At 44.7% G+C, this 288,358-nt stretch overlaps 2 protein-coding genes across 27 annotated transcripts; one reads left to right on the top strand and one right to left on the bottom strand.

Moving 5' to 3' along the window:
* Positions 1 to 22,928: 22,928 nt before the first annotated feature.
* On the top strand, positions 22,929 to 27,834 carry LOC147621567 (AMP-dependent synthetase and ligase family protein). 4 transcript variants are annotated; one of them, XM_086824360.1, is made up of 2 exons: positions 22,929 to 24,792; positions 25,513 to 27,834. In XM_086824360.1, the coding sequence occupies exons 1-2, from the start codon at positions 23,038 to 23,040 to the stop codon at positions 26,926 to 26,928; spliced, it is 3,171 nt and encodes a 1,056-aa protein (XP_086680486.1). In that variant the 5' UTR covers positions 22,929 to 23,037; the 3' UTR covers positions 26,929 to 27,834. The 4 variants fall into 4 exon arrangements, with proteins under 4 accessions (XP_086680486.1, XP_086680484.1, XP_086680485.1 ...); XM_086824358.1 differs by having other exon boundaries at positions 22,929 to 25,059; XM_086824359.1 differs by having other exon boundaries at positions 22,929 to 26,358; positions 26,493 to 27,834.
* Positions 27,835 to 63,289: 35,455 nt separating this feature from the next.
* Positions 63,290 to 273,347, bottom strand: LOC147621566 (protein GAMETE EXPRESSED 2-like). Of its 23 annotated transcripts, XM_086824343.1 has the most exons (19): positions 273,192 to 273,347; positions 272,460 to 272,879; positions 244,299 to 244,634; positions 243,816 to 244,142; positions 243,361 to 243,693; positions 242,380 to 242,715; positions 241,934 to 242,272; positions 236,010 to 236,342; positions 232,854 to 233,174; positions 223,511 to 223,552; positions 223,235 to 223,429; positions 223,013 to 223,137; positions 213,806 to 214,050; positions 160,526 to 160,773; positions 150,867 to 151,099; positions 91,221 to 91,377; positions 73,885 to 74,063; positions 73,637 to 73,746; positions 65,792 to 66,225 (listed from the first exon to the last, which is right to left on the bottom strand). In XM_086824343.1, exons 1-19 carry the CDS (start codon positions 273,259 to 273,261, stop codon positions 66,117 to 66,119), a joined length of 4,458 nt encoding a protein of 1,485 aa, XP_086680469.1. In that variant the 5' UTR covers positions 273,262 to 273,347; the 3' UTR covers positions 65,792 to 66,116. The 23 variants fall into 23 exon arrangements, 20 of the variants coding, with proteins under 20 accessions (XP_086680468.1, XP_086680476.1, XP_086680474.1 ...); XM_086824342.1 differs by lacking the exon at positions 65,792 to 66,225 and adding an exon at positions 63,290 to 63,589 and having other exon boundaries at positions 223,235 to 223,552; XM_086824339.1 differs by having other exon boundaries at positions 65,787 to 66,225; positions 223,235 to 223,552; positions 272,460 to 272,876; positions 273,192 to 273,345.
* Between the last annotated feature and the right edge of the window lie 15,011 nt (positions 273,348 to 288,358).

Below are 288,358 nucleotides of genomic sequence, written 5' to 3'. Positions count from 1 at the left end.
TAATAAACAAAGAGATCCTTCTAGGGCATGTATGGATGGGACACAATCGGTGTCAAATTGATTGGGATGCAAGGATGAAAACCCTACAAAACTGGCCTTGACCAAGTTACAGTTTTAATGACAAATGAAGAACCCTTGTCCTCCAATCACCCACCCCAAGCGATCATTCCCTTCCACTAACTACCATCACTCTGCTCTCCGACTAGCACAAAACCATGCCACCTAAAAAGAGGCCCCTCCCAGGGTGAGTATCCAATTACCTCACCAAACTTCATCAACACCAAGCTCTGCAGCTTCCCAAGCCCACATCAAAGAAGTTACTATCACTGCTAACCCCACTAACAAGACTAACCCACCCCAAATACAACTTCGGCCCTGGGACACACAATGCAAGAACCGTCACACCTGGGTGTCCAAGAAGCTCCTAGCAGCCCAAGGCTATTATGTGGGTGCTACAACTCTGTGGATTCCTCAAAGATCCACTTCCCAAAACTCAAGCCCTGTAAGATTCCTCCCTCCAACTTTTGAGGTGTAAAGATGTAAGAACCTCCCCTTCTGTTCTTGTAATTATTCCCCTCTCTAAAATAAAAGAAAAATCTTGTTTTACCCTGTTTAGTAGAGCTCCATCACCTCCCCCACTCATTGTACTTATTGCACACCCAGATTCAGCTTTTTAGTTCAGTACTTTTTCATTTTGTTGGGATGACAGAGGATACCCCACACAGGTACACTGATTTGTCTCATAGGCCGAGTTCGGTCTTTTAGAAGACATTAATAAAATCTTTCTTTCTTTCTTTCTCTCTCTCTCTCTCAATATCTCTCTCTCTCTCTCTCTCTCTCTCTCTCTCTCTCTCTCTCTCTCTCTCTCTCTCTCTCTCTCTCACACACACACACACACGTATAGGCCTACCTTGAAGGGTCTTCCTTGTTTAGGAAACCATGGCTTCTCCTCTTACCTAAGAGTCATGCAATATGAGTAGGAATAAGTAGGATATACAACATGGTGTTTGCCCTTGTAAACTATGACCTAACTATCCCCTCAGGGCCATTTTTAAGGGAATTTAAAGGCCTAAAGCGATCTTGAAGAAATCATAACATTCAAAGCACCCATGCATATTTTGGCATAAAAATTAAGCATATTAAAGATTTATACCAAGTAAACAAGGTAAAGATGTGGCAAAGTGGTGGACCATATCATAGTGGTATATGAAAAGACACCTTGATGTAAGTGTTGTGTTGGCACAACACTTATATGTGCTTTCTTTTGTCCAATTAAATTGATTAAAAAAAGAGTAATTATGGTAGAAATTGCATATATGAAACATAGCATATTATGTCATTTTAGTCAAGCAAAGTGTGAACCTTATTTATGGTCTTAACAAAATATGAGCAAAAGTAGATCTTATTAAAATAAATTAATCTATATAGTGTAGTCTTTCACCGGTGAAGCTAAAGCCAACTAATCTAATTATACTAGCACCAATAGATTCTTTGAATCTATAGGTTAGTGGCCTTCACTAAGACTTCACCTCATGGCTTTAATGCATGCAAACAAGTAAGTTAAATTCACACTTCTTTCTTTGGAATGTTTTCTAATTTTCTTGAAAGCTCCAATATAATGTTTTTCATTTTCTTGGATACATAGAATGGTTACATTTGAAGGATATGTATCCTCAAGTTTGGTGTCGTGTCATTTCCTCTACAAAGGAAGAAGAGGTAGAGTTATTAAATAATGAACTTTGAAAACCTCAACAGGTATATAAAAGACAAGGGGTTCAATGTCTTATCTGAGGCTATTAATTTTTTTTTTTCATCAAGGTGACTCGTGTGCATGTTCCACACACACTGGACCATGATATATTTCTTATGCAACGTTTTGGTCTAGCAAATCCAAATACTCTGCTACAAAAGCTAATAGAGGATGAAAGGAAGTGGGTGATCATAATAATTGCTTACAATAATAAAAAAGTGGACAAACCAAGTTGGTAGAGTGTCCCAATGGCATTGTTGTTCCAGTTTATTTTTTAGGTAAAATTTGTGTGTATCTCTAATATTTGTATCAAAGACATTACTTCTTTCGCTCCAATTTTTGTTCAATTTTCCATCTTGATTTCTAATTACTACAGGATGACTTCAAGAAGATGATTCAAACAAAAACAAGAGGTTTGCCTAAGGAAGGGGAACACACATAAGATGAAGAGGAAGTGTACCCGAATTACTTGAAGGAAACAGAGTTGATTTTCGCGAAAAGGGGTACACATTTGTATCCCATCGCAAATCTTGCAAATGAAAAGGATTTATTTGTTGTGCATGAGAAGTAGCAACAATTCACAATAGAGAAGCTACAACTCATTGCCCACTCCAGCTTGCCTCCAAACGAGGAAGTTTCATCTGTGTTAAAAAGTGTAAGTTGATTCAAGTAAAGTCTGAAAGTGTAAACGGTATGGCTGCTCTGTTTTTGTAGAAAGGGAAAGTTGATTCAAACCATTGCTAAAGGAGAGAATGCCTTGAAGTCTACATGCATTCTGCACGTTCTTCAACAAGCACGTGTATTGGCATCACTTAATAACCACATCACCTGACATGAAGTGCAAAATGGAAGAAGAGAAACCAATCTTGTGGGAGGTTCATGCGGAAGGAGAATTAAAGAGAATAATGTCCTAGTTAAGAGATTGTAAAGCAAAACACTTTGACATCGCATTTGTATCTTGGCAAAAATCAATGTGGTTTTTGGTCACAGCATCGGCTTAGCCACACCTCACGTGTGTATACAGCAAGACGCACCATATATAGGTATTCTTAGAATAGAATATTTAATTCCACAAGCTCGTGCACCAAGTATAGGTATATTGATAAGACTACTTCTAAATTGTCCGATTTATTTTACCATGTGGTGGGTTTTGATGAAGGACATAGTTTCGTCATCCTACAGATGAGTGGGTGTTGAGTGAGGTTGAGCATAATGGAATATATCCAAAAATTTGGATAGAAGAACTTGTCGAAAAAGAGGTTTAGAGGTTGTGCCCATCATGGTGGTTAAATTATGCCAATGGGACATATCCCCCTGACAAGGAGGCCTTGTTGGAAAGGTATTATCCATGCCTTTCTCCATGTGATATATTGTATACCTTTCTCCATGTGATATATTGTATACCTTTCTCCATGTTAACCATTTGTTTGACATAATTTTGTGAAGTAGATCTACATCAACCTAAGTGGTATGGAGCTGAGGGATCCAAGAAACCTACAGGCCATGGCAAGAAAGGTGTAACCAGGTTAAGCAGTATGGGGAAGCATTGCCTACAAATGTCGCAAAAGATGCAAGTGGGTGAGGCAAAGGTGCAACTAATCTTGTCACCAAAAAAATGTGTGGCAAGTCAAATGTGGAGAGAATTGGTCCCCCCAAAAGGAAGAAAGTCACAAAGAAAAGAAAGGTTGTAAGCAAAGATGAGGAGGATGATGATGATTTACAAGAGGACAATCACACGGAAGATGAGGAGGTGGAGGAGGATAAAGACAATGACACAAATAGTTTAGACACTCCTCCAAGTAGTAATGGTCACTGACCTTCTTTTATAGTTGTTCTAATTGTTTCCTTTAAAGCATGTGTTTAATTGTGTAACCATATTTTGTTTTTTTGTATACAAGTGTTTTAAAATATATCACCAAAGCACATGGCTATTTTGGGAGCCATGACTGATATAGCCGACAGTATAATTTGGAGAAACATCTCACAGTAAGTGCATAAGAACCCCAACTTGTTATTTCTAGTTCCAGTGGGATTCTAATATTAACTTGGCTCCCATGCATTACAATAGGCTGGAAAAGTTTGTTGGGGGCTTGAATAAATCCAGAAATATAGGAAGCCATCCCTCATCTTTGGGAGGATGTTCAATGGTGTGGGTAGATTTTCCAAAAGGGTTGCCTACAGATAAGGACTCTCCACTAGTCCCTCACTGGAACATTTGGAAGAAAGAGCTTGTTGAGGCTACATGTGTTCTTGCCAATGAGTTCTTAAGAGAGGATGGAACCTTTGTAACCACTTGCATTGGTGATCATTTTGCTGACGTAGTGGAGACAACCAAAGCGCATGATCTTTCTCTACAACACACTTTATATCTTGAGTTGCAAGAGAGCTACCATCGCTCTGATGAGATAGATTTTGAAGAGGTATGAACCACCACTTTCTTTTCTTCTAGTATTGGGAAATTAAAAGAAAACTCTAAATAATTATTCAAACAAACGAGGTGTATGTCATGAGTGTGTAGGTAATAATGTTGATTATTGGGGTGTTTGTTTGACACCCACCAAGCATGTGGCCTTCAACAGATATGAGAGTGAACGGTAAGGATGCATGTGCTAACAACCTCTGGTTTTACACACTACACTAACCTTCTGAGTGAGTCACTCTGCCTAAAAGGAAGGCATGCCACTCATATTAGGGGGACATATAATCAACCACTACGGAGTGTAGTTGAGTGACCTATTGAGACTGGAAGGTATAGAATAAACACTACATGCTTTTTATTGGTAATGAATCAATACAATGTAAGACATTGATCTTACATTTTTCTTCATTTTGGCAGGCGGCTCCTTGGTACTTTCACAATGGAGGGGAAACTAGTACTTGATTGCTTTGTAGGGACTGGTGTCATGGCTAAGGCATGCAAGGAGCTTCGCCGGCATTGTATAAGCATAGAAAATGATTGGCTATGCTATAATCAGGAGTTGGCTCATTTACAAGATGTGCCCATAGACCTGGGTTCCACGTGGTTTCAAGGTAAAGAATCCAAGAAAATTATTCAAGCAAGAATGCAACCTCAAATTTCATTGGAGGAACCTTGGCATGGACAACCCCAATGGTTGCCGGGGCATGCTTCATATGTACCACATGGTGCTACTTCTACAGCTCGGTAACTTTCTTACTATCCACCACCACCTAGAGCTACCAATACATCCCGATAACTTGCTTGTTATCCACCAGGAGTAGAAATGACACCACCACCAGGAGTAGAAATGACACCAGCACAGCAATGATGCCATACCCTTATGGTATACCATAGCCTAACATGACCAACCCATATCAGTATTCGAATTGGGGGGGACCTCCATGACCCAACACAAACTAGCAAGATCATGTAACTTCAAGCAGTGCTGGTGCCTCACATGGAATATGAGTCAAGGAGATGACCATGTCATTGGTTGTCAAAAACATTTATTGTTGTTTTCCATGGATTTTGTATTCATTGTCTCATGTATGGACGCGACTTTTATCAATATCTTGCAAAAGTGTGAAATGTGTTGGCGTGTACGTGTCAATATCCCAAGAGAGAGAGAGAGAGAGAGAGAGAGAGAGAGAGAGAGAGAATTGTCCTATGTGTTACATGTGAATTATCTTGCAAAAGTGGGAAATGTGTTGGTGTGTACATGTGTCAATATCCCGAGAGAGAGAGAGAGAGAGAGTGAGTGAAAGAGAGAGAGAGAGAGAGTGAGTGAAAGAGAGAGAGAAATGTCCTATGTGTTACAATTTCAACCAAGCACACTTATTGGTGTTTTCCATGGATTTTGTATTCAATGTCTCATGTATGGAAGCAACTTTTATCGATATCTTCCAAAGAGAGTCTACATGTGAATTGTGTGTGTGTGTGAGAGAGAGAGTGAGAGAGAGGGAGAGTAGGGAACAAGAGGTACCTATGTGTTACGATTACAACCGCTCGCAAGTTTTGCAAAACTTCTTGCCCGTAATTTCTCACCAAAAAAAGCACCCTCATGTAGACATGTGTAGGCTACTTTTGGTATGATATCCCTCTCCATGTTCTGTAGATTGCTAAATATTGTGGTTGTTCTTTCTTGGGCTTAGAGTATTAAACTAATCATTATGTCCCAATCATGCAGTCCCAGTCGTGCACCACCTTAGCTATTCTAGCTAGTGTCTTCCTAGTAACATAGGGTATGTTGTTCCAACATCCATTATGATGATATTGCTTGAAATTCTAGTCCTTCCATGCTAATGTACACTTGCTCAATCATATTCTTAAGGGATGTTGTTCTTTAATTTGTCATTCTTACTTAAAAAGGAGCTTCCTTCAACTTATTTAACTTCATCTTCCTTTGAGTTTGTTCATTCATGATGTTGACATCCAAAATCCATCAATGATCACTCCTATTTTGATCCCTTTGCATTTTACAACTACTATTAAAACTATGTTGTCTCTTGGATTGGTGGGAAATGGTCTTGAAACGGTTGGGATCTTTGGTAGTTCCCTCTTGTTCCCCTTTGCCTTACCCTTCTCTTCTTGTAGCTCTTCTTGTAGCTTGCCAACTTTTCCAATTATTGGAGCCCCTTGCGCTTTTGCAAGTAATGAAGACAACATGGCACCATTTGTATTGATTGTTCAATGATTATTGGTAACTTGAGATCTTTGAACTGTGCCACCTAGGATTCCCTTGTTTTATCTGCCTTTTTAGCTCAGCCTTACTTTCACCTTTTTTTGGGAAAATTTTGTATGTGTTTCCTCCTTTAGATAACCTATCACTAAATGTTATGTTTATCTTGATTGTTTTGAGCCTTAGGTGCCATTATTTTGCTTGTACCCTTGGAGTCCTTAGGTCTTTTAGAGTTGACCTTTATGTTGGCTTCCCACTTGATTTCAGAGCTTCCTATTTTTTTAAACTTTCCCTTCTCGGGCTTCCATTGTTATGCCCTTCCTGTGGCTAAGGTGGTTTGCTCTACCTTTTGTTGCCCTTTTTGATCGTTCTTCCTTTTAAATCTTGTTTTTCAATGTTTTCTTCTACTTTTTGTTTTCCAAGTTTGATTAATCTCCTTCTTTCTTTATTTTCTTCATCTTTGTGAATGTCCTGACTTTTTTCTTATTCCTTTTCTTTGCTTGATTCCTCTTGACACCATGTTTCAGTTATTGCTTTTGGTGTCCACACTTCTATTCTTCTCTTTATTGCCTCACCCTTGCTTGTCTTAATACTCTTACCCTTTCTTTATTGGTCTATTATGCTTTTTTTCCCCTTCTTTTTGTTCTTCCTTATAAATTGATTTTCCCTAGGGTTTTCAAAATTTGATTGCATTTTTTAAGAATTTACCCACTTTTGAGGATTTAACTACAAGTGATCCATCATTACCACCCCATCTTCATAGCATTTCTTGGCATTTTTAATGTCTCTTTTACCTTTTGTAATTATTTTGTGATTTTTTCTAGCTCTTTCTTTTCCTTAGACCATGTTGACAAACCTTTTTCCTTGACTACTCTTCGCTATTATTTTCCACCTTTGAAGCTTCTTTGAGAACTAGGTGGACTTTGGGTTCTTTTGCACTACTTGCAGGCTTCTTAGGGTAATCTACTACAAAGTATCCTTCCTCAGCACATGTGAAGCAGGACATCATTCTTCATGCAAGTCCCCTTCCTCTATAGCTTGGAATGCCTCGCCCTATTAGTGTAGTAGGAGATGTCTCTCAGGAGACTACCATTCTCACATATCAGACATTCTCATTTCTTCCCACATGGATTATGATATTCTTCCTAGATGTGTTTTATTTTCCCACCAAGTGCATCTTCAAGAGTCTCAATACCTAGCTAGGAATTCTCTTGGGTGGGTATTAATAATACCACTTCTTTTCCTCTACAAGGTCTGTGGAAAAAGTAGTCATCATAGGTATCTCTGGGGATGACCTCCTTAAGTATTGCCCACCTTTTCAAAGGCTACACATGAATACTTAGATCCTTCTTATCTCCTTTGAAGACTGGCAATTCTATTTTTACCTTATTCCTTATTCTTGATAATGCTTCCACTCTTTCCTTTTGCGATGATAGAATGACTCTCCTGCAAGTGTTAGAGTGTTGTCCTCTAGTGGCTATTGGAGAGCTAGATCCTTATGGTTCTTCCAGGGGTGTGATGACATATTGTAATACCACACTTTGCCACCTTAAGTAGAATGTTGCACTGAGTGGGGGCAATGGATGTTTTGTAACTTACATCCAAACAGCTTGTAGTAGCCTATAAATCAAGGCACCAAGGGGGGGGGGTGTTCTCCTGTAGCTTGTGTGGGCTTATGGTGGTTGTTGAATTGGAGGTTGGTGAGAGGTACGAGGGGTTGACTTTGTCAAGGCTTGAAAGATCCCTGCCCCCTCTGCGCAACGAATTCGGGGGTGCTAGCAGCAGAAGTAGCACTTCTTTCGCAGAGCAAAGCCTCTCACTCGGGGCCTCGCCCACGGATATCTAGACAAGAGACTAATCCCTTGGTTCTTCCAAAACCGAACTTGAAAAAACTTCCCTCGCTCAGAAAGCACGGGCGATTCCTCCAGGATATTTTTATTCTAACGTAGTCAAGAGCCTTAACTAACCAAATTGATCCGACCAAACCCGTAAGTCATATGGTTAGATCAAGGAAGAAACTTGCACTTGGATCATAGAGACCAACGCTTTTTTCCTCATTGAGAGGCACAACCGTTGATTCTTTTTCATAGAACAAGACTTCATCTATCGTACCATAACAGAATTGAGTCTCATTTTAGGGATCCATCAGTCCAACCCAGTCCCATGGGTTAGCGAACCACCCAACCACTGTAGTGATAGGATCCATTTAGGAATTTGGTTATGTTTGGTCCCGGGTACCAGGGAAAAGAGTTCCTAGGTCCCCTAGCCAGCGCTTCATGCAAACTTCAAGATAGTCACACCACTTACACACCCAATATGAAATTGCTTGTTTCACAGATTCGGCTATCTTTAAAACAATCTTTTAATGAAACCATAGTATCATTGATCCCAAAATATCCGATTGAATTCTAATTTCCAATCATTCTTTCATCGGTGTAACTATGGCATCATTGGCAACCAGAATGCTCACCATCTGTCCACTCAGGGGCCTTCTCAATAGTTCCTAGCTCATAGTACCCGGAAATATATTCACTTATAAAAATCCATATGAACTCTCCATTGAAGATCAGCAAGATCAACCAACAAATCCATATAAAAGAGCCATGGACTCATCCGTTGAGAACCAGCAAGGTCAGTCAACCAGATCCATGCCCGAGTTTAGAAAACAACTCTAACATCTTGTTCCATTTTCTTCCTTGACACACACGTGGGTATCTTTGGCGACCCAGAGCCCGAGCACTGTATGGTGAGCACCCTCTAGGATCCTTCACAGGTCACCTAGCGCTTCACTCATAGGCCGCTTCCTTGGTCCCTCATCCACTGTATCGGAAGCTCACCATTTAAATCGAACCAAGGCTAGTCAAGACCTCGGCCGACCTTGCTACGCGAGACGTCTTCCATTGACTCTCCATGAGCTGTTGCAACTTTATCACTTAGGTCTCCACGACCTCATTCACAAGATGGTCAAAATGTTCTCCCAGCATAAAACAATCATTTAAAAATAGGTCATAAATACACTTTCTAATGAACTCTCATCTTTTCACATCGTTCCACATCATTTCTCGTTATTCAACATTCTTCTAAATCAATTCATTTTGCTTAATCCACATCCAATCATATGTATTCCCATCGTCCTTCATCCATTCTGATCCAATCACATTATATTACATCATCCACATCACATCACATCACATCCATTCACATCATCTACCCATATCCACATCACATCACATCACATCCATTCACAACTATCCCATTCACATCACATCTCATCCATTCACAACTATCCCAATCCACATCACATCACATCACATCCATTCACATCACATCTCATCCATTCACATCTATCCCAATTCACATCACATCCATTCACATCACATCTCATCCATTCACAACTATCCCGATCCACATCACATCACATCTCATCCATTCTCATCTACCCATATCCACATCACATCACATCGCATCCATTCACATCATCTACCCATATCCACATCACATCACATCACATCACATCCATTCACATCATCTACCCATATCCACATCACATCACATCACATCCATTCACATCACATCATCTCATCCATTCACAACTATCCCAATCCACATCACATCACATCACATCCATTCACATCACATCTCATCCATTCACATCTATCCCGATTCACATCACATCTCATCTATTCACAACTATCCCAATCCACATCACATCCATTTACATCACATTTCATCCATTCACATCCATCAAAATCACATCACATCACATCTCATTCATTCACATCTATCCCGATTCACATCACATCACATTTCATTCATTCACATCTATCCCGATTCACATTACATTACATCACATCACATCCACATCACATCCATTTCACATCACATCACATCACATCTCCTTCACTGGGGGTATAGAATGGTATACATCAATGAAGGGGGTGTCCACAGCTCCTTGAAGAACATGCTTGGGTCTGCTCTGAAGTGAGCCAGTCGCTCCGCACCCTCTCTGTGAAAGTGAGCTCTGATCTCTGTCATCTCTCTCTGGTATAGGCGTGGTGTCCGAAAGCCAAGTGTCCTCTATCTCCTGCGGGCTCTGAGTGTCTCTGCTCTCTGGAGAGTAATTCCCTGCTGTGTAGGGGCTGGGAGCGGGCTGGACCTCTGAAAAAATGTAGTAATCTATGTCTGTCGTCCCCCCTCTGGACTAACATCTTAAGTGTACAAAATGGGCAATTGTGCACGGTGCCCTTGAATATGCTTACACATTTACAAGCCAAGGCACGAGAAATAGTAAAAAAGAATGCAAAAGACAATACCTCAACATGGGTAGAAGAACATGCTTTAAAGTAGAACCCAAAGGAAAAAGCAAAACCTTCTAAACCTAAGAAAAACAAGGGACTACAAACTATCGAAACCAAGGTCGAATTAAAAGACAAGGAAAAGGAGCTTGTAGATGACATAAACCCAAAAGGGGACATAAACTCAAAAGAGCCAAAAGCTATACATGATGCAGAAGCATCCACCTCAAAAACCACCACACAAACCATAAAACCCATATGTGCGACATAGGATACAAAAGCCCAAAAAAGAAAATACCATCTCGTCGCATGGGTAAACTTAATGAAAAGCTGACAAACCAAAGAAAGTCAGAAAATGAAACAAGTTCTAGAATGCCACTAAGTGAGGATGAAACAAGTTCTGACTCTTCACTCAATGCACCACATAGACCAATCAAGAAACTAGAACCCCCCCAGCCACCCCAAATTGATAATAATGATCATATGACATATGCGGATTGTAAAAAGCAAGCTTAGGAGAGCATGTTTAGCTTGGTTGAATGTCTTAATACAGGATCACTGGTTGTGATTGAGCCTCATAATGCCAATCCTAAAAAAGCAACCCAAAAAAAATCCCATAGGAGTACCGCTTCCCCTTTCAAGAGGAAGACATACTCTCTATAGAAGAGTCATTTGAAACAAATTATATGAACTATACACTTGAGAAAGCATGTGAGGAATTTGATAGTTCCCTTACAAGATTAAAACAGTCTCTCAAAACCTTATTTGGAGAAATGCTCTTCTCTTATGGGTGAAGCTAGCATAACATCCGCACTTGCACCATTAAGAGATCAACCTAAGTTATCTTCAAATTACAAACCTCTCTAAACGATGCCACCATCTTCACAAATCAATGATCTTCAATCCTTAGTGAAGATATCTATATTAGTCTCACAAGTTGACATAATTCTTTCAATCCTTACCAACAAGTGGCTAATTCGACACCACACAGAGCAGTTCAATAAGAGTCTATATGACTCAATTCTTGTACTTCATCTATATCTGCTTCATAAGAGCACTTAAATATACATAAAAACATAAAAAGCACATGGAGGACAGAAGAAGACAAGAACAAGTCCTACTCAACAACATTTGACAAGAATCCTACCACATAAAGGGACATCATCGAAGGCCAATTTTCTCAAATGATGAATGTCACTTCAATGAATCAAATAAGGAGCTGAGAATCACCATCTTGTTCTGATCATTAAGTCTATGTTCCTCTGGATCCTTGCCTCTCTTCTCTCCCATTATTAACATCTCTTAGTATCCCCACTAACACAAATTCCATGTAACATTGCTTATGATTGCCAAAAACAAAGTGAGCAAACAACCAAAAAAAAACATATTCACACAAATATAAAAATGCAATCATTTGTAAAAAACCCCACCCCTCACCCCGTTAGGAATTCCTAATAAACCACTAACCTCTTCATTCACTAACTAGCTTTTCTTGTTCCTTCCAGAGGAACAAAGACCATTGAATGTCACTCAACATCAAAGCCATCAACAAAGCTTAATTCATTCTCCCCACATAAAGGTCTTCAACGCGATCATGAGGATGCGATCGCCATCAGGAAGGGGGGGATGTTAACCCAATTCTAGGGTTCACAAGAGCTGCTGCCATTGTCTTACATCAAGGAGTCAGTGTAGATACACCAAAGGGTCATACATTCAAGATATAAAGCAATGGTGTCCAAAGCTACAACTTGGACGGGCGCCCGTAATGGTGTGACAGTATTTATGGCGATTCCCACTTCAAAAGCATGTGGTAGCAAGTTAGAATGAAGTCCTAGGTGATATACTTCATGGATATATTATGAGAGTAGTCATTGTAATAGCATTAGGCCTCTTATGAGCCCAAAGTGCCCAGCCGGCCATAGTTTAAGTGAGTGTGAACACTTATGGCCATGTATATAAGTGAATATCTCTCATACTACAATAGAATCTCCCATTGTGCAATTGAGTCTTGCTCTTGCTAATCTCTCTCCCTAATGCATGCTAGTGAGTGTGTGTGAGTGAAGAGAGGTGAGAGGAGGGATGAGTACCCATAATGCAATGCGAGAGTGTGACAACTCGCGGGAGGCGCGGTGGAATTGCTTCTCAAGGAGTTGTAGAGCTTGGAGACCTCAAGGGTTACGAGCTCGGCCCCATTGAACAGATCCTCATGACAGTTGCGGTTCACCACGTAATCTCTTTTTAGATGTATTTCAATGAGGATTAGGGTCAGCCTTAACAATTGCACTAGCTCAAGGGCGACTTATTCGATAATGGTGGCGTAGTGGAAATGTAAAAGATTCAGATATACCTGCCATGGACCTTTGGCTGAGCTGGTGGGAAGTGTGACTTATTCGATAATGGTGGCGTAGTGGAAATGTAAAAGATTCAGATATACCTGCCATGGACCTTTGGCTGAGCTGGTGGGAAGTGTGCATTGCACATTGGGGGAATGTAATGATTTTGGTATGTATAAGAACCATTGTCTTAAAAAAAAGTGTCTTTAATGATGTTTCTAATATGTCTCTAACTATTGCATAGGTGGAGAAGAGTGGTGATTAGTCATGTACACCACGAAAAAACTTGTCAAAGTCTTAACATGGAAGCTAGTTAGCCAGGGAGGGTTTCAAACAAAAAATAACACTCTACAATGCATGCGTATTAGACATGGCTAATGCTGTATTACAGAGTGCAAAGCAAATATTCATACATGATAGGCAAGCATATTGGAGCAGGTCCAAGTCTTGAAAAGCTAATTAAGAGGGCAAATGCGCATACTCCAAGCCCAGCACAAGTTGTGAGGATAGTAAAGAGTACCACTTCAGGTACACCCATGTACAAGGCCCCAACTCCTTTGGCAGGTGATCAGGAATCAACCCAACATAGGAGATGACAATGTAATGTAATTGATGTGGATGATGATGCTAGTCATAGGATTGAGTACAACGTGCACATGAGAGATAGGAAGTCTATTGGACATCGCTGGAAAATACAATTCATGGATGAAGATGTGGACACAAGAAATAAATCGAGTGACAAAATCATAATGGAAGCACCCATACACAAGAAATTTTAGGCAATTAGGAGAACTTCAAAGGGAAGCAGAGTAAAGTGTTAGGGTTATATAGGTAGTAGTAAGTGTGGTCGCATGATTGTAGGGTGTGCAAAGGAGTACCTGCACCATCATTTTTTTCAACAAAGGTCCCATGCTGCTGTCGAGAAGACTAGACAAATGATGGTTTTGCAATAATGACATCATGCATACATGGGCTATGGAGAACATTGACCATCCCCCACATAATGTGCCTACTATGTGGCCAGTGGACTGAAGGCACAAATCTAACAGTTGAGGAGGTAAACGCATTGGTTCTTACAAGCTACAACTGACATAGTAAGCCATTGGAAAGGGAGCAACAAACTCCATTGAGCTCAAGTCAACCAGAAGTTCCTAGAGGAGAAACAAACACATTCAAAAATGATATGTCCCGAGTTGGTCATCACATAAGATACAGAATAGGCATTTTAGAAGAAGCTGCAAAAAGAATGAAGAAAGCACTAGATATAAATGCACAAGTTACACAAATGCAAGTGTTTCAATCCTACAAACATGAGGCTTTCCCCGTTGAGACGTTTGGAGAAGGTTCTCATGTGGGAAGTTATGATGTGCATATCAAAATGCATTCATCATGCTCATGTCCATATTTTTTGGGAAGGGTCAACCATCAAAAACCCTACTTAGCATGCAAGCACTTGTACTTTGTGTACATGAGAGTCATGGGATTAAGCTAAATGAAAATATCCTTATTCACCAACCAATTTTGATAGAAAGGGAGGTAATTGAATGTCTACGTAGAGAACGAACCTACCTTAAATTGGTTTAGTGGATAACTCATGTTCCTAATTTAACTTCAGAGATGTATGGGATGTAATTTTATTTTTTAATTGAGAGAGATAGATAAGAGAGACGAAAAGAGAGAGAGAGAGAGAGAGAGAGAGAGAGAGAGAGAGAGAGAGAGAGAGAGAGAGATAAAGAGAGAGAGACAGAGTGATAAGACTGAGAGCCCCCCATTTCCATGGAGTAATTTTATTTGAGCTTGTATCATTTTATTGGGATGTATCATTTTATTGGAGTAATTTTATTTTTCTATTAAGAGAGATAGATAAGAGAGACAAAAATAGAGAGAGAGAGAGAGAGAGAGAGAGAGATAAACCGAGAGCCCCCCATTATTAAAAACCTACTCGCCATATTTGGGTTTATGTTTTCCGATTTTCTCACCAAAAAGAACCCCTCTCTACATGACACCCGAGGGAAATTGAAGAAAGATTGGGTATTATACCAGTCAAAAAGATTGACTTTTACACATAGTGCACATTAGCAACAATGACCAAAACCAGCAAGAGGAGCAAAAGAGTATATATCGAGAACACTTTTAGGAATCAAATAAAGGAGAGAGAGAAGTGAAAATACTAAGAAAGACGCAAGCTTGGGAAGAAACACAAGCAGTCCTTGAGGATCAAAGAAACCCAAGAATTCAATTTAGGTATAGAAGACGAAAAACCTTGAATGGTGATCCTAAACAAGAATTTACTAAGCAGTTTGAAGAAAAAGTGGAAGAGTTGTTCAGAGAGTTGAAGGATGTGTTCACGTGGGAGCACACTAATATGAAAGGAGTAGATACTCAAGTATGCCAACACCAAATTTCACTCAAAATTAATGCTTGAATGGTAGCAATGTAAAGAAACATAATGAATCCAAACTATGCTCAGAAGATCAAGGAAGAGATTAAGTTGGGTAGCATGATGTTAAATTTTTATGGAGATCGAGTGAGGAAGAGGCATTCCAAATCTTGAAAAAGCTGGCCATTATGCTCCTATCTAAGGAAATCAAGATGGGATGTGGTCTTTCATCCATTTATAGATGCTTCAAGTCTAGCTATTGGAATTATATACTAGCACAACCCAAGATAAGCTTAGATTTTCCAGTTTCCTTTACAAGTTGAAAGTTCTTGGATAGTAAGAAAGCATACACCACCATAGAGCGAGAAGCTCTCGACAATGTGTATAGTGTACAAAAGTTTAAGCATTACTTTCTAGGGAACTTTTTCATGTTCTATGTCGACCACCAAACCTTATTACACATCATAAATAACGTAGTCATTCATGGCAGATTGATGAGGTGCTAATGAGGTAGATGTTGCACAAACTTTGAAAGACATGTAAGGAAGAATCTAGAAAGTTCTTAATCAATTTCTTGATGGAGAGCAGTTTTCAATTGGAATGATGGATCTAGAGTGGAAAGATATCATGGAATATCTAACCACCAGAAATGCTTCTAGAGAAATTCTCTAGAAATCAAAGGAAAGCATTGATCTTGAAGGACGATCACAATTGATACTTTTTGGGTATAAAGGTGATTAGATCACATGATGGGATTTGGCTTTTATAGAGGCAATATGCTTTGGATATGCTTTCCAAGTATGGGATGATGTGTCATAAGCCAATCTTAGTGCCATTGGAGGAGAACACAAAATCGGCTGGTGCAGATATAAGTAATCTTCTACTGATCTACATGACTATCATTACGCTAGATTATTTGAGCTATGTTGTTAGATCGGTGAGTTAGTTTATGTTAGCCCTAAGAAAGCCACACTTGGTTGTGGCTAGAAGGATACTCATGTATATAAAGTCCACAGTAGAATATGGACTTTTCTATGAGGTATATAAAGTCAGGTATTAAAGTCCACAATAGAATGTGAACTTTTCTATGAGGTATATAAAGTCAGGTATTAAAGTCCACAATAGAATATGAACTTTTCTATGAGGCTGGAGTATAAGTACATGTACATGGATATATAGATACAGATTGGGCTGGTAGAGTCTTAAATAGGACATCTACTAGTGGCTTTATGCTTTCTTTTGGGAGGACTTCTGTTAGCTGGAAGCAAGAAGCAACCAACTTCTTTGCCAAGTATAGAGGCTGAGTATAGGGGCACTACTATGGCAACTTCTTTTGGGAGGACATCTACTAGTGGCTTTAATTTCTTTTGGGAGGACTTCTGTTAGCTGGAAGCAAGAAGCAACCAACTTCTTTGCCAAGTATAGAGGCTGAGTACAGGGGCACTACTATGGCAACTTCTTTTGGGAGGACTTCTCTTAGCTGGAAACAAGAAGCAACCAACAACTTCTTTGCCAAAGTACAGAGGCTGAGTATAGGGGCAGTGCTATGGCAACATGTGAGGTAGCTTGGTTATAGAAGCGACTTATAGATATGGATGGGCCCATGGATAGGACTGTTGCCTTTTATTGTGACAATATGAGCAGCATAGTAACCCACTGTATCATACTAGGAACGAAGTACATTGAGGTGCATTATCATACTAGGAACAAAGTACATTGAGGTGCATTATCATTTTGCGAGGGAGAAGGTTCTAGCAAGTGATGTGGATTTGGTACATGTGACTACATAGGATCAGGTAGTTGATATCTTTATAAAGGCATCAGGTAGTTGATATCTTTATAAAGGCATCAAGTATAGAGAAGCTTTGCAGATTTAGGAGCTTATTTGGAGTGTAGCGTATGGAGTTGAGTCCGAGGGGGAGTGTTAAGATACCAAGCTCAAATATTATGGACATGGATGACATGCTAAGATGACAGGATCACACTTATGCCACTAGCATGGGTGGTGAGATTATGGTGATATGCCATGGTTTATAGACTCTGTGACAACCACTTTGGTTCACTAGAGTTATGGCATAGTTATAGAGTTATGGCATAGTTATAGTGCCATTTCATATAGTCAAGTTCACACTATGGATCGGACCTTGTATGTTTTAGTAGAAGGGAACTTTCCCTTATAGTACGTACTCTTGTTTATGTTATGGCTATAGAGAAGAGAAAAGAATAAAAGAAAATTTAGTCATCCATCCCTATCGCACGCGCTTGCCTACTCCTGCACGTGTTTTGCTTGCAAGGAGCTCAAGCTCACCCTCTCCCGTGCATTCTTCTCATTGTCCCTAATTGGTACAACAAAAGAAACATTTTGTGATTGCCGTTAAACTCCTACAATTGTTGGGCTACTGATGTGGTTATTGGCCGCCGTGGTAAACTTAGGATAAAACTAGCTCAGGATCGATACTAAATGTTTGGAACATTATAGTCGACATGGTTCAACTAGTTCCTGAGGAAGCAAACCTTAGTCCTAGTCCCATTCCTTCACTGGAGCTTCCCCTAAAAAACCTAGCTCTTGAGCTTGGGATAAACCCAGCTCAGGATCGACACTAAATGTTTGAAACGTTATGCCATTCGACATGATTTGACCAGTTCCTGAGGAAGCGAACCTTGAGGTTCCTAGTCCTGCTCTCTCGTTCCTTCACTAGAGCTTTACCCAAAAATAGGGCGATTAAAGGCCCTTTTCATGAAATTTATGGTGCTATTTACTATGCTGGTTGGTAAATATGGAGCTCAAAAGACCATGGCGGCTCTTATTTCTAGGGGCTCCACTATTCCTTTGCTTATATCTATGTTTAATTGGTTCTTTTCTTCCCAAAGCTCCTCACTTGTTGAGGTGGATCCAAAGGATTTTTGCCTTCTTAGCAAGGCATTTTGTTGAGTGCTAGCTATTTGTTAGGACCAAAGGCTTGGTGGGTTTGAGGAAGTGTGATTTGATGTGCTATAGTCAGCTGTTGTCGTTTCTAATAATTATTCCAAATCGGATTTGCATCAAAAGTCTCTAGTGCTCGTCGTGAAGCAGGTCTGAAACTGAAACCACTAGGATCATGGGGAGACACACCGTCCAACCAAATATTAACTGGTTCATCACTTCAATCAAATTACCATAACCGAAAAATTAATAAATAATCTTAAAAGCATAACATAGCATAAAAACACGAGAGAATCATTGGGTACAATCTATCCCCCTTCAAGAAGTGTCAGCTTCCTTCCACTTCTTGAGTATTTATGCTTTATTAATCAAAATAGCCCATTAAAGTATTCCTATTTAAACACTAAAGGATAATTACAAAAATGAACCCCAAGGGCTAATTCACGTGTAAATAAATAAGTCTACGTCCAATATAACAAAAGTGGGCGGCTCAATAGGTCCACGCCCAAATACATCAAAATGGGGTGGCCAATAACAATACAAAATCTCGTAGAGTAGACACTATGGTAAAAATATCAAAATGAGAACCATCCCGGTAATAGCTCGCACCATATTGCCGCCATCACGTCCCAGCCAATCTGGCTTACAAGCACAAGGCCCGTCAATCTCACCAACCTACAAGGTTGTCCATTCAAACACACTACGAGTTAGCAACACATGCTACAAGTCCACGACATCACATAAGTAATAAATCCAACACTTAGTTCCAGCTATCCCTAATTTCATATGCCCTACACATGGAATATTTGGAATCACCCAAGTGCCATGCTTCAAACATAGTGGTAATTAGGTGTCCCTAATCAACCCCCACAGAGAAGGATGGACAGACAAACCGTGACATCCCTCCTGCCTGAGATAGCAACTATCCTCAGTTGCATCATATCAACTGGCATGTTTGAAAGTAAGATTGGATGATGTCGGGATAGGCGCGGAAAAACCGCTCAGGCATCCATTTAGCATTTTCGTGAGGATGATTTTTAAAGGTCAAAAGATATCTAGTATATACAGTACCTGTGCGAGTAATAGTGGTCTCATGGTCAATAATAGCCTCAGGTTGAAGTTCTTCTACTTGGTCAACAAGACTAGGTGCTTCCTCATATACAGGATGTGTAGAAATTGGTCCCCTCCTATAAGGTCTCAAAAGACTAATATGAAAAGAATTATGAATTCTCCAATGAGAAGGAAGTGAAAGCCTATATGCTAGGTCATTAATCTTATGAGTAATTTTAAAAGGACCATAAAAACAAGGAGCTTACTTAACAACAGGGTTAGTCTCAACCCTTTTAAGACGTCTCTTTTCAACACGAAGCAAAACATATTGACTTTCTTGAAAAACCAGGTGCTTTCTTTTCTTATTATCTTGTTTAGTGTATTTCTCTTGTGCATTAGAAATAGATATATGAACATGATCATGAATGAAAGTGAAATCAATGGTGAATTAATCTGCAGCTTCAATAGTGTATGGTGACAACCGAGTGATAGGAGTAGGTAAAACTTTTCCATGTGACCAGTTTGAGTTCTGAAAGCAATTTTATAAATATCTTGCTCGGCCATTCTTACTTGATGATATCCAAATTTTAGGTCAATTTTGCTAAAGACGTTGGCTCCCCTTAATTTATCAAGTAGATCATCAACTCTAGGAATTGAAAATCTATTCTTGATAGTGTTCTTGTTGAGAGCCCTATAGTCTACACACATATGATAAGTACCATTTTTCTTTTTTACAAGAAGAATTGGTGCTCCATATGGTGAGCTACTTGGTCTGATAAGTCCCCGAGAAAGCAATTCCTCAATTTGAGTTTGAATTTCTCTTTGCTCAAGAGGGTTAACTCTATAAGGTGCTCTACAAGGCGGTGCACTACCAAGAATAATGTCTATGTGATGATCTTCAGGACGTGATCTAGGAAGTCCAGGAGGTAACTCATTGAGAAAACAGTCATAGAATTTGGAAACTGAAAGAGTCATGGGATGTATCCCTAGGAGGTGGTTCTTGAGCACTAAGCTGGTTAACCAAAATTAAAAAAGTTTTCTCTCTCTTTCTCCAAAGTCCTTTTTGCCTGAGTATGGCTCAAAAGTGGTTGATCCTTATCCTCAGAAATTTCTTATAAACAAACATTCTTACCATGATGTATAAAAGACATTGTGTGCTTTGCATAATCAATATGTGGTGTATACTCATGTCGAAAAGGTATTCCCAAAATCATGTCAATACCATGCAAAGGTGCTACTAAGACAGTTCGTTCATTTGAAAATTGTGCAATAGAAAAAGCAAGATTCTTTACTTTCTTAGTGCAATTATACTTTTGGTTTTGAAAATTAGCCTTTACTTTAAAACGAGTAGGAATCATGTCAAGATGAAGAGCATGTGCAAGACGTTCAGAAATAAAATCGTGTGTACTACCATCATCATGCAACATTGTGATTTCCTTATCTTGATTTTTTCCCTTCATTTTAAGTAAAGTATGTGGTGAAAAAGAATGAGGATCAAGGTTAGAAGTACTTTCTTGATCAGATTTACCATTGAGCTCGTTATCATCAGACTCTGGCTCTCGTAGTCGTCGTCGTAATATTTGCTTATTGTTGTTGAATTGCTGGCTTCTTTGATCTTGACCCTTGTTAAAAGGTCGTTTGAATGAAGAACGCCTGTCAAAACCACTAGAAGATGTCAAATCTTTGGAGAATTTAGAAGTACGATTCTCTTGTTGGAACCCGGGCACACCATTTTTCTTTTCATGGTTTAGAGCAAGAGATTTAGCAAAGGCAAGAGTGTGAAGACGAAACATATTAACCTTCGCTCTAATCTTTGGATCCAACCCTGATATGAACTTCCTTTTAAGATGCTTTTTATGCACTTTTTCTATAGATTGCATTTGAATGAGAGCATTCCAAAATTTTTTAATATAGGTTTGGACATCCTCTCCTTTCAATTGTCTAAGAGTGTCCCAATGCTGTCGAGCTTTAGCCTTGTATTGTGAGGAGGTAGAAAATGTCTCTTAATTTTGTGTTGAAAATCCTCCCAAGTACAAGGTTTATGCTGCCCATTCTTGGTAGCATTCCACCATAAAGCAGCATTCTGAATCAGATGATTCGCAGCACACTTGACCTTGTCTTTCTCGAAAAATTTCTCTCCCGAAAACTAGTCATCGAATTGGCTAAGTCAAGCCAAAAGAGTGTGTGCGTCTTTCTTTTCATCAAAATTCTGAAAATAAAAAGGCTTGTGACTAATGCGAGATTCTTTCCAAGCCGTTTGAGCATCTAAAGTTGCTTTCACGGTTCGAAGAATAGAATCTTCATCACTATCGTCTTCAATGTCATGCTTATGCCTTTTACGTGATTTCAATTGGTCTTCTAATGCAAGTCTATGAGTTCGTTCATTGACCAATTGTGCTTGTAAAGCTGTGAGTTGCTCTTGAATAGATGAAAGTGCAAGTAGATCAGCCACCCATGAATGTTAATTAATTAAGCTGTGAGTTGCTCTTGAATAGATGGAAGTGCAAGTAGATCAGCCACCCATGGAAGTGCAAGTAGATCAGCCACCCATGAATGTTAATTAAATAAAATAAAAGATAGGAAAAAGTTAGAAATACTTATATGATTTTTCGTTCATGGTAATGATTTTGAAGATCTTGAATCCCGTGGCAATTAGAAGAGCGATGTGGCCATCTAACGCAATCACCAACGTGCTTGAAGTAGTCTCGATGCGTTGGAAGGTCGTCTGGTGGAAAAAAATATTGAGAATCGAGAGTGAATTTAAGCTTCGGGAAGGCGTAAAATAACCAAATTTGAAAATCCTGCAACTTTGAATTGCTGTAATTTTTTGAGCCGAACCAGAATAAGAAATTGAAAATATTTTCAGCTCGAGCCAAATTCGGACGAATTTGGGCTAATTTTGATGAAGTTTTGGCTTGAAGAAGCTTTGCGTATGAATCTCCTCTTATCTTTTTAGACCTTTTTGAGTAAAGTAAATATGTAATTTTTCTCCACCCTAGATTTCTGCAGAGCTTCCTTCACTATTGCAAATTTAAATCCTTGGATCTTCCACAAACCTCTCAAACAGGGTATAAGATTTGTGCAAGAGAACACGCCGGATGAATTTGACGGAACAGATCTTTGAACCGGTTGCAAAATTGTGAGCCAATCTCCCAAGTATGAGGCGCCAATTCACGATTTTCATGTCATCTTGAACAGGGGGAATCGCGCAGCCCTGTTTAGAGAGCTTTGGGTTAAGCTTAAGCTTTACGTAAGCTTTACGTAAGCTTTGCTTAAGCTTTGTCTTATGCTTTAATCAAGACTTTGGATAAAGCCTTTACCCTTGGTTATTTCCTTGATGTGACTTGAAAAAGAAGCCTTCAACCAAGCCTTCAATCTCCTTGAGATTTTTTGAATTTTTCTTCTTTCACATAAACCAGAAAGTTGCAAGTACCTTCTCTATTTCTTTTGCAAACCTAGTGGTTAAGTAATTTGATTGAAGTAATGTACCAGTTGGTATTTGGTTGGACGGTGTGTCTCTCCATGATCCTAGTGGTTTTAGTGGTATCAGAGCAAAGGGGAGAGAGAAGGTGAAGGTGAAAAATATTGAGAAAAATAAAAAGGAAGAATAGGCGTTTTTAGCATGCAAGAGGAAAGGGAGGAATAGACCTTCCTGGCATAAAAGAGGAGATGGAGGAGAAGCTAGCCCCGAGCCAAGGACGTTGTCTCTACTGCTCCTTTGCCCACGTCGCCTGCCTCCACCCCCAACGCCTAGCGCTTCTCCAAGCCTCCTCGTGGGACCATTCGAAGCAACATCATTTGCAAGAAGCACATGGCGCTGCAAATAGACAGGAAGTGGATGGTGATGATGATGCAACGCAACAGCTCCTGCGGAAGGAAGGCATCCCGTTTGCAAGCCCTAACTCATCTTTGCAAGCAAGCGAGAACGCTGAAGACAGGAAGCAAGAAGGTAACCCGTGTGCATACCGCTTCGCATCAAGCCCTCAATCATTGAAGGTACCTGGAAACCCTATCCCATTCAATGGCATCCCTGCAATCCCTGAATCATCACAGTTGCCTGTGTATCCCGGTGATAAAGGCTTCACCTACTCAGAACTCCTTGCCCTTGTGAATGCTTTGGCTCGGCGTCTTCTGGATGCCACTTCACATCCTCTTGATCATGCTTCTCCATGTTTCGCTGATGAAGCTGCCATGGACAAGGAAGTGTTTGAACCAGTAAAAAAGGTGGGGATTTTTATCAGTCCATCAGTAGAGTATGTGGTGGCAGTCCTAGCTGTGCTTAAATGCGGATTTGCATTCGTGCCGCTGGAGCCTTTTTGGCCGGCCCGAAGGGTTGCAGAGGTTCTGGCTGACTCAAAGCCCTGCCTTCTGTTGACATGTGAACAACCTGCGGAGGTAGCTTTAGCTGCTATATCATGTTCTGTTAAAGTCCCCATTCTGTGTCTTGATCCAGCATTCACCAAGGTGTTTGAGCAAAGCATAACCAGAGATGATGCGAAATGTTCGTGCTTTTGCCATAACAAGCAAGAGCGACCCTATTGCTACCTCATGTACACTTCGGGATCCACAGCAAAACCAAAGGGTGTCTGTGGAACGGAGATGGGTATTTTGCATCGTTTGCAATGGATGCAAAGTGAGTACCCATTTGTAGCAAGTGATGTAGCAGTGTTCAAAACCTCCATTGCATTCATTGACCATCTGACAGAGCTGTTTGGGCCTCTCCTTGGAAACTCTCCAATCATTGTGCCACCTCCTGGGGACTTGTTCAGAAACCCTTTGGCACTTCTTCCTTTCCTGCAAGCCTACAATGTAACTAGACTGACAGCTGTTCCCTCTTTAATGCGTGCCTTTCTCCCAGTTTTACAAACCCCTGCAGGACGTCATGTGCTGAAGTCATTGCGTGTTCTTGTGCTCAGCGGAGAAATTCTATCGCATCAGCTTCTTGAATTTGTATGCGAATTTTTGCCACAGGCATTTATTCTCAATCTATACGGAAGCACTGAGCTTTCAGGTGACTGTTTGTTTTTTGATTGTGGGGCATTAGGGAAAGAGTGGGGTCACCCCTCTGTACCAATTGGGAAGCCACTTCCTGGTTGCTCTATTCAGATATTATCTGATAATTCTCGAGCAGCTGATGAGGGAGAATTGTGGGTAGGTGGAGTGCTCCTTGCTTTAGGATACTATAATGACACCCTAAGCACAAGTCAGAAATTCATGCACATTTCGAGTCCTGATGCAGGAAATCATAATATCATTTTCTTCAGAACAGGCGACTATGTAAAGAAGCTGGAGAATGGGAATTTGCTGTATTTGGGGAGGAAGGACAGGACAGTCAAAGTGAATGGCCATAAGGTGGTCCTTGAAGAAATTGAAAGCAACTTGGAGATGCATCCTCTTGTTGCCCGAGCAGCTGTGAGTCTGCAGGTAAGAGTTAATTCTGATCACTGCATCATTGCTCACATTGTTTTGAAGTTACAGAAAGAGACTAGCTCTTCAAATGATGTTGAAGAGATTTCTGAAACTTCTGCTATGGCCAGCAGTAACGGAACACCTGAGGTAGAAGCATCGCTCAGAAGTTGGCTAATTGAGAGATTGCCATTAGCAATGATACCTAATCATTTTAGTATTTTAACTGCCCTACCATTGGTGAGCTCTGGCAAAGTGGACTACCAAGCTCTTTCTATTTCAACTGTAAGTGGATCGAATACAGCTTGTGGTGATTCACTAGAAACCGTAGTGAGCTCTTTGACAATTCGTATTAAAGAAACTTTTCAGCGTGTCTTGAAGATTGATAGTATTTCAGTTTATGATGATTTCTTCTCTCTAGGCGGTACATCAGTGTCTGCAGCTCACATAGCTCATATTTTAGGCATAGACATGCAAACTTTGTACACGCATAGTTCTGCAATAACTTTAGAACCTATACTAAAAGCTCAGCAGGAAGAAGCCATTTTGTCTTCTGCTGCCAAATTGGATGAAGGTTTACTGCACTTGAGGAAGCCTAAACGGGTGAAAGGAGATGAGTCCGTCAGCATGTCCAGTCTCGTTACATGTTCCTTATTGAATGATCAGGATGACTTTAATAATGGCCCGAACTCTTGGCATACAGATCTGGGTCTCAATTGTGACTGGCCATATGTGCAGATTGCAGAACCAATGGCATTACTACGATGCAATATACATGCTCCATCGAATTTTCCTTCACACAAAATAGGGAATAGGATGGCTCACAATCTCATTCTTTATTCGGCTTCCGTCAATGGCTTACGTGATATGACAATTTTGTGGAGAACCCAGTTGAAAGCCTGCATTGATGCGTCACCTGTTCTGGTACAATCAAGGAGTAGATGGCACTTGTTCATTGGCTCTCATGCACACAATTTTGTGTGTATAGATGCCTACAGTGGCAATTTGATATGGGAAAGGGTGTTGGGGGGTCGAGTGGAGTCCACTGCAGCCATTACATCTGATTTCAGCCAGGTGGTTGTGGGCTGCTATGACGGTTTTCTGTACTTTTTAGAGTTTGAAACTGGCATCCTCAGGTGGAAATTCCAAACTAAAGCTGAGGTGAAGTGCCAGCCAACTGTTGACGTTCAGGAAGGGCTTATTTGGTGTGGATCCCATGATCAAAATCTGTACGTTCTGAATGCAGTAGATCAGAAATGCGTGTGGGAGCATGATTGTAAAGCAAGTGTTTTTGCAGCTCCAGCTCATGATTCAACTCGAAAATTGACATATGTCGCTACGACTGGTGGAACTCTCACTGCAATCACAACTGATGGCTCTCATCCTCAGGTTACTTGGACACATACATGTGGTGCTCCTATCTTTGGGTCACCTACTATTGATTATGCTTCGGGCTATGTGATCTGCACTCTGGTTAATGGGTGTGTATTGGCTTTCACAACAAGTGGTTCACTTGCTTGGAAATACACCACACTAGGACCTGTATTTGCTGGAGCATCCCTTACATCAGCACTTCCATCTCAGGTTTTAGTTTGCTCTAGGGATGGTTGGGTTTATTCTCTGAATTTATCTGATGGCATGTGCTTGTGGAAGCATTGTTTAGGTGAACCTATCACATCTGCAGCATTTGTTGATGAAGGTCTTCGTTTGGTTTTCAGAGAATATAGAGACTGCTCTGTATACCTCCACAGTTTCAGGTTAGTTTGTGCTTGTGGTTCGTCTGGACAGGTGCATGTTTTGAAAGTCTATGCGGGCTCAACCATGTCTAGTGTCACTACTGCTTCCAGCACTAGTGCTGCTGTTGAAGACTGGCATGGACGTGAAGAGTCTCATGAAGAGGAGATGTTTATTTGGCAAGATGTGACTGACAAAGAGAATAAGGAAGAGGTGGGAGGAGAGAATTCCTACCACCAAGGAGCGGTTTCTGCTCGAGAACATGGCTACTGTGCTGCTTATAAAGTTTGTGAACTGATAGCTGTATTAAGGCTGCCAGGAGATGTTTTCTCTTCACCGGTGATGCTGGGAGGCAGGATATTTGTTGGGTGCAGAGATAATAATCTCTATTGCCTCGAGATAACTGGACTGGATGTTTGACAAGATCTTTGAAACAAGTCTGGTGGAAAATTTTACAATGCAAGGTATCTGGTTTCATCGGAGTTGTCCTTATCATTCTCTTTAGCCATAGCTCAAGCTTGTGTCTCATGTGTCAGTTGGAGCGTGTGATTTTAATGTGACACAGGTACCATACTATGTCCACATGGCAAAAGATGAACACTAAGGTCGCAAGGTAAGCATACATGAAGCAAGAGCCCAGATTCTACCAGCTGCTTCGCACGACGAGTGCCAGGAAAAATTTATGCGACTTTCTGTGCTAGAAATAGGCAGGAAAGGAGCTGGAAACACTGCTGTTTGGGCTGTAAAAGTGAGCCTGAGGGCTTTGTTTTATGAGTGCAAAATTGGGTCAAACGGGGCTGGCAGACATGTCAAAGAGTTGGACCCTACGTGTAGGAGCAGTCTCAAATCCCTTCACTTCAGACAAGCACTGGTGCACCTCAGTCAACCCCTTCGCAAGTTTAGCTTGTACATGGAAGGTTTCTAGTGCAGCTTTTACTGCTTGTATTCTAATTTGAGGCACTGTTACATGTTGCATATCCTTTATTGATGGGATTCCCTTAGGGGCGGCTGTGTAATTGTGAGTCGAGAGAGCTTAACCAGCATTTGAGGCAGCCAATGTGAAGAGGAAAAGGCTTTGAGAACGCCCAATCGAATGATTAAGATGAAAGACCCAATAAGGGATTCAGTGCTAGAAAGGCAATGCAATGCGATTGTAACTTATCTATGAAGGACTCTTTCGAGGAGTTTGAAAGTTTTTCACCTGGATAGCACAAACGTGCTGCATGCTGGAGTCTGCTTTTAGACCCCATGATCTTATGAAGTTGCATGGCAAGATCAAGGGTCAGTGTTATTGGTTTAATACTTGGGAAAAGACCAAATTTTAACTTAGTAGCTCTCCTTGATCTTTGCCTGTTTTGCTAGTGAAGGAGGATGAACATCTATGTGTGTGCATATAATATTGAGCTTTAAATAAGATCATGATAAGGAATAAATACCCTATTCCTTGAATTAATGAGCTCTTTGATCAAATTCAAGGAGAGTTTTGAAGATAGATCTTTGATCTAAATATTATCAAGTCTACATTAGGTCTGAGGATAAACCTAAAATGGTGCTTAGAACTCTAAGACATTTGGAGTTCAAAGTTATGTGGTTTGGTGCAATGTTTGAGTTTAAGGTTATGTTGTACGGTTTGACTAATGCTCCAGCCATATTATGATACAATTGAATAGTGTCTTGAGACGAATTAGGAAAAATTGTGGTGGTGTTTTTAGATGATATCTTGATCTTTTTGTAGATCTAAAGGGGAGCATAATGAAACATCTTCAAATGATGTTCCAGTTTCTTAGGCAACACTTCCTATTCACTAAAGAGTTAAGGTGTGACTTCTTTTCGAAAGGAATGAGGTATAAGGATACATTGTATGCTATGAGGGAATCCACATGGTAATGAGAAGATTGAGGTTATTCTAAATCAATACTCAAAGAGAAAGTTCAAGAAGTAACATTCTATCGTAGATTCAATAAAGATGATGCAAAGTTAGATGTTCTCCCGATGTGGGCTAGCTCAAAAGGGAAGGAAAAGCTTTCACTTGGGAAGAAGTTCAAGACCAAAGCTTTGAAAAACTTAACCTACTTATGATTATAGCTCATGTGTTAAAAGAATGAATATTTTGTGGTTGAAATTGATGCAAGTAATAATGTTGTAGGAGTGGTCCTTTTGTAATAGGTAGCAGCAAAAGCTCTTGTTGAGCAGATGATGTAGCTAGTAACCTAGGGGTGATGACGGAGGTGATTGTGTTATTGTCTGTCTTGACGAAGTTGGATGTCCATCAAAAAGGCATTGTCTTTTATTCTTTTCTTCTCCTTGTTGGAAGAGACTCGTCAATTGCTACAACAGGAAAAGGTCCCAAAGCTCTCCTCTCTGTCAAGGTTGAAGAGATTTTCTCTTCAGCTCTCTCTAATCAAATACCTAAACCTAAAGTTGATTAACTAGTGAGAATAGAGGCGAGCTCTAAGCAAGTTTCTAATCACTTGTTAATGACCAATCCTAAAGCTAAACCCTAAGCTTTGATACCATATTAAAACATGAGTATCTCAATTAAGATGGCTATGGTGGTGGAGAGAATGGTAAGTTGGGTGAAGCCTAAGGTTACTCTTGATGATGAGTGTGTTACGCTAAAAAGGCTTTGGACTCAAGTTTAATTAGGTTACAAGATTGAGACTTGTACTCATAGAAAGACTTCAGATCTCTTACTTTATTTGATTGCTTGAAAATGACCCTTTTATAGGAGGTGGGTACAAATTGGCTTTGCTTGCTCATGTTGGATTATGCTAGGTGCTTGACTCTCACTTCCTACCAAGAATTGTGCTCCATGGCACCCTATTTCTTAACAGGAACATGGTAGATGCATTCTTCAATATGAATTTCATGACACTATCCATTTCGTAATGAAGTCTTGTGGGAGCATTTGGACTTGGTTGTAGCTAAAACCATCCAAAAAATGAGTACATTTCATGGCATCCAACCTCATCCATTAATAAATTTGTGAAGAGCACAAGAAAAGGATCCAAAATCATTGCTACATTAAGCTTTCTTTAATCCACACTCTTCTCTGTGGAATAGATGAACCCAACTCTTAGGAGTTTGTCAATCGCCTCCTTCACTTGCTCTACATAGTTGGAGCTTATTCTGTATCTCTTCTACATCCTCCGTTAGGTTGATTCGATGCTAGCTGGGTCAATACCCTCCATGTCTGTGTAGCTCCAAAAACGAAGACATCCTTGTATTCTATTAGCAACATGATCAGATCTTCTCTGATTTTTTTCTCTAGTTGAGGAGTGACTTAGAAATTCCATGGATCTTCTTGAAGAACTAAGTTGCTTTCCACTAGCCCATCCTTTTTCTCTAAGTTGATTTCCATAGATGTTGCAGAACTAAGTTGATTTCCACTAGCCTATTCTTTTTCACTGTGATAGGATTATGGTTCATTTTCTCCTTCATTTTCTCATTTCCATCCACTTTTTTTCCTCTTCTATGGAAGGCTTATCTACTTCTTCGGATTCTTGTAGCTCCTTATTGTGCGCCTAGCTCTCCTCCTTATTAATTGTCCTTGTAGTTTGTTTGTTCTGCATTTGCGGTGTGTGTGGTACTTGTTGTGTTTCTATCTTCGCTACATCCACCATAGACAATTTCAAAATATTTGGATTCTCCTTGGGTAATCTGTTCTTCTTCTTCGTCATCATCTACTCCACCCAGTGAATTTAATCCTTTTGCTTGTAGGGCCAAACACTCTACTTGGATCAGTGTGTCTCTTTGGATTGACAACCTACTTCTTCTTTCCTTGTTTGATGGAGATTATATTCTTCTCCCAATTCTTCTTGACTTTTCCATGCTGAAATCATGTCCTTCTCAATAGCATCAAATAGGAGAATAGTATGGACTTCATCCTTAGCACCACAAATGTCACGAGGAATCTGCATCTCGCTATTATCATCTACTCATTCCTTACAATTCCAAGAGGCTTCACTATTTTTTGATCCACCTTTTGCATGCTGAATACCTCAAGGATGGTTTCTATGTTGTCCACCTCACTAGGGACATATTGTCCATCTCACGGATGATTTTTCACTTTTTCCTTTCGACATTTGACTATCAGCTTGTGCAATCTCTTCTTCTTTCAACTGACCCATCAGCTTGGTCGAGAGCTACAATGGTTGGGGGGGACCAAGCCTAATAGTTGGCTTAAGGTAATTTTAAGCTTGTTGCATCACCATGCAACACCATCTTAACTTTTTGGGAAATCCTCTATGTTTCCCAGGTATGCTAAGAACTATGGGGTGTCATACACATCCTCTAGATTCATCCAAATTTCAACACCCTAGTTGGGCGATTGATACACATTCTTTAGCTACTTTAGCTTTTCCCTTATCCTTGTTAGTGACCTGACTATGGGTTTGCTTAACACCTCTACTTCTTACTCTTGTTGAAAAAAATACACCAAAATATTACATGTGACATTGGGGATAAGGGCATATGGCTCATAGGTCTTATAGCCATCATACATTTGTTAGATGATGGTTAATGTAGTATCCAAGGAGGCATATTTTAGGCACCTAGCTCAATGGGTGCTCACTTCAAGGCAATAGGTGCTCTCTTCAATACTTTATTAGGGTTTTGCTTAAGGGTTAACCATACCCTAATCTCATGTACTCCAGCCTATATAAGAGGCTCATATCTAATGGAAGAGTACAACACTCACTTTCACTTTATCATCATTATATTGCCATTAACTCTAATCTCATGTGATTAGTCTTAACCTTTCTTGTTTAGCTTAATGTTGCCTTCATCACTAGATTCATCATCTTCTTTGATCCACCATGAAAACCAACATGGTATCAACTTATCATTCACACTAATTATGATTGGTGCTTAATCTTTTTTCTACCATTTTTCACATTTACTTCATCTCCCTCAACACCCACACCCATTGCAACCTTGATCTCTCCTCCTAATCACAACCATTGACCAAGCCAAGTATTAGAGCTTCTTCTTAGCTCCTAGGCGACCATCTTCACCATGTTAATGGTCGCCTAAATCTTGCGCAGTAGGCGGCAACAAACGATTTACAAAAAACGTAGGTTTTTGGGAAAAACACAATGGTAGCGTGATCGTTACAAGTCGGCGCCTAGCCGCCCTACCTCGGGGGTTTTTGAGGGCTGAAAATCCATCTACAATGTCAGATCTTCAAAATAGAATGCACAGAAGCCGATTCAAGCCTGGATACTCAAAGAGAAGTGTTTTTGGTAAAGAAATTGCTTAAGTGTTATTAATCACATGCACATGAGTTTAAAACTCATCATTCGAAGCTATTACTGGGTTTGTACTTAATTTTCAAAAGCCCTATCCTTTGGTGCTTCAATTGAAAGCTCCAAGTAGCCCCTTCTTTTGCACTACAAATAGTTCTAGTCACTGATTAATCGGCTCTAATCCTTGTGTTCTTGGACCATTTAGGGTTCAATCATACCATTGGGGACTTTCTATTACTTGCCAAAGCTTCATCTCGAGAAACCCCCTTGATTTTTCCCTCTGACGATGCTCTACAAATCAGAGTATTTTCTATATAGTTTAACAAAAAATTACTCTCAGTAATATCTTGATTAGTGCTAATGATATAAGATTTTTTGGGCATTTCATGCTTGAATCTACTTACTTGGATGTTTCTAAACCTCTGTAAAGAATCAAATCAGATTTTCCCCTGATTTGAGTGGTCAATTTGTTAATCTAATACAGTGTATAAATCTACATTAGCATTGTTTGGAACAATGCGATTCATGAGCTCATATGCATCATGTAAATCATTGATCATGCTCATTAATCAATTATACAAGGGCAAGACACTAGTCATGGATAAGACTAAGACCCCCTTATGCATATTCATTGCATTATCTTTTGAAAGGGATGGACATCATCATATAAGGCTTTATGAACACATTGAGAAAATGTTTTATCTTTGCCTACATGAATTTCAAACACAATGAAATCAAGGATGAATAGCAAGAGCTACATCCTACATAGACATGAAGAAAAGCTACATCGACAAGATCAAGAGCTACTTCAACAAGAGCATGCTTCTAGTTTGGTCATCATTATCTGTGAGATTCTACAAAGAACTGAAGCATGGAGGAATCAACATCATCCACAATAAGTGCAATACCTTTTAGACCAATCTTTCTTTCGATGTTGGTTCCTTCAAGGAGGGGACAAGGGATATGCACTAATAGGAGCTTCAATCAATGATGCTGAGACCACCACATAGACTATATCCTATGCTTCCTTCATGCAACTATCGGATCTTTTAGCATTAATGCCTATCTCAAGCCATATGTGTTCGGCATCGACATTCATATCTTCATTGAACACATCTACATCTAAGTGCTCTGCCTTGGCACATGAGTCTAAAAGGATAAGCTAAGCCTATATTGTTGGAAACATCACTGCAAAAGGATCTACACCGACAGCAAAGGGGGATTCTTCCTCCACTTTTAGTTCAGTTTATGTTTTGAGTCAAGGGTTCTCTGCCCGGTTAGTCTCCCAAAATCTGAATATTTTGGATGTCACTTTGCTGAGACCAGTAGGGCTTGCCTACCTGCAGTCACTTCTCTATCCTAAGAGAAATGTAAACATAACTAGAATCCTAGCATTTGTCTACATCAACTTTTGGCATTGTAAACCACTATGAGTAAGACCTACAGGCACTTGGATGGTCATCATAACTAGAGTTGTAAACAATAACTAGAGCTAGCATTGTCATCTTAGTAGCCATGGATATTTTTTTGAGGGAGGGTGTTGAAAACAATACACCAAAATAGCACATGTGACATTGGGGATAAGAGAATATGGTTCATAGGTCTTATAGCCATCATACATTTGTTAGACTATGGTTAATGTAGTATCCAAGGAGGCATATTCTAGGCACCTAGCTCAAGTGGAGGAGGATCTTGATTTCCCTAAAAACTATGCAATGGGTGCTCACTTCAAGGAAATGGGTGATCTCTTCAAGACTTTCTTAGGGTTTTTCTTAAGGGTTATTCATGCCCTAATCTCTTGTACTCCAGCCTATATAAGAGGCTCATATCTAATGGAAGAGTACAACACTCATGTTCACTTTATTATCATTATGTTGTCATTATGATGTTATTAACTCTAATCTTATGTGATTAGTCTTAATCTTTCTTGTTTAACTTAATGTCGCCTTCATCATGAGCTTCATCATCTTCTTTGATCCACCATGAAAACCAACAGCTCTTCCCATCATGCCTTGGTTTTCTTGCACCATCCTGGTGGTTGGCGTCATCCTGACCTTTAGCATGGTCTTCCCATAAGATTTCCCTTTCTTATCTATTAGCTTCCTTTGAAACAATGAGCTCTACCTTTTGTGACTTTATTTCATTGTCATCACTTGTGGGGCTTTTCCTATTTCAGCTGTACTAGCTAGTTGCACCATATTCTTTTCACTCCTATAGCTGGCTGGTCCCTTTGGACTCACCCAACTGTCCTTACGTCTCCTACTGATACTTGAAGAAGTTCGGAAAAGTATTTTTCCAATGACTCGGACATCTACAATACTAGCATACATCTTTGTCCGCCGATGGGCCATATTCAATTTTTCTGCCTCACTGTCGAAAGACTCTTCGACCACACCACGACCACATTGCCTTCTTCTTCTTGGCCTTGTTGGCTTTGTACAAGTTCTTCTTGGCCCTCTTGGCCACTTCTTTTGCCAATTTATCAAATCCAAGTTCTTTCACATCGGAAGTTGACTACTCTTTAGCTTTGGATTCAATCCCTTGTTGAACCATTCTGCCATCAGCTCTTCGGAGGGCCTATTAGCTTTTCCTTGAGGGACTTGAGCTTTGCTGCATAGACTTCAACATCCATGCCATTTTGTCTACCTCGACTTTCTTGGAATGCATCCTCGTAGGTCTAGAAGTGGTCATTGCATTGAGTGAAGCACTTGTTAACTCTTCTTCATATACCTAAAATCCCTACCTCAAGCCTCAATTGTATCAAGTGTCTATCGCACTCGAGGATTAGCACAAGATTGCATTGATCACAACAATTGTGGGAGGCATGTTTGCCTATTGGGTTATGCCCTTTGGTCTAACAAATTCCCTTGCTATATTGCAAGGTCGTTGCATTGAGTGAAGCCCTTGTTAAATCTTTTTTATACACCTAAAATCCCTACCTTCAACCTCAATTGTATCAAGTGTCTGTTGCACCTGAGGATTAACACAAGATCGCGAAAATGGTGGGAGGCATGTTTGCCTATCAAGTTATGCCCTTTGGACTAATACCATTCTAGTGGGGGCAGTGCCACTGCTGGCTAATATGTATATATTTTAAAGACTATTTACAAAAGTGGTTAGAAGTCTTCGTTGATAACTTGTATGTGCACTCTAAGCGGAAGGACCACCTAGCTTGCTTGAGAAACGTATTTCAAAGGTGTCGCTTGTATTGAATATGTTTGAACCCATTGAAATACCAATTTTGGGTCAAGCATAGTATTGTATTAGGACTCATTATGTCTAAAAATGGAATCTCCAAAGGTGTCACTTGTATCGAATATTTTTGAACCCATTAAAATACCAATTTTGGGTCAAGCATAGTATTATATTAGGTCTCATTGTGTCTAAAAATGGTATCTCCACAGGTGAAAGAAAAGTGAAGTTGATTTTGGAACTTCCATCACTCACAAGTTTTAAGGAAGTATGAAGGGCTATGGGACATGTTGGGTATTATTGAAGGTTCATAGTATTCTATGCCAAGATTTCACAGCTATTAAATCAACGATTTGTAATCTTTTAATGGATACAGGATTGCCAATAAGAACTTAAGAAGGCCCTAGAAGGTGCACTAATCTTAAGACCCCCTAATAGGGACATAATCTTCCATGTCAATATTAATGCATCAAACTTTGCCATTGGGTGTGTGCTAGCACAACTAGGGGAGCACAAGTTAGACTACCCTACCACGAAAGAGAAGGGTTGGCCAATGAGGCGAAAATAAATTACACTACCACGAAAAGACAAGGGTTGGCCATGGTTTATGCCGTGAAAAAGTACATATACTATCTTTTAGCAATAAATTTATATTCTTTATGGATCACTAGGCCTTATTAAATAAGCCATGCGCTATAAGAAGGATTATAAGATATTTGCTCCTACTCTTGGAGTTTCACTTTATAAGAAATAAAACACAACATCTACTAGGTGATCATTTGTCATGGATTCCTAATAGAAAACCTAACACAAGAATCGATGATGATCTCTTAGATGCATGCTTATTTAAGATTGATATGGTGCCTGAGTGGAGTGATGAAATATTACAATACCTTGATATGGTTTTCTAAGATCATCTAATTGAATAAAAGTAATATGTGGTGGCTTATCAAGCTATAGCTGCACCATAACAACTGATAGCTAGATAGCTATACAATTTGGGTAAACATGATGTCCTAAGAACTGGAAGATCTCTAGCATCGATATCCATCCACAAGAAGATAAGGAAATGCTACCATAGATTGGAGGGGGATAAACTTAAAGATTAGAGCAATTATATAAAAAAGAAGGAAAATTGATTCAGTCAACCTGTGCTATCAATAAGGTGGTATAAGCTAGAGTAGGTTCATATGCTAAAGGTCAAAGTAATTAAATTATGAAGCCATGGGTATGAAATCCTAAGACAAAGATGACATGTAAAACCAATATAAACTCCATGAGTAACTTGGGTTTTTCATGCCCAAAAATAAGAATCAAATAAGGAAGATCAATAGGTCAATAGGGTTACATGATATATGAAATCACATCAAAGGAGAAAAAGCACATTCATTATGAGGTTCTTGAGGATCTAAGAACTTATGGTGTATACTAAAGGCACGGTGTTATTTAATGCCTTAGTAGAAATTTGTATTTTATTGACATCTTTCATAGTTACAAGTGGCAACTATGGTTTAATGTTCCAAATGAAACACATGTGTTGCATGTTTCGTTGGTTGTAGTACTTTAGAGGAAAATATATGTTGTGTCTTTCTTTCCTTATCACAGTACTTAAGGAAGTTATAGGCGTAGATGACCGTATGGCCTACACATAGACACTTGTTTACAACTTTTTAAACCATTTTTTGCAGATAAAAACTCTTCTTGAAGGGAAAAGTAAAAAATCAACATTTGACCAACTAATAAGATATGAAAACATTCTGAGTTTGAATAGAAAGGCTCTTTATCAAGTGTCTCTATAAACTATATGGCCTATTTGTAGATATAGAGGGTAGAGATAAAAGTTTGATAGTCATTTTTGAAGGAAAAGCTTCAAAGGTTAAATATCACTCGAAGTAAGAGTGAGGTTAACCATTTGTAGATTGATGATGGTCAAACTGAAAACCCAATGAGGTTCTAGAGAATATGCTTATGCATAGATGAATAATCTAGTGGAGAGGAGTATCTCTCACCTTTGGAATCTGTTTTTATTGTCCATGACTAGATTTGCTCCATTGACATTGTTTTATGGACTCTAGTCTAGATCTCCTAGCTGTAGAGCTATGCAAGCAGAAGAGTCAACAAGTTGGTAGCGTAGCCTGGTAGCATAGTCTACAAATATTTAGTAGTGTAGTCTATAAATGGTTGATAGTCTAGTCTATAAACTTGAGTTCTGAAGAGATCTCAAGTACATCTAACTTTTGTACTAGTGGCATGCAAAAACTAGGACATACAATTTTCCTTGAAGTTCTGGTTGAGAGATTGAAAACGAGGTTTACTACATATCGATAGACACTTACGTGAAAGGATAAACTAGAAAAGGTCTCAAGTGAAAACAGCTATATATGCTTTACCAGTTTGTTTTTGTAGACGTTTGGAAGGGGGGTAATGTCATGTAGTCTGTAACGGTATGTGTGAGTTGCCCGTTTAGCGGTGGTGGTAGAGATTGACTGAACACAAAGTGCACATGCTAGAGCACGTGTGGCCAGGGTTCAAGGTTGAGGCACCTGGGTCGGAGGACCGTGGGTGGCTGGACTAGTGTGGGCAGGTAGGCCACTATATAAGCCCAACACTGTGGACACTTATCCACATTCCTCTATGGTTGGGTGGTGACCACACGAGCTCGGAGCCTTCCTTGGCTATGGTGGCATATGCAACAATGCAACAATACACTAGACATTGGATCGCAACACACAGATCCAACTCCTCTTGCACCTCCACCTTGAAGCTTAGCACACACGACCACAAGTCTTTCCTCGACTGTCTTTGGCTTTCGGATTTTCTTCTTTCGGTTCTTGTGCTTGGATTATGAACTTGACTCTGCATCCGAGTCATCATCCAAAGTTTCTTCCTCTTGCTCATCCTCTGAAGAATCCTCTTGAGGCTTCATTTTCCTCTTCTTCAAAGTGGAACTCTTCCTTAGACTGCGCTTTGATCTTCGAGCAGCTTCCACCAACCCATCAAACCTACTGACTGTAGGATCCATAGATACCAGCGCAGGTTTCAACTTCTTCTGAAAGCCCCAGAAAAACCATTCTCCTATGAGGGCCTTAGTTGGCTGATCGACATGACTCCGCAGAGTACGCAATTTGGCTGCATAATCCTCCATTGTCAAGCTCTTCTATTTCAAATAGCACAATTTATCGATGTAAAAACTTATCTTTATGTTATGTTGGTTGAGTAGAGAAGAAGAAGATGGAAGAAAATTCAGCTATCCATCTCTCTCTTGTGTGTGTGTGTATTTGTTTGCTAGGGTTTGAAGCTCTCCTTCTCCCCCACATTCTCTTTAAAGATGGCCATGGCCAAGCAAGGAGCCCACTGTCATTTTGTGGCAATCAAGACATGTCTCTTTTATACTACTAACAATGATATGCAATCCACACAACAGCCATTATAAGTATACAAGGTGAAAGTGGGAGTATCACCTCTTATAGAAGCTCATTTTGAAAGCTTCTTCACCACGAAACCAAGTTCTAGTTCCTCTTCATTTGGAGGAGGAACGTGGAATCAAAGGAAAGGTAAGAGCCAATGAGAGAGAAAACTTCAAACCTAGGTGTTTCACATGAAAATTCATATAATGTGTCCTCAACCACACGATTGCAAGCTTGTAGCCTCAAAGTTAGGTAGGTGTAAGACCACTGCTACTGGAAATTGCACAGTCTAACCTTATGCGGCATGAAACACTAAACCCATAGAGACATAGAATGTTGATGAGAAACTATTCCCCTATTTTTCAATGCCATGTGAATATACATAAGACATGCTAAGGATGACCTTTGAAATGGGAAGGGGAGTTGCCACACGTGTAGCATCTAGAAGCTCAGAATTGGGTAAAACAAAGCCAATCTACAGCTGAAGGAAGATGACCAAATTTGATGGGATTGGAGATTCCATTCAATCCCTAGAGAAGTTCGATAAAGTTTGCAAAGCTATGGGTAGGATTGATGATTCCACCAAGATCACTCATTTTACTTGAGGACATGCCACTAGTGTAGGACACTAAACCCACTTGAAAAGGCTAACTATGATGTCTTGAGACACACCTTTATCATGGGATTCTCACCTAATGGAGCTAGATGCACAAACCTATACAAGCAAGATCAAGGCAAGACCATATGGGACTACATTGTTAGAACTAAGTAAATCTATTGCACAAATCTAAGTACATATGGGACTACATTGTTAGAACTAAGTAAATTTATTACACAAATCTACGACACTAATGGATTCTCACCTAATGGAGCTAGATGCACAAACCTACAAACTCAAGCAAGATCAAGGAAAGACCATATGAATTGAAAAGGCTAATTATGATGTCTTGAGACACACCATTATTATGGGATTCTCACCTCGTGGAGCTAGATGCACAAACCTACAAACTCAAACAAGAGCAAGGGGAGACCATATGGGACTACATTGTTATTAGAACTAAGTAAATCTACTGCACAAATCTACAACCTCAAGTAAGAAGAAGGTGAGACCATGTGGGACTACATTGCTAGAACTAAGTAAATCTACTGCACAAATCTACAACCTCAAGTAAGAAGAAGGTGAGACCATGTGGGACTACATTGCTAGAACTAAGTAAATCTATTACACAAGTCTACAGCCTCAAGCAAGAGGAAGGTGAGTCCATATAGGACTACATTGCTTTAACCAAGTATCTCCATATGAGGTGAAGTCCTTGAGAAAGTCTAAATGATTTATCGCGCTCATTGGTTGATTCATGACCTAAGAGAAAGAGGCTTCACTACCCATCTCTACAGGACTAGACACTAGACTCTATGATGAGTGTTTCCACAAGGAAATAGGCCTATTAGATAATCTCTAAGATATAGATGTAGAAGTTGTCTAACCAAACCAAGAGATAGGGGATGCATCATCCAAAGCCCCTATGGTTAAGGGAGCCCAACCACCACTAGAAAGAGTCCTAGTGAAGGACATGATCATGGATGAGTTAGCAAACAGATATGCTTAATCGATTAGGCTAGTTGCCTTACCCACCTTCAGTACTACCACCTCAATCCATCCCTCCAACAATCACACTAGTGTAAGAGTACTCAGTGACTCTACCTATAGAATAAAAACCTAGGAATGGAAGAGCTATAAGATCTAATAGTCTTCAAGATCCATACGAGCACTAAAATCCCTATATGGATATCAAGAAAAAGTCTAACTATAGACTATGCTTCCTTGTTTGAATCTATGGCGTAACAAAAAGCAAGAGACTTCAACAATGTTGCACATAGGTCATCGATGCAATTCTTTCGATGTAAATTTTTGCAAAATTTCCTCACAAGGGTCCCATAGAAAAAAATCCCCCAAGAAGTTCTCTAACCATCCTAAATCCTATGCCCCAAGTGCTCTAAACATCCTAAATGCCATGTCTAACCCCAACATCATTCCATATGGTGCACATGCAACATGTGTGGATTCAATCATTCTTATAAGGATTGTCCCAATAGAGTAACTATCCCCCTAGTGGCAACCACTTTGACGAGCCTTAACTTGTTGAGTGTATAAGGAATACTTATTCGAGAATACTTATGCATCCCAAGGATCTAAGCCAAAATGAGGGCAATAGCCAAGGGAAAATCACAAGGATACTAACAAGAATAAAGCTCAAGCTTCAACCTCAAAGGCAAGTAACTAAAGAGCTAAAGGTAGTGCAAACCCCAAAGGTTACATGTTAAAGATGCTCCTTGACCATGTACATGAGAGTGAAGAATGCAAAGGCACTATAAAAGTTGTAACATTTATGAGGATCTAGCCACCCAAAAGTTAAGAGTTTTGGGCATCAAAGTATAAATAAGGACATGTCATATAACATTACACACCATCTCATAATGAATGGACACAATACCCTTTGTGCTAAGTGTGTTCTCTAATTTTCTACTTGCTTTTTACTTCTTGATGTGTGCATGTGAGAGAGAGAGAGAGAGTTGAGATAAGAGATTAGAATATTATGTGAGGTAGTAGTGAGAGGTGTGAGAGTTTTTATAGCAAGTCCTTATAGCAAGGTGAAGCAACTTCCTTTGTGATAGAGAGGAAGAGAGGGCTTGAAAAGAAGCTAGCAAGCATTGGAATCACTTGGATGGCTTCAAGAGACCTAATCCTGGAAGGAAGGTTAGTACTCGACGACCGTTGTCACGTGTTTTTTCTCTTGTATGTAAATTGGGCGAGTTCTAGAGAGGGCTAAAATAGGCCATAATGTAAATTGGGCGAGTTCTAGAGAGGGCTAAAATAGGCCATAATGTTTTGGTACCGCTCCTAAGGAGGTGTTCTTACTCACTTCATTCTTTTAAGAGCTCTTGCTCCCTTATATAAGTATCTTTTCCCATACCCACTATTCCTAAGTAATTTTGTGTTGGCTGAGAAAAGGATATATGAGTTTTGTGAGAAAAAGAAGAAAAGATTGGTTCAGAAGAGGATAAGATTGTTAGTTTTGTGAAAAAAGAAGAAAAGATTTGTTTTTAAAATTTTTATGTGTGTTGTTTAGGTTTTTAAAATTTTTATGTGTGTTGTTTAGGTTTATGATTACTTGGATAACCAAAGGTGAAGACCTACATTTTTAGTAATTTTTACATGTTTAGATTCCTACTTTTTTATGTTGTGAAGTAGGTTTTGCTTTTTTTTTGGGGGGGGGGGTCTTTTTTCAAAAATCATTAAAATAAAAAAATGAAGTCAGTTGTAAACTTTATGCTTTAAAAACTCATGAACATGAAAAACACACATTAACACCATCAAATTATCAACTACTAGTTTTTCACACCATATAAATTTTCACGTGTGTAAAAATTATTTTCCCCGTCCATGAAAAACTTCCTAAAATTAAGCCATCATTGAAGGGATTACCTTTCTAGATTTTAGTTTGGAAATGGTGAACTCATGTGTAAGAATCACCAAAAGTTAGGATTAATGCACTTATGCTCTATAAGAATTGTTAATGGCATTTCATTTGGGGAGATTGCACACATTAAATAATGTATCATCCAATCCAACATAATACTCAAACCAACATTTATGCCTTGGTGTCAAGAGTCTAACAGTAGTAAGAAGATGTTGAAAAATGAGTCAAGGAAGTCCTGACTTGGGAGGCACGATTAATGATAGTTGATGAAGAAAACCTTGACCAACTTTGCATACTTCTTGGTGAGCTTAAGAAACACTATCATCAATTAGTGCGCCCCCAAGGTTTGGTATGCATCTGTTAGTACCAATGCTACTCCTCTGTCAATACCAATGCTACTCCTCTAGATCCGAGTCAAATATGATTGTAGATAGCATAATACTCCTCGTAAAATGGGATCATCTAAAGTCTTGGAAGCTCGGTAATCCTTTCCCCTTAGTTACTTGGCTTCATCCATGACATTTTTATACCCAACATTTCTATATCACAATTCAAAACTATGGCCCTTAGTGGACCCATAGGCCAAGGGAAAAACTATAGTCCTTCCTTAGATTTGAGTGTGCAAGATCACATGGAATGGTTTAATTCCATGCATGGAAGTGTATTTTTCAACAATGTGAAACTCAAAATCCATAGTTTTAGAAACACACATTGTTATGTCAATGTAGGTGGAGCTCATAGAATCATTGGTCGTACACATGGAATTGTTAATCCATGGTGTATAGCTTTTTACTAATAAAATAGTAGTTCCACGGATGTAAAATGGATGTGACATTATAATCACAGCACCCATAGATTTGATTGGTTAAAGCTTCTTATTAAATTATAGGTAATTCCATGATGTGGAGTTAACATTAGTTGGGCCTTACATGGATTTTCAACATGTTCCATGAAGAGGTTTTAAAGTTCCATGGCATGGAACTATATATCTTCCTTTAGAATTGTTTAGTATGTGGAAAACTAGAATGCTATGTAATTGTTAGGGCTGTGGAATTGCTAGGGATGTAAAAAATAATCCATGGTATGGACCATTCTAAGGTCCCCCCCCATCCTAAATAGGGAAAACCTTAAGATAGTCCACTAAGTCTAATAAGAGAAAAATTTCCTACTCGTCGCGTGTAAAGATACGAAGATACGACTAATAGGTAAGACCTAGTTCTATCTTGCAGGGGGAGTGTGGTTGTCTAAATGACTCTTAAAATCAAATCACCCATAGAGTGATTGACCTTAACTCGGGCAATCTCTATTCTTGATTCCTAGAAACAATGCTTTTTCCCCCATCTATGCGAGGCACAACCGCCGGTCTAATCCTCTAGAGTAGGGTTGCCCAGGGACGTACTTACCTAACGTAGAGCTTTCAATTGATTGTGTTGGAAAGCTACGCGACTATTGGGTCCACCTGTCCATAGAATGGTGGTGCCCTCAGGGCATGATGAGAACATTCCATCCTCCCACTTTTCGCCCAACTCCCACTTTTCGCCCATAGAATGGTGGTGCCCTCAGGGCATGATGAGAACATTCCATCCTCCCACTTTTCGCCCAACTCACACGTCAATTTTCTTTTTTAATTAGTCCTACCACACTATGCGATGATACAACAATGCTAGAAAACAAGGGATTTAATTAAAAAAATAGATACAATGTCCAAAATCTATACATAGCCAGATCGAGGCTCTCTTATTCCTTTGCTTTATTTTGTCTATGATTAAGAATTCAGCCTTCCAGCCTCTATAGACTGGGCAATCCATACAAGACAATACACCTCGTCGTTGGCGAGGACTCAAGCCGGCTTGTCGCCCTCTCAGGCTCCATCGCTTGATCCTTCCGCTCCGAGGGATGTCTACATGCTAGGATGGGCTTATTCACTGCACTAGCTTGGGCCTGCAGAACTAGGTAGCATTCATAATACTCGCCTAAACTGGCGAGTCTCATCTTCCCAATGGTAGGAGAGATACCTTGGGTCGCGACTCCGGGCCTTGCTAACGTTGCCGCCCGGCTTCACAAGCACGGAAATGGGATTAGCATCAAAGCGGGGAGAATATGTACCTATACTTTAACTTAATCAAGATAACAACACAATTGTTTAACTAAACCATAGGATATGAGAAACAACATCATCTTCTCGAAAAAGCAACAATTTCACAAGAATTTTGGTATTTTCAAAGCAAGGGAAAGTAGCACCTTTTTCTTACTTAATTAAAAGTCAATAAAAAAACCTCTGATTATTAAGCTAATATAGCCATTAGTTCCTTGTGGAACTCCCGAGGGGAGAGTTGGGGCCGCATCCGAGGCATTCCCTCTAGGGTCGTTGTTATGCACGCTTCTCAAGGTGATATTTTGGCATCTTCGAGGAGAAGACATTCTATCCACCTTCTTGTAGCCCATACTGCCCCGAACTCAACGCTTTAGTGGGATTGCAAAGCACAGCTTGTAGTGAACCACCTCTAAGAGCCGAAGTGTGCTTACTTAAGTCACCGCAAATGGGGGGAGGGAGGAAAGGTGTCTTTAAACTGGAATTTGGGAGAAAAGCTTATACTTAGAGGGAGAGAAGTTTAGAACACCATCTCCTCAACACATGTGTGGGATGCTGAAAGAAAAATTCTGCAGAGCCTACTTGGAGATGGGCTAGAAAGGGCTTGCTAGAGATGGGCTAGAAAGGGCTTGCTAGAGATGGGCTAGAAAGGGCTTGCTAGAGAGGACTGTCGGGTATAGTTCCCACATAGAGTGTCGGGTACGGACTGTTGATGCAGAGAGTGTCGAGTATGGGTAGCACATGTTGTCGGGGGTATCAACCATGGGAGAGCTGGGGGGTTTATATAGGGGATGATACGGGTATAGGTGCATGGAAAGAGAGAGCAAAGCATGGTGCAAAGGATGGTGTACAGTGAAAGTACATTGGTCTATGGCCGCATGAGTCTAGGGAAAGGGATGGTACTTGTACGCGGATAAAAGGTGAGGTACGCATGTACCTTCTGGGTCAATGGTCACATGGGTGTCCACGTGGCGGCCAGTGGGGATTGTATGCTAAGGCAATCGGCCTTTAGTCCTTATGTGACCATTGTACAGGTGCTCGGGTATGTGTATGGCATCTTTTTGGGACGGGAATCCCTTTTTTAGGATGTAAGTCTCGATATGTGTGCCAATGTGTCGACGACTGTGATTTTTTTTTGTGAAGATGTCCAGGGTATTTTCTTGGTCGTAGGGGTGCAGTTTGTTTGTCAATCGGACACTCGGACATGCAGTCATTAAGGTCGGAAGTTTAGCCATGTTCTCTAAAAGCAGGAATGTGGTACAGGACATTGATATGTGGCATAAGAGGATTGGACATGTCAATATACAAAGGTTAAAGAACATGCAGACAAGAGGCATTGTCAGTGGGTTGCCTAGATTCAAGTATGATGGGCATATGCATGTTTGTGAAGCCTGTCAGTTTGGAAAGCAGGCAAGGTTGAGGTTTCCTAGAGAAGGAAATATGAGTAGCAGGCCACTTGAGATAGTACATAGTGATGTATGGAGTCCTGCACAAAACTCATCTATCAAAGGCAGTTTATACTATGTGACATTCATAGATGATTTCAACAGGATGACATGGATATACTTTCTCAGAGAGAAGAGTGAAGTGTTGGAAAAGTTTATGGATTTCAAAGCTTTTGCAGAAAAGCAATATGGCTGTTGGATTAAATGTTTGAGAACAAATGGAGGTGGTGAATACACCTCAAAGGCTTTTGAGCATTTCTTGAGGAAGCATGGTATAAGAAGACAATTAACTTGCAGGTATACACCTCAGCAAAATGGTGTGGCTGAGAGAAAGAATAGAGTCATATGTGAAGTGGCCAGGGAAATGCTTAATGAAAAGAGCATGCCAGATTATTATTGGGCAGAAGCTTGTGCTACTGCAGTGTATATACTGAACAAAACACCTACAACAGCCATTCATGGAAGTACGCCAGAGATGCGGCTTACAGGTTATAGGCCAGACATTGGACACCTGAAAGTTTTTGGATGCATAGCTTATGTACATGTGCCTGATGAGAGAAGGAGGAATTACAGGTTATGAGTCGTCCAGTTCAGAGAGTTTGGATGAGGAACTTGGCATACCTGTTTTATGCACACCTGGTGCTAGGCAGGATAGATATATGCCACCACATGCTAGAGTGACAGGTGTTCAGAGTGATCCGCATGCATTGCGGAGATCCCAAAGGGTCAGATATCCCGTTGACAGGTTGACATATTGAGATTTTGCTATGCACTATGCATATATGACATCTATGGTGAAGCATGTGGAACCTACATGCTATACAGAAGCTATTAGAAAGCATGTATGGGAGAAAGCAATGGATGTTGAGATGGACGCATTGGTTCATAATGATACATGGGATTTGGTTACATTACCAAAGGACAAAAATGTTATTGGTTGTAAATGGGTTTACAAAGTAAAGTGCAAGTCTGATGGTTCCATTGAAAGACATAAAGCAAGATTGGTAGCTAAGGGTTATGCATAAACCCAAGGTTTGGACTGTGATGAAACATTCAGTCTAGTGGCAAAGATGGGAACAATGAGAGCAGTCATTGCTATGGCTGCAGCTAATGGTTGGGAAATGCATCAAATGGATGTCAAAAACGCATTTCTAAATGGTGATCTTCAAGAGGAAGTGTATATGGTACAGCCACAAGGGTATGTACACCCAAGATATCCCACTCATGTATGCAAATTGAAAAAGGCATTATATGGTTTGAAGCAAGCACCTCGTGCTTGGAGTGATAAGATGAGCAGATATCTTATCTCTCTCGGTTTTCAGATTTCTACAGCAGATTCTTCACTCTATGTGAAGAAGACAGATCATGGGATTGTTTTACTTGTCATATATATGGATGACTTGATTATCACAGGTGATCATGGTGCAGATGTGATGCATGTCAAGAAAGCATTGAGTGGGCAATTTGACATGAAAGATCTTGGTGAGTTGAGATACTTTCTTGGAATTGAAGTGATCAAAGATCATGCAGGTACATGGTTAGTACAACGCCAATATGCATTGGATATGTTGGCAAAATATGGCATGACAGGGTGTAAGCCTATGAGTACACCTTTGGAGCAAAATGTGAAGTTGCCGGCTGATTATGGCAAGGAATTGGATGATCCATCTATGTATAGAAAGATGGTTGGTAGTCTCATTTACATGACTATCACACGCCCGAATTTGAGTTATGTTGTGGGGCTAGTCAGCCAGTTTATGCAGAGCCCCAAAAAACCTCATTTGGATGCAGTGAGACGCATCATGCGATATGTGAAGACCACTGCACATTATGGTCTACTTTATGAGAGTGGTAAAGGCTTGGATATACATGGCTACACAGATGCTGATTAGGTAGGTAGCTCATATGACAGGAGGTCTGCTAGTGGTTATGCTTTTACACTTGGAAGTGCCGTGGTGAGTTGGAGTAGCAAGAAGCAACCTACAGTTGCTTTATCTAGTACAGAGGCTGAATACAGGGGTACAGCCATTGCTACTTGTGAAGCTGTATGGTTAAAGAATCTCTTGGCAGATTTGGGTGAGCCTATTGTTGATGGCAAAGTTGTCATTCATTGTGACAACATAAGCAGTATATACAGTTGGCCAAGAATCCAGTATTTCATACGAGGACCAAACACATAGAGGTCCATTATCACTTTGTCAAAGAGAAGGTGCTGGATGGTACAGTTGATCTACAATATGTGAGGACTGAAGAGCAGGTGGCAGACATCTTTACAAAGCCACTTAGTAGGGAGAAGTTTGAGTACTTCCGTACTATGTTGGGAGTACATGGGATGAGCTTGAGGGGGAGTGTTGAGAGCTTTGATATCCCAAGCTCATCTACATCTTCATCTATGGCAGTACATCATGAGCTTGAGAGGGGCTGTTGAGATTCAAGCTCGATGTCAGTGTGAGCCAGCTATACTATGTGTTGGCATGTTAGGTGTAAGAGGACTCCAAAAAAAAGACATGTGTGCGCTTCTCACCTCCCAGCCAATATAGCCCATGAGCTTCTATAAATGGAAGTCTCCTAGAGTATGTTCTTACCTCCTTATCTAGCAAAAGGTAGAAACGCTCTCTTAGCTCCCATTCCCGCGCTCCTTGGCTAACCCCCGAGCTACGGACCTTGGCCCACTAGGCCCTTGCCCGTGCACACACAAATAATGTCCGGTCTAGGCCTAATTGCCTCGGACTAAATTAATGTAAATGTCTAACATTTTCTCCCCCTTCTAAGATCATCGTCCTCGATGATCAGCTGTGGGAAATGTTTACGAATCAGAGCTTCTGATTCCCAAGTAGCATCGGTTAAAGGAAGACCTTTCCAGGCAACTAGAAACTCTTGGAGAACGCGATTACGTAACCGCTTCTCTCTGCGATCTAGTATCTTGTCTGGACCATGGTCTACGGAGTCCTTTTCCTGCAAAGAAATAAGACCATCAATTAGGTTATCATCCTTAGATATATATCTCTTGAGTTTACTAGCATGAAACACCGGATGGACACGACAGTGTGGTGGAAGTTCCAACCGGTAAGCTACGTCACTAAGCTTCTCCATAATGGTCCAAGGTCCACAAAATCTAGGCGAAAGCTTAGGACACTTTCCAGTAAATAAAGATGTAGAGTTTAATGGTACTTGAAGAAAAACTTTTTCTCCCTTTTCAAAAGATCGAGGAGATCTTTTCTTATCAGCATAAAACTTAGCTCTTTCAGCTGCTTGCTGAAGCTTAGTTTTAGCCAATGCTAGAGTATCTTGCATTCTTGCTAAAAATTCTGCCGCACTAGGACATTTCTGTGGTGTGCCTATAGTACCAAGAGTTAAGGGAGACATACCATAATTCATCTGAAAAGGAGATATACCAGTTACCTTATGAGGTCTATTATTATATGCAAACTCTAGCAAGGGTAAGTATAAATCCCAATCTGTCTGGCTATCAGATACATAAGCACGTAACATGTCCTCGAGTACTTGGTTGACCCTTTCCGTCTGACCATCTGTCTGGGGGTGGTCACCACTACTCATATTGAGAGTAACATTTAACTTTGCAAAAATATGTCTCCAGAAATGTCCACAAAAACGCACATCTCTGTCTGAGACAATAGACAAAGGTAATCCATGTAATCTAAATACATTCTGGATAAACAAATCTGCAACCTTTGGAGCTTCCACGGTGTCGTTGGTTGCTATAAAATGAGCCATCTTGCTCAGGCGGTCAACTACCACCAAAATGGTATTTTTTTGTCTTTGAGTTCGTGGCAATCCCGTGATAAAATCCATGCATACGCTTTGCCAGTTAGATTCCGGAATTTGTAAGGGATGTAGTAACCCTGGGCTTTTTACTCTTTCTGCCTTTATTGCTTGGCATTGAAAGCATTGTTGGACATACTTGTGGACATCTCTAAATAGATGTGGCCACCAAAATGCCCGTCTAACAAGCTGAACTGTTTTATCTTGACCAGGATGCCCAGCACAAGGACTATCATGGTTCTCTTGCAAAACTTTTGTTCTTAGTTCCCGTGCACAAGGAACATATATCTTTCCTTTCCGCTTTAGCCATCCGTTCTCAACTGAGAAATTGGCATACGGACTTGGTGAAGGTCTTAGTGAAGAAGTAGATGAAGCTAAGTCCTCACTAGTATCCATAGTAGACTCGAGTCTGGACCTTACTGTCTGTGCATAAAGGTCCTCCAACTGTGCTTCTTTGATTTCTTGAAGCAATGAGTTTTCTAAAACTGTAAAACTCATATTATACATAATTCTAGATAATGCGTCAGCGACTACATTATCTCGACCTTTACGATACAAAATTTCCATATGAAATTCTTGCAGGGCACCTGTTCTTGCAACAAATCTGTCATAGGAGCTGCTATTAGAGAATAGAGCTCTATAAATCTACGATAAAAACCACTTAATCCCAAAAAGGATCTAAGTGCAGTGATATTTTCTGGCACTGGCCATGCCAATATCACGGAAACTTTCTTGGGATCCATTCTAATCCCATCTGCAGAAACTATATGACCTAGATATTCAATCTCAGTCAAACACAAGAAAGTCTTTTCCTTGTTGGCAAACAAACTTGTTTCACGCAACGCTTGAAAAATAGAAATTAAATGTGATTCATGTTCTATGATGTTCTTGCTATAAACTAGCACATCATCAATGAAATCTACCACAAATTTACCCATGAATGGTCTTAAAATATCATTCATTAACATCATAAAAGTAGCTGGAGCATTAGTCAAACCAAATGGCATTACTAAATACTCATACTGACCAAACCTGGTTCTAAAAGCTGTTTTATATACATCTTCTTCTCTTACTCTTATCTGGTGGTAACCACTTTTCAAATCTATTTTACTAAAAATAGTAGCACCACCAAGAGCATCTAAGAGATCATCGATTCTAGGCATAGGATAACGATGCTTGACAGTAATTTTATTGAGTGCTCTGTAATCTACGCACATCCTAAAAGAACCATCCTTTTTCTTTACAAGTAAAACAGGCGAGGCAAAAGGTGAAAAACTTGAACGAATCAGGCCTTTACTAAGGTATTCATCCACCACCTTCCTAACCTCGTTCTCCTCCTTGAGACTCATGCGATATGGTGGTCTAGCAACTGGATTAGCTCCTGGAACGAGCTCAATCCTATGCTCCACATTCCTGCGAGGAGGTAAACCAACAGGTAACTCAGTTTTAAATACATCTTCGAATTCAGCTTTTATCTTATTAGAAAGATCTAAAGCTGAGGTAATAAAACTGCCACCAACTGTCGAATCCATCCTTGGATTTGATTTAGAAATATTTACAATATAACAAAAGTAAATATACTTACAATCTAACTTGAGCATCTTGGTAGCCTTTAAGAGTTTCGCTTCTGGGAAATCAGGTTCCCCGCGAATCAAAAGGCGTCTCCCGCTATGCTCGAACTGGATGACGTGGGAAGAAAAATCTATCGTTGGCTTCTTCCATGCATGCCATTGCTTGCCGAGAACTAGATCGAATCTCGCAAGCCGTGTAATTTCAAAGTCCAATCTGTCCTCGTAGGACTGGATCTGGAATGGGAGTCCTCTAACTTGACGATCCCACACTTCTGTGCCCTTGCCGTCAGCTAGCTCCACTGTGTAGCTGTACTCTGAAGGCTGCGTTTGGAGCTTTAGCTTCTTGACAAGCCTTGAGCTAATTACATTATGAGTAGAGCCAGTATCAAAGAGGATCTTAACTGGCGTTGCTTGCACAGTCCCCTTCAATACTATAAGCTCTGTGTCTGGAAACTGGTAACCCTGCTGTGCCCCAGGAGACAAGACTGCATCTGGAGCTGTAGGCACCTTCTTGGTTACCGAAATAGCTAAAATTCTTTTAGGACAATCTAGTGGAGTGTCATCCAACAAGTCATCCTCACTGTCCTCCGACACTTGCATTGGATTAACCATCATACTAGCCGTGATCTTTGACTTCTTTGGGCAATCTTTAAATTTATGCTGGCCCATACATCCATAACACAGCCCTTCCTTCATTGCTTTATCCCTTTGCTGCGGAGTAAGCATAGATCTATTAAAAGCCCTTTTCGCCATAGCAGAAACTTTTCTTTTGGTCCCCTTTGCAGTTTTGATCATATGAATCTCTTTAGTCTCTTTACCCCTACCCTCACTGGTGGATGGTAAAGTAGAGGAAGCTGGGGCCAAATATCTAGGGGCGCGAGTCCAAGAGGATTTCTGGCCTCCACCTCCCGAAGGAAATTTCTTGCCATCCTCAAGAACAATTGCTAATTCAATAGCCTCATTCAACGTAGAGCATTTCTCTTTGCGCACTAGAGGCCGAAGAGTTTCTTTAAGACCCAACACAAATTTATGAACTTGCAGGAAATCAGGAATATGCTCTGGCACTTTTAGCAAGACTTCCCGATACCTATCCGCATATTCTTGAACAGAATAGTTCTTCTGCGACATAAAGAACCAAGAATCAAGCGCTCGACTGCGCTCATCAGGTGGCACAAAGTTATTATAAAATATAACTTTAAAGGCATTCCAGGTAACAGGCTCAGCTTTGTCCTTTTCTATCTTCCTCCACCATCGATGAGCCACATCGAGGAGGTTATACGTGGCTTGCTGAATCTTAGCCACATCATCATTTATATGGCACAGCCTAAAACATTGCTCCCACTTGGAAAGCCATTGTTCCACTGCATCTGCTGTGCGAGCTGCTGTATTGCCATTATATTTAGGCGGTTTGAGATCTTTAAGTTGCCACTTGGCTCGCCCCAAAGTAGGCACTCTAGCCGAAGTTCCTGGCTCTCCAAGACCGCCTTGATTGATTTCCTCATCAAGAGGGATGGATATAGACTTTTCTAATTCTTTTCCCCGCATTTCACTCAATTCTTTCATTTGATTAAGAACTAATTACATAGTGTTTTCCATAGAATCAATACGAGCAACCATAGTAGTCACATCAAGTGTTTCATCCTCGTCATGCATGGTCGAATCAGGCACATGTTGCTGTGAGGATTCTCCTTCCATGTTTTCTCTTTTTTTTTTTAAATGGCTTGATGAAAAGAGTATAGGAAAAGCACCAAAATATTTACAGCTAGCAAACTGTCACACAAACACTAATTGCACTTGTAACTTCTGCACTGTATTGTCTTTGAATGCAATTTACCAGCATAACAGCATAAAATGCATGATAACCCCAAAAACTATGCATCAATTGTCCCAATTTTGCTCAAAACATGTGATTTTGATGCAAAACAAGTCCAAATTTGCCTTTTTGATGCAAAAAACCAAAAATTGCAGAGCCACAAATTGATGTGCAATTCACTCTATGCACGCATATCCACGCATAAACACTGCCTGTGCACTTTATACATGTACTAGAACACCCTTTTGAAGCATTAAAGAGTCAGAAACGCATATCTGGCACCAGTTTTGAGCATTCACGACGGACTGCAGCTTTCGCCAGACGTCTGCACCATCCTCAAGTTTCCAGAAGCGCTGAGAGAGCTTGAATTGTTTGAACAAAATCCCACATAGGCAAAGACCAGCAGAAGGCAAAGGTTTTAACATGCAAAGCGTGGCCCCCTTTCTTTCAAAGCAAAAGAGAGAGAGCGCTCGTGGGCTGGGTTGATGTGCGCACACCGCTGGCCGCTGGCGGATTCCCTGTGGTCCCTTCTTCGGCTGTTTGCAGCGTTTGCTATGGCGCAGCGCAGCCCATCCTTAAAAAAAAAAAAATTTAACCTACTGCACCGCTACCTACTGCACCGCTTATTTTTCTAGCGCTCGTAACCAAACGCTCCGATACCAAATGTAAGAGGACTCCAAAAAAAAGACATGTGTGCGCTTCTCACCTCCCAGCCAATATAGCCCATGAGCTTCTATAAATGGAAGTCTCCTAGAGCATGTTCTTACCTCCTTATCTAGCAAAAGGTAGAAACGCTCTCTTAGCTCCCATTCCCGCGCTCCTTGGCTAACCCCCGAGCTACGGACCTTGGCCCACTAGGCCCTTGCCCGTGCACACACGAATAATGTCCGATCTAGGCCTAATTGCCTCGGACTAAATTAATGTAAATGTCTAACATTAGGTAGGAACATGTGTGAGACATAAATGACCGCGTCCAGCTGGTCATAGTGTGTGGACATTAGCTAGGGTTAGATGTGTGTGGACACAACTTATAGTGTGTTGTGTGTATTATGGATTATGGCTTTATGCATTGTGTGAGAAGGGAGATGTCTTCCCTCTATGGTTAGGGTTTGCAATATACATTAGGGTTTGCTCCTGTGTGTGTGTCTCCTCTACCTCTACCGTTCTTTCAACATTACACACCCAATATGAATATACCTTTTTCACACATTCGGCTGTCTTTAAAACAATCTTTTAATGCAACCATAGTATCACTGATTATAATTCTCCAAAATATTTAGCTTGAATTCCAATTTCCTATCATTCCTTGATCGGTGTACCTATGGCATCATTGGCAACCAGAACATTCACCACCTGCTTACTCAGGGGTCTTTTCAATAGTTCCTAGCTCATAGTACCCGAAAATATAATCACATAAGAAAATCCAAATGGACTCTCCGTTTTGAAGATCAGTAAGATTAACCAACAAGATCTATATAAAGAGCCATGGACTCATCCATTGAAGACCAACAAGGCCAGTCAACCAGATCCATGCCTGTGTTCAGAAAACAACTCCAACAACTTATTGTTCTATTTTCTTTCTCGACGCACGTGTGGGTATCTTCGACGACCCAGAGCCCGAGCACCGTATGGTTAGCACCCTCTAGGCTCTTTCGTTCTCGCAGGTCACCTAGCGCTTCACTCATAGGCCGCTTCCTTAGTCCCTCATCCACCGTACTGGAAGCTCACCATTTTAATCGAATCGAGGCTGGTCTCGACCGACCTTGCTACGTGGGACGTCCTCCATTGACTCTCCGTCAGCTGTTGCAACTTTCACTTAGGTCGTCATCCACGACCATAATCGACAAGATAGTCAAAATGCTTCCCAGTATTCTTGACATAAAATAATCTTTTAAAAATAGGTTTCATAAATACAGTTTCTAACGAAATCTCATCTTTCCATATTGTTCCACATCATTTCTCATTATTCCACATTCTTCTACATCAATTCACATTTCTTATTTCACATCCTTTCATATCTATTCTTATCGTCCTTCATCCATTCTCATCCATTCACATCATATTCCATCTCATTACATCTATCCACATCCATTCATCCTTCATCCATTCATCTATTCTCATCCATTTACATCTGAATATTCCATCATATCACATCTATCCACATCACATCACATTCATCCACATCACATCTCATTACATCCATTTATATCTATTCAGATCCTTCACATTCTCATCGTCCTTCATCCATTCTCATCTATTCACATCATATTCCATCTCATCACATCTATTCACATCTATTCATCCTTCATCCATTCATTCATTCTCATCCATTCACATCATATTCCATCTCATCACATCTATCCACATCACATCACATTCATCCATATCACATCTCATCACATCTATTTATATCTATTCAGATTCACATTACATCTCATCACATCCATCCACATCACATCTCATCCATTCACATCTATCTAGGTCCACATCACATCTATCCACATCACCTCTCATCCATTCATATCTATCCAGATCCGCATCACATCCATTCTCATCACATCACATCCATTCACATCTATTCGGATCGACATCGCATCACATCCATTCACATCTATCCACATTTCATTACATCCATTCATATCTCATCACATTACATTTGCATCTATTTACATCCATCCACATCTCATCACATCCATTCACATATCATTACATCACATTCGCATCCATTTACATCCATCACATCCATTCACATCTCATCACATCCATTGACATATCATCACATCACATTCGCATCCATTTACATCCATCACATCCATTCACATATTATCACATCACTTCGTATCTATTTACATCCATCACATCCATTTACATATCATCACATCACATTCGCATTCATTTATATCCATCACATCCATCCACATCTCATCACATCACATTCACATCTATTTACATTCATCCACATCTCATCACATCACATTCACATCTCATCACATCCATTTATATCTCATCACATCCATTCACATATCATCACGTCATATTCGCATTCATTTACATCTATCCACATCCATTCACATATCATCACATCACATTCACATCTCATCACATCCATTCATATCATCTCATCACATCCATTCACATATCATCACAACACATTCACATCTCATCACATCCATTCATATCTCATCACATCCATTCACATATCATCACATCATATTCGTATTCATTTACATCTATCTACATCTCATCACATCCATTCACATATCATCACATCACATTCACATCTCATCACATCCATCCACATATCATCACATCCATTCATATCTCATCATCACATCCATTTACATCTCATCACATCACATTCACATCTCATCACATCCATTTACATATCATCACATCACATTCGCATCCATTTATATTCATGTTTTCTCAATGGATATTTTCACATTCTTTCTCAAATTTCTCAAAATAAGAAATAATCAATATTCTTCTTTTTTAATAAAAGATTCATGGGATTTACAAAATCAATTCTACCCATATTTTTTAATAAAAACGATAATACTCAGAATTTCACTTTTGATAAATACTCATATTTTGAATTATGCCAAAAATTTCTTTTTTCTCTTAATTAAATATTTATGCATAATACTAGAAAGTATTTTTTCATGAATATGATAAAAAACATTCTTTTTGCATAAAATATCTTAACTTATAATATAGTAGGAACTCCTCTTTTAGCATTATGCATAAAAATAAGATATGTAATTTTTTTTTAAAAATTTACCATAGCTTCACTGCAATTACTGAAATTGTTCAACTCTCTAAATTGAATTAAAAACTTGTAATGTAAATATGATAGAAACTTCTCTTTTTAACTTGAAATTAGATTTATGCATTCATAGCATAATTATCACCATAATTAATATATAAGTATGATTAATTATCTAAATTAATCCAAAATAATCATTCCTCATTTCTAAAAATTTCAGCGTAGCCTTCTTTCCATTTTAGGATGAATTTATATGATTTTTCATACCATAAACAAGATTAAGAGAATTAATCCTTCTTTTTTCTAGATTAAAAATCATGAAAAATAACTAATCTCTTTCTCTAGCTTGTCAAGCTTAGAGATTAGCTTAAGATAAAGAGATTATGAAATAGAATCATCCTTTTCTCAAGATCTAGCCATAGGAATGACTAATCTTTTCAAGAGAGATTTTCTTAAAGAAAAATATTAAAATTAAGCATAAAATTTAACATTAATCTAAATAGACATTAAGAGACTTTGGGAAAGCTTGATTTAAAGAAAAACCATTGCTTTGAAAGCTTCTCAAGCTTGAGAGGAGTTGAGAAGAAGAAAATCATTGAGAGAATTAAAAATAAACCATTAAAATGGGTTTACCTTTGATTTGGGCTTGTTTCTTTGGCTAGAAGTAAAGCCCCCAAGCAAGTCCTTGGCCACCAAGAGAGGGAGAGTATTCCCCAGAGGTTGGAGGAGAGAGAAGCTCGAAAGCTATCAAGAGAAGAGGCAAATTAGAGAGATAATAGAAATAAGCTAATTTAGAGATAATACTAGAATGGCGTTGCTCCAATATGAAAATACAAAGGAATGAGGGTCTATTTATAGGTGAGGAAGGCCATTAACCAAGTCCACTGGTCCAGGAGAGAGGAGAGATAAAAATATCACATTTTTTTGAATTAAAAAACCCAAGCACACATGTGAAAAAGGCGCCTACCTCAAGATTCTCCCTCTTCTTACCAAGGTGTCAAAAATGCATCATTTCATCAAAATATCTTATTTTTTAAACTAATATACCTTAGTTTTTAACTAATAAACCTTATACTCAATCAACTCTTCATCTTATGTGAGCATTTACTCATTTTTGGGCTATTTTCTTTTATTCATTGTATTTATCTTATCCCAACACTTGGATTAATCCCATTGGTCCATTGGGACCATAATCTAAATTTTTTTGAAAATAATTCTTAATGCACATTGAAAAGTTTATTTTAAACTTCTGTATCAGGAGAATCCATTTTAGACATTAGGAGAATTTTTGTATCCAAAGATATCTCAATTTTGAATTACCTCTCTCTAGATATTTTCTCTTTCTAGGCCAAAACAGGGTAAAACAAGATCTTTTTCCATTTCTGAGGGGGGGATGATTACAAGAGACTGAAGGGGAGATTCTTATACCTGTACATCTCAAAAGCTGGGGGAGGAATCTTACAAGATGTTTTATAAAAGTTCTGTTATGCGGTTGCCTTTCTCCAGAATCTATGATCCTACTAGGTTTTGCAACTCAAGGATTCCTTGAGTTGGGATTACAACTTGCTCATCATCAAGAATATACTGGGTGCGTAAGGCTTTAACAACCTTATATGAAATACATTGTGGACCTTAATATGGGCTAGCAGCTGCAACTTATAGACACTTCTGCCCAGACACTTGATGACTGTATAGGGTCCAAAATATCTTGGGCTGAGCTTCTTATATTTCCCATTTGGCAGAGAGCTACGCTTGGGTCGCACGCGTAGAAGAACTTTGTCTTCTTCTTTGAAGATCCTTTTTCATACCTCCTTATGTCGGCATAATGCTTTTGCTGATCTTGAGCAGCTTTAATATCTTTCTGGATAGCCTTGGTCTGTTCTTCCATCTCCTTGAGCATTTTTCTATAGGCCTCAACTCTTAGGGTTGGATCAGACAAATTTTGAGGAGATAAGAATTTCTACCCATAGAGTGCTTTAAATGGTGACATCCCTATTCTCTGGTGATAAGATGTATTATAAGCAAATTCTACTAGAGAAAGGTATTGAATCCATCTTCTTGGCTTCCATCCGTTCACAATAGCCTCTGAGAATGTCCTCAATTACTTGGTTGACTCTCTCAGTCTGGCCATCGGTCTCTTGATGGTAATCTGTACTGAAGCAAAGTTGAGTACCCAAGGCTTGAAATAAGGACTACTAGAACTTTGAAGTGAAGTCAGAATCCTGATCATTGACTATCCTTTTTGGTAGATCATGAAGCTTGAAAATAATCGGGCAACATCAGAAGCTTTGAAGGTCTTCTTTGTTGGTGTAAGATGAGCTACTTTGGTGAGCAAGTCCACCACCACAAAAATGGAATCGTATCCTCCTTGTACAATGGAGAGACTTGTGACAAAATCCATACTAATGCATTCCCACTTCATTCGGGGGATATCCAAGGGTTGAAGTTTCCCAGGTATCTTGAATCTTTCAGCTTTGATCCTTTGACATGAGAGACATGCTTTAAGTATCGAAGGACATCATTTTTCAAGCCTGTCTAATGATAGCTCCTCTTTATAGCATTCATGGTCTTTACATAGCCTGCATGCTCTGCACTGGGCCTATCATGAGCTTCGTGGAGGATTATCTTCTTTAGGGCAAGATCCTTAGGAATACATAGCCTGTGTTGAAGTAGATGTACCCATCATGGGTGAAGTAACCCTTGATTAGATTTTTCTCTTTCTTTGAAGTTACCCCTTCTTCAACTAATTTCACCATCCTTTGGTAATCATGATCGTGAAATGAGACTCCTTTCACCTTGATCAATAGGGGATCATTTGGCATCGAAATTGCACTCAAGCAAGTTTTGCGGCTAAATGCATCTACTACCACATTATCCTTCCCAGGAGGGCAGGATTTAATATCGAAGTCATATTCTTGAATGATTTCAATCCATCTTCTTTGCCTCATATTAAGGTTAGGCTGGGTGAAGATCCACTTTAGACTCTTATGGTCAGTTTTACAAGCTGAAAATTTTTTCCCAAGAGATAATGTCTCCATAACTTGAGGCAATGAAGAACTGCTAAGAGCTCCAAATCATGGGTGGCATAATTGGCCTTATATTTCTTCAGCTTACGAGAAGTATCAACCACTGGTCTTTCTTCTTGGGCTAAGACACCACCAAGTGCTAGACTACTAGCATCAGTAAACCACCTCAAATTCCCTGGGTGAAATTACGAAGTTTGAAGACTAGTGCTGAGGTAATGATGGCTTGGAGTTGATCAAAGCTGACTTGATGGATTGGCAACCACACTATTTTGCAATCCTTCTTAAGAAGATCCGTCAAGGGTGCAGCTACCAGGGAGTAATCTTTGATGAAAATTCTGTACCATCCTGTGATTCCCAAAAATCCACGAACTTCACGGACTGTAGGGGGTGGCTATTCCAGTATATCCTTGACCTTGGTGGGATCTACTAAGATACCATCTAATTGTAGAACTCTACGCACATGCTCTTTATGCTCTTCCACCGACTTGGAGTAGACTAAGATGTCATCAAAAAAGACAAGCACAAATTTATCTAGGTAGGGACGAAATATATCTTGTATTAGGTGGTTGAAAGTTGCAGGAGCATTGGTTAACTCAAATGACATTACAATAAACTCATAGTAGCCATAAAACGGGTATTGAAAGCTGTCTTGGGTTTATCTGCTTCCTTGACTCTAATCTCATAATAACCAAACCTCAAATCTTTTTTTGAGAAAAACTTGGCTCCATAAAGCCTGTCAAGAATCTTGCCAATATGCAAAGGATAGGATACTTATTTTTAAGAGTGACTTGATTTAGTCCCCAATAATCAATGCAGAGACGAAGAGTGCCATCCTTCTTCTTTTGGAAAAGAACAGGTGCTCCCCAAGAAGAGCTGCTGGGACATACAAATCCTTACTTAATGAGTTGCAAAAACTCCTCCTTGAGCTGTATGGCTTCAGGGAGAGACATCTTATAGGGTGTTTTGAGATAGGTTGAGCACTAGGGATCAGCTTGATTTCATGATCGACTTCTCGAGGAGGTGGTAGCCCTGTAAGCTCGTCAGAAAATTCTTGGAGCCAAGAGGGTTTTGATTCCTTACTAGGTTCAACAGCTTTGTTGAGCTTAACTAGGAAAACTTGATGTCCCTTATGCGCTCCCTTGAGAAGATGTTTTGCTTGACTACCCTAGACTTAGGTTTACATGTCTTCCCTTGAACTAATACTACTTGGCCGTGCTCATTTTTAAAAGTGATACTCCCTGGTTATAGTGAACACTAGCATTGTTTGCTATTAATCAATCCATCCCAATGATCCCATCATAAATACCTAATGGTAAGACCCTAAAATGGCCATGAGTTTGTTCACTACCCAATTCAAAGTCAAGGTTTCCTGCAGAGTGGTGAGATACTACTTTCTTCCCACTAGCTAGTTCTACATCCATTTTCCTAGCTAGTTTTTGACCCAAGTTTAATTTTTGTAAACACCTTGAAGAAAGAAATGAATGGGTACTGCCACAATCAATCAAAACCTGAAATGGCTTACCATGATGAGTGGCTAGAGTTTGAATAACACCAAATTGCTGATTAGGACCTTGATGTTCTACCACCGCATGGACGGTGGCACACTCTTCTTCAGCCATTTCCAAATTTGGTTCTTCATTTATAGCATAGGCCGCATGGGCAACTGCTCCGCAATCTTTGCCACGTCCACCACCTCTTGCACCTTGGTTCCATGACCTTGATTTTCTCGACCACTTTGAGGAAAGAATGTTGCTAGGTTGGGGCAGTCGGCCTTAAAGTGTCCCGGTTTGTTGTAATTGAAACACACAAGGGTCTCTCTAGAAGAAGCAACATATGAGTGGGGAACAAAGGAGTTTGTTTACTGACCTTGGTTGTGGTAGGGAGTATTTTGCTGGGGCTTCTTGTAAGACTGATCCTTAGGGTTCGATTCAGGGTGAGATCTCTTCTAAGGCTTAGCTTTGCCAAACTTCAACTCCTTCACAAGAGGTTTAGCTCGTATGAAATGTACTCGGCCTCATTGCTTTGAGGAGAGAACCCAAAGGTTCATTCAAGCCTTGGTAGGAGCGGACTACTAGCTGGGAGGTATTCATGGATGGGGCATACTTTCAGAGAGTGATAAACTTAGAGTAGTATTCTTCAAGGGTTAAACTAAACTACTTAAGGCTAAAGAACTCATTCATCTTGAAAGATTCATGAGATGGGGGGAGATACTGCTCCTCCTTCACAGCTTGTTTGATGTCATCCCATGTTTGGGAGTGTTAGGTGACTCCCTTGTCATGACACCATTGCTTCCACCAGAGTTTAGTATCCCCAGTGAGGTGAAATCGTGCAAGCATGGATTGATTCACAGCTCCAGAACAACTGACAGTTGAGAAGTATTGCTTTGATTCATACTTCAGTATCGTACTTCAGTTGAGAAGTAATCATCCATTGCTTCGATCCATACTTCAGCATCCTACTCAATTTTTGAACCTTCTCCCTTAAAGGAGAGAGGTTGCATCTGTTTAAGTAGGAGCTTCTTCTCTTGGGTATCTGTGTATAGCGCATTGGGAAAAGGAGGATGATCGTCTTGGCCACATTGTAAGATTGAATTTCAGGATCACGAGATTCATACTTTACACTACGCTCATGATTTTTTTAAAAGAAAAACCTTGAAATCACTTTATTTCTCAATTCAAATATTTACAAGGACAAGTTTGATTACAAGGATTTGAGACAAATGTAGTCTTATTCATCATAAAAGAGAATCCTAGGCTTAACTAAGGTATAAGACTCGAGCGATCGAGAAATATGGGGATTGCGTCGTGGTTTCTAAGATAAGGAAGACTGATGGTAGGGGAGGTAGACTCTATTTTGTGTTGTGTTTCATAACAGCTACTCTATCGGCATGTAAGACTTGTATTACTTGGTCATATACCCAACGATTCTATGGTATACGGTTCCCCTCTATGGTTTAATAGATGTCGGGTCTGGAAGTACCCATGAACCAAAATAAGTGGACCATCTTCAGCTTCTCGATCCAACGAACCCGCTTTAAATTGGTGGTGAGGTTCCCAATTTGGTCTGCTTAGATGATAAAGTACCTCGACCCACGGTTCCAAAAGTGATTCTATCCCACCCTCTTTGGATACAAGAGGGATGAGGGAGACGCACTGGAAGACTAGGAATCTAAAGTGAGTATCTTCCTCTTCCTATAATCATTCAATCACCAATTCAAATTGTTCTAGTAAGGTATTTTATTAATTAGCATTATGTTAGGTAAAACATACATTCCAAAACAACCTTAAATAACAAATCCTAAGAACTAAGATTGGCTTTGGTACCAATTGTAAGGTCCCCCCATCCTAAATAGGAGAAACCTTAAGATAGTCTACTAAGTCTAACAAGAGAAAAATTTCCTACTCGTCGTCGACACCTCGACTATGTAAAGATACGAAGATATGACTAATAGGTAACACCTAGTTCTATCCCGCACAGGGGGAGCGTGGTCTCCTAAATGACTCTTGAAATCAAATCACACATAGAGTGATTGACCTTGACTTGGGCAACCTCTATTCTTCATTCCTAGAAACAACACTTTTTTCCTATCTATGCGAGGTAAAACTGTCGGTCTAATACTCTAGAGTAGGGTTGCCCAAGGACCTACTTATCTAATGTAGAGCTTTCAATAATTTTGTTAGAAAGCTACTCGACTAATCGGGTCCCACCCGTCTATAGGATGGTGTCGTCAGGGCACTCCATCCTCCCACTTTCTACCCAACTCACGCATCAATTTTATTTTCTAATCCTACCACGCTATGCGACATATATAAACAAGTTTCTTAATTAACGATCTTGCGGAGAGTGTTCATTTAAACAACCCTTAACAATGATACAACAATGCTAGCAAACAAAGGATTCAATTAAAAAAATAGATACAATGTCCAAATCTATCTATAGTCAAATCCAAGCTCTCTTATTCCTTTGCTTTATTCTGCCAATGATCTAGAATCCTACCTTCCAGTCTCTATAGACTGGGCAATCCCTATACGAGACCATACACATCATCGTTGGTAGCTTGCGACGACGAGGACTCAAGCCGGGCCTGTCACCCTCTTAGGCTCCATTTCTTGATCCTCTTGCTCCTCAGAGGGATGTCTACACGCTAAGGTGGGCTTCTTCACCACACTAGCTGGGGCCCACAGAACTAGGTAGCATTCATAATACGCACCTAAACTGGTGAGTCTCATCTTTCTAGGGCCTCGCTAATGTCGTCACTCCGCTACACAAGCACAGAAACAGGATTAGTATCAAGGCGGGAAGATGTACCTATACTTTAACTTAATCAAGATAACAACACAATTGCTTAACTATAGGATATGAGAAACAACATCTTCTCGAGAAAGCGACAATTTCACAAGAATTTTAGTATTTTCAAAGCAAGGAAAAGTAGCATTGTCTTTCTTACTTAATTAATGCTAACATTAAAAGTCAATAAAAAAACCTTTGATTATTAAGCTAATCTAGCCACCATTAGTTCCTTGTGGGACTCATAAGGGGAGAGTTGGGGCCACATCTGAGGCATTTCCTCTAGGGTCGTTATGCACGCTTCTCGATATGGTATTTTGGCATCTTTGAGAAGGAGCCATTCTATTCACCTTCTCGTAGCGCACGCCATCACGAACTCAACACTTTACTCGGATCGCAAACCGGAGTTTGTTTGCTCAATTTAGGAGCATAAAACTTTCATGTGGGAACCACATGAGAGTTTGTTTACTCAATTTAGGAGCATAAAACTCTCATGTGGGAACCACTTCTTAGAGCCAAAGTGTGCTTACTTAAGTCACCACGCAAAGGGGGAGAAAGGTGTCCTTAAACTGGAATTTGGGAGAAAAGCGTACACTTAGAGGGAGACAAGGGGAGTTCTCTCTTAAGTCTATTCACGCGCGCGTGCGGGGGAGGGGGGGAGCTGGGGATGGAGGGAACCACTTCTTAGAGCCAAAGTGTTCTTACTTAAGTCACCGCAAAGGGGGGGAAAGGTGTCCTTAAACTGGAATTTGGGAGAAAAGCGTGCATTTAGAGGGAGAGAAGGGGAGTTCTCTCTTAAGTCTATTCACGCGCGTGCGCGGGGGAGGGAGGGAGCTGGGGATGGAAGAGCAGTTTAGGACACCCTCCTCTCCTCAACACAAGGGTGGCATGTTGAAAAGGGGACTGTTGGGTATAACCTTTGCACAGAGTGTCAGGTACGGGTGGCATAAGGTGTTGAGTACACGTGTAGGAAAAGGGAGAGCAAAGCGAGGTGCAAAGGATAGTGTACGATGAAAGTACATTGGTTTGTGGCTGCATGAGTCTGGGGAAAGGGATGGTGTCTGTATGTAGGTAATAGGTGAGGTACGCATGTATCTGCCGGGTCAGTGGTCGCATGGGTGTCCATGTGGCTGGCTAGTGGGAATTGTATGCTAGGGCAGTCAACCTTTGGTCCTTATGCGATCGTTGTACGGGCGCCCGAGTGTGTACGACATCTTTTTCGAGCGGGGATCCTCTTTTTTGGGACACCGACCTCGTGGACTGTGAATTTTTTTTCAGTCAAAATGACCGAAATGTTTCCCTAGTCATAGGGGTGCAGTCTGTTCGTCAAATCGGACACCTAGACATGCATTTATTAAGGCGGAAGTTTACCGTACTGTAACTAAAAACAAAAAATCTACATAGAGGCTTAATTCGATGTCTGTTTTTAAGTGCTGTAAAATCTTATATAAGGATAATATTGCATACAGATTTCAAATTTGGACTCAAAATTTTATGATTCCAAGTGGAAGTAGTTCAATTATTAAAATTGATGATTTTTACACCATAAAAAAGACCATAAATAATCTATTAAATGGACATAAATTATTATTGAAGATGGGCATGCTACAACCTAATAAATCTATGGCCTAGAAGTAGAGACCTTCCATGGACCCTATGGCTATTCAAGTTGTACAATTCTTTATTATTTCAATAAATAACAATCAAGGTAAAGTACCTTAAACTACAATGATCTTATAGGTAGTTTTTCACCAAAATAGAGCACCCAATCACATACACATCAAGAGTGTGTCACACACAAGGGAATCCACCAAACAACTTAGCTCCACAAGCCCTACATCAAATGTATTCAGACAACATGGCTAGGGTAAGCACCTTGAGATATGTCCCCCATATGTAAATGAAGAAGTTAATGAAACATCTTGCTTCTTATTTTCTTCCATTGAATTTGTTGCTACATGAAGCAAAAAAAGCATGCTCGACTATATGCTTATTAAGGTTTCTTGTCAAGTATATTTTTACATGCATAATGAAATATTAAGTTTTATCTTGAATACAACATTTAATGCATAAACTACAATAGAGAGATGGTTGTGGAAAAACATGTTAATATATCTTGCAGCCACATCCATGTCACACATGTAATCATAGCACGGTGATTAAAGTTATAAACTATGAAGAACCATCTTGATTTTGGAGTCTATAGTTAACTTGGTTGTTTGATATAAAAGCTAGCTAGCCTAGTCAGCTTGTTGAAGCCACATAACTAAGGTCTTCAAGAAAAAATAATTTGCAATAACAAAATGCACAAATGCTCTTTAGTGTAGAGCTTATATCTACAATCTATGAGCTCGAATAAAGCTCAATGTTCTATACAACTTTGTAGAAACATTTAGAGTCAAATTTCGCACCACATGAGAGTAGATGCCTCTTTCTCTTATGCAAAAAATGATCTTATTTCATAGAATTTTTTCATCTCTTCACCTTAAAACAATTTTTTTTCATCTCTTCACTTTGAATGACAACTTTTTAAAACTCTTTATAGAAGCCCAATGTTTCTTTATTTGAGATCCAAGTAGTGTCTTCATTTCTTCATGTGCATCAAACAACCTAAACAAAAACAAATTCAATTCCATCCTTGAGATCTTAAAACATTTGTACATTGCTAATATGGCACCAAAATGTTTTTTTGCATTTCCATTAAATATCTTATGTGAGATTTTCAAGAATAAGAGTGTTTTTCTAAGGTTTCATTTTTAGTATGTAATGATTAATGCTTGAAAAAGTCAATGAAACTTCTAAGGTAATAAAATGATGACCCCTCATATAGTTTCTATTTGCATGCATTCACCCATATGCTTTCTATTTGCAATCTAATCTACTTAAGGCAATAAAATGATGACCCCTCATATAGTTTCTATTTGCATGCATTCACCCATATGCTTTCTATTTGCAATCTAATCTATTTAAGGCAATAAAATGATGATCTACCATATCGATCTATTTGCATGCATTCACCCATATCCTTTCTATTTAAGGTCCACAATTCTCTATAAAAAGCCTCAAATGGCTCACTGAGTAGAGGGAGGGGGTGGCAGAAACCCATCTTCTAAGGTTGTATTAATTAAATACCATGGTCAGTGGCATTTAATTAATACATATCAAACTAATTTTTTTGAATATAATATACATATCAAATTATTAATTTGTACATTGCTACTATGAAAGTGTAGGCAGCATTTGTTTTATATTTCTCATTAGTTGGACACAACTAAATTGAGTTATTTTCAAAAGTCAAATATCTTGGATTATCCACTTAAAATTGTGGGCAAACTGTGAGGCAGGTAACCTACTGGTGAACAGATAGGTGAACTGTGGTGAAGAGCGAGTTGCACAGACAGGCTATGAGGAACTCCACCTACCTCAATTCAAGGTTTCCACAGAAATGAAATTTCTCTTACACAAATAAAAGATCAATACAAAATCACAGCCATTGCTCAGAAGAGATTAACCCAAAATGCAAAGTGTATGCAACAAATATGGGATATGGTGAGGCCATGAAAGCCTTGAGGATGCCATGGGATGGGAAAAATTGCAAGTTAGGAAATTGCTCCATATTGCTCCAGATCCTTTCATTGAAAGCTATAAGTTGATGTAGTCCTCGACTCATGAGCTTCACTAATGAGAATGTTAAGAGAGTCCCATTTCTAAAGCTTATCTTAAACAAAGTTTGTTAGCCTCTCTTAATCATGAAGTTTTATTGGCATATATGCTATGAGGAGTGCCACATGTGAACATGGGCTAACCAAGGGCACTTTTCTCCTTTTGGGTTTTCCCCTTGGATATCTGGTGTGAAAGCACACCACCAGTTTTATTGTATTTTGATATTATGGAGTTGACTCCCTAGCTCCACACATTCCAATGCAATCCATTGTGTGAGCATTAATCACCATCCACTGTGTACTTGCTTGCTTGCTGTTTGCTGATTCTCTGTGTGTGCGTCTGTGTGGAATTCTAACCCTAGCAGTGGTATCAAAGCCAGCATGTTCCGTCTCCGACAACTCCAATTGTCCAACGAGTTCCGTCTCTTGCAATTCGGACTGTACAGTGGTTCTGTCTCCGGCCACTGTGTAGCCCGCCGTTCTGTCTGGCGCCTTGGCTCGACCTTCCGGCACCTCTAACCCGCCTCCCCTCTCGGTGTTTCTAGCTGCCCCTCTCGACGGCACTAGTGCCCACGGCACCGCAACCACCCACCCAAACGGCGGCACTCCCTCCATAGTAGAGGCAGCTCAGTGGAACTTGGGGCTTACGTGGCAATGGACAAAATTTTGCATTTTTCTGGGCCCCTTCCGTCCGACAGATACACTATGTGGTGAGACCTCCGTCGCCATCCAGCGCCTTTGCACTTGTCACAACGATTGTGGCTGTTGCTCTTTGCCACCTATTCGTCCGGCACCTTTTGATTTTGGGTTCATTTCATGGGACTTTTGTGAATTACTTGCTTCGTCGCAAAAATCAGGTGTAGGCAGTAGTACACGGTGACATTTCGGTGCAGGGTTCAGTTAAAATTTGGGGATTTAGTGCTTAATTGCACAATTGTAATTATGGGGCTTTCCTAAAATTATCTAGTCTCCACCCCCACTAGGCATACATTTAGAGATATGAGAAAGAGAAAAATCCTTCCATGGCCCAGTGTCACCATTTGGTCCATCTTCATTTCTGGAGTCTCTTCTATGGGATTGTCACTCCATAGAACAGCCAGATTTGTACCATGTTCACATGTGGCCAGGCTAGTGCCCCATGTGAAAGGGTCAATTATCTTGTCACATGGATGGGGACCAGTTTTGTGCCACTTGTGTGTGACCAGTATTGTGCCATATGGATGAGAGCCTGTTTGCTGCCACCCGTGTATGACCAGGATTGCGTCTTATCCATGGGACTGTCACTCCATGGTAGGGACTGATATTTGTGCCGACCTTGTCTATGGGATTGTCACTCCATATAAAGGCCTGTGCCTGCCAGGATGTGTGTTTTGCCTATGGGACTGCCACTCCATAGGAAAACCAAGAATTCACATTTCTGTAGTGCCAGTCTTGTGCCCGACAAGAAATCCTTGTACATGTTTCATGATGAAAGGGAGATTGTCCATGTGCACATGCATTTATGTTTGCATGCATAAATTTGTTTTCGCATGACGTGTTCTTGTGTGTTTGCCTGCTATGACGTGCCAGTATATTGGTCGGGGACGCCCCTAGTGTACCATGGGTGTGTTGTCTGCTGATGAGTTGTTGTGACGTGTGAACAGGTGGTAAGTATTGCCCTTGTTGGCCTTTTCAAACGTAAAATCCATGAAGTATTGTAAACCTTAATGTTTATAAGGTTGGATGTTCACACACATTTAAAATATTGACCTGACACTTTCCTTTGTGTTAAATTGAATAATATTTAAAGCTTGTATTGCATGGGAAACATTTCTTTTCCCCACACGTGGAGATTCAATTGGAGTGTAATTAAAAGAAAGTACCCAACTTGTTATTCCCAACTGAACTCGTATGCTTATATGCTGTTGTACCCGCCTGTTTGTACCCATCTACTTCTATACCAATTGCACCTGCGTGCTGTACTTGCATCCATACCTGCTGTAATGTACTTGCAGATCTGTACCCACCTGCTATACTTGCATCTGTACCTGCTGTACTGTACCTCCAAATCTGTACCCGCCTGCTCTACTTGCATCCGTACCTGTTGTATTATACCTGCAAAGGTGTACCCGCCTGTTGTACCTACATCTGTACCTACTGTAATGTACCTGCAGAGCTGTTCCTGTTGTGCCTGCATCTGTACCAACAGTACCTGCAGTACTTACCATACTTGTTGTACCTGTAACTGTACCAACAATACTTACTGTACATGTTGTACCTGTATCTGCACCAGCAATACTTAATGTACCTACTGTACCTGCAGTACTTACTATACCTACAGTACCTGCATCTGTACCAACAGTTCCTGCAGAACTTACTGTACCTGTTGTACCTACATCTGTACCAACAGTACCTGTTGTACTTACTATACCTGCAGTACTGACTGTACTTGTTGGTACCTACAATACTGGCTGTACTTGTTGGTACCTGCTACTTTACTTAGGAGTGCAACAAAAAGGGAATGATCTTCTCTGTTGAGATTTGGATTAAAACCTTTGCCAGGTATTTGTTTCTATATTTTCTTTTTTAAATTCCAGATAAAATTAAAGTTAAATGTAGTTTTTACAAGTTGTGTGTAGACAAATATTACTCCCAGTTGCCATCATCATGGAAAGCCACTGGGATAGTGACTTTTTTCCAAGATTACCTTGACTGCGTCCCCCTCGTTTAGAGGAGCTAGTGAAGGTCATGTGGGTATAAGGAAAACTGGTAGCAACACTAACTTGGAAGCACTAGGTATTACTCCATCTGCGACGGTGCTTCACTTTGCCAGGTGTTAGTACGAGCGTGCCTGTTGGCGCACGGTCCCCGGAAGACCAATGAGGGCAAGTGTGCACCCAATGAAGATAGGAGATTACCTGTGATTTGATCTACTCCGACAACTGATTCTTCATCGACCAAATTTTATTGTTTTTTCAATTGTATTCACTCATGTTGTGGAGAAATCTGGTCTTAAGGCCCGTGAACACTTGTACACAATATGTATTGAGAGGGCCCCAGTGATGGTGCTTAGTGTTCTTTTGTCATTTTCAATTTTAATGTTACTAATAATGTCCGTTGTTTGTATTAGTTAAGTGATCTAAAAGATGTGTATTTTGTCTTCCGATCTGTTGGCCTCCCATAGGGAGTGGTTACATTGGTATCAGAGCCCGATTGTCTCTCTTTCTGAGACACCGTGTTTTGAGATTGGAAGCATACATAGACACTTGACTCAATGGACAGCCAAGGCAATCCTTTGGAGGTGCCAAATTCAAGAGGTCAATCAAGTGTTTCTTATGATTCCGATGCATTGCTTGGAAGGCACAAATCTCTTGAGAGAGGTTATGACAGTGCACTCATGGGACATCCATCCCGTGGAAAAGAGCCTATGCATAAGGATGAGCCCAATGCATTGAGGACTGAATTGGAGCACATGAAGAAGCTTTTGCAGGCAAAGGAGCAAGAGCATGAAATTTTTGCATGTCATTGAAGCAAGGAAAGCTGATGCTATGGTGGATATGACCTTGAGTCCATGGCTCGTGAAGTGGGCAAGAAGCCAAGAGAGTTGGCACTCTCCTACCTCATCCGAAAGGGTGATCTCAAGGAAGGAGAGGATGGAGAGTTAGTATTCAAGAATCCACCTCGTTTGAAGTAGGAAGACCCAGCATCTCAACGGTTGAGGTCTTTTATACACAAGGAAGAGGTATCAGTCACTTCCCGCCATGCATCCACTCCTCATGGGATAGGAGGCAACAAGTATGTGCATGTTGGAGCTAGTGGGCCACATGATGGCCTTGTGGATTCAAAGAAGGTATATCATGGAGAGAGTGGTCGGCATGCAAGCCGAAAGACTTTGCCCATTGAGTTGTCTTAGTGTGAGACATTGCATCACTTGGGGAGGTCACATGCATCTGGGCCACAGATTCATAATGCACATGCTACTGTGCCTCTTGAAACATCTTTGGTTGGCCATGAAACCCATGCAGAGAGGGCTGCCCTGTTGAATAAGGGGAAGAGAAAGAGAGAAGAACATGTATCACATCCCAAAAAGCTCAAGGAGTTCAAGGTAGAGGACAAGTCCGTGAAATTTTATGCCTTTCATGGAGAGTATGATGCCTCTAAGGTGCTAGCTTTTGTGGCACAGTTTGACATTGCTTTTAGTGATGAGGACTTCACTAAGAAGTCCAAAATTTGTCATGCAAGCATGTTCTTGAAGAAGGAGACAGTTGCCCATTGGTGGATCACTGAAAAGACCACCAAAGATCCCATTTGCACTTGGAAAGAGTTCAAGGACAGATTTTATGCCCAATTTTTGCCTTCTAATGCGAAGCAAACTCTCACCCAAAAGTGGGATAGACTTGAGCAAAAAGACAGTGCAGTGTGCAACAATATGTTAATAAGTGACATTGCTTTTAGTGATGAGGACTTCACTAAGAAGTCCAAAATTTGTCATGCAAGCAAGGAGACAGCTGCCCATTGGTGGATCACTGAAAAGACCACCAAAGATCCCATTTGCACTTGGAAAGAGTTCAAGGACAGATTTTATGCCCAATTTTTGCCTCCTAATGCGGAGCAAACTCTCACCCAAAAGTGGGATAGACTTGAGCAAAAAGACAGTGAAAGTGTGCAACAGTATGTTAATAAGTTTTGGAAAGTGTTGCTTGAGGTAACTCCCTTTATGCAACTCTCCGAAGATGAAAGGAAGAGGCAGTTCCGCTCCAGATTGCAACCAGCTTATCGTTCGGATATTAAATTGCACACGAAACACACTCTTCAGCAACTCATAGCATCTGCTCTTGCTACAGAGCAATTGGTGCTTAAAATTAAGCAGGATCAGGGAGGTTCTAAGGGCAAAGAGAGGGCTGTTCCAAACCAGCATCAAGGTGGACAACCACCTAAAAAGAGCTTTCAGGAAGCCCAAAAGAGTGGTCAAGCTAAACAACTCCATCCAAAGACATTGCACCAAAGAACAAGTTTGGCTTGACCCCCGAGCAAAGAGAGCAATATGCCAAAGAGGGGAAATGCTTTTCTTGTGGTAGTAAAGAGCACATGTTTAGGCAATGCCCTACTTGCAAGAAAAAGCATGAAGACAAGCCACCAAAGGCAAATGTGCATGCCATACCCGATGTGCAGGGTACCACTGAGCATGATGGCAAAGAGAGAGTGGTATGCAAAGCTTGGGGACAGATCAAGGATCAGCCCGCCTTATTCATGTTTGATGATTGTGTAACAGATAATTTCATCTCTACACATATGGCAGCCGCCTTGGGCATAAAGATTGGGGACATGGGACCCCAAATTGAAGCAGAGGCAGCTTTTGTTGGCAAAGAGGTGCAGGTCACGCCTCTTATTGGAAAGTTCCACATTCATATATAGGGTTATTTGGATCATGAGCATTTCTTGATTGCCCCACTCAACATAGTTGTATCCAAACTACGTTTGGATGTAATCCAAACGTTTGAAACGTCCACTAACATTTGGAAACGTAGCGAACTTGCACTTTTCATTTTTTATAGGTTGAAAAACGGACGTAAGTCAACATCTTTTTTTTTTCCACTTTTCCTTACGTGTGTGTGGCAGCCTTTGTGCGGCGGCACTTAAGTCTTCTCCTGATGCGGGCGTCTCTATATGGCCCACTCTCCCTAGTTGCTGCTTCCGGATGCCCCCTTGATGTATTGTGGGGCTAGATACTTACCTTGATGTATTGTGGGGCTAGATACTTACCTTCAGTTCTTTCTTTTCTTTTCCAGACAGTGTATGAGATGTCACATGGTTGTAACTTTGGTCTCATAGGTCACTTTGGCCTTTTGAAGACGTTAGTATAACATTTCATTTCTCTCTCTCTCTCCTGCACACACTCAAGTCTCTCTCTCTCCCGAGGAGAATGAGGCTCGATAGAAAGCAGTTGGCAGCAAAAGTCATATGCAATCTGTCTCACCATAGTAGGATCCAAGTTAAATAGTAGTGACTATCTTGCACCTTGGGCCATGAATCTCAGAGAAGTGTTTACTATATTTGCCACCCATCTGGATCCAGAATGATTCCTGAGCATGGTATCGATACTCTGCCTTCTGCTCCATGTTAATATATAAGAATACATTAAGCCTAGCTATATAACATCTCATAAAATTATTAGGTGTATATCGCATTTGAATCAATCCACCATTCTTAGGTATATCTTTAAGCCTTATCCTAGGGCACCTTTAAGGAGACATTTCAAAAGCATTAAGTATGTTCAACACGCTCACAACTAGAAAGTTATGCCTTATGAAGATCATGTAGCTTATTTAAATCTATGTTGATTTAGAAGATTGAATTCCAAAAGATGTATCTTCACATACCCTTCTTTGAAGGCACATTTTTGCAGTTGGAAATGGCGAGGGTTAGAAGTATTCAAAAACTCAAACTTGCGGCTAGAGGGTGCTGAAGGGATCCACATGGGATTATAAACCTATATGAAATATACATAAGTAAAAACTGTTATCTATGTTCTTGAAATGGATGCAATCAAAGTACTTGTATCTATTGACTGTGTTGTAGGCACACTCACATTAAATTGAATTGATAAATTTTAAAAAAGAGAACTCACTCGTGATGTGTCCATATCACTCTCTTCATGTAAGAAACCTTTAACTTTTTCTAGGGATCTTTTGCGTTTACGTGCTATCAAAAGAGAGAGGCATATGATCATTGCCATGAAGGTAAGTGTCATAACCCCTGCTAAGATTACTACCACTTTTGTACGAACAACCACTTTTTTCCAATAATCTGCAAGCCAAAATAGGTACATGAACTAGAGCTGATGTTCTATGTTTGTGTCATCAAAAAAGTACTTCACAAACTAGAAGATAATAAACTCATGAAATGATATTTTATGTTAGTGATGATGGAATACAAAGTAAGACAGTTCTTACTACTACATGGGTGCATCTCAAGGGAAAAGACACTTTAAGAAGCCACTTATGATAATAGTGAGATGCACCACAAAATTACCATAAGCCTTCAAACTCAAGAATTTCTTAGAAGTATATACACTCATGGTGCTTGTGCAGTTGAAGTTTTGAAAACTATAACTAGATTGAGATTGCAGTTCATCCAACATTCCCAGATTCTCGTCATTCAAGTAAGGCATAAAACAGTACAAAAACCGGCACGTAGCGTAGAGGTGAGGACTTGTGACCCAGGGAGGGGAACTCAAGTCCCCACATGCCTTGCTGGGGTTGTCCCAAATACAAAAGGACTCACTCATGGACATAAAACAGTACATTTTGTCTCTTGAAACAAAAATTTTGGATATTACTTCTAGCAAGGAGTTGTTAAACCCAACCAAACCAGTCCTAAAATGTAAAATGTAGGTAGCTACTTATCATTCTTAATACATGCATGGGTTGAATGTTGTCACCAACAGTTCTTTCTAACCTAAGGTGTATCAAAGTATTTGTTACCTCAAGCGTTAGTAGGATCACTTCGTAATTCTAAAAATTTTTGCTCAGAAAGTGTTAAGTGTGCACAGTAACAGCCGTGAGTGAAGGATAACCATGTCTCGTGAGTTAAATAAATTTCTGTCATAATTAATGAAGGTATAAAATAAAGCACTTAATCTCAATGATTTAGGGATCTTAAGCTTGAATTCAGACATTCATGATATAACATAGCTTGCATAATTATCGTGTAATTAATTAACCCTAAATTCTAATTTTCTTTAATTTCCATTCCATTTCTTATAGACATCACAAAATCAACATTTCCAAAGTTTATTAATTTCTGCCTAATCTTATTAGCGTTCATAAACTTTTCCTAGTTCATCATTCCTCCCAATTCCTTACTGAAATCCAATTAATTATTTTCCTAAACTTCTTAATTTCCTTTCAAAAATTAATTTTCACACTTAATTTTCATGATTTCCATCTCAAAAAACTTTCAGAGTTGAAACAGAGTATAATTGACCTTCCCACAAGATTTCATAATTATCTTAATCATTTGCTAATTACTATCATTAAATTAAGCCCAAAAAATAATGTTGGTGAGAATCTCCTATCTTTGGAAGGTGCCAGATGCACGTAGGTGTAGCGGCATGCATCTACATTCATGGGGTGCGGTGTCTTAAATGCCTTGGAGTGGTGCGCTCCGAAATCTGTCCACTTGGAGTATCTTGGACTGCTCTGCAACACTGTAACACCGCAACACTATAACATTGTGGGAACCCTTGGTGCATACATATACAAAGTGAGTGTAGAGGATATGGGGGTGTGAGTGTGGAGAGGGATCCATAAAGAATGTCCAACAAAGGTGAGGAGGGCCCCTAGATTTGCAAGGCCGAGGAGAAGTTGGGACGAGGTAGTAGCTATAAATGCTCTAAGGCGGGCGAGGATCTCATCAATCTGGGGCTGGTGAGTCTAGAATGCTCGACGGGACTCATTCTCTTGTTGGCCTACAAGCGCAGCACAATCAGCAAGAAGCCCTTGGTGCAATTGTTTGGAAGGCGCAACCGGGAGACAGACACCACATAAGGGCTCTAAAGCCACTAGCTGAAAGCCTCTCTCTCTTTAACAAGGTGCAGTAGTAGCCTCTCTCTATTCGTGATTGCGCAACAACCCAGGCAGACATGCAATACAACAACACAGCTCGTCAGCAAGGCAGGCGCTTATATGCATAGAGACGCAGCTCCATCTCTCTCTCTCTCTCTCTCTCTCTCTCTCTCTCTCTCTCATTTTCACGTGAAGGGGCAAGGAAAGGAGGTGGAGCAGCCAATTTTTCTTCTCTCTCTCTAGCATCGCCGTAGAGTGTAGGAGATTGCCGCTGATGCCGCAGAGCCTCGACCGCCGACGCCACGACATTGATGAGAAAGCGTCTCTAGCAACCGACACACTCTATGGAATCCGGGTAGCTAGTTCCAATTCTCGCTTTGTTATATCTTTATTTATCGCATTTTGTTATTTATCTGTAAAATAAATAAAAAGAACAAGATTTGAAATCTGATTCCAGCATGTCTACTAGGGGTAGTTCGCCGCCGGCAAGTGGTTCAAGGGGTTTTTCTCGTATATTATCCTCCGTGTCTGGCCCGCTGTCTCAAGCCGAGCTTGACCATATACGTCAAGTAGTGACCGCCCGCCGCCAGACTGAGATGGTACGATCTCCCTCGGGCTCGCACGAGGTCGGGGACGTTCCCATTTGTCAGAATACGCAGCGGAGATGATGACCAAATTTGGGAACACGAGCAAGTGCAGAAAATAGACAGCAATGGAGAGAGAGGCGTGTAACTCTACTCTATATACACAAAGAAGATCCCGAATATGATACAACAATGGCAAGGGGCTGTGGGGCCATTTTATATGGCCCCAATGATGCAGTCAGCCTGTAGAGGGGCAACCGACAGGCCCTGAACCTCCACGACCAGCCAAGACAGCCAATCGGCCAGCTGTCAACAGTCGGCCAGTGCATGTGTGAGGTCGTGGACCTGAAGCATCAGTCGGCTAGCTCATGGGCCCTCCTGCCAACACTGGGCATCCATCCAAGCCAAGAAAAATAGGAAAAAATATAGGAAAAATACGAGGAGTGAGAAAAAATGAGAACAACACCTACAAGGGCGGGCACACCCACAACAAAGGCCTTGGTGTCTACATAAAGACAGGAGATGACTTCTAACACCCCCTCTCAGCTCCTCGTTGTGAAACCAACCACAGGGAGCTGGGGTGCCGCGTGAGCAAATCCTGAGATAGCGACTTCGCGAAGAGGTCCACCGTACTATCCTCCGTCGAACAGAACTCTAGCAAGATGTCATCAGCAACGATCAGTTCACGAACAAAGTGCCTCTGGATGACCGTGGGTTCCTCTAGTGGAAGCCCAATCTTGCCATGCAACCTCTGCAACCTCACCACAACACAAGCAGCATCACAAGTAGCCCGGTACTTTGCCTGTGTCGATGACACGGCAAAAGATGACTGCCTCTTACTGCTCCATAAAACTGCTCCTGGGCCTGAAGTAGATCTCCTCCCCAATCTGAGTCACTCCAACCGTGGAGTCGGACTCCATCCATCAATCCCCCTCCTCTGTAAAAGAGTCCATGATCCTTTGCATGCTGCAGAAACCACAAGATACGCAGTCCTGCCTCCCAAAGAGTCATCTGCAAAACCATGAGCTCAACTGCCTCATCAGGAAGCTCCCGTCCAATCTGGTATCCACCAACCAAATCAATGAACCATTCTGCTTCCAAGTCAAAGAGGCATCACACTGCTCACAAGGATTAACACCTGTTACGGTGGGAAGCCAAGTCCTGTAAACTTGTTGAAGACCACGCAAGGCCTTCTGAAACCTGTAAAACACCCCCTCTGAATCCGAAACCACAAAGCCTAGAGAGTGCACAACGTCCACCTCCTTCTGCAAGTAATCGATTGCCACCTGCCTGGCTTTCCGAGAGGTCCTCGTGGAAAGAACATCCTCATCTACAGGAGTTTCTTTGTCCCGAATACTACGAGACATCAGAGCATAAGTTACCTGTTCAGTTTCCTCTGACTGACAAACATAAGAACCACGAACACCCCCAACGGGCACTGCAACATCCCTCCACCGGGCTCATAGGTAAACCTCTGCACAGGGTTCTTCACTCTCCCAAATCTTCGCAGCTTTGCATTCATGGCTTCCATAGCCTTCTTTACACCAGGTGTTCTTATAGCTGGGATTCCAAACTCCTCATCAAGACTCATCTCTGAGCCACTAGACTCTCCATCAACATGAGAATGCCCTGCAAAAATGTCAGGCATACTAAGGGGCTCAACTACTTTCTCTTTTCCTTTACGTGATGTACTAATCACATTTGCAAGACTGGCATTATGACGCAGCCTGCCACTCCATGGTCTATCAACTGAACCACTAGATGAGGACTCTCCTGGTCCACTCAAAGTGCTTGCTGACTTGCATTTTGTGCAACCATATTTCCACTCACATCAGCCCCAACAGCTTCTTTTTCAATGGGCTCCCATCTCCCGGTGAGCTGCCTCCCAAAACACCGGCCGGAGGAGATGACTATGACAAGGTGCCACCACACCCTATATATGGCGCTTCAACTTCCCATGCTTCCACTTATGGGATAATCCAAGTCACCTTCTAGCCATAGATCACAAGCTCGAAATCGCCAACCTTCCAACACCCTCCCTCGATTCGAGCTCCACAAGCCACTGAGGCGCGAGGGGGTCACCCAAGACCACCGCCCGAGCTCTGATACCATGTCAGAATACGCAGCGGAGATGATGACCAAATTTGGGAACACAAGAGTAAGTGTAGAAAATAGACAACAATGGAGAGAGAGGCGTGTAGCTCTACTCTATATACACAAAAATGATGCAGTCAGCTTGTAGAGGGACAGCCGACAGGCCCTGAACCTCCACGACTAGCCAAGACAGCCAGTCGGCCAGCTGTCAACAGTCGGCGAGTGCATGTGTGAGGTCGTGGGCCTGAAGCATCAGTCGGCCAGCTCATGGACCCTCCTGCCAACACTGGGCATCCACCCAAGCCAAGAAAAATAAGAAAAAATATGGGAAAAATACGGGGAGTGAGGAAAAATGAGAACAATGCCTACAAGGACGGGCACACCCACAACAAAGGCCTTGGTGTTCACATAAAGACAGGAGATGACTTCTAACACCATTGACGCAGTTCCTAATATTCCCCTGTCCATAGATGACCCTATAGGTCCGTCCGCAATGATGGACAATATGGAGTTAGTGGACGAGTAGTCTCTGCAGGCTGACGACGCTAGCTATGACTGCTCCACAGATTACCTTCTCGATGGGGAGGAGTACGGAGATGATTCTCTACGCACTCGTATGGATGTAGAGGATGTTGTTAGCTAATGGTCACGATAAAATTGTTTGGGACATAGTGGTCTTGGAGGTACCTCTAGCTATGCAGAAGTATAAGGCCAATTTGGATTTCCAAGTCATGCACTTGGATAGAGAGGATATTTATCAAGGCAAGGAGTGGTTGTATAACCTCGGTCCTACCCTGAGTTATAACTACCAAGACAATAGCCTAGAGTTTGTGCATGAGGAAAGAGTGGTGAGGCTATAGGGTGAGCAGGAGGTTCAGGCTGCACCCATGATTTCGTCCCTAGAGTTGTGCCATGCCATCGACATCGACGATATACAGTAGCTAAAATTTGTACTCTCTTGCATTAATTTATTTCCGTAGATAAAATAAATGTGATTGATAAAGTTTCCGTGGTTGAAACTAATTTAAATTGTGATAACTTAAATGGCCTTGGTCGAGACCACTTTCCAAAACCTGTTTTGTCTTCTTGTAAACAAAATGGAAATACTAAGGCTAAAATCGAGATAATAAAACAGAAGTACACAATTTATTTGAGTGATTTATTGCGAGAGTTTAGAGATGTGTTTTTCGATGATCTCCCAGATGGTGTTCCATCGTCTAGATAGAGCTTGACCATGACATTGATGTGCTACTAGGGTCAAAACCTATAAGTAAACCTGCTTACAGGCTAAGCTCCTCCGAGGTTGTAAAGGAAATGAAACTACAGTTAGTCGAGTATATGAAGAAAGGGTTTATATGTCTGAGTTCTTCACAATGGCCATCACCTATTCTTTCGGTAAAAAAAGAAAGATGGGTCTATGCGGATGTGCATTTAATCAAATTACGATTAAGAATAAATACCCAATGCTATGCATTGAGACGAGTTGTTTGACCAGCTTAATGATGCAAAATACTTTTCTAAGATTGATCTTAGATCGGGGTATCACGAAGTTAAGATAAGGGAACATGATATTTCCAAGACCGCATTTAGAACTCGTTTTGGACATTATAAGTTCCTAGTCATGCTGTTCAGCTTGACGAATGCTCGCTGATGGACGAGGTTTTACGTCTATATTTGGAAAAATTCGTAGTAGTTTTTTTTTTAAAATTTTATAGAAAGAGACTTCTATTAAGTGTATGAGAAAAACATACAACAATCACAGCTATAAGCCGGAAGAGAATATAATCACAGCTATAAGCCGGAAGAGAATAGAATCACCCCAATATGTAAGGTGATTTCAACCACCGAGGAGCATCATGATGCCATGTAAGACCTGTGGTACTAGAGGAAAAGAAGATGCCATGGTCCCATTTCCGCATAAATATCACATGCTTCGCCTGCGCAGAACGAGAGGGCCCCTGAATGCGAGCCCAAGTAGGATGATATCACCCCATATAGTACTAATGCACTGAGACCCAAAAATCTGGACACCCTCAATAGTCTCCGTGCATCTAGCTCTCCAGATCTGCCATGCTGTAATACTGGCAATAATCTCCCAACTGGTGTCAATCCTCTGTCTACTAGGGGGTGTATAATCAGAGTGAGGAACATCTTGCAATAAACCATGCTGGGCAACAATACCTCTACGAATGAAAAAAACAAAATCTGTACCACTGCTCTCATAAAAAAGTTGCGGACCGGACTGGGAGAGCCAAGCAACTGTCCCCCAAGTCACATGCATGGCTCGGCCACTCAATTTGCCCATAAGTTGGGCTACAGGACCCCAAATCTGCTGTGCAATGCTGCATCCCCATAGACAATTTTGTACGTATTCAGAATCTGCCGCACATCTAGGACAAGAAGGTGCTACACCGAAAACTGATCTCCACTCATTGGTGGGGAGACCACCATGTAAGAATAACCAAAAGAAATGAGAGATCTGGCTCCTTCTATACGAGTGCCAAAGTCTATGCCAATATCTGCGCTGTATCACTAGAGAAATATCATAGCTCTCCCAATGAGGCCTGAGAGTAGGGATCCTATGCATCTGTCGAGTGAGGAGAAGCCTGGCATTCCGAACTGTGAAACTGAAAAAAGGAAGGCTTTTCAAAGGATCGAAGGCATCAATCTAGGAGCGAATCAAACATGTCATGTGAGCATACATTTTGCTGTTTTTTGCATGAAAGCATGGGTTGAACTGAGTTTTTGACAGAAACAACATCTCTACTTACCAAAATCCGCTTTGAGGCCGGATGGTAGAGTCTATCCCTTGCTTTCTGAACTGTATCCCACAAATATGCATGTAACTGCCTTATCATCAAGCTTACTGCATTGCCATGAGTCACTATCTGAGGAGAAGGGTCAATGAACCAGTGCTTCCTCGAGCGACCAACAATCCTCACTGGACTAAGCCTAGTATTTGGCATGATCTCCTCCATACTACATCTCCTTAATCCCCCACCAGGCATGATAGAAAAAATGAGGAAATTTGTATCCTCCTAGCCTGGGAGAGCAATGACCTGCAAAGGTATGCCTATCCTTGAAAAAACTCCCAGCCAACTCGGATGATGGTCTCCGTGAAAGGTCCCAGAACGCCACTCATGCGGAATAGCTGCATCAATAATCTGATCAATACGAATGCGAGAGCCCCTAAGATGCTGAGTGGATGCAACTCTTCGATCCTCCAGAAGACTCTTAAAGGTCTTCCAAGCAAGAACTGTGTATGCGCATCTCTTCCATCCTGACCATTGCATATAACGAGATGCACCAAGTGGCCGACCAGCCTCATCCCTAAGAACTCGTTCCACATAATAGGTTGTTGATCAGGCTCATCCAAAGACCTAGGAAGCCTTTGTCGTAAAAATTATCTCATGCTTCTCCATGCTCTGACAATGGCTGCAATAAGAGGGGAAGATGGTGCCCTAATATCAGCCTCTGTGAACAAAAAACATGTGTTGGGCATCCAGTCTCTCCCGACCTTGGGTGTACATCTGGAAATCTGAGACAAGAAAAAATCCTTCCAAGACTCAGTGCCTGGTAGGAACCTCTGACCATGAGTTTGCAAAGCAACGCCCTGCACTGAACATCCGGATCGATAATATTCAAGCCCCCCTCTCTTTTGGGCTGAATAACTGTGTGCCAACCTACCTTGGCACGAGTGTCTGAGGTGCCATCCAAGCCCGACCAGAGAAAATTGCAGATCAATCTCCACAATTGGCCAATGCACGCACGAGAGAAGCACCAACAAGAGGCAATAAACCAAACTGAGGCAAGCAAAACCTGATTAGCCACCAAAGCTCTGGAGGCTAAATCTAATCTCTTGGAGCTCCAATGGAGGAGCTTCTTCTGGATACTCAGTGCCTGGTAGGAAACCTTTGACCATAAGTTTGCAAAGCAACGCCCTGCACTGAACATCCGGATCGATAATATTCAAGCCCCCCTCTCTTTTGGGCTGAATAACTGTGTGCCAACCTACCTTGGTACGAGTGTCTGAGGTGCCATCCAAGCCCGACCAGAGAAAATTGCGGATCAATCTCCGCAATTGGCCAATGCACGCACGAGAGAAGCACCAACAAGAGGCAATAAACCAAACTGAGGCAAGCAAAACCTGATTAGCCACCAAAGCTCTGGAGGCTAAATCTAATCTCTTGGAGCTCCAATGGAGGAGCTTCTTCCGGATACTCATAAGTACCGGAGCAAACTGCTGTGCAGGAGAAATATCAATCGTAACTTGGCATCCCAAATATCTAGCAATGCATCCTCTGCTGATCCAAGTAAAACCAAGCTTTGCACCCCAATCAACTCTCGGTGAATCACTAACCCAAAAACCAACAGATTTGTGCCAATTAATGAGTGCCCCTGCTGCCAGAGTCAACCAACTCCTCATGACTACGAACAGGCAACCTCAATCCTAAAATACCAGCAGTGGAGTGGAGAAAGATGCTCATGGCCTCTGCAACTATCATATATAATAAAGGGGCTAATGGGCAGCCTTGTCGTATTGAGCGAGAAATCTGAAACTGCTCTCCTCTATCATTGCAAGCAAGAACTCTACTATGGGCATCACGATACATGCATGAAACTCCCTTGATTTATCTCTGAGAGAAGCCCATATGACTAAGAGTACCCTCAAGGAAGTCCCAATCCACTCTATCATAGGCCTTCTCAAAATCCAAGAGCAGAATGGCTAAGGACTGATTGCTTGCTTTAGCCCATTCGACGGTCTCCCAAAACAAGAAAATGTTATCAAAGATGCTCCTGCCGTGTAAGAATCCATTCTGGGTGTATCATGAATAACATCCTGCAAAATTGGCTGCAACCTGATGCTCACTGCCTTAGCAAGAATCTTATAGGTAGTCCCAAGTAAGGTGATAGGTCTCCACTGGCCAATCAATGTCTTATCCCCGCTCTTAGGATTAAGATAAATAAGTCCCTTAGTGAGAGAAGAAGGCATAGAATCTGTGTCCCACATCTCCTGCAAAGCCGATGTTATCTCAGCCCCAATCTCATCCCAAAAAGTAGTGATCAAATGTGGCAATGCATTCCAAACCTTCCTCCGTGCCTTGTGTCTTAAATCAGAATGCGGCTCAGCACTAAGAAGCTGGCAATAGAAATCGGTGGCAATCTGTCTAACCATAAGAGGATCTGAGTGAAGAGTGCCATGTGAATCTTGCAACTGCCTGACACTATCTTTGACGACATACTTATATATATTAAGTTGAAAGAAGAACACTTACAACATTTGCGCTCAGTGTTCAAACTCCTTAAGGAAAATAAACTATTTAGAAAGGAATCCAAGTGCGAATTTTTTACTAAGGAGATCCACTATTTAGGCCATATTGTCTCTGCGGATGGTACGTGGATGGATCTTGACAAGGTGGATGCCATTGTTAGATGTCTTGAACCTAGAAATATCGAGGAACTGCAGATGTTTCTAGGTATGTCGGGGTTCTATCGATAGTATGTAAAGGACTATGTGAAGATCGCAATCCCCTTAAAGACAAAGGATAAAACTATTCGTTGGGGGGATCCTAAAAGAAGAAGTTTTGAGAAACTCAAGGTGGCCATAGCGACGGCACTAGTATTGAGCATTGTGGATCCCAATGAGCCGTTTGTTTTGGAGATAGATGCTAGTGGGGAGGCCATTGAGGCGGTTTTATTGCAAAGGAGATACCCTGTTGCATTTAAAAGTAAAAAACTTGACCGTACCTAGCGTTATACTCGGCTTACGAGTGAGAGTTACTTGCAATTGTTCATGCTCTTAGAAAGTGGCGACATTACTTGTATGGCGCTACTTTTGAGATCCGGATGGACCATGAAAGTTTAAATGGCTTTCTAGTCAAGGTGAGTTGAAAGGTAGAAAAGCTAGGTGAGTGGAACTCTTACAAGAGTGTGACCTCAAACTCCGTTACTACAGAGGTAAATTTAACATAGTAGCGGATGCATTGAGTTGCATGCCAATGGTGAATGAGTTAAGTTTCACCACCTTCAAGAATGATTTCTTGGAATCTGTACATGGCTTATGTGAGCATGATTGATCATTTTTTGTGGTATGGCGCGCTGTATGCAGCCGCACTTACAGACAGCAGCAACCACCTCCCTCGTCAGAAAGGAGTACTAGTCCAAAGAGATTGGTCGAGGTTTTTGCAAGAAGAGGAGCGAGTGCTAGTCTGGATCGACTAGACGAGTCTCTTGGGTTATGTACCGAGATGGAGAGGTTGAGGGTAGACCCTTCACAACCATTTTACACTAGTTCACTTGGGGGTGATAAAGTTCATCAGGGGAAAAAGTATAGAACTATTCCTAGACAATGAGTATCTAGTATCTGCTCTACAAGGGTAGAGTTTACGTACCAACTATTGGTGATTTTTGAGCCCAAATCCTTACAGAAAGTCACGATACTCCGAGTGCTAGTAATCTCGGGATACAGAAGACCTATGCACTAGTCAAAAGACAAATTTATTGGCCTAGTTTGTTTAAGGACATCCACGACTTCGTGCTGAAATGCAAGAAATGTCACGTCAATAAACATGAGCATCTCAAGGTTGGAGATTTGCTCCATCCATTCAATATTCCCGAAGGAAAATGGGAAAGTATTTCCATGGATTTCATCATTGGTTTACCTAGAAAAATTGAGGGAATGATTCAGTTTGGATAGTGGTTGACCAATTTAACAAGATGGTCAAGTATATACCTACTAAAAATATGGTGAAAACTCCTAAGTTAGCCAATTTGTCGAGCATCTCTACAAGCTATATGGCCTGCTCGTAGATATAGTTTCTGATAGAGATAGGAAGTTCGATAGTCATTTTTGGAGGGAAGTCTTCAAAAAGTTGGACACTACTTTGAGTATAAGTACGGCTGTTCATCCGCAGTCTCATGGTCAGACAGAAAGAGTCAACCAAGTGTTGGAAGACATACTTCGAGCGTATTTTAGTAAAAAGTAATTCAATTGGGAGTAGTACTTGCCACATTTGGAGTTTGCTTATAATAGTTCAAAACATTCAGCGACGATTGGATTTAGTCCATTCATGTTGATGTATACTTTCTTGCCAAGATCTCCTATAGCCGTAGAGCAAGAAAAGGAGAAGTTGTAGTCTATCAAGGAATTCCTTGAAGACATGCAAGATATATTGCAGGCAGCAAAAGATAGCATACGTAGTGCATAAGATTGTGCAAAGACGTATGCAAACAAGAGTCACAGAAGAAGGTGACTTCGTATATTTAAAAGTCCTTGTCAAAAACTTTCACCTAGATACTGCAGTCCCTTTAAAATCCTTAAGATCGCGAGAAACCATTGATCATAAGGAGAATGTAGTAATGATGAGATTGCAATGCTAATAAAGCTAATCACTTAGATTGAGAAGCATAAACAATCCCACAAATAAGCATACACAATGCTAATAACATAGAGTTAATAGATGCACCAAGCATGCAAGTGATTAGGCAATAAATATCATAAATGGAAATGATAAATGATAAATATCATGATTACCTCAATGCAATTGAGAGAAGCCTTTTTCCCACAAACGAACCACCAAGTATATTGCCAACAAATGGTATGTAGCACAAAGCTATAACATAGTCTCCTCTCTTGTATACAAAGAGTGTATCAACCACACATATATAGATTTCCATGAAGGTAAGTGCGAGGAATCCCTAAGGTACCTCCATCTCCCCTTGATGGTCTCACCTGACTCACCTAAAAGTGACTCCTCAATCAAGGGAAGTACCTACCATGCCTACTTTGGTTAACCATGGTAATTGGAGAGCTTATAACCTTAGAACTTCAATCCCTAAGGTGCATATAGCATTATCCATTAAGGACTAATAGAAAATGATGCTGGATCACTAAAATGTCAACACTTTAGACGTCTTATTATGCAGAAAACAAAGACAATTTTGAGAATAGGCTTATTGTCGCTAGTGATAGCTGCACCTTTTGTGGGGCTTTAATACTCGAGCTCAAGGGCAGCGCTATCAAACTGAAGACACAGAGTTGATCATTGTGTGACGGGGTCCAGAGGAGGTTCACTGCTGCAGAAAAACCAGAGCCTAATGGAGGCCTTAATCAAGGGTTAATGTGTGGTTCATTGTTCTAATTGGTGTAACATGCCTATGGCACAGCTCAAGGCGCAACAGCATCTTCAGTCAATGCTCAATTTGGGACTAAATTGAGGGAGAATTCGATCCTCCACCGCCAGCTTATTTTCTTCCTTCATTATAGGAGGGAAAGAGCATTTAAAATTTCTTTGTGATTTTTTCAAAGTTCATATTTTCACTCTAAGGTTTTAAAGGGCCTTCAGTAATTACCTTGTGCATTATTGTGGGGAGTGTGAAGTGGATATATATGAAAGAAACTTGTGAATTTATGATGTACAAAGATCTAGATTTATAAATAGCACACCTCATTGAAGCTCTTGTAATGCCCTACAATCTATAAAGGGATTGCCCCAGTGTGTATACTCCATGTGCTAGATACAATGCCTAGATTTTTACATGCTAAAACCAAAGCTCAAATTGCATTAGCCAAAGGTTCAAAGACAAGTTTCAAGACCAAAGCACAGCCAAATTACCTGGGGTGGTCAGAGTTCATGTGCACACAACTTCATTTATTTGGTGAAGGAGTACTTGAGTAGTGTGTCTGTGTGAAAGACAAGCTCCTTTGTAAAGTCCTAAAGCTATAAATGACTTTCCTATTTGTGTAATTTCCGAACATTGTGTGTGTATAAGGTTGAGTACCATGGCAAATATGGTGGAAAAAATGTTTGATAAAACACACAAATTTGATGGATCCAAGTATCATATTTGGTGCATCAAAATGCAGATGTGTCTTATAGAGAAAGACCTGTGGGGAGTGGGCAATAGCATTGAGAAGAGGCCAATTAGAGATCCAGATCTTATTACCAAATGGACAAATCTAGACTCCAAAGCTTTATCCCTCATCATTTGTGGACTAGGTGATAGCCAAATTCATCAAGTGCTGCCAAGTTCTTCTTATAGAAGAAACTTTATAGATGAAAAAGGATGATAAAACTAGTGTTGCTTCTCATGTCAATGATATTAGATGTATGATTGATCAACTAAGTGGTGAACAGGAGGCCATCTATGTGTTGCTCTCTAGTATATCTCCTTGTTATGAGCAGTGCGTTTCAGTGATAAAACAAATCAAACAAATCATACTCTTATCTCAGTGACTTTTGCCCTCATTCTAGAGGAAACTTGCATGGAGGGTTCCAAGGCTTCATCTTCTTGAACACAAGTTCCAATGGAGCATGCCTATTCAGCCACAGTTAAGGACAAAGAGAGGAAGACCAAGGCTCCTCGGTCTTGCTACTGTTGCAAAAACAAGGGACATCATCAAGGATTGCTTCAAAAGGAAGAAAGATGAAGAGGAGAAAGAGAAGGGAAAGGCAACGCAACGAGAGGAGGTGGCCTACGTTTCTGACACCTTATTCTAGCAGTTGCTATGTATGACATTTTATAGCCCATGGAGCAATTTTTTATCTTAGTGACGTCTTAGTGGTTTTATCTTCGTGGTAGACTTAATCCAAGCACACCCTGCATGGTATGGATGCTTGATTAAGGGAGGATGTTAGAAAATATGTGATCTAGCATCCATCCTTAGTGCAAACCTTTGTGGGACATTCTTTGTGGTACCTTAGAATAAGTGGTCTAAGGTTAGAAGACCCTCGTTTTACTTGATTATTGTGTGTAGATCAAGTAGGTGACTTTCTAATTATAGTCATCACCTTTTAGGTGAGTTAGGTGAGAGATCTTAGGAGAGAGGGAGTGATTCTAGGCCTCTAGGCACCTCCCCCTCATGAGCCTACATAAATAGGCTATGCTACTCATTCACTAGAGAGCTATGTGGAGAGAGTAGAGTGCATACTTTGTGCACTTGCTTAGTGCTTAATATACTAAGTGGTCCTTTGTGGAAATACTCTCTTCATTAGAACTTCATTAGCATGTGTTTATGGGTTTCTCTAAGTGGTGACTCTTGAGCACATTTCAATCCTCAGTGGCCATACCTCATCTTAATCTAAGTAAATGCATGTGTTGCTTCATTAGTGTGGGTTGTTTATGTACATAGTCATAAGAAACGTTTCGAGGTTTTTCAGGTTTTGTTTCGAAAGGTTTCGTCCCTCGGCTAAGAAATTGCGAGGTTTCGAAAAATCAATAATTTCATAAAGTATAGATATTTAAAGAACTTACTATAGTGGCCATTTTAAAACTTAGTGTAATGATGAAAAAATGGTGTCTTCTCACACATCTCAAGGAACCATCCATTTTTTGGTGAGGCATTATGGCGATTAGATGCTACAAGTGGTTCAATCAAGGACTCTTAAAAAACTGAAGAAGGGAAGGTAGAAATTGGGAAAGATTTAAGACATTGAAGGATGGTGTATGAAGAAAATGGGGAAAGAAGAGAGGAGAAGAAGAGCAAGGGAGAAAAGAGGAGAGAAGAAGAGGAATTACTGCATAAATTTCTGTGCTAGAAATTCCGATTTGGAAATTAGCCGAGAGAGATCAATCGTACGGTGGCCAACTCATCAAGCTTATGACCTGAAGAATGAAAGGATTAGAGGTGAAAGAAGTAGCAAAAGATGGAAAAGGGAAGGAGGGAGGGAGGAGAAGAAGAGGGAAGGAAGGTGATGAGGAGGATATGGAAGAAAAACAAAAATAAAAAAATCCCAAAAAAATCCCAAAGAAATCGGGGGTGGGGGTGGGTGGGTGGCGGGGGGGGACGAAACCTAAGATTTGGGCAAAACTACCATACTGGAGAGGTTTCGAAGTTTTCAAAAACCGTTTCGAGGTTTCAAAAGCTAGAAACAAGTTTTTTTTGTTACTATGCTTATGTGGTAACCATCTTCATTGTTTGATTTACTTAACCATTGCCAAGCTTAAGCTCACAACATGTCTTTTAACATCACCCATGATGGACCCTTGCCCGGGATACACGGTTGATTGACTTTAGCTCGGAGCTACGTTCACTAGTCCATGCTTACATGCTTCTCTACGAGACAAGCAGCAAAGGATAGACTCACTACAGGATATGCAGCTCTAGACTTATTGGAGAGGCAGTGTTTCCGGGCGCATTTTCAGGAGCTGAGGACGAAGGGTTGGCTTTCTGACACCAGTCACCCCGGCACTTATGTATGAAGCTCCCTTCTATGCACTCCATGAGAGCAATGCATAGAGCGTCCTCACATCGTGATGCTATCATGGATAATACACAGCAACCCATCTATTCCGCACCAGATCAGACACGTGATCATCGGGCCTCATGTACACGAGGTGTCACTAGTGAGTGTGCACAATTCCTTCTGAGAGCCAAATGTCCTAGATCTGAGAGGCCTCATCCCTCCACATGCCAACATCTCCAGATCCATGATATCCTTTCACAACGTGGCGAGCTTCCAACACATAGGGAAGATGCTATGGCTGCTTTGCATTCTGTCCTGGAGGAGGATAGTGATATTGGATGACCACACAATGTCATCATGTAGCATCACATGGGATACTTTAGCTTATGTAGCTAGTTTCACACAGTTTTTTTTTTCTTTTTCATGGTTCAGATTCATATGGATGCTACCTTTTTGGTCTCTTCATAGACCCTTTGGGTCTTTTGAAGCGGTTAATATATCTTTCTTTCTTTCTTTCTCTCTTTCTTTCTTTCTTTTGAGGATAGAGTTTGGCAGAGCTAAGTGGATACCCAAAGAGGACAGGAGGTTGCCACTACTATGAGATCAGAGGGAGATTTCTGTCTATTCATTCAAAGAGGGCCTTGGACCATTATCCCGGATCATGGGGAACCCAGATCAAAGGTGCTCAGCTGCAGGGAGAGTCACTACTTAGAGATACTCACCCCCAACAGCCCTCCTCTGAGCTCACCATCACCAGTATTTTCCAGCCTAGAGGGGTGGATAGGGAGGTGGCAAAGCCCACCACAATGGATATGGGAGCCTATACCATAGTGCCCCCTTGCAGCAGGCCCATAGGAATCACATTAGATCGGGCACGCACACTCGAGAGAGCTACACGCCCTCGTCGTCCCGTTGGACCCCGACCACCCTCATCTCATCAGCCCTGGATTCGGGAGATCCTGGCCTGCCATCTAGCAGCCTCATCCTCACAGTAGACTATCAACATCTCTAGCCTTCTTGTTTCACATACGATGGACATTCTGAATGGGCCCTTGCCTGACATACAGGGTTGATTGACTGTTTTTATTTAGATCTCCCATATACCCTATACATGGCATAATAGGATCTAGATTTTTCATCTTATATAATCTCAGAGTCTGAGATCTTAGCTTTCAGTTTTCAATTTTAGTTTAATTTGAGATCTTAGCTATCCATTTTCAGTTTTAGTTTACTATTGCTTTTTCTTATTTCATCCATGACAAGATCTCGTGGACACTATGTACACATCATTTTGGTCTCATAGACCCATTGGGTGTTTTGAAGACGTTAATATAACTTTCTTTCTTTCTTTCTTTCTCATGCCCTCCCTCTGTCTCTAGTTATCTCTCTCTTCCCATTTGAAATGTTCCTAGGTATCTATCACATCAAATCATCTACCTGAGATTCACATATTTATACTATTCTAGGACCTAGTACTCTACAATAAGGCTTGACTTGTGACAAAACAGATTGTTGAAGGCAATTAAAACTCACCATAGAGTGTTGATGACGGCATTGGCTTGGCGAACACAAAGCTTATCTGCTTTTCAATGGATAATGGATATAAATTTTCACTTGAGCAATTGCTATCCATACCTTGATGCCCCAAATCATTAACTATAATTGAGAAGGAAGAACCATCAACAGTTCCCTACAAAAATCCACCACAAGAAGGATCAATAGTCACATACTTTCTAGCTTACATAATGAGTGTGAAACTGCTATGTCCAACACCTTGTCTTGTCAAGGGAGGAGCAGGAGCACATTTAGCAATAGTCCAGATACCGATCCTCTTGTATGCAGATGATTAGATCGGTTCTGGCCGAGGCGGGTATCGTCATTAGCTAATCACAACATATCTCACTCTACACACAATCATTTGTTGATCACATGTACTATCAAATGTTTTCATCTTACTTTTTCTTTCAATTTTCCATGGCTCAATATATCCATGGTACCATTGTATTACTTTTGGTCTCATATGGATCCGGGCCACTATCTCCCATCATCAAACGACCTTTTCGTGCCGGATCAGTTTTACCACCTTGAGCACCATATCACAGTGGCTATGAGAGCTCTCTGCTCATGTACCTAGATCATATTTTATAGTTCTAGATTTTTGTTATCTTTCTTTAATACTATTTTGTACCAGGAAGATGTAACTCATGGATATGATGTAGCTTTTTGGTCTCATAGGTCTCTCGCTCTCTCTCTTCCGAGCTGGGTTCGGACCACCTTCCAGGATCATGGACTTCTTAGATCAGAGATGCCTAGGACTTTTTCTTCTAGAGCTCTGTAGACACAGGGAGTCCTTAGTGAGATGCAGATCAGTTGTACTTGCTCGAGGACTAGCACAGAGAGCTCTCACCGACTTCTTCCATACCAGCACTCCGAGGGCCAATCCACCCAGCATACCCAGACCACAGGCTACTGCAAGAGCTCGCTGTGAGGTGTGACACTCGACAAAGCCACTGAGTTATGTGGAGCTCGACCCCCCAGACCCCATGGCCCTCGCCCATGGCCATGCCACCACAGGAGGATCTGGGCCATCATCTCCCATCACCGTAGGACCTTCTCGCGCCAGCTCAGTTTTACCACCTTGAGCACCATATCACAGTGGCCCATGAGGGATGTATTAGGGTGATATGAGAGCTCTCTGCTCATATATCTAGATCAGATTTTATAGTTCTAGATTTTTCTTATCTTTCTTTATTACTATTTTGTACCCAAGATGATGTACCTCATGGATATGATGTAACCTTTTGGTCTCAGAGGTCATTTTGTCCTTTTGAAGACGTTAATGGGCCGAATTATATTGAACAAAGTGGGTCGGCCATTTGGAAGGTCTTAAAGTGCTTGGGCACTTGCTATGTTTCTTTAGCTTTAGCACTTTCTTCGTCAATTAGCCTTTTGGCTTCTTTTTCTGTGAGTGCTAACTTTTTGTTATGTGCCTTGCATGCAGAATGGCAAAGCTTTTAGGGATTAGTTCTGGTTGAGTGGGTTCAACCGGTTGTGGGATAGTAGTGTGGACCAGAAGAGAGTTGTTTGTAAACTCTTTTTGCAATACTTCATTGCAATGCTCATGGACTTCCACTGCACCCACATATTTCAACCAATGGGTTTTAGAGTTGTCTGAGAAGATGTACCACTCTGACCTAGGGAATCCTTCGGGCTTGAGTTTTATGTGAGCATGTACTCTCCTTGATGGGCTGCATGCATGGAGAAATGTATGGAATTATGCAAGGAAGAGATGCACGAGTATGGTAAAGAGTAAGGGGAGCTAGCCACACAAGAAGCTCTTGCTCTAGAGATTGCCCAGTTGCGAGACGTCAATGCCAAACTTGAGGTGGAACTAGAGAAGGCTAAGAAGGCAATCACAACAAAGATTCAAGAGGTCAAATCAGGATTCCGGGAGGAGCATGGAGGCCTCCGAAAAGACATGGAGGCAACCAAAGAAGAGGTTGGAGAAACCTCCAAATGGGTTGAGGTTGTGAAAAAGCAGAAAACAGTCCGCACCCCAAATGCCACATCCATCATGAGGAAGAGAAGCGTCGCCAATCTAGGGCTCTACATGTGCGAGTAACATGCTTGCAACTGGGCAACTCACCAAAAGAGGATGGTGAGACTTTATGTAGACAGGCTTTTGTAGATGCTTGGCGAGCCGGGAAGGACTTGACAAGGGAGAGGCCTCTCCTCCTCAAGTTCAAAGATACGGAGTCCCGCTTGGCTTTCTTGAAGAAGAGAGCCACCCCACCCTCCGAACCATAAAAATATACCTTGGAGATGACCTAACCCCCCTACAGGTGGAACACAGGAAAGCCGGGATGGTTAAGGTTATGGAAGCCTGCAAGGCAGGAAAATGGGCTGTTTATCGTGATGACCGAGTCATCATCACAGATAAACGCCCCACATGACGGTGCTGTGCCTATGAGACCATAGATGCATTGAGGATGGGAGTATGAAATTGCAATGGAACTCTATGGTTAGTCACAGGAGGCTTCACAGAGCCTTACAGAAATAGGGATATTATCTTCTACATCAAAGTCTTGAGAGAGGGCTACCCAAAGTGGAGGGTTATACATGGGAATTAGCTTTCAAAGGACAAACATGCACCATTGGGGGGTGCGTGGCTCGGGAGGAGTGGCATGCTTGTTTTGCCCTCATTTGAGAGGCACACTCACAATGGTTTGACACGATGAGGAGGCTCGTTTTATGTGGATGCGATTAGCCAGGCCTGGCTTGAGAGTGATGCATATTGCAGTATGCTACTTCCCACCAGAGAAATCAGAATATGCATGCAGGTTGACAGAGAAAGGGGGGACTCGCTATGCGCCATTATTTGCAGACATTGTAGAGTTCTCCCAGCAGGGAGCGGTCCTCCTATTAGGAGACTTTAATGCACGGACAAAAGGGGAACAACTGCAGACATATGACTTCCAGGGAGATGCCATTATGTTGTCAGAAATTGACTTGGCTGAGATGGGCCTCCAGAGGGCCAACCAGGATATGGGGAATGCAACATCATATGGTAGACACTTCTTGGAGATGGGGGCTATGCATGAGCTGGTTATATATAATAGGTTGTCCAGATGCCCGCAGTCGGGGACAGCCTTACATCTTTTCCGCATGGGGGAGGCACTAGTACGGTGGATTACCTCATGGGATCTCCCGCTCTTATACCACATATCTCAGACTTCACCATCCCTCGTCCCCCCATACTGGCTGACCACCCATTACTTTCTTTCACGATCTCATGCCACATCGTACCGCCCACACCCACACCCCTGTCACCACCTTCACCCGGATTCATTTCCATCACGATCTTGACCACATCTATGAGGACCACCTGTCCCGCCACATTTCAGCTCTCGACTTGTCCCTCCCTATCTCCACCATCACAGCCCAACTTTCCTCCATCATCCATGACTCCGCCCACTCCAACTTCCCCTACACCGCATGCTCCATAGCAAGTTTGCGCCGAAAGAAACGGGCATTTCTCGCCAGACGAGAACAAGAATTATACCAGCTCTTTTTGAGCGAGGACAACTCAGAAGCTTGGCGCATTCTAGAAGAAAAAAGAGCACCTACACCTATCACAGATCCTAGCCTTTGGGAAGCTTATGCACGACAGATGTATGATGTGCCAAACCAGCCTATACCACAAATGTCACACATCCCTACGCCTACAAATGTCACAACACATCTCTTTGATTCCCCCAATGTCACTAGGGCTCTTAAAAAGCTGCATAATGGGAGAGAAAAAGATAATGTGGATCTACGTGCGGAACATTTTGCGCACGGGCACCATGTATTGGCTCCTATTCTTGCCACTCTTCTTAACAGAGCACTCTGTGAAGGCTTCCCACCCTCCTGGACTACCAACACCATTGTCCCCATCCACAAAGCAGGAGATCCCATGGACCGAGGTAACTACAGGACTATCATGATTGGTCACACAATGGCCAAAATCTATGGGGCAGTACTAGAGGACATGATGAGCTCTATGGCACAGAGGATGGGAAACATAGCATTAGGCCAGGCAGGCTTTAGGAGAAACTTCTCCACGGTGGACCATATCTTTACTTTATGGGCTATCATAGAGGAGGCGAGGTCCTCAAAGAGACATGTGTATTGCTACTTTGTGGATTTCCGCAAAGTCTTTGACTCTGTCCCTCGATCTCATATCTGATAGTACGCTTGCAGGAGCTCCAGTTCTCGCATGAGATAATATGGGTGTGATGGCACTATATGAGGCAGTACTCGGCCGAGTACGTGCACCTGGTGGGACCTCGGGAGATATATGTAGCACTATTGGGGTTAAACAGGGCTGCCCACTCTCACCTACACTCGCACAGCATGGCCAGTCACTGTACTTACCATTATATGGGGATATTATGGAGTTCTCACAGCTGGGGAAAGTCCTCTTGCTCGGGGATTTCAACGCCAGGACGAGAAGCTAGCAAGTCCCACTACTCGATCTGAATGACCCTATCAGAACACAGGAGCTGGACATCACTACCGCAGGGCTGCAAATATCATCACAGCACTATGAGGAGGTCACGGTGTATGGGAGATATTTCTTAGAGCTGGGAGCTGCACATGGTCTTGTTATCTATAACGGGGTGTCTCAATGGCCCTCCTCCGACGCCCTCACCTCCTTCCTTCACTCAGGAGGTACTAGCACCGTGGACTACCTTTTGGGATCTCTGGCTTTGCACACCTTCTCCCTGACTTCTCCATCCCCCCACCCCCTTTTGAAGCTAACCATGCCTACCTCTCTTTCACTCTTACTTGCACACCACCCATCCTTCTGCCACCACCCCCCATCTCACATTACACTCAGGTGCATCATTGTCCTCTATGAGTCCGTCTCACTCTGGACAAGTGAGAGCCCCACGAGGTACATCACAAGAGATTTCCAGGACTATTGGGGCCTCAGCTGAGATGCGAGGGGAGTGACAGGAGCTTGGCCATAGGTTAGGCAAGGAGTTGCTCGGCAGTGTTGTCTTCAGGATTTGCCACTTTCACACTTTGTCCCTCCAGCACAGAGGTTAGATAGTTCTTGGGAGATTATTGCTATCATCTCAGCCTGGAATATCTGGAAGGCTAGATGCATCGAGGCCATTGAGGGTACTCCCGTTCTTGTTTCTCAGTGTCTTTGCAGGATTTGGAGTGATATTATTCACACCATCATGGCTACCTGGGCCAGAATCCAGGGATCTTCGAGGGCTGCAGAGAGGAAGCGCGGCCAGTTTATGAGAGAGTGGGACATTGGTATCTTTTTCACGTCCTCTCATTCGGGACCCTATTGGCAGCACAGGGCTCCTGATTGGTTGAGATCTCCACCTTTTTTGGTGTGAAATCTCCATTTTGTAAAATTTTTTCATACTTAATAGAAGTCTCCTTTCTGGAAAAAAAAAAGAGGACTGCCCTCTATCACCCACTCTTTTTGGCCTCTACATTGATGAGATCTCGACCTTCATTGACGGATTAGGCAAGGCTGGTCCCACACTTCTAGGCATATTGATCTCCATACTGCTTTATGTAGATGACATTGTCCTCCTCTAAGACTCAGCTGAGGGGCTTTAGAGACAGTTGGATGCCTTACAAGACTTTTGCACTTAGCGGGACCTCTCTATTAACCTTGGTAAAACCAAGGTAATGGTCTTCAATACCTCTCGCCCCTTCACATCCAGATTAAGCTTCACATATAGAGGTTATCCTGTGGAGATTGTCTCATCCTATGTCTACCTTGGTGTCACTTTTAGTGGCCCACGCTTCACCATGCTTCCCGTAGCACATGCCAGAGTGACATGGGGATATACAACCTTGAGCTTACTTGAGCGGCAGTGCTTCCAGGCACATCTCCAAGGGCTCAGGACGAAGGGCTTGTTTTTTGACACCCTCATCACACCAGCCTTGATGTATGGAGCATCCTTTTGGGGGCCAAATTTATCGGATGAGGATTGGTAGCGAGTATGATCCGCAACAAACCATCAGACCGACACCAAATTATCCAAGCAGAGTTTGCTGCAGCCCCGATGGTAGTGGATGCGCTCTTCCAGACAATCACATACCTCCATCACATCAGTCACATAGATCCCCATAGGTATCAGAGGCTTGCCCTGGAGTCCTCAAGACAACTAGCACTTGAGGGCCACTCTGGAGTATGTTATCCACTAGTTTCCACTTGGTTCTCAGTATATGGGCTCTGCATGGATCACCTACCCCCCTTTAGTATAGTTTGAACCCCCCTTTTCTCCGGCTATCTCACGAGGATACCAACCGGGTTATCCGGTTAGATCTTCTTAGCCTCTACACCCATTGCACATGGATGACACCTCCGGAGCTCCCACGAAGATGCACTTCTACAGAGATCACCTCCTCACACTCACTGAGGATGGATTTATCCAGTAGCCGGGCTACTTGAGTGTTCACATGTCCCATGCCATGCGGATTGCGATTGGCCAGATATGGGTTTCATCCCACCGCCTCAGAGTGGAGATAGGTAGACCTAAGCGCATCTTCAGAGCTAGGAAGCTTATACGGAGACCCAGAGAGGAGAGGATCTACCGATTATGCCACACGGAGGTTGAGACGGAGGAGCATTACATATGCCGCTATGAGATCCGCGGAAGGTTTCACTATCTATTTCATGAGGGATTTGGTCCACTCTCTAGGATCATTGACTTCCAGGACCAGCGTTGCCTAGGCCTCTTCTTGCTTGAGCTCCGTAGACACAGGGACACCTTATTGAGAGAGCTTCAGCCCCAGCCACCCCACTGCCTGCCTCGCCAGCCAACCATCACCAGTTTCTTCTGGACCTAGGAGGTGGAGAACACCGATATAGTGGATCTTGTGGACTCTCCACGAACCGCTCTGGACCTACCTCTCTGGAGCGGAGTTACCTCGGACCGAGCCTCCGTACTCCAGTGTGCACAACGCGCCCCCCCCCCCCCCCCCAAACCATCGGCCACGATCACCTCATCAGCTCCACATCCACGACATGCTCCACCGCCATCGAGCTACCTTTCCATGTGACATAACTAAGGGAGACCTCTCGGCCATACTCATTAGCCCCATGCTTGATATTTTGGAGAGTGGTATACCATCTACTCGGAACTGATGTTGATCTCATGTTTCTATGTTTTTAGTATTCCATGATGAGTTTCCATGGACAGATTTGTATCACCCCAGAGAGATAGCTGTGTTTATGTTTTATTTTCCATTCCATGATGAGATATGCCATGGACATTATTGTATCACTTTGGTCTCATAGGCCCATTGGGTCTTTAGTAGATGCTTAGTATCTCTCTCTCTCTCTTGTATCAGATCCACCATGATGTAACTTTTGGTCTCATAGGTCATTATGGCCTTTTGAAGACGTTAATATAACATTTCATTTCATTTCTCTCTCTCTCTCTCTCTCTCTCTAACAGACCAAGCCACTCACAGAGATACACATGGCAGTATGGAACTGTAATGGTTCACTATGGGTGCAGCCTAGACGACTGGAGCATGATATGGTGGGGAGAGACATCATACTTCTAACAGAGACACATCAGAGCCCAGAGAGAGGGCTACCTCGAGTAGAGGGATTCCAGTGGGAGTCAGCATACAGGAGGACCACACGCCAGGGTGCCTCGAGAGGGTTGAGGGGAGTAGCAGTTCTATTGAGACGGGAGCTACAGGGGAGACTGAGAGTGGTAGCACAGGATCCAGAGGCCAGATACATGTGGATCACCTTACAGCTCTCACAAGACAGGGTTATATACATAGCCCTATGTTACTTTCCTCCATCAAGATCCTCCTATGTCAATACAGTATGTCAATACAGTATGTCAATACAGAGGACATGCCAGAGGAGGAGGAGACAGGAGCCTCGCCATACACTTGTCTGTCAGAGGAGATTATGCATTATTCTACACTAGGGGATGTATTTCTTACGGGTGACTTCAATGCCCACACACAGAGCAGACAGTGTGAGGTGTATGACTATGATGACATGGAGATCCTCCACCCTGTGGATCCAGAGAAGATAGGGGCTAGTCGGGCATCAGAGGACACTGGACCAGACAGAGGACATTATGGGGACCACTTACTAGAGTTGGGAGCCAGGCATCGTCTCGTTATTTATAACGGGATGCTATAGTGGCCGGGATCAGGAGGACTGACATGCTTCCCACATGGGGGTCATACACGGACCGGAGGCACGGTGGTAGACTACATTATGGGGTCTTTGGAGGCATCACAGCTTGTCACCTCATTCTCCATCCCACCTCGTCCTATTGGGGCAGATCATACATACTTGGCATTTTCACTAGCCGGATCACCAGTATCACTAGCCCCCCACATACCCACGCCACACACTACCATCTACTTCACACATGACATGGCAGACATATACATTGGCAGAGTAGAGGATGGGCTCCTACTCATGGATCCCATGGCACCTATGGATACCATTACAGCCCAGCCGGTATCACTCCTACACACGGCTGCATTACAGAGCTTCCCACATCGTGTCCACTCAATAGAGCCTGCGAGATCTGGGACTATGCCCTAGAACAGATGGTATGATGACGAGTGCAGAGCCCTATACTCACGGCTCCGCATACAGAGAGCCTCGGGAGCCATCACAGAGCAGGAGTCGAGGAGAGAGATGAGGAGACTTACTCACCTCAAAAGGCGGGCCTTCGCAAAGATACAGGAGCTAGAGATCTTCCATTTCTTCATGAGTAGAGATAGCCCTATCTCATGGCGGCACTTCAGAGAGCCCCGGACACTGACACCCATTGTAGACCCACAGACATGGCACACATATGCAAAGGGCCTATACCACACCCCACAGCAGCCACCTATACCTCAGCCACAAGAGCCTCGACCTACCACACCTAGCTTCTTTACCCACTCGATGGTAAAGGAAGCTATCCGCCGCCTACAGCATGGACGGGTCGCCAACCATATGGGCCTACAAGGTGAGCATCTCATATATGCAGTAGATTCATTGGCTCCTTTTCTTGCACACCTGTTTAACAAGGCACTAGCAGAGGGTTTGCCTATGGAGTGGACGATGCACACCATTGTGCCGATCCACAAAACAGGGGATATGCTCGATCCGAGCAACTACAGGACGATTATGGTTGGCCACGTGTTGGCCAAACTCTATGGTGCAGTGTTGGAGCAAGAGCTTAGCTTATATGCTGAGCGAGCAGGTTTACGCTCATCAAGGCAGGCAGGCTTCAGGAGAGCTTTCTCTACCGCTAACCATGTATGCACTTGGAGATGTATGATTGATCAGGCCAGAGTGACGAAGAGAAAGCTCTATTGCTGCTTTGTGGATTTCTGCAAGGCATTTGACACAGTACCACGAGAGAGGCTCTTTCAGCGCCTGCAGTCTCCTGGCATACCAGCAGATATGACATGGGGCATCTATGCATTATATGAGCAGGTTTTTGGGCGAGTTAGATGCCCACGAGGTATGTCCAAGCTATTGCTAGCACCATTGGTGTGAAGCAAGGATGCCCACTTTCCCCCACGCTATTTGGGTTATACATTGATGAGGTGGCTGACTTCATTACACGGGGAGGTGGAGATGGAGTTGATCTAGCAGGTACCTCAGTACATATTATGCTTTATGCTAATGATATTGTATTAGTGTTTGAGTCTCCAGGAGGTCTACAGCAGCATCTACATGCACTCCATGATTTCTGCACACAAAGGGGTCTTACTGTGAACCTTGGGAAAACCAAGGTTATGGTCTTTCATGCATCGAGACAGGGTAGGAGTCAGCTGACATTCACTCTCACAGGACGCCAAGTGGTGGTGGTGACATCATACGTGTACCTAGGGGTTACCTTCTCTGCAGTAGCCACGCGCTTCACCATGTGTTCAGCAGCCAGAGCTAGATTGACACGGGGATATGCAGCATTGGCTATGCTAGAGAGACAGCACCACCAGGCGCATTTTTAGGAGCCCCGGACGAAGGGGTGGCTATTTGACACATTAGTCACACCGGCACTGATGTATGGAGCAGCGGTATGGGCGCCACACCTTGCTACCCATTGGTGGACACAGATAGAGAGACTACAGGCCCTCATGATGGCACGCATGATACGCAGCAAACCGTCAGTACCTCATGACATTACCTGAGAGATTCAGAGAGATGCCACAGGACAGATTGTCATACAGAGCTTTTGAGGCATCTAGACAGCTGGCTGAGGCAGGAGTCAGAGGATCATGGTATGCACAGGTCACACATTGGTTCTCACAGCATGGCCTAGACATGGATCATCTACCACCATTCCAGTATGACAGGGATGAACCACATATCCATCTCTCTCATAGTGAGAGGAACAGAGTATTGAGACAGGACCTATGGCAGCTCTATACACGAGAGACATGGATATCGCCTACACATCCTCTTCCACCGAAGATGCTATACTACAGAGATCACTTCATGAGTATCACTGATGATGGATTTATAGAGAGGCCTAGATACATGGAGGGCTTTTTACCACACGGCTCCCGAGTGGCTATTGGTCAGCTTAGAGTTTCATCACATCGATTGGAGATTGAGACTGGCAAAGCAGCACGGATCCCTCGAGAGGAGAGGGTATGCATATTGTGCAGAGAGGAGGTGGAGAGTGAGGAGCATTATGTATGCAGATGCAGAGCATATACAGCCATCAGAGAGAGATATCCCATTTTATTCAGAGAGCCACATTCCCTACGCCAGATCTTTGAGGCAGCAGACCAGCGCATACTAGGGAGATTCATTCTAGACATACAGCACAGAGAGACATCATTACAGGCTGCTCTGACAGCTCCAGAGGGGGGACGACAGACACAGATTACTACATTTTTTCAGAGATCCATCCCACTCCCAGCCCCTCACAAGCAGGGAATTACTCTCCAGAGAGCAGACACTTAGAGCCTGTAGGAGACAGAGGACACCTGGCTTTCGGACACCACGTCTATACCAGAGAGAGATGACAGAGATCAGAGCTCAGTTTCACAGAGAGGGTGCGGAGCGACTGGCTCGCTTCAGAGCAGACCCAGGCATGTTCTTCAGGGAGATGTGGACACCCCCTTCATTGATGTATACCATTTTATACCCCAGTATGGTAGAGGATGGAGCTAGCTAGGTTGCATATCATGATTGTATACTCCATGCATTTAGCTTTGCATTCTCCTAGTAGTAGAGCTCCATCCCCTCCCCCACTCATTGTACTTATTACACACCCAGATTCAGCTTTTTAGTTTAGTACTTTTTCATATTGTTGGGATGACAGAGGATACCCCACACAGGTACACTGATTTGTCTCATAGACCGAGTTCAGTCTTCTAGAAGACATTAATAAAATCTTTCTTTCTTTCTTTCTTTCTTCTCTCTCTCTCTCTCTCTCCCGCTGCCTGCCTGCGCCCCCCATCTCTCTCTCTCTCTCTCTCGCCCTGCTCGCCGCCGCCGCCCTGCTCGCTTCCGCTTCCCTGCTCGCTTCCGCTTCCCTGCTGTTCGCCCTGCTCGCTTCCGCCGCCTTCCCTCCCGCATGCTGTCCCCCCTGCTCGCCGCCGCCACCTGCTGTTCGCCCTGCTCATTTCCGCCGCCTGCTTCGCTTCCCCCTCCCGCCTGCTGTTCTGTACGCCGCACAGTTCTGCTGGCAATGGCCAGTCTATCTATCCGTTAGCAGCCTGTTTGCGCCCTTTTCCGCACCCACCCTTGCTCAGGCCCCCAAGGCAGCAGCATAACTCTCTCTCTCTCTCGGTTCTTCCATGGCTTCCCCCTTGCGCAATCCGACGAAGGCGACCTTTATGGTCACAAACAAGAGGATAACAAATGTGGAAAAGGAAATGAAGGAATGGAAGGCAGAGATGGAGGGATGGTGGAAGGAGAAAGCCAACTTTCTCCAAATGGTATTCAATGAGGGTAAGCGGTGGAAAGAGGAGAAGGAGGACCTCGTAGCGGAAGTCAAAGACCTTCACGGGGAAGTCAACACGCTCAAAGGCGTAATTTCAGCTCTTCAGAGGGAGCTTGCAGAGGCCAAGGCAAATGGTGGACTTGAAGAAGGTGAAATTCAGCCATCCATGATAGAAGAGCTCAAGGTTATCAAGGAACAAGTACGGGCAATTAAGGAAGAAGAGAAGCAAAACGAGGCAAAGACTTCCTCATGGGTGGAAGTCATCACCAAGACGCAAAAGAAGATGGATGAAGCGGAGAAGTGGATAGAGGTCGCCAAGAAGGGTAAAGGTAAGGAGATAACAACCCCTACACCTACAATCATCAACATGACTTTGGAAGAGGAACAACGAAGACGTACACGTGCTTTGCATGTGAGGATTACCGGCCTTAAAGACGGGGATAAAGTTGAAGAGGAGGTAAAAGAGCTTATGGTGTTGATGGGGATTGACAGTCCGGCCCACGCAAAGGCCTGGAGAGTGGGCAAAAAAAGCGGAGGCAACGGGGAAACATCAAAGGAAAGAGCTCTCATACTTCGCTTCCCCTCTATTGAGGCAAAGAAGGAGTTCTTGAAGAGACGACCCACTTTAAAGAATACAGGCATTTTTCTTGGTGATGATCTTACTCTTTCACAGCTTGCACATATGAAGGAAGTTATGCCAGAGATTAGAGCGGCAAGAGAAAAGGGAAAGATAGCATTTTATAGAGAAGGAAGGGTGGTCATCGTGGAGCGACGCTCTACATGACGGTGCGAGACCTATGGGACCAAATTAAAGCTGGCAGCCTGGAACTGCAATGGATCCCGCAGACTTGATGTAGGTGCCTTTGAGGACAGCTTTAGAGATAGAGATATAGTCTTCTACTCGGAGACTCACCAGGCCCCTGGTCAGATGATGCCACAGGTGACAGGATACAGATGGGAGACAGCTTGCAGAGTAGGGACGAGATCGGTACACAGTAGTAGAGGATCAGGAGGGGTGGCAGTTCTTTTCAGGGAGGAGCTGCAACCGCTTCTACACATCGTTCGGAGAGATGATCAGGCCAGATATATGTGGGTGAGACTGAGGGCCGACACAGGCCGATTCCTGTATATTGCCATATGCTATTTTGCTCCTAGTACATCGACATATGCAGCACCTAGAGGGCAGTCTCCTTTCTCTGTGCTAGATGATGACATATGGGAGTTCTCTAGGGATGGAGACATCATCCTGTTAGGGGACTTTAATGCCCGGACGGGCAACCGCCAGACAGCCTTTTATGATACCTCGGAGGAGATGCTGAGAGAGCTGGACACTCTGGATATGGGATTAGACAGACGCTCACAGGATGTGGAGTGCACAGAGTATGGGAGATATTTGGTAGATATGGGGACTGCACACGGGTTGGCCATACTTAATGGCTTGCAGAGGTTTCCGTCAGCAGCTAGATTTACTTGCTTTCCACATAGACATGGTGCTAGCACAGTGGATTATGTTATGGCTATGCCCAGCTTTGTTTCATGCATTGAGGACTTCACAATTGGATCTCGGCCCATTGGGGTAGTAGTGGATCATGCATTGTTGACATTGACTATCTCTTTTCACTTTACCACAGCTCAGAGGACACGAGGGGCAGATCACACTCGATATACTTTTACCTCAGAGACTGATGCTGTCTACACAGATGGGATTTATAGACGTCTGTACACAGAGAAGCCAGGGAGACCTTTGGAGGAGTTGACCCATATACTGACAGAGACTTTACATGATGCAGCGAGAGAGGCATATCCACATACTCAGCCTGGACAGAGACAGCGTTCTAGATGTATGCCCCAGAACAGTTGGTATGATGAGGAGTGCAGAGAGACCAGAGCCCGACTGCAGCGGGAGGTTGCTTTGGGAGTCACTACTCACCGACAGTCACGTATTGCCTTCCGACGCCTTGTGCGAAGGAAGAAGCGGGCCTTCCTTGCTCAGCTAGAGCAGGAATTATACCAGCTGTTCTTGAGCCAGGATTCGAGGGAGGCTTGGCGTCTGTTTCATGAGTCCTCCCCTGCTTTGGCCATCACTTCTATAGAGGTCTGGGGTAGTTATGTAGCATCTCTATATACAGTTCCTAGACAGACACCTTTTCCTGACCCGCCAGCACCATGCCCACAGACATGTACTTTCTTTACCGCAGAGATGGTAAGGAAGGCCATTGATAGGATGAAGACTGGGAGAGCATATGATCATGATGGATTGGTCGCTGAGCACTTTATTCATGCGAGAGACATGCTGGCAGAGCTTCTAGCAGTGATGTTCAATCGTGCTATGTGCGAAGGCTTACCCGAGACTTGGAGTAGGTCCACCATCGTGCCTATCTTCAAGTCAGGGGACCCTATGGAGCCAGGTAATTATCGCACTATTATGATTGGTCACACACTAGCACGATTGTATGCATCCATTCTTGAGCAGCAGTTGAGTAGATGGGCAGAGAGAGTTGGCATTCGAGCAGAGGGACAGGCAGGGTTCAGGAGAGGTTTCTCTACTCTTGACCACATCTTGACTCTACGGGCCATTATTGAGGAGGGCAGGTCGCATGGGCGACGGATTTATTGTAGCTTTGTGGACTTCCGCAAAGCATTTGATACAGTGCCCAGAGCCAGATTGATGAGGCGATTACAGGAGATGGGGGTACCCACAGAGCTCATATGGGGGATTATGGCTTTATATAGATCAGTTGCAGGACAGGTACGCACCCCAGAGGGGGTCTCTATTTTGGTTCACTCCACTATAGGAGTGAAGCAAGGTTGCCCGTTATCTCCTTCACTGTTTGGTATGTATGTGGATGAGGCTTCTGACTACATTGAGAGATTGGGGGACAGAGGAGCCCAGCTAGCAGGTACATGGATCCCACTATTGTTATATGCTGATGATATTGTGTTGATCTCTGACTCCCCTGAGGGTATGCAGCGTCATCTGGATGCTTTACATGAGTTTGCACATGATAGTGGATTGTCTGTCAACCTTGGCAAAACCAAGGTTATGGTGTTTAACACCACGCCATAATGGGTTAGGCGATCAGCTTCCACATTTACATATGGGCAAGAGATTGTGGAGTATACAGATGCATATACATATCTTGGGGTAGTATTCAGTGGGCCAGTGTTTTCGATGAGGAGAGCAGCAGAGACTAGATTGACTAGAGCACATGCAGCCCTGGGTGGTTTGGAGAGGATGTGTTCGCAGGTTCAGTTTCAGGAACCTCGAATGAAACTTTGGCTTTTTGACACTCTAGTGACATCAGCTATGCTTTATGGAGTGCAGATATGGGGACCTTCAGTGGGCCATCACAGCGCAGGCGGGTGGAGAGGTATGGAGAGGCCTTTGGTATCTATGATTGCTAGGATTATTAGAGCCAAGGCCGTGGTACCTCATGAGATTATTCGAGCAGAGCTGGCGGCTGTCCCTCTGGTGATTGAGGCTCTTACGAGATCAGTCTCCTACATACATGGCTTGTGGGATCTCCCCCGAGACAGATATGCACGCCTCGCCCTGGAGTCCTCCCGACAGTTAGCTTTACAGGGAGACACGGCTTGTTGGTATGGACAGATGACATCTTGGTTCCAGGCACATGGTTTTAGCATGGACAGATTGCCTCCCTTCCAGTATTCTCTGGAGGCACCCTCTCTCACTCTCACACGGACAGAGATTACCAGACTCATCCGTCAGGATTTAGTTCAGCTACATATTAGGAGGACATGGATACAGCCGACTGAGGAGCTGGGCACGAAGATGGCTTTCTACAGAGAGCATTTTCTTCAGCTCACAGCAGATGGTTTTGTGATCAGACCCAGTTACATGGATGTACACTTGTCTCATGCAGTACGATGCGCTATTGGTCAGATTCGCACATCCTCACACCAGCTTGAGATTGAGATTGGCCGATATAGAGGTATACCAGCTGAGGCCAGGATATGCCGAGTATGCCATGGGGAGCCAGAGACAGAGCTGCATTATATATGCCATTGTACTGCATACTATGAGATACGTGGTCGTTTCCACTGTTTATTCAGAGAGGGTTTTGGACCACTTTCCAGAGTCATGGGGTACCAGGACCAGAGGTGTTTGGGATTGTTCTTGCTGGAGCTGCGGAGACATAGAGATAGCCTGCTTAGGCGCACAGAGAGCCAGACTCAGAGGCACATTACAGATTTCTTTAGTCCAGCCATCACTGCGCCAGATGGACCACAGCAGCAGCAGGACATGGATACCGCCCACACCAGGGATACACTGATTGATCGTGCGACTGAGCTTGGGTGGTTCAGACGCCCACGACTACGGAGGAGGGCATCCCAGCATAGACGGAGGTTGCAGCGGCAGATTCGGATTATTCTTGCGAGGCATGCCGGACACCCAGTCAGGGTGTTGACCACAGAGGATATTGAGGAGATCCGCCAGTGTCCGATGCGGCACATATTATGAGATGGAGGCACCTCCATAGTGTACCCCTCCGTCCCACATGATATTGTATCCCCTCACTATATTCCACTCACCTCCATAGCGTACCCTCCCCTCACTATATTCCAGTTCCAGTTTCATTTTCTAGGTGCCAGTAGTATCATCTTTATTTTTCATTTTCTGGGTTTTTTTTATCCAGACATTGTATCAGATCCACCATGATGTAACTTTTGGTCTCATAGGTCATTATGGCCTTTTGAAGACGTTAATATAACATTTCATTTCATTTCATTTCTCTCTCTCTCTCTCTCTCTCTCTCTCTCTCTCTCTCTCTCTCTCGCGGTTCCTCGAGAGCGGCTCTTTCAGAGACTCGTGACACTGGGAGTACCTACAGAGATGATGGGGGAATTTATGCTCTTTATGAGCATGTGGTAGCCAGGGTCAGTTGCCCAGGAGGTATGCCTATAGACTTTGCTAGCACCATTGGTGTGAAGCAAGGATGCCCACTATCTCCCACCCTCTTTGGGCTATACATTGACGAGGTAGTAGACTATATTCAGTGAGGAGGTGGAGTCGGCGGGCAGATCTCAGACACACAGGTACATATTATGCTATATGTTGATGACATTATCCTGATTTCATAGACATAGGAGGGACTACAGTAGCATCTAGGGGCTCTAGAGCTTTTCTGTAGAGACAGAGGCCTCACAGTGAACCTTGGGAAAACCAAGGTTATGATCTTCAATACATCGCCAGCAATAAGGAGGAGATCTATTTTTATGTTTGAGGGCAGCCAAGTAAACGTCTCTACATCTTATGTATATTTGGGGACTACATTCACCAGCAGAGTCGGGCGATTCTCTATGACGTAGGCAGCTCATGATCGACTCACCCGAGCCTATGCAACCTTGGCTATGCTAGAGAGACAGAGCCATCACCCACATCTCCAGGAGCCCCGTACAAAAGGGTGGCTTTTTCACACTTTAGTCACCCCAGCCCTAATGTACGCAGACCCAGTTTGGACACCAGGCTTGGCAGCCTCCACATGGAGCGAGATAGAGCACCCACAGGTCATACTGCTATCCCGGATGGTTCGTAGCACGCCATCCGTTCCCCATGACATTGTGGGAGCAGAGTTTGCTGCACCACCGATTCGACTGACTCCCGTGCAGTGCTTTTGAGGCATCCAGGCAGCTTGCAGAGTCAGGGGATAGTCGCTCATGGTATACATATGAATGGGAGAGTTAATTAGGGTTAGAGTTCATGTGGGAGACATACACACAGAGAGAAGCAAGGGAGAGAGAGAGAGAGAGAGAGTTGTGGGGATAAGTCAACTCATCAAGATGAGTGTGTGACTCCCCTATCACACATGTATATTGCACTAGTACACATAGTGCACTTAGTACATTAAAAGTACTAAGTGTACTATGTACTATAACTTATGGGCTTGTACACACTATAAGGGTGGGCATAATGCCTTTACCCCAACAACCTCCCACTTAAAGGCAAAGTGCCCTTAAGTAAACGAAAAGAAAAATCAGCATGTACATGATAATATACAAGGCCATATCAAGGCTGAAACTGGCCTCATCCAATGCCCATCAAGTGTCTGCAATGAGCAAACCGCTCTGGAGGCAAACTCTTTGTCAACAGATCAGCCGGGTTGTCATCCGTGTGAATCTTAACAAGCTGAATTTGCTTATTCTCTATCACCTCTCTGATGAAGTGATACTTCACATCCACATGCTTCGTCTTTGCATGAAAGACAGGGTTCTTTGCCAACTGGATGGCACTCTGACTGTCACAATGCAACAATGGAATATCCCCTGTATAACCCAAATCAACCACTAATCGAGATAGCCATAATGCCTCCTTGCAAGCCTCTGTGGCTGCAATATGCTCGGCCTCTGTAGTAGATAAGGCTGTGCACTTCTGCATCCTGGATATCCATCACACAGCACCTCCTGTGAATGTAAACACATAACCGGTAGTAGACTTCCGGTTATCTGGATGACGGGCATAATCTGAATCCGTGTAACCATGCACTAATGCATCCTGTTTGCCAAAACAAATGCACATATCCTATGTGCTCTTCAGGTATCTCATGACACCTTTCACTGCTTCCCAATGCTTCTTGCCAAGGTTGGCCATGTATCTAGAACCCACTCCCACTGCAAATGCAATGTCTGGCCTAGTAGCAACCATGGCATACATGAGACTGCCACAAGCTGAAGCATACGGAATCTTGGCCATATTAGCCCTGCCGCTATCTGACTGTCGGCTGTCCATAGCACTGAGTTTCACATATGGAGGCAAAGGAGTACTAGTCTTCTTCCCCCCGTCCATATTGAACCGCTGCAAAACTTTGCCAATGTATTCCTTCTGAGACAAATACAACACATGCTGATTTCTGTCCCGAAGTATCCGCATACCCAAAATGTGATTTGCATCACCCAAATCCTTCATATCAAAGGTTTGATGCAGCCTCTTTTTCAAGGCATCCATCTCTTTACGAGATTTCCCAACAATCAACATATCATCAACATACAAGATGAGGATCAATAGACTGCCATCCAAAGCTTTCTTGGTGTATAAGCAGTGATCTATGTTACTTCTCCTGAAATTCTGGGATTTCATGAATGTATCAAATTTATGATACCATTCCCTTGGTGCCTGTTTGAGCCCATAAAGACTCTTTTTCAGCTTGCATACAAGCTTCTCCTTTCCACTCACTGCATAACCCTCTGGCTGTTGCATATATATCTCCTCATGGAGATCACCGTGAAGAAAAGCAGTCTTCACATCCATCTGAATCAAGTCCAGATCATCATGTGCAACCAAAGCTAACACAGCTCTAAGTGTGGTCATTTTGACCACTGGAGAGAAGATCTTCTCAAAGTCCACACCATATTTCTGCTTGAAGCCCTTAGCCACTAACCTGGCTTTGTATCTTGGCTTTGCATCTAGTGCAACTTTGAGCCTGTAAACCCATTTGCATGGCAAAACCTTCTTGCCTGCAGGAAAATGCACTAACTTCCATGTTCCATTTTTGTGCAGAGAATCCATCTCTGACTTCATGGCACGCTTCCAAAGAGCCTTGTCTGCCCTCTATAAAGCCTCCTTATAACATGAGGGCTCCCCACAGTCAGTAAGCATCAAGTAGTCAACCCCTGGAACAAACCTGTCAGGGGCTCTGGAGGGTCTTGTGGACCTCCGTACCCAATGACCATCATTTGCAGGTTGCTGTCCAGCCTGCATATCACCTATTGGTGGCTCCTGTTCCATGCCATAAGGCTGAAAAATCATGCCCGGTATCTCCTCTAACTGTGGTATATCCATAGGGATATCTTCTGCCATCTCTGGCTGTCCATTTGGACCATTGTCAGCACCATTTATTTAAAGCTGGTTTTGCTGCTGTAATGGCTGATTTATAGCCCTTGGTTGTTGTCCATGATGTCCATCATCATCAAAGATGACTCTGCCAGGCTCCTGTTGCCTTGCAGGGTCCTTATACATGCATGTTTCATCAAAAATGACATCATTGCTGCGTATAATCTTTCTATTCACGGGATCCCAAAGTCTATACCCCATTTCACCTCTGTCACCATATCCTAGGAATATGCATTTGTGAGACTTAGGATCAAGTTTGGTGCGCATTTCCCTGCGTATGTGCACGTACGCAACGCAACCAAACACTCTCAAGTGCTTGTATGACGGAGGCTTCCCTGTCCATACTTCCTCTGGCACTTTCCCACCAAGCCTCGTGTTAGGTGACCTGTTTATAAGATGAACGGCTATCATAACAGCTTCAGCCAAAAACCATGAGGTAATGTAGCATGTGACAACATAGAACGGACCTTCTCCTGAATGGTCGTGTTCATCCTCTCTGCTGTCCCGTTTTGTGAAGGATCATAAGGAGTAGAGAGCTCCCTCTTGATGCCTTTAGCATCACAAAAGTCCTGAAACTGTTTGGACATATACTCTCCACCATTGTCGGAACGCAAAGCCTTCAGTGTTTTGCTAGTTTGATTCTCAACAAGAGCAACAAACTTCTCAAACACTGAGAATGTATCACTCTTCGAACGAAGAGGATAAACCCACACCTTGCGTGTGGCATGATCTATAAAACACAAAGTATTTTGCCCCTCCCAAAGAAAGCTGAGGCATCTCACATACATCTGTATGCACAAGCTCTAACTGAGCATCTTTCTGTCCAAGAGCTTTCTTGTGGGGGCATTGAAGTTGCCTACCATATATACAATGCTCACAAAACTGAAAACTTGAAAACTTTAGAGAAGGCAAGTAACCAAACGAGACAATTGCTCCATTCCCTTGACACTCATGTGTCCCAACCGGCTATGCCACATAGAGATTTCCGGCAGCTCGGTTGCATTTACATTAGCATGGTGACAAACACCTGCATGCATGAAGTAAAGAGTGTCCACCTTAGAGCCTCTGGCAACAACCAGTGGTAGCATAATCAGCATCATCAAGCTGTCCAGTAGAAAGCAGGTTCTTCTTGATCTCAGGCACATGCCTGACATCATGGAGCATAAGCTGTGAGCCATCTGAAAACACAAGTCTCACATCACCTCTGCCAAGAATCTTGCATGCATGGTTATCACCCAAATAAACTACTCCTTCATTGCCAGCAGTATACCTGACAAACAAGTCTCTGCAACCTGTGACATGAAACGAGGCACCTGAATCAATGATCCATGAGTGCATACCATGACCATCTCCTGTAAGAAGTGAATGGGCATCAAGTGAAGACGTGAATAGGACCTCATCCTCATTGTCACCTGCATGTGACACATTGACTTCTTCAATCTTGACTCCACTTTTGCCCTTTGGCTTTACATCTTTGGCTTCATCTTTGTCTTTGTCTTTGCCTTTTCCCTTTTCCTTTTGATCATTTTTCCATTTATAGCATTGCTTTTTGATGTGTCCCTTCTTGCCACAATAATGGCATTCCAAGTCCTTTTTGGAGCGGGACTTGCTCCTTCCCCGTTCTTGGCTTTTACCCCTTTGCTGGGATCTCCCACGTGCATTCATTGCATTGGACTTTCCAACAGAGTTGTTTTTCCTGTTCATCTCTTCTTGAAGAAGAGCACCCTCAACATCTGCATATGACAGCATAGCATTCGAATTGCTAGTGGCTGTCCTGAGTGTGTCCCAACTCTCTGGCAAAGTGCATAAGAGAAAAGTGGCTTTGAACTCATCGTCCATTGCCAACTTTTGATTTATAACTTGGCTGACAATACCATTAAACTCATTTAGATGGGCTGTCATAGACGCCCCTTCCTTCATCTGAAGACCTATGAGTTTCTTCAACCAATACACTTTGCTTGAGGCACTTTGCTGGGCATACAAGTCCTGCAATCTCTGCCACATTCTCCAAGCTGTCTTCTCATCATCACGAATGCTGAAAAGTAAAGAGTTTGACACAGACAACATGATAGTAGATCTTGCCAGCTCATCCATATCTTCCCACTCTTCAGCAGTAAGAGAAGCGGGCATTACACCCCTTTCTTTGATGGGCTTGTGCTGCTTCTTCTGGAGCAACACATTATAGCACTGGGTTTGCCAAATATCATAGTTATGTGAGCCTTCAAGCTTCTTGATGTGAAGCAATGAAGAGCTCTCACCTGTGGTTGCCATAGCAAATATGCAACCTGTCAATGCCTGACTCCCTGCAAAATGTGCAAACACTGCACCAAAAGCACACAAAGTGCTCACAGTTGTTCTCCCAAAGTTTATCTCCCACCGCGGAAGCACAAATGCAACTCTACTCACACTGTATGTGATGAAATCACCAAAATCTGGTTGCTGCAGATTTAGGACAGCACCTTAAATGTGCTCTGTTCCCCTTCCAAAGTACTGTATAGCAGTACTAAGTGCTCACCAATGATGTACCAAACCTGTACCGGCAAGTACAGCAGCTGAAATTGAACCTTTTCCTCACTCAAATCAATGTGCAGCCATGCCAAAACTTGTACAAATCTGTACGAAATCTGTACCAGCAGGTATAGTAGCAATAAATGCTCTCCTGGCTGTCCAAATGAGTGAAAATCAGACTTTTACAGTCCCGAACACTGCATACAACAGTCCCGAACAGAAATTGGGCAAAAGCCCCTTGTCTGCAAGCTGATTTCTGAGGATTCAAGGCATAAATGTCTTGCCTGCTGCTTTGCCAAGCTCAACAAGCGTAAAATCTTGAAAAGCCCCTTGATTTAAGATCAATTTCTGATCATACATGGTACATTAGCGCACATGAAGGCATCCAGAGTCTTCACGATGCTTCCCCCTGGCCACATATACATCCAATACATGAAAGCCCCTTGATTTACAGGCACATTGAGTGCTTGACAAGCATCAACACATTGCCCAAAGCATCAAATGCAATTGCCTGCATGCAAATCAATCCAATCGGCACAAAAGCCCCTTGATTTGCACTGCAATTTGCTGCAATTTTGCCCGAATGTGCGATTTCTCACATCATACAGCATGTATGAATGCCCAATTGCACAAATACCTCAAAAGCCCCAAATTTTGACATCCAATTTCCTGCAAATTGATCCTGATTGTGACCAATGTCACCCAATTTTGCCAATTTTGCTCAAAAATTGAGCAATTCGGCACCTGAACCTGCTCAATTGATTGAATTGATAAGAAATTCCCAAAATTGAAGGCAAATACCTCTTAATTTTTTTGAATTTCTTTGAGATTTGCAGGCTGAATTTCTGTGTTGATGCTGTTCCAGAAAAAAAGGGGGGGGAGGGGGCAGTTCTTGCTGATGTTGATGTTGATGCTGATGCTCCTGCTTGTTGCTGTGCGTGTACGGATGGCTGGCTGCTGCTGGGCAGCAGCTAAGCAGCCTACGCTGCTGGCTGGGGTTCGTGCAGGTGTACTTTGCTACGCCTTGGGCCCAGGAGTCTGACGCCTTGTGGCCACCTATCGCTACACGTTCACCGCACCTGCGAGCTCCTGCGAGACGGGAACGATGCGCGAGCTCCTGCGACGGGAACGTTCAGCGGAAGCTCTATGCGTGCAGCGTGTGTACTGCACTATGTGGCAGCTCCGCAGTCTACGCCTCTTGCTTCACCCCGTCCGCGATTCTAGCTGCCCAACCACGGGATGCTCCCGCTTCAGCTCCTCGAGCTGCTCTCCTGCACCTTCCGCGCCATCGCTCCCAGCTGCCCAGTCTCACGGGCTGCTCTCTTTGGCTGACTGAAGGTGAGCTCCCTCGCTCATGCCTCTCTGTACCTGCCCTTTTGCTTCATCACCATCGGCTGTCGCCCGTCAACGCCCTCTGCCTACACTCTTCGCCTTGTGTGGGCTGACCCGATTTCGCCCAGCCACTCGTCGTGTCCACACGTCTCCCTTGCACACTGAATTAATTATAGATGCTTATAGAAGAAGAGACCCCTACGAGCCAGTGATTCATGAGCGAGTGAAGCTCCACGAAGAAACCATCGATGCAGCACTTGAGAACAAAACCCTAAAACCAGGGCTCTGATACCAGTTGAATGGGAGAGTTAATTAGGGTTAGAGTTCATGTGGGAGACATACACACAGAGAGAAGCAAGGGAGAGAGAGAGAGAGAGAGAGTTGTGGGGATAAGTCAACTCATCAAGATGAGTGTGTGACTCCCCTATCACACATGTATATTGCACTAGTACACATAGTGCACTTAGTACATTAAAAGTACTAAGTGTACTATGTACTATAACTTATGGGCTTGTACACACTATAAGGGTGGGCATAATGCCTTTACCCCAACAACATAGGTAGTCCAGTGGCTCCAGAGTTTTGGGTGTGATATGGACCGATTACCACCTACCCAGTATGATCTACATGCCCCACACCTCTCCCTCCACACACTGAGAGGAATAGAGTCATTAGGCACGAGCCGATTCAGAGACATATCATGTGCACATGGGTGACACCATCACAGCTTCTCCGTATGAAGATGGCATACCACAGAGATCATTTCTTGGTGCTGACTTATGATGGTTACATTCAGAGACCGCACTACATGGATCTATATCTTCCACATGTTCTGAGAGTACTGATTGGACAGCTCCGAGTTTCATCACACCCCCTGGAGATTGAGGCTGGACGAGCATCCCGCATCCCGTGGGAGGATAGATTATGTAGAAATGAAATGAAATGATATATTAATGTCTTCAAATGGCCAAAATGACCTATGAGACCAAAAAAGTTACAACAATTGGTGGATCTGATACAATGTCTGTGTAAGAGAAGGTAAAACAATTAAACAACTAATTGAAACTCAAACAACAACTATGGGGAAAAGTAAGGTACTAGGAGGTCCTAATGGATAACATCTGGGAAGGAAAACTCTGGCAACAAAGGTAAGCATCATCTACATCACTATCCAAAGATGTCTCTCATCGGTCGATGGCGGATATCCTCAATGTCCTCCATGGTGAGTACTCTGACTGGACGTCTCCCATGTTGTGCTAGTATGGTCCTGATCCTCTGTTGTAGTCTCCACCGGTGTCGCGATGGGCCTCTCATCTTGGGGCGCCTGGACCGCCCCAGCTCTATAGCCCGATCAATCAGTGTACCTCTGGTGCGGCTATACTCTCGGGCTAGCTGCAATGCCTGCTGGCCTGACTGCTCAATCTCTGGTCGAAAGAAGTCTGTAATATGCCCCTGTAAGTGTCTCTCCCTCTCTGATCCCCTCCCTCTCAAGAGACCCTCTCTATGTCTACGCAGCTCCAACAAGTATAATCCGAGGCATCTTTGATCCTGGTATCTCATGACTCTGGAAAGTGGTCTGAAACCCTCTCTGAACAGGCAAGCAGTGAGAACGGCCTCGTATCTCATAATATACTGGCACAACTGACAAATCCTGGCCTTAGCTGGTACTCCTCTGAATCTGCCAGTCTCAATCTCTAGTTGGTGTGAGGATGTGCGCACCTGACCAATAGCACACCGTACCCCATGAGAAAGATGAGTATCCATGTAGCTGGCTCTAATCACAAACCCATCCTCCGTGAGCTAGAGAAGATGATCTCTATAGAAAGCCATCTTCGTACCAAGCTCGTGTATCTATATCCATGTCCTCCTAGTGTCCAGCTGAGTCAAGTCATACTTGATAAGTATGGTAATCTTTGCCCGTGTGAGAGAGAGGGAGGGTGCATCCAGGGAGTACTGAAATGGAGGTAGCCTGTCCATACTAAAGCCATGCAGCTCGAACCAAGCTGTCATCTGTGCATTCCTAAGGGAGCATATCTGTCTCTAGGGAGAGCCTGAGTGCTATGTATAAAGGAGACTGATCGAGTGAGTGCCTCTACTACCAATGGGGGGGCAGCCATCTCTGCACGGATAATATCATGTGGTACGGAGGCCTTGGCCCTAATCATCCGGGAAATCATAGAAACAAAGGGTCTCTCCATACATCTCCATCCATTAGTGCTACCAGCTCGGCTGTGGTGATCCACTGAAGGTTCCCATATCTCCACTCCATACAGCATGGCTGAAGTGACCAAAGTGTCAAAGAGCTAGAGCTTTGTTCGAGGTTCCTGAAACTGAACCTGCGAACACATCCTCTCTAGTCTCCTCAATGCAGCATAAGCTCTCGTCAATCTGGTCTCCGCTGCTCTCCTCAAGGAAAATAGTGGGCCACTAAAAACCACACCAAGGTAAGTATATACATACTCCACTATCTGTTGACCATATGTAAAGGTGGGTATACTGACCTCCTAACCCACTGTGCTGTGGTGTTAAACACCATCACCTTGGTTTTACCAAGGTTATCAGACAATCCAATGTCCTAAGCAAACATGTGCAATGCATCCAAATGACCCTGCATCCCCTCTGGAGAATCTGAGATCAACACAATATCATCAGCATACAATAACAACGGAATCCATGTCCCTGCTAGCTGTGCTCCTCTGTCACCCTCCCGCTCTACATAGTCCGAAACCTCATCCACATACGTCCCAAATAAGGTGGGAGAAAGGAAGCAGCCCTGTTTCACCCCAATAGCGGAGTGAACCATCTCAGATATACCTTGAGTAGTACGTACCTGCCCCACAATTGTCCTGTATAAAGCCATGATTCCCCAAATCAGCTCTGTGGACACTCCCATCTCCTGTAGTCTGCGCATCAGTCTGGCTCTCGGTACTGTGTCAAAAGCTTTGCGGAAATCCACAAAGCAACAATAAATCCTCCTGCCATATGATCTGCCCTCCTCAATAATAGCTCTGAGTGTCAAGATATGGTCAAGAGTGGAGAAACCTCTCCTGAACCCTGCCTGCCCTGATGCACGTATGCCCTCTCTCTCTGCCCATCTACTCAACTCTTGCTCAAGAATAGATGCATATAATCTAGCCAATGTGTGACCAATCATGATGGTACGATAATTCCAAGGAAGCATGGGATCCCCTGACTTGAAGATAGGCACAATCGTGGACATATTCCAAGTCTCAGGAAAACCCTCACACATGGCTTGGTTAAACATCATAGCAATAAGCTCTGCAAGTATATCTCTGGCATGAATAAAGTGCTCTGCTACCAAATCATCATGATCATATGCTCTCCCAATCCTCATCCTGTCAATAGCTTTCCTTACCATCTCAGTAGTAAAGAACGCACATGTCTTTGGGCATGGCTCCGATGGGTCTCGCAGGGGTGGCTGCTGTGTTGGTGCTGCGTTCAGGGATGCTGCATACTCACCCCAAATCTCTGTGGAGGTAATGGCTGGTGATGGTGAATGCTCATGGAATAGTCTCCATGCCTCGCCTGAGTCGTGACTCATAAATAACTGATATAAATCCCTCTCTAACTGAGCAAGATAAGCCCTCTTCTTCCGTCGCACTAGGCGCCGGAAGGTAATCCGTGACTGTCTGTGAGTGGTAACACCCATGAGCACCTCTCTCTGTAATCTGATTCTCATCTCTCTCTGCACTCCTCATCATACCAGCTGTTTTGGGGCATGTTCCCAGATCGTCTCCGTGTAGGCTGACTAAGGGGATATGCCTCTGATGCTGCAGCATGAAGCGTCTCTATCAATATCTAAGTGAGCTCATCTGATGGCCGTGTCGGCTCCTCGGCACATAAGCGTCTGTATATCTCATCTGTGTACACGGGTGTCAGTCTCCCTCGTAAAGGTATAACGAGTGTGTGTGGAGACCTGTCCCAATGGAGCTGTGCTGTTTGAAATGTGAGAGTGAAGGACAAGATAGCATGATCCACTGCTACTCCAACCGGCCTAGTGCCTACCATAAAATCCTGAAAAGAGGGAATGAGACTGGGCTGAGCCATAACATAGTCCACTGTACTAGCACCATGCCGATGTGGAAAGCAAGTGAAACCACCCGCTACCGGGAATCTCTGTAGGCCATTCAAGATGGCCAATCCATGTGCAGTCCCCATGTCTATCAAATACCGCCCATACTTAGTGTGTTCCTCATCTTGTGAGAGTCTAGATAGGCCCATATCCCTAACATCAAGCTTCCTCAACATCTCTTCTGTGGAGAGCGAGTCACACTTTGTATGCAGATGTCCATATTATGATGGGATCAAAGCCACCTATGCTACTCTCTTCAGAGGAGCACACACATCTTTTCAGTCCATCCTGCAAATATCAGACCAACGAGTACTTGGGTGCTTCTTACTAGAGATATACCGACACAGAGAGCAGTTACTCCAGTCAAGAGAGAGGAGAGCCCAGATCCGGCAGACTCAGCTAACCGATTTCTTCCAGAGGACAGCCATGCCAGATCCCACAGTGATGGGCCGAGGGGTCACTTTGAGGAGAGCAGAGGAGAGCAGAGGAGATTCGAGCATTGCGGCGTCCACGAGTGCCCGGATACCGACCTTCCCACAGACATCGACATATGATCAGGGACATTCCGGGACGACACCAGAGGCGACTACAAGAGAGGACAGCCCGGACCCATTGATCTGGTGGCCATCTTGCATATCATTACAACTGGCGCTGACATATATGACATATTACAACCCCCCCTCACCACAAGATCGAGATGACTAGGAGCATGCCTGCATTGAGCATCGTTGTATCACCCTGGCATATAGTTGTGCATTTACCCCAGTAGTGCTCCATCCTTATATATGTACTCCAGTAGTGCTCCACATACATCTTGACCTCACAGTAGCAGTTTTCTTTCAGTTTTCTTCCAGTTGTTGTATTGTGCACTTAGCACCATCTCATACTCAGAGATACCACATACATTGTACATGGTTTTGTCTCATAGGGTAGTTCTCTTTGGCCTAAGAGAGACATTAATACAATCTCTCTCTCTCTCTCTCTCTCTCTCTCTCTCTCTCTCTCTCTCTCTCTCTCTTTCTCTCTCTTCTCTTCTCTTCTCTTCGCGCCTCTGCTCGCTTCGCTATTGTTCGCCGCCCGCAACTCTCCCGCCTTCGCTTCGCTACTGTCCGCCTTCTGTTTGCGCCCCTGCTCGCCGCTCTCTCTCCCGCCTGGGCTGGCTCGCTATGCTGGCCCATCTGCTAGCCCCAGTTCTCTTTGGCCTAAGAGAGACGTTAATACAATCTCTCTCTCTCTCTCTCTCTCTCTCTCTCTCTCTCTCTCCCACGCTCTTTGGGCTCTATATTGATGAGGTGGTCGACTACATCACACAGGGAGGAGGCTCTGGGGTTGAGCTATCAGGTATTACTGTCCATGTTATGCTTTATGCTGATGACATCATCTTGGTATCTGACACGCAGGTTGGGCTTCAAAGACACCTTGTGGCTCTTGATGACTTCTGCGCACAGCAGGGGCTCACACTGAACCTTGGGAAAACCAAGGTTATGATCTTCCACACTTCACCCGCAGTCAGGAGCCACACTACTCTCACATTAGCAGGAGGGCGGGTCGAGGTGGTGAGCTCTTATGTTTACCTTGGCATCACATTTACTAGCTCAGTTGGACGCTTCTCCATGGCTCAGGCAGTCCGAGACAGAGTGACCCGGGGGTATGCAGCTCTTGCTGGCCTTGAGCGTCAGTGTTATCAGGCACATTTTCAGGAACCCCGCACGAAGGGGTGGCTCTTTGATACATTAGTGACACCAGCCTTGATGTATGCAGCAGCGGTTTGGGCACCAGGGCTTGCAGCCTCCACATGGGTACAGCTGGAGAGACCACAGATCTTGATGCTCTCGAGGATGATACGCAGCAAACCATCCGTCCCGCACGACATTGTTCGAGCTGAGTTTGCTGCACCACCTATGGCAGTGGAGGCATTGTTCCAGACGATCTCCTTTATATACAGGATGAGGGAGATGCCCATGGAGAGATTATCCCGCCGAGCTTTTGAGGCATCCAGACAGCTGGCCGAGGCTGGACACACTGGATCTTGGTATGCACAGATGCTACAGTGGTTCTCACATCATGGTATAGACATTGAGCGGTTGCCGCCTTTTCAGTATGATCAATTTGCTCCACGGGGTTACCTCTCTCTCAATAAGAGGAACAGAGTGATGAGACAGGACATATGGCAGCACTACATACAGGAGACATGGACAGCACCAGAGAGCCCACTACCACCGAAGATGCTGTATTACAGAGGCCACTTTATGAGCATCTCAGGGGATGGGTTTATACATCGACCGCGGTACATGGATGTATACATGCCACACAGCTCTCGCGTTGCTATTGGACAGCTACGAGTCTCATCACATCAGCTAGAGATAGAGGCTGGGAGAGCGGCACGGGTTCCCAGAGCTGAGCGGATATGCAGATTGTGCCGCGAGGAGGTGGAGACTGAGGATCATTTTGTATGTAGATGTAGAGCCCACCAGGGGGTCAGAGATAGATATGCAGGATTGTTTGAGGAGCACTCTTCACTACATCAGTTGATGGAGGCCTCGGACCAGCGACAGCTTGGCAGACTACTACTAGAGCTTCATAGTTCTCGAGAGAGACTCCTCCAGACACCCGCTCCCACTAGGGGTGGGAGACAGTCCCAGCTCACAGATTTCTTCCAAAGAGCTTTGCCAGTGCCAGCTGATGTACCACGTGGGGTGACCGCACAGAGAGCAGAGGAATTGAGAGCCAGGAGGAGACCTAGACAGACTGGACATAGAGCACCCCGACTCCGTCACCGAGAGATAGCAGCTATCCGAATGAGACACCAGATGGAGACACAGGAGAGGCTAGCTCGCTTTCATTCAGACTCAGGGTACATGTTCATGCCATTCACAGCCTCAGCATCGGCGATGTATGATATCTTATATCCCTCTTATGGCACTGGATGGAGTTAGACATAGATCTGCATAGCATGCTTGTACCACCCCTTCAGCATATAGAGATGCATCTTGCCTTAGCACTCTATCCACATCCCCACCCCCCCTTACATTGTTTGTATATGGGCTCCACCGATCCATGATGATTCACAGTTGTATCCAGACACATGCACACTTTTTCTTTTGTTTCTTTTCTTCCGATGACCGGAAGAACAGAGTTGTATTATTTTTTGTCTCATAGGCCGACTTTGGCCTCTCGTAGACGTTAATATATCTTTCTCTCTCTCTCTCTCTCTCTCTCTCTCTCTCTCTCTCTCTCTCTCTCTTTCGTGAAATGGTGTTTTATATTATATGTAAAAAATGTACATCAGCCACATGGCTCACACAAAACCTATGGCCCCAAAAACCCCCACAAAAGATGCTCTAAAGGATCATGACCATGCAAACCTGTACACTAATAAGAAAGCCTCCTAGCCAAATAAGCATCCCAGATAAAAGCATCAAAGATGAGCCAGCCGAGCCGCCGTAGACCATAACGAAATAACATTTGCATCCAGTAGCTGGGCTGAGAGAAGAGAAGAAAACTGCCAAAGCAGCAAACCGCGGATACGTAGAATGTGCCCATGTATTCCAGACAAGGAATCAAAGATGAACCCATTCCGTGTAGTCCAAATATGCCAAAGTCCTGTCCATCTAAGGAAATGGAATATCACAAGGTGACTGTCCGAAGTAATGACTTGAGGACAAATCCCAAATATCCACTGATGAGCCGAAACAGTAGACCTCTCTACTGCCTCCCAAACGCGAGAGACAAAAGACCAAATCTGACGGGCCACTGGACAACTCATGAACAGATGCATAATTGTTTTAGTGCATGTCGTGCAGAAGAAGCAAGAGGCCAATGTACTTTTACGACGGCTGAGTTGATCCCGTGTAGGTAACCCTCCCACCAACATCCTCCAAATGAAAACCTTACCTTGGTAAGGGAGTTTAGACTGCCAACCACGCATAAGAGTTTTCTGCCACCATGATTTAGACTTGTGCAATCCGCACACCTTATTGGCCTTGGCTAAAACCCAATCTTTCTCTGATACCAGCTTATGATAGACTTGGTTAGCTGAAAGTGATATCAAGTCACCAAATTTACATAGTGCCCAATCAAGCCAAGGCTGATCTGCAGATGGCCGAGGTAATGGAGTAAAAGGCTCAACTGCATGCATGATGTCAACCCATAGTGGCTGAAATGTCCGAGGAACCTTAAAGTGCTGCCGAATACGATGAAACGAATATGGCCCGTCACGACCAGGTATCACAGCATCTCGGATTCTAACCAAGCCTAACCTGACCATGCGGTTGAGTCGTATGCGTGAAGCATCTCTGTCTGGCCAAACAATGACACGCGACTCCACAAATGTTTCGAACTGCAAAGAGTTCAAAAGTAGTCTTTCATGACCAGGATCCCACCGAGCCAATAGTAGAACTTCATGCCAAGAAAGGAGAATATGCGATAAAATGTGAGATGAGCGAATACGAACAGGATGAGCCGCATTCACAATGTCCCACCATGAAGCCTGCACACGTGTCCATCCATGTGACAATCCCTCCAACTCAATCAAGTCACGAGCCATGAATACCCAAGGCTGCTCCTGCAAACACACATCCTGAAAAAGCGCCCACCTTTGCGCCACTATATGCAAGCGGACATCCAGTAAAGCAGTCCCACCCAGTCTTTTGGGCGTCGTAATGTGATTCCAAGCTATCCATGTTTGACTCATAATATTTCCTTGCCTCTTTCGCAGCATAAACCGAATGGGAGCAACCAAACAGAGAAGAGATTTGTGCGTCCAAGGTAGCAAAGGCAAAAAATAGGAAATCATGCTAAGCAATAATAACCTGAGCTACCTTAACCCTCACGTGCATAGGCCATCCTTGAGCTTTCCAATACACAAATTTATCCGAGATCTGAGCAGAAATCCAAGCAAGAAGCGCTTGGGGATCCACAACCACACCCACCGGATACCCGAGACGACGAACAATGTCTCCTGTATGCACCACACGGCCTTGCCACCCTAATGCCTCAAGATCAAATTCCGTGCATACAATGAGGGCTGATTTTGTTGAATTTATTTTCAGCCCAGAAGCCAATGCAAAATTATTCCAAGCTTCCATTGCTCGATCTATATTGGCTTTTTCGGCCCTGAGAAACATAAAAGTGTCATCCGCAAGGGCTTGAGCAACCAATTGCTTGCCATGAGGGAGATGCAAACCAACCACTTCACCATGCGATGCCATAGCATCTAGGCGAGATAACATAGGATGAGTGGCAATGGCAAAGAAAAGAGGGCTAAGAGGACAACCCTGCCAGAGAGAACAGGTGAGAGAAATACCATCCGAAAGTCCTCCGTTGAGCATAATCCGCGTGATAGAGCCAGAGCCAAGTAAATGCACCAAATTAGCCATTTTGGGACCAAAGCCCATGGCTGTCATTAACTGAGAAAGGAAAGACCAGCTGACATGATCAAAAGCTTTTTCAAGATCGAGCTGCACCATCACAATCTCTTGCTTCTTTGCCTTGGCATAATCCACTCTAATTTGAACATTAAGAATATTATGCAAAATATTCTTGCCATTTACAAATCCATATTGATATGGATGAATAAGAGTAGGAAGCACCTTCTGCAAGCGATTGGCAAAAATCTTTGTAAAGATTTTATACATAATACCCATAAGTGAGATCGGGTGCCATTGAGCCAAAGCAGTAGGCGAAGGGACTTTGGGCAACAAACGAAGTATGCCCAACTTCCAAACGGCAGGCATATATCCCTCATCCCAAACCCTTTGACAAATAAGCGTCAAAGGCTCTGCAAGCTGCAAGCTGATCAGCATATTTTCGGAAAAACTCATTTGTCAAACCATCCCAACCAGGGCTCTTTCCCATGGGAAGTTTGGAGAGAACAGCTTCCACTTCCCCTTGAGTAACAGGAGCATCAAGCTGAACCGCCACATCACGGTCAACTTGATATCGTACTTCAGCAAACAATGACTCCCTTGCAGCCAGGACAGCCGGCGAGACATCCTCTCGAGGGGCAAGCAAAATCTTCATAAAAGCTGAAACTGCGAACAAACAGCAAACATAACAAGAGAAGGCTGAAACTGCGAACGAACAGCAAACATAACACCTGACTACGAAGCACGATGTCCGCTGTAGAAAACATGAAACCCCTTATATACATAGGCTTTGCCAGCTAGCTTATGCTGCTTATGTTCAACTGCACACAAAACATCCCAATCATGACAAAAAGTTGTACGCCAAAGCCTGAACTGCTTTTGGCGCGAAGAAATACCCTTTACATTCCATTGTACAATTTTCATAAGCCTTCCCAGAAAAGGAATCAACAAGGCCGTGTACTAGGCCTAGGACAATTTGCCAAATCACGAACCTTTTGAAGCATTGCATTTTTAGACATGGTATTTGTGATCTCAGACTGCCCTTGGAGTTCCCGAGCACGTGCCGAAGGGTAATGACCATCCCATGGCGAGATGACCTCACCCTTCGAACCAAACACAAGAGGCAATTGTTGTTGTGCTTCTTTTGTTAGGCGACTTCTAATAGGATAGCGTTCTACTCTATCCACCCTAAGAGCCCCTGTACCCTGAGAAAGTTGGCCTCCCGGCCTCTCAATCCTGGTCTGTTGCTGGGCACCTGAACCCAAAGGGCGACGAGCATATGTATGTAAGGGCCCCTGATGAGTACGCAAAGGCCCCCGCCAAACAGAATCTCAGAAATCCCCTTGCGGGGCAACAAATCGTGTCTTTTTACCACGTACTTCCACCCATGGCTGCTCAACCTCATTCTGAACATCCACATGTACATCCATGTGCTCGGCATCATGTAAAGGAGCATCATGCTCATCTTCCACGGGCAACTGCCCATCAACGATATCCTTGGTAGCAACAACTTGTTCTTTCTTAGGACATTCGGAGACAAAGTGGCCCATCTCACCACATTTGAAACAGTGGCCAGCAAATGTATCCCACCTCAATTCATACATTAAAGGTTGCAGCCCAGCCATATTGACACGCAAATGTGTTGGCCTAGTATCCCACAACATGCATAGACGATTTCGGTTTCTAGATGTCATTCGAGGCACCACCAAGACATCACTGATACCTCGCATGAGACCTGGTAAAACACGCCAAAACATTGGTGGGAATTGTTTCACTTCAACCCAAACTGGGCAAGCCTAGCGCAACATATCTTGGTACTCTGCCATAGGCTTCCACGGAACCACATGAACCAACTGCCCATCCAAAAAGAGTGGCACCTGCTCCAAGACTGCCCTACGGGCTTCCGAAGTGCGAAAAAGTATTTCATAAAAGCCTCTCGGACCATCATAAATCTCCTCAAGTGCCTCAGGCGATACCAAGCGGCCCAACCATGCTCTAAGACGAGGCAACAACGGAATACCCCAAGTAAAGAAGAAGATAGCAACACGATCATGAAAATTTGCTAGCTGTTGTAGCAACAAAGGAGTCTCCATGCATACATCAGCCACACCACCATTATCCACTCCAGCCATTTGCACGCTATTTGCCTTCACATATTCTTGCAGAAGCTCACCAGTGATCCGCAGCAAACATGCAAACTCCGGAGAAGGTACCTGAGAACTTTCCTCTGCATTCTCTCCAACATTCACTGGAGTGTAGCTTGCATCAACATCAAGCCTTTGACGTTTTTGTTGCTCCGAGACATCTGAAGCATAACCCACATCCTTCTCGATCATCTCCTCAATAAGATCCATGTTAAGGCTATTGGCAGCCATGCCACCAACAGCAGCAGCCGGGTCATCCAAATCCATGTACGAAAGCAAAGAAAACCCGTTCTCTCAAACCCTAAATCAGCACCTGAAAACCCTAATTCAGCACCTGCAAACCCTAATTCAGCAACTGCAAACCCTAAGAGCAGAACGTGAAAACCCTATAACAGCAAAAGGAAACCCCAAAATGACTGCTGTAAACTGTAAAACAGCAGCAAAATCTACGTTCAAAACCCTAAAACAGCAGATTTCAATCTCTGTTCGAAACCCTAAAACAGCAGCAAATCTCTGTTCGAAACCCTAAAACAGCAGCTCTATTGAAGACGAAACCCTAAAACATGTACTGGAAACCCTAAAACAGCAGCCCAAATCTGTTTGAAACCCTAAAACAGCAGCAAAACTCTGTTCAAAACCCTAAAACAGCAGCTCTACTGTAGACGAAACCCTAGAGACAGCTCTTCATTTCATTTCTCTCTCTCTCTCTCTCTCTCTCTCTCTCTCTCTCTCTCTCTCTCTCTTCGCTGTTCGCCCACCTCGCCTACTGACCCGCCTGCTACCCTCTCTCTCCTCTCTCTCTTCGAACCTGTGTCGCCTCCCTCTCCCGCCTACTGCCCCGCTCGATGTTCGACCGCCTCGCCTGCTGCCCTCTCTCTCTCTCTTCGAACCTGTGTCGCCTCCCTCTTCCGCTGTTCGCCCTCTCTCTCTCTCTCTCTTCGAATCTGTGTCGCCTCCCTCTCCCGCCTACTGCCCCGCTCACTGTTCGCCCGCCTCGCCTGCTAACCCGCCTGGTACCCTCTCTCTCTCTCTCTCTCTTCGAACCTGTGTCGCCTCCCTCTCCCGCTGTTCGCCCTCTCTCTTTCTCTTCGAACCTCTGTCGCCTCCCTCTCCCGCCTACTCTCTCACTCTCTCGCTCACTCTCCCACCTACTCTCTCACTCTCTTGCTCGCTGTTCGCGCCGTTCCTCCGCCTCCCTCTCCCGCTGCCTACTGCCCCACTCACTGTTCGCCCGCCTCGCCTGCTGAGCCGCCTGCTTCTCTCTCTCTCTTCGAACCTGTGTCGCCTCCCTCTCCCGCTGTTCGCCCTCTCTCTTTCTCTTTGAACCTGTGTCGCCTCCCTCTCCCGCCTACTCTCTCTCTCTCTCTCTCTCTCGCTCGCTGTTCGCGCCGTTCCTCCGCCTCCGTCTCCGGCCTACTGCCCCACTCGCGGTTCGCCCACCTCGCCTACTGACCCGCCTGGTGTCCTCTCTCTCTCTCTCTTCAAACCTGTGTTGCCTCCCTCACCCGCTGTTCGCCCTCTCTCTCTCTCTTCGAACTTGTGTCGCCTCCCTCTCCCGCCTACTCTCTCTCTCGCTCGCTGTTCGCGCTGTTCGCGCCGTTCGTCCGCCTCCCTCTCCCGCCTACTGCCCCGCTCGCTGGTTGCCCACCTCGCATGCTGCCCTCTCTCTCTCTCTCTCTCTCTCTCTCTCTCTCTCTCTCTCTCTCTCCGAACCTGTGTCGCCTCCCTCTACCGCTGTTCGCCCTCTCTCTTTCTCTTCGAACCTGTGTCGCCTCCCTCTCCCGCGCTCTCTCTTTTTTTTTTTTTTTCCCCGTGAAATGGTGTTTTATATTATATGTAAAATGTACATCAACCACATGGCTCACACAGAACCTATGGCCCCAAACAAAACCCCCACAAAAGATCCTCTAAAGGATCATGACCATGCAAACCTGTACACTAATAAGAAAGCCTCCTAGCCAAATAAGCATCCCAGATAGAAGCATCAAAGATGAGCCAGCCAAGCCGCCGTAGACCATAAGGAAATAACATCTGCATCCAGTAGCTGAGCTGAGAGAAGAGAAGAAAACTGCCAAAGCAGCAAATCGCGGATACGTAGAATGTGCCCATGTATTCCAGACAAGGAATCAAAGATGAACCCATTCCGTGTAGTCCAAATATGCCAAAGTCCTGTCCATCTAAGGAAATGGAATATCACAAGGTGGCTGTCTGAAGTAATGACTTGAGGACAAATCCCAAATATCCACTGATGAGCCGAAACAGTAGACCTCTCTACTGCCTCCCAAACGTGAGAGACAAAAGACCAAATCTGACGGGCCACTGGACAACTCATGAACAGATGCATAACTGTTTCAGTGCATGTCGTGCAGAAGAAGCAAGAGGCCAGTGTAATTTTACGACGGCTCAGCTGATCCCGTGTAGGTAACCCTCCCACCAACATCCTCCAAATGAAAACCTTACCTTGGTGAGGGAGTTTAGACTGCCAACCACTCATATGAGTTTTCTGCCACCATGATTTAGACTTGTGCAATCCCCACACCTTATTGGCCTTGGCTGAAACCCAATCTTTCTCTGATACAAGCTTATGATAGACCTGGTTAGCTGAGAGTGATATCAAGTCACCAGATTTACATAGTGCCCAATCAAGCCAAGGCTGATCTGCAGATGGCCGAGGCAATGGAGTAAAAGGCTCAACTGCATGCATGATGTCAGCCCATAGTGGCTGAAATGTCCGAGGAACCCTAAAGTGCTGCCGAATACGACGAAATGAATATGGCCTGTCACGACCAGGTATCACAGCATCTCGGATTCTAACCAAGCCTAGCCTGACCATGCGGTTGAGTCGTATGCGTGAAGCATCTCTGTCTGGCCAAACAATGACACGCGACTCCACAAATGTTTCGAACTGCAAGGAGTTCAAAAGTAGTCTTTCATGACCAGGATCCCACCGAGCCAACAGTAGAACTTCATGCCAAGAAAGGAGAATATGCGATAAAATGTGTGATGAGCGAATGCGGACAGGATGAGCCGCATTCACAATGTCCCACCATGAAGCCTGCACACGTGTCCGCCCATGTGACAATCCCTCCAACTCAATCAAGTCACGAGCCATGAAAACCCAAGGCTGCTCTTGCAAACACATATCCTGAAAAAGCGCCCACCTACGCGCCACCATATGCAAGCGGACATCCAGTAAAGCAGCCCCACCCATTTTTTTGGGCGTCGTAATGTGATTCCAAGCTATCCATGTTTGACCCATAATATTTCCTTGCCTCTTCCACAGCATAAACCGAATGGGAGCAACCAAACGGATGAGAGATTTGTGCGTCCAAGGTAGCAAAGGTAAAAAATAGGAAATCATGCTAAGCATAATAACCTGAGCTACCTTAACCCTCACATGCATAGGCCACCCTTGAGCTTTCCAATACACAAATTTATCTGAGATACGAGCAGAAATCCAAGCAAGAAGCGCTTGGGGGTCCACATCCACACCCACCGGATATCCAAGATGACGAACAATGTCTCGTGTATGCACCACACGGCCTTGCCACCCTAATGCCTCAAGATCAAATTCCGTGCATACAATGAGGGCTGATTTTGATGAATTTATTTTCAGCCCAGAAGCCAATGCAAAATTATTCCAAGCTTCCATTGCTCGATCTATATTGGCTTTTTCGGCCCTGAGAAACATAAAAGTATCATCCGCAAGGGCTTGAGCAACCAATTGCTTGCCATGAGGGAGATGCAAACCAACCACTTCACCATGCGATGCCGCGCTCTCTCTCTCTCTCTCTCTCTCTCTCTCTCTCGGAGCCATGCCCAGAGACATGTGATTTCGTTACTGCTAAGATGGTAAGGAAAGCTATTGAGACAGGATGAGGACTGGGAGAGCATATGATCATGATGGTTTGGTAGCATAGCACTTTATTCATGCAAGAGCTATGCTTGCAGAGCTTATTGCTTATTGCTATGATGTTTAACCGAGCCATGTGTGAGGGTTTTCTTGACACTAGGAGGACATATTATATGGCAGGAGGATTTATTGTTGCTTTGTGGATTTCCGCAAAGCTTTTGACACACTACCGAGAGCCACACTGATGCGCAGACTACAGGAGATGGGAGTGCCCACAGAGCTAATTTGGGGAATCATGGCTTTATACAAGACAGTTGTGGGGCAGGTATGTACTACTAAGGGTATATCTGAGATGGTTCACTCCTCTATTGGGGTGAAGCAAGGCTGCCCCCTTTCTCCCACCTTATTTGGGATGTATGTGGATGAGGTTTCAGACTATGTAGAGCGGGAGGGTGACAGAGGAGCACAGCTAGCAGGGACATGGATTCCGTTGTTATTGTATGCTGATGATATTGTGCTGATCTCAGATTCTCCAGAGGGGATGCAGCGTTATTTGGATGCATTGCATACGTTTGGACAATGGATTGTGTGATAACCTTGGTAAAACCAAGGTGATGGTGTTTAACACCACAGCACAGTGGGTTAGGAGGTCAGTACCCACCTTTACATATGGTTTTAGTAGATAGTGGAGTATGTATATACTTACCTTGGTGTGGTTTTTAGTGGCCCACTATTTTCCTTGAGGAGAGCAACCGAAACCAGATTGACCAGAGCTTATGCAACATTAAGGAGACTAGAGAGGATGTGTTCGCAGGTTCAGTTTCAGGAACCTCGAACAAAGCTCTAGCTCTTTGACACTTTGGTCACTTCAGCCGGAGTGGAGATATGGGGACCCTCAGTGGATCACCACAGCCGAGCTTGTAGCATTGATGGATGGAGATGTATGGAGAGGCCCTTGTTCTTTATGATTTCCCCGATGATTAGGGCCAAGGTCTCCGTACCACATGATATTATCCGTGCAGAGACCCCATTGGTAGTAGAGGCACTCACACGATCAGTCTCCTTTATATATAGCACTTGGGCTCTCCCTAGAGACAGATATGCTCGCTTAGCCCTGGACTCTTCACGACAGTTGGCCTCACAGGGAGACGGATCATGTTGGTATGCAGAGATGACAGCTTGGTTCCAACTGCATGGCTTTAGTATGGACAAGCTACCTCCATTTCAGTACTCCCTGGATGCACCCTCCCTCTCTCTCACACGGGCAAAGATTACCAGACTTATCACGCAGGACTTGACTCTGCTGGACACTAGGAGGACATGGATACAGCCGACACGCGAGCTTGGTACGCAGATGGCTTTCTATAGAGATCATCTTCTCCAGCTCACGGAGGATGGGTTTGTGATTAGACCCAGCTACATGGATACTCATCTTTCTCATGGGGTACGGTGTGCTATTGGTCAGATGCGCACATCCTCACACCAGCTAGAGATTGAGACTGGCAGATTCAGAGGAGTACCAGCTGAGGCCAAGATTTGTCAGTTGTGCCAGATGGAGCCAAAGACAGAGTTACATTACATATGTCACAATCCAGTATATTATGAGATACGAGGCCGTTTTCACTGCGTGTTCAGAGAGGGTTTCGGACCACTTTCCAGAGTCATGACATACCAGAATCAGAGATGCCTCGGATTATACTTGCTGGAGCTTTGTAGGCATAGAGAGGGTCTCTTGAGAGGGAGGGGATCAGAGAGGGAGAGACACCTACAGAGGCAGATTATAGAATTCTTTCGACTAGAGACTGAGCAGTCAGGCCAGTAGGCAATGCTGCTAGCCCCAGAGTATAGCCGCACCAGAGGTACACTGATTGATCGGGCTATAGAGCTAGGGCGGTCCAGGCTCCCCAAGAAGAGAGGCCCATCTCGACACCAGCGGAGACTACAACAGAGGATCAGGACCATACTAGCAGGGCATGGGAGACGTCCAGTGAGAGTACTCACCATGGAGGACATTGAGGATATCCGCCATGGACCGATGACAGACATCTTTGGATATTGATGTATATGATGCTTACCTTTGTTGCTGGAGTTTTCCTCCCCAGATGTTATCCATTAGGAGCTCCTAGTACCTTACTTTTCCTCATAGTTATTTTTTCAGTTTCAGTAAGTTATTTAGTTGTTTTAGCTTTTCTTACACAGATATTGTATCAGATCCACCAATTGTTGTAACCTTTTTAGTCTCATAGGTCATTTTGGTCTTTTGAGGACGTTAATATATCATTTCATTTTCATTTTATCCTTTTTTTTCTGGACATCCCAAAGACATTGACAGCTGTACAGTGATTTGTCTTATAGGTTAAGTTCGTCCTCTAGTAGACATTAATACAGCTTTCTTTCTTTCTTTCTTTCTTTCTTTCTCACATAAGGCTTTTGAGGCGTCCAAGCAGCTCGTAGAGAGTGGAGATAGGAGATCATGGTATTCACAGATGATACAGTGGCTCACTCAGCGTGGTCTCCACATGGATCACCTGCCACCTTTCCAGTATGATATACATGCACTACAGATCCAGCTCTCTCACAGTGAGAGGAACAAAGTCCTTCGGTAGGATTTATGGCAGCGATACACTCAAGAGACTTGGATTACACACAATAAGCCTCTACCACCGAAGATGCTATACTAGAGAGATCAGTTTATGCGTATCTCAACGGATGGATTCATACAGAGACCTAGATACATGGATGTGTACATGCCTCACAGTGCCCGAGTGGCAATTGGCCAGCTCAGAGTGTCTTCACACCATCTTGAGGTAGGGCAGCACGGATCCTGAGAGCAGAGAGGATATGCAGACTATGCCAAGAGGAGGTTGAGAGTGAGAGCATTATGTATGCAGATGCAGAGCATATAGTGTCAATAGAGGGAGATACACCACCATCTTCAGTGGACATCCCTCACTCCGCCAGATCATGGAGTCCGTAGACCAGCGCACATTTGGCTAGTTCTTTATAGAGACATAGCGCCACAGAGAGACACTGCTACGGACTCATACCACAGGGAGAGGTGGGTGAAAGCTCCAGCTCACTGATTTCTTCCAGAGATCTATCCCAGTGCCTACCCTGACATAGGAGGGGGTTACACTTCAGCGCGCTGCAGACCTCTGAGCACCAGGCTACCAGACTCCCAGACTACATCAGAGGGAGATCACAGAGATACAGGCTCGACATCAGCACCATATCCAAGAGCGCCTAGCTCACTTACACTTACACCTGGAGATCATGCTCCGAGGTATATTTGCCTCGCCATCGCCTATGTATCACATATTACACCCCCATTATGGTACTGTTGGAGCTAGACAGATCTGCATTGCATTCTTGTTTACCCTACGCATATAGGTTGCATACTGAGCCTCTAGCAGTAGTGCTCCATCCATCACACCCCCCCACTAGCTCAGTACTTTCATACTTTATTTCATGTTCATTTTGTCCTTTTTTTTCTGGACATCCAGAAGACATTGACAGTTGTACATTGATTTGTCTCATAGGTCGAGTACGGCCTCTAGTAGACGTTAATACAGCTTTCTTTCTTTCTTTCTCACATAAGGATTTTAAGGCGTCCAAGCAGCTTGCAGAGAGTGGAGATAGGAGATCATGGTATTCACAGATGATACAGTGGGTCACTCAGCATGGTCTCGACATGGATCACCTGCCACCTTTCTAGTATGATATACATGCACCACAGATCCAGCTCTCTCACAGTGAGAGGAACAGAGTCCTTCGACAGGATTTATGGCAGCTGTACACTCAAGAGACTTGGATTACACCCAATAAGTCTCTACCGCCAAAGATGCTACGGATTCATACCACGGGAAGAGGTAGGCGACAGCTCCACCTCACAAATTTCTTCCAGAGATCTATCCCAGTGTCTACCCTGACATAGGAGGGGGTTACACTTCAATGCGCTGCGGACCTCCGAGCCAGACCGAGACCGAGAGCACCAGGCTACCAGACTCCCAGACTACATCAGAGGGAGATCACAGAGATACGGGCTCGACATCAACACCATATCTAGGAGCGGCTAGCTCACTTACAGTCACACCCGGAGATCACGCTCCGAGGTATTTTTGCCTCGCCATCGCCTATGTATCACATATTACACCCCCATTATGGTACTGTTGGAGCTAGACGGATCTGCATTGCATTCTTGTAAACCCTACGCATATAGGTTGCATATTGAGCCTCTAGCAGTAGTGCTCCATCCATCACACCCCCCCACTAGCTCGGTACTGTCATACTTTATTTCATGTTCATTTTGTCCTTTTTTTTTCTAGACATCCAGAAGACATTGACAGTTGTACATTGATTTGTCTCATAGGTCGAGTTCAGCCTGTAGTAGACGTTATACAACTTTCTTTCTTTCTTTCTTTCTTTCTCACATAAGACTTTTGAGGTGTCCAGGCAACTCGCAGAGAGTGGAGATAGGAGATCATGGTATTCACAGATGATACAGTGGCTCACTCAGCATGGTCTCGACATGGATCACCTGCCACCTTTCCAGTATGATATACATGCACCACAGATCCAGCTCTCTCACAGTGAGAGAAACAGAGTCCTTCGGTAGGATTTATGGCAGCGATACACTGAAGAGACTTGGATTACACCCAATAAGCCTCTACTGCCGAAGATTCTATACTACAGAGATCAAATTATGCGTATCTCAGTGGATGGATTCATACAGAGACCTAGATACATGGATGTGTACATGCCTCATAGTGCCTGAGTGGCGATTGGCCAGCTCAGAGTGTCATCACACCATCTTGAGATTGAGGCAGGCAGGGCAGCACGGATCCCCGTAGCAGAGACGATATGCAGACTATGCCAAGAGGAGGTTGAGAGTGAGGAGCATTATGTATGCAAATGCAGACAATATAGTGTCATTAGAGAGAGATACACCACCATCTTCAGTGGACATCCCTCACTACCCCGCCAGATCATGGAGTCCGCAGACCAGCGCAGATTTGGCCAGTCCTTGATAGAGACACAATGCCACAGAGAGACACTGCTACGGACTCATACCACAGGGAGAGGTGGGCGACAGCTCTAGCTCACAAATTTCTTCGAGAGATCTATCCCAATGCCTACCCTGACATAGGAGGGGGTTACACTTCAGCGTGCTGCGGACCTTGGAGCCAGACGGAGACTGAGAGCACCAGGCTACCAGACTCCTAGACTACATCAGAGGGAGATCACAAAGATAAGGGCTCGACATCAGCACCATATCCAAGAGCGGCTAGCTCACTTACACTCACACCCGAAGATCATGCTCCAAGGTATTTTTGCCTCGCCATCACCTATATATCACATATTACACCCCCATTATCGTACTGGTTGGAGCTAGACAGATCTGCATTGCATTCTTGTATACCCTACGCATATAGGTTGCATACTGAGCCTCTAGCAGTAGTGCTCCATCCATCACACCCCCCCACTAGCTCAGTACTTTCATAGTTTATTTCATGTTCATTTTGTCCTTTTTTTTATGGACATCCAGAAGACATTGACAGTTGTACATTGATTTGTCTCATAGGTCGAGTTCGGTCTCTAGTAGACATTAATATAGCTTTCTTTCTTTCTTTCTCAAGGCTCAAGCTCTCTCTGTCCCCTAGAGGTATGCTTCTAAATCTGCCTGTCTCTATCTCTAACTGATGTGATGAGGTGCAGATCTGCCCAATGGCGCACCTCAATCCATGAGACAGATGGGTATCCATGTAGCTCGGTCTAAGTATAAAGGCATCCTCAGTGGTGGGGAGAAGATGGTCTGTATAGAAAGCCATCTTCGTCCCCAACTCCTGTGAGGGCTCTAGCCATGTCCTCCTAGTGTCAACTGAATGAGGTCCTGTCTGATGACTCTACTAATCTCAGAATGTGTCAAGGTGAGAGAGGGTGCCTCCAGAGAGTACTGGAAAGGTGGAAGTCTGTCTAAACTGAACCCGTGGAGGTCAAACCAGGATGCTATCTGCGCATACCAACATGAAGTGTCTTCCTCCATGGCTAGCTGATGAGAGGACTCTAAAGCAAGTCGTGCATACCGGTGTCGGGAAGCTCCCAGGTGCTATGAATGAAGGACACTGATTTGGGGCAAGAGCCTCGACTACGATCGGTGGTGCTCCCATCTCGGCTCTAATAATCTCATGGGGTACCGAGGCCTTAGCCCGAATCATCCTGGAGATCATGGACACAAGTGGTCTCTCCATCGATCTCCATCCATCGTATGTGCGTCCTGATCGACTGTGACGATCTAGGCTAGGCCCCCAGATCTGTACTCCATATAGCATAGCCGATGTGACCAGCATGTCAAAAAGCCACAGCTTAGTGCGTGGCTCCTGAAACTATATCTGTGAGCACATCCTCTCTAGACCTCCTAGTGCTGCATATCCTCTAGTCAATCTGGCCTCTGCTGCCCCCCTCATGGAAAATGTGGGCCCTGTGAACGCCACTCCAAGATATGTGTATGAGTCAACATACTCCACTGTCTCATGTCCATATGTGAAAATAGGCGCTGATCTCCAAACCCACTGAGCTGTAGTGTTAAATACCATAACCTTGGTCTTACCAAGGTTAACTTAGAGCCCACTGTCCTGTGCATAAGCATGTAAAGTATCCAAGTGCCTCTGCATACCCTCTCGTGAGTCTGCTAGAAGCACAATATCATCAGCATATAAGAGCAGAGGTATCCAAGTGCCAGCCAACTGGGCTCCTCTGTCCCCTCGTGTCCCAATATAATCAGAGATCTCATCAATGTATAGTCCAAATAGAGTCAGAGAGAGCGGGCAGCCCTGTTTCACCCCTATAGTGGAGTGTACTGGCTGCGAGAGACCCTCTGAAGTCCGCACCTGCCCAACTACTGTCTCATAAAGTGCCATAATACCCCAAATGAGCTCACATGGAACCCCCAAGTCTTGCAGCCTGCGCATTAGTCTAGCTCTGGGCACTATGTCAAAGGCCTTGCGGAAATCCACAAAGCCACAGTACATCCTCCTCCCATGTGCTCTGCCCTCCTCAATGATAGCCCTGAGGGTAAAGATATGATCCAAAGTAGAGAATCTCCTCCTGAAACCGGCCTGTCCCTGAGCTAGGACCCCTTGTCTCTCTGCCCATCTGCTCAACTACCTCTCAAGAATAGAGGCATATAGCTTGGCCAACGAGTGACCAATCATAATGGTGCGGTAGAAGTTAGTTGGCAGGCTCGGATCTCCAGACTTGAGTACCGGCACAATCGTGAGTACCGGCACAATCGTGGAAGTACTCCAAGTCCCAGGAAACCCCTCACACATGGCTCTATTAAACATGAGAGCTAGCAAGACCCACACAACCACTGGGTACGAAGATGAGCTTCTACCGTGACCACATGCTTTACTCGACAGAGGATGGCTTCATCACACGGCCAAGATACATGCATACACACCTATCTTTTGGAATGAGGTTGTGATTGGCCAGATCCATACATCCTCTCATCAGTGCAGATAGAGACATCCACACATGGACCAGTGAGGATTGAACTACCAGATTGGATATGTGAGCTGTGTCACATGGAGGGTAAGACAAAGGTGCATTACATATGTAGGTGCCCGGTATACTACAAGATCAAGGGCAGATTCCATTGTTTCTTCTATGATGGATTTGGTCCACTTTCTAGGGTCAAATATGCCTAGGACTCTTCCTCTTGGAGCTCAGCAGACATAGAGAGTCCCTACTACACCACAGGCCCGCAGCAGTGAGGGCTTCAAGGCAAAGGGCACTTACAGACTTCTTTCTAGGGTCATGGACTAACATGATCAAAGATGCCTCGAACTCTTCCTATTGGAGTTCCACAGACATAGAGAGTCCATACTACACCACAGGCCCGCAAAAGCGAGGGCACCAAGGCAGAGGACACTTACAGACTTCTTCCGGGCAAAGACGTCTCCCCTTCCATCTGGATCCCATGCAGAGACCTCTACAGTAGCCCCCACCCTATCACCCAAATCCCAACAGGCGACAACAATTGGAGCCCGATCAAGAGGAGTGTGATTAGACAGAGCCACTTAGCTTTGCAAAACATGACGCCCTTGCCCACGGGAGCCTTGCCCATGACCATGACACTTCAAGCAAAGCACGACAATCATCTCCCACCATAGAAAGACCTTCTCTCGCCAACTCAGTCCCACCACCCACGCAGCAGCCCTCCACGAGGGATATATTACGACGAGGGTAGAGAGTATATGCTCTCAGTTCTAGTACCAGCTTTACCGTTCATTTTTAATTCCTAGCATTTCCATTTATTATGTAGCTCAATGTTGCATTTTTTTTTTTGGAGCCTCGGGAGCATGTTATTGTGTGAGCATTGCATGCATGTATGTATTTTGTGTCCGCACGTGTCCATTTGCTGTCACTTGGTCAGCCATAAGGAGCTATTTTGACATAGGATTATTGGTGCCAAAGCAAGCACAAGACGAAGACGAATGCAACCTCACAAAAATGAGAAGAGAAGATACACCATGTCAAAGGGACGCAAGCCCATCAAGCAGGGGAACATTTTGTGATAGTACCACAAGAAGAGAAGATAACCATGTCAAAGGGACGCAAGCCCATGAAGAAGAGGAACATTTTGTGATGGTACCACATATAAAGAGACACAGCTTAGGCTCCAAAATATTTCTTGATAGTGGCACGCCTGGTGGGATCCTTTACTTCGCATTGTGGCCCAGTGACGCAAACCTACAAAATGTTTTCCATGCAGCTCATACTACATTCCTATTTTTGTTTTAGGTTCCTAGCTTTTCTTTTAGACTTGTGGCATAATGGGACCGCTAGCATCCAAAGGCATAAGAATTTTGGAGATTTGCAACCAAAACTGTTAAGAAAGTTGATAAAGAACACAAATATTTCTCAGCGGCCGATAAGGCTAGTTTCCCAAGAATAAGGGAAAAGCTTCTTGATAACCTTGTTGATGACCAAGCTTAGAGGCTGCACAGATCTTTGTGAGTAAAGGGAGACAATGAGTGCAAGGGAGACAATGATGCAATCAAGACTCCTCTTAAACCTACAAGGGTTGATATAAAGCCTTAAGATGGGGTTGGGAGTGAGAAAGCAGACACTGATGATAGAGATTTTATCCTTCAAAACATAGTTCCAGACATTCGTGAATGCTTCATGAACCAAGCGGTTGCAAATGTTTAACAAAAACACGTATGAAACTAACATTTCATTCATGACTTTTTTTGGATAAGATAATCGTTTTTTTGGTACTTCGAAGTACATTTTTCTGTTGTGCTTGTTTTTTCGTGCCCACTGCCGGCTGCAGCTTGCCAAGCACTCCCACGACTGGTAAGTCATGACTTCAAGTCTCAAGTTTTGCTTCTCAAATTCTCGATAAGCGTGTGCCATCACCCGTGAACCTGTGAAGAGACTTGAACTCTGAAGTTTTACTTGTTTTTAATACTGCAGTCTATTTGTCAGCCGTCAAGCGCTCCAGGCTCCCGGGCCCCTACACATCTGCCGCCTAGCCTGTACGGCCTATACCTATAGGCTTCCGTTGTGCCAGGGCCCAGGACAGTACGGCTTGTACCTGCTAGGCCTGTACAGCCTGACAGCCTGTATGTGTAGGGCCCAAGCTGCAACTTGCAAGTTGCAAGTGGCTGGCAGCTCCTACACCTACCCAGGCAATGCACTGGAGGCAATTTGCAGTTTTGGGGCTTTTTTTACATTTGCAGGAGTTAGGGCTCAGGACCTGTCACCCTGGTCCCTGATGCGGGAGTTTTGGGGCTTTTGTAAAATCTGTAGATTTGGGATTTTGCCCAAATATGGTGCTTGATATTTAGGTTTTTTTTTCCAAGTTTGGACTCCGGAGATACATAGGCATTTCTAGTTTTGGTATTTGAGTTTTGTTGTAGCTTCATATCTTTATTGTTGGGATTTGGTTTTTTCCAAACTCATGTTGGAACTTGGGACTTGGTCTATGTCATGTGATTTTTATTGAAATCAGATTTTTATTTCACGTTGATCAAAGTTTCAAACCTGACCTCTAGTTTCCTAGAGGTTTTAAGTAAGTTACAGCTTTTCATGTCTGGTGTCATGACTCGTGAGGTTTTTATGAATTTCAATTTTCAGCGTGTATGAAATCCAAATTCCAACATCGGCTAGTTTGAGTTTTGTGCTTGACCAAGTTAGCCAGTCCTGGTGGCAGAGAGGTGAGCTTGCACTGATGTTTCCTGCCCCTGCCTGCTCCACTGCTGCCCCCGCATGCCCCACTGCTGCCCCCGCCTGCCCCACTGTAACCCCGCCTGCCCATTTGCTGCCCCTTTACAATCCCTGCTTCCCATCTCCTGCCCCACTGTTGCCCTTGCCAGCCCCATTGCTGCCCCCGCCTGCCCCTCTACTGCCCCCGCTTGCCCCTTAGCTGCCCCCGCCTGCTCCTGACCATCTGCTCCCACCTCTGCCCCCCTTCTCAAAAGCACCCGCCTCTGTTGCTCCCGCATTCTGCTTCCGCCTTGCTACACCCACCTTGTCCTCCCTCCCGCTCCCCTTTTATTTCAGCAGCATTTTTATTTGGATTCAAGTCGGCTGCCGACACTTTCTCGATTGGCTTTATGGCTTCTTCTGCCGCAGCCAATCTTTCGTCACCCCCACTGGCCGGGAGAATCATCGATTTTTCACTTCCACGGCTGTTATTGCCACTCTTGATGGTGTACCCCAGGTTCTTGTGCTTGTTCCTGATCCATCGATTACTAACGATCATATTATGCTTCAGAGACCTGATGATTATCATTTCCACCAGAGGATGGAGATTGCAGGCAGACCTGAGACAATCCTCATAATAAGGACTGAGAGTAGGAACGAGCAGATCTCGTGGTCGACGAAGGACCCCCTTTAGAGGCGGAAGTATGTCTCGCATAGGTAAGGGAGGGAAAATCTGACAATGTAAACCTTACCTCTCTCTCCCACTCCAGGGAAAAGCCAAGGTAGTCCTCAAAACTGGAGAGGTACCTTGACAATGCGAATGCGCAACATCCGCACCCCATGTACGCATCCCTGATCATTTGTTTTAAGATACAGAGCTATCATGTCATATGCTTGATATTTGGAGATCTCATGATTTCTCACAGGCCTCTCAAAGCTTGGCCTCTGCTCTTTGTGATATTAGTGACTTTTATCACACATGTAACCTGTCTAAGAGGCAAGAGGCCTTGGATTTAAAAAGTGCTATTAGACGTAGATTGGCTGCCTTATAGAAAGAGCACGAGAAACATCCTCATGCTCAATGGGTTGCAGATTCTTTATGTATTGTTAGGGTAGAACTTCATCACTCTCTTGAGTAGTGCGCGGAGTACCGTTTCCATGCCCAAGATCCTTCTGGACACACATGGCTGGCAGATGCAACAAACATTTCTTTGCTACTCGCGGCCCATCTCATGCCAGAGATAGTGTCAGGCACAGGGCACAGAGGAAGATTTGGAATGCATTGCCACATTTGATCACTCAGGAGATGTGTGCCGCTCTAGATGCCCCTTTTTCTATGCAGGAATTCAGTCATGCTCTTCATGCCTTACCTCATGGTAAGTGTCCAGGGGAGGATGGCCTTTCCCCTCTTTTTTTCATTACTTTTTGGGATGAGATTGGGGCTGAGATCACACCAGCTCTCGAGGAGATGTGGGACACGTTCTATGCCTTCTTCTCTCTTTGAGGGGCTTATTTATCTTATTCCTAAGAGTGGGGATAAGACATTGATTAGCCAATGGAGACCTATCACCTTACTTGGGACTGCATATAAGATTCTTGCTAAGGCAGTGAGCATCAGATTGCAGCCAATTTTGCAGGATGTCATTCATGATACTCAGAATGGATTCTTACACGGCAGCAGCATCTTTGATAACACTTTCTCGTTTTGAGAGGCCGTCGAATGGGCTAAAGCGAGCAATCAGCCCTTAGCCATTCTGCTCTTGGATTTTGAGAAGGCGTATGATAGAGTGGATTGGGACTTCCTTGAGGGTACTCTTAGCCATATGGGCTTCTTCCACAGATGGATGAAGGGAGTTTCATGCATGTATCGTGATGCCCACAGTAGAGTGCTCGCTTGTGGTGATAGAGGAGAGCAGTTTCAGATTTCTCGCTCAATACGGCAGGGTTGCCCTTTAGCCCCATTATTATATATCATAGTTGCAGAGGCCATGAGCATCTTTCTCCGCTCCACTGCTCGTATTTCTGGATTGAGGTTGCCTCTTCGTAGTCAAAAGGAATTGGTTGACTCTGAGTTAGCTGATGAAACAGCCATGTTCTTGGAGGCTTCACATATATGCTTATGTTCCTTCTGGCTGACTGACAACCTATTATGTGGAACGAGCTCATCAGGGATAAGGCCGGTCAGCAACTTGGTGCATCTCGTTATATGCAGTGGTCGGGATGGGAGAGATGTGCATACACAGTTCTTGCTTGGAAGACCTTTAAGAGTCCTCCGGAGGATCGGAGAGCTGCATCCATTCAACATCTTAGGGGCTCTCGCATTCGTACTGATCAGATTGATGCAGCTACTCCGCATGAGTGGCTCTCTAGGACCTTTCATGGAGACTATCATCCGAGTTGGCTGGGAGTTTTTTCGAGGATAGGCATACCTCTGCAGCTTATTGCTCTCCCGAGCCAGGAGGCTACAGATTGCATCATTTACTCTTATCATGCCTAGAGGGATATTGAGGAGATGTATGGAGGAGATCATCCCAAATACTAGGCTTAGTCCAATGAGGATTGTTGGTCGTTCCGGGAAGCATTGGTTCATTGACCCTTCTCCTCATATAGTGACTCATGGCTCCTGCCGCTTCTTATATGGTGGCAGTCCTATCAGATATCTTCAGTGGGATCCAAGAGAGTGGGAGTGGATTGACGCCTTCGATCCTTTGAAAAGCCTTCCTTTTTTCACTTTCACCGTTCGGAATGCCAGGCTTCTCCTCACTCGGCACATGCATAGGATCCCTACTCTCAGGCCTTATTGGGAGAGCTATGATATTTCTCCGATGATACAGCGCAGATATTGGCAGAGACTTTGGCACTCGTACAGAAGGAGCCAAATCTCTCATTTCTTTTAGTTATTCTTACATGGTGGTCTCCCCACCAATCAGTGGAGATCGGTTTTTGGTGTAGCACCTTCTTGCCCTAGGTGTGCGGCAGATTCTAAGACTCTAAAACATTGTTTATGGGGATGCAGCACTGCACAACAGATTTTGGGTTCTGTAGCCCAACTGATGGGCAAATTGAGTGGCCGAGCCATGCATGTGACTTGGAGGACAGTTGCTTGGCTCTCCCAGTCTGGTTCGTAGCTTTTTTATGAGGGCAGTGGTACAAACTCTGCTATTTTCATTCGTAGAGGTATTACCCAGCATGGTTTATTGCAGGATAACCCTCACTCTGATCATACACCCCCTAGACAAAGGATTGACACCAGTTGGGAGATGCACTGAGGCTATTGAGGGTGTCCAGATTTTTGGGTCTCAGTGCATTAGTACTATATGAGGTGATATCATGCATACTCTTATGGCTACTTGGGCTCGTATTCAGGGGCCCTCTCGTTCTGCGCAGGCAAAGTGCATGGTATTTATGCAGGAGTGGGACCATGGCATCTTCTTTTCCCCTAGTACCATAGGTCTTCCATAGCATCATGATGCTCCTCAGTGGTTGAAATCACCTTACATATTGGGGTGATTCTATTCTTTTCCGGCTTATAGCTGTGATTGTTATATGTCTTTTTCATACTTAATAGAAGTCTCCTTCTGGAAAAAAAAAAATCCAATATCATGCATCATTGTATGTATGAATTTCAACATGTGCCATGTATTATTTACAGCATGCCTATGGCTTGACCAATCAAACTGGAGGTATTTGGGAGGCCATGTATGATATTCCACAGAGACTTCAGTCAAACGTTTTCATACTTTTCATTCTCCCAGACGCTTGACGAATGCCAACGAATGTTTGGAACTATGCTTCAGTGTATGGTAGCTGGATACATGCACCCCAATGAGTGGAAGGCATGGTTCCCATTAACTTTGAGCGAGAATCCATGTGAGGTTAGCAAGACCACTATCACTTGAAGATGCATTCACCAAAACATATGAGGTAGACAAAGCCATTTCGGTACAAATTTAGTACTACGATTTAGAGTTATGCAAGAGCCAAAGAGAAATGAAATTCAATATAAGCTTAGAAATCCTAGAGATGTAACAAATTGTGGCCTTGGGAGAGAAACCAAAGTGGGCAAGCAACCAAACAAAGGGAATGGTTTCAAAGTGATGCTCTAAGGAATCACAAAAGAGACAATAGGGCAATATCACAAAAGGCTAGACGACTAAAGAAGAAGATGGTTTGCATTTGGAGAAGAAAAGAAAATCGGATAGAAGCCCAATGGATAAGACACTAGTCTAACCAGAAATTTGGGTTCACACTAGCAAGCTAATTTCTCAGCAAGATGCCACTGTTGCATTTTTTTGGAGTCTCGGGGTCATGTTATTGTGTGAGCATTGCATGCATGTATGTGTTTTGTGTCTCCACATGTTCATTTACTACCGTTATGTGCATCTTGCATAATTTTATCTCGCACCCATGCTCTCACTTGATCAGCCTTGAGGAGCTATTTTGATAGGGACGAGGATCACCTGCGCCAAAGCAAGCACAAGATGGAAAAGAAAACGAACATTTTGTGATGGTACCACATATAAAGAGATACAGTAATGTCATCATGTTCAGAAAGAGTGAAACAAAATTTGATGGTTTTTTTTTTCAGAAAGAGACTTCCATTACGTATGAAAAAGACATACAACAATCACAGCTATAAGCCAGAAAAGAATAGAATCACCTCAATTTGTAAGGTGATTTCAACCACTGAGGAGCATCATGATGCCATGAAAGACCTGTGGGACTAGAGGAAAAGAAAATGTGCTTTGCTTGCGCAAAACAAGAGGACCCCTGAATACGAGCCCAAGTAGCCATAAGAGTATGGATGATATCACCACATATAGTACTAATGCATTGAGACCCAAAAATTACATTCATCCACCTTACATCTCATCCATTCATTCACATTACATCACATCCATTTATATTCATTCAGATCCACGATCCCACTAAAGATATCTGATAGGACTGCCACCATATAACCACAAACACCATGAGTCACTATCTAAGAGGGGTCAATGAACCAACGCTTCCCCGAACAACCAAGAATCCTCACTGGACTAAGCCTACTATCTAGGATGATCTCCTCAATGCTACATCTCCTCAATCTCCCTCCAAGCATGATAGAGTAAATGAAGCAATCTGTAGCCTCCTAGCCTGGGAGAGCAATGACCTGCAGAGATATGCCTATCCTCTTAAAGACTCCTAGCCAACTCGGATGATAATCTCTATGAAAGGTCCCAGAGAGCCACTCATGCGGAATAGCTACATCAATCTGATCAATACGAATATGAGAGCCCCTAAGATGCTGAATGGATGCAGCTCTCCGATCCTCGAGAAGACTCTTAAAGGTCTTCCAAGCAAGAACTGTGTATGCACATCTCTCCCATCCTGATCACTGCATATAACGAGATGCACCAAGTGGTCGACTGGCCTCATCCCTAATGACCTTGTTCCACATAATAGGTTGTCGGTGAGCCTCATCCAAAGACCTAGGAAGCCTTTGTCGCAAAAAAGGTCTCATGCTTCTTCATGCTCTGACAATGGCTGCAATAAGAGGGGAAGATGGTGCCCTGATATCAGCCTCTATGAACAAAAACCCTACCCGAAGTGTACATCTATGAATATGAGACAAGAAAAAATCCTTCCAAGGCTCAGTGCCTGGTAGGAAACCTCCGACCAGAAGTTTGAAGAGCAACGCCCTACACTGAACATCCGGATCGATAATATTCAAGCTCCTCTCTTGTCTAGGCTGAATAACTGTAAGCCAAGCTTCCCTGGCACAAGTGTTTGAGGTGCCATCCAAACTCGACCAGATAAAATTGCAGGTCAATTGACCAATGCAGGCACGAGAGAAGCACCAACAAGAGGCAATAAACCAAGCCGAGGCAAGCAATACCTGATTAGCCACCAAAGCTCTGTTGGAAATAAGTGCACACTAGGTGTACTATTTCTAGTCTAGTTTCACTTAAGTCTTTGTGTCTTGAGTCTAGTGCCATGTGGCATCTCTACATTTATCCCATAAGTCAGTCTACTCAATCTTGTACTTCTCACCTATATATTGTAGGTGTTATATCAATGAAAGTATCAATCTTGTGTCTTGTCTACACTCATCTCAAGGTAACTCTTTGTCTTTCATTTAGTTCTTGTTTCATTTATAGTTTTGCTCTTGTTTTCATATTTCCTTCATGGTATCAGAGCAGACTGCTCTTGTCCTGTGTTGCCCACCATCTCCCTAAGCTGCGCTCAGCTGTTTGGATACGCTGCGCTCATTTTCCTAAGCTGCGCTCAGCTGTTCAGTTGCCGTCTGGCCACTTTCTTGCTGCCGACCTGTTTTCCAGCAGCTGCTACGGAAGCCTGTACGTGTTCAGGCTCATACACAGCTCTTGGCCGACCTGTTTTTGATGTTGCAGCCGACTGCTACAGCTGTCCATCTCTACAACAGTCTGCTCACGCCCTGATTACAGCTGCCGCCGCCGCCCCCTACAACAATATCACACAGCTCTTCACAATCTTGAGTTCGCATTTTCCCCCTTCAAGCCGCCTAACTATTCAGTTCTGCCATCACTTCTTCTTGAAAAGTCTAAGGTACTGTGCATTGTCTCCTTTTTGTTCATGCTCATATCTGAAAACTGCTGGTTCCTCATACCTCGATAGGCTGTCACATGCTATGGCCTTGACAAGTGGTGAGAGAGCCGGCTTCTAAAAACATTTTTGATCTCTTCTTTCATTCATTTCTGCAATCTTGTAAGGGAATAGACACTGCCCTTGCATTTTTAGCAAGAGGTAAGACCTTCCCACATGGCCTCTTCTACTCATTCTCTCATGTCTATCGACAAATTCAACGGGTCCAACTTACATACTTGGCAAATCAAAATCAAGTGCCATCTTATGAAAGAAAGTCTTTGGGACGTTGTTCATCCTGCTGCTCCCGAAGATTCCGACATTGAGCAAGTTATCACTTATGCTCCCACTGCCAAGAATGACAAAGCCTATGCTATCATTTTGCTCGGTCTTGGAGATGATTACATTCATCACATTTCCGACATACAGTCTGCTTCTCGAGCATGGATCACTTTGGATACCCTTTTTGGACCCCGCTCCAAAAACTCTAAGATTGCACTTATGATCTCATTCTTTGATCTATATATGCAGGAGGGAGCTACTATAGCCTCTCATGTCAATTATTTTCGCAGTCTTATGGTTCAGCTTGCATCAGTGAAGTCCCCCATCTCCGAAGATATTGCTATTGCTGTGCTTCTCAAAAGCCTACCTGACACCTATGCTACTCTTGTTACTACCTTCAAGTATCACAATAATCCTACTCTTGAAGGTATCATCAATGCTCTCCAAGAAGAGGAAAGAACAAAACAACAAAGGGTAACTGACACTGCATTTTTAGCAAAGAAAGGAGGTTCTAAGGTAAGAAAGCCTTGCACCCATTGTGGAAAAACTAATCATATGGAGAAGGACTGCTTCAAGGCCCATCCATGCACCATTTGTGGCCGTGATAATCACCGGGAGAAGGACTGCTATTCTAAAACCTCTACATCAGCCCCTGCATCTACCTCAGCCCATGTTGCTGAAGCATCTACATCAGCAGATCTTGCTGTTCATTCCTATGATGAGGAGTGGGCTTTCTGATTACTTCACCTTTCTTGTCTACCACTTTGACCACCGATGATGTAGGTCAAGGGGTTCTATGTCTTACTCATTCTACTTTAGGACCTCTCTCTTGTCCCTACTTGAGAGGCAGAGATTGCCCTTGAGGAGGGATGTCTTCAAGGTCCATCTGTTTGTCTACAGTCAGTTCTACAGTCAGTCTTCTGTCTATCTAGTCTTGTCTGTCTATCTATCTGTCTATCTGTCTATCAATCTGACTGTGTCTTGTTTTAGATCCATCTTGTCCCTACCCTTGTGGACCCATATGAGGATATCACTTGAGGAGGGGTGTCTCAGGATCTTTTTGTCTCTCATGTCTAGTCTCTCAGTCTATCAGTCTTTATGTCTATCTTCTAGTCTTGTCTTTTTTTGTCTTCCTCCTAGTGTCCACTTAAGGAGGGTGTTGGAAATAAGTGCACACTAGGTGTACTATTTCTAGTCTAGTTTCACTTAAGTCTTTGTGTCTTGAGTCTAGTGCCATGTGGCATCTCTACATTTATCCCATAAGTCAGTCTACTCAATCTTGTACTTCTCACCTATATATTGTAGGTGTCACATCAATGAAAGTATCAATCTTGTGTCTTGTCTACACTCATCTCAAGGTAACTCTTTGTCTTTCATTTAGTTCTTGTTTCATTTATAGTTTTGCTCTTGTTTTCATATTTCTAGTCTAGTTTCACTTAAGTCTTTGTGTCTTGAGTCTAGTGCCATGTGGCATCTCTACATTTATCCCATAAGTCAGTCTACTCAATCTTGTACTTCTCACCTATATATTGTAGGTGTCACATCAATGAAAGTATCAATCTTGTGTCTTGTCTACACTCATCTCAAGGTAACTCTTTGTCTTTCATTTAGTTCTTGTTTCATTTATAGTTTTGCTCTTGTTTTCATATTTCCTTCAAGCTCTGGAAGCTAAATCTAATCTCCTGGAGCTCCAATGAAGGAGCTTCTTCTGGATACTCATAAGAACCGGAGAAAACTTCTCTACAGGAGAAATATCAATCTCAACCTGGCATCCCAAATATCTAGCAGTGCATCCTCTACTGATTCAAGTAAAACCAAGCTCTGTACCCCAAGCAACTCTCGGTGAATCATTAACCCAAAAACAAACAGATTTGTGCCAATTAATGAGTGCCCCTACTGCCAAACAAGACTCCTCTAATGCTACCCAGAAAGAGAGTAAGCATATATGTGAAGCCTCCAAGAACATGGCTGTGTCATCAACTAACTCAGAGTCAATCAACTCCTCTTGACTACGAAGATGGGAGTGACCGCAAGTCATAGTGTAATGGACAAATGCTTTCGGAAACAAATATGCCAAGTGAGGTATCGATATTGCCAAGCACTTGATCAAAGGTTGGGTTGATCCGGCCACACAATGCGACCATAAATGAGATTAGGGTTGGCAGATTAGCTGGAGTAACCTTAATCTGGGTGTAGATTATCCAATTGATGGAAAAAGATAGAGAGGGATGAAGTTGTGATGTAAATACTAGTGGTAGAGATTATTAACCGGCAACAACGCAGATATAACGATAAATCAAGGTTTTTTTTGGAAGGGTTGCAACCCTTGGATGTGGGGGCGCAACGTCAATAGAAAGCAACAAGGTGATAGGGGGGGATCATCACAAGCACGGGAGATAGCGAGAGCATCATATATAAATGAGCATATTCTTTGGTTATATCTTAGAATATTGACATAATATTCCTTATTTCTCTTCACTTGTCAATGATACATTAAATAAACATGATGTGGTCTATGGTTTTGATGAGCATTGAGATTGCATTGCACATTCCAGACAGTTACATAGTCGCACACTCCAACCATAGACCCATTCTTCTTTGTGGCTTGGTCTTGGGAGTTGATGATAGCCATCATTTGAGCAGCTTTCTTTGCTAGGTGTTCTTGGGCTTGGGTTTAGCTCCAGAGCTTAGGCTCAACAATATTTCCTGACACTCAGACATTGTATCACGTGGACTTGATGTAATTATTTTAGTCTCATAGGTCACTTTGGCCTTTGAAGAAGTTAATATATCTCTCTTTCTTTCTTTCTTTCTTTGTCTCTCTTTTTTCTTTCGTGAAATGGTGTTTTATATTATATGTAAAAATATACATCAGCCACATTGGCTCACATAGAACCTATGGCCCCAAAAAAAAACCCCCCACAAAAGATCGTCTAAAGGATCATGACCATGCAAACCTGTACACTAATAAGAAAGCCTCCTAGCCAAATAAGCATCCCAGATAATATATCTCTCTTTCTTTCTTTCTTTCTTTGTCTCTCTCTCTCTCTCGCGTGACTCTAGATCGGGTCACGGCACTACAAGAAGCCCGAGACTCCTTGGACCTCGCGAGCAACCCAAACGTCAGCCCCCATGCTTGATATCCTTGATGGCCTCCTCTCCTACCACGGGGTTAGCTCCATAGGCTGTATGATGATGATGATGATGGTCCCATTTTGTATCATATGGCTCGGATTTGACATTCCCAGCTCATAGCTCTAGTCTTTGTTTTCTTTTGTACCATGATGAGATTACATGGACACTGGACACTATTGTATCACTTTTGGTCTCATAGACCCATTGGGTCTTTTGAGCACGTTTAATATAACTTTCTCTCTTTCTTTCTTTTTAAGTCAACCTCTAAACATACAAAGCCGGCTTCATTTTTAGTGACTTACAACTTGACAGAAAAACTTAAGAAGTTTAAAACATAAAACTCACATTATATTTCATTCCGTTCAGGGCCTTGTTGCATTCTTTCAAAGTGGCTCGAAACTTTATCCCTTTTGCTTGTGTGGTGAATACTCCATTCTCTATGACGGCAGTAGGAAGAGGACTCCAATGATAACTTTCTTCTTGCTTGAGTTCTGTACTCGTTGTGCTTTTCTCAGGTAATTCTATCAACAAACTCCCCTTTTCAACCTGAATTGCAACTTCAATCTTACTCATATCATCTGCTCATTGATAATAAAAAAACAATACTGTCAAACATTACCAAATTTGGATATAAGCCAAAAAAATGTTTGCAAATATAGGCCCAGCCCCAAGTCCCAACTTGCAAATTATGCATATCTATATGATACAGTCCAAGACCACCAACAGTTCCTAAAATGCTTTCTATCCAGTTCTTCACTAACATCTAACCAATATATTTGTTTCTAAAGCACATGATGTTTGCCTAGCTGGCCTGTCATATAGGTCCCCTCACCAGCACCAAGACGTTTTGATACAGGAACAGGAAAAAGAGAATAAGAGCTGCCTCCCACCAAGGGGTGGGGGTTGTTGTAATACCCCTACTGGAGAAGGGTTCAACCTTACGGTTAGCAGGGGTAGTGGGGTTTTTGAATACCCACTGCCCCTACTAGCCCTTGTCAACAATAAAGGCAATAACACACAACCCTAAGAGGAATAATGAATGAGGTATATTTAAGAAGGCCAATCACAATCTTCCTTTTTTTTTAAGAAGGCTATAGTTAAAGAGATTCCACCATTTTTCCTCCTTTCTTCTGGTGGGACCTGATTTTGTAAATGGTCTCCTATCCCCCCTGCCCTTGGCGGGACAGGGCTCTAACATTCAAGAGGTTAAAAGGCTGATAGATGGATTGTCTTTGAGTAAGGCAGAAAAAAAAAAGAGTCTAATACTCTTCCCCTTGGCTAGCCACACTTTAAATTTTAGTATTTGCTAATGTAATGTGACCCTCAGTCTTAACAAACTTAACAGGTCTCAAAATCCACTCTCTACGCTGGTGGTATATTCTTCATTTGTGTTGCACTAAGACTGGTTACGTAACTTGGACATGGGTTTCACAACGAGCAGGAGCTCCGGCAACACAGCTTCCCCTCCCTTCCTTGTTTACTTGCGCTCTTTCCTCCTTTCGTGGCTGCTTCCTGTTTAGCTTGCTCTCTTTCTTCAACATTTGCTTGGCAGCTTTTGGATTCACCCCAACCAGAGAACTCCACTCTACCCCAACCAAGACCCTTTCAATTGTCTTTTCTTGGACAGTCCAACTCAACGACATCTCTAGAAGCCACGACCTTGATCTGCAAGTTCATCAGCAACAGACCTGCAAGGAGTCAAATCCAGATATTATGGGATGGTGACTCAACTTTCTGTTAGAGTTCAGAGGGAGCGGCAGACAAAGCACTAACCAAGTAGGTCCGAAAATTTGATTCCCTACAAGAAAGCGGGAGCCATCTTATAGTGGATTTGCGAGGTAAGAGGGGAGGTTCTCCGGTGAAGTGATGAGAACTCTTGGTGAGAAACTATCCAATCCCCAAAAGCTTTTGTTTTCATAGTCGCAATTAAATGTGCCAGCATCAAAGTCGCAATCAAATGCCAGCTTTTGTTTTCATAGTCGCAATCAAATGTGCCAGCATCAAAGTCCAAGGTTGCTTTTGGTGAAGGACTTCAAGAACTAAAAATGCCCATTTTTTCCCGACTGGCCTTAGGCCCAAGATCCTCCCATGGTTCCCAATTTTTCACCACCCGTAGGTGCTTAATTATCCACCCGTATGCGATCCTCCCATGGTTCCCAATTTTTCACCACCCGTATGCGATGCCACAAAGAAAGCACCAAGGGGGTTTTCGAACACAGGACCTCTTGGTCCTAGGCAAACACCTCATTGGCGTAAAGATGCCTATCTTGCAATGACATGGTAGTGAATATTGAGTATATCCAGGCCTCCATGCATTTTGGAAGTGCATACATGTTCTTCTCTGATCAATTTGACAGCCTTTCTATCTGTTTTTGTCCGCCATAAACATTCTAAAGCTTTGGACATGAAACTGTCAATATCCTTATTTGACCAAGGCGTAAGAGGCAAGTGGAACTAAACATAAGCCATGATCATGGATTGGACAATATGCAGCCGTACATGTAATGGCCATGTCGACAGTTTCCAATACTCAATCTTATGATTCAAGTTATCTATGAACCCATTTCCTTTCTTACTTGAGAGACACTTTCCATCCGATAGGATAACCAAGATGCCGTACAATCTGATCTGGAGGCAATATGAAACCTGGCCAAAGAATGGAACAACTTCGACTCAGTAAAATTTACCTTCAAACCGGCAGCTAGTCCATATAGCTTCAAAGCATCCATGATTATGTTGTGTTTCTGTGGGAAAAAAAGGAATCATCTGCATACGCTTAAACTAACAAATTGATTGGCTCCTGTAATGTCAATACCATGTAGCCTCCCCTCTACAATCAAATTGTCCTTGTACAAGAGCAATGGATGAGTAGCTATCGCATAAAGCAATGCACTTAGTGGGCATCCCTATCTCACCGATCATCCAAGCATAGTGGTCAGGTACGATACCGTACGGTTCGTGCGATACGATACGGTATAGGAAAATACAGTATGATATTAAAAAAATTCTTATCTTACGGTCTTTTAAGAAAATACTTACAAACTTTAGTATTTTCAATTTCAAAGAGAAGACAAGTTGTCACATGATGATGACTCAAACCAAAATTCCATTAAAACCAAGTTGAGAACATACATAGATGTTAGGCTCAAGCCTAAGTCATACAATGCGAGGCGCTCTAGGCACATATAGCCGTAGTAGTAAGTACAAAAAGTGGTGCACAAAAAAGGGAGGCTAGAGGGTTGGGGCTAGAATCTAGATGGAGAAGTGATCACTATCAAAATCAGAGCTCTCACTAGGATCATCTCCATCAGAAGAGTGCCTATCGGAGCACTTGCACAAGTCACCCTCGCTAAGGATGTTGCCCTCGTCATCAAACTCGGGCTCTCTAAGCTCCTGTGACAAGGCAATTAGAGCGTCCTCATTTGCAAGAGCGGAGGAAGAACTACCAGAACCTCAACGTGTGTTTTAAAAAATTACTTATAAACTTAGGTATTCCCAATTTTGAGATATGGAGTATTTTAAAAAGGAGGGAAGCATCATAGTACAGAGGAGAGCTCAAACACTCATAGACAAGCACAATAACTCCCAAAAATAATAATGGTTTTTCAAAAAAAAAAATCGGACAAACAAATTTCGGGAAAAAAAAACTTTCCTTGGAAAAATCCGTACGGTATTCTGTACGATATGCTATCGTGCGTCGTACGGAGACAACTATGCATCTAAGCTTCCTTGGAGCAGAGCGTTCATTTCCAATAATATATTTGTAGTCCTTTTCTCATATAGCCAGTAGTATATGATATTACTCATTTTTAGACCAAAACCCATTTTGCCCATCACTTGAGCTATGAATTGCCATTGAACACTGTCAAAAGCCTTTTCAATATCTATTTGCATGATGAGTACATCTTGATTCGTGTATTTAGCATATTCAATGCCTATATAGGCATTTGCAATATTATCCATGGTTTTTCGCCTAGGCACAAAACCATATTGAGCAGAGAATGCAGCCCATCATGAAGGACATCTTTCAATCTATTGACCAGCATTTTGGAAACTAGCTTGTAAATAACAGGCATAAGGGTGATAGGTCTCCAATCTGTCAATTTATCACATAGCTGTTTTTTTTAGGGAGCAAACACACGAGCCCTTGCTTCCAAGAAGCTGGCAGCACACCAGAGTGCCAACAAAGATTAATCATATAAAGCACTTCATTTTCAAGTGAATCCCAATACTCAAGAAAGAACTCTATTGTTAAGCCATCCCGACCAGGAGATTTCTATTTCCCTAAACCACGCAAGACATCATGCAACTCTTCCTCTAACAAAGACAATTCTATTTCCAATGCTTTATGAGGTGTAATAATTTGGTGAACTTGCAAAAGAACATGGCGTGCATGCATGGTTTGCTACAATGGCTGTGTAGGGGCAGCAAAAAGGGTAGTAAAATGGTTCACAAATAGAGTGGGAGATAAGGGACAGCCCTGTTTCACCCCAATAGTGCTATGTATGTCCTCTGATTCCCCCCCTGAGGCCCATACTCTGCTAATGACAAATTCATAAAGTGTGATGATCCCCCAAAACATCTCCATTGGTACTCCCATGTCCTGCAGTCTCCTCATCAATCAGGCTTGTTGGACTATGTAAAACGCCCTGCAGAAATCCACAAAGCAGCAGTATATCCAGTGCCCATGTTCTCTACCCTCCTCAATGAGACCCCATAATGTGAAGATGTGCACCAGTGTGGAGTGGCCTCTCCAGAAACCTGCCAGCCCTAGTGCTTTGAGTCTCTGCTCCTCCGCCCATCTGCTGAGCTCATGCTCCATCCAAGCTCAATCCATAAATCTTGGCCAATGTGTGACCAATCATAATAGTCCTGTAGTTACCGGAATCCATGGGATCACCCGCTTTCAGAGAACGGGCACAATGATATTAGAAGACCAACTAGTAGGGAAACCTCACATAGGGCCCTGTTAAACATATGAACTAGAAGTGGAGCCAATACATCCCTCGCATGTGAAAAGTGCTTGGCAATCAGCCCATCATAATCATGTGCTCTCCCATTCTACATCCTGTCAATAGCACCTCTCACCATGCTCAAGTGGAAGGAGTGGGGGGGACAAGGCTCAGGAGGGTGGGAGAGAGGTAGTTGTCCAAGGGAGATGTGGTAAAGGGAGGTGGCGTATGCATGCCATATGTCGGGTGAGGTGATCTGGGTCGATGGGCGACGATCCTAGAAGAGCCTCCAAGCCTCCTTACAGTCCCATCCCAAGCTCTACATTGATAAGGTGTGTGACTACATAGACAGACACGGAGGTCCAACAATCCTTTTGGCAGGAGTTTTGATGCCCATTCTATTCTATTATATGGAGCTCCCATCTGGGGTCCTAGTTTATACCACAGGAGGAGACGGAGGGAGGAGCCAGCCTGAGACAGACTCAGAGGATGTATATGAGGGGTGGAAACCGATGGAGAGGAGACTAGTGATGATGATCATGATCTCACGCATGATTAGAAGTAAGCCATCAATGCCACACGAGCTTGTGCAGGCGGAGATAGGGGCTGCACCGATTATGACAGCGACTATTTTCCAAACAGTGAGACAGATTATGGGAGCTCCCACCAGACAAATATCCCAGGCTCACCCTAGAGTCCTCGAGATAGGTAGCACTAGACTAAGACACGCAGTGTTGGTATGCCGAGGTGAGCACTTGGTTTGGTATGCATGGCATGCAAATCGAGGCACTCCCTCTGTTCCAGTATATCATAGAGGCGCCCCCCTTTCCTCTTAGCGGAACAGAGCTGAACAGGGTCATCATGAAGGACATCGTGAGACTAGATACTCGGGGGACTTGGCACCCACCCGTCCAACCCCTTGGCACGAACATGGTTACATGGCTGCATCACACACCCGCACTACATGGATACACATCTGTCAATTGCGGTGCGATGTGCGATTGGACAGATTTGCACCCCATCCCATTAGTTGAAAGTGGAGACACCCACATATGGGACAAGGGCAGGTGCATCAGAGGACAGGATATGTCAGCTTTGTCACACAGAGCCTGAGACAGAGATCCATTATGTATGCACATGCCTAGTATACTTTGAGATTAGGCGGAAGGTTCCACTGCCTCTTCCGAGAAGGATTTGGACCACTTTCCAGGATCATGGATTTCCCAAACTAGAGATGCTTCGGACTTTTCCTCCTGGAGCTTCGCAGCCATAGGGAGTCCCTTTTGCAGCCTAGACCAACGATACCCGTCAAAGGACCAGTATAGAGAACTCTCACCGAATTCTTCCAGAGTGATGAGGGCGGATTCACCAACTACACCCGACCTTCAGGATGTTGCAAGAGCTCATCAGCCGAGAGGAGTGACATTAGGTAGAGCCATTGAGCTATACAGAGCCCAGTACCCTCGACCTCGTGGTCCCCGCCCACGCCTGCGTCACTACATGAGGATAATAGCCATCATCTCCCACCACCACGCGGACTTCCTCCCGCCGGCCCAACTTTACTACATTGGGTGCCATGTTGCAGCGTCCTATGCCGGATACTTTTTGTTTTGGGAATAGATCTAACATTTCAGCTCTTATTACTTTCTTTGATTTTTATTTTTAGTACCCATGATGATGTATTTCATGGACATGATGTAACCTTTTGGTCTCATAGGCCATTTTGGCCTTTTGAAGACGCTAGTACAACTTTCTTTCTTCTTTCTTTCTTTCTTCTTTCTTTCTTTCTTTTTCTCACATGTCATGCGGATTGCAGTGGGCTAATTGCGGGTGTCGTCGCACCACCTGAGGATGAGATAGGGAGAGCCATGCAAATAAAATGTGAGGAGAGGATATGCACTATGTGCCAACAAGAGGTCAAGTCAAAGGAGTACTTCATATGCAGGTGCACCTTATATTATGAGATTCGAGGGAGGCTCCACTATCTCTTCAAAGAGGGGTTTGGACCCTTATCCAAGATCATGGATTACCCAAATCAGTGGTGCCTAGGCCTCTTCCTACAAGAGCTTCATCACCATAGAGACTCACCTATTAGGGAGTCAAGACCCCATGGGAGACATCCAATCCGGCCCTAGGTGACCATCACCAGTTCTTCCAACCACAAGAGGACGCCCCACCAGCCATGGATGACATACCCACAGTCTCATCAAGCCACACATTCTCAAGTGCCTGACCCCCCGCCATATCCTACTCTAGTGTGACTCTTAGACCGAGCTACGGCACTACAGCGAGCCCGACTCCCTCGCTAGCGACACAAACATCAACTCCAACTCAAGGAGATATTGAAGAGGCACAGAACCACCTTCCCATGTCCGGTGCATTTCCAGAGCCTTCTACAAGCTAAACCCATGCTCGATATCCTTGATGGCCCCCTCCCCCTATCGGAGGGTTAGCTCCATAGTTTGTATGATGATGACGGTCCCACTGTGTATTGTATCATATGGCTCAGCTTTGGCATTCCCACCTTCCCACGTCCAGCGCATTTGCAAAGCCTTCTATAGGCTAACCCCATGCTCAATATCCTTGATGGCCCCCTCCCCCTACCGGAGGGTTAGCTCCATATGTTGTATGATGATGATGTTTCCACTTTGTATTGTATCATATGGCTCGGGTTTGACATTCCCAGGTCATAGCTCTAGTCCTTGTTTTCTTTTGTACCTTGATGAGATTACATGGACACTATTGTATCACTTTTGGTCTCATAGACATACTGGTCTTTTGAAGACATTTAAAATAACTTTCTTTCTTTCTCGTTCTTTCTCCCCTGATACTGCTTTATGCAGATGATATCGTCCTCCTCTTAGATTCAGCCAAAGGGCTTCAAAGACAGTTGGATGCCTTACAAGACTTTTGCACTCAATGGGACCTGTCTATTAACCTTGGTAAGACCAATAAAATGGTCTTCAATACTTCTCGCCCCTTCACTTACAGATTGAGCTTCACATACAGAGGGGATCCTGTGGAAATTGTCTCATCCTATGTCTATCTTGGTGTCAATTTCGGTGGCCCTTGCATCATCATGCTTCCCGTGGCACATGCCAGAGTGACGGGGATAATGGGGATATGCAGCCTTGAGCTTACTTAAGTAGTAGTGCTTCCAAGAACATTTCCAAGAGCCCAGGATGAAGCATTGGCCTTTTGATACCCTCATCAAACAAGCCTTGATGTATGAAGCAGCCTTCTAGGGGCTAGATTTATTGGATGAGTATAAATAACGAGTTGAGAGGCCCCACGTCATGATGTTCTCCAGTATGATCTGCAGCAAACCAACAGCCCCACACCAAATTATCCAGGCAAAGTTTGCTACAGCCCCAATGGTAGTGGATGCACTCTTCCAGATAGTCAGTCACATACCTCCATTGCATCAATCACATGGAACCCCACAGGTATCCAAGGCTTGCCCTAGAGTCTTGGAGACAGCTGGATGCACTCTTCCAAACAGTCAGTCACATAACTCCATCGCATCAGTCACATGGACTCTACAGGTACCTGAGGCTTGCCCTGGAGTCCTTGAGATAGCTGGCACACGAGGGCCACTTTGGAGTATGGTATGCCTTAGTTTCCACTTGGTTCTCACTATATGGGCTCCGCATGGACCTCCTACCACCACTTCAATACAATTTGGACTCCCCTTTTCTCCGACTCTCTCATGAGAAAACCAACCGGGTTATCTGGTTAGATCTTCTCAGCCTCTACACCCATTGAACATGGGACACACCATTGGAGCTCCCAACGAAGATGTACTTCTACAAAGATCACTTCCTCACGCTCACTGAGGATGGATTCATCCATGCAGATTGCGATTGGCCAGATACGGGTTTCATCCCACCGCCTTATAGTGGAGATAGGTGGAGCTAAGTGCGTCTTCAGAGTCAAGGAGCTCAGACAGAGACCGGATCTGCTAGTTATGCCACACAGACGTTGAGACAGAGGAGTATTACATATGCCACTGCCCAATATACTATGAGATCCGCGGGAGGTTTCACTGTCTGTTTTGTGAGGGATCTAGTCCACTGTCCAGGATCATTAACTTCCCGGACCAGTGTTGCCTAGGGCTCTTCTTGCTTGAGCTCCACAGAAACAAGGACACTTTCTTGAGAGAGCTTCAGCCCTGTCTGGAGTTCTCAACACTCATGACACAATGTATACCTAAAACAGTCTAGAGCATACTAGAATATAAGCATAGCAAAATAGTGTTAACATTACTTGCATTACTCCCGGAGGCCGAAAGGTTGGCCGAGATTTATCTGGCGGGCCCGTTGCAGCGAGGCCACCAAGGGTACTCTCACCCCTGCTGGTGAGTCCATCCGCTCCATTCGGACAAACATCATTCATACCCTCCACCATCAATGGGAAAAGCTTCATAGCAGGTTGGATCCCATGAGTAGACAGTGATAGGCCTTCTTGCACACATGGCACACAGGTCCCTTACTCATTGATCAGGCCAACGAGATTACTTGGCATTACAGACCGCCAATTTGGCTCTTCACCCCCCCCCCCCCCCCCCCCCAAGCCTTTCCCTGTTTTTATGAGGTAGTTTTCCTCCGCGAGTGGCCAGCCATGGAGGGAAACACCCCTCCCTAGTTTGTGTTTTGCCTCCTTTGATGGTTTTGAGCATGTACATCTAGCCCTTGGGCTGCCATACTTTAACTAAGAGAAGGGTTTTTTTCCTGGAAAAAAAAAAGGGCGAGAGGAAGAGAAGAACGCGGGCAAACAGAGAGGACGGGTGCAGGTTGAATGGTGGGGGCAAAAGAGAATTGCGCAGAGAAGAGGGGAATGATGGGCACGTGGAGAGGTGCACAAAAAGGACCAAAGTGAAAGGCAGAGGTCAAAAGGCGCACAAGTCAACAGTACATGGAACTCTCATCAACACAATAATGCTTGATGAAAAAAAAAAAGCATCATATAACATTACACCTTTCTCTCCTCGAGATAATATAATCACACAGATGCATTGCACATTTTTTAACAATGGAAAAATAGGTGGGTTACCTTCTTCACCATCTATATCATCATCCATGACTTCAATCACAGATGTATTGTACGTCTCCTTACCAAAATCATCAATTCCAGCTAGAAGGTCTCCAGTTTGTCCATCCACAAGAATAAAAGGATATGATATAATGTATGGAGGACTATTAATATGGTTAACCTTGATAACAATGGATGCCTCATCACCAAGCCCCGCGTCATCTTTTACTAATAAGGTAACTCTGTCAAGTCCATGAAAATTTGGTGCTCTGCAATATTAAAACCGAACTCAAGCTTCGTTCAAAAAAAACATCATCAAATTATGTGAATATAAAAGCTCTCTCTCTCTCTCTCTCTCTCTCTCTCTCTCTCTCTCTCTCACGACTCCGCATACAGAGAGCCTTGGGAGCCATCACAGAGCAGGAGTCGAGGAGAGAGATGAGGAGACTTACTCGCCGCAAAAGGCGGGCCTTCGCAGAGATACAGGAGCTAGAGATCTTTCATTTCTTCATGAGTAGAGATAGCCCTGTCTCATGGCGGCACTTCAGAGAGCCCCGGACCCCGACACCTATTGTAGACCCACAGACATGGCACACATATGCAGAGGGTCTATACCATGCCCCACAGCAGCCACCTATACCTCAGCCACAGGAGCCTCGACCTACCACAGCTAGCTTCTTTACCCACTCGATGGTACAGGAAGCTATCCGCCGCCTACAGCATGGACGGGCCGCCGACCATATGGGCCTGCAGGGTGAGCATCTCATATATGCAATAGATTCTTTAGCTCCTTTTCTTGCACACCTGTTTAACAGGGCACTAGCAGAGGGTTTGCCTGCGGAGTGGATGATGCACACCATTGTGCCGATTCACAAAACAGGGGATATGCTCGATCCGAGCAACTACAGGACGGTTATGGTTTGGCCACGTGCTGCCCAAACTCTATGGTGCAGTGCTGGAGCAGGAGCTTAGCTTATATGCTGAGCGAGCAGGTTTACGTTCATCAGGGCAGGCAGGCTTCAGGAGAGCTTTCTCTACCACTGACCATGTATTCACTTTGAGATGTATGATTGATCAGGCCAGAGTGAGGAAGAGAAAGCTCTATTGCTGCTTTGTGGATTTCCGCAAGGCATTTGACACAGTACCACGAGAGAGGCTCTTTCAGCGCCTGCAGTCTCTTGGCATACGAGCAGATATGACATGGGGCATCTATGCATTATATGAGCAGGTTTTTGGGCGAGTCAGATGTCCAGGAGGTATGTCCGAGACTATTGCTAGCACCATTGGTGTGAAGCAAGGATGCCCACTTTCCCCCACGCTATTTGGGTTATACATTGATGAGGTGGCTGACTTCATTACACGGGGAGGCGGAGATGGAGTTGATTTAGCAGATACCTCAGTACATATTATGCTCTATGCTGATGATATTGTATTAGTGTCTGAGTCCCCAGGTGGTCTACAGCAGCATCTACATGCACTCCATGATTTTTGCACACAGAGGGGTCTTACTGTGAACCTTGGGAAAACCAAGGTTATGGTCTTTCATACATCGAGACAGGGCAGGAGTCAGCTGACATTCACTCTCGCCGGATGCCAGGTGGAGGTGGTGACATCATACGTGTACCTAGGGGTTACCTTCTCTGCAGCAGCCACACGCTTTACCATGGGTTCAGCAGCCAGAGCTAGATTGACACGGGGATATGCAGCATTGGCTATGCTAGAGAGACAGTGCCACCAGGCGCATTTTCAGGAGCCCCGGACGAAGGGGTGGCTATTTGACACATTAGTCACACCGGCATTGATGTATGGAGCAGCAGTATGGGCGCCAGGCCTTGCTACCCATTGGTGGACACAGATAGAGAGACCACAGGCCCTCATGATGGCACACATGATACGCAGCAAACCGTCAGTACCTCATGACATTATCCGAGCAGAGTTTGCTGCGCCTCCTATGATGGTAGAGGCCATATTTCAGACTATATGCCTGCTAGACAGATTCAGAGAGATGCCACAGGACAGATTATCACACAGAGCTTTTCAGGCATCTTGACAGTTGGCTGAGGCAGGAGACAGAGGATCATGGTATGCACAGGTCACACATTGGTTCTCACAGCATGGCCTAGACATGGATCATCTACCACCATTCCAGTATGACAGGGATGCACCACATATCCGTCTCTCTCATAGTGAGAGGAACAGAGTATTGAGACAGGATCTATGGCAGCTCTATACACGAGAGACATGGATATCGCCTACACAGCCTCTTCCACCGAAGATGCTATACTACAGAGATCACTTCATGAGTATCACTGATGATGGATTTATAGAGAGGCCTAGATACATGGAGGGCTTTTTACCACACAGCTCCCGAGTGGCTATTGGTCAGCTCAGAGTTTCATCACACCGATTGGAGATTGAGACTGGCAGAGCAGCACGGATCCCCCGAGAGGAGAGGGTATGCAAATTGTGCAGAGAGGAGGTGGAGAGTGAGGAGCATTATGTATGCAGATGCAGAGCATATACAGCCATCAGAGAGAGATATCCCATTTTATTCAGAGAGCCACATTCCCTACGCCAGATCTTTGAGACAGCAGACCAGCGCATACTGGGGAGATACATTCTAGACATACAGCGCCACAGAGAGACATTATTACAGGCTCAGACAGCTCCAGAGGGGGGGCGACAGACACAGATTACTACATTTTTTCAAAGATCCATACCCCTCCCAGCCCCTACACGGCAGGGAATTACTCTCCAGAGAGCAGAGACACTTAGAGCCCGCAGGAGACAGAGGACACCTGGCTTTCGGACACCACGTCTATACCAGAGAGAGATGACAGAGATCAGAGCTCAGTTTCACAGAGAAGGTGCGGAGCGATTGGCTCGCTTCAGAGCACACCCAGGCATGTTCTTCAGGGAGCTGTGGACACCCCCTTCACTGATGTATACCATTTTATACCCCCAGTATGGTACAGGATGGAGCTAGCTAGGTTGCATATCATGATTGTATACTCCATGCATATAGCTTTGCATTCTCCTAGTAATAGAGCTCCATCCCCTGCACACCCAGATTCAGCTTTTTTATTCAGTACTTTTTCATTTTGTTGGGATGACAGAGGATACCCCATACAGGTACTCCGATTTGTCTCATAGGCCGAGTTCGGTCTTTTGGAAGACGTTAATAAAATCTTTCTCTCTCTCTCTCTCTCTCTCTCTCTCTCCAGAGCCACTGAGTTATGCAGAGCTGGACGCCCCACACCCCATGGCCCTGGCCCACGGCCATGCCACCACAAGAAGATCCGGGCCATCATCTCCCATCGTCGCAGGACCTTCTCCCATCATCGCAGGACCTTCTCGTGCCAGTTCAGTTTTACCACCTTGAGCACCATGTCACAGCGGCCCATGAGGGATGTATTAGGGTGATATGAGAGCTCTCTGCTCATGTACCTAGATCAGATTTTAAAGTTCTGGATTTTTGTTATCTTTTTTTATTACTATTTTGTACCCAGGATGATGTACCTCATGGATATGATGTAACCTTTTGGTCTCATAGGTCATTTTGGCCTTTTGAAGACGTTAATACAACTTTCTTTCTTTCTTTCTCTCTCTCTCTCTCATGACTTGGCAAACATATATGAGCATCATGTATATGGCGGGCTATTCCGGATGGATCCCCTGTCACCTCTAGACACACTCACCACCCAGCTGTCATCTCTACTACATACGGCCGCCACCTGCAGCTTCCCCCATTATACACACATTGCACACAGATAGATCTGGGAGCATGCCCCAAAATCGGTGGTATGATGATGAGCGCAAAAAGCTATATAGACACCTCCGTGCCTAGAGAGCACTGGGGACCATTACAAAGAGACATGCAAGCCGACAGATGAGGACCCTCACACGCCGTAAGAGGCGTGCATATGAGGAGGCACAGTACTCGGATATATACCACCTACTCATGAGCAGAGATGCAGCCACTGCATGGCGCACGATGAGAGAGCCTCGCCCTTGTACCCCGATTGAGGATCCACACACATGGCACACATATGCAAAGAGCCTCTACCATATCCCTCAGCAGCCGCCCATACCACAGCTACAGGAGTCCCGCCCTACAACCTCTACTTTCTTTACCGCCTCGATGGTAGAGAAAGCTATCCACCCAAATCCCCCGAACGGTCTCTGCTGGTGGCTCCAGTCTCCCCTCAAAGGCCCTGAAACACCGGGCTCTCCAGGTGAACTAGATGGTGAGGCTGCTGAGGAGCTCGCATCGTAGATCCCTCTCCTGTGTCCAGACGGCGGACGAGAAGTCCGGTGAAGGAACACGGCGAGGCTGGCCCCTAATGAATCTGATGGCCTGGCTGTCTTGCTCCGTCTCGTATCCCAGAGCAGGCCCTAACGATGTCGACCAAGCAGCGGCACCCCACGTATACATGCCCTCTAGAGAGAGGGGGACCAAAATGCGCAGCATCCTCAGCCAAATCTGCTGCTCCTGTGGACAGTCCCATAGGCAGTGTCTCTGTGTCTCCAAAGAGTGGCCGCATCGGACACAGGCTGCCGGAAGACCACTGTAGACAAGCCAGGTACCAACTGCAGAGCCCCTGTGGGCAACCAGCCACTGAAAAGTCGAGATCCTACGTGCCTGTCGACTAGCCCAGAGCCTGGCCCAAAAATCCTCCAAGAACTCCTGTGAGAGTCCCTGTAGCCGCCAATGCTCCGCTACGGCTGGAGAGACCATCCTAATATGCCTCCCCAACCGAACAGTGTACTGGAAAAAGGTAATCTCTGCGGCCTTGGGGGATGCATAAGGATCATGCCACTCGTACTCGCCAGGGTCCCACTAGAGCCGGGCCAAAGGGCGCGCATCATATGCCCAAATGCGCCAATCAGAGTCCACATCTGCAGGGTCTGGATCAATATGCCACTTCCGGGAAGCGGCGGCCACTACCCGTATCCTCTGAAAGATGCACTCTGCAACCAAAGGCGACTCCGTCTCCACTCTCTGAAGTCTGCCCTCATCCTGGATCTCATAGTAAAGGCATCTACCATCCTCAGTGGAAGCTCTGACAGCAATCAGGATCTCCAACTATGTAAAGGCTCCCATCCAATTGCCTTTACATAGTTGGAGATTGGCCTCTTGGCCATGCAAAAATAATCCCGTCTCATCAGCAAACTCAGAATCGAGCAAGTCCTCTCCCCGGACTCGGAGCTGGAGTCCCCGCAAACCAACCTCCTCTGCTGTCAGATACATACTCATGGCCTCAGCAAGAGAAAAAGAAACGGGGCGAGAGGGCATCCCTGACGGACTGATCTGGTCAACTCAAAACTCGGCCCCCGTCCTCTTGCCATCAGCACCTGGCTACGAGCTGTGGAATATAGAGCTACCACCCCTCGAATCCAAACTGGCTCAAAACCCAGGCGAAGCATAGTGCCCTCTAGGAAACCCCAATCGACTCTATCGTATGCCTTCTCAAAGTCGAGAAGCATAACGACGAGGTCCTCGCCGAGAAATCTAGCTCGGGCCGTCGCCTCCCAGAAGGTGAAAATGTTGTCAAGGATACTGCGCTCCTTGACGAATCCTGTCTGGGTAGCATGAATCAACTCCCCAAGGAAGGGCTGGATCCTCAAACTCAAGGCCTTGGCCAAGACCTTGTAGACAGTATTGAGGATCGTAATAGGCCTCCACTACCGAATATCATCAGACACTCCCTCCACCTTGGGGATAAGAAAGATCAAGCCCTCTGAAAAGCTCTGTGGCATCACCCCAGTGTCCAAAACATATTGAAAGCCCCTGCGGAGGCCTGGCTCCAAAATGTCCCAATAACGCATGAAAAAGGCTGGCGTCAAACCGTCCTCCCCAAGGCAACTGTGGCGCGGAAGGACCCTCAAAGCCTCAACCAGCTCATCCTCTGAAAGAGGCTCACCCAGAACTGTGCGCATACGATCTGTGACCCTCCTCTGTACATGGGCCCACACAGTCTATCTGCAAGCATCACGTGCCTCCATGGCTGGCTCTGCTGAGAGCAGGTCTCTATAGAACTCAGTGGCAATGGCTCTAAAAAGGCGTGTGAAGGAGTAGTCAAAAGCCTCCGAGCGCTATCGAGCGTCGAGCCTACTCAGCCGACTGCGGATAGAAGATATCCGCGAAGCCCGAATCGGCATGGTAGGTCTCCTCTACGGAGCTCGAGCAAGGTCGGTGCTCAGTGCCCGCCGGACAGCAGGTGAGCGCCAGGGCACTGCCAGGGCCTCCCGGGGAGCTGAGGCGAGCGGAGGGGGAGGGGGGGGGGGAGAAGGGGGTGGGGAAGGAGCCACTGACAAAACCGGAGTGGGAATGGGAGGAGGCGAAGACGGAACCAAAGCGGGAGGGGGGGACGGGGGAGGGGGGGGTGGGGGCGAAGGAGGGGGTGCTGGCATCGCCAGATCCTCAGCCTGCGCTGGGGTCTCCTCCTAGAGGGGAGCAAAGCTGTTCCTCACTGGAACCCAGTGATGCTGAGACTGTGACTGCTGCTGCATCCGCCTCTGGGCCTGCTCTGCTGTGGCTGCCTCCCTCTACGGCGCCCCTGTCCAGGCTGCCAATCCGAGGTCTTCGTGGGCTGAGCAGGTGTCCCAAAGGCTGCCTGCCGAGCCGCATCTGTGGGCGGCGGGCCATCGCGCGCCTGCTACTGTGGTGAATGTCGAGGTCTCCTGCGAGGGCAGGCCTTGGCCAGGTGACCGACCTGCCTGCATATAAAGCACTGGTTCGGGAGCCCCGAGAACTCCACTCTCTGATCAATCCATCCCCCCCCCCTATCCTAGGTAGCTGAATGACCTTCGGAAGGGAGGAGATGTCAGGAACCAAAACCCTGACTGAAAGCAGGCCAGCTGCTCTAGCCACCACTGAAGTTGTTGTGGGGCCAGTCTCAAGCACCGAGCCCAGCAATGCCCCTATCCTAGAAAGGAGCGGAAGGTACTCGCGACGGCGGAGTCCAGGGAAGCAAACTGTGACATGAAAAAGGCGCTCTCCCTGCTCGGCCGCTGCAGGGTCGAAGCCATGCTGCCAAGGTCTGAAGAAGGCCCGAGCGCCCCTGATGTCCAGGGGACTCATGGCTAGGACCTGGGCCGTGCTCTGGGCTGTCTCGAACTCGATCTGGTAGTGTCCACGGCCCAGTAGCTGAATGTCCAGGATCTTGCCCACATCTGCGAGAAGGCGGGCCTGGAGAAGATCCCGGATCTCCCCTCTGCTGGGGCGAGTGCCGACTATACGGCAGATGATGGTGGAATGTGCCTGGAGGCGTTCCACCTCTGCGGCGAGGCTCGCTTCCTCTTCCGGCGAAAGAGAAAGCCTGATGGGGGTATCCTCAGGGGCGGGCGAGGGGACTGTGGAAGAGTCCCTCTGAGGTGGGGCGGGAGGAGCCTCCATCAGTGTCTGAAGCTTTGTCGAAGGCGAAGCGTGAACCGAAAGCCCTGCAGGAACCAAGCTACACAAACGGCGGAGCAAGGGGATTACAAACAAAGGCGGCAAGGGCAGGGGGGGGCTGGCGCGAAAAAAAGAAAGCAGCGGAGTGGGGGGCTGGCGCGCGAACGAGCAGAGGCAGGGGGGAGGGGGGGGGCCTGTGGCAATGAACATAGGATGGTGGTGATGGTGTTAGGGGACCAAGAGGGTGGAAATCTCCTACGATGTACCTCGTGAGGCTCTCACTCATCCAGTGATGGACTCATAGAGGGCAATGACGCTCCAAACCATGTCAGAATGGGACTTGTATCATTTGTAGACAATGTAGGAGGCGAGCTCAGGGTACAATATCAAAAGCTTTGCGGAAATCCACAAAGTAGCAGTAAATCCTCTGATGTCATGCTCTACCCTCCTCAATGACAGCATGGAGGGTGAAGATGTGGTCAAGGGTAGAGTAGCTCCACCAAAAGCCATCCTCTCCTAACGCTCTGCAACCTCTTTCCTCTGTAAATGAACTGAGCTCTACCTCTAGCACTCATCCATAGAGTTTGGCCAATCATGATCGTCCTGTAATTATTAGGATCAAGAGGATCTCCATCTTTGAGGATGGGGGTGATGGTGTTAGTGGACCAAGAGGGTGGAAATCCTCACAAACCGCTCTACTGAACATGTAGGCTAGTGGGGGTGCCAAGGTATCATCGACATGTGAGATGTACTCGGTAGTCAGTCCCTCAGGATCTGGGCTTACCCATTACGTAGTCTAGGATTGGCCTTGAGGACCATGCCCTTTGTGAAGAAGGTGGAGGTGGAGCAGGGATCTTGTGGTGGGGGTAGAGGTGGCTGATGGGGGAGCGTGCATAGGAGTGCCATGCGTCTAGGTAGGTGATAGGTCCGGCATCCGCGTAGGTGTTGTTAGGTGTGGGGGGGCTATGTTCTTGGAGTTTTCTCCAGGCCTCTTTGTAGTTCGGCCCTAAGAAAAGTCGGTATAACCCATCCTCTTTCCGAGCGTAGAACTCACGTTTCTTGCATTGGGTGAGCCATTGGGAAATCCGTTGCGCTTGGTGCTTCATGAATTGCCCAATCCGTATCTCATGCTCAAGACGAGAGCGTGTAGCTCAGCATTCATCATCGTACCAACAGTTATGGGCATGAAACCGCAAGGTGGCTTGGCAGTAGATTGCCGCGTGTAGATGAAAGAAGGGTGTCTAGAATGTACCGAAGGGGTGGTACGCAATCCATGCAAAGCCCATATATAGAGAACCAAGTGGAAACTAAGGCATACCATACTCCAGAATGGCCCTCGAGTGCTAGTTGTCTTTAGAACTCGAGCCTCGGGTACCTGCGGCGGGGATCCATGTGATTGATGCGATGGAGGTATGTGACTCTCTAGAAGAGTGCATCCACTACCATGGGACCTATGGTAGAGCAACCTCCTCACACCAGCTTTGATGTATGGAGCAAATCACAGAAAGAAACATGTTCCAAGCAGGACTATCTAAAAGATTGCAAGGCATCATTAGTAGCTAAATTTCTGTACAACACAATCATGACAAGATTCGGATGCCCAATTGAGATAGTCAGTGACCAAGGAAGCCATTTCTTGAATGAAGTGATTAAGAGGCTAACATAGTAGCACATGGTAATACACAAAAAATCAACAATCTATTACCCACAGGCCAATGGACAAGCAGAATCCACGAACAAGATCGTGAAAGGAATTCTCATCAAGACAGTGAATGAGAACGGGACAAATTGGGACACCAAACTTCACACTTCATCGTGGGCATTCAAGACACCCTACAAGAATGCGACAGGACTCACACCATTGAGCATGGTGTTTAAGCTGAAAGCAATGGTATCTATGGACTTCCTAACCCAAAGTCTCAAAATTGCTGTGGCAGAAAAGTTAACCACGGAAGAATGAGAAATTCACATGATTGAGCAACTCCTGAAATTAGACAAAAAGAGATTGTATAGTGCATGGGCATCTGAAATTGTTCAGAAGAGAAGAAAGCTCCAAGTCGACAGGATAGCAAATTCAAAATCTTTGAATGAGATACAGTTTTGTTCTCCTCAAGAATGGGACCTCATCTAGAAAAACTCAAAATGAGATGGGCAGGCCCATACGAGATTATCAAGAAAATGGGAACATGAACTTTTGAATTAGAGGTTGGTGAACGGATATAGGCTAAAGCCGTATCATGGAAGGGTGTTAGAGCGGGAAAGGACACAAGCAGGAAGAGCATATCAGGAACCGGAAAGAATCCAAGAAACAGAATCTGCATCCAATCACGATCCAAAAACTATTGATGTACGTGTAATTTTAGCATGCACAGAAAGTGAAGAGCCAGTTGTAAGTCGCATGGAGGCAAGGGGGAAACCAATGGTAGCATCCCGTAAAAGAATTCATGGATGGAAAGAGAAAGGTGTCACATCGGTCTTGTCCCACCTCTACCCCATCATAATCAGCGTCGTAATCTCTACAATAGGCACTAAGAGGCAATATCTGCAAAGAATTTTGAAGAATCATGAAAGCATCAAGCAATTATAGCTACAAAAATGCATGACAGAGCCTCAAAGAAATATTCAAACTACAAACCATCATTAGAGAAAAGGATGTGGCATGTGCTCGGAGCACAAGGGCACTACAAGAATTGAGAAGCTAGCAAGAACCATTACAAGAAGAACTGCGCAGGAGGAAAGCAAAAGCCAACCATGTGGAGAGCCTACAAAGGCACTTAACAGAGCTCCAAGAGGCCAATAGAGGGCTAGGACAGGAGGTAGAAGCATTAAAAAGAAATATGGCCAGACAGGATCGATCAGGAAGTCCAATGCATATGCCAAAGGTGCTGAACAAAGCCGTAGAGCAACAAGTGAGCACTGAGGCACAGGTCGCACAGATCAAGGAGCACCAAGATAATAACAGATGTCCAAAATAGGGCAGACAGAGACAAAGTAGAGCTGGTGAAGGCGGAGGCACAACTGGCAGTATTGGATGCCGAAGAGTATCCAAAAGTCTATGAGCTGGAGACAGAAAGAATGAAACAGTGGGAGACACATGCACTGGAAGACCTGAGGAAGGTGTGGGGGGCATATTTGGAGAAACTGAAATCAATGATGGAAGCACCCACACCTACTTGCAAACAGATAACTCCACATAAGGGGGAGGATAGGAATCCGGATAGAGCGGAAGCAAGGAATCCAAAGAGCTACAAAAAGAAAACGCTGAGTTGCGGCAAGAAGTGGAAGTATGGAAAAGAAAGTTTGCAATCATGAGAGGAGAAGGAAAGAAAGTAGCAGCAGAAATAGAAGGTAAGGGCAAGGAGATAGTGTTGTGGACAGGCTCAGCAATAGACCATATCCCCGCAAATCAGCTAAGGGAACATGCGTGGGCGGCCACAAAGAAATTTGAAGAGAAGGTGAATGATGAAGCATCCTTGCGAGTTCAGGTGGAAGAACTCGAGGCAGTAACAACGGAAAAGAGATGGCTAGACCTTCAAAGCTCTGATGAAAGAGGTAGAGGCAGCCACTCCCACAAGAGTGACAAGGGGCAGGTCTAGAAGGATGAGTATCAATGAGCTCAATGTAGCATCAACAGCTGCCAATGCAAAAATCAAGACTAAAACAAAACAGACAGATACCTTGACAAGATCTCATGCCGCGGAATTACAATCCAACGATAAGATGATTCTAGATTTCCAAGGCTAGGCCAACCGGGAGAAGAATGCTAAAAAGGAGTAGTAATCGAAGCTGCAAGAAGAATTGGGACAAAAAAGCCAAAGTACTCGGAAGGAAACAGCACTACAGTGCATGCAGCAACTGGTGAGCACTGCACAGCAAGTAGGAGCCATCAAGCGTCCCAACTGGAATGAAATAATTGATTTCATGACAAGGTTGAAAGCACCTGCAGAGGATGGATCAGGCCACAAGGTTGAAAGCACCTGCAGAGGATGGATAAGGCCACAAGCACACGAACCCATCCCCTGGTGCAGACCACAAAGCTAGATCCAAAGTCGTGCGGGGGAGTGGAGGAAAATTATGACGAGCCGATCCAGGTGAGGAGGCAACAGCTCAAGCAAGGAGCAACACTGTCACTGCCCCTCACCAACGGAGTATGCTGGTAGAAATATCAAAGGGAGTGACAGGATTGGACCAGTCAGGAATACCACGATATGGTTGGAAGTGGAGCAGGGCCAACAGAGAGGGAAAAAGAGAACCAGAACACACAATTTTTGAAGATGATGCCATCTTTCCGGAGCACAGAGAACCCCACGCCTTTGCAGCCGACATGGCAATAGCCGCTATAGCAAGAGTGAGGGCCAAGTATCCGAACGCAAGGCCGATTGAGGTTCAGTTCAAGAGGACAGATGAGAAGACCGGACTAGGACATGCCTCAGTTAGAAGTCGAAGGAGAGCATACGAACCAAGGTACAGCCAAAAAAGGACCATCCATTTGTGTCTAAGGGCACTACAGCACATCCCGAGTTGGAGGAAACAGTGTGGGACCGACCATGAATCGTCCGGACAACACAGTCTGAAGAGTCAAGACTGAGACAGTCTGGAACCAGACATTTTTCAGAATGCAAGCAAGAAGAGGTGGGCTTTGCTGCTGATGTAGGATCCACCGTGATCGCCAAGTGTTGGTGGCCGGACAGCCCATCTAGACGCCATCAGGGTTCCTCCCTTCGATAACGGACTCAACATTTCTCTTGAAATCGGGTAGTACCTGTATGGATGTAAGGAGGAAGGGGATTCTCACCGAGGGTGTGTGAGACAATGTTTGAAAGACGGATGTCTTTTGGGTAGTTCAGTCTCTCTTGTTGCTACTCTGTGTTGTATGAATGTTTGTTTTTGTGTTAACTACTATCCGGAGGCATGAATGAATGGGGATCTAACCCGGGCATAATCTTAGTTAACTCCCCTGCGTATGGGCAGACCGGAGCTCAATGCTCTGCGTTGACTTATCACATGGAGCACAGTAGAGATAGTCGTTGCTCTTCAAGAGCCGACTAGGTGGTTTGGAACTACCGCCCAGGTTAGATCCCCATTCATTCATGCCTCTTGATAGTAGTCAACACAAAAACAGGCACTCATACAACACAGTGTAGCAACAAGAGAGATGGAACTACCACAGAGCCTTGGAAGGACTTTTTCATGTATCATATATCTCCAAATGTACTCCTCGGAGTGGTAAAGACTAGATGCATGGTGCACATTTAATCTTCTTTGAGGCAGAGTATGGACTTGCCCTCCTCTCACCTTGTATCATCCATTATTAGAGCTTGGGATAGCATAGGAGCTTTTTTACATCACAGACCTCCTGTATTGGAGGATGAGGTTGGCAACCAGTCCATTACATGGAACGACCTTATTAGAGATGATGTTGGCAGACCCTTCGGTGTAGTGTGCAGCCGGATGTATGCAGTGGCTAGATGGCAGTGAAGTTGTGAAGCAACAGTTCTTGGTTGGAAGAATTTCAAAAGTCTCCTAGATGAGCAAAGATTGACATCCACTCACCATCTCAAAAGGGTTCATAGACGTATTGAGCAGATTGAAGCAGCAATACCCAATGATTGATCACTGGTACATTCCATGATGTACATCATCCCACATGGTTGGGAGTTTTTTCCAGGACGAGTGCCTCTTCACGTGTTTGGTTTATTGGACCAAGTGGAGGAAGGGGATCGTGTCTCCTACTCTCTTCAGCCAAGGTGGAGATTGGTTAGATGTGACATGAGGGGCATTATACCAGTGAGAGCAGTGAGTCACTCGATTGTGACTCAGGCTTCTTGGTGTTCATGGCTGTATGGTCACTCTCCCATTAGATATCTTCATTTGAACCTTGGTGAGTGGGAGTGGATTCATGCTGCTGATTTCAAAAGAACCCGTCTTCCTTCAACTATATTGTATGTAATGCCACTGCTCTTACTTAGAGAGATTAAAGGGGTTCCCACTCTTAGACCACATTAGGGGGGGTATGAAACTAACCCCTTCATTCACAAGATACTCTAGCACAGACTTTTACACTCATACAGGAGGAACCATATTCAATTTCTTTTGGTTATTCTTACATGGTAGACTTCCCATTAATCAGTGGAAAGCTATCTTTGGTGCTGATCCAACATATCCCAAGGCACACCAGCTTTAGAGGAAAGTACATTATGGTTATGGGGGTACAGAGCAGCACAAAGGATCTAAGTTCCTATAGCGATCTAGCTAATGGGTAGACCACTCTATGACATATGTTACATGGGGCACTATTGCTTGGCTTGCTCAGTCTTGCCCATAGATTTTCTTCGAGAGAGCAGATTCGGATCGTTTAATCATGGTATGTAGAGGTGTGGTTCAGAGGTGTGCACTCCATGGTATTCCTCAGTTGCAGTATACACCACCTCTACAAAGCATTGTTACCATTTGGGAGATAGATCATTGCTAGTATTATAGCCTGATAGATCTCAAGAGCCAAATGCATATAGGCTTTAGAGCTATTGAGATATATGATGCTCGGTCCATATACACCATATGGAGTCATATTGTTCATACTCTTATGGTCACATGGACTCCTATACAGGGGCCACCGAGATCTGCGCCAGCAAAGCGCACTATATTTATGCAGAGTGGGATCATGACATTTTCTTCGCTATGACTCCCACAGGACTCTCTTGGCATCATAATGCACCAGATTGGTTGAGATCACCATACACTCTAGGATGAGGATTTATTTCTCATTTTCTAGACTTCAGCTACAATTCATACTTAATAGAAGTCCCTTTCTTGCCAAAGTTTTTTTTTTTAATCATATATCATAGCAACCATTCCAGAAGTAATCTTTTCTTAAGCATTCATTATCTTCAATTCATGTAAAGGTGAAATGTTAAAGATTTGGTGTTACATTTTAGAATGAAATTTTTGGAACTCAAATGAAAGATGAAATTGATGGTCAAGCTAGATTTAATCACCCGATGTAAATCAACGAACCAAGTGCGGAGTTGATAACACCACTTGTACCCACCACATCCATTTTACTCGAGTTTGAAGAAGACTGCAAATCTTCCAAAGAAGACAAGGATGTGTACACTTCTGACGGTTCCCATGAGAGATTAAAGTTTGTCAAAGTTTTGACTTGACCATATTTTGCAAAAACTTGTGCATAAGCAACAGGAAATGGTGCCTCAGAGTAGTAAATCATAAAAGTTTTGTTTCCTCTGAATGTAGGTCTCATATGCACCCCAAATGAAGTAAACATAGAGTATAAGATAAATAAATTTTATAATCTTCAGGAACTTAATGAACCAAAAGATTATTAAATCTTTTCATGAAATTTTTTTGAGCAACATCTCTTTAAGAAAGTTGAATCACTATACACTCCAAGATATTTGGTCACAAGTTTTTCTTAACATAGTTATAGGGCTACTTGCTTATGTTTTCGTTTTAGAATATAATTTCATAAACCATTGAAGAAGATGTCTGTATAACTGTAAGGGTGGAATAAACATAAATAAAAATAAACAACCTCATGCATTAGTTTCAAAAGCAAAAACTCTTTTTTACTGGTAAAATAGATCGTCGTCAAGTACAACTTCACAAATAATACAGGGAACTTGGTGAACAATATGTACAAAGAGTGAGTGTGGCAGTGACTAAAACCTCAGCACTTGCAAGAGGTGTACATGCCACTGCACATTTCTCATTCTAATAAGAAGCCATTGTCATTTCAAGAATAGCTTCAAGGCCCTCATTAGGATGAGAAATGTAATTATACATATTGCTAATGTCAGTGGTTTAGTGAACACCCCAAGTTTGAAGAGGGTCAAGGCCAAGGATTGGGTGCAAATGCAGAGGACCTGTCCATTGATGCAACAGTGTGTGAGAAATCTGCTAAGGTCATGGACCTACTTAAGCTTTGGAAGATCCCTACAGATGGCTGGATTTTTACACAAAAAAAAAACATCATGCTAACAAGACTTGCTCCCCTTGTAGGAAAGGGTCACGAGACATAAGGCAATGTACCTAAGGATTGCACGGGAAGATGGCCAACATCACCATTTTCCTGCAAAAGTCAATGTGAAAAGTGTTGACACCAAACACCGATCCATTTCTTGGTTTTTAGATGGGCATATTGGAAGAAGGAAATACTCATACATCATCATTAGAGTGAGCAAAGGTTTAAAGGTTCAAAGGTTCAAACGTTACTTGTAAAAGAATCAAGTTTTGCCTAGTTACATTCACCACTAAGTAGATGCCAAGGGTAGCCACCTTTTTTCCTATATTCAAGAAGATGCTTGTGGAGAGAATGGGGGTTCTTTGAATTGATTCCTAGCTACTCAAAAAACGCATGGATCCTCAGTCCTAGTGGCTTGTACTTGGAGCCAATTTAAGGCCATCAATTAATAAATGAATTACTCTTGCTTATGCTAATCATTTAAGTCATTAGATGATTAGTCTTAATCATTTCTCGTTAAAATTACTCATTTTGCTTAGTGTGTGTACCATGCTTAATCACCATGTCTACTCATCACTTTTGTCCACCCTAAGCTCTCTTACATCACAACCTAACAGTGGTATCAGAGCATACCTTGATCCAAGGCTCATTAGTAGATAATTAAGCCCATGATTAACTAGTTTTTTCTCTTAGCCAGAATACACCTCTCTACATATCACCGGACATCTCCCTCTCTAAAGCTTTCTACTTCAAACCAACCGACAGGTCTCTTGCCAAGGTCCTAAGCTCACATCATATCAAAGGGCATCATCAAATTGTCTTTGCAAACTTCGCAATCTGCCCGGAAGAAAATCATGAATTCTGCTCTACGCCTACAGCTGGAGTGAAGCTGAACCCTCATTTGGGTCTATGTGAAGCACGCACATCAAATCTTGAAGCATTCTATCCACTAGTTGGTGAGAATCAAGCATTTCCTCGGTTTTCTATCATCTAATCTTGAGGCATTCTATCCTGTGGTTGGTGAGAATCAAGCATTTCCTCAATTTTCTGTCATCTGTAGTGGATTACGGCACCCTAGATTTGAGCATTCAATTGCATCCTCCAACTTACAAATACAGTCATTAAGGGGGAGCATTGAACTAATGGTCATTATGCAGTGTCATTAAGCACCTAATGTCTATTGGAAAGGATTAGACACTATCCTATAGTGAAAAACCAGAGGATAAGACCTTCCTACTCATAAAAATCCCATTCTATACATTTAGACAAGTTTGATGGTCAAGGCTTTCATACATGGCAAATGAAGGTTGACTACCATCTTATGAGGGAGACCAACTGGAGAGTGGTGTTACTCCTTTTTTGTACTCTTTGTAATCCCGCCCTAGCTCAGTCTCAGATAAGTATGCCATAACTCATTGGGTGGACTATGTAGGTGTAGTCCAGCTATAGAATCACTAGTGGAGATTCATCATGTTGGCTACCAAATGTAGTGATATAAATGTGGAACGGTTAACCGAGAATGTCGTGAGTATCATCTTTGGTTGAGCTTGACATCTCAACACTCCCCCTCAAGCTCAACTCCATCTCCAAGACTCCAAGCATGCTGTGGAATTTGTGAAGCTTCTCAGCTCCCAAGTTCTTGGTGAAAATGTCAGCAACCTACTCCTCTGTGCTAACACACACAAGATCAATATCTCCTGCCAAGACCTTCTCTGTGATGAGGTGATAGTGGATCTCTATATGTTTGTTCCGCGTATGAAACACTAGGTTCCTGGCCAACTGTATGCTACTAAGGTTTTAAAACTTGTATGTCCACATGTTTCACAGTGTATATGGCCAAAGGCCCACCATTGTAACAAAAGCCGGCCCATATAAGGCTTGAATTTAAAATGGAACACATTTTGGGCACCCCAGAAGTGAGGGCGATCGGGCAAAGCCACTTGTATATAAGTGACTTATGGGAGTGTGTAAAGGCACCTTTTCATAATACAATCTACAATTGAGCTCACGCATGGGAGCTCCTTCATTCTTGCATGTCTTGTTCCTTTCCTAATTCTTACATGCTTCTATGTTTATGTTTGTCATTAGCTATTGTTAAAAGACATGGTGTGAGCTTAATAATTTAATGAATCAACCAATGAAAATGATCATCACATAAGCAAACTCACACCACTAGAGCAACACATGCCACCACTTAGATGATAATGAAATGTAACCAATGGGCAATAGAGTGTACTCAAGGTCACCACAAGCATCACATAAACACAAGCTAATGGAAAATGGAAAGAGGAGAGTATTTCCACAAAGGACCGCTTAGTATATTCATCACTAAGCAAGTACACAAAGCATGGGCATTACACTCTCCACTTAGCTCTCTAGTTAGCTCTAAAGTGTGAGTAGTATACCCTATTTATGTAGGCTCAAGAGAAGGAGGCACCTAGGGTCCATAAATCTCTCCACCTCCCTTAGATTTCTCACCAAACTCACCTAAAAGGTGATGCCTCAACTATAGGAAAGTATCTACTAGACCTACACTTAGTTACTCTAGTAAATGAACATTCTAACTTTAGAACAAGACACTCTAAGGTATCACTAAGGAAATCACACTGAGAATGGATGCTAGATCACATATCTTCTAACACCCTCCCTTGATCAAGCATCCACACCACGTAGGGTGTGCTTGGATCAGATCTACCACTAAGCTAAAGATCACTAAGACATTACTAAGATAAAAAGTGCCCCATGGGCTGGCGGCAAGGTTGGGCGCTGGCCGACGGTTGTCACGGTGGACGCCTGCAAACCCAAAGTGGCGAGCTGTGTGGGAGTAAATAAGTGGGTAACCTGGGGAAGTTGGAACGGATGGGGATCGATGAAGTTTATGATGAAGGGGTGCGAATAGGAGGGAGTGGTACGAGACGAATGGAAGGAAGGAAAACAAAGAGGTTGGGGACGGGTAGGTGGTGGATGGGTGGGATGGGAAGGGGGTAGAGCAACATCCTCTTCCGAGGGCAAATACTCACTGGCAGAAAAACTCGATGAAGAGGAAGAATCCGAGGAAATCAAAGAGTCGAAAAGGTTACCTCGGGAACCACGATGGATGTGGGAAGTGTTGGCGCGGTAACTAGTGGAGGGTTCACCCCAAGATTCGCCACCGCTACACGGTTCAGGTTGAGAGGGTTCTCCAGCTCTGCAGAGTTTCCGTTGATAGGATGCTCTACCCTTGCGCAATCGCCATCGATGGCCATGGCAGATGGTGGCGCAGAGGATTGGGTAGTGCATGGGACCGGACGCAGTGGCCGGTGGAGGCAGCCAATGGACTGGTCGTTAAGATACCCGTTGGCGGGGTAAATCGTCAGTCATTGCTGGAGAGAGGAGAGGCAACAAGTATGAAGGAGGCTTGGGATTTTTTTGTTTTCTTTTGGTTTTTTTTATGGTGAGGGAGCAGCTAGCGAGAAAGGGAGGAAGAGGGGCTGCACGCTAACTTAGGAAGGGGGTGTGCGAGGAAGGGAAGGGGAAAGGCTACGTGCGAAGGAGAAAAGGGGGGAGAGGACTATGTGCAAAGGTAGAAGAAGGAAGGGGGGGGTGCCAGGAGGAAGGGGGGGCTGCCAGGAGGGAGGTGTGGGGAGAGAAGGAAGAGCAGTGTCGGCGAGTGAAGATAGGAAAGAAAAAGTTTTAGCGAAGATAGAAGACGGGGGGGGGGGGGGTGTAGAGAGTCGTGCTGATAGAGTAAGGTGGGGGGAAGAGAATAGTAAGTCGTGCGAATGCGGAATTAGGGGGGCACATGTAGGGGGGGTCGTAAGTAAGGCGGAGGGGCCGCGTGTAGAAAGAGAATGGCTGCAACCGAAAATAGAAAAAAACGACGAACAGAGATGAGGGGAGGCAACGAAGATAGAAGATGGAGGGGGATCACGTTGATGGCACGGAAGCGGTAGAGCTGTCTACGCCTTTATAGAATGCCACACTTCCACACACGCATGCAAACACACCAGAACACCAGACCAGAGAGCATGAACAAGACTTATATTTCAAAAAGAACCTTCATCTTTACAGAATTGGATATCCGAGATATCCCAGACACCAGCTTCATCAAGCACCCGCTCGCAATCAGCCCTCTCCAGCTCCTGGTCGCTCCAAATCCCTTCGCTCCTTGCTTCTCTGCAGCCGACCTTTTCGTTCTCTACACTGCACCTCGGCTGAAGGTCCCTCTGCTACACCACCAGCTCACTGCCAGTCCTCAAAGCATAAAACCAAAGCAAGGCACTCTCTGTCTCCTGCACAACAACCAGCCCAAAACTCATACACTAAGGCAGCTCCCCTACCAGCTGGAATCATCTATCACGGTAGCCATCACTGGCGGCCAGAAACAAAGCAAGGCCCCACTCCCAAACTCCCCTCTTTTACCTTCATGCCCCTTGCCAGTCCGTCAACCAGCAGCTTGTCTTCACTAATATTCACCCCTCTTCAAGGGCGTCTCCCTTGTGGTCTCTTACCACGTCACATCACCCTTCACACGTAGCTTCAGCTCCTCTGCAGAATGACCCAGGGCTACTTCTTTGCTGTTCTTCACCAGCCCGTCACCTTACAACTAGCGCTCTCCAAAACCCACGCTGCCTGCGCCTGTGGGACGGCACACGCCCAGAGCCCTCCAGCTCTTCACACGGTGAACCACACCCAAAGGCGTCTCCAGTCGGCGTCTCCAGCAGCCCTCTTTACTCAGCGCTTCTCGGGCTCCCGTCCTGCAGCTACGCCCCAGAGCAAAAACCCACCCAGCGGACTCCTCCAACCAGTTCACTGTGATTGCTCCTCCAGCCGCTGCTCCTAGGCGACTTTGGCTCTTCCTGCATTCCCATCTGCCTCAGACGTTTCACTTTCCACTCCTTCTCACGAGCAACTCTGACAACCTCCTCAAAGCTATCCAGATTCTTCAACTCCACCTTCAAACGGATTGTTGGCTCCAGACCAGCCACAAACCGCTCTCTCTTTATCATCTGCGGGGGTACTTCAGGAATCAAAGACTCACACCATAGACTCCACAGTCTACCAAACTCTATCAGATACTGATCCACATCCTGACCGTCCTTCTGCTGAATGTTACACAACTCTTTCCACACCTCATTCGGACTCTTCACTCGAGCAAACTGTGCCAAAAATGCAGCTCTGACTACACGGTACTCAGGATCCTGCTGATGAACGTTCCTGTGTGTAGTCACAAACATCTGTAATCATGTTTTTGCATCACCTTGCAAGCAATAAGCCAAAATCTGAGAGAGGATCTCCGGGGTTGCCCTGTCTTTCATCAAGGCTGTAAATTCCATCTTCTCCAGAAACCTGGTTGCATTCTCCTGTGGCAATCCCCAATACTCCAGAAAATCCTGAGCCATTTCCGAATCTCTCTTCACACAGCCCTGTTCTCTTTCACAAACCAGAGGAAATCTGGTCCTCTGTGGGGGCACCAAAAAGTGATGGCACGGAAGCGGTAGAGCTCTCTACGCCTTTATAGAATGCCACACTTCCACACACGCATGCAAACACACCAGAACACCAGACCAGAGAGCATGAACAAGACTTATATTTCAAAAAGAACCTTCATCTTTACAGAATTGGATATCCGAGATATCCCAGACACCAGCTTCATCAAGCACCCGCTCGCAATCAGCCCTCTCCAGCTCCTGGTCGCTCCAAATCCCTTCGCTCCTTGCTTCTCTGCAGCCAACCTTTTCGTTCTCTGCACTGCACCTCGGCTGAAGGTCCCTCTGCTACACCACCAGCTCACTGCCAGTCCTCAAAGCATAAAACCAAAGCAAGGCACTCTCTGTCCCCTGCACAACAACCAACCCAAAACTCATACACTAAGGCAGCTCCCCTACCAGCTGGAATCATCTATCACGGTAGCCATCACTGGCGGCCAGAAACAAAGCAAGGCCCCACTCCCAAACCCCCCTCTTTTACCTTCATGCCCCTTGCCAGTCCGTCAACCAGCAGCTTGTCTTCACTAATATTCACCCCTCTTCAAGGGCGTCTCCCTTGTGGTCTCTTACCACGTCACATCACCCTTCACACGTAGCTTCAGCTCCTCTGCAGAATGACCCAGGGCTACTTCTTTGATGTTCTTCACCAGCCCGTCACCTTACAACTAGCGCTCTCCAAAACCCACGCTGCCTGCGCCTGTGGGGCGGCACACGCCCAGAGCCCTCCAGCTCTTCACACGGTGAACCACACCCAAAGGCGTCTCCAGTCGGCGTCTCCAGCAGCCCTCTTTACTCAGCGCTTCTCGGGCTCCCGTCCTGCAGCTACGCCCCAGAGCAAAAACCCACCCAGCGGACTCCTCCAACCAGTTCACTGTGATTGCTCCTCCAGCCGCTGCTCCTAGGCGACTTACCAGTCCGTCACCTGCACGCTCCAGAGGCCCACCACTGCAACACTTGCAGTTTCGCCTGGGCGGCTCCCACTCGCCAGCCCTCTACGCCAGCTGCGCCTATCTGCTGCAGCGCCACACACAAAACACACAGGGCTTCTCTTCCCCGTCGGCTCCCAGCCGAATCCACTTCAAACAACACCGCCTCCGTTCTTTTCAGCTGCGCCTTCCACACTTGCTTCGCCAGCTTCCAGAATGTCGTGCTGGCAGCACCTCCCCAACCTCCACGTAGCTCTGCCCTCTTATAGCCACGTTATTCTTATTTTATTTTTATTTATTTTGAAGAAAACCCTATGGATGGCCACCATTGCTTTTCACACTCAGTCCAAGGTTCATGGAGCTAGGGAGGGAGGCTGTCCCAAAGAAAAATCTTCTTGAACTTTTCGTGGAGAACCGAGTACTTCTCGGAAGCACTGGCCACCGTCTGGGCTGTCTGGATGTAAATCATCGCACACTGTGCGCCTTTCTTGACTGCTCGCTTAGCCTGCAAGTGGCCTATGAGCAGAAAGTTCGGAATTCCTGGCTCACACTTAATGGTCACCGGGGCGTTTGACACATTCTGATTGATCTGGAACGTGTGCTTGTCCCACTTGACATCAGGAAGAAACTTGTGAAACCACTGAATACCCAAAATTATGTCTACTCCTACAAGAGGGGCAACCATAAAATCACGCACAAACTCTATGCCCCGAATCACTAACTTAGCACCTAGAGCTTCATACTTGACGCTCGTTGTCATGCCTGTGCTAAAACCCCCAACCTATTTGTCCACCGAAGTAAGCTCGAAACGGGCACGCCTAGCGGACCTGTTCCGTGACCACATCCTCCGTGCTGCCGCTGTCAAACAAGACAACGACTCTCTGGCCACCTATGTAGCCAAAGGACTTGAGCAATTCGTTGCGTTCATACTCCTGATCATGGGCGCCCTTCTGCTTATCTTCGAGATCTCGGCTAATAATTGCTCCAACTGAAGCACCGGGCTTTGAAGAACTAGGGGTAGCCGCTGGGGTCTGTGTGGGAGCTGAGCTCACCACACAGAAGCTGTGGAGGCGACGGCGGCGGGCTTTGGAGGCTTCTTAGGACAATCCCGAGAAGTATGTCCTTTTGTATGACAAAAGAAACATCTACCCTCCTTGTACTGAGAAAGCTCCTACACACTCAACTCGCCACCTATCTTGCCTGCCTACGCTTTCTGGTCTAGAGTAAGCTTAAACGCATTGTTCGAGTTCTTGGAGCCAGAGGCTCTTGGGCTCTGTCCTGGGAAAGACCCCGTCTGGTTCTGGCCTTTGCCCCCCGAGGCAGAAGCCCTGGGAGAAGCCGGCTGGGAAGTCTTGGGCTTGCCACCATTATGTTTCATTTCTGCACTCTGCGCAAGCGAGAGTGCGTCTTCAAAAGTGGCTGGCCTAAACATACGTACCTCCCATTGGATTTGCGTGTCAAGGCCATACAAAAACTGCCCTTTCTTGTCCGTATCAGATAAGCCTAATTACAGACATAAAGTCGAAATTCTATTGGCAAACTGAAGGACTGGTTGCGCGTTCTGACACGCTCCCCTGAACTCGTCTTCGAGTCGCTCAAGGTAGTGGGGCGGTAGAAACCGCTGCTTAAGGTCGCAGACAAACTCGTCCCACACAAAGCTGCCGTACTTGCTCTGGTGTGGGCATGAGCCCACTGAGTCCACCAAGGAATGGCCTCACCTTCCAAGTACCAACTGGCTAAGATCACTCTGTCAGTATCTATTTTCCTCACTGCAATAAAGTAAACTTCAAATTGATGTAACCATAAATAAAGAGTTAAGGGATCGAGTTTACCATTATACTTATTGAAGTTCATTTTCTCGGGAAAATGATTCGAGGGCGCCGCCAGTGTCAATCTGGCGTCCAAAGCTCTGAGGTAACGCTCGTGTTCCACGCGTCGCATGGCATCGTCTTCTCGTTGTCGAATCTCCAATGCACGCATTTGCAACTCAAGTAAGGAGCTTGGCTGCGGCTGTGACCCCGCGAGAGGGTCCCTGTGTCGAGGATCTGGTATCTGGGATACGGAAGGAGAGGGAGGAGGAGATTGAAAACGCGACGCTGGAGAGCATGTACGCTCCTCCAGAGCCAAGATCTGCGCCTTCTGCTCATCCAACTTGGCGGTCTGTTCTGTGATTGCTCGCATCATCTGTTGGAACATGTCTGACACTGAAGCCTGGTGCCCTAGGTGGGCTGCCTAGTGCACTCTGGTCCCATGGTTCTTGGTCTCTCTCGTCGTCGAAGCTCGCCCTAGCAGAAAAATGCCATTCCTTTCCGGAACGCAATCTGACCATCCACTATCTGTGTGGGAGACTTCCGGAGGCTAAAAACCAACCGTCCTTCGAGGGACAGGAGTCACTCCGAAAGGGGCAGTCCACCGGCATCTAAAAACCAACCACACGAGCGAGAAAAAATTCTGGTTTCTTTGCTGAATCTTTGGGGCTCTGATACCACTATAATATGCGGAAGCTTCGGGGAGAAGAATCAGTAACTTCAAAACTCAGAATTCAGCACTCTTTTCGCGATGAAAATTAACGCACAAACAGAAAGGAGAAGTGCGGAAAATAGAGAGAGAGAGAGAGAGAGAGGGAGAGGGAGAGGTGGAGAGGACACAGTATTGGGTCCCAATTACCCTCTGCAGGGTCCCCACCACGGATGGTGTATTTGCTTTACTAGAATGTTGAGAAATCTGAAAGAAAATACAGCAATCTTGGACCTTTTCTTGGCTGGGAATACCTTGCCCTTGACCTGAATCCTTCACCCCTTTGCTTAGCACTCTCATGGCTTTGTCTAGCCTCTTATGCTTGAGCTCTTGGTGGAGAATGAGATGAACAATTGGGATTATGGACTCTCCTATTTATACTACCCAATCATGAGCAGTCGGCTAGCATTAAAGCAGTCGGCCAGCATAAAATACTCTCTTGGCTTTGTCTAGCCTCTTATGCTTGAGCTCTTGGTGGAGAATGAGATGAACAATTGGGATTATGGACTCTTCTATTTATACTACCCAATCATGAGCAGTCGGCCAGCATAAAATACTCCCACGACTGAATTTCCAGCATTTAATGCTGAAATAAATCACATAAAATGTTGTGTTTTTTTCCCTAACTGGCTGGGCATCATGCGCCTGCTTCCAGAGGGCCGGGAACATCTTTTGCCCACAATCCAAGGGCTGGGCAGCCTGTATGGGCTGCCCCATACTTGCCCTACAGCCATATAAAGGCTATAATCTCCTGGAAACTTCCTTAATCTTGCCCTTGGGCTGTCCTACAGCACCTCCATGGCTGGTGGGTTCAACCTGGGCCTTCCTGGCCCTCATGGGGGTGGTTCCACACCATTCCCATGCCCACACTAAGATCCGGGGTAGCCCTATGGGCTGGCCCCTTGTCCTAACCACTATCTACTCAGTGATCTGGCATCCGGTACCATACCAGATACACAGAACCACCGACATCATTCTAGAGGGAGACTCACAGCGCGGACTGGCACTGTTTCGTGTGCAGGACAATGCACACTTGACCTTAGACTCCTGTGCAGGACAATGCACACCTGACCTCGGACAACTAAGATGGATCCCTGGCTGACTCGTCCCGGACTGGTGGGCTCACACGGGACCAGTTCACCATCCCAGGTCCTGCACCTTCTGTACAGAAATGTCTACGTGGCATCCAAGTGCGGGATGCACGTGACACGTATCTCTAGTATACACACACTCCAAGCACTCACACGTGCAAGTAAGCAACTCAACAAGACTTCATAGTTGTTAGAAGATATGTGATCTAGTATCCATTCTTAGTGTGATTTCCTTAGTGATACCTTAGAGTGTCCTGTTCTAAGATTAGAAGGCTCATTTACTAGAGTAACTGAGTGTAGGCTAGTAGATACTTTCCTATGATTGAGGCATCACCTTTTAGGTGGGCCATAGGCGCCTCCTTCTCCTAAGCCTATATAAACAAGATATACTACTCACACTTTAGAGCTAACTAGAGAGCTAAGTGGAGAGTGTAATGCCCATGCTTTGTGTACTTGCTTAGTGATCAATATACTAAGCGGTCCCTTATGGAAATACTCTCCTCTTTGCATTTTCCATTAGCTTGTGTTTATTTTATGCTTGTGGTGACCTTGAGTACACTCTATTGCTCATTGGTTACATTTCATTATTATCTAAGTGGTGGCATGTGTTGCTCTAGTGGTGTGAGTTTGTTTATGTGATGATCATTTGCATTGCTTGATTTATTCATTCATTAAGCTCACACCATGTCTTTTAACATGGTATCATAGATCCTTTTCATGGGAGTGTAATCCTTCATATGTTGGTTGTGTGATTTACTCACAAGCATTCTCGATTATCATTAAGTGGTATTCTTTGTGAGAAACTCGCGGTTGCATTTGAGGGCTGATTCTTGCTTCTTAGAGTGGCACTTTGAAGCATCAAGAAGGACAACAACTCTAACTTCTTAGTGAAGCATTGCTTTGTGATATTGCATTCCCTCTATGCTCGTGTAAGTTGCATACATAGGAGTGAGGGAGGGAAAGCATTATGATTCATTAGCCTCTCTGTGTAAGTGGCACGTTGAGAGATTGAGAGAGGGAAAGCATTCTATGTGAAGGAAAATATCATCATCATCTTCAATTTGAGAGGCACAAGAGAGAGTTCTTTGTGAAGAATCCTCATATGTAAGAGAGGGTAAATTCAAGCAAATTTAAGGCAAATTTCTTTGAGCTCTTTTCAAGAATTGGAGTAAGGTTGAAGACCATCTTGAAGGCTTCATAGGCATCTTCAAAGCAAGCATCTTGGAGCATCAAAAAGGCTTCAACATCAAGGTCAAATCAAGAAGGTACTCTTCACCACTTTTCTGTGTGCAAAAAAACAGTGAAAAGTAGCCTTGATTGGAGGCGTCAATTGGATCTATGTGGGCTTCATTTGCAACAATTTGTTGAGGCGTAAATTCAAGCAAATTTAAGGCAAATTTCTTGGAGCTCTTTTCAAGAATTGGAGTAAGGTTGAAGACCATCTTGAAGACTTCACAGGCATCTTCAAAGCAAGCATCTTGGAGTAAGGTTGAAGACCATCTTGAAGACTTCACAGGCATCTTCACAGGCATCTTGAAGACCATCTTGAAGACTTCACAGGCATCTTCAAAGCAAGCATCTTGGAGCATCAAAAAGGCTTCAACATCAAGGTCAAATCAAGAAGGTAGTCTTCACTACTTTTCTGTGCGCAAAAAAACAGTGAAAAGTCCCCTTGATTGGAGGCATCAATTGGATCTATGTGGGCTTCATTTGCAACAATTTGTTGAGGCCTTTTGTAGCCCATCTCAGGGCGCCCAGGCCTACTTGCAAAATCTGGGCATAGGAAGGCGGCTAGAACACTTGTACCAAGCGCCTGTCACAGCATCTCTGGAAGCAGCAGAGAGGGGAGATTTGAGACTTCGATTTGCTCTATACTATACAACATTGGAGTCCATATCTTAGGGCTTTGCAGCCCTGATCAAGGCACTCAAGACCAGCCAAAAAAACGTGCCAGAAAACGATGCAAATCGACACACCCAGCAAGCTTTGCAGTCGGGTCTCCACAGGAGCTTCCAGCAAATAAGGCCTAATCAAGCCCTTAATTGTGTCGTAATGAGTCGGATATCTTACTAATTGGTGGTGCAATGCTCAGGGCGAAACTCGAGCAATTTCATGCACAATTGCGGGAGAAATTGCTCCTCCACCGCCTGCTGTTTTTCCTCCTTCATTTTAGGAAAAGTGAAGGTGCAACGAAGGTTTATAACTCTTGTGGTTTAAATCATTTAATCTTTTTCCAAACCTTAGTGGTTATAAGGGCTATTAAACCTTGATCTCTTTGTGAGATTTGAAAAAGCTCATTGCATTCTTTGTGAATTTATGGCACTCATGTTGTATATGCTCTAGCACTATAAAGAGCATATCTCTCATCTTGCATTTCTTAGTGAAAAAGGATTAAAGGGTGTGGTGTGTTAGCCAAATGCCAAGGTATTTACACACTAAAACTAAAGCCTAAATTGCATTAGCTAAAGATTCCAAGAGACCAGTTTCAAGATCAAGGCCAATTCACATTATCTGGAGTGGTCAAAGTTTATGTGTACACATCTTTACTTATTTGGTGAAGGGATACTTGAGTAGAGCAACATTGTGTGTGTGTGTCAGGTTGAGTACCATGGCAACTATGGTGGGAAAGATGTTTGATAAAACATATAAATTTGATGGCTCCAAGTACCATACTTGGTGCATCAAATGCAAATGTGTCTCATAGAAAAAGGCATGTGAGGGAGTGGTTAATGGAATGAGAAGAGGCCAAATAGAGATCCAGATCTCATCACTAAGTGGACCAATTTAGACTCCAAAGCATTATCTCTCATCATTTGTGGGCTCAACAAGGACTTCGAATGAAGCATGGCTTAGGCTCAAGTCCATCTTTGCGCAAACCAATGCAGCTACTAGGTTTTTCTCAAGGAAGAAACTTTATACAGGATGGAAAAGGATGACAAAGTCAATGTTGCTTCTCATGTCAATGACATTCGTTGTATGATTGATCAACTAAGGGTGGTGTTACCATTGATGAAGAGGAGGCCATCTATGTGTTGCAAACCAACATGCCTCCTTGTTATGAGTAGTGTGTCTCAGTGATAGTCAATCAAACCAATCATACTCTAGCCTCAGCGACTTCTGCCCTCATTTTGGAGGAAACCCGCATGGAGGGTTCCAAAGCTTCAGCTTCTTCAACACCAGTTGTAGTGAAGCATGCCTATTCTGCTCTCCAGTTAAGGACAAGAAGATCAAGGCTCCTAGGACTTGCTACTATTGCAAAAAGAAGGGCCACATCATCAAAGATTGTAGCCACCAAGGGTGCCCACATGGTGGACCATCCACCGTAATGGACCGTCCACTAAACAAACCATCCACCGCAATGTGATGTGGCAATAAGTCAACGGAGGTCCCATCATTGGATCATCAAATTGGAGACTCACCACCACAACGGACACAAGGAGGTGCGTTGAAGGCTCTAACGGCACCGACTGTCACTCCACCGCATCTCTAGAGATAGGAGATTCCACCAAAGGCTATGCTGCCACCCAAGGCATCCACCAAGGATAGGAGATGCCACCATCTCGTCCTTAGGCATATATTGGCCCTCATCCCCCTCGGAGGATATCTTATCTTGTAGCCTTCATGCCACTTTGTACCCTTGTTCTATCATCAGCTTATGTTGTGTCGTCCTCCTTCATTGTTTGTGACCTCTGCTGAGTGTGCACGGTTCCACTGCGTAGTGTCTTATGTGTCACGCCGTGAGCATCGAGGACTCCGGACATACTGTCCATAGAAGAGCCACCACGTAGTATGCCAGGCAGCCAGCCCTTCTATAGGTACACTAAAATTTGGCGTGCCCGATGGGACTCAAAACTAGGAGTCTTGATAGCTCACCTTGTCATTTGTGTTGCGTCCTTTTTGTTGTTTCCTCTTTCCATGTTGCTCCCACTCTGCATGCCCAATACACGCTCCCGTGGCAGTTCGGTGAGCCCATCCAAAAGTCCTCTTTCAATATGTTGCTACAGTCGGAAGAGGTTCAACTACTTGCCATCTAGGGAACATCCTCCACCCCTTCCTATGGCGGCTAACCTTGGTAACCCCACCCTTGGCAACACCAGAGGCCAAGCCAACCCTCCTGGCAACACAGAGCCCCTTTCCACGGTGCTGGGCCGAGTCAACATCAAGCTTCCCACCTTCAAACGATCATCCACTGAGGATGTGGATGACCACATCCGATGGTTCATCTCCATTTGTAAGAGCCGATGTCTTGAGAGGGAGGATGCCTTGGTGCTCTTCGCGTCCACTCTCCAAGGTTTTGCAGACAAGTGGTTTAGTCAGTTCCCCAATCGACCACTTCACAGACTAGACCACTCTAAAGGACACATTCCTCCGGACCTTCTGTCTTGGTAACCATGAGGACCGCATTCTCCAAGAGCTAGGGAAGCTCCAATTGCTACCACACGGGAGAGAGTGTCGGAATTCATGACATGGACCACAGTGCTGGTGGCCCGCTTACCGACTTACCCTGGCGACTTCATGGTGCGACAATGGGTGACACAAGCCTTACCCAGATCCACCCAACAGAATATTTGGGAGAGTCAACCCACACCAACAACATTGTTAGAATTCCTGGAGCTAGCCTTCCAACTTGAAAATGCACGGCTCATGTTTGAGTGTGATGTCGGCTTTGCACATCCAACAGTGACACAATCGGATGACCCGATGGCTCAGCTGAAGCGGGAGCAGGAGGCACTCAAAGTGAGGTAGAAAACTCCTAGCAAGGAAAGCATCTTGCTCCAGATCAAAAGGGAGATTGAAGACTTGAAGACCCAGCACGAAGCCAAGAAGGGGCTGTGGTGTGCTATATGCCAGTCACTTGGACACACCGTCCAAGAAAGCCCAAAAAGGAAGTACTGCGTCTTTTGTGAAAAAGGAGGACATGAAGATAAAGACTACTACTATCTCAAGGAGTTCCGTCAACTCCATCAACAACCTCCTCCTCATCCCACCTCAGCACTCCCCAACCTTGCCCATTATGCTACAGCTACCGTTGCCGTTCCACAACCATTCCATGCTGCCACACCTCCTCCTTGCCCACAAACTCCCCAGGTGACCTACCTTCCACCACTCATCCCAAATCCTCCTGCCCCAACCAAAAAGAAGGGCCACATCATCAAAGATTGTAGCCACCAAGGGTGCCCACATGGTGGACCATCCACCGTAATGGACCGTCCACTAAACAAACCATCCACCGCAATGTGATGTGGCAATAAGTCAACGGAGGTCCCATCATTGGATCATCAAATTGGAGACTCACCACCACAACGGACACAAGGAGGTGCGTTGAAGGCTCTAACGGCACCGACTGTCACTCCACCGCATCTCTAGAGATAGGAGATTCCACCAAAGGCTATGCTGCCACCCAAGGCATCCACCAAGGATAGGAGATGCCACCATCTCGTCCTTAGGCATATATTGGCCCTCATCCCCCTCGGAGGATATCTTATCTTGTAGCCTTCATGCCACTTTGTACCCTTGTTCTATCATCAGCATATGTTGTGTTGTCCTCCTTCATTGTGACCTCTGCTGAGTGTGCACGGTTCCACTGCGTAGTGTCTTATGTGTTAGGCCGTGAGCATCGAGGACTCCGGACATACTGTCCATAGAAGAGCCACCACGTAGTATGCCAGGCAGCCAGCCCTTCTATAGGTACACTAAAATTTGGCGTGCCCGATGGGACTCAAAACTAGGAGTCTTGATAGCTCACCTTTTCATTTGTGTTGCGTCCTTTTTGTTGTTTCCTCTTTCCGTGTTGCTCCCACTCTGCATGCCCAATACACGCTCCCGTGGCAGTTCGGTGAGCCCATCCAAAAGTCCTCTTTCAATATGTTGCTACAGTCGGAAGAGGTTCAACTACTTGCCATCTAGGGAACATCCTCCACCCCTTCCTATGGCGGCTAACCTTGGTAACCCCACCCTTGGCAACACCAGAGGCCAAGCCAACCCTCCTGGCAAAACAGAGCCCCTTTCCACGGTGCTGGGCCGAGTCAACATCAAGCTTCCACCTTCAAACGATCATCCACTGAGGATGTGGATGACCACATCCGATGGTTCATCTCCATTTGTAAGAGCCGATGTCTTGAGAGGGAGGATGCCTTGGTGCTCTTCGCGTCCACTCTCCAAGGTTTTGCAGACAAGTGGTTTAGTCAGTTCCCAATCGACCACTTCACAGACTAGACCACTCTAAAGGACACATTCCTCCGGACCTTCTGTCTTGGTAACCATGAGGACCGCATTCTCCAAGAGCTAGGGAAGCTCCAATTGCTACCACACGGGAGAGAGTGTCGGAATTCATGACATGCACCACAGTGCTGGTGGCCCGCTTACCGACTTACCCTGGCGACTTCATGGTGCGACAATGGGTGACACAAGCCTTACCCAGATCCACCCAACAGAATATTTGGGAGAGTCAACCCACACCAACAACATTGTTAGAATTCCTGGAGCTAGCCTTCCAACTTGAAAATGCACGGCTCATGTTTGAGTGTGATGTCGGCTTTGCACATCCAACAGTGACACAATCGGATGACCCGATGGCTCAGCTGAAGCGGGAGCAGGAGGCACTCAAAGTGAGGTAGAAAACTCCTAGCAAGGAAAGCATCTTGCTCCAGATCAAAAGGGAGATTGAAGACTTGAAGACCCAGCACGAAGCCAAGAAGGGGCTGTGGTGTGCTATATGCCAGTCACTTGGACACACCGTCCAAGAAAGCCCAAAAAGGAAGTACTGCGTCTTTTGTGAAAAAGGAGGACATGAAGATAAAGACTGCTACTATCTCAAGGAGTTCCGTCAACTCCATCAACAACCTCCTCCTCATCCCACCTCAGCACTCCCCAACCTTGCCCATTATGCTACAGCTACCGTTGCCGTTCCACAACCATTCCATGCTGCCACACCTCCTCCTTGCCCACAAACTCCCCAGGTGACCTACCTTCCACCACTCATCCCAAATCCTCCTGCCCCAACCAAAAAGAAGGGCCACATCATCAAAGATTGTAGCCACCAAGGGTGCCCACATGGTGGACCATCCACCGTAATGGACCGTCCACTAAACAAACCATCCACCGCAATGTGATGTGGCAATAAGTCAACGGAGGTCCCATCATTGGATCATCAAATTGGAGACTCACCACCACAACGGACACAAGGAGGTGCGTTGAAGGCTCTAACGGCACCGACTGTCACTCCACCGCATCTCTAGAGATAGGAGATTCCACCAAAGGCTATGCTGCCACCCAAGGCATCCACCAAGGATAGGAGATGCCACCATCTCGTCCTTAGGCATATATTGGCCCTCATCCCCCTCGGAGGATATCTTATCTTGTAGCCTTCATGCCACTTTGTACCCTTGTTCTATCATCAGCATATGTTGTGTTGTCCTCCTTCATTGTGACCTCTGCTGAGTGTGCACGGTTCCACTGCGTAGTGTCTTATGTGTTAGGCCGTGAGCATCGAGGACTCCGGACATACTGTCCATAGAAGAGCCACCACGTAGTATGCCAGGCAGCCAGCCCTTCTATAGGTACACTAAAATTTGGCGTGCCCGATGGGACTCAAAACTAGGAGTCTTGATAGCTCACCTTTTCATTTGTGTTGCGTCCTTTTTGTTGTTTCCTCTTTCCGTGTTGCTCCCACTCTGCATGCCCAATACACGCTCCCGTGGCAGTTCGGTGAGCCCATCCAAAAGTCCTCTTTCAATATGTTGCTACAGTCGGAAGAGGTTCAACTACTTGCCATCTAGGGAACATCCTCCACCCCTTCCTATGGCGGCTAACCTTGGTAACCCCACCCTTGGCAACACCAGAGGCCAAGCCAACCCTCCTGGCAACACAGAGCCCCTTTCCACGGTGCTGGGCCGAGTCAACATCAAGCTTCCACCTTCAAACGATCATCCACTGAGGATGTGGATGACCACATCCGATGGTTCATCTCCATTTGTAAGAGCCGATGTCTTGAGAGGGAGGATGCCTTGGTGCTCTTCGCGTCCACTCTCCAAGGTTTTGCAGACAAGTGGTTTAGTCAGTTCCCAATCGACCACTTCACAGACTAGACCACTCTAAAGGACACATTCCTCCGGACCTTCTGTCTTGGTAACCATGAGGACCGCATTCTCCAAGAGCTAGGGAAGCTCCAATTGCTACCACACGGGAGAGAGTGTCGGAATTCATGACATGGACCACAGTGCTGGTGGCCCGCTTACCGACTTACCCTGGCGACTTCATGGTGCGACAATGCGTGACACAAGCCTTACCCAGATCCACCCAACAGAATATTTGGGAGAGTCAACCCACACCAACAACATTGTTAGAATTCCTGGAGCTAGCCTTCCAACTTGAAAATGCACGGCTCATGTTTGAGTGTGATGTCGGCTTTGCACATCCAACAGTGACACAATCGGATGACCCGATGGCTCAGCTGAAGCGGGCGCAGGAGGCACTCAAAGTGAGGTAGAAAACTCCTAGCAAGGAAAGCATCTTGCTCCAGATCAAAAGGGAGATTGAAGACTTGAAGACCCAGCACGAAGCCAAGAAGGGGCTGTGGTGTGCTATATGCCAGTCACTTGGACACACCGTCCAAGAAAGCCCAAAAAGGAAGTACTGCGTCTTTTGTGAAAAAGGAGGACATGAAGATAAAGACTGCTACTATCTCAAGGAGTTCCGTCAACTCCATCAACAACCTCCTCCTCATCCCACCTCAGCACTCCCCAACCTTGCCCATTATGCTACAGCTACCGTTGCCGTTCCACAACCATTCCATGCTGCCACACCTCCTCCTTGCCCACAAACTCCCCAGGTGACCTACCTTCCACCACTCATCCCAAATCCTCCTGCCCCAACCAAAAAGAAGGGCCACATCATCAAAGATTGTAGCCACCAAGGGTGCCCACATGGTGGACCATCCACCGTAATGGACCGTCCACTAAACAAACCATCCACCGCAATGTGATGTGGCAATAAGTCAACGGAGGTCCCATCATTGGATCATCAAATTGGAGACTCCACCACCACAACGGACACAAGGAGGTGCGTTGAAGGCTCTAACGGCACCGACTGTCACTCCACCGCATCTCTAGAGATAGGAGATTCCACCAAAGGCTATGCTGCCACCCAAGGCATCCACCAAGGATAGGAGATGCCACCATCTCGTCCTTAGGCATATATTGGCCCTCATCCCCCTCGGAGGATATCTTATCTTGTAGCCTTCATGCCACTTTGTACCCTTGTTCTATCATCAGCATATGTTGTGTTGTCCTCCTTCATTGTGACCTCTGCTGAGTGTGCACGGTTCCACTGCGTAGTGTCTTATGTGTTAGGCCGTGAGCATCGAGGACTCCGGACATACTGTCCATAGAAGAGCCACCACGTAGTATGCCAGGCAGCCAGCCTTCTATAGGTACACTAAAATTTGGCGTGCCCGATGGGACTCAAAACTAGGAGTCTTGATAGCTCACCTTTTCATTTGTGTTGCGTCCTTTTTGTTGTTTCCTCTTTCCGTGTTGCTCCCACTCTGCATGCCCAATACACGCTCCCGTGGCAGTTCGGTGAGCCCATCCAAAAGTCCTCTTTCAATATGTTGCTACAGTCGGAAGAGGTTCAACTACTTGCCATCTAGGGAACATCCTCCACCCCTTCCTATGGCGGCTAACCTTGGTAACCCCACCCTTGGCAACACCAGAGGCCAAGCCAACCCTCCTGGCAACACAGAGCCCCTTTCCACGGTGCTGGGCCGAGTCAACATCAAGCTTCCACCTTCAAACGATCATCCACTGAGGATGTGGATGACCACATCCGATGGTTCATCTCCATTTGTAAGAGCCGATGTCTTGAGAGGGAGGATGCCTTGGTGCTCTTCGCGTCCACTCTCCAAGGTTTTGCAGACAAGTGGTTTAGTCAGTTCCCAATCGACCACTTCACAGACTAGACCACTCTAAAGGACACATTCCTCCGGACCTTCTGTCTTGGTAACCATGAGGACCGCATTCTCCAAGAGCTAGGGAAGCTCCAATTGCTACCACACGGGAGAGAGTGTCGGAATTCATGACATGGACCACAGTGCTGGTGGCCCGCTTACCGACTTACCCTGGCGACTTCATGGTGCGACAATGCGTGACACAAGCCTTACCCAGATCCACCCAACAGAATATTTGGGAGAGTCAACCCACACCAACAACATTGTTAGAATTCCTGGAGCTAGCCTTCCAACTTGAAAATGCACGGCTCATGTTTGAGTGTGATGTCGGCTTTGCACATCCAACAGTGACACAATCGGATGACCCGATGGCTCAGCTGAAGCGGGAGCAGGAGGCACTCAAAGTGAGGTAGAAAACTCCTAGCAAGGAAAGCATCTTGCTCCAGATCAAAAGGGAGATTGAAGACTTGAAGACCCAGCACGAAGCCAAGAAGGGGCTGTGGTGTGCTATATGCCAGTCACTTGGACACACCGTCCAAGAAAGCCCAAAAAGGAAGTACTGCGTCTTTTGTGAAAAAGGAGGACATGAAGATAAAGACTGCTACTATCTCAAGGAGTTCCGTCAACTCCATCAACAACCTCCTCCTCATCCCACCTCAGCACTCCCCAACCTTGCCCATTATGCTACAGCTACCGTTGCCGTTCCACAACCATTCCATGCTGCCACACCTCCTCCTTGCCCACAAACTCCCCAGGTGACCTACCTTCCACCACTCATCCCAAATCCTCCTGCCCCAACCAAAAAGAAGGGCCACATCATCAAAGATTGTAGCCACCAAGGGTGCCCACATGGTGGACCATCCACCGTAATGGACCGTCCACTAAACAAACCATCCACCGCAATGTGATGTGGCAATAAGTCAACGGAGGTCCCATCATTGGATCATCAAATTGGAGACTCACCACCACAACGGACACAAGGAGGTGCGTTGAAGGCTCTAACGGCACCGACTGTCACTCCACCGCATCTCTAGAGATAGGAGATTCCACCAAAGGCTATGCTGCCACCCAAGGCATCCACCAAGGATAGGAGATGCCACCATCTCGTCCTTAGGCATATATTGGCCCTCATCCCCCTCGGAGGATATCTTATCTTGTAGCCTTCATGCCACTTTGTACCCTTGTTCTATCATCAGCATATGTTGTGTTGTCCTCCTTCATTGTGACCTCTGCTGAGTGTGCACGGTTCCACTGCGTAGTGTCTTATGTGTTAGGCCGTGAGCATCGAGGACTCCGGACATACTGTCCATAGAAGAGCCACCACGTAGTATGCCAGGCAGCCAGCCCTTCTATAGGTACACTAAAATTTGGCGTGCCCGATGGGACTCAAAACTAGGAGTCTTGATAGCTCACCTTTTCATTTGTGTTGCGTCCTTTTTGTTGTTTCCTCTTTCCGTGTTGCTCCCACTCTGCATGCCCAATACACGCTCCCGTGGCAGTTCGGTGAGCCCATCCAAAAGTCCTCTTTCAATATGTTGCTACAGTCGGAAGAGGTTCAACTACTTGCCATCTAGGGAACATCCTCCACCCCTTCCTATGGCGGCTAACCTTGGTAACCCCACCCTTGGCAACACCAGAGGCCAAGCCAACCCTCCTGGCAACACAGAGCCCCTTTCCACGGTGCTGGGCCGAGTCAACATCAAGCTTCCACCTTCAAACGATCATCCACTGAGGATGTGGATGACCACATCCGATGGTTCATCTCCATTTGTAAGAGCCGATGTCTTGAGAGGGAGGATGCCTTGGTGCTCTTCGCGTCCACTCTCCAAGGTTTTGCAGACAAGTGGTTTAGTCAGTTCCCAATCGACCACTTCACAGACTAGACCACTCTAAAGGACACATTCCTCCGGACCTTCTGTCTTGGTAACCATGAGGACCGCATTCTCCAAGAGCTAGGGAAGCTCCAATTGCTACCACACGGGAGAGAGTGTCGGAATTCATGACATGGACCACAGTGCTGGTGGCCCGCTTACCGACTTACCCTGGCGACTTCATGGTGCGACAATGGGTGACACAAGCCTTACCCAGATCCACCCAACAGAATATTTGGGAGAGTCAACCCACACCAACAACATTGTTAGAATTCCTGGAGCTAGCCTTCCAACTTGAAAATGCACGGCTCATGTTTGAGTGTGATGTCGGCTTTGCACATCCAACAGTGACACAATCGGATGACCCGATGGCTCAGCTGAAGCGGGAGCAGGAGGCACTCAAAGTGAGGTAGAAAACTCCTAGCAAGGAAAGCATCTTGCTCCAGATCAAAAGGGAGATTGAAGACTTGAAGACCCAGCACGAAGCCAAGAAGGGGCTATGGTGTGCTATATGCCAGTCACTTGGACACACCGTCCAAGAAAGCCCAAAAAGGAAGTACTGCGTCTTTTGTGAAAAAGGAGGACATGAAGATAAAGACTGCTACTATCTCAAGGAGTTCCGTCAACTCCATCAACCTCCTCCTCCTCATCCCACCTCAGCACTCCCCAACCTTGCCCATTATGCTACAGCTACCGTTGCCGTTCCACAACCATTCCATGCTGCCACACCTCCTCCTTGCCCACAAACTCCCCAGGTGACCTACCTTCCACCACTCATCCCAAATCCTCCTGCCCCAACCACCATGGCAACCACCCCAATGAACCGTCCTAGTCGCCCTCCCCAACCTCGTAACCATCCCGTCCTTTGGTATAGATGTGGGGAATATGGTCATTACCAAAGCTGGTCCCCTTCTTGAAGGTGCTTTGCCTTGCCTGCATTTTTTCGGAATCCAAGGATCATTATACACGAGAGTGCCCCAAGCAAAGGGCATCCACATCCTCCGACTTCAAATTCCGAACTCCAACCACCCACTTAGTCTCGGTAGGACAACCTCCATCTCAAGGACATCCTTCTCCCATAGGACACTCTCTGTCCACTTGGGGTGTCCGTCTTACAACTCCCACACCTACCCATGAGGATCCACCATCCATCACAGTGGTCATCAGATCACAAAGGAAGGCGATGCCTCAAGAGCAACAAGGAAATGAGTCTGATGATAAAGCTGTGTCAATTCCCCACACAATCATAGATCATTCCTTCTTGCAAGCCTTCAAGGACCTCCACAACCAACCTACAATCCGCACAACCTGGTGGTACCCACTCTTTAAATCAAGTTTCGAGAACACCTTTACTCCATTCAGTCTCTCGAGAATATAGTCAATTCGAGGCATCGGGAATCTACTCTTGATAGTTAGTTTGTTGAGTGCACGATAGTCAACACACAAACGGGAAGACCCATCCCTTTTCTTGACAAATAAGATCGGTGCTGCAAATGGCAACACGCTAGGGCGGATGAAGCCAGATTGCAACAATTCTTGGAGTTGGTGGTCCAACTCCGATTCCATTGCCTTGGATAGGCGATACGGAAACTTGCTCGGGGGTTCCAAGCCTGGGAGGAGGTCAATCCTGTGATCCTCCGGTCTGGACGGGGGGAGCTAGGGAGGGAGGCTGTCCCAAAGAAAAATCTTCTTGAACTTTTCGTGGAGAACCGAGTACTTCTCGGAAGCACTGGCCACCGTCTGGGCTGTCTGGATGTAAATCATCGCACACTGTGCGCCTTTCTTGACTGCTCGCTTAGCCTGCAAGTGGCCTATGAGCGGAAAGTTCGGAATTCCTGGCTCACACTTAATGGTCACCGGGGCGTTTGACACATTCTGATTGATCTGGAACGTGTGCTTGTCCCACTTGACATCAGGAAGAAACTTGTGAAACCACTGAATACCCAAAATTATGTCTACTCCTACAAGAGGGGCAACCATAAAATCACGCACAAACTCTGCCCCGAATCACTAACTTAGCACCTAGAGCTTCATACTTGACGCTCGTTGTCATGCCTGTGCTAAAACCCCCAACCTATTTGTCCACCGAAGTAAGCTCGAAACGGGCACGCCTAGCGGGCCTGTTCCGTGACCACATCCTCCGTGCTGCCGCTGTCAAACAAGACAACGACTCTCTGGCCACCTATGTAGCCAAAGGACTTGAGCAATTCGTTGCGTTCATACTCCTGATCATGGGCGCCCTTCTGCTTATCTTCGAGATCTCGGCTAATAATTGCTCCAACTGAAGCACCGGGCTTTGAAGAACTAGGGGTAGCCGCTGGGGTCTGTGTGGGAGCTGAGCTCACCACACAGAAGCTGTGGAGGCGACGGCGGCGGGCTTTGGAGGCTTCTTAGGACAATCCCGAGAAGTATGTCCTTTTGTATGACAAAAGAAACATCTACCCTCCTTGTACTGAGAAAGCTCCTACACACTCAACTCGCCACCTATCTTGCCTGCCTACGCTTTCTGGTCTAGAGTAAGCTTAAACGCATTGTTCGAGTTCTTGGAGCCAGAGGCTCTTGGGCTCTGTCCTCGGAAAGACCCCGTCTGGTTCTGGCCTTTGCCCCCCGAGGCGGAAGCCCTGGGAGAAGCCGGCTGGGAAGTCTTGGGCTTGCCACCATTATGTTTCATTTCTACACTCTGCGCAAGCGAGAGTGCGTCTTCAAAAGTGGCTGGCCTAAACATACGTACCTCCCATTGGATTTGCGTGTCAAGGCCATACAAAACTGCCCTTTCTTGTCCGTATCAGATAAGCCTAATTACAGACATAAAGTCGAAATTCTATTGGCAAACTGAAGGACTGGTTGCGCGTTCTGACACGCTCCCCTGAACTCGTCTTCGAGTCGCTCAAGGTAGTGGGGCGGTAGAAACCGCTGCTTAAGGTCGCAGACAAACTCATCCCACACAAAGCTGCCGTACTTGCTCTGGTGTGGGCATGAGCCCACTGAGTCCACCAAGGAATGGCCTCACCTTCCAAGTACCAACTGGCTAAGATCACTCTGTCAGTATCTGTTTTCCTCACTGCAATAAAGTAAGCTTCAAATTGATGTAACCATAAATAAAGAGTTAAGGGATCGAGTTTACCATTATACTTATTGAAGTTCATTTTCTCGGGAAAATGATTCGAGGGCGCCGCCAGTGTCAATCTGGCGTCCAAAGCTCTGAGGTAACGCTCGTGTTCCACGCGTCGCATGGCATCGTCTTCTCGTTGTCGAATCTCCAATGCACGCATTTGCAACTCAAGTAAGGAGCTTGGCTGCGGCTGTGATCCCGCGAGAGGGTCCGTGTGTCCAGGATATGGTATCTGGGATACGGAAGGAAAGGGAGGAGGAGATTGAAAACGCTACGCTGGAGAGCATGTACGCTCCTCCAGAGCCAAGATCTGCGCCTTCTGCTCATCCAACTTGGCGGTCTGTTCTGTGATTGCTCGCATCATCTGCTGGAACATGTCTGACACTCAAGCCTGGTGCCCTAGGTGGGCTGCCTAGTGCACTCTGGTCCCATGGTTCTTGGTCTCTCTCGTCGTCGAAGCTCGCCCTAGCAGAAAAATGCCATTCCTTTCCGGAACGCAATCTGACCATCCACTATCTGTGTGGGAGACTTCCGGAGGCTAAAAACCAACCGTCCTTCGAGGGACAGGAGTCACTCCGAAAGGGGCAGTCCACCGGCATCTAAAAACCAACCACACGAGCGAGAAAAAATTCTGGTTTCTTCGGTGAATCTTTGGGGCTCTGATACCACTATAATATGCGGAAGCTTCGGGGAGAAGAATCAGTAACTTCAAAACTCAGAATTCAGCACTCTTTTCGCGATGAAAATTAACGCACAAACAGAAAGGAGAAGTGCGGAAAATAGAGAGAGAGAGAGAGAGAGAGAGGGAGAGGGAGAGGGAGAGGTGGAGAGGACACAGTATTGGGTCCCAATTACCCTCTGCAGGGTCCCCACCACGGATGGTGTATTTGCTTTACTAGAATGTTGAGAAATCTGAAAGAAAATACAGCAATCTTGGACCTTTTCTTGGCTGGGAATACCTTGCCCTTGACCTGAATCCTTCACCCCTTTGCTTAGCACTCTCTTGGCTTTGTCTAGCCTCTTATGCTTGAGCTCTTGGTGGAGAATGAGATGAACAATTGGGATTATGGACTCTCCTATTTATACTACCCAATCATGAGCAGTCGGCTAGCATTAAAGCAGTCGGCCAGCATAAAATACTCTCTTGGCTTTGTCTAGCCTCTTATGCTTGAGCTCTTGGTGGAGAATGAGATGAACAATTGGGATTATGGACTCTCCTATTTATACTACCCAATCATGAGCAGTCGGCCAGCATAAAATACTCCCACGACTGAATTTCCAGCATTTAATGCTGAAATAAATCACATAAAATGTTGTGTTTTTTCCCTAACTGGCTGGGCATCATGCGCCTGCTTCCAGAGGGCCGGGAACATCTTTTGCCCACAATCCAAGGGCTGGGCAGCCTGTATGGGCTGCCCCATACTTGCCCTACAGCCATATAAAGGCTATAATCTCCTGGAAACTGCCTTAATCTTGCCCTTGGGCTGTCCTACAGCACCTCCATGGCTGGTGGGTTCAACCTGGGCCTTCCTGGCCCTCATGGGGGTGGTTCCACACCATTCCCATGCCCACACTAAGATCCGGGGTAGCCCTATGGGCTGGCCCCTTGTCCTAACCACTATCTACTCAGTGATCTGGCATCCGGTACCATACCAGATACACAGAACCACCGACATCATTCTAGAGGGAGACTCACAGCGCGGACTGGCACTGTTTCGTGTGCAGGACAATGCACACTTGACCTTAGACTCCTGTGCAGGACAATGCACACCTGACCTCGGACAACTAAGATGGATCCCTGGCTGACTCGTCCCGGACTGGTGGGCTCACACGGGACCAGTTCACCATCCCAGGTCCTGCACCTTCTGTACAGAAATGTCTACGTGGCATCCAAGTGCGGGATGCACGTGACACGTATCTCTAGTATACACACACTCCAAGCACTCACACGTGCAAGTAAGCAACTCAACAAGACTTCATAGTTGTTAGAAGATATGTGATCTAGTATCCATTCTTAGTGTGATTTCCTTAGTGATACCTTAGAGTGTCCTGTTCTAAGATTAGAAGGCTCATTTACTAGAGTAACTGAGTGTAGGCTAGTAGATACTTTCCTATGATTGAGGCATCACCTTTTAGGTGGGCCATAGGCGCCTCCTTCTCCTAAGCCTATATAAACAAGATATACTACTCACACTTTAGAGCTAACTAGAGAGCTAAGTGGAGAGTGTAATGCCCATGCTTTGTGTACTTGCTTAGTGATCAATATACTAAGCGGTCCCTTATGGAAATACTCTCCTCTTTGCATTTTCCATTAGCTTGTGTTTATTTTATGCTTGTGGTGACCTTGAGTACACTCTATTGCTCATTGGTTACATTTCATTATTATCTAAGTGGTGGCATGTGTTGCTCTAGTGGTGTGAGTTTGTTTATGTGATGATCATTTGCATTGCTTGATTTATTCATTCATTAAGCTCACACCATGTCTTTTAACATGGTATCATAGATCCTTTTCATGGGAGTGTAATCCTTCATATGTTGGTTGTGTGATTTACTCACAAGCATTCTCGATTATCATTAAGTGGTATTCTTTGTGAGAAACTCGCTGTTGCATTTGAGGGCTGATTCTTGCTTCTTAGAGTGGCACTTTGAAGCATCAAGAAGGACAACAACTCTAACTTCTTAGTGAAGCATTGCTTTGTGATATTGCATTCCCTCTATGCTCGTGTAAGTTGCATACATAGGAGTGAGGGAGGGAAAGCATTATGATTCATTAGCCTCTCTGTGTAAGTGGCACGTTGAGAGATTGAGAGAGGGAAAGCATTCTATGTGAAGGAAAATATCATCATCATCTTCAATTTGAGAGGCACAAGAGAGAGTTCTTTGTGAAGAATCCTCATATGTAAGAGAGGGTAAATTCAAGCAAATTTAAGGCAAATTTCTTTGAGCTCTTTTCAAGAATTGGAGTAAGGTTGAAGACCATCTTGAAGGCTTCATAGGCATCTTCAAAGCAAGCATCTTGGAGCATCAAAAAGGCTTCAACATCAAGGTCAAATCAAGAAGGTACTCTTCACCACTTTTCTGTGTGCAAAAAAACAGTGAAAAGTAGCCTTGATTGGAGGCGTCAATTGGATCTATGTGGGCTTCATTTGCAACAATTTGTTGAGGCGTAAATTCAAGCAAATTTAAGGCAAATTTCTTGGAGCTCTTTTCAAGAATTGGAGTAAGGTTGAAGACCATCTTGAAGACTTCACAGGCATCTTCAAAGCAAGCATCTTGGAGTAAGGTTGAAGACCATCTTGAAGACTTCACAGGCATCTTCACAGGCATCTTGAAGACCATCTTGAAGACTTCACAGGCATCTTCAAAGCAAGCATCTTGGAGCATCAAAAAGGCTTCAACATCAAGGTCAAATCAAGAAGGTAGTCTTCACTACTTTTCTGTGCGCAAAAAAACAGTGAAAAGTCCCCTTGATTGGAGGCATCAATTGGATCTATGTGGGCTTCATTTGCAACAATTTGTTGAGGCCTTTTGTAGCCCATCTCAGGGCGCCCAGGCCTACTTGCAAAATCTGGGCATAGGAAGGCGGCTAGAACACTTGTACCAAGCGCCTGTCACAGCATCTCTGGAAGCAGCAGAGAGGGGAGATTTGAGACTTCGATTTGCTCTATACTATACAACATTGGAGTCCATATCTTAGGGCTTTGCAGCCCTGATCAAGGCACTCAAGACCAGCCAAAAAAACGTGCCAGAAAACGATGCAAATCGACACACCCAGCAAGCTTTGCAGTCGGGTCTCCACAGGAGCTTCCAGCAAATAAGGCCTAATCAAGCCCTTAATTGTGTCGTAATGAGTCGGATATCTTACTAATTGGTGGTGCAATGCTCAGGGCGAAACTCGAGCAATTTCATGCACAATTGCGGGAGAAATTGCTCCTCCACCGCCTGCTGTTTTTCCTCCTTCATTTTAGGAAAAGTGAAGGTGCAACGAAGGTTTATAACTCTTGTGGTTTAAATCATTTAATCTTTTTCCAAACCTTAGTGGTTATAAGGGCTATTAAACCTTGATCTCTTTGTGAGATTTGAAAAAGCTCATTGCATTCTTTGTGAATTTATGGCACTCATGTTGTATATGCTCTAGCACTATAAAGAGCATATCTCTCATCTTGCATTTCTTAGTGAAAAAGGATTAAAGGGTGTGGTGTGTTAGCCAAATGCCAAGGTATTTACACACTAAAACTAAAGCCTAAATTGCATTAGCTAAAGATTCCAAGAGACCAGTTTCAAGATCAAGGCCAATTCACATTATCTGGAGTGGTCAAAGTTTATGTGTACACATCTTTACTTATTTGGTGAAGGGATACTTGAGTAGAGCAACATTGTGTGTGTGTGTCAGGTTGAGTACCATGGCAACTATGGTGGGAAAGATGTTTGATAAAACATATAAATTTGATGGCTCCAAGTACCATACTTGGTGCATCAAATGCAAATGTGTCTCATAGAAAAAGGCATGTGAGGGAGTGGTTAATGGAATGAGAAGAGGCCAAATAGAGATCCAGATCTCATCACTAAGTGGACCAATTTAGACTCCAAAGCATTATCTCTCATCATTTGTGGGCTCAACAAGGACTTCGAATGAAGCATGGCTTAGGCTCAAGTCCATCTTTGCGCAAACCAATGCAGCTACTAGGTTTTTCTCAAGGAAGAAACTTTATACAGGATGGAAAAGGATGACAAAGTCAATGTTGCTTCTCATGTCAATGACATTCGTTGTATGATTGATCAACTAAGGGTGGTGTTACCATTGATGAAGAGGAGGCCATCTATGTGTTGCAAACCAACATGCCTCCTTGTTATGAGTAGTGTGTCTCAGTGATAGTCAATCAAACCAATCATACTCTAGCCTCAGCGACTTCTGCCCTCATTTTGGAGGAAACCCGCATGGAGGGTTCCAAAGCTTCAGCTTCTTCAACACCAGTTGTAGTGAAGCATGCCTATTCTGCTCTCCAGTTAAGGACAAGAAGATCAAGGCTCCTAGGACTTGCTACTATTGCAAAAAGAAGGGCCACATCATCAAAGATTGTAGCCACCAAGGGTGCCCACATGGTGGACCATCCACCGTAATGGACCGTCCACTAAACAAACCATCCACCGCAATGTGATGTGGCAATAAGTCAACGGAGGTCCCATCATTGGATCATCAAATTGGAGACTCACCACCACAACGGACACAAGGAGGTGCGTTGAAGGCTCTAACGGCACCGACTGTCACTCCACCGCATCTCTAGAGATAGGAGATTCCACCAAAGGCTATGCTGCCACCCAAGGCATCCACCAAGGATAGGAGATGCCACCATCTCGTCCTTAGGCATATATTGGCCCTCATCCCCCTCGGAGGATATCTTATCTTGTAGCCTTCATGCCACTTTGTACCCTTGTTCTATCATCAGCTTATGTTGTGTCGTCCTCCTTCATTGTTTGTGACCTCTGCTGAGTGTGCACGGTTCCACTGCGTAGTGTCTTATGTGTCACGCCGTGAGCATCGAGGACTCCGGACATACTGTCCATAGAAGAGCCACCACGTAGTATGCCAGGCAGCCAGCCCTTCTATAGGTACACTAAAATTTGGCGTGCCCGATGGGACTCAAAACTAGGAGTCTTGATAGCTCACCTTGTCATTTGTGTTGCGTCCTTTTTGTTGTTTCCTCTTTCCGTGTTGCTCCCACTCTGCATGCCCAATACACGCTCCCGTGGCAGTTCGGTGAGCCCATCCAAAAGTCCTCTTTCAATATGTTGCTACAGTCGGAAGAGGTTCAACTACTTGCCATCTAGGGAACATCCTCCACCCCTTCCTATGGCGGCTAACCTTGGTAACCCCACCCTTGGCAACACCAGAGGCCAAGCCAACCCTCCTGGCAACACAGAGCCCCTTTCCACGGTGCTGGGCCGAGTCAACATCAAGCTTCCCACCTTCAAACGATCATCCACTGAGGATGTGGATGACCACATCCGATGGTTCATCTCCATTTGTAAGAGCCGATGTCTTGAGAGGGAGGATGCCTTGGTGCTCTTCGCGTCCACTCTCCAAGGTTTTGCAGACAAGTGGTTTAGTCAGTTCCCCAATCGACCACTTCACAGACTAGACCACTCTAAAGGACACATTCCTCCGGACCTTCTGTCTTGGTAACCATGAGGACCGCATTCTCCAAGAGCTAGGGAAGCTCCAATTGCTACCACACGGGAGAGAGTGTCGGAATTCATGACATGGACCACAGTGCTGGTGGCCCGCTTACCGACTTACCCTGGCGACTTCATGGTGCGACAATGGGTGACACAAGCCTTACCCAGATCCACCCAACAGAATATTTGGGAGAGTCAACCCACACCAACAACATTGTTAGAATTCCTGGAGCTAGCCTTCCAACTTGAAAATGCACGGCTCATGTTTGAGTGTGATGTCGGCTTTGCACATCCAACAGTGACACAATCGGATGACCCGATGGCTCAGCTGAAGCGGGAGCAGGAGGCACTCAAAGTGAGGTAGAAAACTCCTAGCAAGGAAAGCATCTTGCTCCAGATCAAAAGGGAGATTGAAGACTTGAAGACCCAGCACGAAGCCAAGAAGGGGCTGTGGTGTGCTATATGCCAGTCACTTGGACACACCGTCCAAGAAAGCCCAAAAAGGAAGTACTGCGTCTTTTGTGAAAAAGGAGGACATGAAGATAAAGACTACTACTATCTCAAGGAGTTCCGTCAACTCCATCAACAACCTCCTCCTCATCCCACCTCAGCACTCCCCAACCTTGCCCATTATGCTACAGCTACCGTTGCCGTTCCACAACCATTCCATGCTGCCACACCTCCTCCTTGCCCACAAACTCCCCAGGTGACCTACCTTCCACCACTCATCCCAAATCCTCCTGCCCCAACCACCATGGCAACCACCCCAATGAACCGTCCTAGTCGCCCTCCCCAACCTCGTAACCGTCCCGTCCTTTGGAATAGATGTGGGGAATATGGTCATTACCAAAGCTGGTCCCCTTCTTGAAGGTGCTTTGCCTTGCCTGCATTTTTTCGGAATCCAAGGATCATTATACACGAGAGTGCCCCAAGCAAAGGGCATCCACATCCTCCGACTTCAAATTCCGAACTCCAACCACCCACTTAGTCTCGGTAGGACAACCTCCATCTCAAGGACATCCTTCTCCCATAGGACACTCTCTGTCCACTTGGGGTGTCCGTCTCACAACTCCCACACCTACCCATGAGGATCCACCATCCATCACAGTGGTCATCAAATCACAAAGGAAGGCGATGCCTCAAGAGCAACAAGGAAATGAGTCTGATGATAAAGCTGTGTCAATTCCCCACACAATCATAGATCATTCCTTCTTGCAAGCCTTCAAGGACCTCCACAACCAACCTACGGTGTCGGACGACTCACCTATCCCTTTCCTTCCACATTCCAAACTAGAGCTCACACCTTTCTCTTTGGAGGATTTACTCAAGGGACATACCATGTTAGAGATCCTCTTTGACCTCCTCCGGATTAGCCCAAACATCCTACAATGCCTCAGTACACCATTGGAGCAACTCAATGGTACTCCCACCAATTCTAGTGGTGGGCAGTATGATGGGTTTTCCCTTCCCTCTGGTGTTGTAGGTTGCATGGGTATCAGCCGTGCCAATCCTTCTCTTACAAACTACCGGAGTCCCCGCCTCACTCTGCATATTCATGGTACACCTCCCTCCTCCTATCGCCTCCTTCCTCCATCTCCTCTACAGCCCCCCTCTCCTCCCTCTCCCCATCTCCTCCTACTCGCCTCACCTCTTTCTCACACTCGCCTCCCTCCTCCATCTCCTTCTCGCCCCACTCCACCCCCCCCCTTTCTTCTCCTATTTGGCCCCCCCTTTCTTCTCCTACTCACCTCCCTCCTATCGCCTCCTTCCTCCATCTCCTACTCAGCCCCCCTCTTCTCCTACTCGCCTCCCTCCCCCCATCTCCTACGCAGCCCCCCTGTCCTCCTCCTACTCGCCTCACCTCTTTCTCACACTCGCCTCCCTCCTCGATCTCCTTCTCGCCCCACCCGCCCCCCTACTCGATCTCCTTCTCGCCCCACCCGCCCCCTACTCGCCTCCCCTCTTTCTCACACTCGCCTCTTTCTCACACTCGCCTCCCTCCTCGATCTCCTTCTCGCCCCACCCGCCCCCCTACTCGCCTCCCCTCTTTCTCACACTCGCCTCCCTCCTCCATCTCCTTCTCGCCCCACTCCAGCCGTGCCAATCCTTCTCTTACAAACTACCGGAGTCCCCGCCTCACTGTGCATATTCATGGTACACCTCCCTCCTCCTATCGCCTCCTTCCTCCATCTCCTACACAGCCCCCCTCTCCTCCCTCTCCCCATCTCCTCCTACTCGCCTCACCTCTTTCTCACACTCGCCTCCCTCCTCCATCTCCTTCTCGCCCCACTCCACCCCCCCCCCTTCTTCTCCTATTTGGCCCCCCCTTTCTTCTCCTACTCACCTCCCTCCTATCGCCTCCTTCCTCCATCTCCTACTCGGCCCCCCTCTTCTCCTACTCGCCTCCCTCCCCCCATCTCCTACGCAGCCCCCCTGTCCTCCTCCTACTCGCCTCACCTCTTTCTCACACTCGCCTCCCTCCTCGATCTCCTTCTCGCCCCACCCGCCCCCCCTTCCTTCTCCTACTCGCCTTCCTCCTCCTACTCACCTCCCCCCTCTTATCTCCTATTTGGCCCCCCCTTTCTTCTCGTACTCGCCTCCCTCCTCCTATCACCTCCTTTCTTCTCCTACTCACCTCCCTCCTCCTATCACCTCCTTCCTCCATCTCCTACTCTGCCCCCCCTTCCTTCTCCCACTTACCCCAACCTCCATCTCCTACTCACCCCCCCTTCTACTCGGCCGCCTCTCCATCTCCTACGTGGCGGGCCCCTCCATCCCTGTCTCCACTTTTTCAAAGCATGAATCACAATATAAAGCTCTTTTTCGTGCATTGGAGCCACTTAATATATGTGGGTTAATGAACTTTTTACTCTCAAAAGTAACTAGCCTACTATCCTAAAATAGCACTTGTTGCTCCAATAGCATAATACTCCATTCGTTCCGACCACAAAAGGTTTACTTGGATTCATAATTTATAGTATAGAAATTGATGTAGCCTCATTTTTTTACGAATTGACTGGAAGCCTATTTCAGAGTCATTGGAGCATAATACTAAGCTTTCTACAGATACAGGTGATCTTTTTTGGAGGACCACACGATGTATAGGCGCATATTGGGTAGCTTGATCTACATGCTACACCAAGGAGGCTATGGACCTGTAAGCAACACCCCCTAGTCTGTAACTACACATGTGCGAATGGACATTGAAATGCACCCATGTGATCGAGCCCTTATCTCACAAGATGATTACTTGGAGGCATTATAATAACCACAATATTTTCTTTATAATAACCACAAGATGATTATTTACACTACAATAGAAGGCAGGCATAGCGAGGTGCCCAAAGCTGTGCAAGAACAAAGGAAATATAATTGTGTGATGCAGGGGAAAATATTTTTTTTCCCAATTTTCATCGCCGCCTTTATACTCGCCTCTTTTCTCCTCTAAGGCTGCTTTCTTTTTCTGTCTCCATGCCAACACCTCACGCTCTTGCTTTTGTTTCTCTCCCCTTTTCCTAATTGTTTCCTCTACCACACGTCTCTCATGACTAGCGGCCTCCCCACTACTCCAGTTCCATACAAGCACTCCATCGCCACGTTTCTAGGACCTCAGGATCATGCATAACTATCATGGTTGACCATGTCTGCCCAAGTGCCCTCTTGAGCAGCCATGACTCCCGGTGGTTGGCTCAGTGGTGCAACCCTTGCCTTCCACATCTGCTAGCGCTGCAACGATAGCTCCGCAGGTACAATCTCAACAGGTAAATCTCCGACTGCTTCCTCTGAGTCATCTGAATCTTCTTCAACCTCCTTAACCTCCTTCGACAGTGCCCTCTGCTGATGAGACTGCTATTCCCCCTGCAGCCCCACCCCTCCTTGCCCACCCACCCTGTATGGATCTCATCCGCATCGAAACTTGTTTCCATGCACCATTTTCATTTCTCAACAGGTAAATCTCCGACTGCTTCTTCTGAGTTATCTCAACCTCCTTCAACAGTGCCGATCCTCAGTATATGCCCTCTGCGGATGACACTGCTATTCCCCCTGCAGCCCCACCTCCTTGCCCACCGTCTCGTCTCCACCCTGTACGGATCCCATCCGCATCGAAACTTGTTTCCGTACACCATTTTCATTTGTCACACACATCCACCTCCCACACCAATCCCTTCACCATCGATTTCTTGGACCCATCTCCATTCCAACTTCCCCAGTTCCTCACTTTGTTCAGTCAAGCCAAACTAGCCACCTTGGGCTTGATAGGTCTCGCATCCATCCCAGCTTTGCCCATGATGGATGCCTCCCTTTCTGACATTCTGACTTTTATCGCTCGCATCATTGGTCCACAACGTTATGTTACCCATCGTCATTCTGATACCCTCATCACCGGCATTTCCCCCCATCAAGCAATCTGCTGCCACCATTGCCCTGTTGACTCCCACCTCTTTCCTCCCCAGCCTATTTCATTATTATTTTCTCCTCCGGGAAATTCACACATCACCTCTACCCTTCGTTTTCACCCACTACACTGAGGCTTTTCATTGTTTTTGCCACTGCTTTTGCACTGGCTCCTCTATGAATCCATCGGATTCGTTGTTGCCGCGGATTTCGGGCTCAGCTCAACAAGCTGGACATTGTATCATAATCTTGGCCTTCTATTCGTTTTCTCACTTACCTCTTGCAACAGCCCCGCACTACACTTCCCTTGATGCCACCACCCCACTAACATCACCATTCTTCTCCCCTGGCATCCCACATCTGACCTCGGGTGCAACAAGATTCCCCAGCCTCATCCTGCCCCACCACCGCACCACCCCCTCTGCCACCCTTGCCACCTCCTCCGCCCCCCTTCTACTCCAGTCCACTCCCATTTCCACCCCAAGTCTCTGCTAGCACGGCATCATCTGGCTACCTACCATCCTCGCTTTTGTCGCAGTGTCCACCCTCTCTACCTCGTCCCTATCCTAGCCAACAACAAGTTTCACCCCCTTCTCTACCTCGCCTCTGGTCACAGTAACCTCACCACTTCCCCACCACTACACACGGGAAGCAGATCGTCATCCGGATCTCTCCTCCCAACTATTCCTCCTACAACTATGGTGGTCACCACACTTCATGCCGCTGCCTTCCGCCATGGCTTCGCGGAGCCCTCCCTTCCTATACCTACTTTGGGTCCTCTTCAGCATTAATAGAGATGATAGAAGAGAACGCATTGAGCTTCTCGACTCTCCCTTTTCATACAGTGCTTCAGATATTTCCGTGGAGAGCTTTGCGGTTTCCTGATACTCCAAAGCGGCTTCCCTTGCCTCATCCTCGTCGAGCTCACCACGCAGTCCGAGGTTTGGATAATCTCTCCGCTGATCTTCACGTTTAGTCCACCTACCTCATCGACTATTCGATCTAGCCCATGATACCCGCCAAAGGGATCGCACTTGACAAGCCAAGGACACAATTCAAGGTCTCCAAACTTAAGTCTCCACTCTTCGGCAGCGCCTTCACGAAGCAGAATCCGAGCTCACGTGCACAGAGAAGAAGCTTGAGTTGCGTGACCAATGGCACAGCAAAACAGGGAGATTGTCTCTTTACACCCTTCGCCAGTCTTTTCGCCCTCTCCAGTCACTTTTCACTCAAACCTCTCTATCAACAACTGATTGCGTCTACTTCAATGTCAAAATTACCTTATATACAAATGCTACTGTTCAGACTTGCCGGCCATACTTTGTACGACATGTAGTGTCCTATGGCTTTATATAAGTCATTACCCATAACTTTTATCGTTTTCCCGTGTGTGAGAGGCATACCCAGCTATAACTCAAAAATAGTCCAAACATAGCCTTAAGCAAGTATATACACGAAGCCCTGTTTGTCATTAAGCATAGAGTAGGGCCACTTCATGTATTCAAGCACCATCTTACAAAAGATAAGTTTCTACTACAGAAACGTAAGAGTGCCTTACAAAAGATGGGCAAACAAAACCATCTTAATCGGAGTGGTTATGGTTAACAACACCGATGAAGGTTTTCCAAGACCCTTAGGCACTAGCCTATGAAAATGAAAAGGCTGCAAGTGATTGTAGCATGGTGGACCATAGAGGAAGAAGGAACAAAGTTTGGGCAAATTTGGGGCAGGTTTTAAGCAGACAACCAGTCTACAATAGCCTTTCCTGGCCAGAGATTGAGCATGTTGAATGGGCCAAAAGAGGATAGAGGATTCTTCCCATTTGGGGTCCCGTACAACAAGCAGACATGCAAAGACACGTAAACGGAGGGTTGAAAGAAGAGAGAAGGGAAGGGAGGGGGAGGGGGGGATTCTATCAAAGTGAACCCCATACCTCCTTTGTTCTTCCAGCTGTAAGCCTTCCTTGAGTCTAACAGCCAAAATTTGAATATGAGCTAGGGGATAACTACTATTGTTGCATTGGAGAGCACCACGTTTTGATGACTTCTCCAAGACCTCACCAAAAGAGAAGCCAATTGATTTTAAGAGTTAACGGAGGCCATGGAAATCAGAGGGTAATTGGGAATGTTTGTCTAAAGCCTCTTACGAAAACTACTTTTCGATCTTTTTCCAAATTCCATTTGCCTTGTTGACCAAGTTCTTTTGACATAACTACTTTCCACAGTCAAGCCTAGCACAAGCAGTAAACTAAGTAGCCTTATCGCCAAGTCAATCTAGCGATGATATGCCAGTGTAGTTGTTGATTGTCACCATGAGTAAGCATAAAAATATTTTCAGATGCCCTTTTTTCCATGCTGTGTGTTTAATTTTTCTTCTCTTTAAGTTTGAAAGAAGTACTTATTCCTAAACAGTCAAATATCATACCTTTTTACTAGTAAAGATCCTTCTTCACATACTTCGAGAGATTTTGGTGTTGAGATGATTTGAGGGGGGTGCTTCACTACAGAAATTGTGACAACGGCAATATCTGTGTGTTCATAATCAGGAAATGCAGGGTTTATGTAAGCATCACGGACCTTGTATGAGAAAGTGTCATTCCCTAGAAATCCCCTTTGTGGAACATACACAATTGATTGTTGTCTCAAGTATGCAACACCATTGGTTGGTTGCTACAAAACATGTGGAATGATAAATAATGAGATTTCAATGAGTATATTCTATTGTTTTCAAAAGATGTTGAACTCTTGATGATAAAAATATTTAATTTGTGAGAAAGAAGACTTCTATTAAGTATAAACAAAGCTATACAAAAGCACGGCAAAAGGAAAGTATTTATTTTGTGGATAAAAGAAGATTAATATTTTTTATTGTGAGTACATGCATTCCTGTGTGATGTGTAAGCAAAACCCTTCAAGATTGCTCATCGATCAACTTAAAATGCACCGACCCACCACGCATGAAATATTAAAAAGAACTATTAATGTGCATGCAATGACATACACTCCACTCATGCATGCAGATGTGAGTATTTGTGAGTATGCAAGTGCATGCATTCCTGATCTCAAACTTCCCATCTCAATGTAAGGTCCTACTTTGTAAATTCATGGTGAGAGGACTGTTTCCATGCGCCCAGCCTTGGAAGAATTTTTTGTCCATCAGATTCTCTAGTGCATAACTTCAGGAGGCAACGATTGATTGTGTAGTGGGAGGTGGGTATTCTTGGGACCCTACAGCAGGCTACTGACATCCCCTCTGATGACCGCGACTTTCAAAGCTTGGAGTAGCATGAGAGGATCTTCGAGCCATATGCCAGACAAGCTAAGAGAGACAGACAGCTGAGCATGTGGAATGCCCTCATATTGGATGACTTTGGACGTCTTTTGGGTGCTGTGGATTATTTACAGTGGTCCACGTGAGGGATAGGACCAGCCTCCTCAGTGCATTTCTTTCAAAGACATGAGAAGAGTAAGAGACAGATAGACCACTTCCACGGGAGCTAGAGGCATACTGTAGATTGATCACACCATACCTCTAGAATGGATGACACCAGCATCATTTCGAGATACAATGGTTTTCTCAGTTCATAAAGATTGGAAACTACTCAAGACACAGACCATGAGCGTATCTGGGATCCAATCCTCCATCTTTTGGATGACATACTTATGTTTTCTACCACTCTATAGGAACATTAGCGGGATGTCGAAAAGTTCTTTCGATTTTTGTAGGACAATGAGATCCACATCAATGAGAAGAAGAGCGCATTTGGACTATTAGAAGTGCATTACCTGGGATATGTTACCAGGGCTTCCGGTATTCTTTCTTTTCAGCCTGTTTTGATCTGTTCAATACCATGCATTCTAATCAGCTAATATTTCATGAAAACGTCTATTCTCGAGCATGTGTGACTCGCAACGGAGAAGACCTTAAACAGCTAAAAGAATCAGCCCCTCGACTGCTTCATCATGAAAACCCTGATGCGCAGTATTTATAGGATGTTCTGCATCATGATTTCCACGAGAGCCAGGCCACGCGGGACAAGCCTAAACCCACATTAAAATACAAAATATCCGTATAGACAATCTTACCCAAGGTTAAGAAGTTTTCTGAGACTATGTTTTTTCCTGGAAAACTGCCTTCAGCCATTGATATTGCTCAGTGGTTGAAAAATGTAGATGGGGTGTATTATGCTTTGCACGAGAATATTTTGAAGTGGTGCATAGAGACCCCACATATAAACAGCAATTATTGGCAAAATCACCATTGTTTGATGACAGGCAAATGGTCCATGTGTAAATTTCAGCGAGGCGCTGCATAGCTTGGCTCAGCCTTTTTCACATATCACAGCAACAAGGATCTACCGATTGATTATACCACCACCTTGATTTTTGGAGCATGGAAATATACTATCGAATATGAATAAAACCACAATATGGTGGAAAAAAACTTTGCAGAGGCTATGGAAAAGCAAGTTACCTCTCAAATAGAGAGTCTTCTTTTGGCGATGCATTGCAAAAGTATTCCTATTGGTAGCATTTTGGCAAAAAGAAAGATTGCTTCTGCTCATTGTCCAAGATGTTCTTGCTTCAATGAGACCATTCATCACTTTCTGTGGCACTACCTTGACACACATCATTTCTTGCATCATTTATCAAGATGCTTGAATGCCAGATTTCCAGGTGCATGTTTCTCTCAGCATTTTTTCGATATTTGACAAATTTGAACAGAGAATTGCACATATGGCTCCATTTTTCCACTGGACGCGATTTTGGGCTCTCTGGAAAATTCGGATTGCTCCTAATCGACTAGTTTTCCAGTCGACCCCGATTCACAAGTATCAATGTTTACATCAATTGTTTTGCGACAATCTCTACATGATTGCTATCAGCTATAGCAGCTAGATCAGTATCATCAGGATTTTGTTTTCCACTGTTTTTAGTTTTTAACATTTGTGAGTGAAGGAAATAATGATCACATATTTTTTGATTTGTAGATCAGTGTGTGTTTCATTGGATAGTGCTCATCAAGAGCATCACAATGATATATCGGATGTGTGGAACATTTACATTAGATAGGTTTTTGTGCAAGTTTTAATGTAATGTATGGACTTTTTAATAAGTGACTTTAGGACATTAGTAAGTGTGAAGACATTATGGTTTATTTTCAACCATGAAGAGGTACGTACAATTAACCTCTATATGCACCCCAAACATTTTTTGGGGTGCATTTATTAATTTCTCAGCAATTACATTTTGCGAAGGTGTTGTAAGGTTGTGTGAACAATTGGGGATATTTCTTGGTTTTTTAAGGTTAAAAAGGCAATATTTTATATCTATTTTTGGCCAAGAATCTCGCAAGATTTTGCTTGATTTGGTGTTGTTTGGCATGTGGCTTTTCTCCATGCTTCCCAAAAATAGAAACTTTGCTTTTCATTAGCATGCTTCCTCCTCAGTGCTTTTGAGCAGGTGAGTGGAGGGGACACGAGTGCGCGGATGAAGGGAAGCGAAGCGAGCAAGCGATGGGAGGGGAGGGCTGGGAAGCTGAGCACACCGCTGAGGAAATGAGGTTGGGCACACGAGGTTGGGCACACGGGTGAGGGTAGGGGAGGCGATCAAAGCTAGCGGTTGAGGGGAACGGAGTCGACGGGGCGAGGAGGCAAGCATGGTAGGAAGTTTAAGCAAGAAAGGTTGAGGTGAGCCTAGGGGAAGCAAGGTGAGCAAGCGTGCGCTGGTAGCAAATGGGAGCATCCTGACGAGGGGCGGGTGAGGAGGCATGCGAGGCAGGCTAGGGGCGGGTGAGGAGGCATGCGAGGCAGCTTCCCAGTTGGTGAACTACCAAGAAGGCCCCGGTGACGTATGGCGGGGTGGTGGCGGAGGTTAATTGCATTGAAGAGGTACGTACAATTAACCTCAATTCATTCATGCAAACATTGTATTCGATAAATCTGATGAAATCAATACTGCTTTCCATGTTCATTCAATCTATTTCTTGATTGATGTATTAGGTTGAATTTCTTTATTAAATTCTTAAAGCAAAGATCGATTTGGTGTGAAATCCAATTGTAAAGGAAAAAAAATCAAGAAACCCCAACTGCACCACCCACACTTCCATTTGAATAGCAATAGCCACGAATATGCAATGTACATGTTAGATGGAGCATTAGTTAGATGAGATCCCAAGGTTGCATCCAGCTTACAAAGCTAGTGAGTCCCTTGTTGGAGAGGAGAATTTGAAGTCGTCTCGCGAAGAATTTTTATGACTCTTGACGCAACAATAGAACAAGATTCCTTCACTTACAACAACGTTTGTCGATCATGTTGAGAGCAGTTAATGGCATCACTCTGAGATGACACCACCACCTCTATCCACATCGTGGGAGTGCTTCCATGCTCACATCTTTGTAGCTTCTTATCATGTGTATAAAGTTTGATGGTTGTGTGGTTGGTTATAATGCTAGACTCAAACATTATGTACTGAGAAGTCTTAAGAGCCAGCCAAGAGGATGGAGGGCCACCTTCTCATGTCTTTGGTGGTTGATGATGGAGAAAATGGCCTTCACGTATAGGTTTGATGGAGGTTTCATGAAGAAACACTTGTAGAGAAGATTGGAGAAGACAAGATGATGGAGTCGGCTACTGAGCAAGAGCAAGAGCAAAGGCATGAAGGCTTGTCGGTTGCAGAGATGGCAGCGCACAGATGGTAACGTTCAAGCCGATGGCTTCTAATAGTAATGGCGATGGCGGGTGCTGATGGAGAAGAGTGACCATGGCTACGTCGGTAGGGTACGTGGGCAGCCAGCAGGCACTTAAAAATAATAATAATAATAATAATAATAATAATAAGAAGAAACAGGTCCATGCACTTAAAAATCCAGAGCTGCCAAACTTTAATGAAATGAGAACTCGTTTACTTATAAAGTGACCGACGGCCATTTTTAAATTAAATGTGGACCTGCAATTTACAGAACAAACATGTTTTTAGACAATTTATGAACATAAAGACCTTTTAATAAGGGGTTTTCGCTCCAACCCTCTGGCGTGAGAAGTCGGCATAGCTAGGGTGACGACAAGAGTCATCTCCCCTAGTTACAAGCTTGACAGAGCACAATCCGGGCGCTTGGGAGATGGGAAACAAGGAAAAGAGAACCCCACAAGAGCAAGGTGGGATCAATAGATACATGGATCTTTATGTTTTTTGCCCATATTGGTGTCAAGTGTGGCAAGAAACACCCATGGCCCTCCTCAACTACTTTGCCTCTACCTTGCTCCATTGTTTCAATTGTGTGAAGACGGGTGAGAAGATGCTTGCCTTGGTCTTGCCGGATAGTAGCAAGTTGGATGGCAATTCCCCAATGGAGACATGGAATACCCTCCGTAGCATGTATGAAGCAACCAAGGTGGTTTCCGTACGACGTACGACACCTTATCGTACGGAATACCGTACGGTACGATACCGTACGTACTCATATGGATTCATACGATTTTTTCGAAAAAATAATTTTTTTTCCCAAAAAAAAATAAATTTTTTGGTAGGTAATGGTCTTTTTTTTGCTTATCTATGGCTGTTTGAGCTTCCTCTATACTATGATGCTTCCCTCCTTACTAAAATACTCCATATCTGGACTTGAAAATCCCTAAGTTTATAAGTATTTTTTTAAAACACCGTATTTTATCGTACGATAAGAAAAATAATTCTATCGTACCGTATTTTCCTGTACGGTATCGTACATGACAACTATGGAAGCAACAAATACAACAAGGTTGCTTTACTTGAAGCAAAACCTTCACAATTTGGAGATGAAAGAGCACGAGACAGTGGCATCTTTCTTGACAAGCCTCAAAGAGGTGTGATGAGTTGCGTGGGATTGGTGACCAAGTGGATGATGTGGATATGGTGAGCATAGTGTTCAAGGCGCTTCCTCCTAGCTATCAAAGCTTGTGGACAGCCTTAATGGTTCGAGAGAACACTCCTTCCTTTGAAGAGCTGTCAGGAATCTAGCTTCAAGAGGAGATGTCCCGGAAAGGCAAGAATGTAAAAGGTTTCAAGGGGAGTGAAGAGGCATACAATGTGGGGATCGGCTCTCAAAGTGGAAGAGGAGGACATTGCCGTGGAAGAGGAAAATTTAGGTTTGCTTCTCATCGTCAAATTCAAAGTCAAGGTGAGAATTCTTTATTTGATCAATCACCACAACAAAGATTTAATCAAAATTACAGCGCTAGAGAAAGAGGAAATTTCAAGCCATCCAACCAAATTACAAACCAAAGAAAAGGCCTGTGTTATTATTGTGGAAAAGATGGTCATTTTGAGAGAGATTACATAAAGCAATCATCTCAACAAGGAAGTAGAGGAAAGGGAAGAGAAAGAAGCTTCCCTCATTGTGGAAGGCAAACTTCGAACTTTGTGAGACAAAGAGAACCAAACGATGAGTTTCTTCTCATGACAACCGAAGGCACAATGCATGATGGTGAGTGTTTTCTAGATTCTGGTGCATCCTCCCATATGACACACCATAAAGATTGGTTTTCTAACTTTGTGGGTGAGGGCTATTAAAACAGCGTGATACTCGGAGATAATAGTAATCAAGGCATTGAAGGATATGGTGATATCCCAATTCAGCTTTCCTTTTTCATATTTTGATCAGCATTACATCCAATGGATAACAAGTTCCTTGCTAATTTAGGAATAAGCCAAAGCATCCTTAAAGACAAGTGTCTCATCAAAGATATGAAGAAAAACTTCAAAGTAGTGGCTCGAGGAGTGAGAGATGATGGGCTTTATAAGCTTGACACCGTGTTAGAGCAACAAGCTTTGGTGGTATCCAAAGGTGATATTTATGGCATGAGCGATATGGAGATTTGAGTTACGGCAATCTTCAAATGCTTTATGAGAAATGTGTGGTGGTCAGCCTTCCAAAGATAAATATGAATTATCATGTGTGTGAGCCATGTATGATGGGCAAGTAGGCAAGAACACCATTCCCAAAGCATGAAGCATTTAGAGAAAAAGGGGTTCTTGAATTGATTCATAGTCACATTTGGGGACCTTATCCAACTAAATCATTTGGAGGTTCATCTTATTATATCACTTTTATTGATGACTACTCAAGTAAATGTTAGGTGTTTCTTGAAGCACAAATCTGAAGCTTTGGAGTGCTTTCAAGATCTCAAAGCAAGGCTGGAAAAACAGCACCGAAGAAACATCAAAGTTTTGAGGCCAGATCGTGGCGGTGAGTATAACTCAAGTGCATTTCATGAGTTCTGCAAAGAGCATGGAATACACCACCAACTTACTATAGCCTACACTCCACAACAAAATAGTGTGGCTGAGCATAAGAATCGGACTTTACTAGCATGTGCAAAGGAGTATGATGAAGGCAAGTAAGTTGGCTGATGAGTTTTGGGCTGAAGCTATCCAAACAGTGGTATATTTGCAAAACCAATCTCCGACAAAGACACTAGATGGTATGACTCCTATTGAAGCTTTCTCGAGATTCAAACCTCACATTATGCATTTGAAAGTTTTTGGTTGTGATGCATATTTGCATGTACCGGCTGAAAGGAGAAGGAAAATTAATGCAAGGATCATTGGATATGCAACTAATGAAAAAGCTTACAAGCTATATGATCCTCAAGAAAGGAATATTATCATTAGCCGTGATGTTTTTGATGAGTTTAAAGGAACTGTTTTTTCTTAGCAAAAACAAGACAACAACATTCTATCTTGGATGAGTGATGATTATAAAGAAGAAAACGAAGGTTCTCATGCAAATGATATTGGTATTTCAGCTCATGATGATGATATGTTTTCCTCTCAACTTTCAACTCAAAACAGTCCTAAACAAGACTCGAATGAGACCGAGTTAGGGTCGACTCCAAAAGTGGCAAAGAAGCTTCCAAGATGGTACCTAAAGACCATTGAAGATAGCAAAGTTATGGATCAACCAGAGAGCAGTGAGCAAGCCTCAAAGCGAGTCTTGAGAGAAAGGAAAGCTAAGAGGTATGTGAATTACGCATTGATGGCAAAAGTTTTACAAAGCACAGAGCCTTAATCTTAAGTAGATGCATGTCAAAACAAAAGGTGGGAAGAAGCCATGGATGAAGAGTATAATTCTATCTTGAAGAATGATACTTGGCAGCTTGTATCACTCCCAAAGGAAAAGAAGGCAATTGGAACAAAGTGGGTATATAAATTGAAGTATAAATCAGATGGTAGCATTGACAAATAAAAGGCAAGATTGGTAGCAAAAGGATATGTGCAAAAAGAGGGTATTGATTATGAAGAAACTTTTGCTCCAATCGTTAAAATGAATACTATTAGGACAGGGAAAGAACACCTTGTTTGCAAGCTATCCAAGGCATTGTATGGATTGAAGCAAGCTCCAAGAGCTTGGTATGCTAGGATTGATGAGTATTTGTTGAAACGTGGATTCATGAGAAGTAAGTGTGATCCAAATCTCTATATTTTGCATAAAGATGATCACATTGTTTTGGTTCTTGTGTATGTGGATGATTTAATCATTATTGGAAGTGGCAATGGTCTTATTCAAATAACAAAGCAAAATCTTTCAAAGGAGTTTGATATGAAAGATCTTGGTATATTACAGTATTGTCTTGGCATTTAAGTATGGAGACAGGATTCAAGTATGTTTCTTACTCAATCAAAGTATGTGAAAGAGATATTGGAAATGTTCAACATGATGGATTGCAATCCTCTTCCTACTCCGATGGAACCTAATCAAAAGCTTTCAGCTTTTATACATGAAGCATGTGTGGATGTTACTCTCTTTAGACAGCTTGTGGGCAGCTTGATATATATTTTCAGATTTGCAGATCAGCGTGTGCTTCATTGGATAGTGCTCGTCAAGAGCTTCGCAATGATATATAGGATGTGAGGAACATTTACATTAAATAGGTTTTTATGCAATTTTTAATGTATGGACTTAAATAAGTGACTTTAGGACATTGTAAGTGTGAAGACATTCAGGTTTCTTAATGTATAATAAGAAACCAGGAACATCCATAAGACAATGGTGATCCATCTAACACAAGTCATCTACTACTCTTGTTGATCCAGACATGGGGCCCAACAGAATCCTCCTCGAAGTTTTTCAGTCAATATGTCTGTTGGCAGTCCATGCATCTAAGTCTCTAAGTGGATGACTTCCCCGAGCTGCAAGAACTTTGTGATATCTTGATCAAAGGTGTTGCACCCTATCCAATCAATCTGACAATGTATGGTAATGACCACCTAGCAGAAATGCAATATGCTGTTACAAGAAATCAGACTGATCCCCATCTCTTTTGAGCTTGACCTACTATGTAGTATGCATCCACATCATGGTTCAGCACATACCTGATCTCCGCATGGACCACCTAATATCCGGTTTCCTGCCTCTAGGTGGAATTCCAATTCTATCTGGTCAATATAAGTACTCCCCCTTAAGGCTTTGGTGTGTCTATGTGTAGAGGACAATACCATTTTTTGTGTATGTATTAGCAAAAATTATCAGCCTTGGACCCTAGTGTTACCAGCATATTCTCAACATCTAACTAACACCAATCTCTTTTATAAAATACGGAATCAAAAAAAAAAAAGCGTCCACAATCGATGGGAATAACACATATAATTTCATACCTTTGTAACTTCCACAAGAGTTCCCGGCTTAAGTCCAAAATAATCATTACTTAATACATCAACAATTGTAGCTGTGTCCTCCCATGTCCAAGCTATATCATTCATGGGATGGGGAAACCAACCATCTGCAAATCCTCACGCATCAACTTCTTAACAAATAAGTGATGGCAATGTATGATAAAATACAGATAGGCACATTATAAAGAAGGCTATTTTACTCACAAGAATGTATAAAACAATAGAATGGAAATCCAGGTAAAATATCTCCTTTGTAATATGCAATTATGTACATTGGTGAGATCTCATAAGCTCGATAAATACTTGTATAGTTCCCTGTTGTCACCTCTTGGAATGGACTAAAATCAGGTGGTCGTGTCTCATGACCAGTAAACCTTACAGTTAGCAGTTTCTCTTGTCCTGGAACCAAGTTTCCATACTGATCTTTTAGCAAAACAGTGACGGGATGGGGAAGTATAACGAGTGGATGCAACACTATACCATCTGTAGCAATGACAACAGTCGCAGCAATGCTGACATCTCCTGCCAAAAATATCGAGTCTCATTGAAAGTCAATTTAATTTACAAGGAAGATTTCAAAGTATGAAATATAGCAAATAATGGATGGGCAAGCTCACAAGTCAAGATATGATGGGTGCATATGAAGGCATGTTAATGAAAATATATTAGCAAGCTGAGCAGCTGCCCATGTGCACACTAACATCTCTGCCTTCCTCTACTCACCCTGCTTCCCTCCTTCCTGCATACTTGGCCACCCTGGTGCAATTAATATTCAGGATGCTCCCCGCCCTACGATGGTCAGACAAAGACGGGTTACTCTTAGAGATGGCAGGACTGCAGGTGCATCGGATATGGTCCTTCCACGGACTCTCCAAACTGATGTCCGGTAAGCATCTTGGGACAGAGCAAGATCACCAAAACCTCACACAGGAGCAACACATTCCGTGGCCCCCAATGTAGCAGGACCTTCATTTACTCGTAATGGTGCACGACCTTCAGTAGCTCTTAATGAAGAAAGACCCTCTTCCGTTCTAATCGTAGACTAGGTCCTTGTTTAACTCCTAGAAAAATAGATTGTTTGGAGGCTCAAAGGCGAGGCTCTTCTTCCAAGTTGGTGATTCACCCTTGATTCACACTCCGCCTTATCCTCCACAGGTTCAAATTCTACAATAAAACTCATTCTCTCCCTTGCCAATTCGGATGAGAACCTCCTGGAGGTGCTTCCATCATCATTGGCATGGAAATCCTTCACCACACCAGAGCTCGCATGGTATGGCAAAAGGTAACAACTGAACAGGTTCGTCATTATTGTCCAGTGAAGTTTCCTACACGGATCTATATTAGGAGGGACCTCATTCCAAGACTAGGTGTTGATGCATCTACCACTAGGGAGATTTCCAATCATCCTCTTCTGCCACACCAGGATCGTCAATTGGAACTTTCAAGGTCTCAGTAGTAAGCTGTTGGATTGCAATTCGCATGAGTGCGCTCTCCCCAGATCTTGGTCATCGATGTCTAAGGGTTTTGTTACATAATTGAATGTTGGTATCACAACTACTCTTCTCACATTTGAGGAGTTCAGCTCATTACTTTGAGATGAGATGATGCGGATCCAGTGTCACAATGGTGGCGACTAGGCTTTCTCCGCTAACACAGAGAAGAAGGGTAAGGATTCTAACTCTTCAAATCTTAAGAAAAAGGGTAAATGTTTTTACTGTAACAAAGGACATGTAGCCAAAGAAGGCAAAAAAAAGCAGGCTGACGCCAAGAATGGCACTCCAAAGACCAAGGAAAAATCCAGTCATGCTACAAAAATAGAGCTGTTTATTGATTGCGATTGAAGAAGTGTGAAGTGAGACAGCTAATGTTGCATCACATGATGATTCTTGGATCAACTCTACAGCGGATTGATGCTACTTGGGAGTTCATCGCCAGTATCATAGCTTGGCAGCTTTGGAGGGCCACATGCACACAGGGCCAGAGGCTATTGAGGGCATTCACATATACGACACTATGTGCATTTGTACTAAATGGGGAGATAGTATTCACTCTTATGGCTACATGGGCTCTATACAAGGGCCATCCAGATCTGTGCAAGCAAAGCGCATTGTCTTCATGAGGAAGTGTGTAGCAGGGTTGGCTGCAGCCTGCCCGGCACACTAAAGTGGTAGTTCTCCTTTGGACAGTATGTCCAGAGTCCTCAACGCTCACATCACAACGCACATATGAATAGAAAGATTAGAACGGAGCATAACATAAATGACAAGATTAGAAAGATTAGAACGGAGCATAACATAAATGACAAGATTGGCAAGAGTGACAAGAGTCCTAGACAACACTTGTACTACTCCAAGACACTATTACATGACCTTCATTGTACCATGCACACCCAGCGATGGTCTCAGTGAGTAGTACGACAAACAGGCTGAAATAGACAAGTGACTACAGCACTCAAGGATAAAGGATGTCCTCAAAGATGAGTTGAGAGACCATTTAAACGATTCCTACAAGACATGGTAGAGTCAGTGGACTCGGTGGAGTCGGTGGCATCTCCTATCTCTGTTAGATGCCATCACGGTGACACGCTGGTGCAATATTCAGTACAAAGATGGAATGGTGGGGTCGAGAAAAAAGTACAGTGATTTTTATTTATTTATTTATTTGCGGAGGAGGAGAGTTGGGAGCTGCAGGGCAACACGGAAGGTGAAGTGGATGGTGCAACTAGTTGTGTGGCGTACCCCCGGGTGGAAAGGGCTATGAAGCAAAGATGAGGGGTGCCAGGCAACGAGTGTGGACATCGGGGTGCAAAAGAATGAGCAAGGAGTAAATGGCAAGCAGGCAAGGTAGGAAGAGGCGTGAAGGGGCGAGAAGGAGATGAGATGGGGCGAGTAGGAAAAAATAAAAATTAAAAAAAAATTGCGGGGGGGGGAGACTGGGGGAGCCAAGTATGAAGGTTGGCCAAGGAGAGGCGAGTATGAAAAGTTATCTAGTGGACTGGATTTCGTGCCACGGCCACAGCACTCTGGCTATCAGTGAGAATGGTGGTGGGTGTCTACTGACACTCACGAAGATCAGCCAATAGTCTCCTCAACCATACACAATCTACTGTAGCTGTAAAGACTGTCCTGTACTCAGCCTCACAAGTAGATGTAGCAACAGTGGGTTGCTTTTTACTCAACCAAGATATGCATGAACTGCCAAGAAAAAAACAATTCCCACTGGTGGATTGCCTGGTATCATAATCACCAGCCCAATCTGAATCACTGTATGCATAAAGCTGCAAGCTGCCCCCCCTGGGATAGAACAAACCAAGATCCAGGGTACCCTTAAGATAACGAAAAATGCGTTTGACTGCTTGCCAATGCTTTGTGCCTAGGCTGTGCATGAATTTGCTCAACAAAGACACCCCAAAAGATATGTCTGGCCTCGTGTTACACAAGTAAATGAGGCATCCCACTGCCTGGCTATAAATGCCGGCCTCAAAAGGCTCTCCAATATCATGCATAGTAAGCCGTACACCTGGTTCTACCGAAGTAGAAATGGGCTTACATTCATCCATGTGAAACCTTTTTAGCAAACTTTTTATGTACTTAGTTTGTTGCATAACAATGCCATCATCTGTATGCATAAACTGTATGCCGAGATAGTAGTGTAAAGGCCCCAAATCTGACATATCAAATTCAGCTTTCAAATCAGCTTTGAAATCTGAAATTTGTGCTTTGCTTGTACCTGTAATGAGCATGTCATCTACATACAAGATGACTATGAGAATATCGGCATCGGTTTTCTTCACATACAATGTGCTTTCAGCTGGACTATTCTCATAACCTTGGCTGGTTAGATGAGCATGTATCTTATCATACCAAGCTCTTGGAGCTTGCTTTAACCCATACAATACTTTGTGCAACCTGCATACTTTATGTTCCTCACCAGGAACTACAAAACCAAACAAAGGATCTAATGTCATAGGCTCTCTAACGTACTTCCCAGTTGACAATCTCGGCCACTTTAGCCGGATCAAGTCGAATGCCTTCAACACTAATTATATATCCCAAGTAATGCAACCGTAGCTGAAAATACGAGTATGTCGTCCAATAATATGAACACACACTTTTCAATCAAATCCCGAAAAATACGCATCATCATGCGGTTAAATGTAGCTGGGGCGTTCGTCAAGCCAAATGGCATGACCACAAATTCATAGTGGACCCGTTCCGTACGGAAGGCTGTCTTGGGGATGTCCCCCTCCACAATCCGCACTTGGTGGTACCCACTCTTTAAATCCAGTTTCGAGAACATCTTTGCTCCATTCAACCTCTCGAGATGATCAGTGCTGCAAATGGCGACACGCTGAGGCGGATGAAGCCAGATTGCAATAATTCTTGGAGTTGGCGGTCCAACTCCGATTCCATTGCCTTGGAAACGCGATACGAAAACTTGCTCAGGGGTTTCGAGCCTGGGAGGAGGTCAATCTTGTGGTCCTCTGGTCTGGACGGGGGGAGCTGGGGAGGGAGGCTGTCCCGAAGAAAAATCTTCTGGAACTTTTCATGGAGAACCGAGTACTTCTTCGAAGCACTGGCCACCGTTTGGGCTGTCTGGATGTAAATCATTGCACACTGTGCGCCTTTCCTGACTGCTCGCTTAGCCTACAAGTGGCTTATGAGTGGAAAGTTCGGAATTCCTGGCTCACACTTAATGGTCACCGAGGCAGTTGACACATTCTGATTGATCTGGAACGTGTGCTTGTCCCACTTGACATCACGAACAAACTTGTGAAACCACTGAATACCCAAAATTATGTCTGCTCCTACAAGAGGGGCAACCATAAAATCACGTACAAACTCTACGCCCTGAATAACTAACTTAGCACCTAGAGCTTCATACTTGACGCTCGTTGTCATGCCTATGCTAAAACCCTCAACCTGTTTGTCCACCGAAGTCAGCTCGAAACGGCACGCCTAGCGGCCTGTTCCGTGACCACATCCTCCGTGCTGCCGTTGTCAAACAAGACGACGACTCTCTAGCCACCTATGTAGCCAAAGGACTTGAGCAATTCGTTGCGCTCATACTCTTGGTCATGGGCGCCCTTCTGCTTATCTTCGAGCTCCCAACTAATAATTGCTCCAACTGAAGCACTGGGGTTTGAGGAACTAGGGGTAGCCGCTGGGGTCTGTGTGGGAGCTGAGCTCACCACGGAAGCTGTGGAGGCGGCGGCGGCGGGCTTTGGAGGCTTCTTCGGACAATCCCGAGAAGTATGTCCTTTTGTATGACAAAAGAAACATCTACCCTCCTTCTTGTACTAAGAAAGCTCCTCAGCACTCAACTTGCCACCTGTCTTGCCTGCCTCCGCTTTCTCGTCTGCAGTGAGCGTAGACGCATTGTTCGAGTTCTTGGAGCCAGAGGCTCCCGAGCTGTCCTAGGGAAGACCCCGTCTGGTTCTAGCTTTTGCCCCCCAAGGCGGTAACCCTGGGAGAAGCCGACTGGGAAGTCTTGGGCTTGCCACCATTGTGTTTCATTTCTGCACTCTGCGCAAGCTTGTCCGTATCAGATAAGCCTAATTGCAGACATAAAGTCGAAATTCTATTGGCAAACTAAAGGACTGGTTGCGCGTTCTGACACACTCCCCTGAACTCGACTTCGAGTCGCTCAAGGTGGCGGGGCGGTGGAAGCCGCTACTTAAGGTCACGGACAAACTCGTCCCACACATAAGCTGCCATACCTACTCTGGTGTGGGCATGAGCCCACTGAGTCCACCAAGGAATGGCCTCACCTTCTAAGTACCAACTGGCTAAGATCACTCTGTCAGTATCTATTTTCCTAACTGCGGCAAAGTAAGCTTCAAATTGATGTAACCATGAATAGAGAGTTGTGGGGTCCAGTTTACCATTATACTTACTAAAGTTCATTTTCTCGGGAAGATGATTTGAGGACGCCGCCGGTGTCAATTTGGCGTCCAATGCTCTGAGGTAACGCTCGTGTTCCACGCGTCGCATGGCTTCGTCTTCTCGTTGTCGGATCTCCAATGCACGCATCTGCAACTCAAGCAAAGAGCTTGGCTGCGGCTGTGACCCCGCGAGAGGGTCCCTGTAACGAGGATCTGGAATCTGGGATACGGAAGGAGAGGGAGGAGGAGATGGAAAACGCGACGCTGGAGAACGGGTACGCTCTTCCAGAGCCAAGATCTGCGCCTTCTGCTCATCCAACTTGGCTGTCTGTTCTGCGATTGCTCGCATCATCTGCGGGAACATGTCTGTAACACTCAAGCCTAGTGCCCTAGCTGGGCTGCCTGGTGCACTCTGGTCCCATGGTTCTTGGTCTCTCTCGTCGTCGAAGCTTGCCATAGCAGGAAAAAGCATTTTCTTTCCGGAACGCAATCTGACCATCCACTATCTGTGTGGGAGACGTCCGGAGGCTTCTGGAGGCTGAAAACCAACCGTCCTTCGAGGGACAGGAGTCACTCCGAAAGGGGTAGTCCACCGGCGTCTAAAAACCAACCACAAGAGTGAGAAAAAATTCTGGTTTCTTTGCTGAATCTTTGTACTTGAGGTAGGCTCTGATACCACTGTAACATGTGGAAGCTTCGGAGAAGAATCGATAACTTCAATACTCAAAAATCAGCACTCTTTTCGCGACGGCAATTAACGCACAAATTGAAAAGAGATGTGCAGAAAATAGAGAGAGGGAGAGAGAGAGATGGAGAGGACATGGTATTGGGTCCCAAATACCCTCTGTAGGGCCCCGTGTATTTGCTTTATTAGAATGATGTAAATCTGAAAGAAAATACAGGAATCTTGGACCTTTCTTGGCTGGGAATTCCCTGCCCTTGACCTGAAATCCTTCACCCCATTGCTTAGCACCCTCTTGGCTTGTCTAGTCTCTTATGCTTGAGCTCTTGGTGAGAAAATGAGATGATTGAATGGGATTGTGGACTCAACCTTTTATACTACCCCTACTACAGCAGTCGGCCAGTACAACACCAGGCGGCCAGCAATAAATATTCCCACGACTGCATTTCCAGCATTAAATGCTGAAATATTCACATAAAATGCTGCGCTTTTTTCCTAACAGGCTGGTCATGATGCGCCTGCTTCTGATTGGCTGGACATGGCTTTTGCAATCATTAGGGCTGGGCTGCCCCATACTTGCCCTACAGCCATATAAAGGTTGTATTCTCCTGAAATCTGCCTTTAGCTTGCCCCTAGGGCTGTCCTACAGCCCCTCCATGGCTGGTGCGTTCAGCCAGGGCCTTCCTGGCCCTCATGGGGATGGTTCCACACCATCCCCATGCCCACACAAAGACCCGGGTAGCCCTGTGGGCTGGCCCTTTGTTCTAAACGCAAACCCTAACTAACTACTCAGTGATCTGGCATCCGGTACCCTACCAGATACACAGAATCACTAACATCATTCTAGAGGGAGACTCACAGCGCGGACTGGCACTGATTCATGTGCAGCACAGTGCACACCTGACCTTGGACTCATGTGCAGGACAATGCACACCTGACCTCGGACGACTGAGATGGATCCCTGGCTGACTCGTCCCGAACTTGGCTCACATGGGACCAGTTCACCATCCCAGGTCCTGCACCTTCTATACAGAAATGTCTACGTGGCATCCAAGTGCGGGATGCACGTGACAGGGCATCCTTGCCACACAACGAGTGGGAGATCTGAAAGCGCTCACCATGTCCCTCGCACGCCAAAAATGTGCTATGGGCCTCTGTATACAGGCATGAGATCCCTTTGTTCGAGACCTAGGAAAACCCCATACGTGTCATCGTGTCTTCCAACAAGTCCCTCCAATCCCGCATATGCTTGTTCAAAGTCCAGCAAGAGGATGGAAGGGGTTGTTGGCTAGATTTAGCCCACAGTTTCCAAAATGAGAAGATGTTATCAAATATACTTCTTCCTTGGAGGAACCCACTCTATGTGTCATGAATAATCCTTTGAAGAACCACTTGTAACCTCATACTCAATGCCTTATGCAGATCCACATAGAGTGATGGGCCTCCACTGCTTGATGTTGGTCTTATTCCCACCTTTTGCGATAAGGTGGATAAGAACCTCCGTGAGCAAGGGAGTGGGCCATAGTACCTGCACTCCACATGTCCTGTAAAAGCCACAGTGATCTCATCCCAATGTGGTCCCAAAACTGTAAAAAGGTGCGGCGGATTCTGAGTCCGTACAACATTGTCTATGGGGATGCAGCGTTGCACAGCAGATTTGGGGTTTTGTAGCCCAACTTATGGGCAAATTGAGTGGCCGAGCCATGCATGTGACTTGGGGGGCAGTCTGGTCCGCAACTTTTTTATGAGGGCAGTGGTACAGATTCTGTTTTTTTCATTCGTAGAGGTATTGTGCCCAGCATGGTTTATTGCAGGATGTTCCTCACTCTGATTAAACACCCCCTAGACAGAGGATTGACACCAGTTGGGAGATTATTGCCAGTATTACAGCATGGCAGATCTGGAGAGCTAGATGCACGGAGGCTATTGAGGGTGTCCAGATTTTTGGGTCTCAGTGCATTAGTACTATATGGGGTGATATCATCCACACTCTTATGGCTACTTGGGCTCGCATTCAGGGGCCCTCTCGTTCTGCGCTGGCAAAGCGTGTGATATTTATGCGGGAATGGGACCATGGCATCTTCTTTTCCTCTAGTACCACAGGTCTTACATGGCATCATGATGCTCCTTAGTGGTTGAAATCACCTTACATATTGGGGTGATTCTATTCTCTTCCGGCTTATAGCTGTGATTGTTGTATGTTTTTCTCATACTTAATAGAAGTCTCTTTCTGAAAAAAAAGGAGGGGGGGGGGGAGAGAGAGAGAGAGAGAGAGAGAGAGAGAGAGATGATTAGCTATGATGCTAATTTAAGCGAAAGGCCGACTTTCTGTACTGATGACTGCAAGGGAGGAGGGATAAAAGCAGGGAAGGCAAGGGGGAAAAGTCAGGCAGCGGGTGCAAGCAGCAGAAGAGGAGCAAAAAGGCAGAGAAAAAAGGGCAGCAGAAGAGAAGGGTGGCCAGCAGAAGCCTAGGCAGCAAGGTCAAAGCAGGCAGGAGCAGGGCAGACAGGGCAGCGGTAGAAGAGAGGAGCGGGCAGAGAGGGCACAGGTGCAAGACGAAGCAGAGGTGCAGGTGCATGCAGCAGCTCAGGTACGGGGAGCTTGCAAGTTGTTTCGCACATCTTTTGGTCTCTATAGTCTAGAGAAAAGTTTGAATATCATAGAGACTCAATTGGTGTGATAGATAGGGGATATGAAATCCAAGGGGAAGAATGATGGAATTCAATGCTAGATATATGTGATTGAGAGTGCAGGACTAATTATCATGTGGAAAGTGTCATTAGATAAATGTGATTGTGAAAAAGACTCAGGATTATGTAATATTGATGCAAACACGGTGATGTCATGATAATGCAAGCATGATAGTGTAAGCAATGTCGTAGAAACTTTCTAGGAGTCTTTAACCTCCTCATCCACTTCTATAAAAAGGGAGCAACCCTTATTTTGAGAAATAATCCAAGATCATTCATTGAACAATTTTAGTGATTATTTGCACATTGTGCCCACCATCATCTACCTTTTTGTTCATCATTGAGTGTTCTGATAGAAAGCACTAATAGCATCTTCTTATTGAATGAGTTTGTTGTGTGCATTTTGCATCTTGAGCCCACCATCATTTTTATCTTTGTGTTCATCATTGAATTTTCTAATGGAGAGCAAGTCTCTCACAAAGTACAATACACACCAAACCATAACCATAAATATTTACAAAGTGCTTGACCATGAAAGTTTACTAAGAAAACCAATGAAAGCTTACCTGCATAAGCAAGCTTTCTGAACGAATTTGAAGAATTCAGTGGAGTAGTGCAATACAATACAAGAATATTGTGTTGTCCAGATCTTTTTAAAATAAAGCTTAATTTATATAAGCCAGTTTTGTTGAAAACCTTGCTCCCGATTACTTTCATCTCATCTTCATCCCCATAGTTGATAATTGCAGAGACTGTTCTACTATATCCATTCACATTCTCCCCATACATGTCTTTCAATTGTACAAAAAATGTTGAAATATCTCCGACAATGGAAGGCTCTAATCCAGATCCATACACAACAGATTTGTTTTCCTGGACCAGGTTTGCTGTATGGCAAAGAAAAATTCTTCCAATATATTCTATGTTCAACTCCAAAATACTGAGAATATGAGAGCTTATCTTGTATGCATAATGCCAAAATGTTGAGAATATGAATAGCTTAACATGGAATGCTTACACTGTTCACATAAAGAGATGTGTCAATAGTTACTATATGCACATATGACAAAATACTAAGCACCTCGATTTTCCTATTGTACTTAGCGATACTAGCTGGGAAGGTATCCACCATCTCCATGGTTGATACCCGGGCAGCTGGAGGGTAATAGGTAAGTTAAAATGACAACTCGAAGTATGAATGGAGAGTATGAATGAACCAATCATGCCTTGACACATTTGTAAATATCTTAGCAAAGCACTGCCTTGGTAAAGAAACTTCAGTATTTACAAATTACTGGTCAGAAAAACAAAAGGCATTGTCAAGGACGGTGCACTCAGAATGTCCCTCTACATTTGGCATCCTTGCTGGTTGTGTAAAAGGGTTAAGTTATCCCATAAGCAAAGGGATTGTAACATGCCTTGGGCAAATGTATAGAAAAGGGAATTCCCCACTCAAATTTCACAGTCTCTCTCTCTTGTTCGGGCATTCTAGCCATGTACAGGTCTAGTCATTTTTTGGCAATCCTGCTGGGGAGGGGTGAGTTTCCATCACTCCCCATCTCCAGATTCCATTGCTAGGTGTTGTGGCCCCCATTGTTTTCTATTTTTTGTGTTGTCCACTCTGTGCTGCTCCTCCCCTGCTTCAACCCCAACCCTGGTGCCTGCCTGCACTTGCCGCACCGTCCTACTTACCTCCTGTTGACCCCCCTTACTTGACCCTCTCACCCCACCTCGCATGTATGGGTGGGTTCTCTCTTTCTGGCGTTAGGGTTTCTCGCTGCAGCTGCTCCTCTAGGGTTTCATCACCAGCATGCACGGATGTCTGAATATCGCGACACCAACTTCTGCAAGTTCCTACAGTGCTTACGCTTGCTTTCGCAACCAGCCATTTTATGGTGTCCATTAAAAAATTCATATGCCTTGCCTGCGGCGGACCCAATCCCTTCCTACACTAGGGTTCTGGTAGACCCTTATGCTACCTATGGCGCTTCTATCTTGTATCAGCCCAAGCTTCTGCCTCCTCCCAGATACACTATCCTGCTCCTACCCCTGTGCCAGTATCAACCTTTCGACCCCGACAAAGGCAATCTCAAGAAGAAGCCTCTACCACACCAGAACCTCAAGCCAAAGAATAAGATTTTCAGGTTTTCAGAAAATGTCAAAAAGTAAATGTGCAGTAGAAAAGATGATCAAGCTAAAGAAGGCTGTGCAAAATAAATCATTGCAGAGGGAAGGAAAGGATTGAATCGGGGGGACCATAACCTGTGCAGAATAAATCATCGCAGAGGGCAGCAAAGGGCTGAATCGGGGGACCACAACTGGCAAGTCCTTGAATTTACAGGCTGTGCCACTCGCAAAGGAGATAGTGAGCATCATAGCCTGTGCCGAACAGGTGTTGAACCGCCCATGGGTAAGAAATTTGCTGAAAATCTTGTTAAGAGAGCTGATGAAACTTCTGGGAAGCAGAACAATGTTACAGGGCAGAAGAGGAAGGCCGTGCCTCACGAGCAAGGGTAGCAGAAATGAAGTACAACCAAGGCCTTGCAAGTGTGGAAGAGCTGAAAGAAGAAAAGTGCAGCGACAAGTAGATTGTAATGCAGACAAAAGGGCCTGATGAGCAGCAATGGTAGATCTTGTTGGACCAAATCTATTGGACAACCGGTTACAACATGAGCAGCCCTCTCTTGAACAAGCAGTTGGAGTAGGTCATAGCTTGCATCACTCACTCCCTTGTTTTGGTCATGGTCAAGGTGTCTTTCCATGTCTACATTTATGTTAAATAATCATTCTTGTGTACAAGCTTTTGATGGTTGTATCAATAGGATTCATTCCAAAGTCAAGACATTATTTATGAGAAGGTTGTACGAGCCACGTGGTGTGTAGTGCACTTAGTTACGAAACAAGGGGGTGGAGGGTTCGACCCACCCTTGGTGCTTAAGGGAGAAGATGGCTTGGTAATATGACTACTCAAGCATGATTCCACATAGATTAGATGTCTTCTCATGCTTATATTCGTGATAATGGTTATCTTTGTATTGGGTTTGTGAAAGTATAGCTAAACACACACACTTGTTTGTATGTCCCGACTCCCCGCATAATTCTATATCCTATTTCACTGTTTGTCTCTCTGCTGTTCAGGCATTCTAGCCATCTACAGTTTGCAACATCTAATAGGCCAAGCATCCACGGAGGACTCCATATACACACGCTATCTTTGTTCCTAAAACAGACCCGGTATCAAACCACGTTTGATGCCCAACCAGCACCTCTTTTAACCACCCCATGTGAAGTGGCTTCAGGTCCTTCAGCGGCCCACAAACCCTAGAACTTGTGTCAATGAGGGTTGTAGTCCCATCTGCCTTTGCTGGGTTTGCCCCCAAATCATCAAGTAACAAGTAAATGTTTAGCTGTACACACTTAGCTTGTTGGATTTGGCCAGACCTCAAAATTATCAAATCGTTGATGAGATCTCTGGCCAATGTTCCAGGTATCTTTTCTGCTCAGCCATGATTGTGAGGGATGAATGGAGGAGTTAAGGCATCAGCTAGCAGGCCATAGTACTCAGGTGGAGCATTGATTTATAACATCACGCAAATTGTGGCTTGCAACAAGGAATCAGATCCACAACTTTTCTTATATAACCTGAAGACGTATCATCTCAATCCAAAAAAAAAAAATGAATTTACTATGGAAATTGAAAAGATTCTTAATGTGGTTTTTACATGAAAGCACAGAAAAATTGTACGGGCATCCACCAATTTTATTTCCTGATAGGTCTTCAAGATACAGTGAAAATATCCCCGAAGCTGTTGTTGTAAATGTTATCAATTGAGTCCCTTTTCCAAAACCATAAGCAGGCTGAGACCAAACATCTGTGTAAGGAGAAGGCTCTGTATCATTTCCACTATATATTAGAACCTGGAGATCGACCAAGGAGCCAACACTATTGCCCCAACTATCCCTTTGATAAACATAAAGGCGAACTCCTTGGTAAGGAGGAAAAATACTGATTCCATATTTCCACTTGGCATATGTATCTTGCAATGAAAGAGGACCTATAAAAACATCAAAGATGGAATCTTTAACTAACTTCAAAAAACAGCATTATGCAGATGACATGTTTTGTCATTACATGTATTTCAACCAATAATTATGCTTTGTATGCACTTGCTTATTTTCTTCAAAAAAAGATGCCATGATCCCACTCTCTAATAAACTGGTCGCACTTTCTCTCCGCAGCTCTCAAAGATCCCTGGATTCTGGCCCAAGTGGACATAGGGTGTGGATGGTATCACTCCAAATCCTGCAAATACACAGTACACTATGCATCATAAATCAAAGTCCCCTCAATGGCCTCAGTGCATCTAGCCTTCCAAATGTGCCAAGCTGCAATGCTAGCAGTAATCTCCCGTGCATTCCCCTCATACTTGAGTTGTGGACCCGACTGTGGCAACCAAATGATAGCACCAAAAGAAATGTAAGCACCTCCTCATCCTTCCAACAACCAATTTCCACTAGTTGGTTAGGTATCAATGATGATCTTCCTGATAGTGTGTTGTTGAAGGTGGATGCTGCCCCCAATTGGTATGGTCCTTTTCTTATTGTCCACAGGTGCTTTCCCTACTGTGCATCCTCCAAGGACAAGCACCGTCTCCTCATCAAGAGTCAGCCTTACCAACTGGTGGCTGGCCAGTTGCACAAAGCAAGGCATGATGGCGTGCTCCGACAATGCATGAGCCCCCATGAAGTGGCTTACATCATTGAGGACACTCACACAAGATACCTGGATATCATGTGCATGAAAGATGCCATGGACATTCTTAGGTGCTGGTCCAGAAGAGGCAGCCAGATAAAGAGTATGAACCAGAATGTAGGAGCATCAGGGTGCAGATGAGATAGTAGCTTGGACTTGGAGCCAGGGCATGGATGATGCGCTGTCGGCTGAACCAGGAAGGAACACATGAGCTGTCGGCTGCTTACAGAAGGTAGGTGGCTGGACCAAACAGAGGCGGCTGACCAACCAGAGGCGGCGCTGCGTTTTATTGAAAGCCAAGACTGCTAGCCGACTGCTGGTCGGCCAGTTCTCCAAGGAATCAAAAGGCCTATAAATAGGCAAGGTAGCTCATCATTGTACTCATTCAGTCCTTTAGGGATTGGATCCCTAGGGTAGGGACCAGAATTTTCGTGTTTATCATCCTTTTTATGAAGACAGCCTAGGGCTGTAAAAGAGTACCTTTTTGTACTGTATGAATATACTGAATTTCCAGCATCTCTCTCTCTCTACTCTCTCTCCATATCTGCGTTTTGCATCAGCATGTTTCCAGGAGTGTTTAGGGCTCAAAGAAGACTCTCAGAGCTTCCGCGTGTTACATTGGTATCAAAGCATCAGGCTCAGCACAGCTAAACACTGATTCAGTCCCATATGATGGCGTACAGGTCCAAGGTACAGGAAAGTACGCGGATACGAAGCCCAAGGCAAGGAACACAGAATCGGGAAGAGCTCCCAGGAGGTTTGTTGGTGGTGTTCCACAAAGCCAGAGGGGATGGCAGTCCTGTGAGCCAGATAGGTTCTTGGGCAACGGTCCCAATGGAGGTTTATCCTCCAAGGGGTGATGTGAGAATGCCAGACTCATTTCTCAAGAATGAAGACCAAGACTGTGTTCAGGGTCAAGGCAGCAATGGATTGTAGACTAGATGGAACAGATGCATAGATCTTATTCTAAGACAGAGTGGTTTTGGAGAACGGGCCGGGCTTTCAAAGAAAAGGGTTGCCAGGGATGGATGGATGACAGAGGGACTTCGGGAAAAGATTGAGATGATGACAGTCATCCAAGAACAGTTTGGAATCCCGTCATCAAGTTTAGCAGAGGGGGATGTCATGTGCATGAAAGATGCCATGGACATTGTTAGGTGCTGGTCCAGAAGTGGCAGCCAGATAAAGAGTATGAACCAGAATGTAGGAGCATCAGGGTGCAGATGAGATAGTAGCTTGGACTTGGAGCCAGGGCATGGATGATGCGCTGTCGGCTGAACCAGGAAGGAATACATGAGCTGTCGGCTGCTTACAGAAGGTGGGCGGCTGGACCAAACAGAGGCGGCTGACCAACCAGAGGCGGCGCTGCGTTTTATTGATTGAAATCCAAGACTACTGGCCGACTGCTGGTCGGCCAGTTCTCCAAGGAATCAAAAGGCCTATAAATAGGCAAGGTAGCTCATCATTGTACTCATTCAGTCCTTTAGGGATTGGATCCCTAGGGTCCAAGTAGGGACCAGAATTTTGGTGTTTATCACCCTTTTTATGAAGACAGCCTAGGGCTGTAAAAAAGGACCTTTTTGTACTATATGAATATACTGAATTTCCAACATATCTCTCTCTCTACTCTCTCTCCATATCTACGTTTTGCATCAACATGTTTCGAGGAGTGTTTAGGGCTGAAAGAAGACTCTCAGAGCTTCCGCGTGTTACACTGGAGGCCATTATCCTGGTCATATCACTGCAAAAAGGATTTTTTCGAAGTGGGCTTGGTGGCCTTCCATGTTCAAGGATTTTTCAAAGTGGGCTTTGCCAAAGCTTGGGACACCTGCCAGAGGTACGGACAAAAACCAACCCGCCAGTCTAATCATACCCTCCAAATTTCTCTTGCTTGGGCTCCCTTTGAACGATGGGGCATTGATTTTGTTGGCCCAATAGACCTCGTTGGGCAACCCGGGAGGTGCAAAAACAATGGGCAGAAACCTAGGCTACCCCAAACAACACCGCACACACTGTGGCCAGGTTTCTCTATGATCAGATCTTCACCTGTTTTGGATGCCCCTGGAGATCACTAGTGACAAAGGGTCACACGTTGTCAACGAAGTGATCACCGCTTTCCTCACCCAGTTTCAAATCTTCCACAAGAAATCCTATGCCTACTACCCTCGGGCTAATGGACAGGCCAAGAGCACCAATAAGGTCCTGTGCCACATCCTGAAAAAAACTTGTGATCATCATCCCACCCAGTGGCCGGGAGCCCTTCTAGGCACCCTTTGCCTTTGTGCCGTACAGTACAGCACACAAGATGACAACCCGGCACACTCCATTTCAGCTTGCTTTTGGTCTGGAGGCCATCCTCCCGTTTGAATTCAACCATGGCTCCTCCAAGGTCGGTGTTGAATGCATTGATTGCCCACAATCAGCATATGCTGCACAACTCTGCCTTACCATTTTGGATGAAACCAGACTCAGAGCAGGTCAAGCATTGGAAGCAGAACAACGCTGACGCAAAGCTTGGCACGATAGGCACCTTCGAAAGTCTCAATGTTTTCAAGGGAATCTGGTCCTTGTCTGGCACGCTACTTAAAACGAGCCAAGAAGCTCATTCCAGCTTGGGAACGCCCCTTCACAGTGCAGGAGATCCAGACATTTGCCAGGTTTCCCTTCCACTTATCAATGGATCCCACCTTCAACCGTACCACTCTTTTTCCACCCTTGTTCAGTAAATCCCAAAGAAAACAAAATTTCCTAGAAAACGTATTCTCGAAAGGGAAAAAAAAAAGCCTTTGTCCATCTTTTTTCTCCACTCGTCGTACCCTTTTTTCATATGCACCCTTCTGGCCGTCCCCGCTCCCAACACATTCGTCCTCACCTCCCATTCGCCAATTTTCATGCTCGCCCCGTCTTGGTTTTTTTCATGCTCACCTCCTCCTTTCATACTCGCCCCCCTCCAACCTCCTACTGGCCCCTTTCACCAATGTCACGCTCACCCCCTCAAACTTCATACTCGGCCACTTCACACCAATCCCTACTCCTCACCCCCTTCACACCGTAGCACAGGCATATTCCTTACTTGCCGGCCATCTCCACCGCTCGCCCCTTTCCACATGGCAGCCTCCACTCGCACCTCCACCTGCTACTCGCCTCCTTCACCCATGTCATACTCGCCCCTTCACAGCCCCCACCTCCTAGTGGTCTCACCCCCTGCTCACCTCCTCCAACCTGCTCCTGCCGGCTCCCCCACAAACTCTTGCTCGTCCCACACCATCGGCAGCTCTTACTCGCCCGCAACCCCCCCATTCACACCATAGCACGGGCATATTCCTTACTTGCTGGCCATCTCCACCGCTCGCCCCTTTCCACATGGCAGCCTCCACTCGGCCCTTCACACTTCCATCTCCTACTCGCCTCCTGTTGGCCGCCCTAATGTGCTCGCCCCCTTCACCCATGCCATACTCGCCTCATCACACCCCCCCCCCTTACTCGCCCCCTAGTTGTCTGCTCGCCTCCTCCAACCTGCTCTTGCTCACCCCCCCACAAACTCTTGCTCATCCCCTACCATCGGCGGCTCTTACCCGCCCCACCCCCCCTTTTTGGGCATACATCTCATACTTGGCCCCCATCTCCTAGCCATCTCCAACTCGCCCCCCTTTGGCCCATCTCCTCTTCATCCCTGCTCGACCTTCACACCTCCATCTCCTACTCACCTCCCGTTGGCCGTCCTAATGTGCTTGCCCCCTTCACCCATGTCATACTCGCCCCTTTACACCACCCCCCCCCCCTTACTCGCCTCCTAGTCGTCTCACCCCCACTCGCCTCCTCCAACCTACTCCTGCTCGCCCCCCAACAAACTCTTGCTCAACCCCCACCATTGGCAGCTCTACCCCCCCCCCCCCCCCCCCCCCCCCCCTTTTTGACTTGGCCCCCATCTCCTAGCCATCTCCAACTCGCCCCCCTTTGGCCCATCTCCTCTTCATCCCTGCTCAACCTCCTTTTTGCCACCACCTCCTCGCACCTCTGCTTCTCCTTGCCTCTCTCCCACTCGCCCCTACACACCTGCTCACCCCCTCTGGCAACCTTTTCACACTCGTTCCCACTATTCACCCAACTTTCATACTCGCCTCCCCCGCTTTGCAACTTCCTACTCACCTCACCCCATATTCTCCGACGGTCGCCCCACTTTGGCCATGCTTCCTACTCACCTCCACCCAACTTTCCACATTTACTTGGCCCTCCTCGCCCCTCTGCTTGGGCCTTGCCTCTCTCCCACTCGCCATTGCACACCTGCTCGCCCCCTCTCAGCTTTGGGGCAACCTTTTCACACTCGTTCCCACTATTCACCCAACTTTCATACTCACCTCCCCCGCTTTGCAACTTCCTACTCACGATTGCCCCACCTTGGCCATGCGTCCTACTCACCTCCCCCCACACGGCAACTTTCCACTCACCCAACATTCCATACTTGCCCACACCTTACCCATTTCATCCTCGCCTCTACTGCTCACCCAAAGGACAAGCAAACCCAACAAATCCCTACAACTAATATCACTCACTATCGCACATCCCCTTCTCACCTTGCTCACTCAGCCTACTAACCCCCTTGCTCGCCCCTACACACCCTACCAACTTAACCCATTTCATCCTCGCCTCTACTGCTCGCCCAAAGGACAAGCAAACCCAACAAATCCCTACAACTATAAGGGTATGGCTTGGGATTGCCCAAATTTTCTTCACAATCAAGAGGCATCCAAGCTGTACATTAGTTGGGGCTAAATGCATGGTTCCTGGAGTCAGACCGCCCACAGAGTGTGCTAATCATATGCTATGTTTATGAACATGTTATTTACATTTTGGGGAGAAACAAAATCAAGACTGGTAGGTTGGTTATCGTACCATCATCCAGAAAAAAAGGGAAGGGTGAATTGAAAAGAAATTCACTATGATTTCCGACGTCCAACCATTGTTTTCCTGTCATTGTCGGAACAAACACAAGGACAACATATCCAGATGCTTTTCCAAATTCAATATGAAACCTCAAAATATTAGTTTTTTTTCCTTCGTTGTTCACGGCACTCGGTGTAAAGAAGAGAGAACTAGAGTCAGTTGTTGTTGGGACAAAAAGATTTCCGAAAGCATCCCTAAGCAAAATCATCAGCTTCAACTCCTCACCAGGCTTGGAGCTGTTGATACCATCTTGCCAAGAACCCACACAAGAGTGGATAGAAACCTCTCCTGGATTCCAAAAAACTGCACTACTAAGCAATAATGCCCAATGTAAACTAATCAATTCCCAGGCAAAAACTTTGCTTGATCTTACTGTTAAGAAGGTGCTGATGTACCTGGGTCTACTGTAAAGAGGAGAGGAGAGTTTTGAATCTCTTCGCCGTTATTTTCCAATTGTAGAGCGAAGGTCCCCGCAAGACCAATCATAAAGGAGATGGTAACATTATCAAAATTTGATCCTGTAACCATAGATATGCTTGAAATGTATATGCTTTCTCCCTTCATCCCTTCTACCCTTACAGAAAAATTCAAGTAACTGGTATTGGTATTTGAGCTTATCATGTTGCCATAGGCATCATATAGGAGAATGTGAACGGTTGCTTGATCTCCAGCTTTGAATCTATTGATACCATTCAACCACGAACCTCGGCATTGTGCAATTGAAACAATCCCTAATATTGCAGATCACTTATAAAATATGAAAACATTTTAGACCACATAAGCCTTTCTCATTTCCAAGAGTGATAAAACCACTTTGTTGCAACATGCTAGTTACATCACTTGTATTCGATTCCTCCAAGGACAGGAGTCTAGAGAGGTGGGCCAATTGGATAAGAAATGCCCAACGAAGAGGCTCCAGGCATTCATTTGTGTGTCTAAAGGTTAAGGCACAAAAAAGTATTGTGGTATGCAACCCATAAAGCAATTGCAGTTTTTCTTGTTGACGATAGAGAAAGCCTCTCCCTCATTCACCTCCAAGCCTTGACCTAGCCAAAATGCACAACTGCTTATCTTCAATCACCTTTTTTTGATTTCCCACAGTATGCATTTCTACCACCTCCTTGACAAAGTCCCCAACCCCCTTTGCCCAGTTTCTGTCATGTGACCAATTGGCCTCTAAGGTTAAACCCCCTTGTGGGCTGAGGCCTCACCTTTAGACACAAATTAATGCCTAGCACCTCTCCTTTAGGAAAATCTTTTCCAATCGGCCACCTCAACCACTCTCAAAGCCCTCTAGACCCCCAATTACGGTCCCATCCTTCAAGGAATCCTGTAGATATATGTGATGTAACATTGACTGGAGCAGTCGGTTTTACCTGAAAGAACAGAGAAATTGAGTGGCGAGTTTGAAATGCCAACATTATTGTTTCCTACCCAGATCTTAAACTTTCCGGTATCATAAGGTACAAACTCTAACACCTCATATCCCAAGCCAGAAGAGGCTGAAAAATTTGCTTGTACGTATTTTTGGCTTCTCCCCATAGCATACATTGCCACATTAAATCCAGAAGCAGTGTGGCTGTTCCAGGTGGAATTCAAGATATTCCTATATTCATCTCTCAGTATGATCTTAAGAGAAGCGGAGGATCCTGCCTGGAAAATGTTTCCATTTACCCATTCAGCAATACAATGGGCAATGGAAAGTAGCCCTGATTATAGCCCCCCCCCCAAATCAAAACAAAGAAGGGTAGTCAAAATGAAAAATCTTTGAAAAATACTGATTAGTGATTGTATTTATTTTATAAAAGGGAATTGTAAATAACATGCCAACCTGGTTCCACGTAAAATGTAAACGGAGAGCCTAAAATGTGTGTACCATTCTCATTGCCAACTTGCAAAGAAAACTTCCCCGATGTTAATGGAACAAATCGAATCATTTCATATCCTGTCCCACCTGAGGAGCTCACTGAGACATTGGCAATTTCTACATTTAGTGCAGTCACAGAAAACTCAAAAAAATATGATCCGCCATCTTCAAGACTGAAAGTGTTGTTGTAGGCATCCTTCATTAAAACTAGGAGGGAAGCCTCCTCCCCTGCCTTGAAAGTGTTGTTTCCATCAACCCAATCAGCTGTGCAAGTTGGTACGGAAAGGTCGCCTGTGCAAAAAAATTCCCACATCAAACATATCATATTCACCTTGAAAAACAAGAGCTCTGTTTCCACACATACTCATGTGCATGTGTGCGTGGCTCTGTGTCGTGCACACACATGCGTAGATACTAGATGTACAGGTATACTCAAGAGTGGTATACCTGCAGTGATGTTGAACTCAAAAGGGGAATGTGAAAGTTTCTCTCTTTCCAGATCACTGACATATAAAAGATAATGACCGGCTCTTGTTGTCTCATACTCAAATAGTTGGTATCCTGCTTCCACATGTGCCACAAAAGAAGCTTCAAAGATAATGTGCTCCTTATTTGTCACAGTTGTGACTCTGCCAATCAATTTCTGTTCTTCGATAGCAGTACCATATATCTTGTTGTTGTATGCATCCTTCAGCTGTACATAAAGTTTTGCTTTTGATCCTGCCTTATACACATTGATTCCGTCTATCCAACTACCAGTGCTGTGGTTTAGAGACACGTAACCTATCACACCAAAGACAAATTATATGGTCAAACTAGACTATATTTCTTTAGTGCTTGATTTTGCTTTTCGAGAGAGTTGTAAATTATATTTAGGTGGTGGGATTTAAATGCACGCCCCCTGCTGGGCAGGAAATAGCCATAATCTCCCATATCGAGTCCACTAGAAAGCAATTTTTTCTGAACGACTACAAAGCCTACATGAGTTGTGGAAATCACTATCTCGTGGGTATGATAGAAAGCACCATCTGTTGGGGCACCCTGATAAACATTTGGTGTCCTCAATCAAATAAGCCACATGACCAAACCTTCACATGATATACTAAGGACTTTTTACTTAAGAATTGTGATCCTCTGCCATGTTCACTAGGCTTCTATGCATCCCCAAATGCAACATTGGATGGCCGTGTTGTGCATCTAGAATAATTGGGGGCCACAACTGTGTCATTTCCCCGGTTTCAGAGGACTCCATTAAGCCGCTTCACCTTCCCAGACCAAGGCCTCCCTACACTGCCCATGAAAGGAGGGAGCATGCGCGCTAAGCCCTCTATCCGGTATTATAGACCTTTTAAGGTGATCAACCAGATCAATGAGGTTGCTTTCCGGCTTGCATTGGAGGATTCACAATGCCTTTCATGTGAGTCTACTGCGGAAGTATGTGCACCACAGCCAGAATAGCCTATCATAGAAGAGCCCCAAGAGGTTGATGAGCTAGAGGAAGTCCTTCAACCCAAATAGATTGTGTTTCACAAGGAGAGAAAGTGGTAAGCTTTTCAAGCGATACCTTGTGAAATTCAAAAACTACTTGCCTATTGACAAGAAACGGGTTGATGAAGACTACTTTGGAGATTACCCATCACAGCTTCTTCAGGCGTATTTGGAGGCTTTTCAGTTGAGGACAACAGTTTAGACACTCGGTGGATGTCACCATTGTGGCCGCCCAAGTGGCTCTCCCCTATTTCGTGCCAAAGTACGGGAGGCCAGGCAGCCTCGTGTCGCCCGTACTAAGGCCAGGACGTGGAACCCAATGTCAAGGGTTCTTGTCTAGGCTTCGCACTGAGCCAGTTCCATGATCGGGAAGACCAGCAAGACTCTACACATTCTAGAAACGGGAGATGTATCCATTGCATAGTGCATGTGCATGCATCTTTGCTTGCTTGAAACTAATTTCACATGACTTGTTTTCATGTGATTGTCTGCTATGACATGCCACTTCACGGACATGGGATGCCCACCCCTAAACTATGCAAATGCTCTATATTTTGACATGGTTTGTGGCATGTGAACCAGTGGTAATGGCTATCCGCACTTGTGCAAAGGCAACATCAAGATCTCTAACATACTCATCTGCTAACAAGATCTCATCTTTAGTGCGTAAGATGGGTGGCAATTGTCAGAATGCACAGCGGAAATGAAGACAACTGCTGTAGAGAGCAAAACGCAGATGAGAGAGAGAGAGAGAGAGAGAGAGAGAGAGAGAGAGAAATGAAATTTTATGTTAACGTCTTCAAAAGGCCAAAGTGACCTATGAGACCAAAGTTACAACCATATGACATCTGATACACTATCTGGAAAAGAAAAGAAAGGACTGAAGGTAAGTATCTAGCCCTACAATACATCAATAGGGAGCATCCGGAAGCAGCAACTAGGGAGAGTGGGAAGCTAATGGGGTACATGAGTACATGGATACATGGATACATGAATATGGGGGAGTACAAAAGTGACACTGAGTACAACAGTATTGGCTGGAGTGGTAATCATCCTAGGAGCTCTAGCATGGGTCTCTGCTGGATGGCCTGGATATCTGCCATAGTGAGATGCCTAGTCGGACAAGCCCGATGCCTCGCAATGATGCTCTGAATCCTCTGGTGTAGGCACCGTCTCTGATGTAAGGATCCGCGAACCCTCGGTCGTTTGGATCTGCCCAACTGGATAGCTCTCTCAACTAGAGTCCCAGGGGGTGCCCACTGTTGGGCTGTCGGCTGTGTGTCCTCCCGGGTAGTCCCTCTAAAGAAGTCAGTAATCTGTCTCTGTGTGGACTCCCTGCCAATTGAGCATCTGCTCCTCATAATGGACTCTCTGAGCCTGCGGATCTCCAAGAGATAAAAACCCAAGCATCGCTGATAACAATAGTCCATGACTCTAGCCAGTGGTCCAAATCCCTCTCTGAAAAGGCAATGGTAGCGCCCTCAAATCTCATAATATGCTGTGCAACGACAGATGTAGTGCTCCTCCGTCTCTGGCTCTATCCAACAAAACTGACATATCCTGTCCCCTGGAGGTATGCCTCTAAATCTGCCTGTCTCTATCTCTAACTGATGTGAAGAGGTGCAGATCTGCCCAATGGCGCACCTCAATCCATGAGACAGATGGGTATCCATGTAGCTCGGTCTAAGTATAAAGCTATCCTCAGTGGTGCGTAGAAGATGGTCTCTATAGAAAGCCATCTTCGTCCCTAACTCCTGTGAGGGCTCTAGCCATGTCCTCCTAGTGTCCAACTGAATGAGGTCGTGTCTGATGACTCTACTAATCTCAGAATGTGTCAAGGTGAGAGAGGGTGCCTCTAGAGAGTATGGAAGGGTGGAAGTCTGTCTAAGCTGAACCCGTGGAGCTCAAACCAGGATGCCCTCTGCGCATACCAACATGAAGTGTCTCCCTCCATGGCTAGCTGATGGAGAGGACTCTAAAGCAAGTCGTGCATACCGGTGCCGGGGAAGCTCCCAGGTGCTATGAATGAAGGACACTGATCTGGCAAGAGCCTCTACTACGATCGGTGGTGCTCCCATCTCGGCTCGGATAATCTCATGGGGTACCGAGGCCTTAGCCCGAATCATCCTGGAGATCATGGACACAAGTGGTCTCTCCATCGATCTCCATCCATCGTATGTGCATCCTGATCGACTGTGACGATCTAGGCTAGGCCCCCAGATCTGTACTCCATATAGCATAGCCGATGTGACCAGCGTGTCAAAAAGCCACAGCTTAGTGCGTGGCTCCTGAAACTGTACCTGTGAGCACATCCTCTCTAGACCTCCTAGTGCTGCATATCCTCTAGTCAATCTGGCCTCTGCTACCCCTCTCATGGAAAATGTGGGCCCAGTGAACACCACTCCAAGATATGTGTATGAGTCAACATACTCCACTGTCTCCTGCCCATATGTGAAAATAGGCGCTGATCTCCAGACCCACTGAGGTGCAGTGTTAAACACCATAACCTTGGTCTTACCAAGGTTAACTAAGAGCCCACTGTCCTGTGCATAAGCATGTAAAGTATCCAAGTGCCTCTGCATACCCTCTGGTGAGTCTGCTATAAGCACAATATCATCAGCATATAAGAGCAAAGGTATCCAAGTGCCAACCAACTGGGCTCCTCTGTCCCCTCGTGTCCCAATATAATCAGAGATCTTATCAATGTATAGTCCAAATAGAGTCGGAGAGAGCGGGCAGCCCTGTTTCACCCCTATAGTGGAGTGTACTGGCTGGGAGAGACCCTCTGAAGTCCGCACCTGCCCAACTACTGTCTCATAAAGTGCCATAATACCCCAAATGAGCTCACATGAAACCCCCAAGTCTTGCAGCCTACGCATCAGTCTAGCTCTGGGCACTGTGTCAAAGGCCTTGCGCAAATCCACAAAGCCATAGTAGATCCTCTTCCATGTGCTCTGCCCTCCTCAATGATAGCCCTGAGGGTAAAGATATGATCCAAAGTAGAGAGAGAGAGAGAGAGAGAGAGAGAGAGAGAGAGAGAGAGAAGCTGTGTAACTCTGCTATATACACACAAGAAAATCCTGGAATACACAATGGAGGGTGTAGGGGCAAGGGACCATTTTATACGGCCCCAGGCTGCTGGTCGGCCAATCTAAATAAAACAAGCCGACACCAGCCTATGTGCTCACAACCAGCAGCAAAGGCCCACGACCAGCAAACACCCTGGTCAGCCACGTCCCAACAGTCAGCCAAGTCTGTAGAAGAAATCGAGTAGCAAAGCAACAAGTCGACCAGCAACTGAATCAGCCGACAGCCCAACCACACCCAGAAAAAATGGAAAAAATACATGGAGAGTGAGGAAAAATGGGGGAACACCAAAACTGGGCGGGAACCATAGTAACATGGGATGGGGAACGGGGACGGGGATGGGGATGGGGATGGGGATGGGTATTACTGGGAACGGGGGACGGCATACAAAATATGCAATTTTAAGTAAGCACTCATTTAAGAAACTTAACAATACTAAAACAAAGTCACTTTACACTTCCAAAGCATCAATATTAAATCATACTAGCAAAAAAATGGGTGTTACAAAAAAGGAGATCAGACACCTAGGCCCTAACCACGTAAGTGGCATACAAAAAAGAGACTATCACTAGAGTAGTACATAGGTCAAAAAGCCTCAAGGGGCATGTGAAGTGCTAGCCTCACGATCATGGGTCTCTCGATGCCTGCAGGCTCCATAGAGATGTCCTCCCTCCGGCTTTTGAGATGTGCAGGTGTAAGAATCTCCCCTTCTGATCTTATAATTATTCCCCTCTCTGAAATAAAAGAAAGATCCTGTTTTATCCTGTTTTGGCCTAGAGAGAGAAAATATCTAGAGGGAGGTAATTCAAAATTGAGATATTTTTTTATATATAAAAACTCCTAGTGTCTAAAATGGTTTCACCTGAAACAAAAATTCAAAAAGAACTTTCCAATGTGCAATTGGAATTAATTAAAAATAGGTATAAAGGACGTTAGCCTAAGGGTCCAGATTTTCAAAAAAAATTGAATTATGCTCCAATTAAGGTTCCTATAGACCAATAAGATTAATCCAAATGTAAGGAGGAGATATAAAAGAAAATCTCCCAAAAATAAGTAAATGCTCACATAAGATAAAGAGTTGACTAAGAACAAGGTTTATTAGTTAAAAAATGATGCATTTTTGACACCTCAGTGTGGGGATCTCCCCTCATGAAGAAGGCGCCTATTTCACATGTGTGGAGGAGTTTTAAACTCATAAATAATGAGATACTTTCATCTCTCCTCTCTCCTGTTTCAACTAGATCCAAAAAGTAAGCTAAACTGACCTAAAAATGATCAAAAATTGACCAAACTAATCTGGAAAATTTTAGAATCAGTTTGCTTGGTTAGAGGCTCACTTTTTCCTATAAATAGAAGCCTCCCCCTTTATAAAAGGTTAATAGTATTTATGCACTCTTACTCTACTCCTTTCCAGAGCCAAATACATTGAATTCACTTGATAATTCAATTGTTTTTTACTAAATCCTCTCCAAAAGAATTGGTGGCCGCTCTTGATACAAACAAGAGTAGAACCCTCAATCCCTCAAGCCAAAGAAAAGTTTATGCCTCGGTTCTAAAATGGTGAGCTTCCAGTACGGTGGATGAGGGACCAAGGAAGCGGCCTATGAGTGAAGCGCTAGGTCACCTGCGAAGGATCCTAGAGGGTGCTGACCATACGGTGCTAAGGCTCCGGGTCGCCAACGATCCCACGCGTGCGTCGAGAAAGATATTGGAACAAGGAGTAAGAGTTGTTTTCTGAATTCGTGCATGCATCTAGTTGATTGACCTTGCTGGTCCTCAACGGATGAGTCCATGGCTCTTTTATATGGATCCGTTGGTTGATCTTGCTGATCTTCAACGTAGATTCTATTTTGTTATGTGACTATATTGCCGGTTACTATGAGCTAGGAACTATCGAAAAGGCCCCTAAGTGGACAGGAGGTAAGCGTTCTATGCCATAGGTACACCGATGAAGGAATGATTGGAAATTAGGATTTCACCGGATATTTGGAGGATCATAATCAGTGACTATGATTTCATTAAATGATCGTTTTAAAGACAGCTGAATCTGTGAAAAAGGCAATTTCATATTGGGTGTGTAAAGTGGTGTGACTAGTTTTAAGTTTGCATGAATATCCGGCTAGGGAGCCTGGGAACTCTTTTCCCTGGTACCCGAGACAAAACCTAACCAAATTCCTAATTGGATCCCATCACTACAGTGGTTGGGCGGTTGGCTAACCCATGGGACTGGATGGGGTTAGGTTGGACTGATGGATCCCTAAAATGAGACTCAATTCTGTTCTAGTACATAGATGAAGTAAATCTTGGATAAAAATTGTTCTATGGAAAAGAAACAACGGCGGTGCCCCTCAATGAGGAAAAAAGCGTTGGTCTCTATGATCCAAGTGCAATCTTTTCCTTGATCTGACTTTGATACTTACGGGTTTGGTCAGATCAGTTTAGTTAGTTAAGGCTTTTGACTACGTTAGAGTAAAAATTATCTTGGAGGAATCGCCCGTGCTTTCCGGACGAGGGAAGTTTCTTCCGAGTTCGGTTTTGGAAGAACTGAGGGATTAGTCTCTTGTCCGGATATTCGTGGGAGAGGCCCCGACTGAGGGACTCTGCCCCGCGCAAGAAGTGCTACTTCCGCTGCTAGCACCCCTGAAATTGTTGCGCGATGGGAACAGGGATCTCACACTCCAACTCCTCATCATCTTGAGACATCTCCCACTCGGTAAATGCATCAGCCCTTGCAGTTGCACTCTTGCAAAGCATTCGCAAGTTTGCACTCACAAAGACTATATCATTTGCTCGTTTCACCCCAAGACGGTTCCTCTTCTTCGATGCAATGTGATTGTATGAGTTCCAAAGTTGCTCTAGGCAAGAGGAACTCACTGCCTCGCTGAGAATGCGGATGGCTAGATGCTGAAGCTCAGGTCCATCCGAACCAAAATCTTCCCACCAGAAAGCAACCCCAACTTTGAAGCGATCGTCTTGTGTATCCATGTCTCCATAAGAGCCCTGAAAGCTCTTATACTTGGACAACTGGTCACGGATCTTCCGCCTAACATTTGGGTCAGCCACAAGTCGAGTCAAGACATGTCTCCATAGCTTGCTCACCTCTGCGTCACTTTCTTGCCCTTTACCCTGAAACTCAAGGTCCACCACATAGGCTGTTGCATGCAAAGGAGAGGAGTAGGAGTTCCACCTACGCGCACACATAGGGCACGGATCTCCTCGTACCTGTCCTCATCAGGCTCCAGCTCCAAATTCCTCAACTTCTCAATCATGATGTCCATAGCCTCATATACCTTGCCGATGCATGGCTTCATACCATCCACAAGCCTCATCAAGTGGACAATAGATTGAACCATAGCTTCAATGCAGTTCACTTTTTCCCAAAAATCACGGCTCTCTGCTTCTTCCTTGCATAGAGCTCCTGTCTCAGTGGAAGCCAATAGTGAAGAAGTGAAGTCCTCACTAATGAACAACTGTCTCAATGCACCACTACACTCTTTCAATCGGTGGAGCATCAAGAAGTTGTAGGCAAACCTCGTATCTGAGTATTTGAGGAGCTGACGGCTAGATTTTTTGGAGAATTCATGGCGTAGGAACTGATGGTTTGTGACAAATGTCACTATTTGGCTGCCCACTTGGATGATAGGCCGGATCCATGGCAAGTCCCCAATATCCTTCAAGAGACTATTTAAGCAATGTGCCATGCAAAATGACACGGTGATGTTGGGGTACATGCTCTCAATGATCGCTCCGGCTGCCCTATTTGAAGCCTCCCCATCAACAACAAAGCCCACAACTAGGTCTGGGCCAATGATCTCTATGCCACTAGCCCACTCTGCTGCTAGCATATCAGCACTCTTCCCGGTCCCAGAAGCATCATGTGAGGCGATGAAGTACATCTCACCGCGGGAATATGCGACTAGGCCATGGATGGACCTCTTCCGCATATCACTCCATCCATCGACTATCAGGGACACTCCATTCCTTGCCCATTGTCGCTTCGTGTTTTCTGTTGCTTGCTCCACAAGCCTCTTCTCCTTCTCTAGCAATGTGATGCGCAAGGACTCCGATGATGGGGGCATATAGTTTGGACCATACTCTCCTATCTTCTTCACCATGACCTTGAAGTAGTCCGATCCATCCACAAAAAATGAATAATTTAATAACCGATCAACTTCAAAGTTCAAAGTTCAAGTACCTTGTAAGAGGAACATTGTAAAATGATAGATCTTAAGCTAGACATCTTAATTCTTGATTACTTGGCAGCATGGAAAGCAATGTGGTCATGAAAGAAGAAGCGGGCTATGGCTGTATCCACCTCTTCCTTCTTCTTGGAGTCCCAACTACCCTCAAGAGTACTTTGCCGGCGTGAGTGTGTGGATGCGGTCGGCATGGAGAAGGATGGTGTTGGGGCCCGTTCTTGAGGGGCGGGTGATGCGCCCGCGGGTGCCGATGAAGTGGATGCACATGGGGATGCCGATGTGGATGCCGAACCTTGGGATGGCCTCACTAGTGTTGCGGGATCCACGGCCACATGCGGCACTCTCCTCCTTGAAAGCATGCGGCAACATGTTCAAGAAGCCTCCTTCTCGTCTCCAATGTGACCTGATCACAAAATCGGACCTCATGACCGGACTCATGCAAGAGGTGGGGGCTCACTTTATCCGCCCCACCCGTTCGCCTATATGGACATAGCTTGCAGGACCATGGGCGAGAGCCTCCTCCACTTCCGGGATGATCGGAGTTGACCTCTTCCCACCAAGACCAACCTTCGGTCCTCCTTCCTCTATTCGTATTGGCGCCGCCGGAACGAGGTGCGGGGGATGGTCGCGATGAAGATGCCATGGAGGCAAGTGCCAAGGAGGCTTGAGCAATGGAGGTGAGTGTAGGAGAGAGATGTAGGAGAGGCTAAAGCAAGAGGAGGTGAGACCGTGAGTGCAGAAGAGAGATGTAGGAGAGGCTTGAGCAATGGAGGTGAGAGTAGGAGAGAGATGTAGGAGAGGCTTGCCAATGAAGAGGCTAGAGCAAGAGGTGAGTGTAGGAGAGCAACAAGACTACAAGTGACAACTTGAAATAACAACTTACCCAAGGTCCCAATGCCACTGGAGCATTGAGGCTTGAAAGTTGAGGAGTGTTGAGCCAATGAGCTTTCCACTTGAGCCTTGAAAGTTGAGGAGCCTTGAGCCTTGAGGCTTGAGCTTGAGCCTTGCTTGAGCCTTGAGTAGTGTTGCAAGTGCCAAGAGGCAAGAGGCAAGAGCTAAGAGGCTAGAGCTAAGTGCTCTTGCCTCTAAGAGGCTAGAGCAAGTGCTAAGGAGGCCCGAGGTGAGTCTTGAAGACTTGAAAGTTTCCTATAGCATGTCCCAACGGGGGCTCTTCTTATAGCCATGGGCCAAGTGGGAAGGGCTGCTCAACAGCTAGGCGCCCAACGGCAGGGCGCCGTCCCGTTGTCCCCTTGTTACAGTGCGGGCTCACACGTCCTCTAGTCCTCCCCTGTCCGTTTCCGTTCCCGCACGTTATGGGACAGCGTTCCCCCGTCCCAGGGGTCCATCCTCCACGTCCCTTCTGACTATGGCGGGCACACCCACCACAACAGAGGCCCGGGTGTAATATACAGACAAGAGATGACTGCTAACACACCCTCTCAACTCCTGGGTGTGGAACCAACCCGAGTGAGCTGGAGTGCCACCAGAGCATAGCCTGAGGTAGACACTTCGTGAAGAGATCCACCAAATTGTCCTTCGTCGAACAATAAAGAAGCTGAAGACAATGGGTGTTAGGGTTAGGGTTTACAGGAACTTCAAGCAGGCGTGGAAACAAAGAGAAGAGAGAACACAACTTCAGTATGCTTGATTATCTCAAAGTGAAGTACAATAGCCACATGATAGTGACCCTAAAGATAAGTGTTCACATGTCCGGCCATAAATGTGCCGGGTGGACCAAAACACTCATAAACTGCATATAAGTGAAACTGAGCTAAACTGGGGGAAAAAACCTCCACTAACTGAAGTAAAAAGTGCCCCAGTAATCTATTGATGATCACTAGCACTCCTCTGGGTGCATAGATCTATGCATCTGGTCTTCCTCTAGTCCACAATCCATTCTTGCCCTGACTCTGAACACTGTCTTGGTCTTCATTCCTGGAACTGAGTCTGGCACTCTCACATCACCCTTGGAGGATCAACATCCCTTGGGACCGTTACCTGAGAACCTATCTGGCTCACGGAACTGCCATCCCCATCTGGCACTGGGAACACCACCAACAAACCTCCTGGGATTTCTTCCCGTTCTGTGTTCTTGCCGTGGGCTTCGAATCCGTGTACTTTCCTGTACCTTGGACCTGTACACCATCATCTGGGACTGATTCAGTGTTTAGTTTCGCTGAGCCTGATGCTCTGATACCAATGTAACATGCGGAAGCTCTGGGGAGTCTTCTTTCAGCCCTAAACACTCTTGGAAAACCTTCTGATGCAAAAACGCAGGTAGAGAGAGAGTAGAGAGAGAGAGAGAGAGAGAGAAGTGCTGGAAATTCAGTATATACTAAGGTACAAAAAGGGTACATATCTTGCAGCCCTTGGCTGCCTTCTTGAAAAGGTAGTAAAACACCAAAACTTGTCCCCTATGGGACCTCTAGTGATCCCAACCCCTAGTGGGTTTGAATGACCACAACATAGAGCAAGGGTGCCTTTATATAGGCCTTGGGATCCATGAGAAACTGGCCGACTGCTGGTCGGCCAGCAGCCTTGCCAAAAAGTACCAAAACGCATGCTCTTTAGATGCTCTTGACTTTATGATGCGCTTCAGCCCCTGGCCCTTCTGGAATCAGCTGACAACCCCTTTATCTGGATCATGTGCTTCAGTCGTCTGCTTCCCTCCATGATCCCACTTGTCCTGCTCCATGCTCACCTCAGATGCTACACCTGAAGCTCCTACATTCTGGTTCTACTCTTTATCTGGCTGCCTCTTCTAGATCTAGCCCTGAGAATGTCCATGGCATCTGTGATGCACATGACAGAAGAACCGAGGGATTAGTCTCTTGTCTGGATATCCGTGGTGGGCGAGGCCCCGAGTGAGGGACTCTGCCCCACGCAAGAAGTGCTACTTCCGCTGCTAGCACCTCTGAATTCGTTGCGCGGTGGGGACAGGGATCTCACACTCCAACTCATCATCATCTTGAGACATCTCCCACTCGGTAAATGCATCAGCCTTTGCAGTTGCACTCCTGCAAAGCATTCGCAAGTTTGTACTCACAAAGACTATATCATTTGCCCGTTCCACCCCAAGACGGTTCCTCTTCTTCCATGCAATGTGATTGTATGAGTTCCAAAGTTGCTCTAGGCAAGAGGAACTCACTACCTCGCTGAGAATGCGGATGGCTAGATGCTGAAGCTCGGGTCCATCCGAACCAAAATCTTCCCACCACAAAGCAACCCCAACCATCACGGCTCTCTGCTTTTTCCTTGCATAGAGCTCCTGTCTCAGTGGAAGCCAATGGTGAAGAAGTGAACTCGTCACTAATAAACAACTGTCTCAATGCACCACTAGACTCTTTCAATCGGTGGAGCATCAAGAAATTGTAGGCAAACCTCGTATCTGAGTATTTGAGGAGCTGACGGCTAGATTTTTTGGAGAATTCAAGGTGTAGGAATTGATGGTTTGTGACAAATGTCACTATTTGGCTGCCCACTTGGATGATAGGCCGGATCCTAGGGGTCCATCCCCCACGTCCCTTGTGACTATGGCGGGCACATCCACAACAGAGGCCCTGGTGTAATATACAAACAGGAGATGACTGCTAACACCCCCTCTCAGCTCCTGGATGTGGAACCAACCCGAGTGAGCTGGAGTGCCACCAGAGCATAGCTTGAGGTAGAGACTTCGTGAAGAGGTCCACCAAATTGTCCTCCGTCGAACAATAAAGAAGCAAGATGTCTATATGCTTGGTCCAAGCATGGAAGACCGGATTCCAAGCAATAGCGATATAGCTCTACTTATCACACTGGATGACCGTGGGTTCCTTCTGTGGAAACCCAATCTCGCCAAGCAACCTCTGCAGCCACACAACCTCGCAAGCAACACCACAAGCAACCCAGTACTCTGCCTCTGTGGTGGACGACAAGGTAATAGTCGGCTGCCTCTTCTTGCTCCATGAAACAGCTCCTGAGCCGAGGGTAAAACTGTAGCCTGATGTAGATCTCCTCGTGTCTAGATCTCCTCCTCAATCTAAGTCACTCCAGCCTTGGACTCGGACTCAATCTTTCGTTTCACCTCCAGTGTCATAGAAGAGTCCAAGATCCTTCATACCCTGCAGATACCGCAAGATCCGCAATCATGCGTCCCAATGAGACTTCAAAGGCGTCTGCATGAAAGAGATGTGATGTGTCATAAATGTATATGGATGTGAATGTGATGGATATGAATGAATGTGAATGTGATGAATAAGAATGAATGTGAATATGATGGATATGAATGAATGTGATGTGATGGGATGTGAATCGGGATAGATGTGAATGAATGAGATGTGAGGTAAAATGAGTGAGATGTGATGTGAGTGATTGTGATGTGGTCTGAATAGATGAGATGTGAATGAATGTGATGTGATGAGATGTGGATATGGGTAGATGCGAGTGGATGAGATCTGATGCGGATAAATGAGAAAAAATGTGATGAAATGGAAAATGATGTGATGAGAATGGGAATACACATGAAATAAATGAGAATTAATGTGGAACAATGTGGAAAGACGAGAGTTCGCTATAGAATCTGTATTAATGACCTATTTTTAAATGGCTCTTTTATGTCAAGAATGTTGGGGAAGCATTTTGACCGTCTTGTGAATGAGGTTGTGGAGACCTAGTCTGATAAAGTTGCTGAAGGGAGATGAGAGTTAGGGTTTCATGTGGGAGACATACACAGAGAAGAAGAGAGAGAGAGAGACATGTGGGGATAAGTCAACTCAATGTATGAGTGTGTGACTCCCCTATCACACATGTATATTTGATCTAGAACACATAGTGCACTTAGTACATTAAAAGTACTAAGTGTACTGTGTACTATAAAACTTATGGGCTTGTACACACTACAAGGGTGGGCATAATGCCTTTACCCCAACAACCTCCCACTTAAAGGCAAAGTGCCCTTAAATGAAGGAAAAGAAAAAATCAGCATGTACATGATAATATACAAGGCCAGAAACTGGCCTCATCCAATGCCCATAAAGTGTCTGCAATGAGCAAACCGCTCTGGAGGCAAACTCTTTGTCAACAGATCAGCCGGGTTGTCATCCGTATGAATCTTGACAAGTTGAATTTGCTTGTTCTCTATCACCTCTCTGATGAAGTGATACTTCACATCCATATGCTTCGTCTTTGCATGAAAGACAGGGTTCTTTGCCAACTGGATGGCACTTTGACTGTCACAATGCAACAATGGAATATCCCCTGTATAACCCAAATCAACCACTAACCGAGATAGCCATAATGCCTCCTTGCAAGCCTCTGTGGCTGCAATATACTCGGCCTCTGTAGTAGATAAGGCAGTGCACTTCTGCATCCTGGATATCCATGACACAGCACCTCCTGTGAATGTAAACACATAACCGGTAGTAGACTTCCGGTTATCTGGATGACCGACATAATCCGAATCCGTGTAACCATGCACTAATGCATCCTGTTTGCCAAAGCAAATGCACATATCCTGTGTGCCCTTCAGGTATCTCATGACACCTTTCACTGCTTCCCAATGCTTCTTGCCAAGTTTGGCCATGTATCTAGAAACCACTCCCACTGCAAATGCAATGTCCGGCCTGGTAGCAACCATGGCATACATGAGACTGCCACAAACTGAAGCATACGGAATCTTGGCCATATCAGCCCTGTCACTATCCGACTGTGGGCTGTCCATAGCACTGAGTTTCACATATGGAGGCAAAGGAGTACTAGTCTCATGTGGGAGACATACACAAAGAAGAAGAGAGAGAGAGAGAGAGAGACATGTGGGGATAAGTCAACTCAATGTATGAGTGTGTGACTCCCCTATCACACATGTACATTTGATTCAGCATGTACACTCCCACTGCAAATGCAATGTCCGGCCTGGTAGCAACCATGGCATACATGAGACTGCCACAAGCTGAAGCATACGGAATCTTGGCCATATCAGCCCTGTCACTATCCGACTGTGGGCTGTCCATAGCACTGAGTTTCACATATGGAGGCAAAGGAGTACTAGTCTCATGTGGGAGACATACACAAAGAAGAAGAGAGAGAGAGAGAGAGAGACATGTGGGGATAAGTCAACTCAATGTATGAGTGTGTGACTCCCCTATCACACATGTACATTTGATTCAGCATGTACATGATAATATACAAGGCCATATCAAGGCTGAAACTGGCCTCATCCAATGCCCATCAAGTGTCTGCAATGAGCAAACTGCTCTGGAGGCAAACTCTTTGTCAACAGATCAGCCAGGTTGTCATCCGTATGAATCTGGACAAGCTGAATTTGCTTGTTCTCTATCACCTCTCTGATGAAGTGATACTTCACATCCACATGCTTCGTCTTTGCATGAAAGACAGGGTTCTTTGCCAACTGGATGGCACTCTGACTGTCACAATGCAACAATGGAATATCCCCTGTATAACCCAAATCAACCACTAACCGAGATAGCCATAATGCCTCCTTGCAAGCCTCTGTGGCTGCAATATACTCGGCCTCTGTAGTAGATAAGGCAGTGCACTTCTACATCCTGGATATCCATGACACAGCATCTCCTGTGAATGTAAACACATAACCGGTAGTAGACTTCCGGTTATCTGGATGACCGGCATAATCCGAATCCGTGTATCCATGCACTAATGCATCCTGTTTGCCAAAGCAAATGCACATATCCTGTGTGCCCTTCAAGTATCTCATGACACCTTTCACTGCTTCCCAATGCTTCTTGCCAGGTTTGGCCATGTATCTAGAAACCACTCTATCTAGAAACCACTCCCACTGCAAATGCAATGTCCGGCCTGGTAGCAACCATGGCATACATGAGACTGCCACAAGCTGAAGCATACGGAATCTTGGCCATATCAGCCCTGTCACTATCCGACTGTGGGCTGTCCATAGCACTGAGTTTCACATATGGAGGCAAAGGAGTACTAGTCTTCTTCCCCCCTTCCATATTGAACCTCTGCAAAACTTTGCCAATGTATTCCTTCTGAGACAAATACAACACATGTTGATTTCTGTCCCGAAGTATCCGCATACCCAAAATGTGATTTGCATCACCCAAATCCTTCATATCAAAGGTCTGATGCAGCCTCTTCTTCAAGGCATCCATCTCTTTACGAGATTTCCCGGCAATCAACATATCATCAACATACAAGATGAGGATCAATAGATTGCCATCCAAAGCTTTCTTGGTGTATAAGCAGTGATCTATGTCACTTCTCCTGAAATCCTGGGATTTCATGAATGTATCAAATTTATGATACCATTCCCTTGGTGCCTGTTTGAGCCCATAAAGACTCTTTTTCAGCTTGCATACAAGCTTCTCCTTTCCATTTACCGCATAACCCTCTGGCTGTTGCATATATATCTCCTCATGGAGATCACCGTGAAGAAAAGCAGTCTTCACATCCTTCTGAATCAAATCCAGATCATCATGAGCAACCAAAGCTAATACAGCTCTAAGTGTGGTCATTTTGACCACTGGAGAGAAGATCTCATCAAAGTCCACACCATATTCGTGCTTGAAGTCCTTAGCCACAAACAAGTCTCTGCAACCTGTGACATGAAAGGAGGCACCTGAATCAATGATCCATGAGTGCATACCATGACCATCTCCTGCAAGAAGTGAATGGGCATCAAGTGAAGACGTGAATAGGACTTCATCCTCACTGTCACCTGCATGTGACACATTGACTTCTTCAATCTTGACTCCACTTTTGCCCTTTGGCTTTGCATCTTTGGCTTCATCTTTGTCTTTGCTTTTCCTTTGCCCTTTTCCTTTTGATCATTCTTCCATTTGTAGCATTGCTTTTTGAAATGTCCCTTCTTGCCACAATAATGGCATTCCAAGTCCTTTTTGGAGCGGGACTTGCTCCTTCCCCGTTCTTGGCTTTTACCCCTTTGCTGGGATCTCCCACATGCATTCATTGCATTGGACTTTCCAACAGAATTGTTCTTCCTTTTCATCTCTTCTTGAAGAAGAGCACCCTCCACATCTGCATATGGCAGCATAGCATTTGAATTGCTAGTGGCTGTCCTGAATGTGTCCCAACTCTCTGGCAAAGTGCACAAGAGAAAGGTGGCTTTGAACTCATCGTCCATTGCCAACTTTTGATTGATGACCTGGCTGACAATACCATTAAACTCATTTAGATGGGCTGTCATAGACGCCCCTTCCTTCATTTGAAGACCTATGAGTTTCTTCAACCAATACACTTTGCTCGAGGCACTTTGCTGGGCATACAAGTCCTACAATCTTTGCCACATTCCCCAAGCTGTCTTCTCTTCACGTGTGCTGAAAAGTAAAGTGTCTTGACACAGACAACATGATAGTGGATCTTGCTAGCTCATCCATATCTTCCCATTCTTCAGCAGTAAGAGAAGCGGGCATTACACCCCTTTCTTTGATGGGCTTGTGTTGCTTCTTCTGGAGCAACACATTGTAGCACTGGGTTTGCCAAATGTCATAATTATGTGAGCCTTCAAGCTTCTTGATGTGAAGCAATGAAGAGCTCTCACCTGTGGTTGCCATAGCAATATGCAACCTTTGTCAATGCCTGACTCCCTGCAAGATGTGCAAACACTGCACCAAAGGCACACAAAGTGCTCACAGTTGTTCTCCCAAAGTTTATCTCCCACTGCGAAAGCACGAATGCAACTCTACTCCCACTGAATGTGATAAAATCACCAAAATCTGGTTGCTGCAGATTTAGGACAGCACCTTAGATGTGCTCTGTTCCCCTTCCAAAGTACTGTACAACAGTACTAAGTGCTCGCCAATGATGTACCAAATCTGTACCGGCAAGTACAGCAACTGAAAATGAACCTTTTCCTCGCTCAAATCAATGTACAGCCATGCCAAAACTTGTACAAAGTTGTACCAAATCTGTACCAGCAAGTACAGTAGCAATAAATGCTCTCCTGGCTGTCCAAATGAGTGAAAATCAGACCTTTACAGTCCTCACCACTGCATACAACAGTCCCGGACAGAAATTGAGCAAAAGCCCCTTGACTGCAAGTGGATTTCTGAGGGTTCAAGGCATAAAAGTCTTCCCTGCTGCTTTGCCAAGCTCAACAAGCATAAAATCTTGAAAAGCCCCTTGATTCAAGATCAATTTCTCATCATACATGGTACATTAACGCACATGAAGGCATCCAGAGACTTCACAATGCTTCCCCCTGGCCACATATACATCCAATACATAAAAGCCCCTTGATTCAATGGCACATTGAGTGCTTGACAGGCATCAACACATTGCCCAAAGCATCAAATGCCAGTGCCTGCATGCAAGTATCTGAGTATTTGAGGAGCTGACGGCTAGATTTTTTGGAGAATTCATGGCGTAGGAACTGATGGTTTGTGACAAATGTCACTATTTGGCTGCCCACTTGGATGATAGGCCGGATCCATGGCAAGTCCCCAATATCCTTCAAGACATTATTTAAGCAATGTGCCATGCAAAATGACACGGTGATGTTGGGGTACATGCTCTCAATGATCGCTCCGGCTGCCCTGTTTGAAGCCTCCCCATCTACAACAAAGCCCACAACTAGGTCTGGGCCAATGATCTCTATGCCACTAGCCCACTCTACTTACTCCCCTATCTTCTTCACCATGACCTTGAAGTAGTCCGATCTATCCACAAAAAATGAATAATTTAATAACCGATCAACTTCAAAGTTCAAAGTTCAAGTAACTTGTAAGAGGAACATTGTAAAATGATAAATCTTAAGCTAGACATCAATGTGGTCATGAAAGAAGAAGCGGGCTATGGCTGTATCCACCTCTTCCTTCTTCTTGGGGTCCCAACTACCCTCAAGAGTACTTTGCTGGCGTGAGTGTGTGGATGCGGTCGACATGGAGAAGGATGGTGTTGGGGCCCGTTCTTGTGGGGCGGGTGATGCGCCCACGGGTGCCGATGAAGTGGATGCACATGGGGATGCGGATGTGGATGCCGAACCTTGGGATGGCCTCACTAGTGTTGCGGGATCCACGGCCACATGCGGCACTCTCCTCCTTGAAAGCATGCGGCAACACGTTCAAGAAGCCTCCTTCTCGTCTCCAGTGTGACCTGATCACAAAATCAGACCTCATGACCGGGCTCATGCAAGTGGTGGGCTCTCACTTTATCCGCCCCACCCGTTCGCCTATATGGACATAGCTTGCAGGACCATGGGCGAGAGCCTCCTCCACTTCCGAGATGATCGGAGTTGACCTCTTCCCACCAAGAACAACCTTCGGTCCTCCTTCCTCTATTCGTATTGGTGCCGCCGGAACGAGGTGCGGGGGATGGTCGCGATGAAGATGCCATGGAGGCAAGTGCCAAGGAGGCTTGAGCAATGGAGGTGAGTGTAGGAGAGAGATGTAGGAGAGGCTAAAGCAAGAGGAGGTGAGACTGTGAGTGTAGGAGAGAGATGTAGGAGAGGCTTGAGCAATGGAGGTGAGAGTAGGAGAGAGATGTAGGAGAGGCTTGCCAATGGAGAGGCTAGAGCAAGAGGTGAGTGTAGGAGAGCAACAAGACTACAAGTGACAACTTGAAATTACAACTTACCCAAGGTCCCAATGCCACTGGAGCCTTGAGGCTTGAAAGTTGAGGAGTGTTGAGCCAATGAGCTTTCCACTTGAGCCTTGAAAGTTGAGGAGCCTTGAGCCTTGAGGCTTGAGCTTGAGCCTTGCTAGAGCCTTGAGGAGTGTTGCAAGTGCCAAGAGGAAAGAGCTAAGAGGCTAGAGCAAGTGCTAAGGAGGCCCGAGGTGAGTCTTGAAGACTTGAAGACTTGAAAGTTTCCTATAGCATGTCCCAACGGGGGCTCTTCTAATAGCCATGGGCCAAGTGGGGAGGGCTGCTCAACAGCTAGGCGCCGTCCCGCTGTCCCCTTGTTACAGTGCGGGCTCACACGTCTCCTAGCCGTCCCCTGTCCGTTTCCGTTCCCGCAAGTCATGGGACGGCGTTCCCCGTCCCAGGGGTCCATTCCCCACGTCCCTTGTGACTATGGCGGGCACACCCACAACAAAGGCCCTCGTGTAATATACAGACAGGAGATGACTGCTAACACCCCCTCTCAGCTCCTGGATGTGGAACCAACCTGAGTGAGCTAGAGTGCCACCAGAGCATAGCCTGAGATAGAGACTTCTGTGAAGAGGTCCGCCAAATTGTCCTACGTCGAACAATAAAGAAGCAAGATGTCTATATGCTTGGTCCAAGCATGGAAGACCGGATTCCAAGCAATAGCGATACAGCACTAGTTATCGCACTGGATGACCGTGGGCTCCTTCTGTGGAAACCCAATCTCGCCAAGCAACCTCTACAACCTCGCAAGCAGCACCACAAGCAACCCGGTACTCTGCCTTTGTGGACGACAAGGCAATAGTCGACTGCCTCTTGTTGCTCCATGAAACAGCTCTTGAGCCGAGGGTAAAACTGTAGCCTGATGTAGATCTCCTCGTGTCTAGATCTCCTCCCCAATCTGAGTCACTCCAACCTTGGAGTCGGATTCAATCCTTCGTTTCACCTCCAGTGTCGTAGAAGAGTCCAAGATCCTTCATACCCTGCAGATACCGCAAGATCCGCAATCATGCGTCCCAATGAGACTTCAAAGGCGTCTGCATGAACGAGCTCAACAGCCCCACAAGAAAGCTCAAGTCCAATCTAGTGTTCAGCAACCAAATCAATGAACCAACCAGCTTCCGGTACACAAAGGCATCAACCAGCTCACAAGGATCATTCACTGTAAGCTTCGTGTTCGGGTCCATCGGTGACGTGATAGGCTTGCAGTTCTCCATACCAAAGGTCTCAAGCAGCTCATGGACGTACCGCTGCTAAGAGACAAAGAACCCCCTCTGGGTCTCCCAAATCTCCAATCCCAAGAAGAAGTGGAGTAAGCCTAAGTCGGTCATCTCAAACTCCTTTAACAAGGCAGCCTTCGTCACTGCAATGTGCTCCACATGACTGCCAGTGAGAATGAGGTCATCCAGATAAAAGATGATCAACGTGCAAACCGCGTTCCAGAAAGAGATATATGTTAGGATCTGCAACTGATCTCTGAAATCCAATCCGTAGAAAGAAGGAATCATCTTCTTATTCCAAGCCCTGGGAGCCTGCTCAAGACCATACAAGGCCTTCCGCAACCTGTAAACCATTCTCTTTGATCCTAGAACCTCAAAGCCTGGAGGTTGCTCAACATACACCTCCTCCTGCAGGTCACCATTAAAGAACGCCGATTTCACATCCATCTGATATACGAGCCACCGCTGAGAAGAGGCAAGGGCAAGAACGGTCCGAATCGTGGTCATCCTCACTGTCGATGCAAAGGTAACCTCATACTTGATGCGAGGCCGCTGAGCATAACCCTTAGCCACAAGTCTGGCTTTGTGTTTGTCCACCGACCACCCATCTGACGTAAGACCCACTTGACACCAATGACTAACCGTTTTGACGGCCTTGGAACCAACTCCCAAGTTTTATTCTTCTCTATGGCATCCAGTTACACCTGCATGGCTTTCCTCCAAGTATCCTGTGAAAGGGCTTCCTTTACGGAAGTGGGCTCTTTGTCCCGCATGATACAAGACATCAAAGCATAGTTTACCTGCTGTAAGAGCTCCGCTGAATGACTTGTCACGAACTCTATGCGATCTTCGAGGTCCGTCCTCTGTGGTCCACTCAGAAGGAAGTTCCATAACACCTAACTCCCGAAGGGTGTCTAACAACCACCTGGGTACTCGAACAAAACGTGGAGCCTCCTGCTACTGCGGGGGCTCGTCTCCACCGTGGGCTCAACCTCCTGCTACTGCGGGGGCTCGTCTCCACCGTGGGCTCAACCTCCTCAATTGACTGAGGTTGTCCAGCTGGAACAATCGACTGGGAATCATCATCACACTCATCTGGGTCTCCAAGAAGTGGCGGCTCATCAACAATGGAAGCTAGAACATGATCATCAAAAACAACATCTCTACTGATGACAACCTCGTTCTGCTCTGGGTCATACAACCTGTATCCTTTGGAAAGAGAATTATATCCCACAAAGACAAGCTTCTGGGACTTGGAGTCGAGCTTCCCCCTCAGCTTCTTTGGAATGTGAACATAGGTATCACTCACGGAAATGGGAGACATATGTGTAACATGCGGAAGCTTTGGGGGTCTTCTTTCAGCCCTAAACACTCATGGAAACATGCTGATGCAAAACACAGATATGAAGAGAGAGTAGAGAGAGAGAGAGATGTGCTGGAAATTCAGTATATTCTAATGGTACAAAAAGGTACCTAAATCTGCAGCCCTAGGCTGCCTTCATACAAAAGGTGTAACACACCCAAAATCTGTCCTAAACTTGATCCACTCCATAGGGGAGAGAGAATGATTATAACAATGAGCTCTTGTGCCCATTTATAGGTCTTTTGGAGCATAGAAGAGCTGGCCGACTGGACTCTTCACCATAATCCTTTGATGCACCACTTGCCATGTCCTGATGCGTTTCAGCAGCCTTGCTCTCTGGTACAGCCGACAGCGCCTGTAATCAGCCAACAGTACCCCTTTTCAGGCAGCCGACCAGCAGTCGGCTGGCCGACTGGACTCTTCACCATAATCCTTTGATGCACTTGCAGCCGCCTGGTCCACTTGCCATGTCCTGATGCGTTTCAGCCGCCTTGCTCTCTGGTACAGCCGATAGCGCCTGTAATCAGCCAACAGTACCCCTTTTCAGGCAGCCGACAGCATCCTATTCTTGTTCTCCAAGCCTTGCTCCACACTGGCCTGCACCTTGGGCTCCATGTCCTAGTTCTAATGGTCTTTTTCTGGCTGCCTTTTATGGACCAGCATCTGAGAATGTCCATGGCATCTTTCATGCACATGACATCCCCCTCTGCCAAACTTGATGACGGGATTCCAACCTGTTCTTGGATGACTGTCACCATCCCAATCTTTTCCCGAAGTCCCTCTGTCATCCATCCATCCCTGGCAACCCTTTTCTCTGAAAGCCTGGCCCGGTCTCCAAAACCACTCTGTCACATAATAAGATCTATGCATCTGTTCCCTCCAGTCCCCAATCCATTCTTGCCCTGACTCTGAACACTGCCTTGGTCTTCATTCCTGAGAAATGAGTCTGGCACTCTCACATCACCCCTTGGAGGATAACCTCCCTTGGGACCGTTGCCCGAGAACCTATCTAGCTCACAGGTTTGCCATCCCCTCTAGCTCTGTGAAACACCACCAACAAACCTCCTGGGAGCTCTTCCCGATTCTGTGCTCCTTGCCTTGGGCTTCGTATCCGTGTACTTTCTTGTACCTTGGACCTATACACCATCATATGGGACGGATTCAATGTTTAGCTTTGATGAGCCTGATGCTCAGTTACCAATGTAACACATAGAAGCTCTGGGAGTCTTCTTTCAGCCCTAGACACTCCTGGAAACATGCTGATGCAAAACACAGATATGAAGAGAGAGTAGAGAGAGAGAGAGAGAGAGAGAGAGAGAGAGAGAGAGAGAGAGAGAGAGATGTGCTGGAAATTCAGTATATTCTAATGGTACAAAAAGGTACCTAAATCTGCAGTCCTAGGCTGCCTTCATACAAAAGGTGTAACACACCCAAAATCTGTCCTAAAGTTGATCCACTCCATAGGGGAGAGAGAATGATTATAACAATGAGCTCTTGTGCCTATTTATAGGTCTTTTGGAGCATAGAAGAGCTGGCGACCAACTGTCTGCCAGCCGACTGGACTCTTCACCATAATCCTTTGATGCGCTTGCAGCCGCCTGGTCCACTTGCCATGTCCTGATGCGTTTCAGCCGCCTTGCTCTCTGGTACAGCCGCCGACAGCGCCTGTAATCAGCCAACAGTACCCCTTTTCACGCAGCCAACAACATCCTCTTCTACCAGCCGACTGGACTACCATAATCAAGTCTTCACCATAATCCTTTGATGCGCTTGCAGCCGCCTGGTCCACTTGCCATGTCCTGATGAAGAGTCCAGTCTGCCAGCCGACTGGACTCTTCACCATAATCCTTTGATGCGCTTGCAACCGCCTGGTCCACTTGCCATGTCCTGATGCGTTTCAGCCGCCTTGCTCTCTGGTACAACCGCCGATAGCGCCTGTAAAATCAGCCAACAGTACCCCTTTTCAAGAAGCCGACAACATCCTCTTCTTGTTCTCCAAGCCTTGCTCCACACTGGCCTGCACCTTGGACTCCATGTCCTAGTTCTAATGGTCTTTTTCTGGCTGCCTTTTCTGGACCAGCATTTGAGAATATCCATGGCATCTTTCATGCACATGACAATCTGATTTCCTACCAAAATAAGCCTCAAAGGGAGTCATGTTTGGTACTAAAGTCGTCGGAGATCGGTTGAGGATATGGACAACTGTAGCCACAGCCTCCCCCCAAAGTGGACGAGGAAGATCACGATGCTCATCCTCGCCATCTCCACCATAATCCAGTTCTTACGCTCAACCACTCCATTCTCTGAAGGCGAACCTGTGTTGGCCAACTCCCGCTTGATACCATGTTCCACACAAACGCATTGGAAGAAAACTCTCCCCCTTTGTCAGCCCGAAGAGTTTTTATCTGCAAGCCATACTCTTTCTCCACCATCACATGCGCCTTGAACCGAGCAAAAGCTTGGTCCTTCTGGAAAAGGAAATAAACCCAAGTGAATCTGCTACAATCATCAACAACCGGCATAAAATACAAAGAACCTCCCAAAGATGGGGTCTGCATAGGTCCACACAAGTCAGTGTGTACCAACTCCAACGGTTTTGAAGCCCGCCTGGAAGCCTGCTTCGGAAAACATTCCCTAAACTGCTTACCACGAATGCAAGAACTACAGCGTCCCTGCCTGCTGCCAACATCTAGCAAGCCAATCACCATCTGGTCCCAGCTTGCCACAGCACATCCACATTCAAGTGGCCAAACCGAAAGTGCCACAAGTCACCGATCTGAGTGCCTGTAAGAGAGGAGAGTACTGAGAGTTTGTATATACCGTTCTCCACTCTACCTTCCCAAACAACCTGGCCTATTTCTCTGTCTCGTAGAGCAACAAAATGCTCCTCAAACTCCACCCGGAAGCCAGTCTTGCAAACCTCATGCACTGACAATAGATGAAAACCAAGTGCGGGGACGTAAAGAACACGATAGAAATGCTTCCCCCCTCTACCATCGGGAATGATCTCCATCCTGCCCTCACTATGAATCGGTATAGTGGAATTGTCGCCAATGAAAATGCAACCTGACTGCCGTTTAAGATCCTGTAAGAACTCACGGGAAGAAGTCATGTGCCTGGAAGCACCACTATCAAGAATCCACTCCCGAGCATCCCTGGCGGTGAAGCCAACTACCTCCTCGCTCAAAGAAGATGAAGCATCTGTGTCCAGAATCTCCAAGTGCACAAAAGCTGGAGTCTTTGTAGAAGAATCAGCACTCTTCTTGGTATTCCGCTTGGGACACTTCCTCCAATAGTGGCCTTTCTCGCCACAATCGTTACAGGTCCGCTCGGCCTTCAGTTTCTCATGGTCTGAATCGGGCTTCTTCTCAGAAGCCTTCTCCGACGAAGACTTCCCTTTGCCCTTGTTGTTGTTACGGCCCTTCGACCGTTGGCCAGTCAAGGCCTAAGAACCTCCGCCTTGTGGAGGGTTCGTAAAACGCTCTTCCTGGTCCAAGACCATTGGCACAAGCTCCTCCCAAGTGACGGTGCTGAGCTTGCCACCACTGGTGATCAAAGAGGAGTAAAATGCTGAGTATTGAGAAGGCAAATGGGACAACAACGTAATGGCCATGTCCTCTGAAGATATCTCTTTCCTTGCCTGAAGAACCTCTTGCTAAAGAGCTTGCAACTTGTTGATGCGCTCCCGCATCGTTGACGACTTTGCAGGATTCATCACCCACATCTGAACTTCCAAGGAGATCCTTTCCCTGTTGTACAGAGAAGCCAAATGCTACCAAATCCCTCTGGCTAGCGTCATATGCCTTATATGATTGATCACCTGTGGTGTGCAATTCAGAAAGATGAAAGAACGGGTGCAAGCATTGACACGATCCCATAATTGTGCCTGAGCCTCCCATTCCTTCCATATAGAGAGTAACTCCCCGTCTTCGAACTCCGGTCGTGGAACACCAACAACAATGAAATCAGCCAAGTCATAAGACTCCAAAATGGACTCCATCATTACCTTCCATATGTCGTAGTTGTTCCCGTCCAACTGTTAGTCCACCGAGAACGTGGGGAGTGTTGGTCATGACCGTCCGGCCACTCCCAGCTAGTTCAAGTGTGAACCCAGCTTACTCACGGGCACTTTTTCCCTGTGGCGTGACACAGGTTTTTTCCCCATGTGAGCACACTTATGTGTGTAGGGCACCTTGTCCTAGGCTTTTAAATGTACTCATTGTACTTTTGTACCTCAACACAATAGAGTACTTTTCCAGCAGAGCTCTCTCTCATGTTTCTTGTTCAAGCTCATTGTGTGTGTGTGTGTGTGTGTGTGTGTGTGTTGGTGTACAAGCAAGCTCTCCCTAACCCCAACATTGGTATCAGAGCAGATTAGGGTTAGGGTTTCGCCCACCTACTCTGCGCCGCCCTACCACCTCTTGTTCAAGCTCATTGTGTGTGTGTGTGTGTGTGTGTGTGTGTGTGTGTTGGTGTACAAGCAAGCTCTCCCTAACCCCAACATTGGTATCAGAGCAGATTAGGGTTAGGGTTTCGCCCACCTACTCTGCGCCGCCCTACCACCGCTTGCTGTGCGCCGCCCTGCCACACCGCCTGATCTGCGTTGCCTTGCCACCACCTTCTGTGCGCCGCCTGCCATCGCTTGCCCTGCGTCGCCTGCAATAGCCCTGCGACTCTGCACTGCCTTGCTACAACCCTGCGAGACGAGCGCCACCGCCGCCTGTGCCTGCTCCGACCTGCTCTACCTGACAGTACCTCGTACCTCTCTGCTATGTCGCCGTAAAAGTTGCTACGAGCCCATGCACATTCGATTGAAGTGTTCTCGAAACTTGTGCCAACAGTAACCAGTAACCAGTATGTTATCATTTCTAATTTCTTTCAAAAATTTCAGACATTGCTAAAAAATGGAGCAAATTGACTGCATTAATTTTGGGGCTTTTCACCATTGAGCCTAAAATTGCAACATTGGCATTGATTTCTTCAAATCTGGTGCGTAATTGCACTAGAAATTTGGGGATTTTGTAAAAATTGACACTATTTTTGCAGGTCTATTATAGACATTTGTAGGCATTTTGGTATTACAAGTACATTTCTTTGGCATTGGGACATTTCCCCCAATTTTTTGGATGTTACAACATTGATACAAGTGATAAAGACACATTTGGGGCATTTCTCCCAATTTTCAGGTGTCTCAGCATCGGATTGCTTTGTAGATTTTTGCCTTCATTCAGTCACACTACCTACTTGTACGCATTTGTGACAGCCATGTGTGGGAATACTAGTGATTTGTTTGGTATGCTCTCCATTGATGATAAGCTGGATGGCACCAACTATCCTATGTGGGCATATATGATGAAACATGTACTAGTTGCCAAGAATTTGTGGGTCTATGTATTAGGGGTTGATGTCATACCTATTGTCCTGCACTAGCATCAAGTACTTCAGGCACTATTGATGCAAGTGATGATGTATCTTCAAGTGGTGCTACAACTTCTGCACCTTTGCCACCCATTCCAAAACAGCTAAGATGGGACCCCAAGGATGCTCATGCATGTGCTTTGATTGCCCTTTCATGCAAAAGGTAGGTTATACCGCACATTCGTTCATGCACTTCTGCTAAGGGTGCATGGGATGTACTTGCTTCTTTGTATCAGGTTCACAATGAGGCTCGTGTTGCCTATCTTCGCAAGAAGATTGAGTCTGAGCATATGGATGAGGGTGATTCAATGGACAAGTTCCTTACCCGCATCAAGGATTTGCGAGAACAGCTTATCAACATCGATGAGGTCATTCCAGATGGTTCACTTGTATCTACAATGCTTCAGGGTTTGCCAGAATCCTATCAGGGTTTTGCTACTACTCTTCGTCTACTCACGAAGGGTAATCCAAACTTGTATACCTTTAATGAGTTGGTGACTCTCTTATTGCAGGAAAAGCAGTCTCATTCTAATAGGACTATTATGCTTTCTGTCGATCAGGCACTCCCGTAAAGTGCCCCTCCAGTAAGAGTGCCTGATAGCATTTTTACCGATGATGCACTCCTTTGAAATGGCAGCCTGGGATGTAGAGTAAAAGCCCTCTCTACTGCCCTAGAATTTATGAGTTCATAGTTTTAATGTAAGAAAAGTAAGAGGTCATGCATTAAGAGAGGTCTCTAAGACACAAGCTTGCAGGCAGGAGACCTTTTGGCGGCCCTTGCAGGGAGGAACAGGATCAGCTATCGAAGCGATCACCGGGGTATACATATCAATCCAAGATACCCCACTCAAAAACTAGAGACCAATCTCAACAGAGGATCTGGAGTGCAGTCCCATAGAGTTGCAATCAGCCTTGGATGCATCCTTTATTTCATCAAAACTTGAGAAAGATATTCTTTATCAGCCCTCGGACAAGTGGCCAGGGGAAGATGGCCTAACGCCTTAGCTATTCTTGACCAAGTGGTCCTGCTATGGAGAGGACACACCTTGGAGACTCGATAGCTGCCCCTTTAGAGCTTCACAGTGGGATCCAAGCGATCGGGGACACGCCCCTTTGTTGAATACACTATTGGAAATAGAAATCACAGCTTCTACTTGGTTTCTACCAAGAGAGACCATTATGCCATAGCACAGAACTGGAAGCATTCACAAAAATCAATTTGATATAAGAATTCACAATTTGACATCACCCATACCTGGAAGCAGTACCACTGTAGCTGATAATTCTGTGAGTTGTACTGGAGCTGCTGTGTTCTCTACCACCGATATGATTATTTTGTATGATGTGCGGTTGTTTGCCAGCGAGTTTGTTGCAAGGCAAGAAACAGGGTAAGTGCTGGTGCTTGAAGTGCCGATTCGGCATGTCACATTTGGTAAAACGGATGATGTCCTTGCATTAACAAACTTGAAACTGAAGTAAGGAGCTCCAGAATAACGTGCACACTGTCCACAGCTCAGGTCACACTCCCTCAATCCGACACATGGTGATGTCTCACATTGGGCATTGAAGGCCACAATAGAGAAGTTCAAAGGCTGTCCCTCATGAATTGTAATCACTGATGTTTTGGGCAAGCTGCTTTTTGTGCACTTGGTGCTTACGTTCCCAGAGCCAGCTGCTGCAGATCAGCGAAGCACATGTGGTTTGAATGTAAGCAGATTAATTGAGTGAAAAGTATACCAAAGAAGGTGATGTTGTTTATTCTTTAAATGTTAAGGTTAAGGCGAACACCCAATGAGGGCCGTTAAACATACGGCCCGCCACAGAATCTGACGGCAGGAGGGGACTGCAGCTCATGGATGGGCAATCGAGGCCGTCCCAAAACACACGCACGCACGCGCACGCACACGCACAGCGCCGCGTATTTACATAACAATTTTTCAAAATGTAGAAGGCGAATTGAAACGAAACTCGTTTGATTTTTGTTTACCAGTGATGCAGCAGGTCGGCCGCAAGAGGCAGACTAGAATAATACAAGTCAGAGTGTGGAGGCATGACATCCTCTTCTCATTTCCTCCTGTTCATAAGCATGGGAGAGTCTTGACCGTTGGCGTGTGCTCATTAAATATATCATCACTAAATAAAAATGAAACTTCCCCATGCTCCAGTATGTATGTGTAATGTGGCAAGAAATGCATTCTATCTATTTTATCTTTACTAGTATTGCACACCCACGCATTGCTGCGCCCACCAAGGTTCCAGAAAAGAACTAATCCCTCTCTACAACCATCTCTCTCTCTCTCTCTCTCTCTCTCTTTCACACACACACATACATGCACATGCACATGGCCCTCTCCCTCTCTCTGTCACGTACACACACTCTCAAATGTTGAAACTCTCTCTCTCTCTCTCTCTCTCTCTCTCTCACACACACACACACACATGCACACACTCCCTCTCTCTTCTTACACTCTCCCACCATGAACTTATAAGATAGGATGATTCTATTGAAAGAGCCATTTTGTATGGATCCAAGTTGTGCAGAGGTACTTGTACTTGGTCCATAGTTTCATAATATAATTTATATTCTCACTAAAAGCTTAAAACAAACTAATGATAGCCTGGTGTATACCCTTCATTACACAAGTCTCTTAAAGCATTAAATACAAACTATATACAATATTTCAAAGTAAATTGTACAAAGTATTTCAAAGCAATAAGAAGCATTACAAAGCAGTCTGAAGCACCAAAAAGCACATAAAATCAGCCAATTTCTTTAAAGCAGTGATAAGCCTTGGAAAGCTGTTCAAAGTACCAAGACACATGAAAGAAGCAAATGTTAAGAATGTGGATCTAAGGAGGCTCAAAGAAAGTAATCAAGACCATAATGAAAAACTAAGAAAGTGCCAATACAAGATTAAGATAAAAGGTTAAGAGACACTGATTAAGGCGGCATAAACTCAATAATCTCATCACATTAGCTTGAACTAAGTACATGCTTATATAGCTTGAACTAAGTACATGCTTATATAGCTCTCATCCACATGCTCCATGCACTGAACATATACATGGATCTTGTGCCCGATGATCATCCCCAAATGAAAATAAGCCCTCTATATAGATTGGGGAAACTTTGAAATGAGTCTTCAGAGACAATGTTGGCTTCATTGGCTTTAGCTTTGATGAAGCACCGATCTTCCAAAGTGTCCTGGTTTTCCATAATATTTTCATTGTAGCTTGGGGTTATTTTTATACCTACAATCTTTTATTATATGACCACTTTTACCACAATGAGTTCAACTAGTGTTCTTACTACCATTGTTGTTGATGAAGTAAGCTCCTTCTCCAAGACCATGGTTCTCTTGCTTTTTCTTGAATTCTTTAAATAAAGTAGCTTCAATGGCTTTCAATGTAGGTTCTGGAAGGTTTTGTAAGGTTGAAACAAGGTGACCATATTCCTCACTGCAATAGCATATTCTTCTTCCACAGGAGCTTTAATTGCTGCTAATTGTGCCATCAAAATTTCATATAATTGAGGTGTGTAGGAAAACTATTTGCTTCATGTTCAACTCAAAAAATTTGATCGTTAACCCAATCTTAGAGTGCTTACCCTTGACCCCAAATATTTTATCTAGTGTGTTCCATGCATCAGCAACATCCTTGGCATCAGCTACATGATGTATATAGTTATCACAGTCCTAAGGCTATAATAGCCAAAGATTTTTCATCCTTTTGCAACCATGCTCCCTCTTCTTCTCTAGTGGAAGGTTTCTTGTCTTTACCATTTGCAATTGACCACAAGCCCGTTTTCATTAATGTGAATTTAATCTTAACCTGCCATGTGTGAAATCCCATGCCGTTGAATTTGTTTGTTTAAAATATGGCCATGATGATGAAGGGTGGTCTTACCACTTGGCTTCGTAGCACAAGGGCAGTGTTTAAAAACCCTTTACAAAATAATAAAAAACTAAAAATAAAAATTGCAAAGATGAATTTAGAGCGCTTGAGCCCCCATTTCCATACAAATGATGCATGTTACATGATAAAAACTTCGAGAAATTCATGGCTTTGGTAGCATTTTTGCTTCTTAACCTTTTTCTTGATATTTTTTTTCATATTGGTTGATTCACAAGAACTCGGTATTGTGAAGGTTATGGCATCCCTTATATGAGCAAGAAGACACCCTCTATATAGAATTCCCTTTCACCATTGTCACCATTTTGTTGACAACTTCAGCAAACCTCTTTGCAAACACCTTCAAGGCATTGGTGTGACATAGTCATTTAGGCAAACATCCATCGCATACATGTGGACTTTGAGCTGAAAATACATGTGCTTCACAAAGTTGCATCAATGTGCATATGAACTTGCCTCTTATCAAAGAGCATGTGGCTCAATAGTGTGAATAGCCTCTAGAAAATAAAGGCAAAAAATGATTTTTAAAGAAAACTTTCTCAATAATATGGCAAGAGTTACATGTAGATGACTAATGACGTTGATGCTTGCCATTATGTAGTCACACCAACGTTAAATGACAGAGGCAATAGTAACCACCCTAACAATTGCTTCTACTACAGTGAAGCATGACTGGAACTTCTGTTAGAAGAGTATTAAGTACTAAGCAACAACTCCATAGGTAGGCATTACAACATTGCACGCATCAACAAAAGAGGCGTAGCGACACAAGAGATGAACCACAATGCGCTTGCTAAAAAAATATAAAAAACAGATAGGGTGGCAACAATAAAATAAAATAAAATAAACTCAGACATTGTTGTTAGTGGGCACAACAGTAATCGAAAAAAATAGCTCTTGATACCATGTTTGAATTAAACGATTATGGTGGATCAAAAGCACAGCTAGTTATGTTATGAGCATGATAGCAGAGAAAAATGTGTGTAGTTCAATTGATGAAAAGAGCCTTTAAATAGGCCAAGGTAGTAGCCTTGAGATACATAAAATGGTGATGTCATCATCACATGGGTATTAAGCTACTTTCTAGGATATTGAATATCCACATGCCCACTTGCCTGCTGCTGCTGAGGCAGCTTCTTCTAGTTGATACCTTTACCCATATTATGCTACTTTTTGCCAATGTAAAATACCCTTTTACAACCATTCAATCACATGAACCAAAACCATACCCAATGTCCATTCAAGCAATGATTGGAGATGGCCATTGGGAGCCAACTTCCAACAGCATTATGGACATAAGGATTATAACTACAGTATACAATGAATGCCCAATCATCTTGTGTATAGTTTTTTGACTCCTTCTTTTCAGCACTTGGTGCTAATGCATTAGCCCCACCACAACTATGCTTCACTCTTTCTTCTTCTCCTTCTCCAGCCTTTTTAGCATTCATTGATGTAATGGCGTGGCTTCGGACAATGGTTGAATTTGCCTTTCTTCTTAGGCTTATCACTCCCCTTCTTAACATCCTTTCTAGAATACTGGGCTGATTCTACCTTTGTCTTATAGCCACCTTGGGTAAAGGCTTTGCCTTTTACCTTTTTAACTGGCAATTAATGCCTGATCTCCCACATGTATACTAGTTTAGTTTTTCTGAGATTGCTCTTCTTGCAACACCACTATATCTAACTCATCAAAAGTAAGGGCATTGGAGTTACCCTTCATCATCATCATGAGCCAAACTATAAATGCAAAACCCTGGTATAAATCTAGTAGAGGTGTAAGAACACTAGACACTAAAGAACCGTCTGGATAGGCCTCATCTATACATGCCAATTTCTTCCTGAGATCTTTAATCCTTATGAGGAACTCATCCATTAAATCTCTCTCATTCATATGCTCTGACTCTAAGTGCTTGCACAAGTAGGCCACTCATGCCTCATTATGCACCTGGTAAAGTGCAACAAGTGTATCCCAAGCATCCTTCACTATTTTACATGAGAAAATGTGAAGATGCTCATTTTCATTGTGCCACTAATGCATGTGCATGTGCATGTGCATCCCTACCATCCTACCTAGCTTATTCTGCTAACGGAGGCGGATACCATAGTTACATCATAAACTAGTATCACCATCCAAAGTACCTATACTATACTGTTGTGCTGGTAATAACATTCCAAATCCCTTTGGCCAATACATGGCACATCATACAGGACCATGATGGGTACTTGGTCCTATCACACTCAATAGGGCGGGTGGTGGTGCGGTAGAAAGCATACCAAATACATCATTACTTGACATTTAGCCTGCAAATAACTATTCTCTAACAAGAATGCAAATATGCTAAACTACCTACACGTAATATCAATGCTCCACTGAATGTAACTGATGTGGTTGTGCTACCAATAGAATGTGTGAAGTGTGGAAATGATACTTAGCTGGAAAGCAAAAATTGATGATAATGTTGATGATGTTGTTGAAGCTATTGAAGATGAGCTCAAAGATATGATGTCAAAGATGACGATGGCCTTGTCTGCACACCAAATGCTACTTCTATTGTGAAGAATACCAAAAATTGAATAAAAATATTTTCAAATTGACACTTCCTGGGATGCCTACATAAACATTAAAGCATGCAAATAAGCCCTAAAACGTGTCCGAAATGCTTAAGAATGCGCAATAATGCTATCAGCACACCATATGGTATACCTTCTCCACCTAAGAGGATAGCTCAATCTAAGATAATCAAAAGAGAAACTCTAGGAGAAGATGACAAGGGGGTGAGATCTAAGAGAACCTGCTTTGATACCAATTATGGGAGTGGGATCAAAGTACCAACATATATATAGATGTAGCAAGCAAGAAGAGATATGTGGAAGTATAACACTCAAAGTAGAATGATAAGAATGAGTGAAGTACAAGTGAAGTGACATGATAAGGTCACTTACACACATTCATAAGAGTGCTTACATATGCTTGGGGAAAAAAACCTCCTGAAGAGGGAAAAGTACCCCGGCCCATTATTAGGCTATGTCCACACATCACTACCATATAAATGGCTACATTTATTTTATATATAAGAAAAATCCTTAAAGAGGTGATCTATTCCACATGTTACACAACTTTCACGAGGGTTCATGGCATGTGGCGTAGTTTGTTGGCTCTCGTAGGCCAACTCGTGGAAGGCATTAGCATCCACACGATCAGGGCCTTCGCAATGGTAACACTATAATGGGGTTCTCTTTGTCGTTAGTATTCATGTCCCTTTTTCTCTATTGTTCCATGGTTTGAAACATAGGCACCAGTTTTCCTTCTTGTATGATGTAATATTTAGAAGTGATCTCTAGAACTTCATCAGGGTAATCAACATTCATTATTAGATATCTAGCTGTGTAATTTTAGGTCTTGGCAGTTGTGATGGTAGCACCAGCAGTGGTATGGGTATGTTAGGTATCCTATACATTTCCTTAGAGTGGTTTCCCACATTAGATACATGAGTTTCTTGAACATTCTCATGGTGGATAGGGGATGCTAGTAATGACAAAGGCGATCCTATAGGGAGTTGTGGAAATTGTGATTGTTGTTATGGCCATGGGTATACGACACATACTAGTACGGTTTCCCAACTGCATACAATGTGCATAATACATCAAAGCTTGAGGCCAATACTATAGGATGTGCATGCATCTAATAGGTGCCCGAATCCAATTTTATTTCTAGCTAGTTTTGAAAATAAAGCATGGCGAGCATGGGCATAACTGACTTTGGAAAAATTTTTAGGATCTTGAAGATATTCGCCATGGGCATAGATCAATCCATGAACACATTGAATTAGAGCTGGTTGAGGGTGATGGCTTTCTTGGCAAAGTTCCATGAGGACTAGTGGCTAGTATGAAAACTAGTCACTTATTTATAAGTCATGTTTGGCCAACCTCGTGTGAAAAGTAGTCACTTGTATATAAGTCATGTTAGCTCTAAAAAATACACATTCATTCCCTTGCAATAGAATAGATGTGAGATCTTGTCTTCTCCATCCTTGCTTGCATGTATGCTATTGAATCATGATGGATGCATGCTAGATAGGTTTGTTTCCCTCTTGCATTAGCTTCTTCATCCTCCTTTGCCTTTTGTGTGAGAGAGCTAAAGATGAATCTCTATTTTCCTCCATCTAGGTGAAGAGAGCTCTTCCTTCCCCCCTTAACTCTGGTGTGACAACAAAGTGAAGATGTCATGATAATAGAGTGCATCGACATCGAGGGAGTTGCATTGCGATTAAAGGCAAGTCCCAATGACACATGATTTGGAAAAAGCTAAGGTAAGCTCTTGGCTTGAACATTATATTATGCAAAATGCATTTTCTATCACTACATTTATCTCACTGCATCTCATAATAAATTTGTTGGTATTTAATTGTGTAGATACATATGATAAAGATGCCATAAAGGTTAGTTGTACAAATTATATATATAACAAAGATGCCATTAACTTTTGTTATGAAAATTATATATCTTTGGGAAAGTAGATTACATGGGAGCTATAAGGGTGACTTGCATTAGTTTGTTAACTAAAGTTTGCATTGACCTTTGTGCTAAAACATTTACTTCCATAGTTTGTGATTATGGTAAAGGCACTCACACATTTGCATCTACATTCACTGTGTCTATGATCTGCATAACTTTTGTGAGTGGCCAATGACACAGGCACAAATATAGGTAAATCGACAATGATGTATCTAATAGAAAGAATACATACATAAGTATTCACACACTTAAAATGTGGCCAATTAAGCAGCCCTTGGAGTGAGAATCACCGTAAGTATTCTATCAGACCATTATGGGCACTCATCCAAGTTGTGGATTTGGACATTTTTGCTTCAAAGCTTGATCATACATCCTTTTGGTGTGTCCCTCTTTGATATATAATATTAGTGTGGTGAGGATTGTTAATCTTAAAATGAGTTGGCATTCCCCTTTCTTTAGATAGCTTTGTTTCATAGCTTGATTATACATCCTTTTGGTGTGTTCATCTTTGCTCTTTGACATAGAATATTAGTTACACCAGTTGTGTTAATCCTAAAATGGGTGATTATTCCCCTTCTTGATGTTCGCGACCTTGTGATTGAGTAGAATACTTTGTTGAGAAGTTTTTTTATTTTTGTTCTTGTTCTTGATTTTGAGTAAATGCTTAATGGTGGTGAGAAGCTTGATGTTGGACATGACTTGTGGATGTTTCTTGATGATGTTTGTATTCTCCTTGGTCAGTAAGTTAATTTTTGGAAGACTCTTTGTGGTGTGAAAAACCAGTTGAGTTTTGCATGACATGAAAAACCAAAGTTTTTCATGGTGTCCAAGTTATGCTTATCTAGATTTTTGCTTTCAAATGCAATAGGGCATCCCCTTTGCAATCAAACTACCCCAATGGACTCCCCACTAGCATCTGTCTCCAAAACAAATGGCTCATTAGGGTCCATAATGTTTAATCCTGGTGTCGTGCGATGGCCACTTGGAGCTTCTAAAAAATTATTCGTTGAGGATCCCCCCAATGAATAGTTTTATTCTTTGTCCTCAACTCAAGGGGAATATGATCTTTGTGTAGTCCCTGGTAAAACCCCAACATGCCTAGAAAAATATGTAGTTTCTCAAGATTTCTAGGTTTAGGTCATCTAATAATGGTCTCCACCTTGTTAGGATCCATTCACGTACCATCAAAGATAATATGGCCTAAATAGTGGACCTCCTTAGAAAAAAATTCACACTTGGATTCCTTCCCAAATAGCTTATTTTCCTTAAGGATTTTGAACAATGAGCACAAATGCTATAAGTGTTCTTCTTTTGACCTACTATATATAAGTATATTATCAAGGAAAGCTAGTACAAATGGACGTAAAACCTTGTCCATCAACGTCAAAAATATCGCTAGAGCATTTGTCAAGCCAAATAGTACGACTAGTAATTCATAATGTCCAAAACGAGTCCGAAATACGATCTTGGGAATTGGTGATACCTTGATCTAAGATCAATCTTAGAAAAGTATTTTGCACCATTAAGTTGGCCAAACAACTTGTTAATGCGTGGCATTGGGTAATTGTTCTTAATCATAATTTGATTAAGAGCACTGAACCATATTTCTTTTTTACGAAAAGAATGAGTGATGCTTATGGTGAACTTGGGTGTATAAACCCTTTCTTGATATACTCAGCTAAGTGCTATTCCACTTCCTTTACCTTAGAGTGGCTTAACCTGTAAGTAGGTTTGTTTATAGGTTTTAACCGAGCGACTCCGCGGTGAGGACAGAGTGGAAGTGGAGATTGGAGGATTGGAGCTTCCAAAAGCGACCTTGGAGAGCCTCAAGGGACATGAGCTCGAAGCATTGGTAAGTACCCCACGATGGTTGTTGTCTATTGCTTATTCTGATTGTGAATGTGTGGAGTTCTCTTGGGAGGTGCAGTAGGCCATAACAATTTACGCACAGGAGGGTGAATTTTTCTTCCACCCACAAAGGAGGTAGTGCCTCGAGCAGGGTCACAAACTGTAGTGCCTACAGACTACTAATCTTCTCAAGGATCTCCAGCTGCCAAGATTTGGGGGAGAGGAGAAGGAATACAATAAGGACTCCGTAAATATATTTCTACAAAAGTGGTCACATATTCACAACCTCATGCGGTCGACCACTAGAGGATGTGTGGCCCATAGAGGCCAGCCTGTCTCGCTCACAGGCAAGGAATATAAATGGTGATGAGTTTGGCCCAGAGTGCTAGACTTCTGAGCACCTGGGTGGATTTCGAAACGTTGTTTCGAAAAGAGTTTTTTCATGTGATGAGTTGTAGAGGTTCTAGCGTGATTAGGATAAGTGTTTGACTCAAGGCATTTCCCTCACCTAGTACATCTCCTCTAGTACATCTCCAACTACCTCAAAATTATGTTAAAATTGAAGGGAATCAATGAGTTCTAGACTTTACATAGATTCACGAGAGGCTTAAACTCAGATTATGAGGCTTTTTTATAACCTAAACGGGATTCATGGTGGCAGGCTTACACCCAGATTATAAGGCTTTTGTAGAGCCTAAACAGTCGATGGATTTTGGTGAAGCCATAAAATATGCACAAATTTATGATGACATTTCACGTTGCTCTAAATCTGGGCTCAGCAAGACAACTGAGGGTAAAGAGGTCTCCAGCTTTAAGAGAAAATTCTTTCAGGGAGATAGGGGGGGCAAGGGGGCCAAAGTGAGCCATAGAGAGGATAAAGTGGGCTTTGGTCAAAGAAACCACAGCATTTTAAAGAGAAAAACCCATCTAAATCCAAAAAAGGAGTAGTGCGATAAAGCTAGAAAAGAAAATATATACTTTAACTATTTTCAGGCTAGCCAAAAGCAACATGTCCAAAGCTAGGAGCTGGAGGTAGTTCCAACAATAACACCAAGAAGGCTGGTAAATCCTTCTTGGAGGTAGTTCTAGCAGAGCGACACCAACAAGGATAGTGGTTCCAACAGAGCGACACCAAGAAGGATGGTAAATCCTCTCGATAGTGCATACTATCCAGTGGTTACCTCTTAGTTCCACAAAGTTCAGAGAGGTAACTATTAGACATATGAATAGTGCCCACACTTGCTGCATTACCCAAGTGATGTGGCAGCCATCAGTGGGACCACATGATCTGGTCTATTTTTATGCCAGGATAGGCGCTCTCGTAGAGTAGGTGGCCGTAGAGTCACCATCATGATAGATGATGGAGCCACCCACAATTTCCTTAACTACATGCTAGTTAAGAAGTTGTGGTTGCTAGAGACCAAGTCTGACCATAAGTACATGGTGTCGTTAGCTAATGGTCATGATAAAACTGTTTGGAAGACACAATGGTCTTGGGGATACCTTTAGCTATGCAGGGCTATGAGGCTAGTTTGGATTTCTAGGTTATGCACTTGGCTATCTAGAGCAGATATTTATCTAGGTAGGGAGTTGTTGTATAGCCTCGGCGCCCTACCCTGAGTCGTAGCTACCAAGACAATAGCCTAGAGTTTTTGCATGAGGGGAGAGTGGTGAGACTACAGCAGGAGGTTCCACCTACACCCATGATTTCATCTCTAGAGTTGTGTTGTGCCATCGACGTCGATGATATACATCATTATATACTTGTACTCTCTTGTATCATTTTATTTTCGTAGATGAAATAAATGTGATTGATAATTTTTTGTAGTTGAAACTGATTTAAGTTGTGATGACTTAAATGGCCTTGTATATACTTGTGCTCTCTTGTATCGATTTATTTTCATAGATTAAATAAATGTGATTAATGAAGTTTCCATAGTTGAAACTAATTTAAGTTGTGATAACTTAAATGGCCTTGGTTGAGACCACTCTTTTCCAAAACCTGTTTGTCTTCTTGTAAACAAAACGTAAATACTAAGGCTTTATAAAACTGAGACAATAAAACAAAAGTACATTCATCCTCTCACTCTCCCAAACACAAGAATAGAAGAGGCACATGCATTAGAGTAGACTCTCTATCTCTCTCTCTCTCTCATACACAAGACAAGACAACAGCTCTCATAACACAAAGGGGAATTGTGTGTTTCCATTATGAGAAATTTCCTTATATACAACCGACTCTTATTCACACTTGGGCACCCAAAACTTACTAACTATAGCCTTGGCTAGCCAGTATCTCATAATGTATAACGTTTATAGTGCCTTTACATAACACTTATTAATGTCCTCAAATGGAGGAGAATCTTTGTTAATCCAAAATGGGATTAACATCCACTCTTACTTGATGTAGGCTCTATCCTCAGAACCTTTACCTAGGTTGAAAGACCTGGTTTCCGAACTCATGTCTGTAGAAATTTCGGCATGATTGAAGCTTTTTGAGGGTTCTTCTGAATACGGAGTGTGATGTCTAGAACGGTGTCTACCATGTCTTCGAAATGTGACATGGATGTATCTTGGTAGACGCCTAAGGTAATGATAAAGCATTATGCTGTGTTCATCCGGGTCTACATTCATGTTGAAGCATAGCTTCTCTACATCATATCCATCATATCATTCCTTTGGTTGATTGATGAGAACTATGATCAACTTCAAAAATCTTATGGCAGCCACTATGTCGGGATTCGGTATTCTGAGCCATGCTCGTATCCAGGTTAGCATCTGATTTCTTTGACTGGTTATATCCTGAAATGTTGATGGCAAGAAGTGAGGAAAGTTGTAGCATACGTGGGAATCCTGTTGCTTTGCTTCATGGAATTGTAAAGGAGTGAGCCTTCGTTTGATTGGCATGTATAGTGGGTCCACTCTCTGTGTTGGCAGGGAGCACTGATACTGAAAACTGTACTTTGGCAATGTGAGATACTCCTTTTGCCACTCAAGCTGTATTCCAAAGTCTACCAAGTGGGGGCTAGTATCATCTATTACTATTGTGGTATAGCCAGCCTGTGTATGCACTGGATGCTATTTTTGCCACGTGCGAATACAATAACTGATCATAAATGTGATGACGCGGATTTCCAACAGGTCAACTAAGTGTGGGTTTGTCAGTTTGGAGTGCCGCGCCACATTTTCCCACAAAGTGCCTTCACCTCCCATTGGTAGCAGCTCTTCTAAGTTTGGCATTGGGGCATGGAGAGGATATGGCACATATGGTTGCTGCCTCGACTCCATATGGTAGAGTAGGCTTCTGGCAAGACTCTCCCTATCGGCTCAAAGGGTGTAATCTGCATTAGCACCTTGAACATCAATTTGGGCTTTAAGAGGAGATTTCCTGCTCCTCGTATGAGGCCCTCGTATGAGGGTGTAATCTGCATCAGCACCTTGAACATCAACACCTTGAGCATTTGGGCTTTAAGAGGGGATTCCTTGCTTGTATGAGGCCCTCGTATTCTACAGCTGGTTCCATGACATTTTCATCAGTAAAAGCTTGTAAATCATCACAAACGAGGTAGATTGCATACCTCATTGAGCTGCCTTAGTGGAGATAGAGTACTTGCCAGCTAGCAACTCCTCGAGGGCGAGAGGGTTAGTGGGAAATTCAACAGAGGTAAAAGAGTAACGAGAAAATATATAGTCTGCCTTAGTTTGGTTTAGTAGGAGATACACTAGGATAGGGATTTAGTAGTTTACTTGAAAGGGAACTAAACATGGGGTAAGTTACAGAGGTGGAGGATCTTGGATTATCCTCTTTCCCTTCCCCTGAATTGGGTGGAGGTTGGGGGGGTTTCACAGTTTTCATAAACTGTTGGAGGTCTTTGATCTCTTCTTGGGCTATAGTTGGATAGTCAATGTTGATCAAAATCATAAATAGCATTAGTTAGCAATGCCTCGAGATGTTTATGTATGTTTTTATATAGTTTAATAATACCCAAGGGATGATGTAAGGTTGATTCAGATAGATTTAGATATTGGTAGGTATCATAAACTTCAACACACTCATGGCTAATGATCCACGGGTAGCTTTGAGCAACAACCTCATAGTTGGCTGGTGTGGATAGCATTTCATTTTGCATGAATAGGTCAAGTTTATCGACACTGTCATTTGAGAATGATAGAATGTTGTAACACCCAAGACCAACTACGAAGGTTGAGCACTATGGGGTGTAATTGGAAAAAGAAGATGTCAGTTGGGTTGGTAAGAATTACATCACCCTATTCCCATTACTATAGTAGAGGGTCAGCGTCTCTCTCTATATTCTGATGTATACGGCTTAGATCTCCTAAATTGAGTTCTTTTGTGAGATTAATTTCATATTGAAGGAGAGAGAGTGTTAGTGTAGATAAAAACAAAGTGAGAGTTTGAGGAGGGACCTGAGGAGTCACTGGCAAAGAGTCTATCTCCGAAGCATGCTCGATGAGTTAATTAAGCTCGTTGGTTTGGTCAATCCTTTGAGGGTGTTCTTGGATGTTGATCCTTTGTTCTAGTTCATGGATTCTGGAGTCCTTGTCATTGAGGAGATGGTTGCTTCATGTGCATCCCGTTCGATGTGTCTTATGTCGGGTTCTTCTTTAGCACTCCTGTGTGGTGGGTGATGGCTTAAGCTTGAGCCTCCTCTACTTGCTGTAGGAGGTCCTCTGCCAAGGTTTGGCTATAGTGGAATTGTTGGTTTACATGCATGAGAACCTGTTTTAGTGGCTTACTAGCATCTGATCCATTTCCTTTGTCTTGGCACTTGATCAGTTTAGCTAGTTAAGGCTTTTGACTACGTTAGAGAAAAATTTATCCTGGAGGAATCACCCGTGCTTTCCAGGCAAGAAGGGAAGTTTTTTCGGTTTTGATTTTGGAAGAACCGATGGATTAGTCTCTTGTCCGGATATCCGTTGGGCGAGGCCCCGAGGAGTGTGGGACCCTACCCCGCGCAAGAAGTGCTACTTCCGTTGCTAGCACCCTGAATTCGTTGCGTGATGGGGTCATGGATCTTATAGCCTGGTATTATAGCCATTTGGCTAAAGTGGATCAACCGAGAAGCCAAGAATGTCATAAATTTAAGAAGTAGCAGTAAAAGATTGGAATTGTGAAGAACTATTGAAGTATATCACCAAGCGTTCGCTCTCCTTCTCAAATACTCGCCATCGCTGAATAAAGAACAGCTGATGGCCGGGTTCATTCGGGGATTGAACGAACCTTTGAATATTTTGGTGAAGAACGCCAAGCCAGTTTCCATGGCCGAAGCAGTGCGGATGGCGAAGGATTTCTCCAAGGCCTTTGATGTCAAGGTCTCACCAAAGCCAGCACAATTACCTTTCAAAAGGTTTTTAGTTCCAGAAGGTGATTCCAACCTTCCACCACCTAAGAGATATTAGGGTCAAGCAGCCCAGGATATGGGAAGTTCCAGAATGGAAGAAATGTCCTTTTCTCAAAACTCAATCCCTTGGAATTCAACTTCAGAAGTTCCACCCTTGAACAAGGGAGTGCAATGCTATAACTGTCAAGGATTTGGACTTGTAGTATGGATTGTCCAACTCCTTTTGGATCAAGGTTTTCAGGGCAGGGAAATCAGGGATCAAGATTCCAGACTCCAGCCCCTTCCTTCGAGAGTAATCAAGTTTCTATTCGCCAAAATCAAGGAAATCCTAGAGGTAGACCCTCTAACCAACCTGCAGTTTCAAACCAAAGTAATGCAAGACCTCTGCCTCAAAATAGGGGAAGTCAAAGAGAGTTGTTTCCAAATCGATCGTCCACTTCCAAGGCAGTAACGCTGGAAGTGATTGAAGAAGAAGAAGATGATGAAAGAGATCATACTCCACCTACGAGATGAGGACATCTCGCATTTTTAAGTGGGGTAGGATGTAAGATTCCTCCCCCTGAGCCCCTCAAGATATCCAGTTTCTCCCCCTATAATCAATCCCCTTTTCAGAATAATAACAGATCTTGTTTCTATCTGTTTTGGCCTAGAGAGAAAATATTCTAGAGAGAGGTAATTCAGTTTCTAGATATCTTTGGATGGAAAAATATCTCTTCTTATTAAAATGATTTCCCCTGAAACAAAAATTCAAAAAGAACTTTCCAGTGTGCAATTGGAATAAATTGAAAATAGGTAAAAGGACCTTAGCCTGAGGGTCTAGATTTTTTGAAAATTTTGGATTAAGGTTCCTATGGACCAATGAGATTAATCCAAATGTAGGGAGGAGATAAATTGAAGAATAAAAAGAAATTCCCCAAAAATGAGTAAATACTCACATAAGATGACTAAGGACAAGGTTTATTAGTTAAAAAAGAAGAGATATTTAGAGGATACTATGCCTTGATGGAAAGGCCACCCCCTCTCTTCTTTACAATTCAGCCCTTTTCTTAATCATAGAAAGTTTAATTAAGTGATTGATTAAACTCTTTTCATTGTTTACTCTCTTAACTTTTGGAAAATGGAGTAGATTAGAGCTATTAGAATTCAAATTGGATTAATTCAAGTCATAAATTGAATGTTAAAATTGAGAAATGGTCATCCATATAAAGGAGGTTATGGCAAAATTTCTTAAATTTTGTGGAACTAAAGTTTATCATTAGGTTATTCTCTAAAAGAGTAATTCCTTCCGTTTGTGCATTCTAAAAGAGTTATTTTATTTCAAAAGTGTCATTCTCATTAAAATTGAATTTATGCATAGAAAGATGCATAAAGGAATAATATTTATTTTTATTTTAAAGGAGTGGTTCTCATTTGTTTTGATTTTATGCATAGAAAGATGCATAAAAGAATTTATTTTTATTTCAAAAGAGTCGTTCTCATTAATTTTGATTTTATGCATAGAAAGATGCATAAA

The sequence above is a fragment of the Cibotium barometz genome, chromosome 30 (assembly GCF_041138505.1).
Source record: "Cibotium barometz isolate CiBa-2024 chromosome 30, ASM4113850v1, whole genome shotgun sequence".
NCBI lineage: Eukaryota > Viridiplantae > Streptophyta > Polypodiopsida > Cyatheales > Cibotiaceae > Cibotium > Cibotium barometz.
Note: the sequence above shows the minus strand (reverse complement) of the source record. Positions and strands in the feature narration are given on the sequence as shown.

Excerpts from the sequence above, each read along its gene's own strand:
- LOC147621567 (XM_086824357.1), top strand. The coding sequence starts at position 23,038 with ATGGAGGAGAAGCTAGCCCCGAGCCAAGGACGTTGTCTCTACTGCTCC.
- LOC147621566 (XM_086824337.1), bottom strand. The coding sequence starts at position 273,261 with ATGTCATGCCTCCACACTCTGACTTGTATTATTCTAGTCTGCCTCTTG. Across the intron at positions 242,273-242,379 it reads CCTCTTTACAGTAGACCCAG|GAGAGGTTTCTATCCACTCT; the intron begins GTACATCAGCAC and ends TTTGGAATCCAG. Across the intron at positions 151,100-160,525 it reads TGATATAGATGGTGAAGAAG|ATGATATGAGTAAGATTGAA; the intron begins GTAACCCACCTA and ends ATCAATGAGCAG.